Here is a 264,426-nt window from a genome sequence, read left to right as displayed (position 1 = left end):
GCTGGCGAGGGCTCCTGTCCCCTGTCCCAGCCCCAGCCAGGGATGGACATTCCAGGCATCTGTTCCCTGCTCCGTGGCAGCTGCCAGCTGTCCCCAGGGCCCCTCGGGGCTCCTGTGGAAGGTGATTCCATCATTCCTTTCTCCGAGCCCCTCCAGGGAGGGACTCCTTATTCCACTCCCAGTGGCTTTTCCTAACTGGTCCCAGCACGAACCTTTCCATCCTTCCAGGGCCAGGGGGTGTGGGGGGAGCCAGCCTGGCCAGGTCCTGGAGAGCTGTGGGACCACTCCTGCCTTCCATCACCTCTTTTTCATTTATTTCCCCCCACCCTTTTATTTTATTTTGGGTTGTTTTTTTTTTAATTTTACCTTTTTTCCGATGCTCTGCACAGGGAAGACAAAAGGATTCACGGTGTTGGGTGGGATTTGTGCATTTGGGAGGATTTAAACTGGTGCAGTTACAGACAAGGGGGTGAGGGCAGCTCCCCCCTCCTTCCCCCCATCCTGGCTCTGGGTTCAATCCCAAATTCTCCCACTGTAGCAGTTCCCAGCAGAGAAGCCTCTGGTCAGACTCTTGCTGTACCTCTCCCGAGTTTCCTTTGGAGACCGAGCGCGCCTTTTTTCGGTTGTACCTTTGTCTCTGTACAGATATTTTGTAATATATTAAATTTTTTTTTCTTTTCAGTTTATAAAAATGGAGAAGTGGAGATTGGAAAATTAAATATTTCCTGTTACTGTATCTTGGTTGCCTTTTGCTCCGTTGCTTTGGAATCACACGGTAACTTGTGTTTTCCTTGGAAAGCCTTTTATTCCCTCCTGGTGAGAGGGGTGGGATTTGGCATTGCCAGCCTCTGCAAGCCCCCAAATTCCACTCTCTAATTAAGCTCTGAGCCATCATTAGCCCTGGGTTTCCCCTGCTCAAAGGCTGGTGGGAGATGCCCGAGCTGGAGCAGGGGTTGGTTTGGTTAAGGTGAGAATAGGAAACCCAGAGCTGATGGGAAGGTGGGAGAGGGAAGGATTGAGGTTGAGATTTGGCCCCAAACCATCTCCCAGCTCCTGGCAGCCCTCTGGGTGCTGGAGAGGACCCCAGGGTGCCTGGAGGGGATGGACTGTGCTCCTGCCTGAGCCATGAGGGGAAGGGAGCTGTGCCTGTATCATGCCTTCCTCCACAGCAGCCCCTCCATGCCATTTCTCTGCGCTCTCCCGACCCCTCCGTGGCTCCTGGAGGACTCAGGACGGTTTGTCCCAGCCTTTGTGCATCGGGCAGGAATTTGGGATGATGGGAGCCGTCCCAGAATCGCCTCCTTGCTGCTCGCCTGAGGCTCGGACAGCCCCTCCCTGAGCTGAGGGGGAGCTGGAGGGGCTGTGGCTCCGTGTCCGTGCTTCCATCCCCGCCGAGCCCGGCCGCCGACTCCCGTTCCAGCCCCGGCTTTCTCCCTCTCCTTTCGCCCGGTTCCGATCCCTGCGCTGACACGTCTTAAAATAATATCCCTGTGCAGATGGCGGGGGGGTGGCGGCGGCGCCGGGCGCTTCCCGGTGCCTGGCAAGGCAGGAGCGAGCCCCGAGCCACCCAGAGGCTCCCCTGATTTATGGAGGGGGCAGCTGGGCCCCGTGCACTCGGCTGGATCCCTAATCCAGCCCTCCTGGTCCCTGCCCGCGGCTCCGCTGAGCTCCGGGGCCTCACCCGGTGCGGCAGAAGGGACGCGATGCCACCCTGAGCTTCATCCCATGCCATCCCATCCCAATCCCATCCCACTTTCCCTTCCCGCTGCCGCCAGACAAAGCCCCACGTGGCCCCGGCTCCTGCGGCATCCCGATCCAAAGGTGACCAGGCCGTTTTATCCCGTTTAATTTATTTTGGCATTGAACTTCCTCGGCAGCAGCTGCCGTGCCAAATGGCCGGGGGCTGCCCGCTGTAAATCTCTCCGGCGTTCGGCTCTTCCCGGTTGGATTATTCTCGTTGGAGCCGCGGCTGCTCCATCCCGACATTCCTGGCTGCTCCATCCCACCCTTCCCGGCTCCATGGGCTCGAAATGTGGGATCTGGCACCGCTCTCCTTCCTCCTCATCCCCGCAACGCTCTCGGGGCGCTGGGGGTGCGGTGGTGGCACCGTCCATCGCATTCCGGAGGATCCCGGAGCTCCAGGCACGGCCCTTGGAGCGGGGATGGAGATGGAATGTGAGGAGGAGGAGGACGGGGCCTTCCCACGGGGCAGATCCCCGCGGGCCACCCTCATCCCAGGGGATCCTGTGGGAATCTCCTTCCGGAGAAGGCCTCGCACCTCCCGGGCGGGTGTCCCGGCGCACACGGGTGACAAGGTGTGCGCGCACCTGCGGTGGCACACGCGTGTTCACACGTGTCCGGGGGGGGGGGGGTGACTGTCACCAGGTGTCGCTCTCGGCACGGCCACCACCTCCCACCGCGTCCCCGTCCTCCTCCTCCTCCTCCTCTCCGGCTATATTTGTCCTTCCAGCTGCTCCGGCTGTCGGCATTAAAGGTTTTTCATCCAATTTAGACGTTTCCTTCCAAAAACCCGTTCACACCTTTCGCTGGCATTTGGAAAGGGGAAAGAAGAAAAGGACTGAGAAGGATAAAACCACCAAAAAAAAAAAAAAAAACCCTTGGAGGTGTTGGAGGCCGTGGGAGGGGGATGGATGAGGTGTTGGGGTCCAATTTCGGGGGGAAGGATGGGAGTGTGAGCCCCCCCAGTATCACCCATCCCACGGCACCCTGCATTTCCCATCCCTTGGCATCAAGATGCCACATTTTGAGGGCACGGGTGGGATTTGGGTGGCAGCACAGGCATGGATGGGGTTTGGAGGGCACGGGTGGGGTGCGGATTCCTTGGGCATGGTGGGGGGGAGGTGGCACAGTCCCTGTGCCACGGGGCCACCTGGCCCTGTCCCCTCGCACTGGCAGCTTGATTAAAACGGCGGCGCGGGCGGTGGCACAGCTGGTGCCTCCTGCCAGCACCCGGAGCGGGAAGCGCCCGCCATTAGCGGCTCCAATTAGCGGCAACGCGGAGCCGCCGCGCCCCGGGGGGGTCCCCAGCCCCGGATGCCCCCCGGTGCCACCTCCCAGGGACGCTGCAGCCGGGCTGGTGTCACCCACCCCGTGTCCCAGTCCCCGCGCCGAGGCGGTGGCAGTGCCAACGCTCCTGTGCCGTTCTGCCCAGCCAGGGCTGAGCACGCCTCGATTTTGGGGACATTCCCCTCGCGCTGCCACCACATGCCACCTGCCACGCCCGGCCTGTGGGAGGGGGACAGGCGGGATGACTCCACCCCAGCGGGCACGGCGATGGGGACAGGGCCCTGGCGTGCCCGCGGTGGCAGCGGGGACAGGAGCTGGCACCGCACTCCGGGCGGGCACATCGCCCTCCCCGCTGCCACCGGCGCAGCTGAGCCAAGGCGCGGGGGGGCCGTGCCTGCACGCTTTCACCTGCCATTTAATTGGATGTATTTTTAATTAATGGCGCCTCTGGGACCAACATGAGACAACATGATCTCTGAATAGGGGCAGGGGAGGAATTGGGGCCGCGGGAGGATTGGGCCGCCGGGTGCCCTTACGAGCCAAACGCTGCCATCAATCACCCCCTACTTTTCGGCTCTGGACTTTTGGCTGGGGCTCAAGGCGGGCGCCGGGGCCACCCCCCGCTGCCGCCTGGCACTCGTGTGACGAGCGGCACGTCCTCAGCCGCGCTTGGCCACGACGTTTTTCCCTTTTGCCACCAAATCCTGCCCCAAATCTGCTCTTGGGACGATCCCTGGGTCACGGGGGGCATCTGGAGGGGCTCCCAACCCCTCTGTGCCCCCCCTGCCACGAGTGCTCTCGGTGCTCCCCGTGCCACCATCGTTGTTTTGTCCCTCCCTCCTGGCTCTGGGGAGGGGACCCAGCTGGGTCTGGCGTGTCCCTCCCACCTTCTGGCACAGCCCGGGGGGGAGCCCGGCCGGGCGGTGGTGCCGGGGCAGCTGCCCACCCCCGGAGGGCCGGCGGGGCTCGCCCGTGGCAGGTGTCGCGGCGCAATGTAGGGCAGCATTAATATTTAGCGACACTGGGGGGTGGCACAGCTGCCTCCTGCGCTGGAATGCAGACGGCAGCCAGCGGGGACGGCGGCCACCACTGCCACCACACCCCTCGGCCACCACTGCCACCACATCTCTCAGCCACCGCGGCCAGCGGACCCCCACGGTCACCAGGGCCACTAGAACCCCCTGGACGCTGCTGCTGCCACCACACCTCCTTGGCCACCACTGCTGCCACCATGGTCCCCACAGCCCTGTGCACCCCCAGCCTGCCGAGAGAAACGGGGGGCACACCACAGAGGGGCACAGCCCCGACAGATCCCAGGTCTTGGCACAGGGGAGGTGGAGAGGTGGTGGCCAAACTCCAGGCCCTTGGAGCCACCGGGCACAGGAGGGGGAGAGGAAGACGCTGGGGAGAGGAAGATGCTGAGGGTCCCAGCCTGGCTGTGCCGTGACCCTGGGCTGGCTCCCCAGTGCTGGGACAACCGGCCACAATGCCACCGTGGTGCCAGGGTGATGGTGGCACATGATGGCCTTGGTGGTGTCATCAGAGCCCGGCCTTGTGCCCTGTGACACCGGTGACAGCAGTGACACGGGTGACAGCGGCCATGGCTGGAGGAGTCAGACCCATCTTTTCTGGCATCCCTGAATGCTCTGCCGGGAGCAGGCGGGGCCTGTGCCACCGCCCCTTCTCCCTGTGACTGGTGGTGGCATGTGAGCCCTGGGAGTGGCCCTCGCCATGGCCAGCCCCTCGGTGTGGCCAGACCTTCACCATGGCCGGACCCTCACCATGTCCAGATCTTTGCCGCACCAGAACCCTCAGCATGGCTGGACCATCACCACAGCCAGACCCTCACCCTGCCCAGACCCTCTCTCTGCCCAGATCCTTGCCACAGCCAGACCCTTGCCCTGGCCAGACCCTTGCCACAGCCAGACCCTTGCCCTGGCCAGACCCTTGCCACAGCCAGACCCTTGCCCTGGCCAGACCCTTGCCACAGCCAGACCCTTGCCCTGGCCAGACCCTTGCCACAGCCAGACCCTTGCCCTGGCCAGACCCTTGCCACAGCTGGACCCTCACCATGGCCAAACCCTCCCCACGCCCAATCCTCCCCAGCCAACCCCTCCCCGTGGCCAGACCCAGGCCCTCACCATGGCCATCCCCTGCCCGTGCCCGGCCCCTCCCCGGCCGGAGCCTCGCGGCGGTGCCCGGGCGGTGCGGGCGCGGTGCGGGCGCGGTGCGGGCGGTTGATTAGCGTGATTCCGGCATTGTGATGCAGAGGCGGTCGGGGCACCAGCTGCTCCTGCCCGGGTGTTTATTGTTACCTAGAGACGCCCCTGGCTCCCGCCCAGCTCCCCCCAGCCCCGCACGATGCAAAATTTATAGCGCGGCGGGTCCCGCGTTAACTCTCTGCCTCCCGGGCGGGGGGCGGCGGGGGAGCTGCGGGAGCCCCCCGGGATGGGCACGGGCGGGGGGCAGCGGCTGGGCTGGGACAGGCAAAGCCACGTCGGGCGGTGCCACACCGGGCGATGCCAGGCTGCACCGTGCCATATCACGCCGTATCATGTCATGCCACCGCGCCGTGCCGTGCCGTGCCGTGCCGTGCCAGCGGAGCCCCAGGCCTGCAGCACAGCGTTCCCTGCGGAGTCCGTATCCATGGCACGGCTAATCCTCCGGCCGGGCACGGAGCCAGCCCGTCCGCCGTGCCCGCCGGCTGCCAGCCCGGCTGCTGGAGAGGACGCGGCCCCGGCTACCCCCTGTCCCGGCCGGGTGGTGCCAGCCTAGCCCCGCTCAGAGGGACGAGAAGGTCCCCACATGTCCCAGAATGTCACCGAGCGGGCAGAGGGGACGCGGCCGGGGCATGAGGATCAGGATGGGCTCTCCCCGCCGGCATCCGTGCCCACCTCCTTCCTGCTGCCCTGGCAGGCAAGGGCTCAGCGCGGCTCCGTGCCGCACGGAACGGCACAGCACGGAACGGCGCAGGAGGTGCCATCTGCCCCCGCGTGACCCTGCCCGCGGCCACTCCCTCCGTGTCCCCAGCCAGCCCTGGTGACACCGGTGACGCTGTCACCTGCCCCCAGCCAAGCACAGCGACACCGGGGGCCACCGGGAGCCGGGACCCCGCCGTGTCCCCCCGCCGTGTCCCCCCTGCCACAGCGCCCGCTCCCCCCCCTCCGCTCCCTCCACCTCTCAGCAAGTTTTTTATGTGATTACAGGCACTGCATGGTAATTAGTGCTAAACTCATTTGCACAACTACAGTTAATTGGCTACAACAATTAATTAATGTGTTGGAAATTTGGCACTGGAAAAAAAAAAAAAAGGAGAGAGAAAAGAAAAAAAAAGTTTGTCATCAGAGGGGGAGAAGGGGGAGATGGGGAGGATGCACCCACCTGCACCCACCTGCAGCCCTGCTTCTTCCCCTAAGTTTCCATCAGAGCTGCAGCTCCTGCTTTGTTTCCTGTTTTTTCCTTTCTTTTCCATTTTCCCCTTTTTTTGTTGTTCCTTTTTTATTTCCCCCCTTTTTTCCTGTTTTCTTTCGCCCCTTTTCCCGTTTTGTTGTTTTTTGGGGTTTTTTTTTTTTTTGTGCAACTTAAGCAAACTCATTTCCCTGATAAAATACAGCATGACTAATGACTGAAGCATGTAAAAATCATTGGGAAAATGTCCTTGGAAGACGAATGCATTTTCAGCAGAATAATTAACTTAATTAACAAATTCACATGCATATTCATCAGGCTATTAATGTCTTCTCAGCTCAGCTTGACGAACATTGCGGTAATAACCATCTCATTTGCATATTGCATTCTACTGCTATCCAAAAAAAAAAAAAAAAAAGACGGAAAAAAAAAAAAGGCAAAAAAGAGGTGGATGCACACGCGTGTGCTCCGCTCCCGGGGGAGGGGTGGTGGGTGGGGTGTTGTCCCGGGGAGGCTCCGGGCCTCGTGTGCCGGGGTCCGCGTGCCGGCGCGGAGCGGAGCGGCGGGAGGCGCGAGGCCACGGCGCCGTGCCGGTACCCGCCGCTCCCGGCCCCGGCATCTGCGGCAGGCGGCGCGGAGCGGGCGCGGAGGGGGAGAAGGACCCGTAGCAGCTGTCGGCCTAATTCGGCAAACGTGCTGCTCGTGGGCGGCTTAGAAAAACAGATTAGGCGCCTGCGACAGGCACTGATTCCTGACATACGCTCGGGGTCTGCGTCTTCATCGGTGGAGAGTGGAGGAGGGAGGGTGAGGAGGGTGGTGGGGAGGGTGGGGGTGGTGGGGGTGAAGGGGGTGGTTGGAGTGGTGGGGAGGATGGGGGTGAAGGGGGTGACAGAGATGATTGGGGTGATGAGGATGATGGGGATGAAGGGGATGACATGGGTGATGGAGATGATGGAGGTGAGGAGGAGGATGGAGGTGATGGGGGTGATGGGGATGATGGGGATGATGGGGATGATTGAGGTGTTGGGGGTGACAGGGATGACTGAGGTGATGAGGATGATGGGGATGAAGGGGATGATGGGGGTGATGGAGATGATGAGGATGATGGCGATGAAGGGGATAATGGGGGATGACGGAGATGATGGAGGTGAGGAGGAGAATGGGGATGATGGGGGTGATGGAGATGATGAGGATGATGGGGATGAAGGGGATGACACGGGTGATGGAGATGATGGAAGTGAGGAGGAGGATGGGGATGATGGGGGTGATGGGGTGAAGGCGATGGTGAGGATGACAGGAGTGATTGGGGTGGTGGGGGTGAGGAGGATGATGGGGATGATGGGGTGAGGAGGATGATTGAGGTGTTGGGGGTCACAGGGATGATTGAGGGGATGGGGGCGACAGGGATGATTGGGATAACAGGCATGATTGGGGTGGTGGGATCATGAGGATGATGGGCTTGATGAAGATGAAGGGAATGGTGGAAGTGAGGGGGGAATGGGGATGAAGAGCATAATGGGAATGTTGGGGGTGATGGGGTGAAGGGGATGATTGGGATGATGATGAGGATGGAGATGAAGGGGATGACAGAAGTGATGGGATGATGAGGATGAAGGGGATAATGGAGATAGGGGTTATGGGGAAATGGGAATGGTGGGGTGAAGGGAATGATGGAGATGAAAGGAATGATGAGGATGGATGATGGATGGATGGATGGATGGATGATGGATGGATGATGGATGGATGGATGGATGATGGATGGATGGATGGATGGATGGATGGATGGATGGATGGATGGATAGATGATGGATGGATGGATGGAGGGATGGATGGATGGATGGATGATGGATGGATGATGGATGGATGGATGGATGGATGGATGGATGGATGGATGATGGATGGATGATGGATGGATGGATGGATGGATGGATGGATGGATGGATGGATGGATGGATGATGGATGGATGGATGGATGGATGGATGGATGGATGATGGATGGATGGATGGATGGATGGATGGATGGATGATGGATGGATGGATGGATGGATGGATGGATAGATGATGGATGGATGGATGGATGGATAGATGATGGATGGATGGATGGATGGATGGATGGATGGATGGATGGATGGATGATGGATGGATGGATGGATGGATGGATGGATAGATGATGGATGGATGGATGGATGGATGGATGGATGATGGATGGATGATGGATGGATGGATGGATGGATGGATGGATGGATGGATGGATGGATGGATGGATGGATGATGAATGCACACATGGAATGGGCAGACGAATGGACAGGTGGCATACAGGAGGGATGGATGGACAGAAAGGTGTTCGGGTGGGAAGAGTGTAGCTGGACAGACTGGCATACAGGCCTGGACAGACAGACAGACATGATGGCTTTCCTCGGCCAGGGGCCATCAGTGAGGGGACTCTCTCCCCATGTTGCCCCCTAGAGAGGGGACAGACCCCTTGGTGACACCCAGGGCCTGGAAGGACATGGGGCTGTGACCCTGGGCTCAGGTGTGTCCCCTGGGACAGGGCCTGGACAGTGATGGGGGGGAGGTCCCTGGGACACCCATGTGTCCCCTCATCACTGAGGGGCCACCAAGGACCACCCAGACACCTGGAATGGGCACAGGCCTCAGCCAATCCCCATCCAGGGCTTGTGCTGGCAGCCAATCCCCATCCAGGGCTTGTGCTGGCAGCCAATCCCTAGCCAGGGCTGGTGCTGGCAGCCAATCCCCAGCCAGGGCTGGTGTTGCTGACCAATCACAGCCTTCCCCGGATTGGGTCACGCCCACCCTGAGTATATAAAGCAGCTATGCCTGGGGGTCTTTCGGGTGTCCCTTTGGGTCACCTGGGGTTCCTTGTTGTCCTTCCCCATGACAATGTCCACATCCCTTCCCCTCCCAGGGCAGTGGGTGGACAGGGACAGGGACAGGATGCAAGCCCCCTTGTCCTGGGGGCAGCACCCTCAGCTGTGCCTCGGGGTCCCCATAGCCAGGGGGACACAGCCCAGCACCACCATCCCTGTCCCCACAAACCTCTCTGGTGTCACCAGGCACAGCAGTGGCAGAGGGTGGGTCACCAGCACCCACCGGGGTGTGGGGGACATCAGGAACGGGGCCACCACCCCAAGTTTGCTCATGGCTGCGAGGTGCCACCAACCTCCCCCCCCAACCTGTCTGTCCCCGTGACCACACTGAGGGACATCCCCGTGGAGAAACGGGGAAACTGAGGCACGGGTCACCTGGGGTCACCACAAGGTGAGGGAACAAAGCCATCCCCCAGGATCCCACAGGCATTTGGGGGGAAAAAAAAACCAAAATGGGGGGGATCCATGGACAAGGGGGGCGTGGAGCCCTCGGGGGGGGCGGCGGGGCCAAGGTCGGGTGAAGGGCGGCGGGGAAGGGGCGGGGGAAGCTGCGGGAGCGCCGTGCCAGCTGTATCCGGAGAAAGGCAAATAATTCAGCGGCACCAACCGGAGAGGAAGCAGCCCGCGGAGCCACGTGCCAAAATACCAGCAGTAAAGTAGTTAAATGGATCCAGCGCGGGAGCGAGGAGCTGCGAGAGCGCTTGGGCCCCCATCCAAAGGAGTTAATGTCCCACAGTATGATCGATTAGTTGTCAGACGTGATTTCAAACCAATACAAGATGAATGGCATCATTTTCCTTCCCTGGGTTTCGGCGGAATTAAGAAGCCATTAGCTAACACAAATTTTTGGCAACTTTAATAAAAAAGAAGAAAAAGAAAAAAAAAAAAAGAAAAAAAAAAGCCCCAGTGTACGTTTTGTAGCGAGGTAACGGGCGGGGTGGGAATGTCACTCTGTGTCACAGAAGTGACCACGGTGGTGGCAGTGCCAACGCCGTGCCCACCACCGCAGATGCCAGCAGAGGCTTTGCTCCCAACCGGAGCCGCGCACCGGGCAGCCCCGCCGGGCTCGGGGAGCTGCCGACGGTGCCACGCGCGTGACGAGCCGGGGGTCTCGGTGGCGGTGGCGGCGGTGGCGGGGGGCTTTGTGTCGGGGTGGCAGCGCGGGGGACTCGTCAAGGACAAACGGAGCACAAGCTGCTCCTGCCCGTGTGCCCGCAGGCGCGGGGCCGCCGTGCCAGCCCAGCCGTGGCCATTACGGCTCCGTGCGCCAGCTGCGGCCGCCCGATCCCCCCGTCCCCGGGGACAGCAGGGGGGGCTTGGGCACCGTGCCACCGCCCGGGCACCGGGGCACAGCCACCGGAGGGGTGACGGGGTCAGGCAGGGTGATGGGCAGCGCGGGTTTGGTGGCCGAGGGCGGGGATGTCCCCGTGGAGCCCGGCCCCGAGGGGTCACTTGATCCCATAACTCCTCCAGAAATCGCCAGTTTTGTCACCTCTGTGGTGAAAGGACAACCCGGAGGGCAGAGCTGGGCCGCAGCCACCCCCCGGGCCCGGCTTTCGCTGCCGGATCGCCGGATTTTAGGCACCAAATGGGGTTGAATTAGGATTATTATCACAGCTGCTCTAAATGTAATTAGTTTTGCTCAGAAGTTGTTTGCTTTGCCGGGATTACGGCGCAATCCTGCCGCCCTGCCCGGCGCTAACTTGGGCAAGGCTTTAATCACCCTGATAACGCCGTGCCGGGTTAATGTGATGATTCCAAAGGTGTGCTTTTTCAATTACATTTAACAAAAAGATTCCTAGGCTGGGAAAATTTAATTAGGAGCGAGTGGGAGGGCTGGGACAGCCGGGACAGCCGGGACACTGCTCAGCACCGGGGGCAGGAGCTGGGCTCAGGCCCTGCTGCTGCCACCGTGCCCAGGTGTGCCCACCCTGTCTGTGCTGCCAGGCCCATCCTGGGGTGCAGGTGGATGAAAGGGGGGTCCAGTGTGATGTGAAGCCACCTATGTGCTGTCCCCAACCCCTGCCATGTCCCCTCCATCCCTCCAGCGCCAGGAATGGTATTTTGGGGGTGTTGGCGCTGCCATCTGGAGGGCATCGGGCTGCGCTCCAGGCAGGCGGGATCCAGCAGCACCAGGGAGCGTGGCCGGAGCCCGGGGGCCACGGGAAGGGGCCGGGGGCTCCCGGAGCCCGGCACAGACTCTGGTGAGTCAGAGCTGCCAAGAGAAATGGGCAGATTATGGGAGGAACACGGGCCAAGGCAGGGCTGGGATGCAGCCGCCGTAAATCAGCTTTTAAGTAGCAACAAAATGGACATTTCCCATATGAAATGAGGCACCGGCTGCCACCGAGAGGGGGGAGCGGGACCCCGGCCCCGGGGCACCGGGACAGGGTGGGACCCCCTGCCCGGGGATCCAGAGGGGCTGTGGGGATGGGCTGGAGCCCAGGATGGGAAGGTTTGGGGAGGGAAGGTTTGGGAAGGGAAGGGAAGGTTTGGGGAGGGAAGGGAAGGTTTGGGAAGGGAAGGTTTGGGAAGGGAAGGTTTGGGAAGGTTTGGGAAGGGAAGGTTTGGGAAGGTTTGGGAAGGTTTGGGAAGGTTTGGGAAGGTTTGGGAAGGTTTGGGAAGGGAAGGTTTGGGAAGGTTTGGGAAGGTTTGGGAAGGTTTGGGAAGGTTTGGGAAGGTTTGGGAAGGTTTGGGAAGGTTTGGGAAGGGAAGGTTTGGGAAGGTTTGGGAAGGGAAGGGAAGGGAAGGGAAGGGAAGGGAAGGGAAGGGAAGGGAAGGGAAGGGAAGGGAAGGGAAGGGAAGGGAAGGGAAGGGAAGGGAAGGGAAGGGAAGGGAAGGGAAGGGAAGGGAAGGGAAGGGAAGGGAAGGGAAGGGAAGGGAAGGGAAGGGAAGGGAAGGGAAGGGGGCTGGGCTGCTGTGGGGTGCTCAGGTGGGCACCACCTGCTCTCCAGTGTTCCCAGCCAGAGCTGGCCTGGTGTCTGCTGGATCCAACCTCCTGCTCTGCCCCTGCTTGGTTTTTGTCCATTTGCTCCCCTTCAAGCCCAGGAAGGGCTGAGGGGCAGGTTCCCACCTTCCCACAAACCTTGGCTGCAGACCCCGGGCTGCTCACACAACCCCAGCCCCCAGATGCCCCTAGCCCTGCCCTTCCCTTGGTACCACCATTGCTCTCTGCCCTCCCAGCTCTGCCCGTGCCCCACCGGAGGGCAGGGCCCTCTCCTCACCCCCTCGCTGTCTCCCACCACCCCCGTACCCAGTGTGGGGATGGGGAAAAATCTCAGTGGGGCAGGGGGTGAATGGGGGAGGGGGAAACACGACCCCCTCTGGGCTGCGACCGACGGGGACACGATGGGGGCAGACACAGGTGGGGACGCTGCCCAGCCGGGCCGAGGCCCTCCTGGCCTCCCAGCCCTCGGGGCCGGGCCGGGGCTCCGGGCGGAGCTGCCGGCGGTGCCGCATTCCGGAGAAGCCGCCTCCGCCGGCGGCCGGTGCCAGCAGGCGCTGGCAGGTTCGGAGCTTCGCAGCGATTCCAGGCACAGATGTCCTTGTTTTAACTCCTCTGCGATGGAGCCTGGCAGACCGGGCGGGGGAGGGGGCGGCTCTGCAGCCCCCGGGGCGGCGGGGACCGCTGCCAGCCCGGCCCGCCCCGGCCGCGGCTCCGGGGACCGCCGGGACCCCCCGCTTTCCCACGGGGGACGGCGTCCCGAGCTCCCCATCGCAAAAAAACGGGGACAGCCCCCCCCCTCCTGACCCCCACATCCCTCCCTGTCCCCCACATCCCTCCCGACCCCCGGGCAGCCCCTGGCCCCCGGAGCGGGGCCGCCTCCGCAGCGTGGCGAGCTCCGGGCGCCGGGAGCCTCCGGTTTTTTATGGTATCTGCAATTTTGGCAGAAATCTGTCTTTAATTTAGCTGTCCATATAAAAATCCGCACTGTATAATAATGAACAGATGCCATGAAATTTAAACTGAAGCAATGACTCCTCCTCCCCCCCCCCGGCTGGCACTCGCCGGTGGCAGCGGCGACCCGGAGCTGGCGCTCGCCCCGCGCCCCCGCCGCGCTCCGCCGGGCCGGGAGAGGGGCCGGGCCAGGGGCACCGGGGGCACCGCGGGCACCGGGGGTGCTGAGGGGGGGTGACACCCACCCCCATCTCATCCTGCTTTGAAATAGCGGGGCTGCGCCAGGGCGAGCCGCCACCGCCAGGTCCCCTCGGTGCTGGCCGAGCTCCGCTGAGCCCCGGGCGGCCGCGGGGGTCCCGGCGGCTCCCCGGACCCCCCAGTCCTCCCGAGATGGGTTTGATCCCATGGTCGCACGAAACACTCTCAGAGCCCGGCGGGGCGGCGGCTCCCGACCTCCTGCTGCCCTCCCCGGGAGCCGCCGGGCCGAAGGGCTGGGCACCGGGCCGGGCACCGGGGCTGTGAACCGGGCCGAGCACCGGAGGTTTATACCGCGGCTGTGTTTCGGAGCCGGGCACCAGCACCGGCCACCGGAACCTCGTACCGAGGCCGGGCACCGGAGCTTTGCAACGAAACCGTTCACGGGGACCGTGCACCAAAACCTTCCACCGGAGCTTTACACCGGGGCCGTTCTCCGGAGCTTTACACCGGGGCCGTGCAGCCAGTGCGGGGCCGCATTGCGGGGCCGGGCCTTGCCGGAGCGGCCGGGCGGGTTCCCGCATCTTCGGCGGGGCACCGGGGAAACAAAAATCCCGACAATTGAACAGAAACCGCAGCCCTGCCACCGGGGCCGGCACCCCCTGGCATAGCCGGCCCCGGGAGCAGATGTCGGCGGCCCCCCCGCAGCCCCCGACCCCGCGTCCCCCTCCTCCCCTCCGCAGGGGCAGCCGCCCTTCGCCGCCGCTGCTCCGGGCCGCGGCCCCGGTGCCGCCGGTTGCGGACGGCGGCGGAAGGGCCCTGCACGTCGCCAGCCTCGGCCTCACGGAGCCTCCGCCCGGCCCCATCGGTTGTCCCCGGGTCCTCCCGGGGCTTTTTTGCCCGAGAAACGAGTCCCGGGAGGATGTTGGGGCCAGAGCCGTCGGAAGAGGATCCCCTGCTTTGGGGAGAGCGGCGAGCGCCGGGGCCCGACCAGGGGCTCGGGGGCCGCTGCAGCGGCTGGCGGGGCCGTGTCGGATCCGCTCCCCGCCTCGGGCCCGACACCGGCGGCTCTGCGACCGGGCCCAGCACGTCGGGGCCGCTCTGGATCCGGCCCCAATTTACAGCCACGGCCCGACCTTAAACCGGCCCGGTCTACCCCAAAAGCCGCGGGGTTGCGGGGCGCGGGTACCGGACACCCATCCCGGGAAGAAACCGGTGCCTCCGTCCCCGCAGCCCCTGTGTGGCCCTGGCGCTCGGTGATTCCGGGGCGAACCGGCCCCCACGACCGGGAAACCAGTGCCCCACGCTGCCCGGTGCCTGCGGCCGTCGGGTGACGGTGAGCCCCGGTGGTGCGGTCGGTAAATAAACCGACGGTCGTTAAGAAGCCCGGGCGCCCGTTCAGCACCGCCGCAGCGGACAGCTCCGCTCCGGGCACCGGCACCGCGCTGCCAGGGCTCCACCGGGCACCGGGCAGCGGTACCGGCACTGGCACCGGGTACCGGGAACGGCACCGGACATCGGGCACCGGCACCGCATCGGGGGTCCCGGGGCTCCCATATGCACCGGCTCCCTGAACCGGAGTGGGAGCTTCCGGGGCTCCAACGGGCGCCAGCGCCAGGAACCGGCACAAGCATCGGCGCTGGCACCGGCACTGGCACCGGGCACCGAGCCGAAGCTCCATCGGGAAGCAGCACCGGCAACCGGCACCAGCCCCGGGCACGGCGCCGGGAGCCGACCGGCTTCCCGGGGCCGCCGCCGAGGAACCGGCCTTGGCTGCCGCCGCCGCGCAGCCTTCCCGAGGCCACCGGCGCCGCGGCCCGGTGCCAGCCCCGGGCACCAAGCCCCGAGCTCCCGCTCCCAGGGGACCGCAGCGGTATCACCGCCGGTGGACCGAGCCGGGCCGCCGCACCGGATCCCGGTGCCTTTATTGGTGAGGGGGGGACACCGCCTCCCCGGTCCCGGGGGGGACACCCGTGGGGCAGAGCCGCGTTATATCAGCGCCGCCGCCCCGCGGGCCGCGCATTCGGGCGGCGGGAGCGGCGCTGGCACCGCCGGGGGCCGGAAGGGGGGCTCGGCCCGGTGCCCCCGGTGCCCCCGGGGCGGAAGGAAAGCGGCGAAGGCGGCGGAGTCAACATTGAATATTTATTAATCGCCGTCGAAGGACGCTCGGTAATTACAGCCTCGCCGCGATCGCACCGGCGGCAGCTCGTCACGGCCGACGAGTCCTGGCGGGGCCGGGACCGGGCGGCGAGCGTCCAGCGGGGCCGGGGGGGGGCGGCCCCGGGAGGGAGGGGAGGGGGCCGGTGCATGCAGAACGGCCGGGCCCCCGGCCCCGCGCCCCGCTCTCCGCCGCCGCCGAGCAGTGTCCGGGCGGCGGGGACGGGGACCGGGAACCGGGACCGGGGAGCGGGATCGGCGCCCGGCGCGGGGGGGGTCTTGCATATCGTTGGCCATAAATATTTATTAATCGAAATGAAACGGAACGGAAACACGAAAGCACTTCTGGTGTCGCGCAGCGGGTCCCCTTTGCTACAACGGTTTGTGGGTTTTTGTTTCTTTTTCCCTTTTTTTTTTTTTTGTTTTTTTCCCCGTTTTAGTTTTTTTTCCCCATAACTTTTTTCTTTCCTTTTTTCCCCCCATTTTTTCTTTTTTTTTTTTTTTTTTTTTTTTTTCGTTTTCAAAACATTTCTCAGAAATCCTCCTCCTCTCCTCCTCCCTGGTCTCTAAAAATGCTGGTTTTCTCGAAGGTGGTGCGGGCAGGTTCCGACAAAAAAATTCCCAAAAAACCAAAGAAAACCCAACAAAAAAAAAGCATTATCGGCTTCCCGGCGTCTCCCGGCTGAAGGAATGCGGCAAACCGGGACGGAGACCCCCGGGCCGGGCGCCGCGGGGGGGGCGCAGCCCCGCCAGCCCCCCCGGAGCCCCGCTTGCATAGCTGCGGGCTGCGCTTCCCGGCTCCGCCAGCTCGGGAAAACCGGGGCGGCTCCGCTGGGGCAGGGGGGGAATTCTTTTTTTTTTTAATTATTATCATTATTTTTTTCCTTTTTTTTTTTTTCCTCCTTTTTTTTTTTTTTTTTTTTTTTGTTTTTCCGTTTCAAGTTTTTAAAACAGGTAAAAAACGTCCTGACACACACGCTGCGAGGAGCTCCCGGGGCGGGGAGCGGGGCCGGGGCCCCCCCAAAGCAAAGTGCATCTCGGAGCGTCCGCCGGGCCGGGCCTCTTGCATAGATAGAAATTGGGGTTCGTTCCTCCCTGCGCCTCTTTATTGCTTCGGAAAGTTTCGCTCCGCGCCGAGCGCGGGCTCCTCTCGCTCCCACGGGCCGGGGCAGCGGGTGTCCAATGCCGGGGGGGTCCGGGGGGGTCGGGGGTCAGGGCTGGGGAGGGGAGAAACGGCCCAAAATGGGGGTGGGAGGTGGGGGAAAAAATTTTTAAAAGAAATGTATAAAATTTAATTAAAACGAATTAAAAACGAAACGAAGCGGCTCGACCCAGAGGGTCGTGCTGGGTAGCGGGGGGGCTGCGGTGGGCTGGATGGGGGGGTCGTCCCGTGCGGGGCGTCTCCCCCTGGAAAATAATAATAATAATAATAATAATAATAATAATAATAATAATAATAATAATAATAGCTGTAATAGTTATTGTAATAATAGCAACGATAACAGCGATAATAATAAAATAACTAAATAAATTACGTTAAATAATAAAGAAATGGCAATAAATAATGAAAATTTTAAAAATAACGAAATCGACCAGAATAAAAAAATTAAGGAAAAGGGAAAATCCTCCCAAAAAAGCACTTTGTCCCCACGGGGCGCGGGGACCCGCCGCCGGGGCCGGGTCCCCATATTGCACCAAAGCCCACGGCGGAGCCCCGGGGGCCGGTCCGCGGAGCCGCCGCGGGTGGGGTGGGGGGGTGTGGGGGAGTCTCCCCCCCTCCCCGCCACCTCGGCGATGGGGAGGGGGTGTCGGGGAGGGGGTGGGGGGGTCAGTTGTGGAAGAAGGCGTTGAGCTCCTCGTACATGGGGCCCCGCTCGTGCGGGAGGTGCATGTCGTAAGGGAAGATGTTCTCGGAGTGGACCCCCCCGCGCATCCCCGCCGACCCGAAGACCAGGTTATGGGCGGCGGGGCGGGAGCCGGGCAGCGCCGAGTAGTGCATAGAGTAGTGGTAGCTTTTCTCGTGGTCGGGGGATGAAGAGTCCTGCTTGAGGGAGAAGTTGCCGTTGATGCAGAGCGGGGGGCTGAGCCCCCCGTCGTACTCCGAGCTGTTGTAGTCGGGGGAGGTGTTGCCGTAGAGGCTCTCGTAGGCGGAGGCGCAGTAGCCGTGTGTCCTCAGCCCGTGCGGCCCGGGGCCGGCGGCGGGCGGGCAGGGCGCCGCGGCCAGCCGCGAGCAAGGGTAAGGGTAGGGGTGCACGGCGAAGGAGGCGGCGTTGGGGCCGTGGAACCGACCCCCCTCCTGCCCCTGCTCCGTCAGGAAGTTGCGGGAGTTGAGCTGGAGGCAGCCGGCCACCAGGTTGGTGGTGGGCTGGGACAGCCCCTTGCACAGAGTCTGCACGTAGGAGACCAGGTCGGGCCGCTTGCCCGAGCGCAGGATCTCGGAGAGAGCCCAGATGTAGTTCTTGGCCAAGCGGAGGGTCTCGATTTTGGAGAGTTTTTGGGTTTTGGAGTAGCAGGGAACCACCTTGCGCAGGTTGTCCAGGGCCGCGTTCAGGTCGTGCATCCGGTTCCTCTCCCGGGCGTTCGCCTTCTGCCGCCGCAGCTTGGACCGCTCCAGCCGCGCCTTCGTCATCTTCCTCTTCTTGGGGCCGCGCTTCTTGGGCCGCTCGCCCTCCGCCTCCTCCAGGCCTTCCTCCTCCTCCTCCTCCTCCTCCTCGTCCCCTCCTAGCTCCCCTTCCTCCTTGCTCTCTCCCAGCGAGCCCTCGGGCGGCTCCTCGGGGAGGGCGCAGCCCTTCCCCGCCCGCTCCTCCTTCTCGCTCCGGGCATCCTCCTCGCACTCCTCGGCCCAACCGGGGAATTTCGGGACTTCGGGGACCAGGCTGGGCTCGCTGAAAAGTCGCGTCAACATGGTGGCTGCAGCGGGGGGCAAAGAGCCAGGCGTTACCGGCGGCCCCGCCGCCCGCCCCCCCCTTCCCCGCCCCGCTCCCACCCGCCGGGACCGGCGAAAACGAATTGGGCGCGGGGCCGCCCGCCGCCGCCCCCCGCCCCCGCTGCCCGACCCCGGGGCCAACGGGGCTCTCTCGGGATGCGGCGATTCCGCCCCAACCCGACCCCCGCCGGCCCCACCGCCGGGGTCCCCGCGGCCGCCGCCAGCGCCCCTCTCCCGCTCCTCCGCACACCCCCCGCGCCTCCCCCGCTCCCGGCCCGCCCGGTGCCCCCCCCGCGGTGCCCCGAGGGCCGGGCCCGGTGTCGCCGGTCCCTCTTTGACGCCTCCAACTTTTCCCTGCCGCGGGCGCGGAGCGGCCCCGGTCGCGGCTTCGCCACCGCCTTCCCGGGGCCGGGAGGGGTCAAGGCGGGACCGCCGCCCCCCCCCCGCATCCCCAGGTACCCCCCGTACCCCCTCCGGCCCGGTCAGCCGCGCCCGGCTTCCCCTCCCCGCCCCGGGGCTCCCCGCGGCCGCCGGAGCGCGGCCCGTAAAATGCGGCGGCACCAACCGGGGGGCGGCGGGGGGCGGCGGGGGCGGCCGGGGCCCCCCCGGGGGGGCGCGGTGGCCGCGGGCGGCGGCGCTGCCGGGGGCGCCCCCGGGGCCGGGCGGCGCGGCGGGGCCGGGGCGGGGGGCACCGCCCGGGGCGAGGGCCGGGGGCGCCGCGGGGGAGCGGGGGGGCGGCTCCGCCAGGTCGGGCCCCCCCGGGGCGGCGGCGCGGCGGCTCCGCGCTGATTTCGTTGATGCCGCTCGGCCGCCGCTGCCCGCTCCGTCCCACCGGGACCGCGGCGCCCCGGGCGCGCCCAGGCTTGGGGGGGGGGGGGGAACGGACACGGGGGGCGACGAAACCCCAAGAACCCCCCTTGGGGGGGACTTCGGCGGGGGGGGAAAACCCCATCAGCGGGGCCCGCGGGGAGCGGGAGAACCGAGGGCCGGGGGAGAACGAAAGATGGGGGGGAAAAAGGGCGAGACGTGGCGGAGAAACAAAATCAACATGGAAGTTGCCTTTTCTCCATTCAAGTTTCCTCCGCTGCCCTCCCAACCCTCCACTTCTTACATAACTCACCTTCGGGCGGACCGCAGGAATTCTTATTTCATTGTTCCCAGCATCTTCTGGGAGCGGGACGCGGCTCCTTGAGGTGCTCCAGCCTCCTGCAGTCCTCTATCCAAAAGGAGGCGAGAGTGGCATCTCTACCCAGCAAAGGGGGTACCAGCTCTGCTGCCAGTGCCATATGGTTGGCACGTCATGCGCGAGAGCTATCACATGAGAGCTAATGATTGACATGCGCTTGCATTCAGGGAGATTTGTCTCTCTGGGGAAGGAGGACTCGCCATCTGTCACTCTGTACTCTAAAAAAAAAAAAAAAAAAAAAAAGAAAAAAAAACGAAAAAAAAAAAAAAACCCTCTTCCAAATCTCCAGCTCTGCCTACACGCTGCAAAATGGGACCCGGGCGAGATGCAGGCGATGGCGGGGCCGGGAGGAACAATGGAGCCGGCGGGAAAAGCGGCCATCCCGGGCGGGCCGAGCGTGGCAGGGACACAGGCGGGCGCTGGGGTGAGGGGGGCGATGCCACGGGGACCCTCGCTGGGAGCTGGCATCTGCGGCTCGCCGCAAAACGCCGCCGCGGCCGCCCGGCTCCGTCCCCACCCTCAGCCGGCAGCCGAGAGGCGATGGCGAGGGCCTGGCACGGGCTGGGGCACGGCAGAGGTGCTGGCAGTGCCCGGTTTGGCCACGCCAGCGGTGGCAGGGGGCTGCAGGTGTGGCGTGGGCAGGGCCGAGTGTCCCCGTGCGGGTGGCACCTCCACGGCCACACAACCACGCCAAGGTCCCTCCACGCCGTGGCACAGCCCCACACGGCCCTTGGCACCCTCTGGGCACACACAGAGCAGCACACACCCCCTTGCACGCTCACACCCTCCCTGGTGCACACAGGGGCTGAGCCCCCACGGTGCCAATCCCACGGGGCTGGTGGCCGAGGCCCGGCCATGCCACGGTGCTGCCAACGAGGCCTTTGTCTGTCAGGAACCTCCTCAGTGCTCTGCCACCCTCCAAATCTGTCCCCACCACAGTGACTGGGCACCCAGAAATCGCTGCTGCCCTTTGGTGGGCACCAGCTGGGCCACGGAACCGCAGCGTCCCCAGAAGCCACTTCCCATCACCCGGTGTCCCGGTCCTGGCCCATGCCATGTCCTGGATGTCCTCTGTCCAAAAAAACCCGAGGGTCAGGGCCTGCCTGGCTTGAGGGGTGGGGACAGGGGCTGGGTGCCACACACCAGCACGTGCAGGGTGAGGGTGGCACGGCCGTGACGTGGACACGGTGACAGCGGTGGCAGTGCCCACACGCAGACAAAGGGCCGGCCCTGCCCGGCCACCGGGGCTTTGCCAGGGCCGTCAGCGGTGCCCATTCCCGCGGTGCAGGTGCCGGGGCTGGATGTGACAGAGGGGCTCCTCCGGTGGTGAGCGTCCCCCCGGCAGGAGCCCTCCCACTGTCACTCACGGCTGCGGCCGAGCAGATGGCACCTGGGCTGGGGCCGGCCCGCAGGGAGGCAGGGCCCACCCCAGCCCTGCCAGGGTCGGTGCCACGCTGGGCACCGACTCCCGGGCATCCTCCTGGCACAAGGCGTCCCTTTCCCGCGGCACCGTTCGGCTCCCTCTGCTGCCGCCATCCTCGCTCTGCCGGTGGTGACCTGCGGGGATGGCGGAGCACCAGGAGCCCGCCCTCACCTGGTGCCCGTGGCACAGCAGAGCCAGCTCTGGGTCTGTCCCCACCGCCCTGCCATCGGTCCCCAGCCCTTGGAGGGTGGGCACAGCCCAGGTGTAAGGGCAGTGAAGCCACCGGTGCCCCCGTTCCTGGCATCATAATTATGACCCGTGGGGGACAAATGAGGGCCCTGATTGTGCCTGGGGACGAGGAGATGCCACAGAGTGAGTGGTCGAGCTGGCCTGGGTGGGGACAAGGATGGGGACGGGGATGAGGCACACGCCCCTGGCCCAGGGTGCCCATTACAGCCTAATTAGCAGCCGGTGAGGGCGAGGGTGGGCTCATCAGCATGCGCAGTGCTTGGAGGGAGAAGAAAGTGGAGACATGAAACAGGGAGAGGAGATGAAAGGGGAGCAGGGAGATGAAAACCCAAAGCTGTGCCTCGGTGGGTACAGCGGGCAGTGCCAACGGCCCTGGGCTGGGCTGTGCCTGGGTACGGCCCACAGAGAGGGCAGGAGCGCTGGGCACAGAGAGGGCGTCCCAGGGCTGTCCCCCTGCTGTCCCCTCCCCCATGGCCGGTGGTGGCAGGGCCAGCCCCATCCCGGTCCTTGGGTGGCTTTGGGAAGAGCCTTCCTCCACAGAGGTGAGCAGGGATCTGGAGCGCAGCGCAGGGGCTGGATGAGCAGGATCCATCCCACGGGAACTGGGGCTGTCCTGTGGAGCAGGGGCAGCTGAGGCTGAGCTCAACACAGGGCCAGGCACGGTTTGGGGGGCAGGGTGGGAGCAGAGGATGGGCTGGGTGCTGCCCTTTTGGCTGTGGAGGCTGGGGGAGATGGCCCAGCGACCCCAGGGCTCTGCTCCCCACCCCACTGGTGGTCCCCCTGTGCAGGGACCGGCTGTCCCAGCACTGCCACCTCCGGTCCCCGGCCACTCCCTGGTGGCCTCGGTGACAGGCAGGCACACTGAGGAGTTTGGCTGAGGCACGAAGCTCTTTCCTCCCCCAAATTCCACCCTCCACGTCCCTTCCCTCCCTCCGGCAGGAAGCGCTGGGTGCAGGGGGGGACCCTGCCTGCGACAGCGATGGCTCAGGGGACACGTGCCACGGGGAGGGCCACGGGGAGGGCACGGAAGCAGGTCGGCACCGGCAGAGCCGGGTGCTGGGTGGTGCCGGGACACGGCTGGGAGCCAGCTGGGCCCGGGTGGCTCCGGGGGCCCCGCGTGGGGCGAGGCTCAGCCGCCTGCCACATCCCCGGCGTGCCGATGTCACGGCGGGCCAGGCCACGCTGTCCCCTCCCGGTGAGGCCATCCCGGCTGTCCCCTGCCACCGCTGCTGGCCCTCAGCGAGGCCCGGGCGATGGATCCGGCTCCGGCATCTCCCCGCGAGCGGTGGCGGGGGGGAGGCGGGGGCCGCTGCCAGATGGAGCCGGCTCCGCACTGCAATATTTCTGGGAGGTGAAGGCTGGGGAGAGATGGATGCGCTAACGTGCGGCGGAGCCACCGCCGGGAATGTCACTGAGGGGAGGAGAGCAGGAGCTGAGCCCATCCCTGTCCCCATCCCTGTCCCCGTCCTTGTCCCCGATGCCTCCGGGCCGGGTCCCTGGAGCAGCTCCACCCTCGTAGGAGCCAAACCTGGGCATCCTCCGGTCCGCGGGTGAGCAGGGCCCCGGCTGCGGGGGGATGGGGAGGGGTGGGTGGTGCCCTGCCCGCCGCCGTGTCCCTAAATGTCCCCGCAGTGGTGACTGTGCAGGGTCATGGGAGGAGGAAGCTGATGGAGGAGGGAAGCTGAGGGAACAGAGGGGGGCTCTGGCTGGACTGGCATCAGGGGGATTTGGGGAACTCCTTCATCATCTTCAGAGGAGGATGAGGAGGTGCTGTGCCGGCCCTGGGGCTGTGGCGTGGCTGCTTCACCGCTGCTCCCAGGGCATCCAAATTCCTGCTCATATCCCCCACCTGTGTCCCCAGTATGTCCCCCCAGCCTGTCCCCAACCTGTCCCCCCAGCCTGTCCCCCACAGTCACACACACCCCAGGGACCTGACAAGTGCTTTTTAAGCCACACGTTGTTAATTAGGAAAGTGACGCCCGGGAATTGCCCGGCAGGAAACTGCCGGAGCTGCGGCTCCACCGGGGGCTGGGGACAGATCATCACGGGCGGGGACACAGAGGATTTGTCCCCCCTGCCCCACACTCCTTTGTCACCTGGTGTGTTCGCTGGGGTCAGATGTCCTTTGGGGACAGTGTGGCTGGGGACAGGGGACCCCAACCCAGGCCTGGAGGGAGTTGCTGTTGTGCCACCAGCAGAGCTGGCTGCTGCTGAGGTAACAAGGCCACCCTGGTGATGTCACAAAAGCCTGTGACATCACAGCTGGCCGGTGACATCACAGGCTTCAGGTGTGGCCATGGGAGCCTCTCCATGGCCACTGTGGCCACACTGGCAGTGCCACCCGTGTGGACACAGCCGAGTGGGTGATGCTGGCAGTGTCCCCAGCCCCCCCTGGCAGGTGGCAGCTGCCTGGGCCCGTTTTGGGGGCTGCCAGGGCCCGGTGCTGGGGGGATGTGGCACACGGGGGTGGAGGGGGCTGCCCGTAGCCATGGCCCCCTCCATCACCCCCATCTCACTTGTCTGCCCTCCAAAATCAGGCACAGGCAGCCTGGAATTGCTCTGAGTGTGTCAGGCCTCAGCCAGAGGGGTGGGCACAGGTGAAGGGGCACCTGGGTGGCACCAGGGACAAAGGCCAAGGGCTGGACTCGGGGCTGTGGGGCTGGGGGTGCCAAGCCCCACCCTGGGGGGGGTTTCAGGTCACATCCCTTGGGCTGGGTCCAGCCCGGTGCTGCTGTCACAGAGCTCAGCTTCTCCCCCACAGCACAGGGCACCCCAACATGGGGCACCCCGGGGTGCTCCCCCCAATCCCTGGGGACAGCGGGGACCCCCATTCCCCCTCCCGGGTGCTTTCGGGGACCCCCACTCCGAGGAGCAGCCCCCCCACCCCAACCCCGAGGTGGGGGGGGGCCTGTCAGGGAGCGGATTTGGGGAGATGGGGAGGGTCTCCATGGCGACAGAGCGCGATGACGACAGTCGCCATGGCGAGGCTGCGTGGCCCGGCCCGTTGCCATGGCGATGCGCCTGGCACAGCCAGTCGCCATGGAGATGGCCGAGGGATGGAGCGGTCCCCATGGTTCAGGGTTGGGATGGGATGGGGGAAAGGGGGCGTCCCGCGGGCTGAGCCCCACGACCCTCCACGCCGGGGCCTCGCCGGTGCTGCCGCCCGCCCGGCGCCGCCTCGTGCCCGGTGCCGCCGCCGCCGCCCGGGATCGTTTTCACGAGGCTTTTCCACTCCAGTTCACACTCCCATCTGACAGGCCCAACTTCTCATTTTCAGAGTAATCACTCCACTGCACTAATTGCACATGCAAATATGCAAATTCGTATTAATTAATTACTATACTAATTAGTTCTGTGGTATTTGCGAGTAATAAATCATTCGGAGGGAGCGGGAAGCTGGAGACCTGGCCCATTTACACTTCGCATAAAAATTTAATAGGCGCTCCGGCTGATCCGGGACAGCCGTGCCATCGTGCTTAAAGGCACAGAGCTGGCCTGGCACGGCGTGGGGGGCACAAACCCCCCCGGCCCTGGCACGGCGAGGGCGTCAGGGCGTGCAGAGTGGGCAGGGAAAAGTGAAATTGGGGGTAAAGCACCGGGGAGGAGGGATGGGGGGATGGGAGGGGGTGATGGATGGGGTGGTGGTAGTGGTTTCCTTGTGGGGAAACTGAGGCAGGGAGGATAGGGTGGGGGTACCCACTGCTGTGTGTGGGGGGGGTTCTCTCTTTTTCTCTCGCCCCTTCTGGCAGCCAAGGATGGGAGTACCCGAGGGTGTCACCCTGCTTGGCAGATGGGCTGGCTCTCAGTGGCCACTGCTGCTGCACCGGCATGGTGACCATGCCTGAATGGTGGCACTGCCACCAGACAGGCACCGTGACCACGGTGACACTGTGACCACACTGGCACTGCCACCAGACAGGCACAGTGACCACACTGGCACAGTGACCACAGTGACACTGTGACCACACTGGCACTGCCACCAGACAGGCACAGTGACTACACTGGCACAGTGACCATGCTGGCACTGTGACCACACTGACACCGTGACCACACTGACACTGTGACCACACTGGCACAGTGACCACAGTGACACTGTGACCACACCAGCACCGCCACCAGACAGGCACAGTGACCACAGTGACACCATGACCACACTGGCACTGTGACCACACTGGCACTGTGACCACCCTGTCACCACGATCATGCCAGCACCACAACCACGACCCCGCTGGCACAGTGACCACATGCCAGCATGGTGACCACGCTGCCACACTGACCACCCTGGCACCGTGACCGCTCTGGCACTGCCACCACACCAGCACTGTGACCGTGCTGTCAGGGTGACCACATTGGCACTGGGACCAGGCTGGCACCGCCACCACCGCGCCAGCCCGGCGCAGCCGCTCCCCGCTGCCACCTTGGGGGATTTTGCGAGCCTTTAATTGTCGTAAGCACAGATTAATTAAGCAGCGATAAACACAAACCCATGCATTATTGATGAATAAGGGTGAGTTCAGGTTGGTGCGAGCGGTGTAATTAAATATAAACCTCAAGCTGCCCATTGTTAAGGGACAAATTACATTACTATTGTGACACGTGTCGGGGCGAGGGGCTCACGGCCTTGCACCTCCACCCACAGCCCCCAGAGAGAGGGTGGGGGGCAGCAGTGGGCACCCCACAATGCCAGGGCCGGGCACTTTTCCGTCCTGGATCCGTATGCAGCGAGGATGGTGCTCCAAAGGGACACGTCATGGATCTGTGGGGACAGCAGCAGAGATGGGATGTCCCCACTGGGGTGGGGGGACAGTGGGTGGCACAGCCCTGGATGCACACGCGTGAACACACCTGGCACACACGTGCAGATGTGCACAGCCCTGGCACACACACGAACACACACGTGCCCATCCCTGGCGCACACACATCATCATCCACAACCCCCTCCCCAGACTCCTCCTTCCCTGCTCCCTCCTCCCCTACCCAAACCCCCCCTCACCGTGCCCCGCAGCCCCGACCCCCCCCGCATGACCAGAGCCCCCCCGTGGGCACCGCACTGTCCCCGTGGTCCCTCTGGGATCCCCCTGTGCCAGGCACCGTGGCCGTGTCCCCTCCCCGCCAGCACCGGGTTTCCCCGTTAAATCCCCGGGGACACCCCCACACCCCCACGGGGACAAGTGACAATGACCCCGGGGGGGGCTGCGGGAGAGTGGCGAGCCCGGCTGTGCCCCCCTGGCCCCCCCTTGCCCGGCGCGGGGTGGGGGTGCCAGCTGGAAGCTATTTATTAACCAGTCATGGTTAAATTGGTTTATAAATTAACAGATGTTTTAACTTTATTCTTTCTTCTGGGAATGGAGGCAGTAAACTGGTCTGTGCTGGCGGCCGGGACCCCCTCGGGGGGGTCAGGGATGGGCTGGGGGGAGCGGGGCTGGGAACCCCCATGAGCCCACCCTGGCAGGGCTCCGTGGGGGCACCTGGATGAGTTTTAGGATCCTTTGGGGGTCCCGGCTCCGTAGGGATGGTGGTGGGTGGGGCTTCAGGCGGTAGAGGACACGTGCTACAGGTGGGTAAACTGAGGCACGTGGTGTCCCCCCCCCCCCACCCCCAGGCAGAGGAGACCCCCGGGCTGCCTCTCAGAGTCTCACCACTGCACCCCTTACCTGGAACCCCCCCAGATTTGTCCCCCCCACATTCCCCCTTTTTCCTCCCCGGCTTCCCCCGCTAAGTTCCCCCCTCAAGGTTTTGCCCGTTCAGCCCCTCCTGAGCCGGGCACACCCTGGCACCGGGCTCTGCGTGCATGAACCCCCCAAACCAGCACCCAAACCCCTGCCTGGGTGGGTGCCCACCTCGGGGGTGCTGCCCCAGGACCCCCCAGTGCCCCCGATGCCACCCCGTGGTGTGGGTGTGAGGCTTGGCACGGGCCGGTGGCTGCCAACCAGGGCAGCTCCAGCCGCGGCTCCGCTCCGGCCACCCCGTGCCAAAGCCCTTGAGTCGCTGCCCAGCCCGCGCGGCCTTGCCAGCCCCGGGTGGCCGTGCCAGCCTGGCCATGCCAGCGTCAGCAGTGACATCTGCCACCGCGTGCCGCCGACGGGCACACGGGGCCGGTGAGGGCACCAGGAGAGGGCACCGCCCGGGGGGTCGGGGGGATGCAGCCCCCTGCCCGCCCTCTTGGGGGTTCAGGGGTGTGACTCCTCCTCCTTGAGCTGGGGACGTGGCCACCCCTGTGCTGCCAGGTGTGGGGACACAATGTCCCATCCTGCCGGGAATCCGGGGACACGGCCCCTCCTCGTGCCCCCGCACTTTTTGGGGGTACGGGGATGCAGACCACCCCACTTCATGCTACAAACATGGGGTTGGAGACCCCCGGTGGCGCTGGGTTATAGGGGTGGGCCCCCCCAGTCCTGCCTCAGTTTCCCCATCTCACCCCCCAGTGCAGCCCAGTGTCCCTGAGCAGGACAGGGGGTGCCCCTTCCCCACCCCCCCATGGACCCCATTTAGGGACGGTCCCTAATGGTGGTCGCTGGGGGGGTTCCCGGCAGTGAAGGGGTTAAGCCCCCTGCGGGGCCCCCCCCCCCACCGCCCCCTCGGGCTCCCACGCGTGCTCTGCTCCCACGCGTGTTCCCACTCCCGGCACCCAGGGGAGCACCGGCCCCCACCCTCCGCCCTCGCTGCAGCTCCTGGGGGGCGGCTGCACCCACGGGGGGGTCTTGGGGTGCGGGGGGGGCTCGGGGGGCTCAGCCCAGGGCGAGCTGGGAGGGGACACCCGGGAGCGGGGGGAGGGACACCCCCGCAGGGCGGAGTGGGGGAAACGGAGGGGGATACCGGGGTGAAGGGCACTGAGGGGGGGTCCCGGTACCCCCGACCGGACCCCCGCCCATCCTGTAGCCACGCCCCCTCCGTGCACAGGCCCCGCCCCCCGGCACTCACCCTTGGACCGTGCGATCGTCCCCAGGATGCGCTGTCCCCGCAAGGCCCTGTCCCTACGATGTCCTGTCCCAGTAAGGTCCTGTCCCCGTGGCACCCTGTCCCTGATGTACCCCATCAACACTGTCCCCGGCTCCATCCCTGGGGCACTTTATCCTCGTGGGACACTGTCCCCGTGCTGCTCCATCCCCAGCACACCCTGTCCCCACGGTGCCCCATCCCTGGGGCGCTTCGTCCCCATGGGACCCTGCTGGGCACGATGCTCCACCCCCAGCACACCCTGTCCCCGTGCTGTTCCACCCCCAGCACACCCTGTCCCCGTGGCACCCTGTCCCCACCATGCCCCCCCACCACGACGCTCTGTCCCCATCGTGTCCCCTCCCCACGCCGGTCCATCCCCACACCCTCCGGTGCCACCGCGCCACGTCCGTGCCCAGGGCTCCGCGGTGGGCGCAGGCTCCTCGCCGGTGCCCGCTGGCGGGGGGCGAGCGCTTCTTCCCTCAACCTGCTGCTATTTTTACTCTCTCCGCGGGAGGATTCGCTGCTGCGCGGAGCTGCAGCCCCCGCGGCACCGCGGCACGGGCACGGGCACGGGCACGGCACGGGGTGCCCACGGTGTGCTTGTCCCGGCGACGAGGAGCGGGGCCATGTGTGCCACACGTGTGCCTGGAAGGTGCCCCCCGTGTTCAGGGCCCCCCCCGTGCCACGCTGCAGGTGCCACCCGCGGGTGACGGTGCGTGGGCGCGGGCGCGGGCGGCGCCTGCCGATCCCGGGGGGCTGCGGGTGCCGGCGCTGCCGCAGCGCAGGGAGGGGAGGGGGCCCGACCACCCCCTCACACGGCGTCTTCGTGGGTGGGAGAAGCGGGAACAGCAGCGGGATGGAGCCCGGGAACCTGTTGCCATAACGACTCGGGTCCCGGGATGGGGACGGTGCTCAGAGCCTAGCACGGGGACACCGGGCACATCCAGGGTGACAGAGGGACCCCTCACCTTGTCCCCAGATTTTGGTCTCTATGAAGACACCGGGCTCTGCTGGCGCCTGTCTCTGATTTGTCCCCATCCACGTGGTCACTGCGCTGTGCCACAGGCACAAGTTTGTCACCCAGAGCTGGGCTTTGTCACACAGAGCCAAGATTTGTCACGCAGATCCAAGATTTGTCTCCCAGAGCTGGACTTTGTCACCTAGAGTTGGCCTTCGCCACTCAGAGCCGAGATTTGCCACCCAGAGCCAGGATTTGTCACCCAGGGCCGGGCTGCGCCGTGTTTTGCCGGGCTTTGCCGCGTGGTGCCGGGCGGGCGGGAGGCTGGTCCATGGCTCGGTGCCACTCGGGTAAATATTTTGCTGGAGCGGTGGCTGCTGGCCCAGGGCCACCCGCAGCCGTTGGAGCACCGGGAGATCCGGGGGACGGAGCCAGTTCCCAGCTCCCCCTTCCTCGTTCCTGCTCAGAGGCGGCTTCCATCGACACCGCCCCGGGACATCCCAGGAGGGGACGAGCCACCGCTGCGGCTGTCCCCCCTGCATGGGGACCCCCTGGTTGTGGCCCTGTGGGGTCGGGAGAGGTGCTCTCGATGTCCCCTGATCCCTGCCTGGCAGCTCTGGTGCCGAGCGTTGCCCTGGGGGATGAACCCCCCCCCCCTCCCTTCCCCAGGGGAATATTTTGTGTCCCCTGGGATTTTCTGTGGGGAAAATCTCCAAAAAACTGGGCAAGAGCCAGGGCAGGTGGGCACAGCCCGGGGTGAAGACACAGCCCCCGCACCGCCGACAGCCTGGGGGCTGCAGCTGGGGGTGGGGGGACCCCCGGCACACAGGGGGTGGGATGTTCTGGGAGTCCCATGTCCCCACGGGTAGGGACTCTCTCCCCACTCTCTCCAGAGTGGTGGCCCCGTCCCGTGCGGCACAGAGCAGCCGGGGGGAGGGGGGAATTTTGCCGCTGCCCACAGGGGTAGGAGCGGCTGTCCCTCTGTCCCCTGTCCCCCCATCTCTGGGGAGACTCAGGCATAAGGGACAGGGACACACACGGAGCCACCCGTCCCTGTCCCAACGCAACCGACCACCGCAGGCGGGGTCCCGCACGGCAGGGAAGGGGTTAAGGACCCCCCACAGGTTGGCTGAACCCCCTGGGGGGCTCCCCAAGGGCTCATTACCGCGGCCTCAGCCCCCCTGCCCGGGGAGGGGGGGATGAATAATTCAGCTCCTGGTAGGAAGACGCGTCCTCCCTCCCTCTCCTTCCTCCTCCTCCTCCTCCTCCTCACCGGCTCTGCCTTCCCCACCTCCCGCCACTCTCATTCCTCGCCGTACCGAGCCCCGGGTGCCACCGAACTCTGCTCGGTACCGGTGCCAGAGACCCCCCCACCGGCTCCGGTGACTCCCGGCCAAGGCCATGGACCCCAAGGAGCGCAAGAAGATCCAGTTCTCCGTGCCGGCCCCCCCCAGCAACCTGGACCCCCGCGCCGTCGAGATGGTGAGCGGGGAGCGGGGAGAGGGGAGAGGGGAGCCCGGGGTCCCTCCTCTCCGCCTGGGCAAAGCGCTGCCGGTGACCTCGGGGCAAGGAGGGACCCCCGGACCGAGCGCGTGGGACGGGAGGGGGACACGGGAGAGCCCCGGGGAAGGACGGGGACAGCGGGGACGGGATGGGGACAGAGCGGGACAGGAGGGAGGGGATGGGACAAGGGGGATTGAACCGGACAGGAGAGACGGGAGGGGACCGGGGGAGCAGGACAAGGGGGATCGGAGGGGACAGAGGGGACAAGGCAGGGGATGGGACGAGGGGGATCGGAGGGGACAGGAGGATCAGGATGGGACTGCGAGAGCAGGACAAGGGGGACCGGAGGGGACAGAGGGGACAAGGCAGGGGATGGAAGGGACAGAGGGGACGGCGGGGGAATGCGTTGGGACAGATGGGATGGGACAAGGGGGAGGTAGGAGGGGACAGAGGGAGGGAGGGGATGGATCCGGGGGAGATCGGAAGGGACAGAGGGGACAAGAGGGAGAGGATGGGACCGGCAGAGCAGGACAAGGGGGATCGGAGTGGGCAGGGCATGGGACGGGAGGGACAGACCGGACGGGACTGCGTGGGGGACACAGAAAGGGACGGGGACAGGACGAGAGAGCTCCAAGGTCCCCGCGGAAGCTGCGGTCCCGCACAGGGAGAGTTGGGACAGGGACAGGGACAGGGACAGGGACAGGGATGGCACAAGACATCAGGAAAGGGATGAGACAGAGGGCACAGAATGAGGACAGGGATGGGATGAAGGGGACAGAACACTCTGCGTGTTGGTGCAGCCACCCCCGCCAGTTGTCCCTAATCCGAGGGGACATTCCCAGCACACGCCGAACCCAGAGTCCCCCCGGAGGAGCTGGCCTGGGGCTCTCGTGGGGCTGGGATGCGCTGGGGACACCCCGGGGACCCCGTGCCGGGTGGGTTCGTGGCCCTGCACCCACAGGCGCACACACGCTCACACAGTGCAGACACGTGTCCCTGGGGCGCAGGGCAGGGGACAGGGGACCCGGGGCGTCCCCAGCCGGTGACACCCCGCTGTGCCCCAGATCCGCCGGCGGAGGCCCACGCCGGCCATGCTCTTCCAGCTCTCCGAACACTCGTCCCCAGGTGAGCGGGGCCGGGCTGGGACGCGGGGCGGGGGATGGGAGGCGGTGGCAGGGATGGGACGTGGTGTCTGAGATGGGACATGGTGTCTGTCGTGGTGTCTGGGATGGGACACTGTGGCAGGGAGGGGACGTGGGGGAGGTGGGATGTAGTGACACCTGTGGAATGGGATGTCTGTCAAGGAGGAGACGGGGTGTCACATAAGGAAGGGGGTGGCAGGGAGGGGACGCGGGTCCCCGGCGGGCAGGGTAACCCCTGGAGGGGGGTCCGAGCGTGGGCACGGCCCTGCCCGGCCCCGCCAGGTGTCCGTGTCCCGCTCACTTTTCTCTCCCCGGCGCCGCTGACACAGAGGATGAGAACTTGCCCTACCAGGTGAGTGGGCGCCGGGACCCCCAACAGAACCCCGCTCCCTGTCCCGTGTCCCCCGGGGGGATTATCGGACCCAGCCCCGGCGCCCGGAGCTTATCGGCTCCTTCCCGGCACGGGCACACGGCGCCAGCGCCAGGACGGGGACACGGGATGGGGACATGGAGCCGAGCCAGGCTGGGGAGTTTGTGCAAAGCAGCGCGTGACCGTGGCGGGGTCACCCCCCCAGTGTCCCCAGTACCGTGTCCCCAGTGCCACATCCCCACGGAGTCCCAAACACAAGGTCTCCATAACGGGGTCGCCATCAGGGGCAGCCCAAAAACATGGCCCCAAGGCAATGTCCCCATCGTGGGGACCCCAATGCCACATCCTCATGGCAGTGTCCCCATAAGTGTGGGGACCCCAATGCCACATCCTCATGGCAGTGTCCCTATAATTGTGGAGACCCCAATTCCACGTCCTCATGGCAGTGTCCCCATAATGGGGGTCCCCAGCATAGGATCCCCATGGCAGGGTCCCCACGGAGGGGTGCTCAGGACGGTGTCCCCAGTATCCCATCCCCAGTGCAAGTCCCCAAGGCAGGGTCCCACCATGGTGTCCCCAGTGCCACATCCCCTCTGCAGGGTCCTCATTGTTGGGATGGGGGTGGGTGTCAGCCCCATTCTGAGACCCCCATCGCAGCCCCTCACCTCACCGGGGGGTTCCCGGCTCTCCCGGGGCCGAGGTGACCCCCGTGGGGGACACCAGGCCCCCCCATGCCGACGCCGCTCCCCCCGCAGCGCTCGTCGGGCGAGGGCTGCCTGCTCAAACCAAAGAGGACCAACCCGTGTGCCTACACCCCGCCCTCGCTCAAAGGTACCGCCCGCGGGGACACCGGGGACAGCGCGGGGGCTGGGGGGACACCCCCGTGCTCCTCCCGGTGCTCCCGGTGCCCGGTGACACCGGCGTGTCCCCAGCGGTGCAGCGCATCGTGCAGTCCCACCTGGAGAGCGGCATGGGCGGGGGTGACAGCTCCGACGGGGAGCCCGATGACGGCTGCGACCCCGACAGTGCCCTCGAGTCTGGTGAGGGGACACAGGGACATGGGGAGGGGGCTGCTGGAGCCCAGGGGATGTGGGGACATGGATGCCAGAGCCTTGGGGACACAGGGACATGGGGAGGGGGCTGCTGGAGCCCAGGGGATGTGGGGACATGGCAGAGCCCTGGGGACACAGGGACATGGGGAGGGGGATTCTGGAGCCCAGGGGATGTGGGGACACGGATGGCAGAGCCCTGGGGACACAGGGACATGGGGAGGGGGCTGCTGGAGCCCAGGGGATGTGGGGACACGGATGGCAGAGCCCTGGGGACATAGGGACATGGGGAGGGGGATTCTGGAGCCCAGGGGAGGTGGTGATGGGGCTGCTGGAATCTGCGGGATGGGGACATGGCACAGCCAGAGCCCAGGGGACAAAGAGACGTGAGGACACGGACACAGGGGTGCCAGAGCCCTGGGGATGTGGGGACACGGGGACCAGAAGCCCAGGGTAGGTGGGGACAGGACTGCTGGAGCCTGGGGGACACGGGGAGGTGGGGACGGGAGTCATCATCCCCTGCAGCCCTCGGGGACAAAGCCAGGGCTGGCACACGGGCTGGCTGGGCCACTGTCCTTGCTGCCCACGTGTCCCCGTCCCCCGCGGGGCCGGTGACGCCAGCCGGACCCCCGGCCGCTGTCTGACGCGGCCCCGGCGGTGCTCCGGTGCCGCCCCGGTGCCGCGCGTGCCTCGCGGTGCCCCGGCCTCATCGACCCCCGCCCGGGCAGCCCCGGGGAGCCAGGGCAGAGCCGAGCGCAGCTACTTCCCCGCCGGGCTGAAGGCGCACAAGCGGAAAGGTAACGGGATGGGGACGGGGAGGCGGAGAGATGGGGATGGGGGGGGACGGGGATAGCAGGAGGGTGGGGGGACAGTGGGATGGCAGAGGGATGGCAGGAGGACAGGCACAGTGGAGGTGATGGCGGAGTGACAGGAGGATGGGGACAGCGAGGGGATGGGGTGCTGGAGGGGTGGGAATGGTGGGGGACAAGGATAGGGGGGTGGCAGGAGGATTGGGACAGCGAGAGGACAGGGTGGTGGAGGGGTGGGAATGGTGGGGGACAAGGTGGCGGGAGGATTGGGAACAGCAGGACAGGGATAGCGGGAGGATGAGGATGGCGGGGACACGGGGACAGCGAGGGGACGTGGCTGCTCACTCGCCCGGGGACGCCGGGTGAGCACGGGGGCTCGGTGCCGCGTCCCCCCCGCCCCTCAGCGGGGTCACCTCCCGCTGTGTGTCCCCGGGGCCACCGTGCCGGTCCCCACAGGCGGGCAGAAGGTGTCCTTCGCCGGCGGCATCGACGAGCGCGAGGAGGACCTGAAGTCGCTGACGGTGTCCGAGATCCCCGAGGACCCCGAGGGAGCGGAGGGTGACGAGGATGAGCCGGGCCAGGAGCAGGACGGTGGCACCGGGGGTACGTGGGGCTGTCACCCCCGCCATCCCCGCTGTGCCCGGTGCCACCGTGCCCGCTGCTAACCCTCCGTTTCCCTCCCCAGAGCGGCGACACGTGGGCTTCGCCGAGGTGCCCTCGCGTCCCATCGGCACCGAGCGCCACTCGCCCACCTTCCCGCTGGGCACCAGTTAGCTGCCACCGGGCACCGGGCACCGGCCCCACCCGGCCCCCCCGGCCCCCGCAGCTTCGCCCGTGCCCCCCGGCTGCCCCCCGCCCGCTGCCTGCGCTTCGTCTGCCGTGCGCCCTGTGCCGCGCCGTGCTGGACCGTGCCGGGACACGCCGGGACCCCCGGCCCCCCCCGGCCGCCCCCTCCCCGCGGGCCTCGTGCCCCCCCCGGCTGCCGGTGATGGAGGAGCCGGGGATGGGACCCCCGGGTGCTGGCGGCCCCCCCCGGCTGCTGCCCCCCGGCCCCAAGCGAGCAGAGCCCCCCGCCCGCAATAAACGGCTGTACAGAGGGTGGAGAGTGCTTTGGGGGGCTGGGGGCTGTGGTGCCTTTTGGGGGGGGGTCTGGTCCTTGTTGGGGGGGTGGGGCGCCCCATGAACACCCCCCTGTCCCGTAGGGAATGGTCTGTCCCTCGCCCCCATGAACACCCCCCTGTCCCATAGGGAATGGTCTGTCCCTCGCCCCACTGACTACCCCCCCATGTGGGGAATGGTGTCTCCCAGCCCCATGGTCACCCCTCCACTGGAGAATGGTCTCTTCCAGACCAGCTGGCAACACCCCCAAGGAGGGGAATGGTGTCTCCCTTGCTCACCCTATAGACGCCCCCACCTCCATGCGGGGAATGGTCTCGCCCTCACCCCACTGATTCCCCCCTTTGGAATGGTCTCTCCCAGCCCCACTGACTCCCCCCTTCCGTGATGAATGGTCTCTCCCAGCCCCTCTGGCTCCCCCCTCCCGCGGTGAATGGTCTCTCCCGGCTCCCCCCGCGGCCGGCCATGGTCGCTGCCGGCGCAGCCTCGCTCTGGAGTTTCCCTTCCGGGGTCAGAGGTGGCGGCGGGTCCGGAAGCGGCGGCCGGCGGGACCCGGACCCGGACCCGGCACCGGGAGGTACCGGGGGGACACGGGGGGACACTTCGGGGGGGCTCCGGTCCATTCCTGGCCCTGTTGGTTTCGGGCTCCGGTGGCGCGGCCTCGGTGCCGCTCCCGGTAGCGGAGCCGCCGGTGGGAGCGGGACGGGACGGGGCTGTCCGAGATCCCCATCCTCCGGCGGGCACCGGGCCCCACGGCTTCGGGAGGCCTCGGGCAGCCGCGGGGCTCAGCTCGGGTCCCGTCCCCGGTCCCGTTATCCGCCCTACCACCACGGGGCAGCGAGACCCCGAGCGGCGAGAAGCGCTCCGGGCGTCTTTCAGCAGTGTCACCTCCGGGAACCTGCGGGGAACGGGAGTACCGGACCGGGGGGGGCTCCTTGGAGGGCAGAAGGGCTCGGTGTCCTCCCCAGGGTCCCGGTGTCCTCTGGGGGGGTCTCGGTGTCCTCCTGGGAGGAACAGGCTCCTGGGAGGTCCTGGTGTCCTCCCAGGGGGTCCCGGTGTCTTCTGGGGTGTCTCGGTGCTCTCCTGGGGTCCCGGTGTCCGCCAGTGGAGAACAGGCTCCCGGGGGTCTCAGTGTCCTCCCGAGGGTCCCATTGTCCTCCTGGGGGGGGTCTCGGTGTCCCCCCAGGGTCTCGGTGCCCTCCCAGGGGTCCCCGTGTCCCTACTTCGCCCTGGACCAACCCTTCCCCAGTGCTTTGCCTCGTTGGGTCCTTCCCAGTTTGGTTTTTTGGTTTTTGGCTGCAGTTTGGGTGTCTGGGTTAATTTTGATCTTTTTTTGGTGTTTTAGAGGGGCTCACACCCCTCAGTGCAGCAGGGGGGGTCTCCATCCCTCGGGTTCTCCAGGCTCAGGGGGTTTGGGGTCCCTCTGGGGGTGTTCCCCACCCTGGGCTGCACCTCCCAGGAGAGGGGACAGGAGAGGGGACAGCAGGAACTGTCACATGAGCCCGGGGGAAGTGTGGAGGGAGAAGTGGAGTCACGGGGTGGGAAAAGCTCCTGAGTGGGAGCTGGGTCATTAATGAGCCGTGGGGCTAACGAGGGGCTCAGGGAGGGGGTGACACGGGGGTTTGGGGTGACAGAGTTGGGACACGCCTTGGCACTGCCCCGGGGATGTTTTGGTGGCCAGTGTGCTGCTGGCACTGGGCTGGCAGGGTTTTGGGGTGATGGCACTGTGCTGTGGTGGCACTGGGCTGGCAGGGTTTTGGGGTGATGGCACTGTGCTGTGGTGGCACTGGGCTGGCAGGGTTTTGGGGTGATGGCACTGAGCTGTGGTGGCACTGGGCTGGCAGGGTTTTGGGGTGATGGCACTGTGCTGTGGTGGCACTGGGCTGGCAGGGTTTTGGGGTGATGGCACTGAGCTGTGGTGGCACTGGGCTGGCAGGGTTTTGGGGTGATGGCACGGGGCTGTGGTGGCACTGGGCTGGCAGGGTTTTGGGGTGATGGCACGGGGCTGTGGTGGCACTGTTATGATGATGGCATTGGGCTGATGGGGTTTTGGGGTGGTGGCACTGGGCTGGCAGAGTTTTGGGGTGCTGGCACTGGATTGGTGATGGTTTAGCACTGAGCTGATAGGGTTTTGTTGTGGTGGCACTGGGCTGCTGATGGCACTGAGCTCTGGTGTCACTGGGCTGATGGGGTTTTGGGGTGATGGAACTGGGCTGATGGTGGTTTAGGGTGGTGGCACTGGGCTGACAGTGTTTTGGGGTGCTGGCACTGGGAGATGATGGCTCAGGGCTGCTGGTGGCCCTGAGCTGATGGGGTTTTGGGGTGGTGGCACTGGGCTGATGGGGTTTTGGGGTGGTGGCCCTGGGCTGATGGGGTTTTGGGGTGCTGGCACTGGGATGATGAGGTTTTGCTGGGTGTTGGTGCTGAGCACTGGATCAGGATTTCACCACATCCATGTTTGCTCCTGCTGGGATCCGTGGGATGTGGTGTCACCCTCGTCCCTGCAGCTCTGTCACCTACTAATCCCCAAGCTGGGAGGTTTCCCTGGCAAAAATCCTTCCCCAAAATCTCCACATCCCCTTTTTTCAAGTCAGAGAAGCCCAAAAGGTTTCCTGGAGTGTCCCTTGGGCTGGAATCTGTCACCTGGGGTGTCCCCTGGTTGTGATCTGTCATCCAGAATGTCCCCTGAGCTGTGATTTGTCACCCAGAGTGTCCCCCTGGGATGTGATCTGTCTCTTGGGGTGTCCCTTGAGCTGTGATCTGTCACTTGGGGTGTCCCCCAGGCTGTGATATGTCTCATAGAATGTCCCCTGGGCTGTGATCTGTCACTCAGGGTGTCCCCCAGGGCTGTGATTTATCTCTTGGGGTGTCCCTTGAGCTGTGATCTGTCACTTTTGGTGTCCCATGGGCTGTGATCTGTCACTCAGGGCATCCCCCAGGCTGTGATCTGTCACTTGGGATGTCCCCCAGGGCTGTGATCTGTCTCACACAGTGTCCCCTGGGCTGTGATCTGTCACCCAGAGTGCCCCCCCAGCAGTGTTTGCCCCTCACTGGGATGGAATCCTGGGATCATTTAGGCTGGAAAAGCCCTCCAAGATCACCAACCCTCTCGTGGGTTAAGGTCTGTCGTGCACAGCCATGTCACCTCTCAGCCGTGTCCCCAAGTGCCACATCCACACAATTTTTGACAGCTCCACCAACCTCTGGAGAGCCCTGATTGTCCTTTCAGTGGATCAATCCCCCTGATGCCCACCCTGCCCCTCTCCTGGCACAGCTTGGGGCTTTTCTCTCTCATCCCATCCCTCACTCCTGGGGAGCAGAGCCCGACCCCCACCTGGCCCCTCCTTCCCGGGATGTGGAGGATGCTGGAATGCATAATGGAGCAGAGCTCAATAATTCATCTGTCACCCAGGAACAGCCACGTTTCTGCACACCCAGCCCCTGCTCTGAGCTCTCAGCTGCCACAGGGAGCAGCTCCAGTGAAGGGGGGGCTTGTCTGGTATTCAAACATTCCTGCTCTGCCCCATAATTCAGATTTTCCCTCGGGAATTGGATGGTTTGGGAGTGTCCAAAACAGCCCAAACCTCCTTGGCAAGGCTGGGAGTGATGATGAGCTGCACCAGGGTGCTCTGGTGTTGTGTCCCCACGTCCTGCCATGTCCCAACACCCCCTTGTGACCCCTCCTGGCATCCCTGGAGCCTCTCCGGGTGATTTTAAAGCGCTGTGAAAGTTGGGGCGGGGCTGCCTAAGTGCAAATTGCTGTAGGAGGGGAGGAGGAGGCGGCGGCAGCCCCGGCCAGGGGGGATTCATTATTTATCCCTCACAGATGTCCTTAACTTTTGTCACTTCCAGCCGGGCCCGGCGCGGGGAGTGGCTGATCCGAAGTGACAAGGATTCCAGCTCCTTCCCAAGCTCCTCTGAGAGGGACTAACAGGGATTTGACAGGAGTCCAGCTTTGTTCCCTTTCCAGCCCCAGCACTTCTCGGGGGTGGGATGCAAAAACCGCTGCCTCAGGGATCCAAACTGGCCCAAACTGGCCCAAACTGGGCTGTGCTCAGCTCCTGCAGGTGCTCCTGGCTGGCTGCACATCCCTTGGGACTTCCACTCCCCACTGATCTGGGCACAGCCTCGTGACCTTTTTCATTTTTCCGTGGATGCTGCAGCCTGCTGGGTGCACAAGGGGGATTTCAAAGCTCACAGGTTTCAAACCTCACTGGTTTCAAACCTCACAGGTTTTTCCCAGCAGGCACAGAACTGCCGAGGTAGGAGCTCCCTCCACAAGCAATCCAGGGGGATTTTTTTTGGGAGACAAAGCATCCTTGAGCAGGAGGATTGAGCAGGGAAGGAGTTTGTGGCCGTGGCTGACAGATCCCTGGCCCGACCTGTTTTGGGAGCCTCGTTCCGTGTTTGTCCCCAGCCTGTCACCCTCCCTTCCCACAGGGGCCTCCTTGTGCTGCGCTGACGGAGAGGAAAAATCCCAACACAATGGTTGGCACGGCTGCAGGAAAACAGCCCCGGCCTTCCAACACCTCACTCGTGCTGGGATCGTGTGCCCGGCACTGCCAGGCGGGGCAGGACACGGGACAGCTCCTTCCCTGCCCCTGGAGTGCAGAGCAGCTCCTTCCCTGCCCCTGGAGTGCAGAGCAGCTCCTTCCCTGACACTGGGACATGGAGCAGCTCCTTCCCTTCTTCCCTGCTGCCCTCCTGCCCCTGGGACATGGAACAGCTCCTTCCCTGCCCCTGGAACACGGGACAGCTCCTTCCCTGACACTGGGACATGGAGCAGCTCCTTCCCTGCCCCTGGAGTGCAGAGCAGCTCCTTCCCTGACTCTGGGACATGGAGCAGCTCCTTCCCTTCTTCCCTGCTGCCCTCCTGCCCCTGGGACATGGAGAATCTCCTTCCCTGCCCCTGGGACATGGAACAGCCCCTTCCCTGCTCCTGGAACACGGAGCAGCTCCTTCCCTGCTGCTCTCTTGCTCCTGGGACGTGGAGCAGCTCCTTCCCTGCCACTGGGACACAGGGCAGCTCCTTCCCTGCTCCTGGGAGAGGGAGCAGCTCCTTCCCTGACACTGAGACATGGAGCAGCTCCTTCCCTGCTCCTGGAACATGGAGCAGCTCCTTCCCTGCTCCTGGAGTGCAGAGCAGCTCCTTCCCTGACACTGGGACATGGAGCAGCTCCTTCCCTGCTCCTGGGACATGGAGCAGCTCCTTCCCTGCTCCTGGGACATGGAGCAGCTCCTTCCCTGCTCCTGGGACATGGAGCAGCTCCTTCCCTGCCCCTGGAACACGGAGCAGCTCCTTCCCTGACATTGGGACACGGAGCAGCTCCTTCCCTTCTTCCCTGCAGCCTCCCTGGCCCTGGATCGGGGCAGCTCCTTCCCTGTCTCTGGAATATGGAGCAGCTCCTTCCCTGCTGCTCTCCTTGCACTGGGACACAGAGCAGCTCCTTCCCTGTCTCTGGAATATGGAGCAGCTCCTTCCCTGCTGCTCTCCTTGCACTGGAACACGGAGCAGCTCCTTCCTTGCCCCTGGAACACAGAGCAGCCTCTTTTTCCCTGCCCCTGGGACACAGAGCAGCTCCTTTCCTGCTGCTCTGCCTGGCCCATCAGACATCAGGCCCAGGGTTCTTTCCTGGCTGTGCAAACTGGGATCTGTCCCAATGGGATGCCCAGCTGCTGAGGCTTTGCCTTCCCGGCAGAAGGAAGGGTGGGATGGCTCCATGATTTCAGGGAGTGCTCCCAAAATATCCTCAGACCCTTTTCCTGTGTCCACAGTGTCTCCATGGGGTTTGGGGCTCCTTTTTCTTCTTCCATGACATTTTCATGGGGCTTGCAGCTCCTTTCCTGTGTCTCCATGGGGTTTGCAGCTCCTTTCCTGTGTCCACAGTGTCTCCATGGGGTTTGAGGCCCCTTTTTTTCCTTCCACGACATTTTCATGGGGTTTGCAGCTCCTTTCTATGCTGCTTTGGTATCTCCATGGGCTTTGGAGCCCCTTTTCCTACTGCCATGGCATTAAAGCATGGAAATATATATTCTTTAATATAAACTAATATTAAAGCCCTTCCAGTGCCACCCCTGCCATGGCAGGGACCCCTTCCACTGTCCCAGGTTGCTCCAAGCCCCATCCAGCCTGGCCTTGGACACTTCCATGGATCAGGGACAGTCACAGCTCCTCTGGGCACCCTGTGCCATGGCCTGACCACCCTCCCGGGGATGATTTCTCCCTGGGATCCGGTTTGCTCCTGGGATTGTCAGGACAGGAGCAGGGGTGTGGCAAGCCCTGAGGGTCCCGTGCTGTGTCCCCTGCAGGTGACGCTGCCCTGGTGGCCGATGTCCCCGGAGGATGAGCAAGCCCACGGACCTGCAGCACGACCTGGAACGCAGCCTGCCCGCCATCGCCTCCATCAGCTCCTCCCTCTCCCAGAGCCAGGGCTTCTCCCCCTACTTCCTCTCCCCGGAGAAGAGAAAAGCCATCTCGGATGTGAGGAGAACCTTCTGCCTCTTCGTCACCTTCGACCTGCTCTTCATCTCCCTGCTGTGGATCATCGAGCTGAATGTGAGTCGGAGGAAGCAAACCCGGGAATCTTTGCCCTTTTTAAACTCAGTTCCCTGCGTTAATTGCTCTGTTCCAGCCCTCCTGGGACAGATCTTTGTTTGCTGTTCCCAAGGAGCTGCTGTTCTTTAATATAAACTAAAGTCCAGCTCGTTTCCTGCCCCGGGGCTTTGTCGGGGCTGTCCAGAGTTGTTAACACCTCCCTTTGTTGTGCTGTAACAAGATCCAGGGCCTCTGGAATCACCAAGTTGAGCCAAATTCCCCTCCTGCTCCCCTGGGTTTGCTGCTGCAGTGTTCTCAGAGCGTCAGAGGAGCAGGGGAGGATCCTCATGGGGCTTTGATCCCAAAATTCTGCTGCTAATCTCAGCTTTGGGAAGCTGGAGGTGCTGCTCCACCTCCCAAGGGACTGTTGAGGGGGTTGTGAGTGGTTTGCTTCTCTCCAAAGCGACTCACAAGCTGCTGTGTTTGCTCTGTGTTGCAATAACAGGGAAAATCCAGTTTATTTACCTCAGTCCCACCAAGTCCAAATCCCTCCCTGGGCTATATTTTGTTTTTATTTTCCCTGAACCGGCCCTGGCTGGTTTCAGGTACTCCATGTCCTCCCCTGGAACACCCAGAGCAGAGATGAACAGATAGACCCTGAGCTCTGGGGCTGCATTTATCCTGCTGCTCTTATCTCTGTCCTCCTTATCTCTGGGTGTCTGCACTTAACCGACTGTCCAGACCCTGCCCGGAGCCCCCTGCTCCCCACCCCCTTTAGGAAAAACCATCTCCCAGCCAGCATTCCAGCCATGCCGATGGTGTCCTGCCCGCCCACTTTGGACCCCAGCCCCCTGCCCTTGTCCCAGTCCTCTCCCTGAGAGCTGCTGCAATTCCAAATTCCAGCCCCCAGGAGATAATCCTGGCTCGGTCACCAGGGTGATGCTGAGCGTGGGTCGTGCAGGTAGCCATTAATGAGTGACTAAGTGCTGATATTTGGGCCCCTGAGCTGAGATGCTGCATATTTAAAGCCATTAGAGCAGCTTATTTGCCTGGTTATGAAGAGCAACGATTTGATATCATGACTAATGCCTTTTTTTCTTTTTTTTTTTTCCTTTTTTTTTATCCTACCGTTTCCTTCGCTGTGAGATAAGCCCAGCAAATTGCCCCTCGTTAAAAGCAAACTGTAATTGTGCAGGCTGGGTGCTCTCAGAGCCAGGGAGATGCCTCAGGTGGTTCATTTGCCTGTGTTCAAGCTGAAAACACCCCTCAAAGCTTTTCCTGTGTCTCATCCTTCCTGCAGCATCCCGTGGAATCAGGCTGTGGGCATGAGGCTTTTGGTGGCCACTCAGCAAAGCACAGCCCAGCTTCCCCCCCCTCTTTTTGCTCCTTTGTTTTATATTAAACCCCATCCCAGACTGGGAGGGATCCCTTCCCAATCCCAGTGGGTGCCTGTGCTGCCTTTGGAGTGCCAGGACACCCCTCTGCCTGGACTGACACCAACAACTCATTCCTTACAGCTCCAGAATCCACCAGAAACACCCCCTAAAAAGCATCACCCCAAGCTTTCCCTTCCTTCCTGCAGCATCCCAGGGAGACACAGAGGGGGGAAGAAGCTTTTGGTGGCCACTCAGCCAAGCTGGCCTGAGTCCCATGGCCACAGGTCAGCTTCACCCCCCTCTTTTTGCCCCTTTGTTTTATATTAAACCCCATCCCAAACTGGGAGGGATCCCTTCCCAAGAGTTACCTGTGCTGCCCTTGGAGTGCCAGAGCACCCCTCTGCCAGGGACTGGCACCACCAACTCGTTCCTCACAGCCCATCCACAAAAAACACCCCCAAAAACCATCACCCGAAGCTTTCCCTGTGTCTCCTCCTTCCTGCAGCATCCCATGGAGCCACAGAGGGGAAGAAGAGGATTTTGGTGGCCACTCAGCCAAGCTGGCCTGAGTCCCATGGCCACAGGTCAGCTGGAGGCAGAGCCCAGCTTCCCCCCCTCTTTTTGCCTCTCTCTGCCTGGGTTTGAAGCCAGAGCCCTGACCCAGAGGGATCCTTTCCCAGTGGCTGCCCTTGGAGTGCCAGGACACCCTGGCTGCCAAGGACTGGCCCCAGCTCCACCAGCTGCTGGCTCTGCCAGCTCCCAGCCAGCTGGGCTCCATCCAAAGCCATAGCCTAAAGGTGAAGCATTTGTTCCAGTTACCTGAGCCCTCCACTTCCTCACAGACAGCCATTCCAGCCTCTCAGGATTTATGGTGGCCAAAGGAGCAGGGCTGACAGACCCTGGATTATCTCAGGATGAGCTTTTTCCACGCTGCTGTCAATCCCAGAGAGTGTTTTTGCCTCTCTCAGATTCCCTTGCAGCCTGGGCTGTGCATCCCCCTCTGCTCTCTCTCCCCCTTTGCCAGCATGTTTGATCCTGCTGGTTCCCTTCTTCCATCAGATTTCCTGGAGCACTGCTGTGAGCTGTGGGAAGCCAGCTGGAGGGAGAAGGGACCCCTCAGTGCTTTGCATGAGGAGGATCTTTAAATCCCCCCAGCTCCTCAGTGACCCTGACAGCCCCCACAGGAAAGAAGTTCAGTGTGTTAGTGAAGGTTCCTGAGGAACAGTTTTCCTGTGGTTTTCCATTTTTTTTCCCATGTCTCCTGCCATTCCTCTGGAATCTGCCACCTTCATGAGGTGGGCAGCAGTGGCAGGTGTCCATCCAGGGTGTGAGGGACTGGTGGCACTGGCTGTGCTGAGCCAAGGATTTGGGTGTTGGAAATCCCCACCTAAAGGTGTTCAATGTCCCTCCTGCCCCACCCATGCTCCTGGAGGGAAACATGGTGTGAATCCAGGCAGGAAATGTGCCATGGGATCCTCCCTGGGACCGTTTTTATTCCAGCTGCATTCCCTGACCTGGCCAGAACCCCGGGCACTGCTCAGCTCCTTCTCCCATCAGTTTCTTATCAGTGCACTCAACAGCTTCCTCCTTTCCTGTCTCCCCCAGACCAAGGTGGGCATCAAGGAGAACCTGAAGGATGAAATCATCAACTACAAATTCAAGACTTCATTCTTTGATATCTTTGTGAGTATCTCAGCCTCCTGCAGGGCCCTGGAGCTCAGTGGGGCCGGGAGGGTCTGGGCTCTCCCTTTGCTCACCTTGGTGAATCCCTCCTGGTGCAGCTTTGACCCATCTGTTCCCTGGGTGCTGGCACCTGTCCCTGCAGCTGGCAGAGGGACAAGGGCAGTGACTGGTGTTGCTGGGTGTTTGTTGTTGCAGCTCTTGGCTCTGTTTCGATTTGTTGTGCTGCTCTTGGGCTACGCCATCGTTCGCCTGCGCCACTGGTGGGTCATCGCGGTAAGGAGCCACTCCAGCCTCTCCTCTGGGGGGTTTTCCCTCTCCTCTTGGCCCTCTCAGGGATCTGAGCTCTGTCCACTTCTTTTTCAGGTCACTACACTGGTATCCAGTGCCTTCCTGATTGTCAAGGTCATCCTCTCCGAGGTTGGTTGCCCTGGGCTTGCAGGAAGTCGCTTTGTGATTTCTCAGTGCTGTTTTATTCCCTGTTTGGGTCATTCCCTGGGGTTTCTGCTTCTTTCCACACAGCTTCTGACCAAAGGGGCTTTTGGGTATTTACTTCCCATCGTCTCATTTGTCATTGCTTGGCTGGAGACCTGGTTCCTGGATTTTAAAGTCCTAACTCAGGAAGCAGAAGAGGAACGATGTGAGTATTTTTGTTCCCCTCTGGTAAGAGTTGGACAAATCCAACCAGGCCTGCTCTGGCAGCACCTTGATCTGACATTTCTGGGAAAGGGATCTCCAGGCTGCCTGGGATGGGAAGTGCCTGACTCAGCTCTGTTATGGTCAACAAGTCCCTTCAGGGGTAGAAAATACCAGATTATAAAAAGCATCTTTTAATTGAGGGGAGAAAAAATGCGCCAGATTTCCCAATGGCTGGATCCTGCAGCCAGACGTGCTGGAGAGCTCAGCTCTGCATGGGAGAGTGTTTGGAAACAGGGAGGCAAATGCCAGGCAGAGTGTTGGACTCCCTGTCCCTGATATCTGTGTTTGGATCTGGCTGGAGCTCTTTCCAGGGGGGCTGCTGGAGTCACAGACACATTCTGTGGCACGGGGTGAATTACGGGGTGTGAAATTCTGTGGTCTCTGAGGTCACTCTGAGCAGAGATTGGGGCTGACCTCATGCTTCACACATCACCCTGCAGCTTCCAGGGTCCTTCTAGGGAGCTTTGTCCCTCTCCCAGGAGTCACTGGCTGGGAAGTGACACCAAACTAAGAGGGGCATTTGTCAGGCAGGGCTCAATCAGAAATGCTCTGACTGGAAAGCACCAGAGGATGTTTGGGTCTTGCAAGGAGGCTTTAAATTGAAAAATGATCAAGTGTTTAATGCCTCTATTGGATTAGGCTCAGGTTCCAAATTGCTTCCAGGGGAAGCTCTTATTTAATTAGATGCTTAATCGCCTTTGGATTATTTGACAGGCAGAAGAGCCCATTGATCTCCGGGGCAGATAAAACATCTCAGACAAAAGATGAGGCAACAGGAGCTGAGGCTGGCTGGTGTCAGTAGGAAAAGACATGGGAAAAACAAGAGGGTGTTTTGGCAGGGCTGGGGTCCCACAGCCTGCCAGGTGTTAAATCCTTGTGCTCCCATTCCCAGGGTTCCTGGCAGCCCAGGCTGCAGCCTCGAGGCCACTGCTGTACCCCCGAGCCCTCTCCGAGGGACAGTTCTACTCCCCACCCGAGTCCTTTGCAGGTAAGGTCACCTGTGCCACCACCTCACTTCCCATGCTCATCCCACCATGGAATTCCTCACCTCCCTCATCTCTGTCCAGAGCTCTGCCTCGTTATCCCAGCCTTGGCAGAGCCTGACACTGAAAAACAGGGTCCTCTCTCTGTGCCTGCACCTGGGCAGGGGTGGCACTGCCACACTCTCCACATTTCATTGGTGCTGCCCTCATCCCTGCCAGCCTGGCTGCAGCTCCCTGGGGAACTGAGCCTTGTGTGGGCTTGGGATTAAATGCTCTGAGCTGTGTGCTTGGAAAATGCTGCCCTGGGGTGAGGGCACGGGGGTGGGGATAAGGGCTGGTGGCACGTCACTGCCCTGTGCTGGCACTGGAGAGCTCCTGGTGTGGGAGGGGGACATCTCAGCTGGATTGTCCTGGTGTGCCTGACACCTGGGATGAGCCCAGCTCTCCAGAGCAGTTGTCCCAGTGTAGCTGACACCCAGGACAAGCTCAGCCCTCAGGAACACTGGTCCTGGTGTAGCTGACACCCAGGATGAGCCCAGCTCTCTGGAGCAGTTGTCCCAGTGTAGCTGACACAGGGATGAGCTCAGCCCTCAGGAACAGTTGTCCCAGTGCAGCTGACACCCAGGACAAGCCCAGCCCTCTGGAATAATTGTCCCAGTGTAGCTGACACCCCGGATGAGCCCAGCTCTCTGGAGCAGTTGTCCCAGTGTAGCTGACAGCCAGGATGAGCCCAGCTCTCTGGAGCAGTTGTCCCAGTGTAGCTGACACAGGGATGAGCCCAGCTCTCTGGAACTCTTGTCCCAGTGTAGCTGACACAGGGATGAGCTCAGCACTCTGGAATAGTTGTCCCAGTGTAGCTGACAGCCAGGATGAGCCCAGTTCTCCAGAGCAGTTTTTCCAGTGTAGCTGACACCCAGAACAAGCTCAGCCCTCAGGAACAGTTGTCCCAGTGTAGCTGACACCCAGGACAAGCCCAGCCCTCTGGAACTCTTGTCCCAGTGTAGCTGACACCCCGGATGAGCCCAGCTCTCTGGAGCAGTTGTCCCTGTGTAGCTGACACAGGGATGAGCTCAGCCCTCTGGAATAGTTGTCCCAGTGTAGCTGACAGCCAGGATGAGCCCAGTTCTCCAGAGCAGTTTTTCCAGTGTAGCTGACACCTGGGATGAGCTCAGCCCTCTGGAACACTGTTCCTGGTACAGCTGACACCCAGGATGAGCTCAGCCCTCTGGAGAGCCAAGCAGGTGTTCAGGGAGACAGGGAGTCATCCTCACTGAGAGCCCTTCCTGCTGGATGAGGGACAGGGATCAGACCCTGTCCCCCACGAGAAGGGAGGGAGGTGGTACCTGTGGGCTGTTCATTAACTGTCAGTTAATTGGTGCTTCCCTGTAGGCTCAGACAACGAGTCTGATGAGGAAGGTGTGGGGAGGAAGGCCTTGACAACTCAGGTAAACAGAGCATGGCCCTTCCCTCAGCTCCAGCTGATCTGGGGCTGTGGGAGTCTCCCCAGTCTTGTGGTCCCATCAGGTTCTGCTGCTCCCCCCATTCCAGACCCCTCAGCTATGGGGATGTGTGGCTGAGGCCTCTCTGTGCCACCACCCAGGAGGGGTCATCTGAGCCCCCCAGATTTATCTCCTTTCCCCAGGGCTGTGTGCTCTCCCTACAGCATCCCACAGGGCTGTGTTCTGGCTCTGCTCCTGCCTGTCCTTTTCCCTTCCCCCTTCCATCCCTGGTCCTTTGGTCACATTCTGGGATGGGCATCACCTCACCCATCCCCTTTGCTTGAGGGGTGGCTCCAAAACCTGGCTGGTCACAGGCTCTGTGCCCTTTTCCAAGAGATCCTGCTCCTGTTCAGCCCCAGTTCTGGCTCCTCCAGGAAGGAAGCTGCACATCCCAGAGCCCTTTGCCTGCTGGAAACCCTCCTGTAAGGCAGGAGCCATCGGGAGCAGCTGGTGTGTGGATCCAAGCCAGGGCGGGGAGCGTGACTTGGAGCTCCAAAATGAGGCCTCTGTGACCCAAATTAAGAGATTTCTGATCCCCTTTCCCTCTGCCAGCCCGGAGAGGGGGGAGCAGCCTCACACACACAACTCCTCAAGCTTCCTGCACGCCCAGCTAATGAAATCTAAAGCTGAAATCCTCCCTTCTTGCCCAGGAAAAGGAGTATGTCCGACAAGGCAAAGAGGCCATGGAGGTTGTGGACCAAATCCTTGCCCAGGAGGAGAACTGGAAGTTCGAGAAAAACAATGCAAGTGTGGTTTTTTTTCCTCCCCAGCTGGCAGAGGGCATGGATGGCTTAGCAAAAACCGGGACAAACGAGGCTTTGGAAACCTCCTTGCACCATGAAAAATTAACAAGCGTTACAATTACCTGATTGAATTAGGAATCTATTCCAGTTCAGTTAAATGTAAAATCCCCTCTTATTTAATTAGACGTTTAATTGCCTTGCAGTTTGACAGGAGAGGGCCCTTCCCTCCTCCCTCTGTCCGGAGAGTGGGCAGGGGTGGCCAGGTCACCTTTGGGATGCAGAGCTATGGGAAGGAGCAGGGGAATGTTGGTCCCACAGCTCCAGTCCTGCCCTTGCTCCATGGCCAGGTGCTTTTGAGCCTGCTGGGCGCCCAGACTGGAGTCTTGACCCATGTCAGGCACTACCTGCTCTTCCCACCCCCCAAAGCCACTGGTGTCCCCCTTCCCCAGCACCTGGAACCTGAGGTGTAAATTTGGGATGTGGCTCTGCCTACTCCAGACTTTTCTGGGGTGCACAGAGCTCCTTTTTCTCACTGAAGAGCGGAGAGAAAGAGGAGGGGTTTGCCCCCCAACCCCAACTTTGTTTGACAAGGTTCAAACACAACTGGGGGGGTGTGAATCCTGCAAACTGCTGTCTCATCTGGTGTTTCAAATTCCCCTGTCAAGTGATCCTTTGTCTGATGCCAAACTAGCTGGGCAGATTGTTTTCTTTTTCCAAAGGGGGATGGATTTAAATAGACTAATCAGAGTTTAACACAGGGCTAACGATGAAAGGTTTTTCATCTGCCCATCCCCAGCCCCTCTGGGGAGGCTCCTCTCAGCCATAGGTAACACCAGCAGCTCTGGCAGCAAACCCCTTTTGCACCCCAGTGCTGCTACAAAGAGAATGTGACCTTGACGTGGGGTTTGCAGCCTGGCACTGGGTGGATTCTTTTTCTGTCTCATCCCTGCTGCCTCTCTGGATATTGTTTTGTTGATGGAAATTTAGGCATGGCCAACTGAAACGTGCCCGGGACGGTTTCTGTGCTGAGGTCGCTGCCTGGTCTGGGGGGCAGGGGGTGACAGGAGCCTCAGAGTTTTAGCAGACTTCACCCTAAATAGAAACAATCCCTTTTTACTGATAAAAACACAACTTTCTCATCTCTTGCACAGGACTTTGGTGATGTTGTTTACACTTTTGAAATCCCTTTCCACGGCAAGACCTTTATTTTAAAGGTAAGAACATCCTTGGGCCAATTCCTTGGTCTCTTTGGCACGGGGGAAGAGCCACAGCTCAGCTTTCAGCACAGGTCAGGCTGCAGAACACGCTCCCTGTGCTTGAGACAGATGAACAGCACTGGGGAATCTCTCCAGGAAAACCCCTTGGCCAGCAGACAAACTCCCCAGTAAATATCCAAGGCCCCAGACTCCACTGCTAGAATCGGGAGCAGGTGACTGCAAGACTCGCTTCCAACCCCAGCATCTTGGACTAATCTGACCAAGGAGGCTAATTGGAACTAATTGCCAGCAAGGCCAGGGCTGAGTGTGTGTCTGCTGCTGCCTGGCACTGGGCAGAGCAGCTCAGAAGTGCCTTGCTCTGTGCCCTCTCCCAAGCTGGAGTGGCTTGGCTGGGAACCACGCTTTAATGAAGCGTCAGTGCTGCCGTGGCTTTTCTTTGTTCCAGTGCATATGTTGCCTCGCTGGCAGGAGCTGCCAGTGGAGCAGCTCTGTGTTCACCAGCAAAAGCTGGATGGTCCCACTTTGCTGCATGAACCGTTTGTCTCTGAAGATCCCTGCTCCCGTGGGGATTGGGGGGGAATGGAATGGATGCTGTGTGTGCTGGAGCTTGGAATGGCTTGGGAAAAAAAGAAACAGAACAGTCAAAAATGCAACTTCCCAAAGCAATGGTGCATGAGGAGCTGCTGAGGGTGGGAGAGGGGCAGACAGACAGGCAGAGCTCAGTGACTCTTGAGGTCTGTGTGTCCTCCCTGACCCCATGTGTGCTTCCCAGGCCCCTGGGAGCACTGGGGTGACAGCCATGGCTTTGCATGCAGGGGAGCCAGGCTGGCCTCACCCCTCCCCTCACCTGTGTACCCACTTATCCTTTGTGTTTTGCCCTGTTTTCCTTAAAAACAATCTCCCCCAAGGGGAGCAGAGGGGCTGGCTGACTGCTCTGGCCCTGTCCTCAGGCTTTCCTGCAGTGCTCCCCTGAAATGGTTTACCAGGAGGTGATTCTGCAGCCCGAGAAGATGATCCTGTGGAACAGAACAGTGGCAGCTTGCCAGGTGAGCGTGCTGGACAAAGATGGCTTAATCACAGGAGCTCCTTGGAGCGGAGAGCTGGAGCTTCCCCATCCAGCACAGGCTGCTGGCAGGGCTGGAGCCGAGCTGGATCCCAGGCACCGAGGCGTTAAATCTCATCCATGCGCTCCGCGGCAGCCGGCTGCACGCCTGGGCCCGGCCAAGAGCCCAAGAGGTGGGCAGGGACAGGGGCCAGGGCTGAGCCAGACCTGCCTCTGCCTGCTGGGGGAGGGTCTGAGCCTCGTGGAGGGGAGCTGGAGGTGACACCTGTGTCCCCCAAAATCTCACAAGACGAATCCATGCACGCACTGCTCATCACCCTCCGGCCCAAAAGATCTGATCCCGGTGCTGATTTGGGGGAGGAGCTGTATCCTCTTGGCACGTACAGGCTTGGAGGCACAATCTGAACAAATCTCCCTTCTTTTGATTTATTTCCCCTGCCCTTTTCCAGATCTTGCAGCGGGTTGAGGACAACACGATCGTCTCGTACGACGTGGCGGCCGGAGCTGCTGGTGGGGTGGTGTCCCCAAGGTCAGTTCATCCCATACTGCCCCTGAACACCCCCTAAACTGTGGGGGGACCCCTCTGGGAATGCTCTGAGCTGCTGGTGTCACCGTGGTAGGGCTGGTTGGCTGTGCAGGTAACGCTCCCAAGGGTGAACAGCCCCTGAAATTTCCTCCATACACTCCTAGCAGGGTTCTCAGAGCTCCAAACCTCGCTCAGTCGGGCTCCCAGATATCAGCTCTTGGCTGTGCCTCCCTGTGTTGACACAGCCCTGCCACAGCCTCTCCCAGCAGTCCAAAGAGAGGGATCTGCCCCCCTCCACATCCCTGGTGTGTTTTTAAGCCCTTTCTTTGCGCAGGGATTTCGTGAACGTGCGTCGGATCGAGAGGAGGAGAGACAGGTACGTGTCCTCAGGGATGTCGACCACGCACAGCCTGAAGCCTCCGCTCTCCAAGTACGTCAGGTGAGAGGCAGGTGCTGTTTTTTCAGCTGGGATCATGCACTTCTCCAGAGCTCCAAGGCAAAGAGCCACTTAACTGCAAGCCCTGCTGCCTTGCTGGCAGGATTTGCAGGAAGCTGAGCTATTTGTGGAGCTGAACCTCGCTTCCCTTGTTCGTCTCCCTTTGTTCGAGAAACTCTCTGTGCTGTCAGCGGTGCTGGGGCGTTTCCCAGCTCAGGGGAGTGGAGGTGCTGACCAGTAACAGTACAAACTCCATCCCAGTCCCACATCCTGTTTATGTAACAGTTAATTCCCAAACAGGATTTTTCTGAGGGGCAGTAAACAGCTGGCTGTGGCTCTGAGCCTCTCACATGCCTTTTGCTCCTTGTAAACTGAATTTGAGGCATTGAGGGATGAAACGAGGATGGAGCAGCTCCCAAAATCTCAGCAGGGCTTTGGCCTCTCCCCTTCCAAAGGGACAGGCTGGTGGTGGATCCCAGCAGGGTCAGGCTCATCAGACAAGGACTCCTTGTTCCTGCCAGAGCCCAGCTGTGCCGCTGCACACTCCGACTTCGGTTTTCTCAATAATCTGGTTAAAGTAATTGACATTTTATCTCAGAGCTGTTGGAGCTGCCTCAAGTCTATTTAGGAACTGGGGACTTCAGGGCCTGGAAAAATCCTTTAAGGAAGGCACACAGCAAAAATAGCTTGTTCTGAAGAGGGAAGGGAAATCTGTATTTGGGCTGTGTGTGCACAGCTCCTGTCTCAGAGACAGATCAGATGGTGCTGGGAAGGATCTGGGGGCTGGAGTGACAAGTGCTGAGCCTGTCCTGAGCACACAGAGCTTCCTGGGACCTCTTGTTTGCTCCCAAGGTTGTGCCTGGGAAAGCTTCCCGTGGGGAACAGCTGGCACGATGCAGAGGCAGAGCTGCTGCTCCACCAGCAGCCCTGGCACCGGCACTGCCAAGGCACCTGTGGGAAAGCTGCCCTGCCGTACTGGCTCGTGTACCTGGAGCCAAGGCACACACCTTCCCAGGCTCCCAGCATCTGCTCCTGCCCCACTGGGCTCTGCCCTTCACTGCCAGGCTCAGCTCCACGTGGTGCATCCACAGAGAATCCCGGCCAGAATTCCAGCCTGACCCTCTTGGCTTTCCTCCACAGGGGTGAGAATGGACCTGGAGGATTCATCGTCCTGAAGTGTCCCAGCAATGCCAAGGTCTGCACCTTCATCTGGATTCTCAACACAGATCTGAAGGTAAAAGCCAGTTCCTGGGTGAGGCAGCTGAGTCCCATCCCCAGCACAGCCCAAGGCCCTGCTCCAGGATCCCAGCAGCCACAGAAGTGGCCCCTTAGCAAGCGCTGCCCTGAAGGGACTCAGGTTTGGCAAAGTAGGGGTTAAATTACTCCAAAATCCCCCTCCTTTCCCAGTGGGAGTTTGGGAAGCTCATCCTTATTTCAGGTCTCTCTTAGGGGTTTCATCTCTGGGTGCAGGACTGGGGCAGAGGAGTTTTTAATCCTCCTTGCTGACCAAAACCACTTCGAGCCACGGCAACTTTTGTGCCAGCAACACTCCAGAGGGGCAATTCCCTGCTCCAGAACCCCCTGGCACGACCACAACCCCCCAAAATCCACCCCACCGCGGCGGGGGGAGCGAGCTGCCCCGGCTCCGGAGCTATTTGTGGAGCCGCGTGTCCTTGCCGGTGTCCCGGACAAAAGGCAGAGCACGGAGGGACCGGGACGGGGCGGATGCGGGAGCGGGGTTGGAGTTGGCCCCGCTCCTTCCTCCGCCGAAGGTTGACGTGGTAACGGCGCTGCCGCAGCAGCACAAAGGCTCCATTCATCCCTCGGCTGTGCTGCAGCGCTGCTGCCCCCTCCTCTCTCCTCCCCTCCCCTCCCACGGCCCCCTCCCCTCCCCCAGAGCCCAGCGGCTCCTGCCAAACGCTTCGGGAAAAGGTTTGGGAAGCTCCGAGAGCACGACGTGCCCACCCTGTTGTCTTTTCCTTCCGTGGGATCTGGCACCCATCACGGGCAGGTTTTGGGGCTGGGGGATAACAACCCCCCACCCCGTGGTGGGGCTCGGGAAGAAAAGAGGTTCCTTGTCCTTGTGCTTCCCGGCGCCGCCTCCGCCGTGGAAGGAATGCCGAGCTATTAATAACCCCCAACTGCTCCCACCGCCTTCCCCAGGGGCTCTGCCAGCCCAGCCCGGACCCCTCCGCAGCTCCTGGCTCTTCCCTTTGGCCCTGGGCGAGTATTTATAGCCCTTGGCTCATCCCTTCCTGCTCCTAGGGGGAGGGAGCATCCCGCACGTGTGTGTGTTTGGGTCGGGGAGCGGCTGAAATGGCCCCTGGAACAGCGGCCTGGCACTTTTCCTGCCCCTGTGTCCGAGGGAAAACCCCCTCCAGAGGGAAAACCCCCCTCCAGGAAAAGATCTGTGCTGGACCACCCCAGTCCCAGGGGAGGGAAGTGCCCTGTGCCTCCCTGACCCTCGGGATAGTCTTCCACTCATCCCTCCGTGCCCCTGGAGCAGTTCCCAGCCCTGCCTCAGCTCCCTCCTCCCCCCCAGAGCCAAGGATTATTATTTTTTTCATGGATCTCCCACCTCGGAGCCGAGGCTGAGGCGGTGGGGGGTGAGTCGTGCGGGGCTTTTTTTGAGACATCCAAGCACATTGCAGTTCCTCCCCCGGATGGGATCGGAGCTCCCCGGGAGCCGCAGCTCCGCCCAGCGGTGCTCCTGCAGCCCCGGGGCCCTCCGGGGTGGGACCGGGAGGGCTGGGATGGGCTTTAGTGGGGGATAGAGCCCCGTCCTAACCCTCATTCGCGGCTCCTGCATCCCCAGATCCCTCTGGGGTGGGACAGGGAGGGGTGGGATGGGGTGGGATCAGAGCCCAGTCCCACCCCTCATTCATGGCTTCTGCACCCCTGGAGCCAGATGGGATGGGATAGGGGCAGCACCCAGCCCAGCCCAGCTCATAGCCTTATGTCCCCATCCCTGGCACCCCCCAGGATGGGATAGGGGACACTCCCCAGCCCAGCCCTCACCTCTGTCCCTGGAGCCCTCCAGGGCAGGTTGGGTGCAGCCCCCAGCCCCAAATCCTGGAACACCCTGGAGTGGGATGGGACCAACCCCCAACCCTCATTCATAGCTCAGTGTCCCTGCAACCCTCTAGGGTGGGATGGGGACAGTCCCCAGCTCCAAATGGTCCCTCAGGACGCCGTGTCCCTGTCCTGTGTCCCCAGGGTCGCCTGCCCAGGTACCTGATCCACCAGAGCCTGGCTGCCACCATGTTCGAGTTCGCCTTCCACCTGCGCCAGCGCGTGGCCGAGCTCTGCCCCAAGCCCTGAGGACATTCCAGGGCCCTCTCTGCTCTCTGGGCCGAGCTCTGCCCCAAGCCCTGAGGACATTCCAGGGCCCTCTCTGCTCTCTGGGCCGAGCTCTGCCCCAAGCCCTGAGGACATTCCAGGGCCCTCTCTGCTCTCTGGGCCGAGCTCTGCCCCAAGCCCTGAGGACATTCCAGGGCTCTCTCTGCTCTCTGTCTGTGGGGACAGGACCCTGCACCCCCCCAGCCAAGGAGGGGTCCCCCCACTACCAGCCAGGGGGGCTCAGCCTCTCCTCCCACCACGGTTGCCCCCCGATGCTTGAGGGCTCTGGACCCGACTGTTCTGTGCCAAATCCCTGCCCTGGGGGCTGGGCAGGCCCCCCCTCCCCAAAACCGGGTTGGGGGCTCAGCTGGCACCCCCAGATTGCTGTCACTGCTCCCCAATTCCGTGAGGAAGAGGGGACAGAGGTGGTGCCCATGTCACAGCTGAACCCTGTGCCAGGCTCTGCACCAGCAGGGGGAAGGGCAGAGCACAGTTTGTGACCCTCCCCCAGCCCGGGGCCGTGCCCCCCACCCCGGTGACAGCACTGGGGACCCCCCAAACCTCCCCTTGGCTCTGGCTGAGCCCCCTCCTTCCCAAACGTGCAGCTCCGGGCGGAGCCAGCGCGGGATTTGCCTTAAGCAGAGACTTTGCTCCTTTTTGGGGGTGCTGGGGGGGGTGTTGGGGGTGGGGGTGCGGGGGGGGGGGTGCGGGGGCGACTGCAGCTCCTCCTCTACCTGTGAGCTCCGTGTGAGCTCCGTGTGCTGCTCTAAAAACAGCAGCAGCAGCAGCAGCAGCAGCAGTGTGGGGGCTGCGCTGGGGAGGGGGCACCCACAGCCCACCCTCCCCCCGGGCTCTCTGCACCCCCCCGGGGGTCTGGGGGGGTCCGGACCCCCCCCCCCCAAAATCTGTGGGGGATGAATTAAAGCCTTGCACTGTTTGCAGGTCTGTGTCACCTGTGTGGCTTTTTCAGACAGTGAATGGAGGGGTGGGGGCAGCTGTGAGGGTGGGGTCGCCCTGAAGACCCCCCCCCCCCCAGTGCTAAAGGGGGGGCTCCATGCTTGGGTCACTGGCCGTGGGTGGCACTGTCCCCCACCCTGTGGTGGCACCAGCAGCTCCATCGACCTGGAGCATTTCTGTCTGTCTGTCTGTCTGTCTGTCTGTCTGTCTGTCTGTCCCCAGTGCCCCTCCAGCCCTGGGTTCATCCCCTGGGGTGGGACCCCCACGCCTGGGGGCAGCTCTGGGGGCAGCTCTGGGGGCTGTCACCAGCCTCATCCTCTCTGTCACCAGCCTCATCCTCTCTGTCACCAGCCACCTCCACGTGAGCCCTGGGTCACTGCCACCTGACTGTTGGCCCTACAAACACCCATTTGGGGGTCCCTACAGCCCCAACCCCCTGTCCTGGGCTGAGGGGACCCCAGTGTCCCTCTGGGCTCGGCACTGCGGCCGCTGTGGGTGGCACTGGGCTGGACAGAGGTGGCAGGGAAAGGCCAGACGTGCCCTGGGCAGGTGCCAGGGCGGGTCCATCACGTTGCTGGCAGGGTCTGCCCCGCGTCCCCAAGGCGGGAAGGGGAGGGGACACACCCGTGGGTGCCACACACGTGTCCGAGGTGCCACCCCCCCCCCCCCCACCCCGACAGCGCTCGGTGCCAGCGGCGCGTCCCAAAATAGCCCCGGCGGGGCCATAAAAGCAGAACGGGCACGGGGAGGGGGGGAAAGAGGCACCATGGTGGGCCCTGGCATGGTGGGGGGCTCCAGGGGGCTGCTCTCGGCCCGCCTGGGCTGCCGTGTGCAGGAGGAGGACGTGGGCAGGAGGGAAACCTTCAGCGCCGAGTGGCTGGACCTGGAGCTCAGCTCCCGACCTGAGGAGGGGTGAGGGGCACGGCCAGGGGGGTGCCAGGGGGTGCCAGGGGTGCTGGGGGCACGGGGGGCACCGGGTGCTGGAGGATTTGAGGGGCTTTTTGTGGGGATTCTGAAATGTGGGGTTTCCGTGGGGTTGTGGAGGGCTCCAAGTGGCTCAAATTGTGGGGTCTCCAAAGGGGTTTGAGGGGTTCCAAGGGTCCCAAAATATGGGATTTCCATGGGTTTGTGGGGTGGTTCCAAAATTGGGGGTTTCCATGGGGGTTTGGGGCTGTAGGAGACTCCAGTGGGGTTTTGGGCAGCCCAGGGGTCCCAACTTGGGTGTTCCCGTGGGGTCTTGTGTCCCAAATTTGGAGGTTTCCAGGGGGTTTGGGGGTTTCCAAGGGTCCCTGTGGGGTCAGGAAAGCTCCAGTGAGGTGGTGGGGGGTACCCAAGAGGGATTGGGAAGGTCTCAGGGGTTCCTGTGAGGTAATGGGGGTCTCTATGGGGCAGGGGGAGGCCGAGGTTCCACAAGGGGCCAGGAGAACGTGGGGGGTCTCCAGCGGTTCCCGTGGGGCTGAGCTGGGACTTGGGGTGGTCTCCCATGGAGTGGGGCGGCACATGGGGGTCTCCGGGGGTCCTGGCGGGTCGGGGTGACCCCAAGGGGTCGGAGCAGGACGTGAGGGTCTCTCCGTGCCCAGGTGGTGCCGGCGGGAGGCGGACACGCAGCGCCGGGAGACGCTGGAGCAGCGCGGGGCCGTGCGGGTGCTGGAGCAGCGCTCGCCCTGGGGGCTGCTGCGGGTGGGGGTCCTGGGGCAGCCCCTGGCCCAGCACCTCCTGCCCTACGCCCGCACCCTCCCCGTGCCCCTCTTTGCCCCCTCAGACCTCCGCGGTGCCAAGGGGGGGATCCCCCGCACCCTCTCCCGCTCCCTCTCCCACGAAGCCCAGCGGGGCTGAGCGCGGCAGAGGGGCCGGGGGAGGTCGGGGTGGGGGGCAGGACGGTGATGTTGGGGGGCTGGGGGGATCCACACGCCTGGGTCTGCTCAGCCGCCCCGAAGAGGCAGCACAAGAAGGAGGGGGCAGGTGGGGGTGGGCTCCCATTCGCTTGGGACCCCACCCCGCTGCGGGCGTGGTGGAGGCCGGTGGGGATGAGGACCCCGCGGGTCGGGGGGCTCCCGCCCTTCGGGGGGCTCCCGGCAGCTCCGGCGTGACTCAGTTTCCCTGGCGAAAAGAAGGGAATGCGAGGATGAGGAACGCTGAAGCCCTGGGGGGGATGGAGGGGGGTGGGGGGGCTGTGGTGGGGTTGTACAAACCGTGGTCTTTGTACGGCAATAAAACGCCTACCTTGGCACGGCAGCGTCTTTTTGGGGGTTACAAGGGTGGGGGGCAAGATTTAGGGGGAGGGGGATTGTGTGTGGGATGGGGGAATGGGGGCACACGGGGAAACTGAGGCACAGCAGGGTGTCTTATGGGACTGGGGGGGTCTGGGTGGGGGGGTTGTGGTTATATAAACCCCCCCCCGCATCGCCCACCCGGTGCCAGGTTCTGCAATGTCCAGATTAGCTGTTCCCACTCCGGATCCCGCTGTCCCTGGGTTCCCGCCAGGCCCTGTCCCCTCCCTGTCCCCTCCCCCGGCTCCATCCCGCTCCTTCCTCCCAGGAGCCGCCTGTCCCTCCACCCTCACCCCCTGCAGCTCGGGCACCAGAAGGATTTGGGGTCTTACAACCCCCCCAGCCCCAAACGTGGGAACCACCCTGCTCCTTATCCCGGTGTGCTGGGAGCCCTGGGAGCACTGGGAGCTGGGAGCACTGGGAGCACTGGGAGCTGGCAGAGGTGCTGCTGGCTCCTGCCTGAGCTGGGCTGAGTCCAGCACGGGTGATGGAGAGCTCAGATGGGCCCATCCCAATCCCTTCCCATCCCCATCCCAAACCCTCCACATCATTCCAATGCCTTTCCATCCCTATCCCCATCTCAATCCCAATCCCCATCTTGTTCTAATCCCTTCCCATTCTCATCCCTGTCCTAATCCACCCAAATCCCTTCATACTTCCATCCCCATCCCATTCTAATCCTTTCCCATCCCAATTCCACACCATTCCTGTCCCTTCCCATCCTCATCTCATTTTTGCCCCTCTCTCAATTCCTTTCCATCTTCACCCCCTCTCAATCCCCCTTCATCCTCATCCCTCTCTCACCCTCTTCATCCTCATCCCTCTCCCAGTCCCTCTCCATCCTCATCCCGTGGGACACTCATGAGCTGGGGCAGCACAGGGGGGGTCACAGCCACATCTCGAGGTGGGGGGACAGAATCTCCCCGGCGCAGGGACAGAATTCCTGGATGCCCAGAGCCCGGCAAGAGCGGCGGAGCCGTTATCAGCTCCGGGATGGATCCGGCCGCGGCCCCGGGGCGCTGGCGCTAACCGGGTTAGGCGGGAAGGATGATGGATGGAGGGATGCGGGTTGGATGATGGATGGAGAGATGCGGGCTGGATGGATGGGGCCGTCGCGGCTCCCCGCGGCCCCCCCGGGCCGGGCAGGGATAAAAAGCGGCGGCGGGGCCGGAGCCGCAGCCCCTCGCCATGAGCAGCCCGGGTGCTCTCCGAGAGGGCTACGAGCACTTCGACCCCCGCGCGTACCTGCGCAACAATTACCTCCCGCCCCGCGCCGACTTCTCCTCCGAGGAGTTCGTGGTGCCCTGGAAGCTGCGATGCCTGGCCGAGACCTTCGCCAGCGGTGAGAGGAAGGCGACAGGGACCCTCAGTGGGGTGGGGAAACTGAGGCACGGAGCACGGGGGCAGCTCCACTGCTCCTCCCTGGTTTTCCCGGTCCCCCGGATTGTTGTGGGCATCCCCCCCTACATGTCCTGTCCCCTCCCAGGTGAGATCCGAGGGCGGACGTTGATCGATGTGGGCTCGGGCCCCACCATCTACCAACTGCTGAGTGCCTGCGACCACTTTGAGGAGATCGTGGCCACCGATTACCTGGCGGTGAACCGGGAGGAGCTCGGCCGGTGGGCGCGGGGCGAGCCCGGAGCCTTCGACTGGAGCCCGTTCATCCAGCACGTCTGCAAGATCGAGGGGCGCGGGTAGGGGGGCACGGGGGGGCGCGGGGGAGCCGGAGGGGGGTGCTGGGGTGGTCCCTGCTGGATTGTGTCCCCAAAATCCACGGGATCACAGATCCAGGTCCTCACAGATCCCTGTAGAACAGCGTCCCTGAATCCCGTGGGATCACAGCCAGGTTTTCCAACAGATGCTGGGGGGATCCCTACAGGACCCTGCCACCAAAATCCCACGGCATCACAGCCCCACATGCCCACAGACAGTGTTCCCAAATCCCATGGGTTCACAGCCCCCTGTCCCTGCAGGATCCCAGCCTCAGAAACCCATGGAATCCTGTCTCTGTGCCTGTGGATGAAGGGTTGATCCCCACAGGCTGTTCCCAAATCCCTGTGGCTCTTGGGTCAGTCCCTCCTGGATCCCATTTCCCCACATCCCCACATCCCTGCAGCTGCTGAGTTGATCCCCAGGAGATCCTGTCCCTTTGTCCCTGTGTGTGTTGGGTTTGCCCTGGTGCAGGATCCCGGGTCCCTGAGGGTTCTGGAATGGGCATCCCACCCCAGCATCCCTGCAGGATCCTGTCCCCACATCCCTGTGTGTGCTGGATTGATCCTGTCCCTACCTCCCTGGGTGTCCCAGGTCAATGCCCACCCAATCCCTGCTTCCCTGCACAATCCCACCCCAAATCCCTGCAGAATTCCATCCTCACCTCCCTTTGTCTGCTGGGTTCTTCCCATCCCACATCCCCGTGTGTGCCAAATCAATCCCATCCCTACATTCCCCTGAGTGTCAGGTTGATCCCCTCTCCTTATGCCCGTGGGTACTGGATTGGTCCCATCCCCACATCCCTGTGGGATTGATCCCATCCCCACATCCCTCTGGATACTGGATTGACCCCATCCCCACAGACACTAGATTGAACCCCCAACATCCCTGTCTGATCTAGATTGACCCCATCCCCACATCCCTGTGGACACTGGATTGATCCCATCCCCACGTCCCCGTGGGATTGACCTCATCCCCACATGCCCGTCTGGATTTATCCCACGCCCCCATCCCCGCGTTTTCCGGGTCAATCCCCTCCCCACACCCCCCAGCCCCCATCCCACTCCCCACCTCCCCTTTCCCCTGTTTCTCCCGCTCCTCAGGGAGCCGTGGCAGGACAAGGAGCGCCGTCTCCGCCAGCGTCTCCGCCGGATCCTGCCCATCGACGTTCACCGTCCGGAGCCGCTGGGAGCCCCGCTGCGCCCCCGCGCCGACGCGCTGCTCTCCGCCTTCTGCCTGGAGGCCGTGAGCCCCGACCGCGCCTCCTTCGAGCGGGCACTGGCCCATGTGGGGACCCTGCTGCGCCCGGGGGGCCACGCCGTGCTGCTGGGGGCCCTGGGCGAGTCCTTCTACCTGGCGGGTCCCGCTCGCCTGCCCGTGGTGCCGCTGCAGGAATCGGACGTGCGGGAGGCGCTGGCGGCCGCGGGGTTCGCGCTGCGGGAGCTGCGCAGTTACGCGATGCCCCCCGCGCTCCGCACCGGCGTGGATGATGTGGACGGGGTGTTCTTCGCCCACGCGCAAAAACCGCTGGAAACATGAGGGGAATTCCCGGGAAATGGCCGGGAAATGGCCGGGAAATGCCACCCTGCCCGGCAGCCCCGAGGGTGAGGAGGGATGGAGTCAGCTCCATCCCTCCGCACTGGAGGTGCTGGATGGTGACAATAAAGGCTGAGGTTGTGGCACAGGATGGTGACAATAAAGGGCAGAGGATGGTGACAATAAGGGCTGGGGTTGTGGCAGAGGATGGAGGTGCTAGGGTGTGGGGAGGGGGCACATGGAGATCTGGGGGTGTCAGGGACCCCTGGTTGGGGGGAAATGGGGCAGACAGAGGGGGAATGGGGTGAGAGCAGGGTGGGAAATGGGGTGCAGGTCAGGGGGAGGATGGGATGGGGGTTGGGGGTCTCCATAGGGGGATTTGGGGCATAAATGGGGCGCAGAGAGCAAGAACAGGGTGGGAAAGGGGGTGCAGGGCAGGGCAGGTATGGGGTGGGTGAGGGGTGCAAGGTGGGGTGTGCTGAGGGGACTGGGGAACACTGAGGGAGTTTGGGACACCTGGAGGGAATTTTGGGGCATGAGGGGTGGGACAGAGTGAAAGCAGGGTGGGAAATGGGGGGCAAGGGGTGGAAGCAAAAGGGAATGGGGTACACTGTGAGTGGGGGACAGACATGGGGGCTGGGGGGCACAGGGTGGCCTTGGGGCAGGGAGGGGACACGGAGAGGGGACAAGAAGCCACAGATTCACAGATTAAACTCAGCTTTATTCACATCCCACAACACACCCAGGGAGGGGGAAATGGGGGGGGCACAGCCCCTCTGGGCTGGGAGGGGGCACACCCAGCCCCAAGGCACCCACACAACACCCCCCACCCCTGCCAGAGCCCCCCCATGCACACAGGACCCCCCCCAAATCATCCATGTGTCCCCCAGCAGCCACTGTCACCTCATGGGGGGTCCCCAGCTCAGCACGGGGAGGGTTTGGGGGGGCTCAGCTGTCCTGGACCCCTCTGTGCCCAGCAGTGGGGGTGGGGTCCCACCCCCCCCCGGGGAGATGGGGGGCACGGGGGTCTGGGGGAGTAAAACAAACCTCAGAAGGCAACCGGGGGGGGCAGGAGGCTGTGGCCAGGGGGGGCTGGGAGGTTGCTTGGCACAGGGCAGGGCACAGCCCTGGGGGGGGCACGAGGGGCTCTGCCCACCCCCCCCAGCAGCTCTAGTCCACTTTGAAGAGGTCGGAGTTGGCCTTCAGGAGGTAGAGGCTGTCGTCCATCAGGAAACTGGGGGAACAAGGGGGGGGTTTAGGGGAACCTTGAACCCCAACACTGAGCACAGCAACCCCGGGGTCCCTCCAGCACCCCGATTTCAAGGTGGGGGTGGGGGTCTGTGCATGCCACAGGGACCAAGAACACCCCATGGGAAACTGGGGGGGGTGCTGAGCACCCCGATTTCAACAGAGGGGCTCACAGCAGCCACAGTGGGGTCCCCAACACCTCTGCTTCAAGGTGGGACTCCCAGCACTCCGTGGAAAACTGTGGGGGCCCTGAGCACCCCAGCTCCAAGAGGGGGACACTGAGAACCCTGAGCACTCCAATTAAGAGGGGAACACTGAGAACCCCACAGCCCTCAGCCCCCCAGTTCCAGGAGGGGGACACTGAGAACCCCACAGCCCTCAGCCCCCCAATTCCCACAGCCCTGAGCCCTCCAGTTCCAAGAGAGGGACACTGAGAACCCTACAGCCCTGAGCACCCCAATTCCCACAGCCCTCAGCCCCCCAATTCCAAGAGGGGGACACTGAGAACCCCAGAGCCCTGAGCACCCCAATTCCCACAGCCCTGAGCCCCCCAATTCCAAGAGGGTGAGGCTGAGAACCCCACAGACCACAGTGGGCCCTGAGTCCCCCATTTCCAAGAGGGATCCCCCAACAGAGTCCCAAACACCCCCCAGACCCCAGCACAGCCCCCCAAACCCCCGGGGGGAAGTTCTGCACCCCCAGACCTCCCTGGGGAACACGGGGAGTCCCTCATTCTTATTTCAATTTTATTTTAGATGGGATGGGGGGGTCACTGACCTGTAGAAGAGCACGTTGAGGGGGATGGACCCCAAACCCCAGCAGAGCCCCCCAAACCCCCGGGGGGAAGCTCTGCACCCCTGCACCTCCCTGGGGAACACATGGAGCCCCTCACCCCAATTTTAAATGGGGAGGGGGGGAGTCACAGACCTGTAGAAGAGCACGTTGAGGGGGATGGTCCCGATGTGCCAGAGCGCGTGGGCGTCCAGCACCCAGAGCAGGGGGGGGAAGTCGAGCAGCTCGAGCAGCGCCAGCGCCTGCAGCAGCAGCACCGCGGCCGCGCATTTCCACACGTGCGGGAGGCGCCGGCCCTGCCGCAGGCACCAGCGCAGCCACCACGCCACCGTCAGCATGCCTGGGAAAAGAGAGAACAGCGGCACGGAGGGCTGGGGGGCGGCCAAAGCACGGGGGGAACTGCTGGGGGAACAGGGAGGGGGGATCGGGGGCAGGGAAGTGCTCAAAGTGTGGTCAGCACTGCTGGAGAGACAGGAGAACACAGGGATGGGGGGGTGCTCAAACTCTGTCAGAATCCCTGGGGAAAACTGTGGGCATCAGGGACAGGGGGTGGCCAAACCCCAGTCAGAATTCCTAGGGAAACAGGGAGGATCAGGGACAGGGGGTGCCCAAAGCCTGTCAGAATTCCCGGGGAAACAGAGGAACACAGGCACAGGGGGTGCCCAAAGTGTGGTCAGTATTCCTGGGGAAACAGGAGAACACAGGGACAAAACCCCAGTCAGGATTCCTGGGAAAACAGGGGAGGGATCAGGGACAGGAGAGTGCCAACCCCTGGGCAAAACTCCATGAAAATGGGGAGCTCAGGAACGTGGGGATACCCAACCCCTGCTCAGCATTCCTGGGAAATTGGGGGCTCAGGGACAGGGTGGGGAGGGCACAGACTGACCCCTGACATGGCCCCAGTGCCCCCCAGTCCCTCCCAGTCCATCCCAGTGCCCCCCAGCCCACCAGCAGCAGCGTTGGCCACCAGGTTGTAGCCGTAGTCGAAGCGCACGAGGCTCAGGTAGGAGATGTGGCCAGCGAGGAAGAGCAGGAGGAAGGCCCTGAAGATGCTGATTAAGGCCGGGCGCTGCAGCCCCAGCGTCCTGTGGAGAAGGGGCATGGTCAGGGTCCTCCCAGTACGGCCCAGGGTCCTCCCAGTACAGCCCAGGGTCCTCCCAGTGTGGCTTAGGGTCCTCCCAGTACAGCCCAGGGTCCTCCCAGTACGGCCCAGGGTCCTCCCAGTGTGGCCCAGGGTCCTCCCAGTGTGGCCCAGGGTCCTCCCAGTACGGTCAGGGTCCTCCCAGTACAGGTCAGGGTCCTCCCAGTACAGGTCAGGGTCCTCCCAGTACGGCCCAGGGTCCTCCCAGTACGGCCCAGGGTCCTCCCGTGTGCTCCAGTGACGCCCAAGCTGGCCCAAGAGAGGCCAGCACCTTCCCCAGTACAGCCCAGTAGCCCCCAGTACAGCCCAGTGGCTGCCAGTATAGAAGTGGCAAGGTCCAGTGACCCTTCCCAGCATGACCCAGTGCCTCCCAGTACAGCCCAGTGCCTCCCAGTACACTCCCCAGTCTAGCTGTAGCCAGCCCCAGTGCCCCCTAGTCCATCCCCATTCCCCCCCAGTCAGTCCCCAGCGCCCCCCAGTCTGTCCCCAGCGCCCCCCAGTTTGTCCCAGTGCCCCCCAGTCTGTCCCCAGTGCCCCCCAGTTTGCCCCAGTGCCCCCCAGTTCAGCCCCAATGGTCCCAGTTCAGCCCCAGCGCCCCCCAGTTTGTCCCAGTGCCCCCCAGTTCAGCCCCAGTGCCCCCAGTTCAGCCCCAGTGCCCCCCAGTCTGTCCCAGTGCCCCCAGTCTGTCCCAGTGCCCCCCAGTCTGTCCCAGTGCCCACCTGACCCAGCACAGGTACACGGAGTGCAGGATGACGGCTGAAGCACAGAAATAATCCAGTTTCTGTGGGATTTGGGATGGCTGAGCCGTGCTGGCAGGGTGGGAAATTGGGGGGGGGGGGGGTCTGGAGCACCCCTGGGGACTTGGGGACACTCAGGGGGTGGCACTCTGGGGGCTGGGGACACTCTGGGGGTGGCACTGCCTCACCTCTGTCAGCGCCGTGTCCCTCGTGTGGAACACGGTGGACCAGAACCAGGCATTTAAGGAGACCTGGAAAAGGGGAAATTTGGGATTTTCCAGGAAAATCAGGGTCCCCCTCGGGTCAGGCCCCCCTCATTTGGGGGATGAGGAGGGGGGAGAGGGGGAAAATGGGGGGGAAGGGAAGGGGAGGGAGGAAAAGCGAAGGGAAAGGGAGAAAAGGGGAAGAGAGTGGAAATGGGAAGGGGAAGGAGGAAAAGGGAAGGGTGGGAGAGGGAGAAGGAAAAGAAAGGGGAAGGGAAAAGGAAAGGGGAAAAGGAAGAGAAAGGAGGGGGAAAGTGACAAAAAAGAAGGAAAAGAGGGGGAAAGGAGAGGGAAAAAGGAGGGAAAAGGATGGGAAAAGGGAGGGAGAGAGGAGGGAAATGATGGGAAAAGGGAGGAAAAAGGGGAGGGGAAAAAGGGAGGGGGAAAAGGGAGGGGGAAAAGGGAGGGGGAAAAGGGAGGGGGAAAAGGGAGGGGGAAAAGGGAGGGGGAAAGAGAAAAGGATGGGAAAGAAGAGAGAAATGATGGGAAAAGGGAGGGGGAAAAAAGGGAGGGGGAAAAGGGAGGGGAAAAAGAGAAAAGGAAGGGAAAGGGGTGGGAAAGGGGAGGGAAACAATGGGAAAAGGGAGGGAAACGATGGGAAAAGGGAGGGCAAAGGCTGGGCAGATGGCAGCAGGGCTCACCCAGGCGAAGGCGACGCAGGTGGGGTAGGTGGGGGCGGCGGGGGGCACGGCCGCCCGGTAGCGCAGCAGCATCACCAGGCTGGCCAGGCCGTTGAGGAAGGAGGCCAAGGCTGAGGCCGGCTCCTGGACAAACAGGAACCGGGAGAAGGGCCACTGGGAGGGGCCCGGGGGGTCAGCGGGCACGGGGGGATCCCGGTGTGCCCCCCAGCCCCGCCGGGAGCCGCGCTGACCTTGCCGTGGAACTGGGGCACGCGGTGCCCGCCCTGCTGGTACAGCCGCACCGTCTGCCACATGCACTCGTACTGGCACTCATCCCGGCACGTCCAGCCTGCGGGGCACACACCAGCACCTCCCAGTCTGCACCAGCGCCTCCCAGTATCCACCACGGGAGAGCCCCAGCCCAGCCCAGGGCAGGGGGAGCCGGTGGGCTTCACCCCCTGGCACCCCCAGCCTCACTGAGCAATCTGGAAGCACACCCAGCCATCCTCATGGTGACCAGTAGCTCCCAGTATGGTCCCTCCAGATAGTTCAGGGATGGCCCGACAGCGGTCCTGGCAAAGTCCAGTGTCCTCACAGTATGGCCCAGTGTCCCCAGTATGGCCCAGTGACATCCCCAGTATGGCCCAGTGACATCCCCAGTATGGCCCAGTGACTCCACTTCATAGCCCAGCACCTCCCAGTATAGACCAAAACCAGCCCAGTAGCCACCAGCACACCCCAGTGACAACCAGTACAGGCCAAGTGACCCTTAACACAGCCCCAGTGTCCCCCAGCATCACCCAGGGCTTCCCAGTTCAGCCCCAGTCCAGTCCCAGTCCTTCCCAGTCCCCCAACTCGGGGGCGTGGCTTCAAGTGAGGCGTGGCCCCGAGAGCAGCGCCCTGCCCATAGTGGGCGTGGCCTCGGGTCCGTCAGCCAATGGGCGCGGAGGGGCGGTACCTGTCAGGCCCATGTAGAGCGGCTGCCGGGCGCGGAAGTGCCGCAGCGCCGCCCCGGAGCAGTTCTGCCGCTCGCAGCGGCTCAGGCACTCCCGGTACAGCGGTTCCCGGTCCCCCTGCGAGCCCTGGGCCGGGCCCGGCGCCGCCGCCGCCATGAGAAGCAGCAGCAGCGCGGCCCGCGCCGCCATTGCCGCCCGGCCCGGCCGCTTCCGGCCCGCCCCGGAGATGGGGGCGGCGCGGGGCACTATGGGATATACCGCCCCCCCCCCGCCGGCCGCGGGAGGTGATGGGATATAGTCCCCCTGAGCGGGAGGATCATGGGATATATCCCCCCGTGTGCGCCTTGAAGAGGCTCATGGGATATATCCCCTCATGGGGCCCGGCACTCCTGGGGATTGAGGGGACCCTCCAGTGTCCTGCGGGGACCCTCCGGTGTCCTGCGAGGCTCGAGGACAGTTCAGGGTCCGGAGGCAGCGCGGCCTGAGGAGCTGGGTGGTCCCGGCTATGCAGGACCCCCGGCAGCGGCCTGGCTTGAGGTGACAGTGATGTGCTGGATTCTGTCCCCATGGCAGGCGGGACCCCAACACCGGGAGTCCCCTCTTTGGGGCAGCCTCGGTGGCACATGTGGAAGCACAGACTGGGGTGACCAAGGGTACAGGGGGGCAGAACCTGCCCTGTCACATCCTGGTCCCTATCCCAGCTGCTCCTGGCTCTGCCCGGCCGGGGGGTTCGGATGGGGACCCCTCTTGTGAGGGGGTCCCCACCTGTGGAGGACCCCCCCATCCCAATTCCCTCTGCATGCCCAGGGCAGCAGGTGAAGGTGGAACAGGTTCGGGACAGGTGCCAGCTCCTGGTCAGCCCGTGAGATGCTGCTGGACTGTCCCTGTCCCCCAGGACAGTCCCCAACCCCCTGCCCCATTCCGGGGTGCCAGCTCTGTCCCCCCATCCCTGGGACTGACCCCCCAAACCCACGAGTGGTATTTCTGTCCCCCTCCCCGACATGGGTGACAGTCACAGCCCCGGGAGAGGGGACATGGATGGAGGTCGTGTCCTTCCCCCCCCCCTCCCTGATTCAGGCGACCCCCGCCCCCCGGGAGCAGGACCCCGGGGCTGGGGACCCCCCCGGGGAACGGGGCACGCCGGGATGGGGGGGATGGACCGGGGTGGGGTACGGGGTTCGGGGTTCCTGCTGCTCCGGGGGGGTGGAAAGTGGGATCGGAGCCTGGGGGTCCCCTGGTAGTGGGGAGGGGGCACCCGCTGGTCCGGGAGGTGGGAAGGGGGAACGGGGGGTTCCCGGTGCTCCCGGGGGATGGACGGCGGTGATTCCCGGTGCTCCGGAGGACGGGAGGAGAGAAGGGGTGAGTCCGGGGCGGGACGTTCCCGGTGGTCCGGGAGGCTGGACAGGAGGGGGGGGGGGGGTCTGTCCTGGTCCGGGCCGGCGGGAGCGCGCGGGGGCGGCGGGAGCGAGCGGCGCGCCCTCGCCCGGGGCCGGGACCGGGATCGGGATCGCGAGGCGGAGCCCGGGAGCGGCGGGAGGCGGCGGCTCCGGCTCCGCAAACTTTCCCGGAGCGGCGGCGGGGCCATGGGCCGCGGCCCGCGCTGAGCACCATGATCGCGGCCGGGGGCTGCCTCGGCGCCGGGCGGCTGCTGCTGCTGCTGGCCGCCCTCTGCTCCCCCGCCGCCGCCGAAGGTGGGTCCCACCGGGGAGCTCCGCGGGGCACCGGGGACACCGGCAGTCGGGGGGACTCCGGGCCGCGGGAGCGTCCCACGCTCGGCGACTTCGCGTAAAGTTTTGCACGGGACCGAGCGGGACCGGGGGGCACCGAGCGGGCGAACCGGGAAAGGGAGGGGGGGACACGGGGGGCGTGACCGAGAGGGCACCGGGGGCACATCGTGGGTGGGACCGAGTGGAAAACCGGGAGGGGACGGTGGGGGGAACCGAGGGAGCAGCGGGAGGGGACCGTGGCGGCCTCGAGTTGCGAACGAGGGGGCACCGGGGCTGGGACCGGGCAGCTCCGGGAGTGGGTCGGGGGTGCACCGGGCCGCGGGGTCCGGTGTGCATGGGGGCTGCACGGTTGGAAGTGACGGGACCGCCTCCCCCGGTCCCCCCGCTGCCCCCTCGGTCCCCGCCGCGCGCAGCGCGACCCCGGTGTCCCCGTGCCGCGACTGCCGCCAGGACTGGGGGCCAAACTGGTGTGTACTGGGAGGCGCTGGGGCCCAGCGGGAGGCCCTGCCCGCTGCACCCCGGTCCCCCCGAGCAGGACGATTCCCGGGAGGAATTTAGGGGCTCCGGTAGAGCCCGGAGCGGGGACCCCCCCCCCCGCTGGAGCGGGTCCCAGGGCTCCGGTACCGCCGGGAGAAACGGGAACGGGGGCCCCCAGCTTGTGGGGGTTCTCTTCCTGTGGGCATCGGGAGGCTTCGGGGTGCGGGGCAGGCGCGGTGCCCCGCGGAGTTGCTGGGTGGGTGGGTGGGTGCGTCCCCGTCGCTCCCATCCACATTCTCGACGTGCCGCACCCAGCCCAGCCCCGGGGGGAGCGGGGAGCCCGGCCCGACAGCCCCCGGGCCTCGGCCACGCACCGCGGCGGGGCTGGCAGGAACGGGGCCAGCAGGGCACGGGGCTGGTGGCCCCAAAGTGGGCACCGGCAGCCCCAAAAGTTGGACCCTGATGCCTCCCTCCTCGTTTTGGGGGGCAGCTCCAGCAGCGGGAGTTTGGAAAGTGAATGCTCGGTGTGGGGTTGTGGGACAGCGACGTGGGGACACACCGGGTGGCCTCCACTCCTGGCAGCCCGCAGCTCACGCTGCTTGGAGGGTCTGTGTGGGGCGAGCTCCTGGTTGGGGACACCCCGGTGTGTCCCCGTCGCTGGGGCTCCGTAGCCCCGGCTCAGGACAGCCCCGTGGGCACGTGGCTCACGGGCTTTGCCGGACACCCGTGGGCAGCCCAGGTGCTTGGTGGTGGCACCGCCCGCTGGAGTGAGCCAGGCAGGATGGAGCAGTCCCTGCCCTGCCCGGTGCCCAGCCGGGGAACTGGGCGAGCATCCAAGGCCAAATCCAGGGGGAGCAGAGCCGGGATCCCACCAGGATCCGCGCACTTGTCCCACCTGCCCTTTGCCCCGGGGAAGCCCCAGCACCCCGTGCCCGTCCCGGCAGGTGTGGGCACAGACCTTGAGCTTTGGCCGCCCCACACAGCCGCACGTTCCCTTCCGGGGTCCCCCCGTTTCACCCCGGTCAGGTGGGAGAGAGCCGAACCCCACATTCGGGGGGGCTTCCTCCTTCCTGGCCGTATTTTCCCCGGCTCAGAGGCCTCGGAGCAGGCGGGGGAGGCGAGTGCCAGCCGGGTCTCCCGGACGCGGGGCCGCGCCCGCAGCTGCCCAGCACCGGGGGCTGTCACTCAGCCACCGAGCAGCCGGGGACCGGCGCACCGAGCCCCCGCCCGACCCCCGTGTGCCCCCCTGCCCGTGCCGGGACGGGGCTGGTGGCTCTGGGAGTGACACCGCGGTGGCGGCGGGGTCAGCGCGGGGCTCGGTGCGGGAGCGGGGCTCGGTCTGGTGTGGGGGGTCTCCCCGGTGGGGTGTTGGGGTGCCGGGGGCCGCGGGCGCGCCGGGGCTGGGCCGTGCCGTGCCCGCCAGCCCTGCGTCACCGCTGCTCCCCAAACACGCCCGACCTGAAAAGGCGGTTCCAGCCGGGAGCGGGCGGCCGGGGCCCTGTGCCACCCGCGCCCGTGACTCACTCGCCCGGGGCCTGGCACCCAGGGCGGGCTCCCGCGCCCCCCGCCCCGCCGGGATGCCGCGGGGATGCTCGCCCGGCCAGCAGACCCCACAATGGGGCCGGCCGGGCCCCGCAGCCGTCGCCGCTCAACAATCGGGTCTTGTCTCGGCGTGGGCAGCGCATTCCTGCCCGCGGCCCCCGCTCCGGCCCCGCGGCTCTGGGGGTCCCAACCCAGCCCCCAGCAGTCCCTGGCCCCCGCCGCGGGCACGGGGCGACACCGATCCCCGTTGTCCCTCGAGCGGGGCCCGGTGGCCGAGCGGGAGCAGCTTTGCCGCGTGCCGGGGTGGGAGCCGGGGGAGCCACGGTCCAGGAAACTCATCGGAAGCTGTTGGGAGCAGCCCCGGAGATAAACGGCGGCCGCCGCATCCGCGGCGTTTCCTGCGGGGGCCGGAGCTCCGTGTGTGTCCCACGGGGGGAGAGGAGGGGTCGGGGACCCGCTGAGCTCCCGCTGTCCCCACAGTCTGCACCGGCACCGACATGAAGCTGCTGCGTCCTTCCAGCCCCGAGAGCCACTACGAGACCCTGCGGCACCTCTACCAGGGCTGCCAGGTAGTCCAGGGCAACCTGGAGCTCACCTACCTGCCCGCCGACGCCGACACCTCCTTCCTCAAGGTGCGCAGCGGGAAAACGCCCCGAGCGGGGGAAGGACGAGGGTCTGGCCGACTCCTCACCCGTGTCCCCCCCATGGCAGGACATCAAGGAGGTGCAGGGGTACGTGCTGATCGCGGAGAACCGAGTGAGCGGGCTGGAGCTGCAGAGCCTGCGCATCATCCGCGGCACGCAGCTCTTCCAGGAGCGCTACGCCCTGGCCGTGCTGGGCAACGCCGGCCCCGCCGGGGCACCGGGGCTGCGCCAGCTCGGCATGAGGCACCTCACAGGTGGGGAACCCGTCTGGGGCCGGCACGGGGTGCTCGGATATGTGGGTTGCTGCTCCTGCAGTTGGGAGCTGCCAGCTCCGGTCTGGGGTGGGTCCCTGTCCCTGTGGTGGGTCCCCACCCAGGACTGGGTGCTCCCCAGGTCCCCACGGGGGCTGCAGGTCCCTGCTGATCCCCCTACCTGTCCCCTTACAGAGATCCTGAAGGGAGGGGTGCTCATTGAGAGGAACCCCGAGCTGTGTTTCCAGGAGACCATCCTCTGGAGCGACATCCTGCACCGGCACAACGAGTTCCGTGCCGACATCCAGGTGGAGACCACCCGCACCCGCAGCTGTGAGTGAGGGCTTTGTGCTACCGGGGGGGCTCTGGGGGTTCCAGCCCCTCCTGGCACCCCCTACTCACTCCTCCCCCTGTGCAGGTCCCGACTGCCGGGCGCTCTGTGCCGAGGGGCACTGCTGGGGTGAGGGCAAACAGGACTGCCAGACATGTGAGTGTGGGGCCCACAGAGGCTCTGACCCCCCCACCCCAGAAACCCCCAAAGCCCCTGGGAACCTCTTTCCTTCCCTCTGTATGCCCCTGCTCCACTGACCACCACTTGGCACCCAAATCTCTGTCCCAGAGACTCCCTGGACATTCTGCTTGCAGTCCCAAATTGTTGCCCTACCGAGCCCTACTTGTCACCTAAGTCCTGCTACCAGAGACCCTCTGGACCTTCCATTTGCCCCCCAAATCTCTGTCCCACTGACCCTTATTTACCACCTAAATCTTGCCCCCAGAAGCACCCTGACCTGTTTAGCCCCCAAATCCTTGTTCCACTGAGCCCTACATGGCACTGAGATCCTAGTCCCAGCCATCCCCTAAAATCCCTGCTCTGGGAGCCTCCCCTTACACCCCAAATCCCTGCCCTGAGGACCTCTGCTTACACCCCAAATCCCAGCCCACTTGCCCCCCTGAATTCCTTACCTACAGTTTTTATTTGCCATCTGAATTCCCACCACCCAGATTTTTACCCCGGAAACCCCCCTACCCTCCAACCTCTCATCCTGGCGTGTCCCCCATTGCCTGGAGGGGAGGAATCCATGTCCCCAACGTGTCCCTCTGTGCCCCCACAGTGACCAACAGCATCTGCCACGGCTGCCCACGCTGCAAGGGCACGAAACCCACGGACTGCTGCCACGAGCAGTGCGCCGCCGGCTGCACCGGCCCCAAGCACTCCGACTGCCTGGTGGGCACGGGACGGGGACACTGGGGGTCCTGGGGGGTGGGACAGGGGTCTCACACATCTGTGTCCCCCTCCCCAGGCGTGCCTGAACTTCAACAGGAGTGGGATCTGTGAGCTGCACTGCCCCCCACTCGTCGTCTACAATTCAGACACTTTCGAGTCGATGCCCAACCCGGACGGGCGCTACACCTTTGGTGCCAGCTGTGTCAGCCAGTGTCCCTGTGAGTGACACCCTGGGGGGGTGCGGGGGCAGCCAGCGTGGCCCTGACCCCTTCCCCTCCTGCCCCCCTGCAGACAACTACCTTGCCACAGAGGTGGGGTCCTGCACCCTCGTGTGCCCCCAGAACAGCCAGGAGGTCACGGTCAACAATGTCCAGAAGTGTGAGAAGTGCAGCAAACCCTGCCCAGAGGGTGAGAAACACCCCCTGGGGTTTGGGGGGGCTCTGGGTGTCCTGGGGATGTGGGTGAGCAGCCCCCAGGGGATGGGGAGGGGGGCTCTGGACACTGCAGGATTGTGGATGAGCAGTTTCTCAGTGTCCTGGGGGGCTCATGGGGTTCACAAGGTTGTGGGTGAGCAGCCCCCCAGTATCTGGACAGGTCTGGGGACCCCAGGGGTGCGGGTGAGCAGCCCCCCAGAGTGGCTCTGGGGACCCCAGGGATGTGGGGGAGCAGTCCCCTGGGGGCTGGTGGCACTCTGAGAACCCCAAGGGTTTTGGTGAGCAGCCTTCCCAAGCCTTGGGGGGCTCCGGGGACCCCAGGGATGGGGGTGATCCATCCTCAGTGCAGCTCTGGGGACTCCAAGGCTGGGGGGGGTGCTGCTATGCCCTGTGGGGGTATCTCCATGGCTGGTGGGGCAGTGTTTCGGGGGGCTCAGGGGTCCTGGAAGAGCACCCCTGCCATGCCCCCCCAGTGTGCTACGGGCTGGGAGTGGATTTCCTGAAGGGCGTCCGTGCTGTGAACGCCTCCAACATCCAGCACTTCTCCGGCTGCACCAAGATTTTTGGGAGCCTGGCCTTCCTGCCCGAGACCTTCGCTGGGTGAGTGCCTGATTCCCCTCCCTGAGCCCGCTGGGGACCCCCAACAGGACCCCCCCCAACCTCCCTCCCATCCCTGGCAGGGACCCCAGCACCAACACCCCACCCCTGGACCCCAAATTGCTGCGGATCTTCGAGAGCCTGGAGGAGCTGACGGGTGAGAGCTGGGGGAGCTGGGGGGGATCGAGGGCTCTGGGTTTGGGGGGACATGAGGGGGTGACACTCAGCTCCCCCCAGGCTTCCTCTACATCGCAGCCTGGCCACCTGACATGAAGGACCTGGGAGTCTTCCAAAACCTGCGGGTGATCCGGGGCCGGGTGCTGCACAAGTGAGCAGGGACGGGGATGTGGGGGGACACGGGGACATGGAGGGATGCAGGGGGACACATGAGGGGACACAAGGACGTGGGGTGATATGGGAACATGAGGATGCAGAGGGGATGTGGGGAAATGCATGGGGACACATGAGGGGACACGGGGATGTGTGGAGAGACGCAGGGAATTTCTGAGGGGACACCGGGACATGGAGTGACACAGGAACATGGGGATGCAGAGGGGATGTGGGGAGATGCTGGGGCACAGGGGGACACAGAGAGACATGGGGAAGTGCATGGGGTTGTGGGAACACACGGGGAGATATGGAGCCATGGGGGGACACAGGGGGACATGGGTGGGACCCAGGGGGACACAGGGACATGAAGGGGCTCATACAGGCTCCACGGGGACACAGTGACATGAAGGGGCTCACACAGGGGACATGGGAAGGACATGGAGGACGTGAGGGGACACGGGGCCAGGCGTGTCTCACCCGTGGGTGTCTCGGCAGCGGCGCCTACTCGCTGACACTGCGGGACCTGGCGGTGCAGGCGCTGGGGCTCCGGGCCCTGCAGGAGATCAGCAGTGGGATGGTGCTGGTGCACCACAACCCCCAGCTCTGCTTCCTCCAGAAGGTGCCCTGGCACAGCATCTTCCGTAACCCCCGCCAGCACCTCTTCCAGACCCACAACAAGCCCCCTGAGCAGTGCGGTAAGAGGGGTCCCGTGGGGCTGGGTTGGAGATGGTGACCCCCCCATTGCTGACAAAACCCCCTGGTGCCCCTCCTGCAGAGAGAGAGGGGCTGGTTTGCTTCCACCTCTGTGCCCAGGGGCACTGCTGGGGCCCCGGCCCCACCCAGTGCGTGGCCTGCGAGCGGTTCCTGCGTGGCCAGGAGTGCGTGGCCTCCTGCAACCTCCTGGATGGGTGAGTGGAGACCCTCGGGAGTGGCAAACAGAGCCCCCACCCACACTGCAGGGCGAGGCTGGGACCCCATCCCTGCCCCTTTGCCCTGCAGAGCCATCCGGGAACATGCCAATGGGACGCGGTGCCTGCCGTGCCACCCTGAGTGCCAGCCCCAGAATGGCACCGAGACCTGCTTCGGATCGGTGAGGACAGGGACACGCCCTGGGGGGGGTGGGGGTGCCCCCAGACACCTGGGTCCCTCAACCTACCCCTGCTCCTGCAGGATCCAGACCAGTGCGTGGCCTGTGCCCACTACAAGGATGCCCAGCAGTGCGTGCGGCGCTGCCCCAGCGGCGTCAAGGCCGACGCCTCCTTCGTGCCCGTCTGGAAATACCCGGATGAATTCGGCGTGTGCCAGCTCTGCCCCACCAACTGCACCCACTCGTGAGTTGGGGGTCCCTAGATGAGGAGGGGGTGCTGGCAGCTGCAGGGGGCTGCTGACAGCAGGGGGCAACCCCTGTGTCCCCAGGTGCACGATCCGGGATGAGGACGGATGTCCCGTGGACCAGAAGCCAAGGTAAGGGTGTGCCTGTGTTGTGCCACCACCACACTGGGTGCCAAGGGTCCCCCACACTGATGGCCTCTTGGCACGCAGCCAGGTGACATCCATCATTGCTGGCGTGGTGGGGGCTCTGCTGGTCATCGTCCTTCTCCTCATCACCGTCATCTGCGTCAAGCGCCGGCGGCAGCAGGAGCGCAAGCACACCATGCGGAGGCTGCTGCAGGAGACCGAGGTGGGGATCTCCCGGGGGGAAGGAGGGGACCCTCGGTGCTTGGGAGGGATCAGGAGCCTGGCCCCCCTCACCCCTCCATGCCCCACAGCTGGTGGAGCCACTGACGCCCAGCGGGGCCCTCCCCAACCAAGCCCAGATGAGGATCCTCAAGGAGACGGAGCTCAAGAAAGTGAAAGTTTTGGGGTCCGGTGCTTTTGGCACCGTCTATAAGGTGAGGAGTGGGGACAGCACAGTGGGACATGACCCTCCCTGCTCTGCATCCCCTCACCTACTTGTCCCCACACCTCAGGGCATCTGGATCCCTGATGGGGAGAGCGTGAAGATCCCTGTGGCCATCAAAGTCTTGCGGGAGAACACGTCGCCCAAAGCCAACAAGGAGATCCTGGACGTGAGTGTGGCCACGACACTGGGGGGAACAGAGCTGGCAGCGGCCCCTGCCCACCCTGACCCTCCTCCTGCCCACAGGAGGCCTATGTGATGGCAGGGGTGGGCAGCCCCTACGTGTCTCGACTGCTGGGCATCTGCCTGACCTCCACGGTGCAGCTGGTGACACAGCTGATGCCCTACGGCTGCCTGCTGGACTACGTGCGGGAGAACAAGGACCACATCGGCTCCCAGGACCTGCTCAACTGGTGTGTGCAGATCGCCAAGGTAGGACAGGGCACCTGGGCAGCTCCGGGGGGGTCCTTGGGGAGACCACGGACAGCTGGACATGTGCCACCTCCAGGGGATGAGTTACCTGGAGGAGGTGAGACTGGTGCACCGGGACTTGGCCGCTCGCAACGTCCTCGTCAAGAGCCCCAACCACGTCAAGATCACCGACTTTGGGCTGGCCCGGCTTCTCGACATCGATGAGACAGAGTACCACGCTGATGGTGGCAAGGTAGGGCATGGGGACTCAGGGACAGTGGTGCTCCCCTTGGTGACAGCCACCCCTGGTCCTGCTCACCTCTCCATCCGCCCTGTCCCAGGTCCCAATCAAGTGGATGGCGCTGGAGTCCATCCTCCGCCGGCGCTTCACGCACCAGAGCGATGTCTGGAGTTACGGTGCGTCAGGGTGTCCCTACCTCGGGGGACTTGGGGGGGGTCCCAATGCACTGTTCACCCCTACACCTGTCCCCTGTCCCCTCCAGGTGTCACTGTGTGGGAGCTGATGACATTTGGGGCAAAGCCCTACGACGGGATCCCTGCTCGGGAGATCCCGGACCTGCTGGAGAAGGGTGAGCGGCTGCCGCAGCCGCCCATCTGCACCATCGACGTCTACATGATCATGGTGAAATGTACGGGGAGGGGACACAGGGACAGGGAGGGGACAGGGTGTGCTGTCACCCTGCTCCCGGCCCTGATGGCACCTGGCTCTGCTGCAGGCTGGATGATTGACTCTGAGTGCCGGCCCAAGTTCCGGGAGCTGGTCACCGAGTTCTCCCGCATGGCCCGCGACCCCCAGCGCTTCGTGGTCATCCAGGTATGGAGGGCCCCAGGGTCCTGTCCCCTCACTGGTGCCCTGGGGCGAGCACTGACCAGTGTGACCCCCCCAGAACGACCTGGTGGGACTGCCTGGCTCCATGGACAGCACCTTCTACCGGGCACTGCTGGATGAGGAGGACATGGATGACCTGGTGGATGCTGAGGAGTACCTGGTGCCTCACCACGGCTTCTTCAGCACCGACACCTCCACCACCTACCGCAGCCGCATCTCCTCCATGCGGGTACGTGGGGAGGGCTGGGAGGGAGCTCCTAGTGCTGGATGGGCGTGGGGGTGACCCTGTGCCACATCTGGCATGGGCTCAAGTGCCCGACTTCGTGTCCTCTCCCACACCCAGAGCACGGCGGAGTCTCCAGCCAAGGTGGAAGAGGGCGAGGGCTTGGCTTCATTCTCCTTCCCTGCCCAAGGCCTGGCAGAGGGGCCAGAGGGCCCCGTCCCAGAGGTGCCAGATGGGGACAAGGCGGCCCTGCAGAGCCCCCCGGGGCGGGAGCCTGGGACCCTGCCCCGGTACAGCGAGGATCCCACCGGGCTGACGGCCAAGGACGGAGAGGACCCCGAGTGCTTCACCGTCCCAGCCCCCCACAACACCATGCCAGGTAAGGAGGGCACTGCCAGATCCTTGGGGAGGTGGTGGGGAGTGTCTACCTGTCCCATGACCCCTAGGGGGTCCCTAACATGTCACTCACCCTGCAGAGTACGTGAACCAGGCTGGGGAACGCCCGCCCCGCGCCCCCCCATCCCCGCCGGACAAGCCCAAGGGGCACCAGGGGAAGAACGGGCTCATCAAGGACCCCAAGAACTCCTTCCCAGGGCCCTTCGGCCACGCTGTGGAGAACCCCGAGTACCTGGCACCCCACAGCACCCCCACCCCTGGCCCCTTCAGCCAGGCCTTCGACAACCCCTACTACTGGAACCAGGACCCCGCCAAGGGCGGTGGCCCTGAAGGTGGCCCTGGCACGACGCCCACGGCTGAGAACCCCGAGTACCTCGGCCTGGCCGGCCCTGACACCACGGCCGTGTAGGAGAGACCCCCCAACTTCACCAAGGCAGCTCAGGGAGGGATGAGGCACAGCTGTGGGGCTGAGGGTCCACCCCTCTGCCCAGAAGTGGCACCGCTCACGGAGGGCTGGGAGAGCCCAGGACGCTGTGGGACAGCGCGGCAGCCGAGTGGGGACACAAGGGTCACCCTCGGTGGCACCGGGGACCCACGAGCTGGGTGGTGCCTGGAGCAGCTCGGAGCCAGCAGGGCCTGGAGAAGGACAGACCCTGTGGCATCCCCCCCATCCAGGGCTGTCCCAGTGCCTGGGACACGTGGACTTGCACTGAGGGCAGCTGGACTGAGAGCAGTCCCGGCTGCTCCGGGATTCTCTGGAAGCACCGGGATGTATATTTGAGAATTGTACATTGGTTGTTTTTTCTACTCTCGTGGTCTCTTTGGTTTCTCCTTCTCTGTCGGATCCAGCTCTGTCTCCCAAGGACCAACATGTCATATCTCTTCCCTTTTTCCTTATTTTTCCCTCTTTTCCTTCTCTTTTGCCCTTTTCCCTTCTTTTTTCCCCCTATCTTCCTTCCCTTTCCCCTTTTTCGTTCCCCCTTTTTTCTTCTTTTTCTTTCCCTTTTCCTTCCTCATTTCCTTTCCCCTTTTCCCTCCTTTCCATTCCTTTCTCTGTCCCTTTTCCCTTTCTCCATTCCATTTTCCCCTTTGTCTTCCCTTTTCTTCTTCTTTCTTCTTCCCCTTGCCCTTCCTCCCCCCTCTGCCACCCCCCACCACTTGCCTGAAGGACAAAATTCCTGATCCCAGGCAAACTCCAGGACTCCCCATTCCCAAGGCACACCAGAGGAGCCACATTCTCCATCCTTTATTCCACCCAGGCCGTTGGGTTTATACACAGTATAGAATAAATAGGGGACCCCCCCTCCCCGAGGCCAAGGGCAGGGACATTCCAGGCAGGAAGCAGGAGCTGGGAGCCTGGGAATGGGCAGGGGGGATGTGAACACACCTGTGGCTGTGGGGCCAGGCTGGGGTTCCCATGGCCAGCCCCTGCCCTGGATTAAACAGTGCCAGAGGGACTTTAATCATTAACAGATCCCAGGGAAGTTACAGCCAGTGGATTCCCCTTGGAATGAACCTGCTGGGAGCTGCTCCAACGCCCAGCCTGGCTCCCCATCCATGGGAGAACCCCCCCCCCAGATTCCCAGGGGGTGAGGGAGGGGAGAGGCCAGCACAGAGAAATGGGGGTGCCAACCCTGTGCCCCTCAGGAAGGTGCAGCTGATGAGGGGGGGAAGGCAAAGGCGGGTGGGAGACCCCCCTTAATCCACAGCTACACCCAGCAGGTCGGGCAGGGGACACAATGATCCCCAGTGCTACCTGTGCCACCGTGGGGGTCCCCAGGAGGCTCCTGAGCCCCCCCAGTGGTTCAGGATTTAAGGAAGGCAGCGTGGGGGGACCCTGCTGTCCCTGGGGGGCTACAGGATGACGCAGGGGGGGCGGCTGTTGGTGATTTTCTCCAGGGGCTCCCCATTGCGGGCTCTGCGGATGGCCTCGATCAGCTGGGGAGACACGGAGGTGACAGGGACAAATCCCGGCCACACTGAGGATCTGCCCCTCTGTCCCCTCCCACCCTACCCCAGCAGGACCTGCAGAGGGTCCTGGCAGGGTGGCAGGAAGGGGAACAGCTCCAGAGGGTGACAAAACAATGATCCCATCACAGGAGGGGCTCCCAGCAAACCAAACACCCCCAGCCCAGCCCGGGACCCCCCGTGGGTACTCACATCCTTCTCATAGGGAAAGCCCCCATTCTCCAGCTTGGAGAACACCAGCTGCCCATTGATCTCGATCTCAAAGGCACCTGAGGGCACACACAAGGCTCAGCTATCAGCTGTGTCCCCCCTAAAAACCCCCCATGGCATCCCCCCCACAGCTCTGCCCCCAAACTGACCCCGCTGAGGGGCAACAACCAGGCCACCCTGGACTTCCAGCCAGGTTTAACCCCCCCAAACCCCCAGCAGGGCACTGGGGGTGTCCCCCCAAGGCCCAGCTGCTGTGGGGTCTTACCGGTGCCCCCCAGGCGTGACTCGATCTCGATGTCGGGGTACTCGTCCCGCACGGCGCTCGCCAGCTCCTGGTAGGTGGCCTCGAAGCCACAGGGCTCGCTGGGGAGGGGGGGAACTGCCTGAGGAGGGGGCACGGGACCCCCCAAACCCTCCCCGAACTAAGGACCCCGCCCAGGCTGTCCCCTCATAACAGCTCTGCTGCCTCCTGTACCCCCAGTTCCCAACGCCCCCCTCAGGAGTCCTCCCAAAACGCCCAAGCCCCCGTACTCCATAACCCTATGGCCCCTCACCAGCTCCTCAGCCCCCAAATTCCCCTATAACCCCCAATTCCCCACCCTCAGAACCCCCCAACCTCCCTACACCCCCCTCCTCAGTCCCCCAACCCCTCTAGATCCCCCTCAGCCTCTCCCTTCTCCCCCCAAACCCCTCCGTGCCTGACCCCGCCGCATGCATCACCCCAGTTCCCCCAGTCTGTGCTCCCGGTGCGCCGGTACCGCTGTGGGCCGCCCCCATCCCGTTACCCCGGCTGGCTCCCACCCCCGGGGTCCCCTCACCAGTACTCCACCACGATGCGGACCCGCCGCTCGGCCCCGCTCTCGGCCCCGTTCGCGTCGCCGCTCCCGTTCCCGGTCCCGCCGCTCATGGCCCCCGGTGCCGCCGCGCCGCCGCTTCCGGGTGCGGTCACGTGATGTGCCCACTTCCGGCCGCTCTGCCCCGCCGCGCCGATCGTCTCGTCTGCTCCGAGACCTCCGGGAGGACTGCCGTGACCCCGGTGACCCCCGGGGGACACAAAATGACCCAAAGTGACTTCCAGGACACCTCTAGTGACCTCAAGTGACCCCCGGGGGACCCAAACTCACCGTGTGGCACCCGCAGTGACCCCCAAGACCCGCAGGAGACCCTCAACCCCCCCCCATGAGACGCACAGTGACCCCCGTGTCACCCGCACCCACCCCCGTGGGACCCAAAATCACCTCGGGGGACACACATGGGAGCTGAAATGACCCTCACAGGAGCTCTGCATTCCCATGGGAACCCCCACTGCTCCGTGGGACCCACACCTAAAACCCTCTGGGGGTTCTATGGGGTCTTGTAGCCCCCCCACAGACCAATAGGAACCCTCAGCATCCCCCACAGAGACTCCTGAACCCCTCCTTGGGGACACATCTGTGTCCCCATGGCACCTCTAGTCCCCAGTGGGGACTCCCAGTCCCTGTGTGGGGACACCCACAGAGACCCCACAGGGGACACCCCCAAGGGACTCCACAGGACACACACAGAGCCCCTAAAGGACCCCACTACATTCCCATATCCCAAATTCTGCCCCCAACCCTCCTGGAAGGGCCCCCGAGCTGCATGAGACCCCCCCCCCCAACCCCATGGTCCCACCTGGCAGGGGTCCCTGAGGGGACAATGGGGACACCCCCCACCCTCCATGGGACCCTCCCAGTCCCACTTTGGGGGTCCCAGGGGAGCCCCAACCCAAACCCCACACCCACGGGCTGGGGCTCAGTGGGATCTGCACCCCCAGGACACCCCAGGGCACCGAGGTGTCCCCGTGTCCCCCCGCGCCCGGCTGCTCCGGGGGTCACCCCAGTGCATTGTGGGAAACTCCCCATCACCACTCAGGGGGGGTTTGGGGGGGGTGCAGCCCCCCGGGGCTGGGCCGGGGTCGGGATGGACACCCCTCAGGGTGCCGGGGGGGCTGGGGGGCCCCTCTGGGTGTCGGTGGGGGGCCGGTACCGGGCGGCAGGCCCGGGGCGTCGTGATGTCAGGCGGGGGCGGGAGCTGGCGCAGGTAGATAAAGCCGGGCAGAACAGGAATCCCTGGTCCGGCGGGAGGGTGCCGGGACGCGGCGGGAGCTGCAGGTAGGAGCGGGGCCGGCCTGGGGGCTCCCGGGGCCGGGGAGATCGCTGCTCATCCCGGGGGTCTTGGTCCTATCCCGCCGGGAACGACCCCGGAGCTCTGGCTGCGCCCGCACCCCTCCCGTCCCTCCTTCCCGCCTTCTTCCCGGCTCTTCCTCCTCCTCTGCCATCCCGCCGTGCCTCCTCTGCTGCCCCTGGGGAGCTCTGTACCCCCAGTCTCGGGACCCCCACCCACAGCTGGCATCCTGCTCCTTAATCCTGGTGGTCCTGGCACGCTGTCCCTTGTCCTGGTGGCCTTGGAATCCCGTCCCCTCACCCTGGTGGCCCTCGGATCCTGTTCCCTCAGCCCTGGTGGCTCTGGGATCCTGTCCCCTCCCCCTGGTGACCCTGTGATTCCATTCCTCAGCCCTGGTGACCCTGGGATCCTGTCCCTCACCCTGGTGGCTCTGGGATCCTGTCCCTCAGCCCTGTTGCCCTGGGACCCTCAATCTGGTGGCCCTGGACCCCGTGCTCCATAACCCTGGTGGCCCCCAGGCCCATCCTGGTGGTCCTGGCCCCCTCCAGTGTCCCACCCCATAACCCCAATGTCCCCTGTGTCCCCTGTTTGTCCCCTGGTGGTCCTGGCCCCCTCCAGCCCCCACCCCCTAACCCCGATGTCCCCTGTCCCTTTGTCCAAAGCGCTGTGTCCCCTGTTTGTCCCACCCTGAGTGTCCCCACCCTGCCACTGCCAGCAGGACAGGGCTCACACCGGGGTGACCTGAGGCCACGGGGGTGGTGCCAGGGCGGTGTCCCTCTGCCAGGGCCCCGTCTGTCACATCCCCCCATGTCCCCTGCTGTGTCCCACCAGCAGCATCACCCTGCCTGCCCCCTGGCTGTCCCGGTGTCCCCAGATCACCCCGGGCACAGCCAGGGAGGGGACACCGGGCTGGCACAGGGATGGAGCAGGGGGCCCCGGTGGGATGCAGGGATGGCGACAGGGGCACGGCATGGGGATGACATCAGCCCTGCCAGCCACGGACTTGGACCCCGAGAGGTGGCGGGAGGTGGCGACAGGGACGGGCAGCGGGCGAATGATTAACGCGGCTCTGCCCGGTGTCCCGGCACCGCCGGCTCCCGCGCCCGCCGCCACCGAGTGCCACCGAGTGCCACCGAGTGCCACCGTGGATGCCACGTGTGTGTTACGTGTGCCACGTGCTGGGGGGGCCCCGGCACATCCCCGGCTCTGTCCGGAGCCGGTACCGGTGTCCGGGCGTGACCGGTGCCCGGGCACGGTGGCACGGGGCGTGGGTGGGGACACGGGGGGGCAGTGGCAGCCCGGGGGGCTGGCGGCGGTTCCCACGGCGGCTCCCTCGCCCCCGGCTCCCGGCGCGGCCGCCCGGGCCCGGATGCCAGGGCGGTGAGGTGGAGCTGGGAGCGGCTGCCGGGACCGGTTTGGCCGGACCCGAGGAGGTGTTTGGGCTGAGCCGCCGCCGCCGCGCTCGGCTTCCTCCTCTCCTCGGCGCCGGCAGGGCTCGGCCTGGCAAAGCTCAGCCTGGCAAAGCTCAGCCCAGCATCTCCCGGGGCTCCCAGACCCTCGGCGCTGGTGAGGGAATTCTGGGGGTCTCATAAGGGGCTGTGCTCACCATCAGTGTTGTGTTCCAGCCCCCAGCACCCCGACAGGACTGAGGGGACAGGGACACCCTTGGTGTCCCAGCATCCCACCCAGGGCTGGAGTCCTGCTTCTCTGGGCAGGAAAACACCCCTGGGTGGGTGCCAGGGGTGGGAGCCCACCTGGAGCCTGGCGTGGTGTACTCTGGGGGCTGCCCACACCTGGCCATGGCCCCTCGAGGGAACAAGGACCCACACACGGTGCCAGACCCCCTCTGTCTCCCCCCACAGATAATGCCATGGAGGGGGGGGCTCAGCAGAGCAGCCTCTGGGAGCCCCCCGAGCAGGATGGGGGTCCTGCTGAGCAGGATGGGGGCGAGGGGCCGCCCGAGGTCCGGCGCTCCCAGCCCCTCTTCATCCACGGCAGCAGGTGGGTGTGAGGCCCGGGGGGTGTCGGGGAGGTTAAAAGGGGTCAGGGGTGCTCACGGGGGGTATAGAGCTCACCCTCCCCCCGTGCCTGCAGCCGGCAGCCGCCACAGGAGGAGCCGCGGGCGTCGTCGCTGCCCAGCATCCCCAACCCCTTCCCCGAGCTCTGCAGCCCCTCCAATTCCCCCATCCTGAGCAGCCCGGCCCTGGGACAGGGACCCCCCCGCGAGGGCACCTCCCACGTGAGTCAGGGGCTGGGGCTGGGCAGGGGGGCTGGGGTCTGGGACCCCTGTATGGGCTGGGGAGGGGGCTGGGGGCTGGGACCCCTTTATGGGCTGGGGCTGGGGAGGGGGCTGGGGGCTGGGACCCCTTTATGGGCTGGGCAGGGGGACTGGGATATGGGATCCCTGTATGGGCTGGGGAGGGGGCTGGGACCCCTGTATGGGCTGGGGCTGGGGTTCTTGGGGCACCCCCCAGGTGAGTCAAGGGGCTGGGGAGAGGGGAGGGTCTCAGTGCTGGGGCAGGAACCTCCTCCCATGTGAGGGTCTGGGAAGGGGTCTCAGCCTTTGGGGAGGGACCCCCCTACAGGGGTCCTGAGCCAGGGGGCCAAGGGATGGGGAAGGAACAGCCTCCCAAATGAATCAAGGATCTGGGAAGGGGGGATTCCATCCCTGGGACAGGAACCACCTCCTGCATGAATCAAGGGGCTGGGAAGGGGGGATTCCATCCCTGGGACAGGAACCACCTCCCAGATAGATCAAGGGGCTGGGAAGGGAGGATTCCATCCCTGGGAGAGGAACCACCTCCTGCAGGATTCAAGACTTTGGGAAGAAGGGAACCCATCCTTGAGAGAGGAACCACCTCCCAAATGAGTCAGGGGGCTGGGAAAGAGGGATCCCATCCCTGGGATAGGAATCACCTCCTGCAAGAGTCAAGGGGCTGGGAAGGGAGAATCCCATCCCTAAGACAGGAACCACCTCCCACACGAGCTGGTGAGCAGGAGGTGGGTGGGATGAGCTCACCTGTGGTCCTGCAGGGTCCCCTGGTGCCGGGGGGGCCCTGACAGCCCCGGTGCCCCCTCCCAGGTGGTGAAGGTGTTCGGTGAGGACGGCGCCTGCCGCTCTCTGGAGGCCTCGGCGGCCACCACGGCGCGGCAGCTCTGCGAGAGCCTGGTGCGCAGGACACGGGCACTGCAGGACCACAGCTGGGCCCTGGTGGAGCTGCACCAGCACCTGGCACTGGGTGAGCAGCCCTGGGTGTGGGGGTGTTCTCAGGGGTCAGGAGGAGGGGAGAGATGAGAATCTTGACTCCATGTTTCAGCAGGCTTGATTTATTATTTTGTGATATATATTCTATTAAAAGAAAATGATATATTGAAAGTATACTAAGAGAATAGAAGAAAGGATTTCATCAGAAGGCTTGAAAGGAATTGGAAGGAATGATAATAAAATCTTGTGGCTGACCAGAGAGTCTGAGACAGCTGGACTGGGATTGGCCATTAATTAAAAACAACCACATGAGGCCAATCAAAGATGCACCTGTTGCATCCCACAGATAATTCTTGTTTACATTTCATTTTTGAGGCCTTTCAGCTTCTCAGGAGAAAAAATCCTAACGAAAGGATTTTTCATAAAATGTGTCTGTGACACCTGGGGGCACAGTGGGGCACTTAGAAATTACTTAGAAATGCCGTGGGATAGGACAGACATTGTTGGGGGGGAAATGGAATTAGGAAAAAAGTTTCAGAAGGTGGCCTTGCAAATAAGACCAGATACTTTGGAGAAATAGAACTATGAAAGATGCATTGTAGTAGGAACCACGAGGAATAATTTTAGATGGTTGGCTTTAAGGCATTTACAGCATGGTGTGGCAAAACTGATAGGCCAAAAAACACTTAGAGTGTATTGTAATTAGGAATTAATTGGCTTCTGATTGTGATGGTGTGAATTATAACATCTGTGTTATCTCACCCTTCACACGAGACTGAAAATGGAATAAAAGTTTTTAAAACACCTCCCAGTTACCCCTCTCTGGGTTGGAAAAGGGCTCAATCCCTGTGACCCCCCACCACCCTGCTGACCCCCTGGGACCCCCCACCACCCTGCTGACCCCCTGGGACCCCCCACCACCCTGCTGACCCCCTGTGCCCCCCAGAGCGCTGCCTGGAGGACCACGAGTCCGTGGTGGAGGTGCAGAGCTCCTGGGCCCCGGGTGCCGACAGCCGCTTCGTGTTCCGCAAGAACTTCGCCAAGTACGAGCTCTTCAAGAGCAACGCGGTAGGTGGGCACCCTCTGGACCCCCCCTTGGGCACCCCGGGCACCCCAGGGGGTCTCTGCTGAGCCTCTGTCCCCCAGCAGCTGCTGTTCCCCGAGGTGATGGTGTCCAGCTGCCTGGAGGCCAACAAGAGCATGGCACACTCCGAGCTCATCCAGGTACGGGGCACCGTGCCCAGCCGTGCCCTGGGCACCCTGCCGTGCCCCAGGGACCCCGCCGTGCCCCTCAGCCCTCGTGTCCTCCCCAGAATTTCCTCAACTCTGGGAGCTGCCCTGAGGTCCAGGGTTTCCTGCACCTGCGGGAGGCCGGGCGCAAGGTCTGGAAGCGTTTCCACTTCTCCCTGCGCCGCTCGGGGCTCTACTACTCCACCAAGGGCACCTCCAAGGTGAGGCCGGGGGGTCCTGGGGGAGGGGGCATGGCCGGGGGGGGCAGCAGGGCCAGCCCTGACACCCCCCCACCCCCCAGGACCCCCGGCACCTCCAGTACTTCGCTGACCTCACCGAGTCCAACATCTACTACGTGACGCAGGGCAAGAAGCTCTACGGGACGCCCACTGAGTTCGGCTTCTGCATCAAGGTGGGGATGTCCCTGCCTGGGGCTGGCTCATTCCCTGCGCCTCCCCCTGTCCCCTGAGAGCCAGCCGGGGCTGCCCCGTGACGGCTCCGGCCTCTCCCGCAGCCCCACAAGGTGCGGAGCGGAGTGAAGGGTCTGAAGCTGCTCTGCAGCGAAGATGAGCAGAGCCGCAGCTGCTGGATGGCCGCGTTCCGGCTCTTCAAGGTGAGCCCCGGGCGGTGCTGCCGGCCCCCTGCCGGCTGGGATGGTGGCAGAGGGATTTTGGAGGGATAATGGGGGCATTCTGATGGAATACTGGGGTGGTGATGTGGCAGAAGGCTCACACGGTGTGCATCCGTATGCAAAGCTGGAGATAAGAAATGCTGATTTAGAAATGTCATAGACTAGGACCGAGATTGTTGGGAGATAAACAGAACGAGGAAAAAAGTTTCAAAAGGTGGCCTTGCAAATAAGACCAAATACTTTGGAGAAATAGAACTAGGAAAGATGCATTCCAGTAGGAGCCAAGAGGAATAATTTTAGATGGTTGGCTTTAAGGCATTTACAGCATGGTGTGGCAAAAGCTGATAGGCAAAAAACACTTAGAGTGTATTGTAATTAGGAAATAGTTGGCTTCTGATTGGATAGTGTGAATTATAACATCTGTGTTTTCTCACCCTTCACACGAGACTGAAAATGGAATAAAAGTTTTTAAAACACCTCTCAGTTACCCCAGCTCTGGGTCAGAAAAGGGCTCAATCTGACAGTGCTGGAGGGATGATGGGGAATGCTTGGGGGATGCTGGAGAGCAACAAGGATGGGAATGTGGAGGCTTCTAGAGGGGTGCTGGAGGGGTGACCCCATCCTAGTGAAAATGTTACAGGATGGGTGTCCCTGTGCCCACGTGGAGTGGATGCAGAGGCTCCCACCCCTGCCCTGGGGGGCTCTGGATGTCCCTGGGTGTCCCTGGGTGCTCCCCCACCCCGCAGCAGGGCCCCCCCAGCTGACAGAGCTGCTCCCCCAGTACGGGATGCAGCTCTACCGTAACTACCAGCAAGCACAGGCACGACTGAGCCAACCCCCCTGGATCGGCCCCACGCCCCTGGTGAGTGTCCCCTGTCCCCAGCATCCCCTGGTGAGTGTCCCCTGCCCCTTGAAGCCCCTGGTGAGTGTCCCCTGTCCCCAGAAGCCCCTGGTGAGTGTCCCCCACACCCCTGGTGAGTGTCCCCTGGTGAGTGTCCCCTGGTGAGTGTCCCCTGTCCCCAGCATCCCCTGGTGAGTGTCCCCCGCCCCTTGAAGCCCCTGGTGAGTGTCCCCTGTCCCCAGAAGCCCCTGGTGAGTGTCCCCCACACCCCTGGTGAATGTCCCCTGCCCCCCACAGTCCTGGTGAGTGTCCCCTGTCCCCCACAGCCCCTGGTGAGTGTCCCCTGCTCCCTGCAGCCCCTGGTGAGTGTCTCCTGTCCCCCACACCCCTGGTGAATGTCCTCTGCCCCCACACCCCTGGTGAGTGTCCCCTGTCCCCAGAAGCCCCTGGTGAGTGTCTCCTGTCCTCCACACCCCTGGTGAGTGTCCCCTGTCCCCAGAAGGCCCTGGTGAGTGTGCCCTGCAGGCCCTGGTGAGTGTCCCCTGCCCCCTGCAGCCCCTGGGGACCCTCTGGTGACGCCCCTGTCCCCCACAGCGAAGCGTCTCAGACAATGCACTGGTGGCCATGGACTTCTCAGGGTGCACGGGCCGGGTGATTGAGAACCCCAGTGAGGTGCTGAGTGCGGCCCTGGAGGAAGCCCAGGCCTGGAGGGTGAGTGGGGAGGCTGAGGAGTCAGGGGGAGCCCCCCTGAGCCCACGCCAATGTCCCCCCTCCTTTCTTTGTGTGCCCAGAAGAAGACGACGCACCGGTACAGCCTGCCCGCAGCCTGCCACAGCTCCCCGCTCAGCGCCGGTGAGACGTGGGCTCAGTGCCCACTGGGGGTCCCTGTCCCGGGCAGGGGGTCCCCCCGGGTGTGACACCCCTCTCCCCACAGCCATCCACCGCACCCAGCCCTGGTTCCACGGGCGAATCTCCCGGGAGGACACCCAGCAGCTCATCGGCCGGCAGGGCTTGGTGGACGGGTACGGGACCCTGGGCTGGGGGTTTGGGGTCCCTGGGGCTCCTGGGGGGGACATGGAACTCCAGGGAGGTTCAGGAGAATGGGGCTTACAGGGTCTTGCAGCTCCTGGGGGGATAAAGGATATATGTGGGGGTGGGGGTGAGTGATCCCAGGTTGTTGCAGGGTTTGGGGGATGCTCAGGCTCCTGGGGGTGCAGAGACTCCCAGGGGTGCCAGGGGGTACTGGGCTACTCCCAGGACTTCACAGGGGGTTTGTGGGACCCCATGGGTTATTGTTAATCAAAGGCGACTCCAATGAAGGGGAGAGAATGATGCACCTGACTCCACGGATATCAGAAGGCGAATTAATTACTTTATTGTACTATGCTATATGCATTTCATCTAAACTGAATCTGCCAAGCACTCACTCTGCACACAACTGCTCACACTGCACTGAATCTCGTGACTGTCAGCCACACTCCTGACACACACACACACACCTGGCCCTGACAGGGCAAGGAAACAAAACATTCTCACTGTGGGTAAACAATCTCCATATTGCATCCTACTTTGGCACAAACACAGGCACAGTAAGTGATAAAAATTGTGTTTTCTCTTTCTCTGAGATTCAGAGAATGTGAATCTCAGAAATCCTTGGGAAGAATTGTGCCTTGCTTTTCTCTGTCAAGAGAAATGTGGCAACAATGGCTGACACTGGGAGGGCAGAGGGGACACTGGGAGGGCAGAGGAGACCTGGGGCCAGCTTTGACACCTCTGGGGCTCACAGGGTCTTCCTGGTGCGGGAGAGCCAGCGGAACCCCAAGGGCTTCGTGCTGTCCCTGTGCCACCTGCAGCGCATCAAACACTACCTCATCCTGCCGGTGAGTGCCAGCCTGGGGCTGGGGGGGCCTGGGGGGGCTGGGCAGAGGGGTCCTGACCTGCAGCCCCCCCGGCAGAGCGAGGAGGAGGGGCGGCTCTACTTCACCATGGACGACGGGCAGACGCGCTTCGCCGACCTCATCCAGCTGGTGGAGTTCCACCAGATCAACCGCGGCATCCTGCCCTGCAAGCTGCGGCACTACTGCACCTGCGTGGCCCTCTGAGCCTCTGGGGGGGCTTGGCACAGCCTGGCACCACCAGCATGGCGGGGTTTGGCTCGGTCTGGCCCTGCCAGCGTGGTTTGGCACAGTCTGGCACTGCTGGCTCAGTCTCACTGCTGATGTAGCATGGCTTGATACAGCCCAGCACAGAACAGCCTGGCACCACTGGGATTGTTTGGCACAGACTGGCCCTGCTGATATGGCACGGCTTGGCACAGCCCAGCACCACCAGCACAGTTTGGCACAGCTGGGCACCACTGACATGGCACAGCTCAGCACAGCCTGGCACTGCTGGCACAGCTTGGCACCAGTGGGATGGTTTGACAAAGTCCAGCACCACCAGCATGGCACAGTTTGGCACAGTCTGGCACAGTTGGTTGGTTTGGCACAGCCTGGCACCGCCAGCATGGCACAGCTCAGCACAGCCCAGCACCACCAGGATGATTTGGCACAGGCTGACACTGCCAGCGTGGCACAGCCCACTGCCAGGACCCCCACACTCAAGCACTTTCTCCCCTCTGCCCTGCAGCACCAGCCCCGAGTGTCCCTGCAGGGGCCTGGCACTCCTTGCCCCCACACCAGGGGGGTTTTGGGGTCCCCAGGAGCGGGGTCCCGGGGTGTGGGGGTGCGGGGGGCACCCATCACCGTGTCCCCCACGTCTCCACGAGGCCAGTTGAACTGGGACGTGTTTTATACCAGTGAAAATAAAGGTTATTTTTGCAGAGCTCCCGCCTCGTTCCTTGCCATCCCCGGAGCCGGTGGCACACGGCTGGCAACGTCCCCATCTCCCACAGCGTCCCCACGCCTGGCAGTGTCCCCACGTCCCGCTGTGTCCCCAGGGTGCCCCGGGTCCCACACAAAGGCCTCTCTGTGCTCCCCGGGCACCACGTGCGGCTCAGCCACGCGGCCGCCGCAAATCCCCGGGAGGGGGGGATTATCCAGGGGGGATTAAGGGCCCGGATTTGGGGGGGCTGGGGCCGGGGCAGCTGCTATAAATGCGGGGGGCTGGGACGCGGGTGGAGGAGGCCGTGCCATGGCTCCCAAGACGGTGCTGATCACCGGCTGCTCCTCGGGCATCGGGCTGGCGCTGGCCGTGCGGCTGGCGAGGGACAAACAGCGCCGCTTCCGAGGTGAGCGGGGCGGAGGGACCCCCCCAGCCCCCGGGGAGAGCCCGCGGGGGCTGAGCCGCCTGTGCCCGCAGTCATCGCCACCATGAGGAACACGGGCAGGAGCGGAGCGCTGGCGGCGGCGGCGGGGCCGGCGCTGGGCCGGACGCTGGAGATCAAACAGCTGGACGTGTGTGATGAGAGCTCCATCCGCGCCTGCCTCGACAGCATCCCCGGGCGCCACGTCGATATCCTGGGTGAGCCCCGGGATTCCCGTCCCAGCCGGCACCCTCCATGGTGGGGACCCCTTGTTCCGTGCCGGGGACCATTTGTGCTCCCTCCGTGCCAGGGACACCTCATGGCCCTGACCCCGTGCAGCGGGGACTGTCCGTGCCAGGGACCCCCCGCACCAGGGACCCTCTGTGCTGGGACATTCCCTCTACCAGGGACCCTCCAAACTTGGGACATCCCGTTCTGGGGACACTCCAAGCACTGTGCTAGGGGTCCCTCATGCACAAGGGACCCCCTGACCCCACACACAAGTGACTCTCTACACCAGAGTCACCCTGCACCAGGGACCCTCCACACCCAGGACATCCCATGCTGGGGACACTCCGAGAAGCAAGGACCCCCCCATGCCCAGGGTGTGGGATCCCCTGCCCAGGGCACACCCCACTGATGCCCCCTGCCCCACAGTCAGCAATGCCGGGGTGGGCATGGCGGGACCCCTGGAGTGCCAGAGCCTGGCAGCCATGCAGAGCCTCATGGACACCAACTTCTTCGGCCTCGTCCGCCTGGTCAAGGAGGTGCTGCCCGACATGAAGCGGCGCCGCGGGGGCCACATCGTCGTCATCAGCAGCATCATGGGCCTGCAGGGTAGGGGAAAATGGGGTGTCCTGGGGGGACCAGCCCCACCCAGCCCTGACTGGAGCTCCCCAACCATGCAGGCATCGTCTTCAATGACATCTACTCGGCCTCCAAGTTCGCCGTGGAGGGTTTCTGCGAGAGCCTGGTGGTGCAGGCGCTGCGCTTCAACGTGGCGTGAGTGTGGGGGCAGGTGGCCCTGCCGGCCCTGGGGGCAGGGGTCCGGGGGTGCCCAGTGCCCAGTGCCCCATCCCTGGGCAGGATCAGCCTGGTGGAGCCGGGGCCGGTGATGACGGAATTCGAGACGAAGTTGTACGAGGAAGCCGAACGCGCCGACTACTCACGGACAGACCCCGAGACAGCCGAAATCTTCACCAAGCTCTACCTGAGGAACTCCAGGGATGTCTTCACCAGCCTGGGCCAAACCCCCGAGGACATCGCAGAGGTGACAGGCGCGCAGGGGGTCCCAGTGGGTTGGGGCTGGGCTGGACACAGGTGTTAATTAGCCCTGACAAGGAACAGCAATGCCCAGCCAGAAGTGGGGCAGCTGACGCCCGGACAGCTCCATCCTGATGGGGCTGAGCCTGGCTGGGAATGGGAATAGGAATGGTGGTGGGATGGGAATGTGGATGGGAATAATATGGGAAGGAACTGAGGATGGCGGTGGGAGGAAATGGAATGGGAATGAGAAGGGGTGGAGATAGGGGTAGGAAGGGATGGGGTGGGATAGGATAAAGATAGGGATAGAATGGGAAGGAGTTGGGGATGGGATAGGAATGGTGATGGGGTGAGGTGGGATGGATTAGAGATAGGATGGCAAGGGCTTGGGGATAGGAAGTGAACGAGAAAGAGATGGGATGGGAATGGGGATAGGAGGAGAATGGGAAGGGAGGGGATGGAAATGTGAATGCGGATAGAGGTGCAGATGGAGATAGGATGCAGACAGGGTTCAGAGGGGACAGAGGTGGGATGGCAGTGGTGGTGGGCTGGGCTGGGGCTGTGGGGACAGGAAGGGGACAATCCCATGCCCACGTGCAGCACACCCTGCGGGTGATCGAGGCGGCCCGGCCGCCGTTCCGGCACCAGACCAACGTGGCGTACACGCCCATGGCTGCCCTCAAACACGCCGACCCCAGCGGCGCCCTCATCACCGACGCCTTCTACCAGCTGGTGTTCAAGTACGACGCCGTGCTGCGCTTCGGCCTCCGCGCCATCCGCCTGCTCCGCTGGAAGGCACAGAAGGTCAAGGCGGGCGCGCGGCTCCTGGGCTTCAAATAAACCCTTGTGGCTCCTGGGCACTGCCCAGCCCATCCCGGGGGTAAAGGGGCAGGACTCATGCAGGGTTTCGCTTCCCGTTCCCGGCTTGAAATAGCTGCCACATTAAAATGGGGAGGGTATTTATATCCAGCGCCGGGTGAGCAATGCAGAGCAGCTTCCTCCGGGAGTGCAGCGGCCGTGACGGGGCTGGGAAGGGCTGGCAGCTGCCCCCTGCCTGCCTCCTGCTCCCCCGGGGGCACCTGTGCCTCTGACCCCCGGGCATGTGACACCCAGGGGACCTCACCCTGTCACCCCCTGGTGCTGCATCCTCCTTCCTCCAGCACTGCTGTGGGGTCGGGAATGTCCCATGGTGGGGGGCTCTGTGTCACCCCTGTCTGGGGCACTGGGGTGACACAGGGGGTGCAGGAGCTGTTGGGAGGATGGAGAGCAGAGTGACAGGGGTGTGTAGTGTGTTCAGAGGGGCACAGGGGAGGCATTTGGGGTGCAGGGTGGGTGCAAGGGTGCCCAGCAGCTCACGCTGCCCCAGGGGCTCCCCCCTTCCAGCTCTCTGTGGGTGACAGCAGGGTGGGTTCACCCTGGGTACTGGTGTGTGGGTGCTTGGCGTGACAGCACCGAGAGGTGAGAGCAGGGGGAAACCACAGGAGGCCCGGCATGAATCAGTCCCGCTGCTCAGAAACCTTCCTGGCTCCCCCTGCACTCCCTGGAGCAGCCCTCGGAGCCCTGGAGGGACCCCCAGCCTCAGGTGAGGCTGGATGGAAGCGGCTGCAGCTCCGTGTGCCTCCCACGTGGCCTCTCCGGGACCGTGGGGACAGGATGGAGGTGGGGAAGGAAATATTTTTGCATTATCCCCCCTTTTCGCACGAGTTAGTGGCAAAGCAGCGGTGGGACCGTGGCCCCGGAGTGATGGCAGCACCTGTGGGACGTGCAGGGGTGACATCAAAGTGGTGACAGTGTCGCTGCCTCCCCCCTCTGCGGTTTCTGCAGATTTGACTAACTTTCTCCGCTTGGGGGGCAGGGTGGGGGGGAGGTAGGCGTGACCCTGCCCGGCCCCGGGGAGCAACAAGGGGGAGCCCCGGCACAAAGCCACAGCTGTGGGAAACGGGGCTGAGGGAGGACAAGACCCCCCCTCATACCCCCCCCCTAGCCCCACGGTGTCCCCCAGTGCCCAGGGGAGCAGCAATGGGGCTGGAACTGGGGGAACTGGGGGAGCAGGATGAGCCCCAGCCCCGCTCCCAGCCTTGCTTAGGGCAGTCCAGTGAGCAGAGGGGGGGGAACAGGGAGCTGCTGTGGGTGAGGGAATCCTCAAGAGGTGAGGAGCACCTGGGTGATGTTTGAGATTGAGGAGCGTCACCTCCCACCTGGAGCATCCTCCGTGGCCATGGAGCACCACTTCGAGCCCAGGGCTGTCGCCTCCATGCCACCATCGCCGCAGCCCCGCGGGTTGGAAGTAGATTCTTCTAAAAACAATCGTCTGCTGGGACTTTCCTGTCGCCAGCGTGTGACGATTGCCAGCAGCTCCTCGTGTCCTCGATCCCCCGAGGATTTCGCTGCCAGGTGCCGACTCGCTGCCATGCAAATGTGGCGCCAGATTTAACCCGGCTGGAGGGGCTGGAGGGGCCGGTTCGGCGGCTCCCCGGGGGCTTCACTTCCCTCCCGGCGCAGCGAGGGGGGCATCAGGCGTGACACAAAGCTGCTGTCCCCGTGGTGGTGCCCCGGTGACAGTCACGGCCCTGTCCCCAGCACAGCACCGTGTCCCGGTGGGAGGCGCGGGCTGGGTGCCAGAGCTGGGGGCACTTCCAATGTCCCTTCCCGCTGTCGCCCAGCACAGAGCTGGCTCTGCTCACCCCCTGCCCCCCGGATTTGGGAACCCGACCCACGCGGAGGGTGGGAAAACGCCGCCGGGTCCCCGCCGGGGTGGCGCGGGCTGCGTGACTCAGAGCAGGGCTGGGGAATTGGGACACCGAGGAGGTGGTGGCAGTGACTCAGTGCTCCCCGTCCCCTCCCGGCACCGTCGGGTTTTGGGTGCTGGACGGCTCCCCGCGGGAGCAGGAGCCGGCCGGGATGCTCCAAGGATGCAGACCAGCAGCCGGAAGTTTTATGGGATTTTGTTGTGCGTTAGGAAGCGTGTTTCAACACGACGACAGGAGAAACGAGTTCCTCTGTGCTCTATCACGATTACAGCTATCAGCAGATAAGGATCTCTCTGTCACAACACCAACTGAAGTCTTCTGTAAGCCTTTAAAGGGGTTTGGCTCCAGGCAGGAGAAGGTTGAGGGGTTTTGGATCAAATAAATTCTTATTAAGGGACAAAGCAGGATGGGGAAACGCCGTGGGACTCGCTGTCCGCAGCCCCGAGCCCCCTCTGTCTCACCCAACCCTCGGAGTGTCCCGGCAGCAGCAGGGGAAGAAACCCCTCAGTGTTTGTGTCGCACCCGGGCTGGAAGGAAGTGAAGGGAAAAGAAAAAAAGGATCCTCTGGCTTTCTTTCTTCTCGGCTTTTTTTCGTTTCTGTTTCTCAAGCGTGTCCAGCTCTTTGTGGCAGGAGGTGTCAGGGGGGAATGAAAGAAGCGCGAACAACGTCAGCCGGGTAACGCAGGTGCTAAAAGGGCCGGGGGGTTGGTGTGAGCCCCCACCCTCCTCCGCCGGGATGTTTCCATCTGCCTGACACAGCCCCGGCAGCCCGGGAACCACGAACCCACCCCACAGCCCGAGCGAGGGGCTGAGCTGCCCCCACCCCACAGCTCTCAGGTTCAACCGTTCCTCTGTTAACCAAAACCGTGTCCAACACCATCTTCCAGCAGTCAGAGGAGCAGATGATGTTATTTTACACCTCTGACTGTGTCAGTTACTCTACTGAGTAACAGGTTCTGCTGAGCACAGCCTCCACCACTGCTCAGCACCCCGTGGGGACACAGATTCCATCACACCTGTGGAATTTACAGGAACCCTCAGCACTCATTCTTACTCCTCAGCCAGCTCTGATCACTCCCAGATCTGTTTTCATGGCTGGCAGAGTGGATATTTATTTACTGACATTTTAAAAACTTTAAAAAAACCTTTAAGCACCAGAGTCTCATTTCTTGGTGCTAAAAGCTCCTTCTCTGAGCCTCCCCTGCCCACTCTTGGGGCAGTAAATGGAAAACCAAGTGAGATGGACGCACCAAGGCTCTGGAGAATGCTCCAAACCTGTTCCAGACCAAAATAACCAAGTCAGGAGCAGAATAAATCAGGGTCAGAACCAGTTCCAGTGGTTTTCCCATCTGTTTTCCCACACAAGGTGGTTTCCAGAGCCCCTGAAGATCAGAGACCTGCCCTGGGCCAGCACAGCCCCTCAGCATCCAGACATGGCCTAGTGGGATTCCCATCTCCCAAGCCAGGGCAGCACTGTGGATTCTTAAATGAATCCATTACCCAATCCATTTATAGAAAATAAGATTTTTGGATGGCTCCAGGAGGTCTCTCTCTGTGTGGATTCCTTTAAGAACCTGCCTTTGCCTGCCCTCGAGTCAGGACATCATCATTATTTAAATATTTTATTCATTTATTGACAATTCTTTGGTCTTGAAAACTAAGCCATTGAAAAGCAAGCTTGTCACAAAATTAGAAATTGATAAAGACAACCACAATGTCCTAAAAAATGTCAGACATAGAAATGTCAGGGCAGCAATAGAACCTTCTCTTTGTTCTCTGGGAATTCTCTCACTCCCTTTCCCCCTCTTTTCTGGACCCTAAAGTTTGGCCCTTGGGGCTGATCCTTGGTGGAACTGCAGCCTCCCTCACAGGAGGAGCAATGGTCACATTGTGACACAGCTGTTCACCTGGGGAGAGCCAACACGCACCTTTCTCATGATGGAGCTCTGGGAAACATCCTGAACCTGCTTTACAGCTCCACACATAAGAGCAGAAGAGTTCTCCTCAACCCCAGGGATAGCAGATCCTGGATTTGCACTTCCACAGCACTCTGGATACTCAGACACACTGCAGGCTGATTTATCCCACTCCAAATCCACCTTTAGTGGAAAACATGAATGTAAATTTCTTATTTTGTACCTTAAAATTCAGGGAGGAAATAACTGAGCCAAAAGAATTCAGAGGGAGGGATGAATTTTAGTATTTCTTGACCCTCAGCTCTTTAGCCTCCCCTCAGGGAAGTGATTGGATCACCAGGGATAGCACAAAAGCAACACAGCTCTCAAACCACACAAGGGATGCAGAAAGTCCATCAGAACACTCCTAACTACAGGATACAAAAATATTTTGCAAAGACTAAACCTTCACTCAGCAAAGCCGTTACCAAACCCCTCCCCAGCACAGGGACACCAACACAGCTGTGGGGCCACGGGGAGATTCTGGAACTGTTGTAAAAACCAACTTCAAAGGGATGGCACCTGCTCAGGGTGTGGAGCAGCACCTCCAAAGGCTGTCCTGGTGTGGGTGTGGCTCTCACACCCCTGCCTGGGGTCTCACCTGTCCACAGCCAGCCAGGGCCAACCCATAATGGCACAGCCACATGTCCTGCTGTGGGACAGAGGCACAGCACACAGCACAGCTTCATCCTCGTTCTTGGCAGCCAACAGAAAGGAGGAGTTTCCAGCAATGAAAATTGGGATTTCCTCCAGGCCACATGGATGAGCCAGTTTGGGATACCTCACTGGGTATCCCAAAAATATGTACTGTTAAAAAATCCCAACCCCAAATAGGTTTGATTTCTTATTTTCTTCTTACTGAGTAACTTTAAAGAAAGTCAACAGTGGGGTAAGAAAAATGAAAGTGTGCCACACTCTTGTTAGGGCTTAGGGGAAAAGCTTAAAAGAGAATTAATAATCCCTCCCTTTTCCTGCCCTCATTTTCCTTGTTTTGGTGATGAGCCACTGGGATTATAACTAGGAAAAGCTCCTCCAACACACCTCTGACTATTCACCTGAATGAGCAGGGGAATTGGCATGAAAACCTTTTGTGCTGACTTAAAGCAAACTCTATAAAAACAAACACATGTTAAAAATTGAAAACATCATAAATGGCTCTGAAGTTTCACAAAAAATAAAGTTCATATCAAAACCAGTCTCTGCTCCTGGTGTTTCCCACAGTCCCACTCACCACAGCAGCCAGGCAGAGATGCTACAGAACACTGAATTATCGGGAAAGACAAATTTAAAAAGGCGTCACCTTGTGACACACTTAAAACTGGCCTAGAAAAATACTCAAGAAAATTCCATTATACTAATTAAAACCCCAACCAACCAAGCCTCCCCTCTGACAGAAAACACATCCTTTGACCTTGGAAGAAGAACCGGTCCTTTCACTTGAGCACCACTCTGTGCTCTCCCCGAGCTATGTGCGAGGAGAACTCGTAGCGGTCGTGGCTGCGGTAGCCGCAGACGTTGCACTCGAAGGGGTCGCGGAAGCCGTGGCAGCCCATGTGGATGGTGAACATCACGTAATCCAGGAAGAGCACGCGGCAGTGGTCGCACCGGTAGGCCCCGATGGCCTCCCCTTCCTTGTTGATGACCTTGAAGGCGTCGCGAGGGCAGATGGCGGGAGGCTTGATGATCTCGTAGGGCCTCGGGAAATCCTTCAGGGCCTGGAGGCCGTTGCGGGTGGGAGCCGCCATCACCTGGCTCTGGTGGAAGGTGGGGTTGGGCCTCTCCTCGTGGTTGCTGTCAGTGTCTGTGGAGTCGTGGCCGCTGTTGTTGGGGGAAAGGCCCCTGTCGGATGACAGGCTCTTGTCCCTGAGGTGGCTCTTCTCGGGCTCGGGCGCGGTGCCGTTGGGGACGTTGGGGACGTCGGCGCGGGGCAGCGGCAGCGGGTACAGGCTGCTGATGACGGGCACCATCTCGGCCGTGGGTGCTGGGGGGGTCTGCACGAGCGGGCGCAGGGCCTCGGCCCCCAGGTAGGTGATGGCGTTGTTGATGGCCTGGTCCATCATGCGCCCGTGCATCAGCTCGCTCTCCTTCTCGTACAGGAAACTGGAGTTATAATTGACATCGAAGCTGGGGCGTTTCTCACCTGCCAGAGATCAGAGGTGATAATTACCTGAGTGGGTAAATGTCAGGATTCAAGACATCCCTCTGGCTGTCCTGGATTGCCCAAACCCCTGCCAGGGGGCTCAGAGACCCTGACACAGAGCCCAAGACAACTGCGATTTTGATTATGACCATGGAAAAAAATTACCAACCTTATATGAGGATCTGCACGCCACGAAAGTCTAAGTAGATAATAGGTTGTTTGTCACGGGGTGAAAAAATAGATTTTTTGGGGTTTTTAGAACAGGGGTTTGGGGGGCAAGATGGAGGAATCTGGGTGTGTCCAGCATTTCTCCTTCTTCTTCTTGGCCTCCATTTTCTGCTGTGATGGTGGCACTTTTAGATTGGTTTAGAGTAGAAGCTCACTGTCTAATATAGGTGATGGGTATTGGGAAGTTATTGTAAATAATGTACATGTAGTTTTTAGTACAAAAAGGTAACTCCACCCTGAGGGTGGTCAGTGTGCCTCTGTCTGACCTGCTGAACGGACCTCAGCGTGTCAGAGAAATAATTTTATGGATAAGAAACAATAAACAACCTTGAGAACGAGCACTGAAGAGTTCTGACTCCTTCTTCAACTGCCAGGCTGGGAAAAGAAACTTTCTAACACATCTCAGGGTCACTCTGACCAGCAGAAGTCCCAAGAGGTAAAGAGCTGTTTAAACCCTGTGATGACTTTTCTAAAGGGCAGAAATCTCTGGGAATGGGGCATGATATGTTCTCTGCTGAAAGAGGCTGTTCTTAGACATGAGCACCTTTTGGCTGGGGTATTTGTTTTTTTCATATTTTTTTAAATCTCAGGCTTAGAAGCAAACCAGTCTAACAGAGGAGGTGGTGAGGGTACCTTCTGAGAGATTCATCTTTGACAAGTCCTTGGACAATGAAGTTGGTTTTCCCCACTAACCTTTGACAACTACAGCTTCCTCTGCACCACACCTGGCTTCTTGGACCTCTACACAGGCATTCAGGTAATCTAATGCTGGCAGATATAAATATAGATATAAACCCCCCACAGTTAGGGTCACTAGATACAGGGTTAGTGGGAAAAAAAGTTTCCTTCTGGGTGTGCTGGGGCTTGGAAAGCTCTGGACTGGACAGAAGTGGAGGAGAGTGCACCTGAAATGCTGCTCACACCTCTCTGGGCAGCACAGTACAACTCCTGTTCTCTGTGCCAGCTGCAAGGAGGAAATAAATTGCACCCCAAAAACACTAAAAACATTTTGGAGGTGAATGTCTAGAAATAAGTAACTGAATTCTGTGGTTACTAAAAGCATAAAATTGTTCATAGCTTAAAAAAAATACAAGAAAAAAGACCAGATGAAAGGTTTCACATGCAAGTGACTCGCAAACATTAAATCCACGAATCTCTTAGTTACGGTAACTGAGTGGTGCAGATGTTTATCAGTCACCTGTCAACACCCTGACTCAATGTGTATGAAACTCTGGGGTTTCACTGCAGAGGCACAAAACCAGGAGCTCACGTTTACTTTTCTAAAACACTCCAAAAGGTTAAAGAACCACAAGAGTGTAACTGCTTCCAGCCCGCAGCACCACTCGCCGTCCAGCTTCACATGGAAGGAAATAAAATGCTGCAGTATTTTTGGGTGACTCATAAAACCAGCTCCAGGCAAGTGAAAGATGTGAATAAATTGGGATTGAAATAGAAAAAAAATAACAACAAAAGCAAAAATAGGCAAGACTCCCGAAAAATTTTGGTATTAAGAGTTGCTGTTGTGAAGTGAGATAAAGAAACATGATGTATGATCATAGGATTGTGGAATATCCTAACTAGGACCATTGAGTCCAACTCCTGAATGATCACTGAGGGTCTCACAGAGCTCTGTGATTCCTCTGTCCTGGTGGATTTTAAAGTCCCCCAGGAAAAGGCTCTGAGAGGGGCCTGGTGCGGAGGTGAAGAGTCAAATGCAGGATCTGGTGGTCGCTGCCCTTGTGTGGGACTTGTACTGGTGCACATGAGGCAGCTAGTGGGGATGGAAATGTGAAAAATAAAGTGGGTGAGACTCCTGGTGCTTGTCTGAATCTCTGCAGAGCCCTCCAATTATAATAAAGGGGTTTTTCTTCCAATCAATAGACTTCATTCAGAGAAACGAGCCAAACAAAGATGCCTTGTTAGTGTATATCCCTGTCCCTGCTTCCTGACTAAACGAGACATCAGCACTCATTCCCAGATTTCCCAAAGGATCCCTGCACTGGCCTGGCAGATCTGAGCTCTGACAGGGACAGGTCAGAAAGGCACAGGAGTCAGACCAAGGTCGGACAGCCTGCTCCTGGAAACATCCTTCCCAGGGATACAGAGGACTGAGCGGGGAATGTTTGCATGTAATTTAAAAAGAAAAAAAAAATCACACAAGTCTTAGAAAAACAGCAAGTTTCACAAATGGGTAATTTTGTGCCTTTAGGTGATCTCTGATGGGTTCTCCAGCTTCTCCACACAATCACCTGTGTGTGCAGTGCCAGTTCATGCCATCCAGCACTAGCACAAATCCCAGAGGATCTGGGCCACACAGGAACTCTTTGGCTCACAGAGGAAACCCCAAACCCACTCCTTCATGTTAGGCTTATGCTGAGGGGGTGCATCCTGCTGCACAAGTGTTTAATAAAATACATAAAGGTCAAGTTGGTGGTGATTGCACAATGAGAGAGGTGAAAAACTGCTAAAATAGAGGAAGCTAAAGGATTGCAAACCCATTTGCATTAGTATTGCTTTCTGAACCACAGCAAGACATGTAAGGGCCAAGTCCCACAGGTCCAGTTTCAATCCTGAGCACCAAAGAGACTCAGATGGAGTGTACTGGTCTGGCTGTGCAGTGAGGTGACCTTTAGAAAGCCACACTCATGTAAAATAAATAAATAAATGAGACCAGTTTTCAGAGATGAAAGCCTAGTTATACCCACCAAACCCACTAAGAGCTCCATTACCTTCAAAAATTGAGCTGGTTCCCTATGTGGATGCATTCATCTGCACACCTTTACCTGGGATGGACCCAGCTGCTCACCTTCACCTGGATGGATCCAGCTGTGCAGCTTTCCCTGGATGGATCCAGCTGCTCACCTTTAGCTGGATGCATCCATCTGCACAGCTTTACCTGGATGGATCCAGCTGTGCAGCTTTACCTGGATGGATCCAGCTGCTCACCTTTACCTGGATGGATCCAGCTGTGCAGCTTTACCTGGATGGATCCAGCTGCTCACTTTTACCTGGATGGATCCAGCTGTGCAGCTTTACCTGGATGGATCCAGCTGCTCACCTTTATCTGGATAGATCCAGCTGTTCACCTTTAGCTGGATGGATGCAGCTGTGCAGCTTCACCAGGATGGATCCAGCTGCTCACCTTTACCTGGATGGATCCAGCTGCTCACCTTTATCTGGATAGATCCAGCTGCTCACCTTTACCTGGATGGATCCATCTGCTCACCTTTAGCTGGATGGATCCATCTGCTCACCTTTACCTGGATAGATCCATCTGCTCACCTTTAGCTGGATGGATGCAGCTGTGCAGCTTTCCCTGGATGGATCCAGCTGCTCACCTTTACCTGGATGGATCCATCTGCTCACCTTTACCTGGATAGATTCATCTGCTCACCTTTAGCTGGATGGATGCAGCTGTGCAGCTTCACCAGGATGGATCCAGCTGCTCACCTTTACCTTGCTCTGGAGCTGGTGCACTCTGTGCTGGGGGTTTGGCTGCAGCAGCCCTGCCTGCCCTCCCAGCCCACACCTCTCTCACATGAGCCCCACTCAGAGGGTGAACTTTATATTGGGCCATAAAAAAAAAAAACCAACAAACCACTTTTTACCTTATGTGACCCTACAAAGAGCACAAATAAGGCTTCATCAGCACCAATATTATATAACTGCTGACTAAGGGTTTTCCTTAGGACACAGGGCTGAATTTTATTTTCTTTAAAGGCAGGTTGATGAAATAAGACTGGCCAAGAGGGTCAGGTGTTCACTGAAACCCAGAACCTGCCCAACTAGTATTTAGGATCCCCAACATGCAAAACTCTGATCATGTTCAATTAAATGCAAAGAAAATACTATGGAAACATCAGCTTGCTTAAATTACCACAAGAAAGGATTTGATATTTTTTAACCATAGACAAATTTAGTAGAATGACTAAGAGAAATCCAATACTGTTCTGCCTTTAGGCCTTATTCCACACATGAATACTGCAGGAATCTTCAACTCCTGCTGAGAAAACATTAACATTCCTATTCTTTGCCTGTTCTAGATCCTAGCAGAGAACATTTTAAATACATAGGTACAGAAATGGCACGTGGAAGCTCATAAAACATTTTTATAAATCACCTACATAAAGACACAAAGCACAACAGCAGCTTCCATCCAGTTTAAGCAGCCAACAGAATAACTTCATTTTATTTTAATCAACCCCCTACAACAAATTGCCAAAACCCCATCACAAAAATCAGTGCTGCTTTATTTTTTTGTATTAGATACTAAGCTTAAGCAGGATATTTAAAAGAAGCAGAGGCATTGTACTGTTTGTTACCAACCCACACGTATTTAACTGTTGCAGATGAAAAGGGGTTTTGTTCTTACCAATAAATTTCTGAGGCATTGAGCTTTTTCTCTTTGCCACGTTGCTCGCTAGCCTGTCCAGCACAAGGGCTCTTTCAGTCCCCATCTCTGCCTTGATGTGCCTTGCCTCCACGCTGGCTAGGTTGGAAAATGTGAAAAAGAAGGAAAAAAAAGAGAGAGAGAGAAAAAAAAAAAACACGTAGGTGAAAAGGAAAAAAAGAAAGATAAAAAAAAAGGAAGAGCTGACTGGTTTAATCTCCAATCGGCCACATAACTGGAGGAAACAGTTTGGAGATCAAATGCAAAGCTGGTTTTGCTTTTTCTGTCATTCCTGCTCTCTGGGCACCCGTTGTGGTCAGTGGCAGCACAGCCCTGAGCTCACTCGGGGGGGAGCACAAACCAGAACTGTCGTCAGCGAGAGGAAGTAAATGAACTGGCTGGAAGGTTGGTTAAATTGCAGATGGAGACAGAAGCTCTGCTGGCCTTTCTTTTTTATTCTGAGTAAGGCTGGGTGACACCTGCACACTCAGTGTTTCGAGCTGCAGGAGGAGACATTCTGTGTTCTTGTTCAACTTTTCAGATATCAGTCATAGATGTCTTAACGAATCACTAAGAAACTTGTATGATATATATCAGTGTTCCAGTAAAATAAAAGCAATAAAGCCTTTCAAAATTCAAAATTTCTAACTTTTTTTTTCCCCGCCAGGTGTTACTGTCACTTAATATTTTTTTTTCCTAAATGCTACAGCTAAAACTAACTGTGAATGTTTCCTCTGTGTTTTAAAGCTTGTTACAACCTTTCAATTTTCTAATTTTTTGGTAAGTACCTGCACCCTTTGATGACTCCCTTGCGATTGGGCCAATTAAGGCTCTTCCCATTTTCCAGAGCTCTCCTCAGCTGTGCTAAGCAGTGCCCAGCACTGCACAGAAGCTGTGCTTGCTCTCAGCTCCAGGAGGCTGCAGAGGCCTTGAGCTGGAGAGCTGCCACCTCATATCGCTACTACCACACTAATACTGATCGTAACTGCTGTGGCTTCCCCCCCAAACCCTGCTCAAACCTCAACAACACCCATCTGGACTGGTGCTTTTATGTTAAAAATTATAATGAAGAATAAACTCATTGCTAAAAGTACCAGTGGCAGGGATCACTGTGCTGAGAACTGGACACATCTGAATGGATTGTCCAAGTCTGTAGGAGATGGGATCTACAAGGTGAGGACATGATTCTTCTGTGTTTTAAAGCTTGTTACAACCTCCCAAATTTCTAATTTTTGGAAAAGTACCTGTGACCTGTGATGACTCCCTTGGGATTAGGCCAATTAAGGCTCTTCCCATTTTCCAGAGCACCCAGTGAGGGGTGATTTACTTTCCCAAGGTGGTATAAAAGGTTGGATCTCACTGTGAAAGAATCCTGCTTGCTGTGTTACTGTACATACACCAACAAATCTAAATATAGAATCATGGAATGATTTTAGTTGGAAAGGACCTTGAAGATCATCCAGTTCCCGCCCCTGGCATGGTCATGGGCATCTTCCATTATCCCAGGTTGCTCCAAGCCTTGTCCAACCTGGTGCTGGACATTTCCAGGGACAGTCACAGCCTCTTTGGGCAACCTGTGCCAGGACCTCACCACCCTCCCAGGAAGAATTTCTTCCTAACATCCCACCCAACCCTGCCCTCTGGCAGTCTAAAACCATTGTCCCTTCTCCTGTCACTCCCTGCCTGTTTAAAAAATCCTTCTGCCTCCTTTTTATAACCCCCTTAAGGCACTGGTAGGCCAAAATGAGGTCTCCCTGAATACATGAAGCATAACCTAAGTAAGAGACGAGCAGTGCCAGAGGAAAGCAATAGGAACACTTTGATATTTCAGTCCTGCTAAACACAGATTTATTGAGTATCAGACTTCAATTTCTGTTTGCCCAGTAGAGCAAGTGCTGAAAGTGCAGCTTCATCCTTCCCAGCCCTGTGCAGCCTTTCCCTGAGCGTTTCAGTCTGTCCTCTGTACCTGTTTGTCAGTGCTGCTCCTGATAACAGGAGTTTCAGTCAGCACAAACCATGACTCACCAAACCTCAGCCAGAACTATTTGTTCATGTTTGTTCAGCAGTTTGAAAACATGAAGTGTTTCAGAGGTGCTTGGTGCCACAAACACTGGCTACAAATATGAGTCAGGGAGGATGGGATAACAGGGCCTGGCTCTGCTTGGTCACAGCCCTGGAACCTTGGGATGTACGTGACAGCCAGCCCTGTGCAGGCCATGGAGTGCCTCAAAGGTAATAACACACTGCTCTTCTAGTCTCAGTTTTATTCCAAATTACTCCAGTGTGTTTGGAGGTTCCCATAAATATATTCATCCCTGCTCCCAGCATGAAATACCCAGATGTAAGAGCTGCACAAAGTGAGACAAAACACCAGGTTAACTCTGAGGGGAAGGGAGGGAGGTAGAATGTAATCACCTGCTTGGGTTTGGGCCAAAAGCTCTAGTTTGGTCTTGAAAATTACAGGGTTTTTAATTTCAGGACTACAGTTTAATTCTCATGCTCCACAGCCTGGAATATGCATCTTTATATTAAGTTTAGATGACTGTAGTCCAAGGTTTGAACTGCCCCCAAACCCAAAGCCTCATAATCTTGGCTGGATCATTGCACAAGTCATTAACAGCAGTAATCTGAATTTTAAAAACCCCAACAAATGGTGTACTCACAAATGTATTTTTTTCTTTGCAAAGAAAAAAGAAAGAAAACACAATTCACTCATATCATAAAGGCAGTTCCCTGATCCCTTCCAGTTCTTTGTTTTTATAATTTTGTTGTTCTAGTTCCTCTTTTCCTCCAGGAAAAGTCTTTACTTCCAGGAGCTGCACTCTGAGGACCCATGTGCTGCTCTAGTAAAGCTTTAATTCCACATTTTCAGGGTGTTTTTCCTTATCCTGACAGGACTCAGCTCAGAGCTGCTGCCAGCCCTCCCAGCCCCAGGAGCACTCTGGAAGCTGCACGTAGCACATCAGGGGTGACTTGTCAACATTATTTATGTGCCACCAAGGGAACTTTAATTGTTAAATTAATGTCAGGAGGGCAGATGAGGGCTTCCTGCAGGAATAACAGAGCCTTTCCTCAGAGGAGATCTGCAGAGACAGTAACTATTGACCTACATAACATGCTCTGGGACTTCTGTAGAATCCATCTTGCAGCTTCATGGTTCTCTGCCCTTTTACTTTAATGCTGAGGGTCTTTGCCTTCACATTAAGATTTTTGACTCCTTGCTACTGGCTATTTTTTCCTAAAGAAAAAATAATCTTTATTTATGGGCCACAAAAGGTCTTTGATGACATTTCCACAACCTGGCCTTAGGGAAACAATGTCTGCTCCCAGTAAGATGAAGGTGGTTATACAGGTTCTCATCAACAGCAGTGCTCTCTGTACCCAGAAACTAACTGAAAATTATCTCATCCAATTTTTTCTTCTGGATCACATATTAAACAATCCAAGAATAATATTTGGCATTTAGGAAAAAGTTTTTTAATCACTCCAAATTCTCTAAAGTCTTCTCAAATATAGAGAGGTAATCACACTCTGTGTCCCTCTTCAATTATCTTCCCTCTGGATGATTCCACTGCACATGGTGATTTAAATAACTAATTATCTCACTGTAACATAGATCTTAAAATAAAATTCAGGCTGGACTAACAGAAATGGTCAAGTGCTTTGCTCAAAATCACACTGAGAAAAAAACAAATAGAGAAAATGAGAAAATCCAGACTTCCAAAGCACTGAACAGCAGCCTGGGATCTTGGGTTATCCTGCAAGCTCAGGGCTCTGATGGCTCAACTGCAGGGCCAGAAAGCAAAAAAAAAAAAAAAAAAAAAAAAAAAAAAGGATGCTGAAAGAAGCTCTGCAGCTCAGAAAAATCCCCTGTCCCTCTTGGTCAGATCTGATCAGTGGATCTGGAATTACATGCCAAGGTGAGCTCCTAAGCATGGAATTTTCTCTGGTGTAAAGATGGGGTTGATCTCACCACTTTTACAGCTCTCTCCTGCCCAGCCAGCACCAGGGCTGAGGATGGGCTTCCCTGACCCCCCTGAGAGGTCTCCATGCTGCTCCCAGTGCTGCTGCCTGGCTCAGTGTACATTTCAGGTGTAATCCTGCCTGGATAAAGCACTTCCAGAGGACTGTTTTCCTGCCACTGTGAATTATCCATGAGGAAGGACTCTTTAGGTTGTCCTGTGAGTGCTGGGTGAGGAGCCAACTCTCCAAAAGGTGCTGTCCCCTGGCCATCATGGGTTCCCTAAGTGGTTTGGGTTGGGAGGAACCTTAAAGATCACCTTGCACCACCCTCCTGCCATGGACAGGGACACTTTCCTCTAGCCCAAGTTGTTCCAAGCCTTGTCCAACCTGGCCTTGAATGCTTCCAGGGATGGGACATCCATCTCTGGGCCACCATGTCACCCTGTAGCTGGAGAGAGAGCTGCTGCTGTCCCAGCCCCAAGCACACACCAACACTCACCCTGCACTGAGCTGTTCCCATAGTGTGGTTTCTGCCACACCAACCAATGTGAGTAGAATTTTTAGAATGTGCAGATAATGTTAGCAAAGCCCTCAAGTACAGAGCTGAAATTAGAGGCATTGTTTCCTGTAGCATCTCTGTGTGGTCACTCTAGAAGGGAGAGTGGAACGGAGTTGGGTGATTGTGCAACGAGAGCAATGTGAGAGAGATGGTTATCAGGGACAATGCTCCAACTATATTGTTACATGAAACTTCTCTTTTAGAAACATTTCCACATTTAGAACGTGCAAGCATGGCACTGAAAGGTAAATAGAATGGCTACTACTGTCCTGATGCTTTTAAATATTTTAATCAGTTAGGAATGGTGGCATGTAGAGCACTTTTGTGTCTAAAGATGGCTCCATGTGAGAATTGTAGAATTGTGGAATGGTTTGGGTTGAAAGGGACCTTAAAGGTCATCCAGTTCCACCCTCCTGCCATGGACAGGGACACCTTCCACCAGACCTGGTTGAGAAGCTTGAGGGGAATTCAGAAAAACACCAAAATTCAAAGTGATGCAGAGAAGTAGGGAAAGGATCATTAATGGAAAGAGAATGTTTACTAAACATAATTGCAAAGTGTTACACTTGAGGGGAAAAAAAAAAAGGAAACATAGTGAATGACCTCCTGAGAGTCTTTCTAGCTTTCCCTCTCCCAGGTTCTGCCCCCCAACATCCTGTTGGTATCAGGGAATTAGATGGAAATGCCCCAGGAGTTTTCATTTTTCATAAAATTTCCTAACAATACTGCAGTATGTGTAAGGGTGGGAAGGTCTCCAAGGCAGGGGAGCAGCCACCTCTTGGCACTCTGGGAATTTCCATTCCCTGTGACCAGTTAAGGCTCCCTGCAGTGTGGCAGCAAGACCTGCACCACAGGCTTGGGATGAGGGGGGGAATGTTGCTATTCTGAAATGCATCTAAACCATGAGAGTAGTTTCAAAGCAGAAACCTGCAGCAGCTCTCATGTTTTCCATTTTCACAGGTGGACACCTTGGGTGATGGCCATGATGAGTGTACTGTAACACAAACCACAGTTACAAAGGGTTCTCACCAAACCCAAAACTTGCTGATTAGCTGATTACCAGTAACTTTTACAAATACTCTAAGAAATATGTCCCTTGCTGACAAGAAGAGAGCCCCCTCAAAAGTATAAAACTCTTAAAAACCTCTGTGAAACACTTTGGTAAATCATGGTTCTCTGGGAGGCTTCCTGCATGTGTCACAAAGCCTGAAACACCAACCCACACTCTGCACAGTGCAGGGATTCCTGTACCCAAGGTTTTCATCACATACCAGTGGCTCTTCACACTGATTTTCAGGCCTGGTTTGTGATGATTCCTGCAGAATCTTGTCCTTACTGTTGTGGTTAGAGTTATTAGGAGGAAATTCCTCCCTGTGAGGGTGGTGAGGCCCTGGCATAGATTGCCCAGAGAAGCTGTGGCTGGCCCATCCCTGGAAGTGTTCAAGGCCAGGTTGGACAAGGCTTGGAGCACCCTGGGTTAGTGGATGGTGTCACTGTCTATGGCAGGGCTGGGGGGCACTGGATGATCTTCAAGGTCCTTTCCAGCCCTCTGTGATTCCATGTTTCCATTATTTGGTGTTTTTTTCAAGGCTGCATAGCAAAAGATGGGAGCCTGAATTCTGAAACGGTGGCCTCAGCTCTTCTTAGATCAGTCATAGAGTTCTTTGGGAGGTCACAGCCACTCCTTGACTCTGAATGGGAAGAGGAATTTTTTCCTGACTTATTGGTGTGTTGTGAGATCCAAATCACACAGTTCATTTTAGGATTTGAACAGTTCAGGTGTAGCAGGGAGAAAGATTATGGTGATTACTTTTCACCAAAGTATTTTGGAACTGCAGCACTGAGACTGCAAAATGGAAAAAAAGAAAAAAACATGTTTTGATACATTTCATCTTTTCCAAAGGCAGCTCTATATTCAAAGCAGCCCTTTACCTCTCACTCCCTCCTAAGCTGATCTGTCAGTGATTTTTGGGACACCACTCCCTTTTCATGCCCTGGATCCAAGCCACTAAAACTGCTGCAAATTCTAACAGAAAAGGAACCATCAAACACGCGGTTGTCAACAACTCATCCTGTAAAATGAGCCACATAACAACATTAATGTATGAATAATTTAACTCACTGAGCATCACCTCCAGAAATGCTGGATACAAAGTATTTCAGATGTTTTACACAAAGTAACACTTAAAGAGAAAAGTGATTAAAGTAAAAGCACTCTACCACCCGGAGGGCTACGATGAACCAGCCCCTTTAGAACCTCACAGCCCCTCAGGTTACTGAAAAGGAGTGTAGGAAAAGCTGTTCTCAGGCTGTGGGTTAACAGCTCACCAGATGATCTTTTATAAGCCCTGTAATGTACTGAAACCCCAAAACCACTGCAATGTGATAAACTCACCAGCCTCACACATGCCAGCGTTCTGCAGGTAAGTCCGGCACCGCTCCTTGTGCTCCTCTAACGAGCTCCTCTGCTTGTAGCTCCTTCCACAAAACTCACATTTATATGGCTTCTCCACTAGAAAAAGAAACAATAAAAGAATTAAAATAACCACAAGAGACCACTAAAACACTGTCTTGCTTGAAGCGTGGTGGTTATAGCATTGTGCTGGTGGGGGACAGCGCTGCACTGCTGGTCTTGATTAAATCAGAATCTCTTTTATCCTTGGCAGATAAGCTCATTTTAGACTTTGATTCTTTGTGAGGTTGAACTTTTTTCTGTACAGTGCAGTGCAGAGATAACACCTATAATTTAGAATCAATGTTTTCTTTCTGAGCCCGTGTAGAACACAGGATAAAGACAAACTCAAGGGCAAGCACAGCATGGCTCCTGCAGAACTGGGGTAGCTAAGATTGAGTTATACCTGACTTGAAATCCAAGTCCCCTCAGCTCTGTGCCTCCATTTTCCCATCTGTAAAATGGACAGAACACCCTACCAGGCTTAAGAAGAAACATCTGTTGAGCATTTTAAGAGATTCAGATGAAAGGCACTACACCACAGTGAGGTGGCAATAGTAATCTGCCTGCAATTATGCTCCTGGGATTTTCCTCACAGCTCAGAAAGGGATGGGAGGAAGTCCCAGCAAAGCACATCTCACATTCTCCTCAAGTTCAGAGCTTGCTGGCACAGCCAGCTGCACTCATATGAAAATGAGCTGACAAGGTGGTGATGGGTCAAAGGTTGGACTTGATGATCTTGGAGGTCTTTTCCAACCAAAATGATTCTGTGAAAATACCACGGAGTTATTTGTGCAAGCAGGTTTGTGGGCTGTGACACAGTTCCCATGGCCCCTCTCTCTGCACCAAGAGCCAGTCCCGAGCTGCTTCCAGGAGCACCAGTGAGTGGTCACTGCTCTGTGTTGAGCCTTTCACAGGCTGAGCAAACCTTGCTGACTGTCTTTTCCACACCGAGTGTCCCAGTGACACACATCCAAACCACATGGAGTGCCTGTGAAGTCACTTACCAGAATGTGTCCTTAAGTGACCCGTAAGCGCATCCCTCCTTTGGCAGGCATAACTGCACAGGTGACACTTAAAAGGTTTTTCCCCTGTGTGTAGTTTAATGTGGCGGAGGAGGTTTCCCTTCTGAGTAAAGGAAGCTCCGCACTGATTACACTGGAATGGCCGTTCACCTTAAAATGACATACAGAAAAGGACATTTAATGGTTACGTGGGTATCATGCTGTCCTCTGGCGTTTTGGAAGAGGAAAGAATGAGATATTGGATTGATTTCTTTCTATAGAAACACACAGAGTGTGGCTTCAGTGGGAGGGAGGTGCAGCTCTGGTGTCAGAGCTGCTCGTAGCATATGTAGGACTATGGAAAGCACTGCACAGTTCTTCCATGGAAAGAAGTGCTCTGGAGGAGGCTGATTCCAACAAGACAGCAATTTTTAGAAGGAAAAAAAGTCTTATCTTACTGCAGGCTGAAACTTAAGATGCTCATTGGTTTGTTGCCAAAGTATGGCACAGAGAGAAATTTATATACAGACTGAAAATGGCAGCACAAAACCAAATTAACTTTTGCTTTGTGCCAGAAATACTGCATTACATAGTGCCTTTCATCCAAAATTCTTAAAATGCCTCACCAACTTGCTTTTAATAATATTCAATCCTGATAAGAAGAAAGGTGGGTAAAATGAGGCACAGAACAGCGAGTAACTTGATAAAGATCACACGTGGCGTCAAGGACGGAACAAGGAAACCCTGATTTTGGTATCCTTTTTAAAAATAACCAGTCTAGATTAAAAATTATCTTATTTTCAGTACCCCAGCTCTTACAAGAACAACAGAGGGATATTTACCAGTGTGGCTACGCTTATGAACCATCAAGACATTGAGGCTAATGCAGGCTAATCCACAGATATCACAATTCATCTTTCCACTAGCTGGCCTGACGTTGTCATATGAACCCGAGTGTCTCTCCAGTTTAATGCTCTCATATTCGTTATATTCTCTGGGATATGTGTAAGGCAGTTCAGATTCTTCCAGGTTTTCCATTGGCTCGGAATTTAAAGCACTCTCCTCTCTTTCACTGTATTCACCTTTCACTTTAATCACATCATCTGTGGGTAAAAAAAAAGAACAAGAGTGAAAAAAGACTAATCTTATCCACAGTGAAGTACCTTAGGAAAAAATGCACTAAAAATGATAAAAAATAACTGTATCAGTCTTCCTAAAAGTTTTATTGAAATACGCAGATGAAGAAATGAAGAAATGAACTTCACTGGTCATGGACACTTAGTAATACTCACAGTGAGATAACCCTTGAAAGCAATTAACTTGCCTGGTAATCATCTTTGATTGAGAATTTCCTTCTACAGATTATGAATGTATAATACAATACAAACATCTCCTGAAATTACTAGCCAGGATTCAAAAGAAAACACTTTTTCACACCACTCACAAGTATTATTTCTATAGAAATCAGCATTTCAGGCTGCTTCTGTGAATTGGAAATACAGAAAGACATAAATTAAATAAGTAATTTTATCTTATAACTTATACCTTCTTGTGGAACCTCCAGTGCTTAGAACAAGCCTAGGAAATATGTCTGATCAGAGCAGGACTCTCAGCTTTCCCATGGGATAGATTCTCACTAGTTGAGCCTAACCAATAATCCTAATTTTCACTTGCAAATCACAGTTTTTATCCATAGCTCTCAGACGTGTGAGGAGCAGCTGATAATCTTGATTTACTGGATGAGTAAAAGTAGCAGAGGCAGGGTAAAGGTTTCCTGATAAATAAATGTAGCCCAGAAATGCCAAAAGATCTTCCTGATTTTGTGAGGATGTGGCAAAGGACCTCTTGAAGATCAGCATCCATGGCCTTCAAACAGGTTCCTGGACCTGTAGCCAGTCCAGAGGAACCCAAAGGCATGGCCTAAATGAATGCAGCTCCATGACAAAGGTGGATGTAACAGGCAGCTAATGATTTACTAAAGAGTAAAAATGCAAGCAAATTGGTCACACTTTATAACCAGCTGATGATTCCCAGCTTAGGGTGCTGAATTTCCTTTCCACAATTAACTCAACACTACCAGCACTTCCATTAAAATCATTACTAACTGCCAGGACAGCTTTTTTCTGCTTAAAGCTGGCTGAGAAATTTGGGGCTGTTCAGCATGGAGAAGAGAAGGTTGTGTGGAGACCTCACAGCACCTTCCAGCATTGAAGGGATCACAAGGGAGCCAGAGAGGGACAATTCATCATGAGCTGGAGTGACAGGACAAGAGGGAATGGCTTTAAGGTGAAAGAGAGAAAATGGAGGTTGGCTATGTGGAATTCCTGCCTGCGAAGGTGGGGAGGCCCTGGCACAGGATGCCCAGAGAAGCTGTGGCTGCCCCATCCCTGGGAGTGTCCAAGGCCAGGTTGGATGGGGCTTGAACCAACCTGGGAGAGTGGAAGGTGTCCCTGCCCAGGGCAGGGGATGGGACTGGATGAGCTTTAAGGTCCTTCCAACCCAAGCCATTCCATGGTTCTCTGACAAGAGACAGACTAAGGTTGAAACTCGAGTTGTGCCTCAAGCTACCAAGAGGAGCACCATGAGATGCAGCACATGGCTTCCTGTTTGAGCCTTGTTCTCTGGCCACCTGCTTCTCCCTCCAGCCCAGGATTAGACAGTTCAATCTGGCACTGAATCACTTGTCCCTTCTCCAAAGTACAGAACATGAACTGCTGAATATGTATTAGCTCTGGTTCTGAGTAATAAACCACATCAAATGCCGAGAACAAACAATGGGTGGCAGTGAAAATGAGGTGGCAACATAAAAGCAGCGTTAAAAAACTAAGATCTGGCAACCTAGAATTTCATGAAATCAACATTTTCAGCTACACTTTAGGGAGAAAATCACTCCTCTGTCCTAATTGATTGTGTTAAGCCCTGCCAATCTGTCTGACTTTGGGCTGAGCTGGGGGAAATAGGTGGTTGATGGTTTCTTTCTCCTACACAAGACCCCACTTGTGTGGGAGAAAGAAACTCTGAGATCCCTCTTGTGCTCTCCTTGGATGGGGATATTGATGGAAGAAAGGGGTTTTCTCCCATTCTGTGTGGTTTTATCCCCTATCCTGGAAAATATTTGAATTTTGCTGTTGGGATTTGCTGCCCCAGTCCTGGATGAGCTCAGGGGGGTTTAGGTGCTTTCTCAGAGGGTCACAACGAGTTCCAGATTCACCCAAAAAATGGGCTGTTTTTTCTTCGTGGATCCTTCAGTACCAGCTCTGCTTCACATCCCACGGATTCCTGCTTCCACAGAAACAGGGCTTCCTCTGCAGGTGCCTTCCGCTGCCAACTCCATGTCCAAGGGTGTGAGGGTGATCTTGTTATCAAGACTCCTTCAAAATTAGTTTATACAACCATTTCCATTTTCCAAGGAAAAATGATTGCCAGTTGCTGAAAGGAGATTTCAACACCTATCCCTTTCCCAGGAGGGAAAAAAAAAAAAAAAAGAAAGAAACTTTTTTGGTTGGTTAGTTGTTTTTTTCCCTCTCAAAAGGAGGCTGTTCCAAAATAATTTGCTACATCCTGCCCAGCATGGTAAAAGGAAGTACCCAGTGCAGCTGCACCTTGTTGGTGCTTTCAGCAACAATTTCAATTCCCACTTTCTACTTAACGTCTCACCTTTTGTCTGCATCACACGCAGTTTTCAGCAGTGGAGGCCAAGCTGTGACCTCCAACAGAGGCTTCTGTGCTGTTTGCTTCTCTTTCTCACCACAGTGCTTGGCTCACTGCTCCAGAGCTGTGCCAGGGTCTGTGTGGCACAGTGTGGGCACTGGTTTGAGCCCCCCATGGCACATCCTTGGGGACTGGTGTAAACTGGGCGAATCATCTTGTGATTCCACCGTGGAAAATAATCACCCCTGAAGTTTCCACACTGCACATAAGGCTTGTGTTTCCTTGTAGTAACAGAGGAGGATGCACCTGAGTTTTGATCAAGGCTTTTCCATCACTGCCTCTGCAAAAACCAGGGGCTGTTTCAGCTGTCCACGGCATCCAAAGTTCAAGTGTTTTCCTGTAGGTATTTGAAGGATTTCCACGGGAAAATTCACCTTCTGATGACTGGGACCAGGAGAAGGTACAAGGGAAGAGACTTTTTAACCCAAATATAAATTAGAAGGGTTGGGATTTTTTCACCTGTGATGGTTTAGAGGCTGCTTCACCTCCTGACAGCCAGACAGGAGACAGCTTAAGTGCAAAGCAGTCTGAGGAAAAGATGGCTTGGTATAGGCTGTACTAAAATTAACCAAGTGATTGCAGAGTCTGGAGCCACCAGATTACTTTTTCAGCCCACTTTTCTCTGTACTGGCATGCACAGGGAATACCATGTGATCAGGAGATTGGCAGATGTGTGGAAGGTTTGTATCTGTCACTTAAAAATAATATCAACATATTTTATTAGATCAGGGAGTTTCCAGGCTGGTCTGCCTTAATCAAGAGGAAGGAAGCTGTGACTTCATGTAGAATAAGGAAATTTAACTGAGGAAAAACACAATTATCCCTAAAAACACTAGAAAGTTCCCACAGTGGAAAAAAAAAGTGCAATCATTTCTTCTATTAGGCAAGTAAAGAGGTTGTAGGAGAAAAAAAAGCATTCATAGAGTCCAAGCCAGGGAGCTATTTTTCTTGAGGCAGTTCATGGAGTTAATATACACTGAAGAAAAAAAAAGCTGCAGCTTTTACAGAACAAAGTGCTGGTGTGATGCGTTAAGGCTGATGCACATGGTTTCATTTCCTGGGGAGATGATTACAAGATGAAAGACATACTCCAGAGTAATATTTTTGTTTCACCTGAAACACTGTAAAAACAATGGGTTCTGGAAAAAATCCAAAATAAAGCTGCGGTGGCAACTTCAGACTGAGTCACCACCCAAACAGTGCTTGTGTGTGCTCTATAAAATGATAGAATCACAAAGGGTTTGTTTTGGAAGGACATTAAAGCTCATCCAGTCCCACCTCCTGCCCTGGGCAGGGACACCTTCCACTCTCCCAGGTTGGTCCAAGCCCCATCCAACCTGGCCTTGGACACTCCCAGGGATGGGGCAGCCACAGCTTCTCTGTGCCAGGGCCTCCCCACCCTCACAGGGAGGGGTTTCTCCCATATATTCAACACAAATTTTCCCTTTTTCACCTTAAAGCCATTCCCTCTTGTCCTGTCACTCTTGTTCCTGAAGCAGAGCCCCTCTCTGCTTTCTTTTAGGTCCCTTCAAATAATGGATGGCTGCTCTGACATCTCCATACAATCCTTCTTCTCCAGGCTGAAAATGCATAAATAAAAAATTCAAGAGAGCCAAATAACTAGGGCAAGTTAGAGGGTTTCTGAATCTTAGCTGTTTTCTCTAGGAGGAAGTTTCAGTAGGAAAACCCCCCAAATTCTCCATTTAATCTGAGACTCTGGCATCAAATACAGAGGAGAAAACCTAAGTTTTGTCCTGTTGTTAAGCAAAGTTTACCAGGAGCAATGGGAAAAGCACAAGGAATAAACCCAGAAGCCATTAAAGACAACGGCAGGAAAGGGTGATGTAGCTCAAGTGTTTTACAAGGAGTGGGGTCATAATCGTGAAATCCTCAGCACATGCAAAAAGTCAACTGGGTAACAAAGAAACTTAATCATCTTAATGTGGCATTTTAATGATGCTGCTGATTTGCTGTGCCAATTCAGAGATAATGAGCCCCTAATGCTACAGATGTTCAGCCAGACTAAAGGAAAAAAAAAAAAAAGGAAAAAGGAAAGCTTTTCTTGTATGCCATTTCCTAACTATCCAATTAAACAAATTGTGAAAGCATATAAATAGTTTACCAGGTTTTGACAGCTGTTAATGGGATTCAGATGCTGAGGAACAAGAAGGGAGTCGATACAGGGCATATTGGAGGGTTCTTGTGACTACCTGGGTTTGACAGGTGTTAACTGATGATTCATCACTCTTATCCCCACAAAACCCCACAGACACATGCCAGAGCTTCTCCCCTCCCAGAATGAGAGATTCCTGTACCTAATCCAGCCTGAGACAGAGAGTGGTGAAGCTGAAAAAGTCAGTGGAGTTTCCAGATTCAAGGCAGAATCCTGCATGTTTGTGAGAAACACCTCAGCAATGGAATCAACACACTGGGGGCAAAGATAAGTCATGAATAAAAAATTTCCATTATCCTTAGTGAATAAAAAAAATAGTACATCCCATAAAAATTATAAACCAGGGGAAAATAATTAAAATAAACAATTTTATGCCTAAGTTTTTTTTCTCAAACAAGAATAAAACAATTACATGTATATACTGAGAATTTGGAGATTGTAACTAATGGGGAATTATAAAATGTGAAGAGACACAATAACAACATTTTAATTTTTTTTTTTAATGAAGCAACACTATCAGAGTTAAGATAACTTTTCTCCATGTTTTTCTTCTACCCCACTGCAGATATCCATCTAGGGAAGGGAAGGGATTTCAAGCCTTTTTGGCCCACCCTGGTTTGTTTTCCTTCTGACTCCAGTCTGGGCTCCCTTTTTCCCAACAGCTTTTATGAGATCATTGTTTGCCAACAAAGAAAGAGCAATCACCTCAGAGCAGAACTAACTTCCAGTCAGACAGCAGAGACAACCACCCCAACCAGGACATGGTGACAAGAAATGCCCTTGCAGGGTGCAGACACTGGGCCTGTCCCATTCCTCGGGTCCCTTTTTGTGTCACTACAGGCCAAAGCAGAGACTTCTGCACTGAAAGTCCCAAATATTGCGTTTATTACTTGGACATATTTGTTTTGGATTTATTTTATCTTTGTGCCTTTTAGTATTTTCTTAGTCCTGTTGTTCAATACAAAAAACCTAGTACTTGTTTTGTTTAGATGCTTTATAATGCAGACATGAGGGGTAATTCCTAAATGACCCAGTGCAGAATGCACCTGCTGGAAATTTCACTTCTAAATATAGGAGAGAAACTTTCATCATTCCCCTTTGTGGAGTGCAGGCTCAATGGTAACGAGTCTCCTTGCTTTTATTGTGACTTGAAACAAAAATAGAAACAAATCAAATTGAAATGCAGCACTGAGAATTGGAAAGAAAATAAAAAAAATCAGCCAGGCATCATTTTCCAAGTGCTCAGATGTGTATTTTCTACTTCATTAATATCAGTGCCTCTCTATCATTAAAGCATAGTGTAATTTATCTAGTTGTACAATTAATTGCAAAATAACAGCCACCAAACAACACACATCGTTTCCAAGCTCATGTGAGTCAGGAAACTTGAATTATGTAACTGGTTCTTCAAGCATCTTACTTAAAACAAAGATTTTTCTTACAAAGATTAATATTCCTGTGGAAATCTATGATTTCACACAGTATTTCCCCTCTATTATCATCTTCTGCCTAATCATACTCTGATGTTTTTCTAGGATTTTCATTCAAAAGGTTTCCAAATTATGTTGAAGTTATACTAACAGAAATAGGGGTAAAGGAAAAATATTCCCCAAAACTGAGTGTTCCAAAGCTGGATTAAAACAGCACAAACTGCACAGCAACACTGTGCAGTGCTGAGTTTAGAGAAGGAAATGGAATTTAACTTAATTGAACTGCATTTAAATGCTCTTAACTGAAACTACAAAACAGAATTTGGGGAAGCAGAATGATCTTCCCTGGCACAATCGGACTAGGGGTTGGAAAACTATAGCTAGTGTATGCTGAATCTACCATAGGATTGGGTTTTGGTTGTTTAATTATAAAAAGAGGCAATAATTTGTCATTTTTACTCAACTTTTTACAGCCCCAGTGCTGGAGGGGAGCACAGAGGGAATGCCATCCCACATCCTCAGGTCTGCAGGGCCCAGGTTTTCCAACACCTGTCCCAGATGAAATTTATTTTAATTTTGACACCTGTTAACATTATCCTTTCAAATTTGAATATCTTTAAAGTCTCTCTCTTACAAAAAAACCACAGAAAAATATGAAACTGTGCAAACTCTTCCCTTCCTTTGCTGTTAAGATACCATCACCCAGAGAAAACATTTCTAAAATGACAATTCCTGAAGTCCAGCAAGACAGATACAATCACAACCGTTAAATCAGACTTCAATGAGACAGTTAATCAGGGAACATCTGGACCCAACAGTCAGACTGAGAAAGGCCACATGTTAAATTCAGATTATCACTGGCATTACTTATATCAAGGGACCAATCACTAATGTGACCACTCAGGCACAGTCGGCTCTGGTCAACTGTGCTTCAAATGAACTTCAAACCTGAGAAATTCAATGTATCATTTCATTTAATCTTTGTAAATTCATCTCCCAGGAGCCTTCCTGACAATGCAATATATTCTTGTAAGAAAAATTAAATATGGAGAGAAAATAAGATAAAATAATAGGAAGAACAGGGAAATCTGTGATAAATACCTGAGGAATTTTAACACATATAGGCTGAAGGCAGGAGCTTGGTTCAGATGGTCTTGAACACCTTGAACCGATTTGATTGAACTATAAAAAATTCCAGTAGCAAATATTCTTGACTTGAATTTTAGATTACACCTGTGTTGTCTCCTATTTGAGGTTCTTTAATCAAATATTTGTAGTTTACTTTTAGCACAGCCTTGTAGAGAAACGAGTGCACCCGCTTTGTGTTCCCTTAGTAACACTGGTCTTACAGCTCTTACAGCTGTAAGATCTTACAGCTCTTTCCCATCCTAAACTTTCCCGGGAGTCTGCACAACAAATCCAGCCCTCCCTGGAAGAGCAGGATTGCTCAAAGCGCCGGTCGGGAGCACCTGCAGCTCCCGGAGCCGCTCCTGGAGGTGGAGCTCCTGCACCAGGAGAGCAGGAGAGGAGCGCGGCGGGCACGCACGGCAGGTGAGCGCAGCCACACGCTGCTCCTCGGGAGTACAGCCAGCCGAGCTCCGAATTTGTAAAGTTCCTAAAGCTCCTGCAGAGCAGCAGGAACTAGAGACGGAACAAGAGCTGGGGAGAATGCAGCGCTGAGGACGCGGCAACGCCGGCCCGGGGAGCCCCAGGTGAAACAGGCACCGAGCACCCGCTGCAAACTCTGCACAGTTCAGTTAAATGTCAGTCAGCAGCGAGACAGAAGAGCCATCAATACCAACGCTCAGGGAACCATTTGTATCTATTTCAGCAAAGTTTTGACTTTTGTGGATCTGTTTCCCCTTCTCGAAACATTTCTAGCAGCACAAACAGTGTCCCTTCAGCTCCCATTTTGTGCCAAATGAACAGCCTGGTTTGGGGGCAAAATGTGACTCATCCCCATTAACTGATTTCCTTTTCACTAATCTGTATTTCCAAAAATAGATTATTTCCTACAATAACATGTGATTTGAGTTCCCAGACCCATTTTCTGCATCTTCACTTATTTTCTGCTGGGGGGAGTGGGGAGGGATCGCAACTCATCAGTCTTGAACTAGATTTTATTTCAGTGCCAAATAAGTAAATATTTCTCTCACCTGTAATTTCAGGGAACTATTTTGTATGGATCCAAGGTACACATTTTAGAACAAGTGAAAAAAAAAAAGGAGTTTAAAAAGTTATGGAATGAAGGCCATCATCTATTGAATAACTGTGCATCCATCCTCTTTCCAGCCCTTGTTCTGTCTCAAAGCTTCCACTGGGAGTCAGGACATCTCAAAAGTAAATTCTATTTTCTAATCACTATAATGGGTTAATTAGAATGAGAAATAGCTGCACTTTCTGATTATCTCCAGGCACTCAGAGTATCCGAGTGTCTGTGTCAGTGCTGAGGGCTCAGGATAGTCCAGCTGATGTCAATCATTTACAGGCTGGGTGACACCACCGCCCCGTTGATGTCACCGAGCGTGCCTGGCAGCATTCCTGCCGCTGACGGCACAGTCTGAAGAGTTCAAACAAAGTCAAGAGGATCGTTTGTTGATAAGGAAAACGCGGCTTTCAGTCCCAATAGAGCCCCCGGAGAAGCCTGACCCGTTCAGCACAGGCTCCTTGTTGGCTTTAACACTACAGAAATCCCCTTGCAGTGAACTTCTGCTGATGTTGTGAGATAACCCCAAGTCCCATGAGCGCCGGGGCTCGAGCTGGGCTTGGGAGATGAAATATTCTGATAAAAAACGGCACTTCCTTTCCAGGCAGATAAGTGCATGTTCTTGCAGCACCGCTGGAACCTCGCTGAGCGCCCCAGTGAGGCTCTGTCACCTCTCCTGCCTCACTCCAGCCTTTCAACCGCCCCCCTCACACACCTCAGTGCAGCAGCAATTAACATCCATAAACCACAAATGTGGCTTTTATCTCTTTTTAGCTCACAACCATGAAAGCTCGCTGACATTCATAACACCCCAAAAGTTGTCTGCCTCAACAGCTGAAAGAATTAAGACATAATTAAACATTCATGCTTGACTGCAACTCCCAAAGGAAGGAGCGTGGCTTTTTAAATTTAATTTTTAAATTAAAGATGTGCCAGCTTTGGCCACCAAAGGTAACAGTGTTGGGGGCACATAAAGAAACAGGGAAATCAAGAGCTTCCCCCCCCTCTCATTGCTTGTCTCTTTTCAGACTAGACACAGGAAGCACCATGGGAACGGTGTATTTTTATGGTTGCAGGCAAGCATACACCATGTGCACCACAGCGTGCAGCTTCCAGTCCCTTGAGGCAAGAAAAGGGGGTTTTGTTTCTTTTTTTTCCTTCTTCCCCATCAAGCTTTTAATTACCATTTTACTATAGCCTGCTGCCTAATTGTTTGCCCGATACTTAGCACTGATCATCATGGAAGCCTGTTTAACAGGGGGGTGGAGTAGGACAAGTTGAGTTGTTTCCATGGAATGGCATCTCACCTGTGTCAGGACACACATAAAAAACACCATAAGCTGGTGTGTTTGCACAGGCTCAGAGAAGTACAAATACAAAACTGTTTGCTGGAAAAGTGGATTTTTTTCATACCAAATGAGCTCCAGTGATGGTGTTTCAGACCTATACATTAATTTAGTGCTTTTATTAACTGTCTGTAAGATTTTAAAACGATCCCAGCACCACTTTTAGCAATAAAGTCTCCACCAAACCAAATCAAACAACATCTAGATTTAAACAGGTCCAGCTCAAAGCCTCAGAATAATTCCCCACAACATACTCACAGTGTCACCCATGAATAATGCAAGAATCACAAAAACATGCAGCCCAAGAAACTGGGAGATTCCTACTCACTACGGATGGCTGACAAGACGTGGAAAAACCAGCCATAACTGTGCTGGAGAAAAACATGTTACAGACATACTAAGGCAGTGGAAAGCAGGTTATCGAAGGCCTGATCTCTCTCCATGAGTCAGTGGCCTCGTGTTCCCATGATGGCCTTCAGCAGATGGAACAAACCCCGGGGGCACGGATCGTGTGGGGGTTCAGGAGAGAAAAAGGAGAGGTTTCTGTGTTGCAGGCTGTCATCAGCCATGAATTGGGAAGGTGGAATTGCTCACTCACAAACATGATTAACATTTATGAGAATCACATAAACATTTTTTATTATTTCTGTTTGAATTTGATATAAAATGAGGGGATTAGTTATCATATCAATGTGCCAAATAAAGAAATGGAGCTTTTTTGGTTTTTATTAACCAGTAGGTTTTTCAGGTGTAGGCAGGACATAATTCTTTTCCCAAAAACCATCACCAATACTGATGATATTTCTATTCTGTGATCTTGGAGAGTATTATATATTCATTTTACCAGGGTTAGTGATCCCCAAAAGATAATCCTCCCACCAGGACAGCACTGTCAAAATGTGGTTTCATTTATAGAAGTCAGACAGTAGTTAGTGACCCACGAGGACTGCTCAGGGACTAACAGAACTGCTGCTATTTTATAGAGGGCATGACATGAAAGCTGAGATTAGTTGTGAATTGCAGTCTCCAACAGCAACTGAACTGGTGTTGTTGGGAGGAAATTTAAGTGCACCTACTGATGGTTGCAGGGCCTGGAGTACTAGCACAGCATGCTTAAATATTTAAGATTTATTGTGCTTCCGGTATCAGAATGACTGCAGAGAACAGTGTGTGAAGCACTGAAGCAAGCATTATGTATATTTTATTTTGTGCCATTTCACATGGAGATGCTGGAGGTACCTTTTTTGTGCATTTGAAGCAGCTTTCTCCTCGTAGTCGTGGTTTTATTCCTACAGTGAGCAGCAAGGAATGAGGCACTGTGGTACTGAAGGTTCATACTCACTTTATAATGAATGAGCTCTAATGGTAAGGGAGGCTGCTGGAGGGGAATGATGTTTTATTGATATTTATAGCATTGTCTTTGAGATGTAAATTTTCAGTGTTTGCATTCCAGAACAAATGGCAAAGAGACTTTAAGAGATCAGCAGCAATATAAAAAATGAATGGTAAGAGCTGTACTGACACAGTCTCTCACGTGTCCAAGTTGTTCCTGACTGAAATGTATGGAAAAGAGGGTGAGAAATGGTACTGGAGGCACAGGGCAGCCAGAGAACAAGAAAAGGACTTGCTTCATGCCTGGACACTGCATATGAGCAGTATGGACACGGCTACTGGAAAGGGAAGGTGGGATGAAGCTACAGCAACTCCTCTCAGGTGGTCAGTACTGAGGGGTTTGGGAAAGAAATCCTATCCTGGCTTCCTGCACCCACAGCTCATGAGCAGGAGGAGTGAAGGGCTGGAACACTGGGAAAGCAAAGGGAGAAGTGAGCCAGTGAGAGTGGAATTGGTGCAAGGGGTGGACAAACAGCTGGAGCATGGCTGTGAATATTTTATGTCCTGTGGGATCTGAGAGATCAGCTGCCTTGGTTGTAGAAAATGCACAAGTCTTCCATATTCTGTCTATTCTATCAAACTTCTGAATTTAGGGTAAGCAGAGCAGAACTCACCTGCCCAAGGCAGGCTCTATATTGCAGCTGTCTCTAATGAGCTAATCTCAACTGTAGAGTCCTGCTAAGCAGCAGCTGCTCTGGGGACACGAGGCTTTTCATCCTAATCCAGACACCTAAATTTGGTCAGAAAACCTGTGTGATGTCTGCCCATAAATTGCCCAGAAATGCCAGACACCATCAGTTCCAGATACTGGCACTCTAGATCCTTGAATGAGATTCCTCTCACCACTCCCTTGAGTGTTTTATGTTTGCTTGCAATTTGTTAACCAATAAAAACATTTGGTCTTTAATAATGCAAAAGCATAACCTCTGCAAAATAATCACATTAATGTTAGAGGGAACAACCAAAGCTACTTACACAGCCAAAACAAATAATTCTTTAGTGATTTACTTGATTCATGTGATACAAACTCTACCTCAAACTCCTACCCAAAGCCACAGCTGTAATTTCCCTTGGTGCTGCTGCACTGCCATGGACTTGTGTCACAGAAAGGCCCTGTGACACTGGTGACACCATGTGTGTTGCGCCCAGGACACGTGCCCCACATCCTCCACCAGGCACACTCCTCACTGGTTGTGGCTGAGGCCCCTGGCACGGATGAACACCCTCAGATCATGGGCAGGAGCTGTTGTTCATGCTGAGATTTCAGTTTAGGAGCTTCTACAGCACAGAAGAAACTCAACACATGTGTCACGGACACATGTAAACCCCTGAGCTCTGTACAATTGCCAAGTTTCAGGAGCTGCTGCTGTTATATTCTATCTATAAATGAAGAGGGCCTGATGGTTTTTAAAGACAGTACACATTAGTTTACTATTTTAATTATTCCCTATGTTTTCTCTCAGACCTGTAAGAAGGGTATTTTCTTCAACAACAAACGTGGAAAACTGACCAACCTCCCTTTTACCCCCAGTTTAAAATTCAGCATTACTGCTACAGTTTTAAATTTTACAGGTCTAAGTGGTCCTGTGAATTTGAGATAACTTGCTCTTTCTTTCAAAAAAAAAGGAATAAATTATCAAGTTATTTTTTAGGTATGAAAGTACTTAGCATAAATCAAAATTGCAGTCCTAACACAGGATTTGCCTATGCAAACTGCTCTTAGGAATTTGTTACCACACACATTAGAGGCTCACCAGATGCACTTGCTCTTTTATCTTCTCATCCATATTTCACAGATCCTGTAAAACTGACCTTGCTAAAATGCACGTGAGGTTCCCTGATGGAAAAGTGTTGCTCCTCTTTAGAATGTGTTGAAATGCTCCAAAGGAATTGTATTGCTATTCCTTTTAAAGGCATGCTCTCATAGCATAATCAGATGAATAAAAAGACAAAATACAATTATTATTTATCAGAATTCCAACTCTGCTTTACCTCCTGCTTCTTCATTAGACTGATTGTGTTCCTTCATATCTTCCACATTATCCATGCTTTCCATTTCCTGGGATTTGTTCAGATTACAGTCTGTCAAATCCTCTTGTTCCTCTGGAAAAAAAAAAAAAGGCAAAAAATAATTAACTATTTATTCCCCAAGAATATTTCCAGGTGATTTCTCTCAAAGAAAGTACCCGCACACTCCCAGCACTGCTGACAGTTCCCACAATGTTATTTCTACAGATGCACTGGTTGCACTTTGGGGAATGATTTCACTTCCCAAAATCCTACACAAACTCTCACACACACCTGAAACATATTTTCAGCTTTTGCTCGGATCTAAATATTCTGCAGGTTATTCTAAATGGCAGCAGGAATAAAATCCAGCATATCTAACTCTATCCTAGGTGCTCTGACAACTGCTGTGAGCAGGGATGCAGTTCCTTGGAGAAAGGCAAAGGAATCACAGCTCTACTTTGTTCTTTTGGGGAAAAATTTTAATCATTCTGGCCTTAGGCCAGAAAACTGCTCAAGCAGATGTAACCAAGGCCTCTTTGAACCCACTTACACTTCTCTGCTTATTCCACGTGTATATTTTTAAATATCAACATTATCATGCAGACCAGCATCCCAGAGATCCCAGCCTCTTTACTTGGAAATAAAGACACATTTTTAACTGTAGTGAAATTTATTCGGGTAAAGTGTTTCAAATAAAGCCTCTTTCATTAACCCCACAATGCAAACTAGCTCCATATTATGTGTATTTCTGTAAATTTCAAATCAATATTTCATTAAAAAACAGACTATTTCTTTTTCAAACATTATGGGAATTTTAAAAATTTACAGTAACACTGTGAAATTGATGGTAAATTCTTTAACTTACTGACAGCTGGATGGTAACACCTCTGATCCTTCTCAAGCTAAATATTACATTGGAGCTGAAAAGAGGTTCGACTTTTTGATTAACAAGAAAGTGAAACACTTGTCAAACTCACTCAGGAGGTATGTTTTCATATTTTTAGAAATGCAGTCAAGCAAGAGAATTGTATTATTCTTGCTTCCCTAATCAAAACTTCCAGCTTTCTCCTGAAAATATTTCATTTTCTCTTATACAGTCCTTCTTTTCCCACTTCACTATTATTTTCCAGTATTATATTGAACTTCCATGGTTTTATTTCATCTCTATAATTTACTCTTTTTTGCCTTTAATGTCCCTCTTTGTACTTCTGACTGTTATTCAGTGTCCTGGGACCCTAAAGCAGCTGCAATTCATGTATTTTTGGCCATTTAAATATAAAATTGTCAAGAGAGGGTGGAAGAACACAACTGAACATCACAGTACCTGCAGCTATAGGCTGTTCCTGAGGGTTACTGAGGTCCATCCCGGGCTGTGAATCTGCAAAAAACAGAAAAGCAGCCTGAGCTGTCTAATATTTAAAACAGTTCACAACACACTTGTCACAATCTTATAAATTCCTGTTTTCTTGGCTGAAAGTAAAATTGAAAAAGAAAACGTTTCAAAGAAATAAAAACCAAATTACTATCATGCTTCATTTCTTTATATCCTGAGCACTGGCCTGTGCCCAGAAAAGGGATTAAGTATGGTTTTCTAACTTCAAAAATTATAGAACAGAGTACCTTAAGCTTTCAATTTACTCATCGAGTACCCTGTGAACACAGTGCAGCTGTAGTAACTCTGTAGGAAGCTAATTTCTCTAAAGCACAAAGATATTTTTACATTCCTTTTCCAACACAAAGGGAAACCCCCATTATCTTCACAAGATCTACTTGGTTTTCATGGGAATGCAAGTTTAATTCCCACTGAGAAATTCCAAGAGGGATCAAATGCTAGGAATTTTAAACATTTTTCAGGCGAATACCCGTGCAGCCCAGTTTCCCAGTGTGCTGGGGGCTCAGCAGAGCTCTGAAGCCAGCACAAGCTGCAGGTATTCCCATTGCCCAGTGCTCAGAGTTCAGCTGCTGAGTTGAATTGGAGGCACAGACCTGAGCTGTCCCGTTATGCCTTTACTCCAGACCTCCCTGCCTTGAGATTTCATTCTTAGGAGGTTGAATTCTTAACACAGACATAGTTACCTGCTTCCTTCCTGCTTTCTTTCCTGTAGCTTTTTCCCCCTCTTTACTTTTTACATGCCATAACATCTTTTATCAGCTTTGAACCTAAAAAATAATAGTTTCTGGACCAGGAAAATTTCTTCCTGGCAGTTACATAACAGAAACACCCAGGCAGCGGGCATGAGGTGTTAACCACGGGTGACATTTACCCCATAATTATCTGTCTTTACCTCCTCTGCATATGGAACTTTTTTGTGGTCTCTGCAACGTTAAAATATAAAGCTCTGGTAACTCTCCAGCGAGGCAGCATGGTACCAGAAGAGGTACTCCAAAAAAACTGTATGAATAGAGGGGGGGATAATGTGTGCAACAATATAGAGGCCTTGCATCATAAAGATAGACACAGAATTAAATGACAAAAAGTTCAGATATTTACTGAATCGATATTTTGAAGTAAATAAGAAAGATCAAGGAACTGTATAGTTTTAGCCTTTAATTTCTCATTTTCATTCTGTTATGCCAGGAAAATTGAGGTACAAAGAAGCAAATGGATTAATTTATACAGCAAATAATGATGAGAAAACATCAGTAAATGCTGGGTAAGTGAACAAAATTTCCTATAATATTGATTTTAACTTTACATTGCAATAAGTTGCCCAGAGAAGCTGTGGCTGCCCCATCCTTGGAAGTGCTCAGTGCCAGGCTGGATGGGGCTTGGAGCAGCCTGGGATAGTGGAAGGTGGGGACTGGATGAGCTTTAGTGCTCTTCCATCCCAAAACTGTGATTCCATTAATATAGACACTTAAATTACACAAACCCTTGCAATTCTGCACATAATTAAATGAAATCTCCCTTATTCTGCAACATTTGATTTTGGTTTTAATTGCATTCAGAATCCTTGCACAGTTGCTCCTTTTGGGTGATGGGGGTCAAAGCCCCAGGCTGAAGCCCCAAGGTGCCGTTGAAACCTTGGCTGCAATTCTGTGTTCTCCTGAGCCCCAAGGAGGTCAGGGAAGAAAAAACTAGAACCTCTACATGACTGCTTGAATTCCAATAATTCTGCATATATATTCCTGGATAACTCTATATTTTTAAAAACCATTGGGTTCCTCAGGTTTCCCTGGCAGCTTCAGGACAACTTGCTGGAGAAAACATTGCCTGAACACGAGAGCCAAGCAGGACCTGCTCAGCCTCCTCATCTCCTGCTTGCTGAGTTGGAGTCTGTGAATTTATTCATATTTTGTTGAACACAGCAGTTTCATGCCCATGATGGCTGCTGGACAGGATAACCCTTTGGAAGAGATAAGAACAATGACACACCATAGAATGTTTCTCTTCTTGCTTGAGAAACATCCTGGTCTTTGTCTCACTTTCAAGCCTCCAACCTCCCCTCACCAGCACCTGGTTTCTTTACAGCATCAGTCTCCAGCAGCTTCTTAGAGCCTTAGTGGTCTCTTCATATTTAACCTCAGGTCTCTTTCCTGACTATCCCAAGCCATATCCTTCATGGTGACAGGAGAACATGTGGGTAGATTCCACCCCTGATTCTATACCAATAAGGTTATTTTTCTACCAAATGTTCAGAAAAACACAAGGCAGGAAATCACTTACAGAACACGTTTGTCTTCCCAAGCTTCAAAGAGCTCCAGTGGCTGGGGTGCATGGGAAGAGGACCCTGGTCTCTGTGTGCTGCAGCTGAGGCACAATGTGCATTTACAAAGCAGAAGTAAAATTCATGTGCTTTCGAAACCAATCCTTGGCCATCCTGTGTTCTACACCGATAGGCAAAGGGAGCCAAAATATTCAAATAGCTTGCTAAAAAAGTGCTGTGGTATTTTAGTATGCAACACTATTCATACTTTATCCTGGTATTTGACTGGAACAGCCAACCAGAAATTTAACCCCCCTAAAATGGATACTTTTCAAATCACTGATGACCCTATTTCCTTTCTGTCCTTAATGCAGAAGAGGGGGTATATTTTGAATTATTATAGTTTCACCTGTTTGTCCCCCAGATGAAACCAGAATTCTGCCTTTTTCCTGCTGGCTGCATTTTTCAGCTCAACAGCACAGGGAAGGAGACACCTTTGAAAGTCCCATCTGCTCTTAGTCCTTCCATCACAGTATATGGAGCAGAAACAGACAATTTCCTTGTCTGAAGTCAGTGCCTTCACTATGTACACCACTCAACCTCTTGCACTCCAACAAGTTTTTCACCTTCAGCCTACACTGGGCCATTAAGGAGAGAAATTCTAGCTGATGTCTCCACTTGAATGTACTTCTTCATCATCCACAGCCTCCATGGCTTTCTGAAGAAGGCCAAGTAAACTGGGCCAAGTAAACTCTTTGTGGGGTCTCATACTGCTCTTAAGCACCATGCAGTGTGTGAAATATCACAGGCAATTTAAGAGCACACATCATTTTGGGAAGAAATCCTGATCAGCACTGATACTATACACTGATCAGCAGTATATAATTAAGGATATTTTTCTCATGTTGGTGCATATGACCTTCTAAACCCAGCAGAATAATTCAATGATTCAATATAGGATATCCTGAGTCATAGAATATCCTGAGTTGGAAGAGACCCACTAGGATCATCAAGATCCAACCTGTTGATCCAAGCCCAGAACCCGGAGCTGACAGCTCCAGCTTTTCAGTAGTCACAAAACCAAACCACTCATGGAGAAATACGATCAAGTTAATGAGAAATTTTGGTTCAAACACCCACCCTTGCCAGGGCCTGTCTGCTCCTCTGTGACCCTACCAAACCTCCACTCACTGGCTGTGGAAAATCCGAGTCAGCCATGTTATCCCTCTGTCCTCAGGGCATGGAGATTTGTCCAAGACCCACGGAAACACCCCTGAAAGTCACTGTATCCAAGGATAACACATTACAACACTGTTGCACTAACTTCATCCCCAGCCCAACACCCTCAGGCACATTAATGGATCCTCACCATCCTCAAGTACAGACCCAAAAGCTGAAGAATCATTTCCATGTTCACTTTGAGCATACAAGAAATAAGAACACCAAAGAGAGGACTTCTTAGATAACCTCAGTTATAGTGAAACTCTGTTATTTTCTAATTGCAGACTATTCCAAGATACCTCACAAACTTTCCCTCCCCAAAAGACAGCAATCCCAACTCGTTCAAGAAAATGAAGCTGCATTTTTAAGTGCTAAAGTGTCCCCAAACCCATTCTTTCAAATCATTAATTACTTCTCTCCAACAGCAGCACTCTTGATTCAGTCAGATTCAATGAGTGATTATTTACAGGAAAATAGTTTCAAAGCCTTCAGCAAAGGAAGATGCATTTTTTAATAGGCATCTGCAGCTAACTTAAAATAACCAAAAGCCTCAAGTCATTGAGACAGGACAGAATCTAAACTGGAACCCTTAAAGCACTGAAGTAAGAATCTCCACCTTTGAAACAAGAAACCAAGTGATGCTTTGCAAAGCTTCTCTGCCAGGATTGTTAAAAACACCAGAAACACTGCTTTTCTAAGACAGGTAATTACTCCAGAACCCAATATTAACTCCCAGATCTGTTTTTGCTGGCTCTGAATATTAAGGGCATGTTTTACAGGTGAAAAGAAAGAAGACATCCTTGAATTCGTTAAACCCCAGAATAAGAACAGCAGATAAAGTGTGCTCTAAACCCTGGCTTTATCACGCACTTTGTGATATCTCCAAAATCAAACAGAGACGGGGCAAAAAGCTCCGTTCGTTTCCCGTTTAATTGCTACACGCGACTCGATTTCTTTTCCAATTTGCCTGCGAATTGTTTGCAGGAAGAGCTGAAGAAGCAGCTGAAAGCCCCCAGGCGATGGAGCCGCAGCGGGCCACGGCGGGACAGAGGGTCCTGGGGAAGAGCGGGATCGTTTCTCACCTTCCATGCTCCGTTCGCGGGTCCCAGCTCCACCTGCCCGCCCGAGCTCGGGGCTGCCAGCGGAGCGCACCGGCCTCGCCTCCCGCCCGTCACCGTGACATCCGGCTCGGCGCTCGGCGGGCGGAGAGCGGCGCCGGGTGGCGGGGAGAGGAGCAGACCCGGTCCCGGTGCCGGTGCCGGTATCCCCTGCCTGGGAGCCGCTGCCGGTGCCGCTGGCAGGGAACTCCCGCCCCTCGGGAGGGGCAGGGGGCTGAGGGCACAGCGCCTGTTTTGGGAGATCGGGGGAGCCCCCAGCCACTTTCATCCCCAGAATGGGCACACCTCGGACTGTGTGTTAAAGTTAAATGGCTGAGATAATAATAAAGAGGACTTAGGTTGAGATGGTTTTCTTAAGAAAACAATGTTGCTATCTAGCAGAAAATCAAAGTACAAAGTTCTTCAATAAAAGAAAACAAATATGAAATTCAAAGTCCTCTAGTACAGACTCCAAAAAAGGGGCTCATTCCACACTGGGCCTGAACAGGGCTTTGAGAGACCTAACCAGGTGCAGAGTATCTCTGCTGGGGCAGGGGGTAGCAGCAGGTGACATTTAGAGGTCACTCCAGGCCCAAAACCAGTTAATGAAGTGAGAAGTGAAATCGGGATCTGAGCTCATCACTTGGATCTAAACCCAAAGGCAGCAAGCACAAATTATCATAGATCAGGAGCAGGATAACAACATGGAAACATGATTCTCCTACTCACTTCCTGTGTGGTGCCAACGGCTGCTTCTTACACTGGTGCTTTTCCATTGCTTGGAAAAAGATTCTAGAAATAAAATGTTTAAAAAAAAAAAAAAGTGGGATAATCAAGCAATTCTTGGCTATTCCTAATCTCTGTAACCCCTTTCCAGAATAATTTATTAATTAGGCAGGTTTCCTGGTTCTACAAATTTTAAGGAAGACCTGGGATTGCTGTGCAGCAGTCAGAAACCTCTGGTTTCCATCCCAGGATTATCCACGGCCATTTTCTCTTGCTGCCAGATTTGTTCTCTGATTTAAATCCCTACTTTCCCTCATGATTTCCCTCAGAGAAACAATTGCATCTTCACTCTGTTTTTATTTTAGGTGCACAAATCAAACCAGCCTGGTTTTCCCAGCTATAAAAACACCCTTGTGCTAATTGTGACCCTCCTTAGTGTGATCCCACCTTTGGATCACTCACCTGAAAGATCAGAGACAGAAATTGTGGTCTGTAGGCTCTCCAGAGCCCTGCAACAGGTCCTTTACCTGACTCTGCACTCCTGGAAATCTCTCTACATATTTCCTAGGATAAAATATTTAGCTTTTTAATGTCTACTCACTCCATGATCAAGTTTACAACTGCAGACTTTTGTCCTCCTCTATAATTTCCTACTGATACCTTATTAACCAAAAAAATCCCCACCAAAACAAAACAAAAAACCAAAACCCAACCCCAGCAATCCAGGTCTAAAACACAAATATAAATACCTGAATTCACATTTTGTCCTATTAAATCCTCCCTGCAATGCTTCCTGTTCTTAAAAATAACCCATTCCCCTTCTCTCCCCCCAAAGATTACAAATCTATAATGAAAATTTACCAGTCTGGGAGTTAGAAATATTATAGCATTGAAAATAAATGGGTCACTTGGCTAAAGACACTGACTATGAGTTTATAAAGAGCCAAAACTGCAGCCAAAGCTTTATAGTAGAGATACTATTTCATAATAATTAGCAACCTGTGGACTGATGGGCTGTGCAGGACCTGAAAGGAGCTATAAACATCCTTAGGAGCTGAGGCTGCTCGGGCTAAAGTATTACTCGTTTATAGCAGACACGTTACAAACTGAATCACTTTGCCTGCACAGTGTCAGCATGAAATGTTCACTTTGAGTAAAACTGAAAATATTCAGCACATGGGAACGTGGGATTGTCTGAGGTGGTCCCGGTTCTGACCTGCTCAGCAGCTCAAGGACATTAAAAATGAAAACCCTGACACAGATTTTATACTTGAACTGACCACTTGAGTTAATGTGTTGGTCTAAGGAAGAAGAAAGCTTGAGTAGAGCTATTTTCCATCAATAACTTGATACCTCCTTTTTCACACTTTTATTTTTGTATTTTTACCAATTTTTTTCTTTTCTTTATTAAAGGAAACTCATAACTTAAGTGCTGTTTTTACATAGAAGCATTAAAACTTTCACAGCTCTCTGTAAAAATAACTCTTATTCCTATGTTGGTTGTTCCATATTTGTTATGCAAATACTGTGACATCATTTTTGGACACTAGCATGGTCTGGAGTGATAAATAGGACCTAGGTAGGTAAAATAAATACTATTTTGCTAATTTCCAGAGGCTTGGCCACCGTTCTGGTCTTGAGTATCTCGGAGTGTGCAGGGCAATCAAACGCGAGGACCCTCCGTGCCCTGTCAGCAGATTCTGGAGTGCTTTTGTATCACCCGCTCTAGAAACAAAATAGTTACATGTTTAAACGTTTCAAAGACATAGCAAGTTTTCCAAAACATGTAACTGACTTGAAAGTCACTTGCAATGATACTGTGGCATTTGGCTTCATTTTCGAGACAACACTATTCGCCCGGCACTTACTTTTGGTCACAGCAAGTGGCAGAATCACGGAATCTTGGAGGACTTTGGGTTGGAAGGGATTTTAAAAACCACCCAACTCCACCCCTGCCATGGCAGGGATACCTCCCACTATCCCAGGTTGCTCCAAGCCCTGTCCAACCTGGCTTTGGATGCTTCCAGGGACAATTTCCCAGGTAAATCCATTCCAGGGCATCACCACCCTCACAGAGCAGATTTTCTTCCCAAAATCCAATTTGAATCTCCCCATTTTAGTTGAAGCTGTTACCCTTGTCCTATCGCTTCAGACCCTTGTCCAAAATACATTTCCAGCTCTCTTGGAGCCCTTTTAGGTGCTGAAAGGGATGGGGTTTTGCTTTTAAGTGGAAAAATATGTGTCCTGTAATGACTTTCTACAGAAACCTGCAGCTGGAGAACACCCAGTACTCACAGCCCCTCAGGAGGAAAAGCCACAGGATGTGCCCAGCTCTTACTTTCAGTCTTTCTCACAGCAAGTGACAGAAACACAGAATCACAGAATGGTTTGGGTTGAAAGGGACCTTAAAGCCCATCCAGTTCCCCCCTCTCCCCCTCCATGAGCAGGGACACCTTCCACAGCCCAGGACAGGTTGAGCATTGACAGACCAAGCCATGATGGAGCCTCTTCACCCCTTGTCCCCCTGTACTTCCCTCTCCTTGTCCCACAGACTGAAAAAAACACTTTAGAGTCAAAAACACAGCTCACTGCGCACTGTGGAGGAGCGATGTGGGGCTGAAGGGTGACAACGGACGCGGGAGGGGGTGGCCTGGCCCGTCCTTCGCTGCCAAGCGCCTCAGGGACCCGAAAGCGAGACAACAACAACAACAAAAAACACCTCCCCACAACTAAATACTCTTTAAAAATCTCAGTGAAGTGCTGGCGAGGATGTTTTTAAAACTGTATAAAAAGCACGGGGCGTGGGCGAAGGAGCGGAGAAGGAGCGAGGGACCCCAGCGGGGACACCCCACCCTTCCCGCCCTCAGCCCTGAGGGGAGGAAAAAGGGCGGGAAGCGCCGGGCGCGCGCGGGGATGGAGGCGGGGGGGAGGGGGGGCCGTTAGCGCCCCCTCGCGCCCGCCGCGGCCGTTGTGAGGGGCGGCGGGAGGATGGCGGGGGGCGGCGGGCGGCCCCGCTGCCCCCCGGGCGCTCTCCTCGGCGTGGCGGCCGTGGTGGTGGCGGCAGGATGGGGTGAGAGGGACTAGGGGTGGGAAAGTAGCTGTGGGGATGTGTTGGTGCGAGGCTGGTCCGCTCAGGGGGTGAGAGAGGGGGTCGGAGGGTGTCAGTGGGTCCTACTTGCTGAGCTGGGGGGGGGGGGTCCCCATAGAATATTCCCTCAGAGTGGGAGATGACGCTCCCGAAGAGGGGACAGAAGGAGCTCCAGCGACACCCCATTGGTGGGTATATCTCTAATGTGGGGGACAATTGTCCCCAAAAAACCTTCCCTCTGAGGGACAAATGTCCCCAGAATCCTTCCCTCAGAGTGGGAGATGAAGCCCCTCAAGAGGGGACAGGTGGGCTCCATTAACACTCCATTGGTGGGTATATCTCCACTCTGAGGGACAAATGTCCCCCATAGAATCTTTCCTCAGAGTAGGAGATGAAGCCCCTCAAGAGGGGACAGAACAAGTTCCAGCAACACCCCATTGGTGGGCGCCTCTCCACTGTGGGGGACAAATGTCCCCCAAAAACCTTCCCTCTGAGGGACAAATGTCCCCAAAAAACCTTCCCTCTGAAGGACAAATGTCCCCAGAAAAGCTTTCCTCAGAGTGGGAGATGAAGCCCCTCAAGAGGGGACATGGAACTAAAGCCCCTTAAGAGGGGTTGTCATAGGTTCCAGTGACAACCCACTGTCCCCCAGGCTCAACCCTGGGACACAACAGTCAGGCAGGACCACCCCAGTGTGCCCATGGCCTGAAAAAATCCCTATTTCCAATAATTTCCACCTCTCCTGGGGATTCTTGTTACAAAAACCTCCATGCCTGCCATCAGCCTGCTGTTTTCCAGAAGGGAAAGGGCTGAGAGATCCCTGCCCTGTGTCTGCTCAGGGTCATACTACAGAACCTTCACTTTATAGTCAGATTTTATAATTATTTTAGTGGCTTTGTGTAAAGAGGAAGGTTCATCTGGTCTGGAACCCAGGCAGGTTTGCAACATGGACACTAAAACAATTAAAAAGTGACAGGTCAAACACAAGGGCTGTTGCTTGTTGCTAAGAAAAAAGCATAGGGAAAAAGGAAAAGACAAAATAAACAAAATGAGACAAAAGCCAGGGTGAAATAAAGGATTAACAATCACACATTTACATTCATCTCTAATATTCCAATTACTTTTCCCTGCAGTGAGAGCAGAACAGAAGGAAGAGCAATCTATTGATTTAATTGGAAAGAATGAAGTTTATGGTGACATCAGGCATGAAGGTAAACATGTCATTTTTTCCTATCTAAATTTAATTTTTACTGGAATTTGTAGTTTTAAGCCCAGGAATCAATATGTAGCACCAGTACAAATGGAACATTTTATGTGCAGAAAGAGGGATGGGGATGGAAATATATTTTGTCCCATAGTTCTGCTGGAAGCACTGATGAAAATTTAAAATCAAAATGAGGGTTTCACTGAAAAATCTGGTGCTTTTTTTAGCCCTGTACCACAGTTTGTGTGTGGGACACAAGTGTCTCCCTGTAACAGTCAGCACCAGCCACACTGTGGACAGTTCCAGGATATTAATTTAGAACAAATGGAGATTAATCTTTAATATTACACTTTACAATTCCAGAACTGAAAAACACTCTTTAAACACAATTTTAAATTAGGGGGGTTTTTTGGTGATTTCATTCAATGTCAGCATTTTACATCATTTACCTGATTCTGTGTTGCAGTGAATGTGTATGTTAAGGTGTTCACAAACAGCCCATTCCTGGTCTGTATGGATTTGGCTCTTTCTCAAGAAAGAATAATAGATCCCAACTATTTGTGGACGGGTCCAGATGGAAGAGTTTTACAAGGTTAGTTCAGACTAAAAATATCACATATATTTCTTCTTTCTATTCACACCCCCAGTGGTTTCTTAGCCCTTTGCCAGATATTTCCACAAGTTCTGACATTAAACTCCATTTCCCTTCTCCCTCTAAAAGTTACAGATACTTTTGCTAAAAAGGGAATTTAGTAGTAAATCCTAAAAGTCATAAATTTTAGATAATTTCAAGTAACGTGAACCAGCATCATTATGCACAGGAGCAAGATTTCTTCTTCAAATATTCTAAATGCATCCAAAAGTGGACATTCCTGGTAATCCAATATTTCTATTTTAGGGCAAAGCTATGTGAATCTGACAGAGACAGGGAAGCTGATGGTGATGGGTTTCATGGTGCCAATGTCTGGTGCCTACACTTGTACTCTCTCCCACAAAGTCATCGAAACCACAACACAGGAAGAAACAGAAATGGTTGAGGCCTATAAATTCATGGTTTATGGTAAGATTGCAAAGTTAGGAGTAAGCACATTGGTGGGTTTGTGAGCTCTGGGTTTATTGCAAGGCTTGATTAAAAAAAACACCAAAATAATTAAAAATTTATCCTGGAATAGAAAATAATTTTTTTACTTATAGACACACATGAACCTTTTCATGCTTTTGGACAAAGTTTAATATTACTGTTCCTAAGGATATATGGCAATAAAATAATCTCTACCCTTAGGTACAGAATTAACTGCAAGAATTCCAGAGTTATCTGAGATCTGCACTTCAGCCCCTTCCACCTCTTGTAACCACTCCTCACCAACATCACTTCCCACCCACAGCATAACAACCCAAAAAATGCTTGAGAAGCACTGACTTTTAAAATAATAATAAAATTACTCCTACACCATAATTGCATAGAATTGGCACCAATCTGTTTCAGACACACAGCTTTGCAGACAAGCTGGTTCTGTGCCACTTTACTATTTATCTCCTTTTTTTTGTTTGCTTTTGTTATTGGGAACAGAATCTCCAGTAAGTACATAAATTCCTGTATACTTCAAACTAAAATATCTCTTACTATTGAGTCAGCTCTGTCAAGGACAAACGTGTTGTGACACAATTAATGACAGTGCTTTATTTATTTATTTATATTTGAATAAAAGCCCACACTTCAGATACAAAAACTGATAATCTAAGATTCAATCTGTGATTACACCCCAGACTCACACCCAAGCTATTTCCTCCCAGCCTACAGGGAAGCTGACCATGCCTATCAGGTGTCTGTTCGCTTCAGCACAATGGGTTGCAGGCTGAGAAACAACGACTTGTTCATCCAGATATTAAAAAAAATCCTCAACAGCAGCATCTCCCACCTGACCTGCCACATCACAGGCTCATCCTACAAGTGCCACTCTATCCGGACACCAAAGGACGGCCTCCAGTATGAGCTCTTTGTTAATTTCCTAGGTAACCGATTTCAGTGCTTGTTTGGGAGGGATCGTTTATTGTTATGAGAAACTTGTGAGTGCTACAAACAATGTCTGAAAAACAGCAGAGTCAAGAGCACCTCTGAAAGTTGTTCCGGGTTTTTGGGGTTTTTTTGGAGTCCCTGTATTTTTTGTTGTTGCCCACAGATGGAGCTAAAACGCAGTTTTTATGTTAAATTTAGCGTTCAGCTTTTTACAATCCTTGAGAGAGCTTAGAGAGGATTGCCAGAAAGAGGCAGCCCATAATACACTCTAATGTCACTGTCATATTTAGGTTTTCAGTGTTTGAGTTTTAGTAAGTCTGGGACCACTCTGGTTTTAGAATCATAGAATGATTTGGGTAGGGAGGGTCCTTAAAGCTCATTCAGTCCCCCCCTGCCATGGGCAAGGACACCTTCCACTAGACCAACTGGAAAGTCCCATCCAGCCCAGCCTTGAATTTTTTGCTTGATTCTAGGAAACTGCACAGAGCTAAAGCAAGAGCCTCACAGCTCCCTCATGGCAATACTGAGGTGGTTTCACTTCTCAAACAAGTTAAATCAGCTGATGCTGCCTTGAGTTAGAGATGGTTTATCACTGAGAGAAGGGAATTATTCTTTAATTCTCTGACCACATTCACTCCTGTATCTGTTCTCACCACGCACCAAGAGGGACCATCCAACAGGTTATGGAACAGTTCTGTGGATATTTTTCCCTAAGTAAAGCTAAGAAACTTTCATGACCCAAAGATTTTTAATTTTACATAAAACTTCAGCCCTTTTAGGACCATGAGGTTGCTATGTGAGACACTCCTTCCACTCTCTCAGTTAAATGTATTTTCCCCCAATTTTATATTGGTCAGTCTCCGACTCTTATTAAACAAAGGAAGGAACTGGACAGAAACCACAAGGACCTAATCTATCTTTTTTCCCCTTTTTCATGCATCTTTTTTCCTCCATCCATAGTCAATCCATTTGCACCAGGATGGGAAGAAGTTTGCCAGGAGTTTCCTTATGATTGTGAAGATGTGACAAACAGGAGAGTCCGACAGGTTCTGTGTCAGTCACCTCGTGTCTTCTCTGCCCCTTTAACACCCACCTCTGCCTTAGCTCCTGCAGTTGTGACTGGTAGTAATCCATCTTTACCCAGATTTTGTGGGATTAATATTGTAAGTGATGATTCGTGGATTTAAAATAATTCCATTCAGGAAGAAAAATGGGTTTAGAGGTCAAATTGATACAAATAGCTTTAAAAAACCAGTTAAAACATCAGGCTTATTACCTGCTTTGTATTTGCTTCTAATAATAAAGAAGGATAAACATTATTATTTATATTGAGCTTCCAGTCCTCTAAATGAAATTTTTGATTTATGATTTGGTCAATGGAATGCAATTTAAAGTAAGTCTACTGTAGTCAATTTCTAAAATCTTTTCTCTCTACCTTCTAAATATTAAATCCTGGGATCAGCTCACATCCTAGGTCTGAATCCAGGCCCCTTGAAGCTAAGGAATACTCCCAATAAGGGTGACGAGTCAGTGTGTGGAAATCAGGACTAGAAAATATTTCCTGTTATTTTTAAATCAATAAAAATCAACCAACTATGGTTTTTTTTTCTCCCAATACTTCTGAATTTTAGGCAGCAGAGCAAATTGGGAAGTTTTTCCATCAGCTGAGGCATGTTTTGAAGCATGAGTTTCAGGCTGCTCCTACAATACAGTACGTGGACAACAGCTTCTCCATGACTCCCATCGACAGCTGTCGGCCAGGTTTTGGGAGAAACCACCACACCCACCAGAACTGTGCCAGCTGCTGTGGTAAATATAAAATACATCCATTTAAATATAGCTCATAGATTTAAATATAGCTGATTAGAGCTGGGCACAGAGCTCTGGGGAGGATTAAGGAAATATTGGGGTCAAAAGCAGGGATATTTCTGTTCATCCTTTGGGAGGATATTCACATTATAGCTTTAAAGTAATGATAGGAAATGAGCCAGTGGAGCATGTCAGTGCATTCACAGGTGTAGTTGCATTTCCAAGCAACGTAGAAGTAGTGCAGTGGGTTTTTTTCCTTCCAGGTGTCACTGGTGAGTGACAATCCCCAGGACCCAGAGCCTATAAGAAACAATTCCCCTCATGGAAGTCCTGCTAGAAAATTCTCTGCTGATTTTTCAAGTTCTTTTGCAGCACCTGCTGCAGGATGTAGAGTTGGGGGGGATTTAGCCAGAGGCTCAGGGAGCTCTGGAAGGGTAGGAGCTCCCACAGGACACTGGGAAGGCTCACAGGGCTGTCTGATGGCCCCCCTGAGATGGGGGGAAAGTGGCTGGAACCCCGATTCTGTTCTCTTCACAGTGGTTTGTGATCCTGGAACTTACAGTCCCAACAATGAGGTGACGTGTCAGACCTGTGCCGTGCCTGAAGCCAGAATGTATGGAGCAAAATCCTGCCATTAAACTGGCAGAGAATGGAAAGCCAAAGAGCAGCTGTGAAAGAATTCTTGGTGTTGTGGTGTTCTTTTCATTTTAGCTGCCAATCCTGGAATCCTCTGTTCTCTTTGGAACAAAACATCCTCATTCATACACCCCTAGGTTTTCCGGTGTTCAGGGACCCCTTAGACTGGAAAAAGCACTGCTTAAAACACAGTGTTCATGCAAGGAAAACTAATTAAATGGGAAAAAAAGGAAGTTTGTCACGTGGCTTAGTGCAGAGTCTGTTACTTGGTGGTGACACCAGACACGCCACAGCTTTGTGCTGCTCAGAGAACACAAAGGAGCTGCAAACAATTCCAGGCAGGATGGCAGGTGGCTGTGGTGGAGTTATGTGCCAGACTGGCATATGCCAAAATCTCTGTGAGGAATTTCTAGCAGATATTAACAGAAGTATTTGATCTTTGAGATTTAAAAGCATTACATTCTCCCCTGCTTTTTTTTTTTTTTTTTTTTTTTCCTACATTTCTTTCACTGTTTCTGAAATGTTCCAGCCTGAACATGAGGAGAAAGGAAAATCAGGTCTCTAAAACAAAAGGGTGAGTAACAGATTACACCCAGATTACACAGCCCAGCCTTCAGGAGGATTAAGGACCCAGATTATGGTTCTCTCCTTGTCCCCAGAATAAAGATGGAATATTCCAGAGGGAAGCAGAGAGTCTGCAGAGCCTCTTTCACCTCCTCCTGCAGCACCAAAGCCTCATGCAGGGCCTGGCTGGCCCCAGGTGCTGCAGGAACAGCCGATCCTCTTACACCAGCTGCGAATTCCTGACGAGTTCACCGGATGATACAAATTGCCAAAGCACTGAGCTAATGGGAACGTTTTCTTCCCAGAGAAACCTCACCCCAGGCTGCTTTGGAAGGTTAGCTGCTGGATCTGCAATGATCCATCACCCTGCTCACAGAGTGAGTAAAGATTATTTGAGAACAATCAAGAACTTCATGTGTAAATCCAGCTGCTCCCCAGTCCCAGCTGAGCCTCCCGTGGCACAGCTCCTGGAACATGGGCTTTCAGAGCTTCTTTCTAAGCTGCTCCCTGTGGGAGTTCCTACCTTCCAGACTCACTTTATTGAGGGACGTCAGAGAGCTCAGTTTCTTGAAAGCAGTGCCCAGCTTCCCTCCTTTCTTTCACAAAGAAAAACTAAGTCAAGCAAAAGAAGCATCTCCCACTCAACCACCTCAACTTCTTACAACATCTCGAAATTCCTTGGTGGGTATTCATCCAAAAATCGACCCAATTCAACCCAGTTTAACTTATCCATAGTGACAGGAACACAGCAGGAGACAGCACGGGCACAGACCCCGCTCCGAGCTTTTCAGAGTCATTACTTATTAAATACTAAGGAATAAAGTGTGCTGTAATGAGCATTTCCACTGCCCTTGGGCTGATTATCCTGGCTGCCAACTGGACACTGTGCACAGCTCAGGCTGAGACAGATGAAGCAGCCGGGCTCAGCGGTGCTGCCTGCTTCTCTTGGCCTATTTCAGCAGGAGGAAATGCCACATGCATCAATTATGAGGGAAAAAAGCTGTAAGTACCTACTAAGTGCCATGGAGAGTCATAAAGGAACTGTACTCCCTCCTGAAAGCTCTTACAGCACCTTCACTTCTTCAGTGGGCCTCAAACTGAGTGGGAAAATTTAAGTTGGATACACAGAGGAGATCTTTCCCTCTGGGGGTGGTGAGGCCCTGGCACAGGTTGCCCAGAGGAGCAGTGGCTGCCCCTGGATCCCTGGAAGTGTCCAAGGCCAGGTTGGGCAGAGCTTGGAGCAACCTGGAACAGTGGAAGGTGTCCCTGCCCTGACAGGGGGTGCAGGTGATGAGTTTTAATATCCCTTCCAACCCAAACCATCTTGGAATTCTATGATTCTAAAAGCAGAAAAATAGTTCAAATATTTAAGTATCGCATTGCAAAGGAGTTTGTGTCAGCAATTCTGTGGAGACTCGTAAAACCCTGACAGGAAGTGGCTTCTCTCTGACCTTTTCTGTGTGAAAGTCCTCTGCATCCAGCTGGAGCTGGGTGCCTGGGGCAGCAGCTGAGCCTTTCGTGGCTGACACCATCCCTCACACCTCTCTCTTCCCTGTCACACCTCAGGATGTACAAATCCCTGTGATCAGCTCTCACCTCAACTGTTCCCATCCTTCTCTACCTCCCACAGCTGCAACAGCTCTGCAGGATCTTTCCTCACTGCTTTAAAACCTCCCAAATCCTCCTCTTCTGCTTGGCTCTGGCTTTACAGGAGGAATGATGGAAAGCTGGACTGTGCCTGATGCTGTTGGTGAGATGGGGCAACTCCATCACCCCTGCAAGTCTCAGCCCTTTGAACCCCCACTTTAACCTGCCCTGGTCCCACAGCTCCAACCTCACTCTGTGCCAAGGACCACCACAACACCTTGAGAACGCTGAGGAGTTGTCACAAAAAATAAATTTAGAATTTCAAACTTCCCGTCCTCTTCTCCACACAGACCTCCTGGATCTCAGCACGTACTGACAGCACATGAGAGCTTTGAAACATCCACAAATGGCAAAAATAACAGGAATAATCTGCCAGCTGGAAGCTGCAACCCATTGTTTTCCCATCAGAGCTGCCTGGAACAACCCACTTGAGAAACACTTAAGGAACACGTGTTCAAACATTCACTGCAGAGCTGCAAGCAGTGATGGGACTCATCCATCGGGTGACAGTGACACTTTGGCTCCGCTGGGAAAGTTGTCTTGTAAGTCCCTGCAGCACCTTCATTAACCCAAAATCAAGATATTCCACTAAATTTAAGCCAAGAGGAGTTGAAGGAGCCACAGAGCTGCCCAGGACACAACTCATGGCCCCTGCTCACAGGTGATAAGGAGAGGAGCTGTGGGAAGAAGACAGAGCAGGTGCCATGGGATTGGCACATCCCAGGTACTCACCACACCTGGCATGGGTGTGGTGCAGCCCTGGCTAATCCAGGAATTCCTCCAAGGACACAACCAGGAGCCATTTTGGTGGAAAAATGCTTGAAAACAAAGTTTGACGAAGAGTTGAGGATGTTCCAAGGGTGCCCAGGTGACACTGAAAGTGCCACAGACACAGATCCCTGGTGCTTCCACAGGAGGATGAAGCTGAGCCCCAGATCATAGATGCTGATGGTCCTGGGTCTTCTAAGACAGGAAAAATACCTGGAAATACAACATTTCCCTCTGAGAGTGAAAACTTTGAGGGTCACACAATTTCAATAATTGGTACAACTTCATCCTAAAAGAACAGCTGTTGGAAAATGATCCCTGGACTCAGCCATGCCTGCCTTGGACGAGTGATGAGAGGGAAAATCACCAAGGAGTCTGGAGGGGAGTGCGTGGCTGGCTGAACTGTTGAGCTCTCAACCACAGGCACAGGAAGTGCTATTGTGATTTTTAGCTCTGCTTCATTTTCCTACCCACTGAAATTAAATTTTCTCCTGCCCAAGCCCAGTGACCACACGATGTGCCCAGCAGCCTTCCTAGAACCACTGGCATCATTGGATTAATGAGTCCTGTGCAGGCAGTGAACAAGGATGATTCATTATTGGCAGCAATGCAGCTGTACAAGGATTTTTTTGGGGGTGAAAGAAATAAATAAGGTCCCTGAGTGAAAGGCGGTGATGAAGTGTAGCCTGGCTTTAATCCCAGTGAAATTGCTGCCATCACTCCTAATTATTGATAAATATTTTTCTAATTGTGGAAATTAAACAATTAGACATCCTTCCTTCCCTCTTGGAAATCTAATCAGTTCAAAGTTCAGGATGCAGTCTGGAAACATGCTCCACTTGTAGGCAGGGGAGAACAAGGCTTCTCCCAAAATTTTCTCCCAAACCCCCCCCCTGCTTTTAGCTTTGCTGCTGGGAGCATGGCCCCACTGGCAGGGTGTCCCCTGCATATCCTGGGGGTTTCCTAGGAACACTCCTCCATCCCTGTGATCCCAAGGCATTCCAGGGCCAGGCAGGCAAAGAGTCATCCCTGCCAAGAGGATTCAGGTCACAGATCTTGCCCCAGTGACACGTTTTCCTCCATCCTGGAGAGGAGAGCAGGCCGGTTAATGACCGGGCGGGCAGAGCTCCTTGGAAGTTAATAACGGAGATTTACCGGCGTGCTGGAACGCACAGAAGGAGGTCACGCTGTTAATTCTCCTGCTGCTGATCCCTGTGGATAAATCTACATCAGGAAACGAATTACCCAGAGAGGGGTATGTCCTAGGTTGACTATATGATGCTTTTATCCCCAATCGTCTCATTACCGTTTATGCTGAATAGTAAGTTTTGCACCTTTAAGACTTGCTCCAAGGATTGAGGGGGGGAGAGGAGGCGCGCAGTTTTAAAAGGGATGATTCTAATTCCTTGCTGAAGGAGAAGTGCTGCCTTTAACACTGAGCCCCTCGTACCCACCGTGCCGAATGCCAGCTCCCACTCTGAGCAGGGTCTGGCCCCAGAGCACCTCGCAACTGGAAAGAGTGGGGTGAGAAAAATCCTTCCTTGAGATTGAAGCCATCTGGCAAGCTGTGTCCCTCTGCTCCCAAGACTCCAGGATGGCCACAGCACCCCAGGAAAAATCCCCAGAAAGTCATTTTTCTGTTCTTCCCCATTCCCTGTCATACCCGATTAAATATCTGACAGTACTGACAGCCTAAATCCAGCACAATTCCATCCCACACCAAGTGACCTTCCCAACTCTTACTGCAGATTTTTGTTAGACTTCTTGTGTATTTTATCCCCCTGCACACCCACACAGGCCAGTGGCTGTTCCACATCCAGACAAACCCCTGGAATCCATTTCCTTTCCCCCGTGCTCATCAGTGTGGGCTGTAATGAGCCTGATGGTTTCTATCCAAGCAATTCCAGAGACAGGATCCAGAGCACGGCTGACCCCGGGGGACTCAGCATCATCCAGCCCAGTGAGAGGGGACACCTGCAGGACTCCAGGGAGCCACGGCCCCACGGACAGGGTGGCAGCTGGGGGCAGTGTCCTTCGTGTCCCCCAGCCCTCCCCAGCTGCTCCGGGAGCCGCGGGAGGAGGATCCCCAGGGAGTGACCGGAGCGGGGACGGCAGCCATCTGCTCCAGAGCCCGGGGTCTGCGTCTGGAGACAGCCGAGTGACAAACAAGGTTAATGTCCCACGAGCGGGAGCTGTCACTCTGCGTTAGGGCCCGGCTTTCACCTTCCATGGCACAAGACTCCAGCACGGAACACGCGGGGAGAGGCGCCGGCAAACCGGGACGGGGCTGTGACCGGAGAGGCCTCTTGCGGGGACCGGTGGGACCGTGGTGTTGGAAGGGCTTGTCCCTCCCGGCCGCCAGGATCCGGCCCGAGTACCACGCGATGCCGGGGGCTGCTCGGGTGGCGACGGGAGGGCAGGCAGCAGAGCAGAGCCCTGGGAAACCATTCCACGGTGTCCTGGGGGTTGTGGGGACCGGCACGGTGCCAGCGACCTGAGCCGAGCCGCGGGTGTTCATTATTGAAGGCTGGGGCAGGGTTACCGGAGGGACGGGTGTCCTGTTTCTGCAAGCGCCTGCCCACAAAGCCATCGGTTGTCGCGGGCACCTCCGTCCTTCCTTTGCAGCCACAACGTCACCAGGGCCCGGTGACCCACAGACACACACACCAGCACACGCCAGCCACCGGCTCCAAAGTAAAAGCCAACTTTATTGTCGTATAAAGTAAGAACTAAAATGTCCCTTAACCCAAACACAGATGGGTCGGGTGGTCCCGGCACAAGCGGTGGCCTGGGGGGAGCAGCCTGGGGGGGTTCGGCCGGGGCCCCCCCGCCCCTTTTCTCTTCAGCCGGTTGTAGAGAGGGAAGGAGCAGCCGTGGGGCCGCGGGGACGCCCGGATGGGAGCTGGGGCTGAGGTGTTTGTGCGTTGCAGAGCTCCTGCTCTCTGCTGGAATCAGGCACTTGTGGAAGGGTGGGCCCTGCTCCTGGCCGGCTCAGTCCCACGGCTCCCACCAGCCCCGGGGCACGAGGGCACAGCTGGAGCTGCCCACACCAGGGGCTGAGGCTGGGCCTGGCAACAAGGCAGCTCTGGCCCGGTGCAGAGGAGGTTCCAGCGGCTTTGGTTGGTGCTCTTGGTGAGTTAAGGCAATTTAGCATTGGTTGGTTTAAAAAAAGGCCAAAAGCAGCAAAACCAGATGTCCCACAGGCCAGACAGGCAGGTGGAAGAGTCTGGGGCTGCTCTGGTTTTGCTCTGAGTTGCCACTTGGACCCTGCATGCCCAAAAGCGGGCACTGACCCCTGTCTGTGCCAGCCCTGTGCGCAGCATCACCTCCACCACTGCCACCAGGAACCTGCAGCCCAATACTGGAAATGTCAAGAAGGGACTTTGGGATATTTTAGGGGAGATTCAGACTCCTGACAGCAGTGCAGGGGTGGGGAGAGGACAGAGGAGCCATGGCAGATCCCTCCATCCTGCTTCCCATCACAGTGACTGGTCAGCAGCTTGTGAGGTGGGAACTCCCCTCTGGCAGTGACATGAGCAGATGGCCAAGGGCGCTGCCAACACCCTCCCACGTGGTCCCCGAGAGCACCGAGGGGAACCCCTCACCCCCAACATCCCAGCAGGGCTGGACCCACTGCCAGGGCCCCCAGCTGCCCCTCCATCAGCACCCAAATCCCTTGGCAGCCCCAAAGGGAGCTCATTCCCCGTCTGGTTCTCGTTCCCCACACTCCGAGAGGAAAGGCTCTGGGCTTGCCTATGTCCGAGTGGGGACACCCATACCTCCTGCCCCACCTGGCCTGAGCGCCGGGAAAGGGGCAGGGAGATGAAACGCAAGATGGGGCGGCAACAACCGGGGTGTCCCCACCCCCTGCCCCACCCCTTGGTCCCGCTGGCTGCGGTCGCAGCCCGTGACCTTCCAGGGCCAGTGACCTGGCAGGGCACTGGCCTTGCACCCGTACTGCCCCTCCCCAGTGCCCTCCCAGCAGGGATCCAGGCCCAGGCTGCCCTGGGCTGCCGTACCATCCCTTGGGCAGCCAAGGGGGAGCCGGGGAGAGATGAAAACACCGATTCCATAATGCCCCAAGGGATGTCTGCAAAGGAAATATAAAAAGTTTTAGATGAAGTCCAAATGTCCAAGTCAGTCAGAGCAAGGGCCACATGCCAGGGGGATGCTCCAGGTTGCTCCAGTCCTCCATAACTTGGGAGGATGCTGCAGATCCTCCGTGCTCATATCCATCCCTGACTTCAGCCACCAGAGCCAGGGACTCATCAACCGTGGCTGCTGCTGTCAAGAGGAGAACAGAACAAATCCAGGAGTATCTCTGTGCGATTCCAGTGGCTGATGACAGCCCCTGGAGTGGCCGGTCCCCAGCTCCACACGTCCCCATGTCCTGCATGATGCTGTGCTCACACCACAGTGCTGATGGTGGACGACTCCTCTGATCGCCTCTGTTTGCTGGGCAGTGACTTGAGATACTCCAGGTGCCGCCGGGCGTCCTCCTGGTTCTGCCTCACGTAATAAACCAGGTAGGAAATCACCATGGCGAACCAGCCGAACATGGTGACCAGCATGGCGATGTCCGTGGTCTTCTTGTACACGTTGCAGAAGTCTGTGTCAGCAATGACCTGCAGGAAAGCTTTGCCCACGTGCTCCTCCTGTGTGGAGGAGTCGCACACGATGCCCCCCGAGGAGTCGGCCGCCAGCTCCACGGCACGGATCAGCTCCTGCAGCCGACAGTCACACAGCCACGGGTTGTTGGACAGGTTCACCTTGGCTTTCAGGTTGCTAAAGGTGTCTTTGCTGACCGATACCAGCCTGTTGGAAGACAAGTCCAGGGAGTGCAGGTGCTCTGCCAGGCCCTGGAAAGCCCCAGATTCAATTCTGGTGATGGCATTGTGGGACAGATCCAGCTCCAGCAGGAGTGGCAGGTCCTGGAAGGCATCGCGAGGCAGGAAGGGGATTTGGTTGAAGTCCAGGTAGAGCTTGTTGGTGTCGTTGGGGATGTCCCTGGGGACCTCAGTCAGCTGAGCGTTGCTGCAGCGAAAGGTCTTCAGCCCCTCCTCTTCTGAGGGGTAACAACCCTTGGGGAAGGCAGCGGCTGTGTGGAGGCAGGAGCCCAGGAGGAGGAGGAAGAGGAGGAAGAGGCTCTGCAGGAGCATTCCCATGGTGATGGGGCGCAGGAGAACCCCCTGTGCAGCAGTCATGGTGCTGCACTGCCTTCCTCACACCCACAGTGCTTCAGCTGGACTTGGCACATCTGGGACAGGGACAACAAGGGGACAGTGTCAGGCTGAGACAGGGGCAGAACTGTCACTGAGCTGGCTGTGAGCACCACATCTGACCCTAGCCATGAAGTAGGGACAATGATGGGAACCAGGACAGCTGTCATGGCTCACACTTTCCCCCATGCCCAGCCATCACCTCGCTCTAGGCTCCTGCGTGGCAGGATCAGGCCCCAGGGGCTGGGCACGTCTCCTGCACCGGCAGCTGGGTTGTAACAACCGGAGGCGCTCGGGCTGAGCCAGAGGCGGGGTGAGCTCCCGCCCTGCCAAGGTCACGGCGCCGCGATCGCTGCTCGCAGGAGGCCGATGCATCCTGCGGCGGCCGGAGGACGCACCAGCGCGGGCCCCGGCTCCGGGCGAGCGGCCGCTGCAGGCGGCCCCCGGGGAATGGCACGGAAAACATGTGCAGGCAGCGGCTCAGCAGGTTCCTGCCTCCGGCTCCACTCTCCGGGAGCGCCCGGGGCACACGCGGACGCGCGGCGGGTTTTCTCCTTCCGAGGGGACCGGCACAGGTGGGTGCTGGGTGCTGCTGTGCTCTGCCCGCTGCCAGCCCGCTGTGGGGTCGGGCTGCTCACACCACCCCGTAACCATGGGCCCCATCCAGCCCTTGATTCCGGAGGGGAAAAGCGTCAGCAGGAAAGAAACAAAAACAGAAAAAGGAAATTCACTGGAGCTGAGCGTGCAACGAGTTCCCAGGGTGGTGGCAGCAGATAAGGGCCGTGTCTGAGCACTCCGAGCGCTGCTCGGTTCTCCCAGCCCTGGCTCCCACCACGGCCAGGGGTCCCAGCCTGTCCCTGTGCCGGCCATGGCAGAGCAGCTCTGGGGGCAGGATCCAGGTGCTCTCCCACCATCCCAAAATCGAAGCCACTGGTGCTAACAGGCACCTGTGTCAGCGGTCGGGCAGAGCTCAGTGCTGCTGCGGGAGCCCCGAGCTATGCCACCAGCAAAGCTGCTTCTGGTCCCTCTGCTCCCCGGAGCAGCCCAACACCGGCAAACCCGCTTCGGGGTGCTGACCGGGGCTCCTCGGTGTGGTGCAGAGGCGGCCACCCGAGGGTGGTCCCCAGGCACAGGCAGGAGAGCACCCGACTGCTGGGCACTGTCACACAGCCCTGGCACACCGACACACCCCAAGGTCACACCTGTGCAGAGCTCAGCCTGCACTGCCGGAGCCCCGGAATCCAGGAGGGTCCTGAGAGGGAACCAGAGCTCAGGGCACACCAAGGGCACCGGGACCCCGGAGCCCACACTGCGCCAGCCCCCCAGGTCTTCCAGAGGTAACCTGGGGCAAACACAGCCCCTTGGTACCCTCTTCCCGCCGCCCGGGAAACCACCGGCATGAGCCGGGACCCGCTGTCCCGGGAGGGGGCTGCTTCGTCCACGGAATCGGGACACCCCTGCGGGTGGGACGCGGACCAGAAACGGCAGCGACGACAGCCAGCCAGCCCTTGCCCCTCCGCGGGTTTCCCAGCCCACAGCAGGGCGTGGGGATCCCCAGACCGACACCGGGGATCGCCGCCAGCGCCAGGAGATGCTGTTGAGGAGCCAGGGGCAATCCGGACGCCAGGATTCTCCGTGAGCCCGGGGATGCCCGGGGATCCCCCCAGCCCCGCTTGGCACCGGGGGCGTCGCAGGCGAGGGAAGCCCCAGTGCTTCCCCGAGGGAAGTTCCGCTCTGTGCGGCGCTGCCGGCCCTGCCCTCCCCGCCTCCCGCCCCACCGGAGGTCCCGTTGCGGACTCACCTGCCTGTGTACTCCCGGCGGCGGAGCGGCCCCGCGCCCCGGGCCGGAGCGGCCGCGCCCCGCGCAGCGCGGCGGCCCCGGAGCCGGCGGCGGCGGCGGAGCCGGTGGGCGGGATCCTCCGCCCGGGCCTCCCCGGGGCTCCCCGCCCCCGACCCGCCCCGCCGGGGGGGCCGTGCAGCGCCGAGCACCCTCGGCCCCGCGCCCGAAGCCTCGCCAGCTCCTCGCCTCACGGGAGAAGCGCTGCCCCGGGTCCTCAGACAGGGAAGCGCGGGAAGGCACCGGAGAGACCCAGTGAGGAGCTGTCGAGACCCCCGAGCCGGGGGCAGCTGCGGCCGGGGCGTCCCGGGACACTCCATGGCCTCCGCCCCCCTGCGTCCCTGCCGAACTCCGGTGGGAACCCCCCGGGCACCCGGACCCTCGGTCCCCAACGGTGCTGCCCCCGCAACCCCCCAGGAATCCCCTCATCCCCTCCCCAGCTCTTTGGGGGGAGCAGGACCCCCCTACTCCCACTCCGGCGGGGTCACCGTGCCCCCCTCCCCCGCCCCTCACCGGCATCGCTTACTCGGGGAAACCCGACCCGCGGCGGTGGCACCGGGCGGGGCGAGATCCAGGGAACCGGAGTGGGTCCCCAGCCCCCAGCTTTCAGGCCGGGGGCCGCCGGGTTGGGCCGCGGCTAGGGGTCCCGCCGCCCCGGGGCACCGGCGAGTCTGGCTCAGGACCATGGAGAGCGGCCGCCGTTACCGGGCCCCGGGGCCGCGGGGAGGGACGCGGTTCCCGCTGCCCCGGTCCCGGATCTCCACGGCGGGGGAGCCCGGCCCCGGGCATTGACGTTCTCCCGCTGCTGCGGGGGGATAAAACGTTTAGGAGGCGCCTGGCCTGGATCTCACTTCAATTAGGAAAAGGGAACCTGACGGCAGCCATGGACAGAGACACGGCCATGGACAGATCCTCCCCAGAGACCCCCGCACTCCCCCGAACCCCGCGCTCCCCCGGGGCCAGGCCATTGCTGGGTCTGGAAGTGTTCAAAAAACCTGCGGATGTGTACCTGGAGACATGGTTTAGTGGTGAAGGTGACAGTGCTTTGTTGTTGGTTGGAGTCGATGATCTTAGAGGTCTTTTTGATGTTTCCATGCCCGTAGCTAAGCCCGACACACACCCTATGCCAGGCTCACCGGGCGGGGTTGTCCCGGGACACCGGCAGGCAGCAGCAGGCAGCCACAATTGGTGCTCTTGAGCGCTTCTCTGGCATCTCCCCGTTCGGCCCATCACCATTCCCAGCGCCGCTGGGAGCTCTGCAGGCAGCGGGAACAGGGATGGGTGTGTTGGGATGTGGAGGCTCCGGTGACGCAGCCCCACGCCGCGGGACGGGGCCGAGGGGCCAGGGTGACAGGCAGGTGCGTGGGGGGACCAAGCTGGGACCCGGAGAGGCCATGGGTGATCCCGACAGCGGGAGCAGCCCAAGAGCTGCACCCCACGGGGGTCCCACGTGGAGAACACGGCACCCACCAGCACAAAACCTGCAGTGCAGCACGACCCACGCGGACCCTTCCCACCGCAGGATGGCTAAAAATAGCTGGCACCGACTTCTCGCTGCCACCACGGAGCTAAATATAACCGGCATCGACCGGGCAGCGGGACCGGCAGCAGGCAGAGCGGGAGCTGAGCACGGCCCGGCACCGGCAGGGGCTGGGAGCGAACGAGGCCCAGGAATCCACACGGGAACAGCCCCCTGAGCTCGGGGGGAACGCGGGTGCAGCTGCCGGTGAGCGGATGGGGCCGGATTCCCCCAGGGAACTCCCCGCCCCCGGTGCCGGTGTTCCCTGGGAGGGTGAACGCGGTGTGGGGAGCCCAGGGAGCGGGTCGGGTCCCCCCCGCGCTCCACCGGCAGCGGCGGCTGCTGCATCACGGAGAGAGATGAATATTTATGGGCGTTTAAAAATAGCTGCTGCATTGTGCTTCCCCCTCACGTGCGGAGCCAGCGGGGTGCGGGGAAGCTGCTAAATTAGATGTCACCGCGCAGAGAGCTGCTCAGTCAGGCAGGAGCAGGATAAAAATAGAGCCTGCTGTGCGTGCGTGGATCTCCTGCAAAGCAGGACCGGATCCCGTGGGATCCCCCGCCTCCGCACCGGCATCCCCGCACCGCGCCCTGCCAAGAGGGCACCGCAGAGGAGCCGGGCGGGGAAAACGCGGTTCTACCGGGTGGCAATCAGCGGCCTTTCATCTGCTTTACCCCACATGCGCGTCTCTCCGTGCCCAAAGCCCTCTGGAGGATGACACTGCTGAGCTCTGGCTCCGGCAAGTGACCCCGTGCCCTGCTAGCAGCACGGTGCCAGCATGTGACACCCTGGCAGCCCTGGCAGCCCGCGGGGTCTCCGTGCTCTCGCCGTGCCCTGTCAGGATGTGCGGCTGGAGCCGAGGCAGGATGGATGCAGACAGGGTCAGGGCACACAGCTCAGCGTGGAGGCACAGATGCACTCAGGGAACCTCGACCTGTGACTCCACCTGGGCCAACACCAAAACCCAGCGTGGGCTGTGCCGAGCAAAGTGTCTGCGCCAGCTCTGGGGGCTCAGAGTGGCACCGGCAGAGCCGCGGGCAGACGGGAGCACCTCGCTCAGGCCCCGCACACTGCCAGGGGCTCGGGGCAGGGGGTTTGCAGCCCAAAGCGACGCCGGGGCTGCCCCTCCGCTGCTGGAAGAGCCGGCAGCAGGCACTCACAGAGCCCTGCACAGATGGCTGCGGCACCCGTGGGCCGTGCCAGCCCCACGCGATGAGCTTTGATGGTTGTGCAAACAAAAGCGGAGCCAGATGGTCTCCCCCGCGCTCCAGCGCTGGAATCCTGCGCTCGCTCCCAGCCCCGACCTTGGCTGGGTGTCCTGCAGCGCTGCCGGCCTGCCCGGGCTGTCTGCACAATGCTGCCGCTGGGATTTTCATGCTATCACGGAATCAGAGTAGATTGGGCGGGAAGCGACTTTAAAAACCACCCAGTCGCATCCCATGCCATGGGCACGGACACATTCCAGTACCCCAGATCGCTCCAAGCCCTGCCCAACCTGCCAGGATGGAGCAGCCACAGCTCCTGCTGGAAGCTGCCCCAGTGTTCCCCCACCCTCGGATTTCCCCTGGGAAAAGCGGCAGAGGGGGCAGCCCACCCTCCCCGAGCAGGTTGGAGGCGCCCAGCCGGGTCTGGGGTCCCCTGTGAGCGGAGCGGGGCTCGGTGCATCCCCCGATGCCCTTCCCGGAGCCGCTCCCGCCGGTTCCCATGGCGGCCCCGCCTCTCCCGCTGCTGCCGGACTACAGCTCCCGGCGTGCCGCGGCGGGGCGGGCCGAGGGGCCGCCGGGAGCGCACCGGGAGAGCACCGGGAGCGCGGCAGAGCGAGCGCCGGCCCCGCCGAGCCGAGCCGGGCCGGACCGGGCGGGAGCGGTGAGTGCGGGCCGGGGGCGCGGGGCGGGACCGGGGGGCTCTGCCCTCCCCGGGGGCGGCGGCGGCCGAGCCCCGCGGCGGGGCCGGGGGAAGGTGCCTCGCATGGGCCCGGCCCGAAAGGAAAACACCCTAAAAGAGAGAAGCGGGTGCTGTGGTGGAGCTGGGAAGCGGCGGGGTGGGAGCGGGGAGGTCCCAGTTAGGTACTGCGGGTCCCCGTGGTCGGGTCGCGCTGTGCAGAGCCCGGCCGGGAGCGGGTCCTGCCCCGGCCTCTCGGGGCACCGTCCCGTTCCGGGAAAACGGGGAGGAAAGTGGGGTCTGGGACCCCACGTGAGCCCCGAGAAGCCCAACCTCGGCCTTCCCTTGGTGTCCAAGATCTCCCGTTAAATCCACCAGGAGAGGCCGAGGGGGCAGGATCCCCGCCCTCAGCCGGGGCCGCTCACGCGTGTCCTCGTCCCCGTGTTCCCCGTGTCCCCTCCTGGGCTCTGGCAGCCCCGGGTTCCCCGAGGAGGACCCGGGCAGCGCTGGGGCTCTGACATGTCCAACACGGCCCCGGGCTGGAGGGACACGGAACGCTGTGTTCCCAGTCTCACCTCTCACCTAGCACAGCCCAGTTCAGCAGCGTCCCCCGTGTCCTCCGTGCTCTGGTTCATCCGTTGCCAGCGGCACAGAAGGGTTTAAAGGATTTGTTTGGGAGGTGGCAGCTGTTGCTGCTAGAGATTGGGATTTGTGATCCGTGGGATCATCGTCACCTGCAGTCTGGGAACACTCAAGATCAAGATAAGCACCCGAGCCCTCCTTCCCTCACCAGGCCATTGAAGATCCTGCAGCAGGGTGCCAGGATCAGAGCATGATCCTGAAATCCCTGGGGAGGGGTGACAGCACTGCCAAATCACAGGATCATTGATTTAGGGTGGAAAAGGCCTTTCAGATCATCAAGTCCAAGTGTTAAGCAAGGGAACAGGAACAGATGGTGGTCACACTCCTCTGGGGACAAAGGTGAGGAAGGAGCTGCCCCGGGACAGGGAGCAGGACAGGCAGGATGAGGCAGAGGGAGGGCTCAGCTCCACTGCCTCGTTGTGCCCTTTGCCACTGGCCACAGCTCTGACTTTTCCCCTCCTTGGATGGCCACTGCCCAATGTCAGCACAGCCCTGACCTTCACCCTCAGCCTGCTGCAACATTCAGGCTTTTCTGTTCCAAAAAAAAAGTAGGAAAGCAGAGCCTGGCAGCAGCTGCTCTGGGAAGGGGGGCTGGAGTCCTTCCCATGGTGGGCTGTGTCTTGTTGTCCTGCAGGTGAACAAATCCTGGTGTGGAATTAGAAAGCAAACATGGGATTTAGGATGGGGGTAGGGACAGAGCTCTGGGAGCTCATGTGCTCTCAGCCAGGCTTGTGCAATCCAAAATTTTGGAGAGCTGGGCCAAGGGCTGCAGAGCCCAGGGCAGAGCTGGTGAAATATTTAAGGTGGGGAAGGACAGAGTTGGAGATGTGGAATCACCTTCACTGCAGTAGTGACTGCTTGGTGTGTCTGTATGTCCTGCAAGAATGAATTAACCTCTTGTATGTTCCAGCATTCCACCCCTCTAATCCTTAATTTCACAAGGAAGGGAAACTGAGGCATGGGAAGGAGAACTGCTTCACATACAGCTTCCAAGTTGGGCCCTTTCCCACCCAGTTGTGGGTCTGCAATTGCCCTCGTTTGCAGAGGAGACCAAATCCAAGCTGCTCCTTAGTTTTTGGAAGTTACACTCATGGTTGGAAATTCCACAGCACCAGCCATGTGCACCTCTGGCTGCAGGAAGCTGCCACAGCCTTTGGATAACGGTATCAGGAAAGACTCCTGCAGAGAAGGTTTTTAACTGTTGATGAAACTAGATTTTAAGGTCTGCAGTGAGAGCACAGATCCCTTTCTGTGGGCAGTCCCTTCTCAATCCCTCCTCCTGCACCCCTCTGTTGCTCCAAGACACAGCCATGTGGTTCTTCCTGCTGCACAGCTGGAATCCCACAGCTCTCTGTGGAGCATCCAGCTGTTCCTCACGCCTGTCTCCAGCATCCTCCAGACTAAACAAACCCGTTTCCTTCCAGCTGTCCTTTCAGGTCATGTTGTTCCTACACCTCTGCTCATTTTCTCCAGCTCCTCCCAGGACTGGACAGTGTTCACCCAACATCCAGGAGATCTATTTCCCATGTCTGGCACTCAGCACTCCTGTTTACACATTCCATGGGGTGTTTTTCTTTTTGTTGTTGTAACAATCTGACTCTCTTTGACTCATTTATGCTTCACCCCTACCCCCAGTTTTCCTTCTGAGAGCCCTTGGGAATTGCAGCAGGTTTAGGATAGAGCTGCTTCCTCTGCCAGGGGTCAAGTGCTGAACTCTGCCTCTTAGTCTTGTTTCCCAGTCAAACTTTGGGCTTTTCTCTGGAATATCCATAAGTTGGTGACCTGGGAGGTGGGCAGCAAGGGAGTGAGCACCCTACAGACCTGCAGCCTTTTTCCTGGAAACAAAATCCTTCTCCAGGTATGAGCCCCCTGACAGAGTGAGGTGAGGATCTGCAGCAGCAGCTGCCTGTGTGCATGGAAGAGGTTTGGGAGTTACTTGGAGCATTCCAAGAGCTGTGGAGTGGAGGCTGGCTGTGATTCCCATCCCTGGGCAGGAATGGGGATGGTGCCAGCTCCTGAGACAAGGCAGGCCCAGCACTCCATGAGGGAGCTGGGAACAGCTGGCAGTGAGGAGAGTGTGATGTTGGATCTGGCTCCGGCTCGCCTCTGGAGAGCTGGAGGGAACAGCAACACAGCTTCCAGCTGTGGGAAGCAACAGCAAAGCCACAAGGCCAGACCTCAGGAAACAGCCTTCACTGTGGGGAGCTGCAGCCAAGGAGGATGAACTGGATCATCTCATCAAACTCCTCTTCCGTGGGACACAAAGATGATTTTACATTTCCCTGATGTTGAAGACATTCAGTTTTACAGTGGGTTTAGTTTGTGCTGTTTTCTGTAATCCCTGGATACCAGTGAGCCAGAGCTGTCCTGCTGTCACTGGCACTGTGTCAGTCCAGAAAGCCACTTGATACCTTCACTGTCTCAGAGACACCACTCCAAGGACTTGCTCTGAGAGGGTGATACTCTCTTCCTTCCTCTCCCTCCTGGCATTGCCCAGAAACCTATCTTTGTCCTCCTCCTACATGGCAGTTGTTCTTTCCAGGTAGGGGAAGGGCTAACTCCTCCCCAGCTCTTCCTCCTGAAACATCCTCCCAAGGCACTTTGTGCTGTTATCTCTCCCTTTTTACGTTCCTCAAGAAGAATCTCATTCCTTCCCTGCGGCACAATTTTTTTTGTTCCTTTTTTTTTCCCTTCTGTAAGTCTTAAATCTGAAGGCAAAACACACGAGCCAGAGTAGGAGACCAGCAAACTCCCAAGCCGTGCAGAACTGTGTTAATTTAGTTAAATTAATTAGGAGATCTGTTGATACAGAGCCTTTTCTCTGCAAATGCTCTGTTCCCTTCCCAAGTTTAAGGCATGCTGACTCCATAAACACACAGGAAGCTTCCTGTGCTGTGTGTTTCCATGATTAACACTGTGATGAGGATTTAAAAGTGCTTAAAAGTATTGGTTTGAGTTTTGTCAGGCAATCGTGGGATTGAACCTCAACACCTCAGCTCCAGGAAAACATCTCAAATCACAAGAAGCTTCTGTCACAGACAATCTTCCCACACATAATTCCCAAATCTCAACCACTCCCGGAGTCAGCGACGTCAGCTCTAAGAATGGCAATAACGAGGGGCAGAGGAGGGAACTGACTGGGGATTTTTATAGCCAACAGCAGATTTTGGGTTTGCTTGACAAGCAGCCTGTGCTCAGCCCCACTGAGCAGTTTGGATCCAGGCTCTGACCTCAGTGTTTCTGTTCCAGGGGCTCCTGCCAGCCAGGAGAGGCAGGATGAACGTGGGAACGGCGCACAGCGAGGTGAACCCCAACACCCGGGTGATGAACAGCCGCGGCATCTGGCTGTCCTACGTGCTGGGCATCGGGCTGCTGCACGTCGTGCTCCTCAGCATTCCCTTCTTCAGCGTGCCCGTGGTCTGGACCCTCACCAACATCATCCACAACCTGGTAAGGGAGCAGCACGGGGAACCTTGGCACAGCTGTTCCTCTGAGCAATCTGCTGAGATTCCTGTTGGAACAATTCCTTTGTGTTTCCAAAGATGCCGGGTGAGTTGCTCAAGCCCTCGGCCTGTACTGGTGCCTCTGGGTCATGGATTTAAATCCAGCCCAGCTACAGGTGAGGCAGCAACACCTGGTGGGGCTGCTCAAAGGGGATGTGGATTCATTTCTTGTAGGGCAAGTCCTTCATTGTGTCCCCTTCCCAAAGGAATCTGTGACAGACTCCATCACTGGGGTTGGTAAAACCTGAATTGGCCTTGTGAGAGTTAAGAAAAGACAAGATTAACCCCCAGATTTTGTTCTGCCTAAAGTAAAAGATTAGTCCAGGAACTGATTCTTCTCTGAAGATCAAGTCCCCACATAGGTCCCTTGGGCACAGGGGACAAAAAACTTCAGGGATGGAGCAGCTGATTGTGTATCTTTTATTTTAAATAATATCACAGCCTGGGAATATTCCAGATATAAAAATTACAGGGATTGAGGACCTTCATGATAAGTTATTACTAGTGGGGGATAAAAACCTCCACAAACGCCCAAACTGGAGCTTCTCAGGAGATAAAAACCTCCACAAACCCTCAAGCTGGAGCTGCTCAGGAGATAAAAACAACCACAAAGCCCCAAACTGGAACTGCTCAGCACTCAGCTCACGAGCTGCTGGCTTCTCACCCATCTTCCCTGGCAGCTTTAGCTTCTGGGGACAGAAAGGAATTTAAAGGCCAGGAGTGGCTGTACTTGGGAGCTGTAGTGTAGCCAGAATGTTTGTCTGTGACTTGTCTTCCCCTGGTAATCAGGGGGTGACAGACCTTCTCCCAGACATTTTCGGGGAGCCTTCAGGCAGCAGGCAGGCGCTAATCTCCTGATCGCAGAGATCCCAGGGCTGTAATCTCGCCACCGCCTCCTTGGCTCACACCCAGGAGCCGAGCGAGAGGTCTGACGTGGAGCAGCCGAGCTGGCCCGGCCTTTCCCAACTCTCTTTTCCCCGCTTTCCTGGCCGCTCCGGGTTTTCCAGCAGCGCCACATCCCTCTAGTGGAACAGCGCGGGGGTGCAAGCGCCCAGATCGGCTGCCCTGGATCTGGGGTTTTTGGGGTGCAGGGCCCCGTGTGCCTCACACTGTGTGTCCTGCAGAGCATGTACATCTTCCTGCACACCGTGAAGGGAACCCCCTTCGAGACCCCGGACCAGGGCAAGGCCCGGCTGCTCACGCACTGGGAGCAGATGGATTATGGAGTCCAGTTCACCGCGTCCCGCAAGTTCCTCACCATCATGCCCATCGTCCTGTGAGTATTCTGGGCTGGCTGAGCCATCTCGTGTCCCAGCACCCCTCAGTGTTCTGTCCTGGGAGACAAACACGTGGAATGCCACAGCTCTGTTCCTACCCTCCCTTTGCAGGTATTTTCTAACCAGCTTTTACACCAAGTACGACCGGGTACACTTCATCATCAACACCATCTCCCTCATGAGCGTCCTGATCCCCAAACTGCCTCAGCTCCACGGAGTGAGGATCTTTGGCATCAACAAGTACTGAGCGGCGTGGCCGGAGCGGATGGCGGAGGAGCGGGGCCGAGGGGGGATTCCTCTCTCCAGCCCCATTTCCTCCCCCACACAGACTGGGATGTGGTTTGGCTGTTTAAAGGCAGATCCCAACAGACACATTCCGCATGCTGGATCCTCGTGCCCAATAAATCCACACCAGCTCCAGAGTAGAGTTTAGTGCAGAGCAGGACGTGCGACAGCGGATTTCTCTTCTCCCAGGGTCATCAATAGATGCAAAACCACTGAGACTTTGAGGTACAACAAGGATGAATTCTGGGAAGAGTCTCATCTATTCCAGACATGGAATGACGAGGATAGGCATGAGGGGAAAAGCTTTTAGTGCTGGTACTATTGCTGTGGTAAATGCACTTTAAATACATTTCCCTTCCTGAAGCTGGGTGCTTTGAGCAGAACGTGAGGGAAATCCAAAGGGATACAGCCAGACTTTCCCAGGACTGGATTGTTTTGGGGTCTGATTTCCAGTTTTAGGTGGGAAGTGGGAGGGGGAAGTGAACGACAGATTTTTATTTTGCAATCGTTGACACCACTGAGAAGGGAAGTTCTTTTCCTAAAGACAGCACAGGAAGAAGTGACCTGCAATTTGACAAAGCTTTTGATTTCCTACATTACCATCCGTGTGGTCCAGGGAAAAGGTGGATAGATCCAAAATCATGCTTGTTACTTTCAGTTTATACCCAAATCTGCCCAGGTAACCCCTCTCCCCACCCCAAACTGCTGTTTTTATGTGCACAGGGGCTCAGTCGGCATTTGGATCAAGGGCTGAGGGCAGGTGAATTAATGACTGACACCAAATGCCATGGAGCTCCTTGGAAAACGGACAGGGACAGATGTGGGAGAGGCAGACAGTGGGCAGACACAGGAGGAGGGCTGATTGCTCTAATCAAGCAGGCAGCCATCCTTGACTTGGAATTTTTCTCCTCACTTCAGCTCCTTGGTTGCTTAAGTGCATGTGACTGGGATTTGCCAGTTCTCTGTGGACTCTAGGGTTGGATTTCTGGCTTACCTGGAAATCTGTCCCTCAGCTCCATGCCCAAGGGCTGTGTGAGCATCAGCACTAGCAGCAGATGAATTGACCAGCAAAGGAGTTGTTTTGTCACTGATAGTAGATCCTGTCACAGAGGAACAAAATCAAGCCTTTTTCCTCTAAAATTACCACCTAAATAAAGCAGGCTTAGGTTTCCTGGCTGAGACAGCTTTTACTGTTTTACTGAAAATCAGAATGACCTGATTTCCCTTTGGGTTGTGTCCCAGATGGAATGGGTTTTCCCTCACTCTTCCCCTATAACCCCATGAAAACCTATATTTTTGTTGTCTTAGTGCTTATATTGTCTCACCTTTTTTGACAATGGTATAAATCTTTTAAATCTGCTTTTCTTGTCCTTGCAGTAGCAAATCCAGCTTTAGAGGCCGTGGTGGAGAATGTTGAGGTTTTGGATGGTCTGAGCATAGGACATGGAAGGGGGAATTTTTAGATCTGTTACTACTCCATGCATAATTTTAGCCAAGTTGCTTCACTTCTCCCTCAGACTTCCTTTGGGATTGCTACAGGGAAGGGAAAATATGGAGTGTACCTCAAAGGGCTGCTGGAATGCAGGGAGAATCATTCCCTAATGTGTTTGGAAAGTGGAAATCCAAGTGAAAAGGAAGTTTTCAAGCAGGTAGAAGGAGAAGAGAATCTGGCTGGAGACCCCAGGGTATTGACAGATGTGCAATTTCCTTGATGGGCAGTTTAAACCTTCAAACCTAGGATAGAAGAGCTGCTGCTTTAGCTGAGGTACTCTCTACCCTAATCGGCTCTTTAAGCTACTAGACAATGATAATTGTGATAAAAATAGAGATATTTCATCAATCAGCTGGGAAATGACACAGACATGAGCAGTATTCCTGCAGGAGGGGCAGGTCCTGGCAGGGTGCCTGAGGCTGAACTTGAAATGTTGATTGTGGTGCTGAACAGACCTGAGTGTCTGCCCAGACACCACTTCCATCTCCAGGGGAAATGAAAGAAAACTAATTATTGTTATAGAAAATATGGGAAAAACCATCATTTTGCAACAGAAACAGCCTCTAGATGCTTTCAAACATGACTCCTCACAGACAGACATATGCTGGGTATTTCTAAGCATATGCACATCACAGATTTGTAAATTCAGAGTAATTATCAATTGAAAGAATCAGCTTTTTTTTTTTTTTTATGAGATACAGCAATAACACAGCTGTGGGTTTGAACACTTGTGTGGTCACTGACACTATCTGACCCTGTTTCCTTAAATTAAATATCAGGTGGGACTCAGAATGGGATTATAAACTTCTCAAACAAGCAGGTTCTAAAGCATAAAGCCCCAAACTTGTAATTAAGACTCTGCCTAGCAACAAAAGCAAATATTTTTTGATTTCCCTCCTTCACACAAATGATCAAAACAGCCAATGGCAGACTTACGACATGACACTTTTCACAACACAGGTGTGGCATTTTTCCATGGAATAACTGACATTAATTTAGACTCAGTTAATCCAGTCAAGAGAAACATAAATGGAAACATGAGTAATATGGAGAGAAGCAAGTTGAAGAAAGATTTCATGTTCTGTTGTGGTGAGTTGAGTATCTATATATGATTAATAAGTCTTTGAACAATTACACATCAGGTAACATCTTCCTTAAGATCCCGACTTAAGGATAGGTGTCAGGATCAATCAAAAATAAAAAGCAGGAAGTCAATTGTAATTAAGCCACCATTTTTGGGTGTACCTGAGTCTGAAGTGAAAGGACAGCATGAGCTGCTGAAGGGTGGTCAGACATGTCCTGGCAGGGGACAGATCAGGGGTGAAACCACATTGTGGGAGGAGAAACGAAACATGAACAGATGTGGTGCTGCAGGGAGGAGATAACTGATTGTTACTGATGTTAAATGGGATTCTGATCACATCACACTTGACAGATTTTCTCTCACACTGGTCCTGTATCATGATCAGGACAAGTTCCTACCTGGAGAGATCAAATCTCCAGTGATGGAAAAACAACTCCTGGTAAGTCATTTTAAGCTTTTCTGTTTTGGTCTGTAATGAAAGAGAAAAAATTTTCAAAGGCTGGAAGCCTTCTCAGGAACGGGCAGCAGCCTGTCCCATCTTGTACTTGGCAAAGCCCCCTCAGCCACTGTCAGCACCACGCACGTTTCCATGGGGCACAGCAGCCCCTGCTCCAGGACACTCAGAAAACCAGCAAGTCCTCCCAGCCTGATGCTCCTGAATCAGGGATCCTGACCTAGGAGTCCTTTCACAGAGCTACCAGGCTGGCAAACAGTCCAAACCTTTGCAGGAAAAAGCCTATAAAATGAAAATAAATGGAGGGCTACTTATTCTCAAGTACTTTTATGTTTGAATCACTGTTCAATTTTGGGTTGTTTTTAGAAGCTCGGTACTGGCCCTCAAGGAGGGGACAGCAGTGGGTTAACACATTAATATTCCTTCTTGTGACTTACGTTGCTTTATCATTGCCTAGAATATCTTTTAAGCATGTGAGTGTTGGTGTGTCCATACCCTCCTTGGCTCAGTTAAATCAGCTGAATTAGTTGGGAGGGTTTTTAAAGGAATGTTCTGTACAAAGTTTTAGGGTTTTTTTCCCATAGCCTTCTTTTTGCTGTGGATACAGGAGTCTCATGTAGAGAACTTTCTAAAATAAAGTGTGAATATTTTTATTACTCCTTTGTACAGTATTCTAAGAGAGACTAATAAAAGTGAAGTATTCAGGTAAAAACTTGCACTTGAGTTCTGGAATCTTCACATGGATGGCTTTTGCTGTCAAACAAGCATGACAGTGTACCCAGGAGACATGGAATGGCTCAGGTTGGAAGGCACCTTAATGCTCCAGGGCCATTCCCACCCCCTGCCATGGGCAGGGACAGCCTCCACTAGCCCAGGTTGCTCCAAGCCACATCCAACCTGGCCTTGGACACTCCCAGGGATGGGGCAGCCACAGCTGCTCTGGGTAACCTGTTCTGGGGCCACACCACCCTCACAGAAAGGAATTTCTTGCCAATATCCCCTCCTAAGTCCATTTCCCCATCTATAAAAGATGAGCAACATTATCTGGCTCAATAAAGTTGAAGGAAGGATGGAATGGTTTTGTCTGAAGGGACCTTAAAGCCATCCAGTCTCACCTGCTGTCAGGGGCAGGGACACATTCCTGTCCAGTCTGATGCTGTACACCTCCAGGCATGGGCTTACATCTCCTACATCTGTAGAATTTCAAGTTATCCACAGCCCCTACCACAGAATCTGCTCAAGGAAGACTTACACAAGCAACGGCCATTTTGAGGAAGCAGAACACTGGGGAGGAGGATGGTAAATTGCTCCATCTGAGAATAACTCTGGGGAATAATAACTCAGGTGTGAACAGCCAGGGAAGCACCAGCATGGATCGTATCTAACACTGCTCCTGCCCACGTGTTGCTTCTGGGAGCCTACTGTCAGCAAGAAAAATCAATTTACTCTTTGTTCTGTGTTACTCACGGCTCCCGTACTGAGGAAACACTTCCACACCTTTGGCAGAGAGCCAGAGATTTTCTCCCCAGTCCTGCTGCTCTACAGAGGCCACATCACCTCAGCAGCCCCACGGTCTGCTCTGCATGCCCACCCCCCCAGAAACAGGTAAGTGCATTATCCCAGAGCTTTGGGCAGGGGAGAAGGCTGGTGGGAGCTCTCGGTTAAGTGCTCTTGTTTAGTTTTTCTTCTCTTCTTGGAGACCTTCAAGGGAATGAGCTCAGAAGCGCTACTAACATTGAGCACTGAAAGCTATTTGTCCTTGGAATTGTTTAAACTCAAAGAGAGCAGGGTTAGTGGGGTATTGGGAAGAAATTCCTGTGTGGTGGTCAGGCACTGGCACACTGGCACACATCCCTGGAAGTGTCCAAGGCCAGGGCTTGGAGCAACCTGAGATAGTGGAAGGTGTCCCTGACCATGTTAGGGAGAGGAATGGGATGAGCTTTAAGGTCCCTTTCCATCCAAACCGTTCTGGATTGTTTAATTTCTCCTCTCCAGCTCTTTCCCGTAAAACATCAAAAAAGTGAAACTGAAACCTTTTCATAAAAACAAGCTGTGTCAGAAAGGAAACTGAGATTTCCTTTCGGCCCTCAAACACCAGCTCTCCCCTGCAGACCACCAGGGCCTGCCCAATGAGGCTGGGCTGATTTTTCTCTATTTTGGGGGACATTTGCCCCTAATATCAGTATCCTCAGAGTGTGCCTGCTGTGCTCTCTCTGCACAATCACTGAGGCTCAACAGCAAAGGAAGACAAGGCCAAACAACCCCACAGCTCCTGCTGCTTCCTCTTAAAAGACTCCCTGTAACAACCCTGTGAAACTTGTGTCCTAGGTAACACCCGTCATTATTCTGAAAACTTTTTAATAATTAAAGAAACACTTTGTTACAACATCCTGCTTAAGCTGCACCAGGGGAAGTTTTGCTTAGATGTCACAAAAAAATTCTTCACTGAAAGACTGATAGGCCACTGGAATCATCTGCCCAGAGAGGCAGTTGAGTAATCATCCCTGGACGTGTTTAAAGAAAGACTGGAAGTGGCAGTCAGCACCATGATTTAGTTGATGAGAAAATGTTAGGTCACAGGTTGGACTAGATGATCTCAAAGGTCTTTTCCAACCTAGTTTATTCTGTGATTCTGTCTTATTATTTCAAGTAATTTGGCTTGTGTTCCCTCTTTCCCAAGGCACAAACCCACTTGGCCTTCCTTCAAAATTTCAGCCACAGCAGAATGTTTAAAAAACTCACCAAATCAATCGTAAATCAAATGGATCAATACAAAGAATTGGATCCTGTGGAGAGCATCATACACAATGAGCACTTCAGGCCTCTCTGTCTACTGACAAAAAAAAGCAAACCAAAACGCATATTCCACCGAGCTCCCTACTACCAGAGGACAGGCTTCACACTGGATGATGTGCTGCTGCCTGGAGAAGATGGTAAAAGCAAAGGTAAACCTCAAATTTATCAATATGAATTTATCAAATATCATAGATAATATCATTTTTGAACTGTTTGTGGCTGAACTGTACCACGTCCAGCTTTCTTGTGTATTATGTACTTACAGTGCTAAGTCTGTGTATTGTTGCTTAAGATGATGCATGGAATTATTTCAGAGACCCTCCATCAAGAATCCAGCCAATTTACTCTCACAAAAGTCAGCGCTGACCAAGTTGATGGAGGTCTCAGCATTTCTTTTGACCCTGCAAGTGTAGAGCTGAAAGGAGGTGCATCCTTGTCCAAAGAGTTTTCCATTACGCCACAGAAGAAGAGCATATCACTGCAATCACTGGAGGCACTGAGAAGAGAAAGGTAAGGAATGACAAAGGGAGTACTCACAGTCCACTCATCTCCCTCCAGCCCATGCCAGGTTAAGAATGGGTTTTCAACAGCCAAAACCCAAAATCCAGGCTATGGAAAACCAACACATCCCACCAGTGGTGTCAGCTGCTCCTGGTGCTCCAAACCCTTTCCATTCTTTTCCTCTTTTAGGAAAATCAACATGGATCATTCCTTCATCCAACAGCTCCGGAGAACAGACATCAAGCTGTACGTGGTCACTGAAATCCTTGAAGCCTCAGAGGAGGCTGTCTACAAGAAATCCACCAAGGCAGACGGGGGGTTCATGGCCAAATTTTATGCCACAGTCTGTGCAAAGGTTTGGCTTCTCCTTCCTTGCTTCCCCAACACCTGAACCCAGGTGTTCTGACAGGCTGTTTTCTTTCACCAGAGCACCAGAGAGACTAACCAAGACCTAGTCATACCCAAGGGCTGCACGCTGGCCTTCAGGACCATCCCGCTACACATTGAAGATGGAGCATGGAGTAAGTAACTTCCAGAAATGACCAGTTCCTCCCTTCTAGGAAAGGTGCACAAGAGGAAGAACATTTTATGAAGAATCACTTGGCCCCAGATACACCCTAAACTTGTTTGCAAGGAGAGGGAGGCAGCGTGAGGGACAGAAATCACCTGAGGGAGGCCAGACAGCCCATGCAAGGTCAAAGAGCTACACAAGAAAGATGTTCTTTGGACAGGGGTCAGTAAAAAATGGAAAGAAGGAAGTGTCAGATCTACTTCTGAGGAGCTGCAAAGTTCCTGGTGATTAATGGCAGAGAGAGCAGAGTTTGGGTCTGAAAATGTCTACTTGGAAGAAAAGAGCCAGGGAGAAAACAGGGTGGGTGAACACCACTGGGAAGGCTGGTATAAAAAGCCATAAATATCCTTTTTATCCTGCTGCAGATCTGGATTATTTCCAAGGGGAAGGTCTAAAACTTCAAGGTCTTGTAGCTGTGAGAGGGCAATCTTGTGTAGCTGATGGTAAGTAATGTCTTTTACTGCGTCCCCATGCAAAACTTTTGGCTGCTTTGAGTAAGACGGAATCACCCAGCATAAAACACCAGGAGAGATGCATTTGCCTCTCCCCTGAGACATCACAACTGCCTCAATTCCCTATCACTTCAAAAACACTCAGAGAACAGTTTCAAACTCTCAGAGAAGGGTTTAGAGCTGCCAGTGAACTCCATGTTGAGAAGTGACAGATTTGGACTCCTTCTGGTTTGCAGGTCCCCTGTCAGACACAAAAGATTTAGAATTCAAAACGGAAGAAGTTGAAATCCAGTTTGAATTAGAATTCGAACTGGAAGAAGTTGAAATCCACTGTCAAATCTTCTCTGAGTTGTCTCCTGACCTGCTGCTCATCATCCTAAACACCATCAAAGCTGTGATGAGAGACAAGAACCTCCTTCAAGAGCTCAGCCAGAAAGTAAGTCAAGCTTTTCTTACTGCCACAATTTATAAATACAGACACATCCACAACCACACCTCCTGCCTCACAAGTCACCAGCCCTGTGCCACAACCATCCATCCAAAATTCCCTCTCTCAGCACATCTCCATGCTCTGGACAAGCAGCAGCCTCTGCCCTCAAAACCTGACATTTCTTGTCCTTGTTCCCCACAGATGGAAGAAGTTGCTGAGCAAAATGATGGTTATGAGCTGAATACTGAGAGCCCAGACTTAAAAGACCTGTTCAACATCTTACAGCATTCCCCAAGAGATCGTCTCCTTCAGCTGGCAGAAGGAATCACCTACGTCCTGGATGCTTTGCATGGTGAGGCTCTGGGGCTTCAAGAGGGAAATCAAGGCAGGGATGACTCCTGCCATTCCCTCCTGCCTTCCTCTCATACTCCTCCTCAAGTGGAATCTACATCCCAGTCCCATGGAGGGGAGAGGAGAGAAACCCCCTCTGCACCCATCCAGGGCTCCCTGCTCCCTCAAAGTCTGGTCACAGCTTCCTCCCAAGGGCCAGCCCAGATCTCTGCTCTGCTGACCAGCAACAGGACCCAAGCAAATGGCTGGAGCTGTGTCTGGGACAGCTGGGTTGGATATCAGGGAAAGGTTCTTATCCCCGAGGGTGCTCAAGCACTGAACAGACTCCCCAGGGCATGGTCACAGCTCCAAGCCTGACACAGCTCCAGGAGTGTTTGGACAATGCACACTGTGGGATTGCTGGGGTGTCTGTGCAGGAACAGGAGTTGGACATCAATTATCCTTCTACATCCCTTCCAACTCCATATTCCATAATTCTGTGAGTAACAGCCAGATCACTCTCACAGTGAGCCTGCACAATTAATTTCTTTTAAAACATCCAGAGAACCTTGGATCAAACAAGCATTTCCTACAAGAAATGATCACCCTTCCCATCCTCTTCTCTCTTTCCCATCCTGCTCACCAGTCCCAGCCTATCAGCAACCTCCATCACCTTGGTGAGAGGTATTGGATCCAAACCCAGTTTATTTCTGCAGAGTTAACGGAGGATCAGCTGGAGCTGCTGCTGGAATCCTTGGAAAGAAAGATTGTGTCCCAACAGCTGAACCTGGTGAGAACACAAATCACACTTGGCTCCTTTCAAGGGGGCTCAGACTATTGTAATTCTAGCAACATCTCCATAGTGTCACTACTTGACTACTGATTAAAATAATGATTTTGCCTTTTTATTGTCATTTAAAGGTTGAAGACCTACTGACACATGACCTGGAGTATCGGATGCAGCATTTCCATGTGGATCCTGGACTGCTCTCCTTCCCACACAAGGAGGAACAGATGTTAACCATTGCCCTGGTGGAGCTGAGTGGAGTGCAGCTCCAGGAGGATGGATCAGCTGTCCCTAGGGATCAACCCTTCGAGGCTGTAGCAGCCCTGTTTGCAGCCCTGTATGTCCTCAAACTCCTGAGTGGTTCCAAGTAGGATATACCTGCCCCTCCACAAGATGTTGGCGAATCTCTGCTGACAAGACAATTTTTCTCTCCCAATATCACTCTAGTTAATGCTCAAGGCTGCTTTGGCTGGCAAAAGCAAATTTAAGGCAGAAAAATTCATTATGGATGCTTAAGGCAGGATATCAAAGTGGATTTGTCTGTCTGTCTCCCCAAGAATACTGAGGGAAAACAGGAAAATCCACAAGCCCAAAGAATCACAGGCCTGGCACCAGTGATTCATGTAATCCTGCTTCCCTCAAAATTATGCTGCTGCTTCTGCAATCACTGAAAGGGAAGGGCAAAGGAAATGGAAAGGGGATGGGAATGGAAAGGGGAAGGGGAGATGCAAGGGAGAAGGGAAAGAACATACAAGGGCAAAAATGAAATGCAAAGGAAAAGGAAGGAAATGAAAAGAAAACAAAAGCCAAAGGAAAACATCAGCACTGATTCACCCTGGTCTCTCTCTGGTTCAGCGGGGGCTCCATTCACTACTGGCTGTAGGAAGGTGGGGAAATCCCAAAGGTTTCACTCTCACCTCTCTGATCCCATCTCCCCAAGATGCTCAAGAGACTTGGGCAGCACTTCAGAGAGATGCCACAAATATTCCCATTATCACTTTATAAATAAAGAGCAGCTTCTTGCTAAGCAATTTGGTGGTCTCAAAGGCTATTTCTTAATTTTGTGTCTTTTCCATCCCATGGCACACCTGAAAACCTCAGGACTGAGGCTGTACCAGAAATAAGGGCCCTTGATGTGGACACAGGAGTCTCATGTAGAGAACTTTCTAAAAGAAAGCGTGAATATTTTCATTACTCCTTTGTACAGTATTCTAAGAGAGACTAATAGAAGTGAAGTATTCAGGCAAAAACTTGCATTTGAGTCCTGGAATCTTCACATGGATGGCTTTTGCTGTCAAACAAGCATGACAATGTACCCAGGTGACATGGAATGGCTCAGGTTGGAAGGCACCTTAATGCTCCAGGGCTATTCCCACCCCCTGCCATGGGCAGGGACAGCCTCCACTAGCCCAGGTTGCTCCAAGCCACATCCAACCTGGCCTTGGACACTCCCAGGGATGGGGCAGCCACAGCTGCTCTGGGTAACCTGTTCTGGGGCCACACCACCCTCACAGAAAGGAATTTCTTGCCAATATCCCCTCTTGAGTCCATTTCTCCATCTGTCAAAGAACAGCAGTGTTACCTGGCTCTATAAAGCTGAATGCACAATGATGGAATGGTTTTGTGTGAAAGGACCTTAAAGCCATCCAGTCCCACCTGCTGTCAGGGGCAGGGACACATTCCTGTCCAGTCTGGTCTGGGACACTTCCAGCAGTGAACTTACATCTCTTACATGTGGAGAAGTTCCAGTAACCCACAGCCCCTGTAACAGACTCTGCTCAATGAGTAAAAAGGAAGCGTTGCGTAAGCAACGGCCCATTTGTGGAAGCGGAACACGGGTAGTGAGGATGTAAAATTGCTGAAGTGACCTCACAGCTGGGAACAGCTCCTGATAAACCACTGGGTACAGCCAGGGGTCTTCCAGCACGGATCAGGTCTAACACTGCTCCTGCCCAGGTGCTGCTTCAGGGAGCCCTGTTAGCAAGGTAAGAGAAATCAATTTATTCTTTGCTCTGGAGTTGTGGTGGTGCGAGCTTCCTGTGCGACTCACAGCTCCTGTACTTCACAAATACTTACACACCTCTGAGCAGAAGGGAAGCCAGAGATTTTCTCCCCAGTCCTGCTGCTCTACAGAGGCCACATCACCTCAGCAGCCCCACGGTCTGCTCTGCATGCCCATCCCCCCAGAAACAGGTAAGTGCATTATCCCAGAGCTTTGGGCAGGGGAGCAGGTTGGTGGGAGCTCTCTGTTAAGTGCTCTTGTTTAGTTTTTCTTCTCTTCTTGGAGACCTTCAAGGGAATGAGACCTGCAAGGGCTACTAACCTTGAGCATACAAGGCTATTTGTCTTTGAAATGGTTTAAATTCAAAGAGAGCAGGGTTAGATGGGATATTGGAAAGAAATCCCTCTGAGGATGCTGAGGCCCCAGAACAGGGTGACCAGATAAGCTATGGCTGCCCCATCCATGGCAGTGTCAATAACCAGGTTGGACAGGGCTTGGAGCAGCCTGGGAGACTGGAAGGTGTACCTGACCATGGCAGGGAAGGGAATGGGAGGAGCTTTAAGGTCCCTTCCCATCAATACCAGTCTGGATTGCCCAATTTCCCCTCCCCACCTCCTTCCCATAAAACACCAGAAAGTTGAAACTGAAACTTTTTCATAAAAACAAGCTGTGTCAGAAAAGAAACAGGGATTTCCTTCTGGCTCTCAAACACCAGCTCTCCCCTGCAGACCACCAGGGCCTGCCCAATGAGGCTGGGCTGGGCAGATGTCTCTCTATTTTGGGGGACATTTGTCTCCAAAATCAGCACCCTGAGGGTCTGCCAGCTGTGCTCTCTCTGCACAATCACTGGGGTTCAACAGCAAAGGGGGACAAGGCCAAACAACCCACAGCTCCTGCTGCTTCCTCTTAAAAGACTCCCTGAAACAACCCTGTGAAACTTGTGTCCTTGGACAGTGAGGGGGGTTTTGATTCATTATTTTGAAATCTTCTTAATTATTAAGTCACACTTTGTTACAATGTCCTCCTATTATTTCAAGTAATTCAGCTTAGCCTGTGTTCCCTCTTTCCCAAGGCACAAATCCCCTCAGCTTTGCTTCAAAACCTCAGCCACAGCAGAATGTTTAAAAAACTCACCAAATTCATTGTAAATCAAATGGATCCAAGCAAAGAACTGGTCCCTGTCGAGAGCATTGCAGACAATGAGCACTTCAGGCCTCTCTATCTACTGAAGAAAAAAAGCAAACCAAAAACCGTATTTCACCGAGCTCCCTACTACCAGCAGACAGGCTTCACACTGGATGATGTGCTGCTGCCTGGAGAAGATGGTAAAAGCAAAGGTAAACCTCAAATTTATCAATATGAATTTATCAAATATCATAGATAATATCATTTTTGAACTGTTTGTGGCTGAACTCTAGTAAGTTCCAGCTTTCTTGTGTATTATGTACTTACAGTGCTAAGTCTGTGTATTGTTGCTTAAGATGATGCATGGAATTATTTCAGAGACCCTCCATCAAGAATCCAGCCAATTTACTCTCACAAAAGTCAGCGCTGATCAAGCTGATGGAGGTCTCAGCATTTCTTTTGACCCTGCAAATGTAGAGCTGAAAGGAGGTGCCTCCTTGTCCAAAGAGTTTTCCATTACGCCACAGAAGAAGAGCATATCACTGCAATCACTGGAGGCACTGAGAAGAGAAAGGTAAGGAATGACAAAGGGAGTACTCACAGTCCACTCATCTTCCTCCAGCCCATGCCAGGTTAAGAAAGGGTTTTCAACAGCCAAAAACCAAGATTAAGACTTTAGGGCATGAACCTCCCCTAACTAGGCCAGGTTAGGAAATGGAGTGACAAGTTCCCCCATAAAGGCTTATCCCCCCCAGATGCCTCAGCTGCTCCTGGTGCTCCAAACCCTTCCCAACCTTTTCCTCTCTTAGAGAAATCAACATGGATCATTCCTTCATCCGACAGCTCCGGAGAACAGACATCAAGCTGTACGTGGTCACTGAAATCCTCGAGGCCTCAGAGGAGGCTGTCTACAAGGAATCCACCAAGGCAGACAGGGGGTTCAAGGCCAAATTTTATGCCACTCTATGTGCAAAGGTTTGGCTTCTCCCTCCTTGTTTCCCCAACACCCGCACCCAGGTGTTTTAACAGGCTGTTTTCTTTATCCAGAGCAACACGGAGGACAAAAAAAGCATAGTCATACCCAAGGGCTGCACGCTGGCCTTCAGGACCATCCCACTACACATTAGGGATGGAGCATGGGGTAAGCAACTTCAAAAAATTACAAAGTTCTCCATTGCAGAAGAGGAAGAACATTTTATGAAGTACCACTTGTCCCCAGAGCTACTTTCAGCTTGTCTGCAGATAGGAGGAGGTAGTGTGAGAGACAGAAATCAGCTGGGGGAGGTCACATAACCCATGCAAGTTCAAAGATGCTCTTTGGGGAGGGATCAGTAAAGAAAGGAAAGAAGGAAGCCTCAGATCCACATTTCAGGAGCTGCAGAGCTCCTGGTGATAAATGGCACAGAGAGCAGAGTCTTGATGTTTCTTTTCCTTTCCTACTCAGAAGAGCTAGGGAGGAAGCTAAGTGGGTGACCACCACTGGAAAGGCTGGTATAGAAAACTGTTGTTTTATCCTCTTCTAGATCTGGATTATTTCCCAGCAGAAGCTGTGAGAAAGCAAGCTTATGTAGCTGATGGTAAGTAATGTATTTTACTGCTTCCACATGCACAACTTTTGGCTGCTTTGGGTAAGATGGAATCTCCCAGCATAAAACACCAGGAGAGGTGCATTTGCCTCTCCCTGAGACATCACAACTGCCCCAATTCCATATCGCTTCAAATGAATGCTTCAAACTCCAGGATTAATGCTGCCACTGAACTCCTAGAACTCAAGTGACAGATTTGGACTCATTCTGGTTTGCAGGTCCCTCAGCAGGAAAATTAGGACAAGTGATGACAGAAGTTCAATATTCCTGCCGAATTTTCTCTGAGTTGTCTCCTGACCTGCTGCTCATCATGTTAAACACCATCAAAGCTGTGATGAGAGACAAGAACCTCCTTCAAGAGCTCAGCCAGAAAGTAAGTCAAGCTTTTCTTACTGCCACAATTTATAAATACAGACACATCCACAACCACACCTCCTGCCTCACAAGTCACCAGCCCTGTGCCACAACCATCCATCCAAAATTCCCTCTCTCAGCACATCTCCCTGCTCTGGACAAGCAGCAGCCTCTGCCCTCAAATCCCGACATTTCTTTTCCATGTTCCCCACAGATGGAAGAGGTTCCTGAGCAAAATGATGGTTATGAGCTGAATACTGAGAGCCCAGACTTAAAAGACCTGTTCAACATCTTACAGCATTCCCCAAGAGATCGTCTCCTTCAGCTGGCAGAAGGAATCACCTACGTCCTGGATGCTTTGCATGGTGAGGCTTTGGGGCTTCAAGAGGGAAATCAAGGCAGGAATGACTCCCACTCCTGCCATTCCCTCCTGCCTTCCTCTCATACTCCTCCTCAAGTGGAATCTACATCCCAGTCCCATGGAAGGGAGAGGAGAGAAACCCCCTCTGCACCCATCCAGGGCTCCCTGCTCCCTCAAAGTCTGGTCACAGCTTCCTCCCAAGGGCCAGCCCAGATCTCTGCTCTGCTGACCAGCAACAGGACCCAAGCAAATGGCTGGAGCTGTGTCTGGGACAGCTGGGTTGGATATCAGGGAAAGGTTCTTATCCCCGAGGGTGCTCACGCACTGAACAGACTCCCCAGGGCATGGTCACAGCTCCAAGCCTGACACAGCTCCAGGAGTGTTTGGACAACGCTCACAGGCACACTGTGGGATTGTTGGGGTGTCTGTGCAGGAACAGGAGTTGGACATCAATTTTCCCTGTAGGTCTCTTCCAACTCCATATTCCATACTGGATACTGTGTGAGTAACAGCCAGATCACTCTCACAGTGAGCCTGCACAAATAATTTCTTTTAAAACATCCAGAGAACCTTGGACCAAACAAGCATTTCCTACAAGAAATGATCACCCTTCCCATCCTCTTCACTCTTTCCCATCCTGCTCACCAGTCCCAGCCCATCAGCAACCTCCATCACCTTGGTGAGAGGTATTGGATCCAAACCCAGTTTATTTCTGCAGAGTTAACAGAGGATCAGCTGGAGCTGCTGCTGGAATCCTTGGAAAGGAAGATTGTGTCCCAACAGCTGAACCTGGTGAGAACACAAATCACACTTGGCTCCTTTCAAGGGGAGGCAGGGGATATGTTAATTCTAGCAACATTTCCATAATGATGTCACAAGTTGACAACTTTTTGAAATTCTGATTTTGCTTTTTTTGTTGTTGCTGTGAAGGTTGCAAATCTCCTGGAACATGACCTGGATAAGGGGAAGGAGACTTTCCTTGTGGATGCTAGGCTTCTCTCCTTCCAACACAAGGAGGAAGAGATGTTAACCATTGCCCTGGTGGAGCTGAGTGGAGTGCAGCTCCAGGAAGATGGATCAGCTGTCCCAAGGGATAAACCCTTTGAGGCCATGGCAGCCTTGTTTGTAGCCCTGTACGCCCTTAACTTCCTGAATGGGATGTACCTGGCCCTGCCCAGGGAACTCCTCTGCAAAGTTGTGTGAAATCTCTGCTGACAAGACAATTTTCTCTCCCAATATCATCCTTGTTAATAATCAAGGATGATTTGGCTGGCAAAAGCAAATTGTAGGCAGGAAAATTCATTATGGGTACTAAAGGTTGAATATCAAAGTGGGCTTGTTTTATTGACACCGCCCTGGTCCCACCAGCACTGCCATCATCCCTGAGATGTTCAATGGACACATGGAGCACTTTAGAGCAAGCATAGTCTCATTATCACTCTATAAATAAAGAGGATGTTTTGATACACAATTGGGTGTTCTCAAAGTCAATCTCTTAATTTTGTGTAGTTTTGGTTCCACAGCACATCTGACCACCTCAGTTGGCCCTGGGGGGAAGTCGGGGGGTCCCTGAGACTGTGGGGCCCTGGGAGGGTCTCTGGAGGCCATGGGTGCCTGCAGCAAGGGGCAGCACTGCTCACCTGTGTGGGGACTGACGGCTCTGGGAGGACCTCCAGCACCAGGGGCCAGACTCTGCCTTGCAACAGCTACGAATGGAGCCCGGCTCCAACCTGGAACCGCCATGAGACCCTTTGTCCCCAGTCCCAGACCAGACCCCTCACAGCACTCCCAGCTTCAACCTGGCCCCTCATGGGACCCCTGCTCCCAGCCCCACTCCCCTCACTGACAGGATTCCCGATCTCAGCCCAGCCCCTCACAGGATCCCCAAGCCCAAACGGGATCCTTTGGGATCCCCAGGCCCAGCCCGACCCCACATGGACCACAAGGACCCCTCAGAAAATACCCGATCCCAGCGCGGCCCCTCAAGGGACCTTTCAAGGGATCCCCGACCTGGTCCTAGCCCGGCCCCTCACGGGACCCTTCACAGAATCTCCGGTCCCAGCCCAGCCCCTCATGGCACCCTTCACGGAATCCCCGATCTAGTCCCAGCCCAGCTCCTCACAGAATCTCCAGTCCCAGCGCGGCCCCTCACGGGACCCTTCACGGGATTCCCCCCTCACAGTCAAGCCCTTAACGGGACACTTCAAGGGATTCCCCCCTCATGGCACCCTTCACGGCATCCCCGATCTGGTCCCAGCGCGGCCCCTCACAGGACCCCTCACAGAAGCCCCGATCCCAGCCCGACCCCTCACGGGACCCTTCCCGGGATTCCCCCCTCACAGACAATCCCCTCACGGGACCTCAAGGAAAACTCGCCCGCGCCCCCAAAAGGCGGGAACAGCTCAGCACCCTGCGGAATAGCCCGAAAGCTGTACGGAGATGCCCGAAGGATAGAGACGAAAGAAGCCGATCGATGCCGGAACCTCCCGACAGGGCTCGGCCAAAACGCCCGAAAATGCAGGCGAAAATCTACGAGCGAAGACGGAAAAACCCGAGAGCGTCACGGAACTACACGAGCGGGAGCGACGGAACTATCCGAGCGGTGCCTGAGCTATCCAAAAGTGCGACGGAACTATCCGAGCGACGGCGGAAACGGCCGAGCGAAAGGCGGAAGGAGACGATCGTGTGTCGCTCGTCGCTCGGCTGGTCGCGCCTGGCGGCCCGTTGTGCAGTGTCACGCCATGAAGCAGGACGGCGCGTCCCGCCGCCGCGGCGACAAGGCCAAGGCACCCCCGGAGGGACCCCCGCCCGCCCCCCCCGACGTCGAGATGCACGAGGAGACGGCGCCGGTGGCCCCCGAGGCGGCCGGAGAGCGGCAGCCGCAGCGAGAGCTGGACGCGATCACGCTGGAGGGTGAGGGGGGGGGGGTGTTGTTATGGGGTGTCTGTGGGAATGGGGGGGGGGGACTGGGGGGGCTTGGGGGTTGAAGGGGCCTGGCAGAGATCGGGGGAACCCCTGAGAGGGGGGTGTTGGAGGAGGGGAATTGGGGGGAGGTACAGGAAGCCCTGAGGGGGTTGGGGAAGGGGACAGGGTGGGGGTACCTGAAGGGGGGTGAGAAAGGGGCTGGGAAGGTGTTGGAGGAGGGGAATGGTGGGATCAGTGGTGGGGGCTCTGAGGGAAAGAGAAATGAGAGGTGAGTGTAAGGTAGGGGACGCTTTGGGGAAGGGGAGAGGGGAGGTGTGTTTGGGGGGGTGTCACTATGAGGAAAGGGATTTAGGAAGGGAAATGGAAATGGGAGCTGTGTTTTCTGTGCAGGAGACACTGTGGGAGAAGGGTGTGTGGGGCAGTGTGTGAGGGAAAGGGAGGGGGAGGTTGGTTTTGGGGTCACTGAAGAATGGGGGATGGAGTTGTGTTTTGGGGACATCACTAGAAGGGAATTGGGGCGGCTCTGTGAGGGTGGGGGTGTGTTTGGGGACAGACTGTGAGGGACAGAGGGGCTGCTGTGGTGGGACCCCATGGGGATGCAGAGGGAGAGAACTCTGCAAGGACCTCACCAGCTCCCTGCTCCAGACAGGGCCAGCCCTGAGGGCAGGTGGGGTCACTGGGGACACCAAGGGCAGGGGCACCTCAGAACAGCGGGGCAGGGCAAGAGGGCAGCCCTGGCTGTGCTCCGGGGTGCTGCTGGCAGAGGATTTGGGCTGAGGGGTGTCCATGTGTGCCCCCGCAGACATCAAGGAGCACGTGAAGCAGCTGGAGAAGGCGGTGTCGGGGAAGGAGCCGCGCTACGTCCTGAGGGCCCTGAGGGCTCTGCCCTCCACCTCCCGCCGCCTCAACCCCAACGTGCTGCACAAGGCCATCCACGGCTTCTTCACCTCCAACTGCACTGTCAGGGACTTCCTGCTGGGATTCCTGGAGGAGGTAGGGACACCTGCTGCCCTCACCTCTGCCCTGCTCTGGTGACATCCCCCTACCCCCTGTGGTAGCAGCTCTCTGGCCACAGAGAGCAACCGAGGACTTCCCCAGGCATTTTCCTGTGAGAAAATCAGAGAAAAGAATGAGAAACAATTCTTATCTCCACTTGCTGCACCTGATGTTGTGCACGTGTAGAATGTGTTATGGAGATTGTTTACCACAGGGGATTTCTTGGTTAGACAGTGGTGATGGTGGTTAAAGAGACTGACCAATTAAGTCAAAGCTGTATCAGTCTGTCTGTAAAGGTGATGAGCTTCTTAATAAGTGTAGTATAATAGAGGAGAATAAAACAATTGATCAGCTTTCTGCAAGAGTCATAGAGTCAATGCTAATTATTACCCAGCTGGGAGCCTGCAACAACACTGCCCCAGCTCAGGGGTCCCAGCACAGGAAGGATGTGGAGGTGTAGGAGTGAATCCAGAGGATAATCAAAGGGATGGAGCAGCTCAGCTGTGAGGAAAGACAGGGAGAATTGGAATTGTTCAGCCTGAAGAGAAGGTTTAGGGGTGACCTAATTGTGGCCTCCCAGTATCTGGAGAAGCAACAGGAAAGATGGAGAGGGACTATTTACAAGGGCTTGGAGTGACAGGACAAGGGGGAATGGCTTGCCACTGACAGAGGGCAGGATTAGATGGAATATTGGCCTGAAATTCTTCCCTGTGAGGGCAATGAAGCACCAGAATGGATTTCCCAGGAAAGTTGTGGCTGCCCCGTCCCTGGAAGTGTCCGTGGCTGGGTTGGACAAGGCTTGGAGCAGCCTGGTTTAGTGGAAGATGTTCTTACCCATGGCAGGGTAGGGATGAACTTGAAGGCCCCTCCAACCCAAAAAAGCCTGGGATTCCATGATTCTTTCCCTCTCCAAGGAGCCTCTGGAGTAGGGCAGTGGGGTTGGGGGGACACTGGGGACGAGCAGCCCCTGTGCTCAGACATGTGAGCAGGGACAGGTCCTTGCAGTCCTGGGCTGGCTCCTGTCACACCTGGAGCAGAGCTGTCTCCACACAGGAACAGAGATCCCGAATTTCTCTCTCCCCTCAGTCCATGGACACAGAAGCTGAGCTGCAGTTCCGCCCACGGACAGGGAAAGCAGCCTCAGCCCCTCTCCTGCCAGAGGTGGAGGCCTACCTGCAGCTGCTGCTCGTCATCTACCTGATGAACAGCAAGAGGTACCCCGAGGTGAGACCGCTGAGCCTCCCCCACCGTGCTCCTGCTCCCCAGCCATCCCCTGGCTGTCCCCATGCTGTCCCTCATTCCAGCAGTGTTTGCTTGTTCCCCACAGCCCGGGTGGTCTCTGGGATCAACCCCCCTGCTCTGACCTCCCTTCCTGTCCCTCAGGCTCAGAAGGTGTCCGATGACCTGATGCAGAAGATCAGCTCCCAGAACCGCCGGGCCCTGGACCTGGTGGTGGCCAAGTGCTACTATTACCACTCCCGCATCTACGAATTCCTCAACAAACTCGACGTGGTCCGGAGGTGGGATGGGTCCCATGGGGGGCCGTCCCTGAGCTTGATCCCCCTCTTTTCCTCCCTCTTCCCTGACTCCCTGTCCCACCCCGCAGCTTCCTGCACGCCCGGCTCCGCACGGCCACGCTGCGCCACGACGCCGACGGCCAGGCCACGCTCCTGAACCTGCTCCTGAGGAATTACCTCCACTACAACCTCTATGACCAGGCTGAGAAACTCGTCTCCAAATCTGTGTTCCCCGAGCAGGCCAACAACAACGAGTGGGCTCGGTACCTGTACTACACAGGTGAGCGAGGCTCGGTGCCTGCCCTTCCTCCTGGCACCTCTGGTTCCTCAGAGAACCCCTTTGATCAGCTGGAGGTGGGGCTTCCAGGCAGGATTTGGAGCCCCATCCATGTAGGTCAGGTTGGATTCACTGGGTGGCTTTCCCCACCCGCCCCGTGTGGGCGCAGGGCGGATCAAGGCCATCCAGCTGGAGTACTCGGAGGCGCGGCGCACCATGACCAACGCCCTGCGCAAGGCCCCGCAGCACACGGCCGTGGGCTTCAAGCAGACGGTGAGGGAGGAGGGGGCAGGACCCCCTGGGTTGGGGCTGAGACCCCTCGGGGTTGGGATCTCACAGGGTTTGGATGTGGGACCTTCTGGGATGACAGGCACCATGGAATTTATTGGTTTGGGAACTCCAAGGTTTGGGACCTTCTGGGATGTCAGGCTCCATGGAATTTGGTTTGGGAACTCCCAGGTTTGGGACCTTCTGGGATGTCAGGCACCATGGAATTTGGTTTGGGACCTCCCAGGTTTGAGAACTCCCAGGTTTGGGACTCCTCAGGGTTGGGATCTCACAGGGCTTGGATGTGGGACCTCCTTGGATGTCAGGCCCCATGGAGTCAGGTCCCCTGGGATTTGGGACTTCCCGAGGTCAGGTGCAGGACTCCCCAGGGTTGGGCTCCACAGGGACGGTTCTGGGATCTCCCAGGCTTGGCACCTTTCAGGATGAGGTCTGGGACCCCCCCAGGGTTGTGCTCTGAAGGGACAGGTGTGGGATCTTCCAGGGTCAGGCCCCATGGGATCAAGTTTGGGACCTCCCAGGGTGTTGGGCCCTGCAGGGATGACAGGTGCATGATCTCCTAGGTTTGGAACTTCCCAGGGACAAGTCTGTGACCTTCCAGACCCCACAGGGACAGGAACGGGTTTGGGATCTCCTGGAGTCTTGTGCCCCACGGGGATGGGTGCAAGACCTCTTGGAGTGCACAGGGACAGGGATGGTTTCAGGCCCCAGGGGGACTCATTCAGAGTCTTGCTCTGCCCCAGGTGCACAAGCTGCTCATCGTGGTGGAGCTGCTCCTCGGGGAGATCCCGGACAGGCTCCAGTTCCGGCAGCCCTCACTCAAACGCTCACTCATGCCCTACTTCCTGCTGACCCAGGGTAAGTCTGCCCACCCCTGCCTGTCCTTCCTGCAGGGTCAGGGAATCATGGAATATCCTGAGTGGGAAGGGACCCAGTGGGAATTCTTTTCTCTCCCCTTGATGGGAGTTGGATGCAGATGCCACTTGGGAAGGATGAGAAGGAGGAAGTCAGCCAGCCCTGACTCACTTTCCCCAGCCTTTCTCCTTCCCCCATTCCATCCTTCTTCCCTCCAGCCGTCAGGACAGGGAACCTGGCCAAGTTCAACCAAGTCCTTGACCAGTTTGGGGACAAGTTCCAGGCCGATGGCACCTACACCCTGATCATTCGGCTGAGGCACAACGTCATCAAGACAGGTAGGAGGGTATTTGGGGACCCCCACCAGGCTGGCCAGGCCTGGGGGGCTGCATCCCCTTCCCTTCTCCCTGCAGGTGTCCGCATGATCAGCCTCTCCTACTCCCGCATCTCCCTGGCTGACATCGCCCAGAAGCTGCAGCTGGACAGCCCCGAGGACGCCGAGTTCATCGTTGCCAAGGTACCAGCACAGGGAGTCCCATCCCTGTGGGATCCCAGGCTGCCCACAGCCCCCACCCTGCCCCGTTCCCCCACACCCCTCCCTGCAGCACCACTGGGTTTGGGTTGAGGCTCCTCCAGGGAGAACTGGGGACGCTCAGGGTGCCACGTCCCCGCTCTGTGTGAGCCCTTGGGGACACCCCGTGCCCTGCCCCGTGCCTGGGCTCGCAGGCCATCCGGGACGGCGTGATCGAGGCCAGCATCAACCACGAGAAGGGCTACGTGCAGTCCAAGGAGATGATCGACATCTACTCCACGCGGGAGCCCCAGCTGGCCTTCCACCAGCGCATCTCCTTCTGCCTCGACATCCACAACATGTCCGTGAAGGTGAGCGCAGCCTGTCCCCAGGTCCCTGATGGGGACAGCAGGACGTGGCTCAGGGCTGCCTCAGCTCTGAGCTCCTCCTCATCTTTTTCTCCAGGCCATGAGGTTCCCACCCAAATCTTACAACAAGGACTTGGAATCTGCAGAGGTGAGATCTCTGCAACCACCGTGGCCACAGGAAGGATGTGGCTCCTGTCCCCACCTGCCGCCAACCTCGGGCTTTGCTTTCCAGGAGCGCCGGGAGCGTGAGCAGCAGGACCTGGAGTTTGCCAAGGAGATGGCAGAGGACGATGACGACGGTTTCCCGTGACCCTGGGCCCTGGCTGTACTTTTTTATTTGTCCCTTGGACAGATGGTGGCTGAGCAGGGCCCTCCGTCCCCCCCAGACCCCCTTTTATAAATCCCTGCATGTCTGTACTGTGGGAGGGGACACAGGGGGTTCCCTGGGCCCACACCCCCTGACCACCTGCACTTGTGGTGGGACCCCTCCCTAATAAACATCCTTAAAAGGATCCCTGTGGTGACATCGGAGCCGATGCCGGGGGCTGCGAGGGGAGCGGGGCTGGAGGGAGCAGGAGTGGGGTCTCCACTGGTGCCCTCCCAGCTCCCACAAGAGCAATGGGGTCAAACTTTGTTAAACTTCAATTATGACTTTTAAAATAAAAGATGGAAAAACACCAGCCCGGGTGGCTCCTGCTGTGGGTTTGTTGGGATGGGGAAGGGGCATGGGGCTGGTTTGGGGTCTCTGCTCTCTCTCCCTGGAGATAGGCACCAGAGATGGGACTGGAACTGGTCAGGCCATCCTGGGGGACTGGAGCTTTGTCTCAGTGGTGCTATGAGTGGCCCCAGCAGCTCCAGGATGGTATTCCAGGAAGATTCCATTGGGAAACACACAGAGTCCCCTTTGTGCCCCACCAGCCTTGGGGGTGATGGGGACAGGGGACATGCAGCCACTCCAGGTGGATCCCATCAGCATCTGGGATGAATTCTCTGAGAAAATCTGGGAATCTCCCAGCCCCGCCCATGCCGGGATGGCAGCCAGGGCTGCAGGTCAAGAGCGGGGCTGTCCCAGCCCATTCCCGCTCTGGGGGGGGACCAAAGAAGGCAAGAGCCCAGCCAGGGGGGCTGGGGCTGGCACTGGGGACACAGGGACATCCCGGGAGCACTGGTCAGATGGCAGGAAAGGGCTGAGGGTGCCCGGGTTGGCCCCCGGGAAGAGGAAGGGTGACCACGAGGCCGAAACAGAACAGGGTGGGAGCCTGGAACAGTCTCTGGACCGAGCAGCTCCAGCCCCATGGTGGGGGGGGAGGGGTTTGCTGGGCCACCTCCTTCCCCCACCCCCCAACACCCCCAGTTTCAGATTTGAAACCACTTCCTTCCTTGGAAAGCTGACAGGGCCTTTGGGCACTGATTCAACCCCCCCACGCCCCCAGCACAATTCCTGAAAGCACCATCCTGCTGAGAGGGCAGATCCGCTCTGGGGTGGTCCTGTGGGTGCTCAGACTGAGGGGACCATGCTAAGCCCCTCAATGGCCACCAGGGTGGGGACAGGCCCAGCTGGGGGGGCTGTTTCTCCCAAAAATCCCATGAACATTCTCTGCTGCCAAGGTCCTTTCACATATCCAGAGGGCAGGACGTTTAGGGCTGCCGGGTTTGAAGGGAGGTCAGCAGTAATTTTTAGAGCTCACACCTGGCTGTGCCAGGAAGGCTGTGCTTGGTACTCATGGATTGACTGCACATGATGTGGGTTTATTTCCCAGCTGTAGGCTGTCCCCATCCCTGTCCCCATCCCTGTCCCTATCCCGGTCCTTACAGCCTCCAGGAGGGCAGCGATGGGACCCAGCCAGGGGTCAGGGGTGCAGAATGAGCCTCCCCAGCCCAATCCTGCCCTGGGCTCACCCTGGCCGGGGCTGTGGGGGGAGCGGGTGCCTCCCGTGCCCCGGCCAGCCCGTGCCGGGCAGGACCCGGCCAGCTGGCACCCGGCCAACAGATCCTGGAAGGACTTGCGGGAACAGCACTAGCCAAAATTCCCTCGTCAACGCAACGGGGCCGGGAGCAGCCAGCCTTTGCCAAGGGCTGCCCTGGAAGCCTCTTCCCCGTAGGGGCAGAGGGGGGGTTTGGCCCCTCGCGGGTGGGGTCAGCCCGATGAGGCCGTTTCTTGGTGCTGCACATGGTGACACTGGGCACAACCTGGCCCCACAGCGCCCATCAGGGCAGGATCTGGCCCCGGGGTGCTGCCCACGTGGGCTGGGGATGGGGACAACCCCAGAGTGACAGCAGCAGTGAGAAGCCACCATCCCCTTGGCCGGTCGCCTGCGAGTGACCCTGTGAGTGACCCCGCACATGACCCTGCTGTGCTGGGCACTGGCTCACCTGGCCAGCGTCGTGGGAGCCCGGCGAGCAGGTTAATGAGTCACCAAGGCACCACCTGCCCTGTCCCGGTACCCGCACCGCTGCCTGGGCTCCACCGGGAGGCTGCAGCCACACCGAGGGACACCGCTGCCCACCGGCCCCGGGAAAGCCCCACGCCGAGGCCGCGGCCAAGCACCCGGTTCGAGATTTGCATGCTGTGATTAAGGCAGTGAAGCAATCGCGCTGTTGCCTCATCGGTGAGAATCCCCGAGGCCCGTGCGCTATAAATGCCACCCGATCAATGAGCACAGCCGGGCAGGAGCGAGAGGAGCCGGCCGGGCTGGGCAGGGCCGCGCTGCACAGAGGAGGAGACACCGAGCCGGGCACCCACCATGTGCTTCCTCACCCGTGAGTAGCCAGCACCCATGCAGCACCCCCATCTCCCACTGCTCCCATTGCACCCACTTCCCCTACTGCTCCCACTGCACCCAAACCACCCCTAAAATCCACTTTGCCCATAGGACCCACTGTCCTCAAACCACCCCTAAAACCAACTTTGCCCATAGGATCTACTGTCCCCACTGCACCCAGAGCACCCCAAAACCCTCCCTACCTGTAGCACCTGCTGCACTCACACATCCAGAGCTCCCTGCTGCTGCTCTTGGCACTGGGAGCCCTGGTCCCTCTTCCCTTTTGGGGTCTCTGCCCCTTCCCCAGGCCACGCTGCTACTGCCACCGTCCCCAGGGTGGTCCTGGTTGCTGAGCCCATCCCAGCTGAGGGGTCGGGGCTCCCTGGGGTGGGCACTGAGCTGCTGTCCCTGCAGGAGGGCTGGCACTGCTGCTGGCTGTGCTGCTGTGGTCACCGTGGTGGGCGCTGCATGGAGCACCACTGACCGAGCTCTCAGGGGACCAGGACTTCCAGCTCTTCCTTCAGAGGAACCTCGAGTTCACCCGCAAGATCCGTGGGGACGTGGCTGCGCTGCAGCGCCTGCTGGTGAGTCCCACACGCTGCGGAGGGGGGATGGCAGCCACTGTGAGGTCACAGATAAGGTGACCCCCTCCCTGCCCTTATCGGCACCGCAGGGCCAGGAGCCAGCAGTGTCCCCTGCACTGCCCAAGGCTCAGCCCCGGGGTGTTGGGGCACCCACCAGGGACATGTGGTGTCCCTCCTGGGACAGAACAGCCACACCACTGTCCCCATTGCACCGGGTCCACTCCATCCCCTCCCTCCTCCTGGCTGGGCTGCACAGGGTCCCATAGCTCAGGGATGGGATGTTGGGGGGTGCTGGGGGTGTCGGGGTCCTCTGGTATCCTCACCCTGTCCCCTTTGTCCACAGTGTGACACCCTCCAGCTGTGCAAGGAGGACGAGCTGCTGCTGCTGCGGCAGGACCTGGACATCGCCCAGGCGCCGCTGGAGCAGTGTCACAGGCGCACCTTCCAGGCAGTGAGTGCGGGCAGCCCACCCCTGCCGTGAGCTGCTCAGCTCTGTCACGGCTCGAGCCACCCCAGAGCCTCTGTGTCTTGGTGGCCAGGGCACATCCAGCCCCACTGACCACGCCATGCCCACCACAGGAGACCTGCTTCAGCCAGATCCGTGCCGGCCTCCGCGTCTACCACGGCTCTCTGGCCACCATCCAGGCCCTGCTGCCCGGGCACGTTGGGCTGGTGGAGACCCTGCAGCTGGACATGGCCAACCTGTCCTCCAACATCCAGCAGCAGGTGAGGGGGCAAAGGGGAGACTTTGTGGGGACAGGTGGGTAAAGCAGGTGCTGCATCCCAAAGGAGGGGTGGGCATGGTGGGGGCTGCATCCACAGGGATGGGTGGGCAGGGTGGGGGTTGTGTCCCAAGAGATGGGTGGGCATGGCAGGGGTTGTATTGACAGGGATGGGTGGGCACGATGGGGGTTGTGTTCACAGGGATTGGGTGGGCATGGCAGGGGTTGTATTCACAGGGATGGGTGGGCATGATGGGCGCTCCATGCCCAGGAGGGGCACACTGGAGCAGGGGGACATCCCAGGCCTGAAGCTGATGCCTCTGCCTCTGCCTGGCTGCAGATGGAGGACCTGGGCCTGGCCACGGTGACGTACCCCACAGAGAACCAGGACCCTGTCCCCACCTTCTCCTCCCATTTCCACCACCAAGTCGGCGGCTTCTTCATCCTGGCCAACTTCCAGAGGTTCCTGGAGACGGCGTACCGGGCACTGCGGCACCTCACCAGCCTCTGACCCCTGCTTGTGGATGTCCCACCTGAGGGACATCCCGGGAGCACCCCATTTCCTGCTTATTTAATATTTATGGCTATTTAATATTTATCTGTCTGGGGATGCTCCCCCCGCCAGGGGATCCCGCAGTGGATCCGTGCACAGGTCCCTGTGCAGCATCACTCTTGTTTAATATTTAAACACAAGCGTATCTCTGCTACGAGGTTCTGGAGCTGGGCTGAGCCCCCACAGCTGCTGCTGGCACTGCCTGTGCCTCAGTTTCCCCACAGCTTGCACTGCTGGGGCTGCTGCATCATCCCACGGGAAAACATCCCAGGATGAGGATGCTCCAGAACAGCATCTCCCTGTCTGGGCTGCAGCCTGCAGGGACACATCTGATGGGTGTTATTTCTAGTAATTAATATTTATTAGCCATTAGGGAGGGAGGGGAGGGAAGATGGAAGAACCATAGGGATGCAGCAGCCTTACCAGGATGAAACTTTTCTGGGGAGCCCCAGCACTTTGGGGAGCTGCATCCCTGCTCTGTCCCCCTTCCCTGCTAAACTCAGAGTACTTATTGCAGTTTAACTTATTTGTGCCCATCCCTGGCCGGAAGGAGCCACTTGGACACATTCCCATCCTCCTGAGCCTGACGCAGCCCCAGTCCCATGGTTGTGTGGGAGCTCTGGGCGTGGGGGGTTTTGTACTGTATTTATTGCTGCAGCTGGGTGAGCCCCAAGAAACACACGCTTTTTTCTATGTGATAAAAATGGAAATAAACTCTATTTTTGCACTCTCTCTCTCTGTTCCTCTGTCTCCTGCTTGCGTGGGAGGGAGGCAGAGTGGCCAGGGTGTGGGGACACAGGGACAGAGACAGGGGGGATGAGGGAAAGGGACTTTGGGGCAGGGCAGCTGCTGGTGTCAGCTCAGAAAGATGAAATGCAGCCCCCTCAGTGCCCCCACCCCACGGCCTGAGCCCGCTGAGGGTCAGGAGGTGCTGTGGGATGGCCACTTCCTCCCACACCCGGCAGGGCTGCTTGGGCAAGAGCCGATTCCTAGAAAGCTCCGGAAGCCGCCCGCGCCTGCCGAGGGCACCAGCACCCAGCCCAGAGCTGGTTTGTGGGCTCATCCCGGGCTGGTGGCACTGGGGGTCCCCAGCCACCCTTCTGCTGCTGCTGTGACACAGGGAATCTGCCCAGGGGTGTGCCAGGAGCCCTCCCAGAGCCCACCCAAAGCCCAGGGATGTGCCACGGTGGGAGGAGGCTTTCAGCAGGGAGGAAGGCAGAGTGGATGGACAAAGGGGGCACCCCCAATGTGGCTGAGCAACGTCAGGAGAGCCCTGGGCACCTCCCTTGCCATAGAAAGCCCCTGTGGGCACCCCCGCCTCTCCCCAACGGGTGTTTGCCCACCCTGGGCTGTCCCAGTTTCACCAGCCCCATTTCCTGCCACTGGGCCCACGCTCACATCCCATGACCAGCAGCATCCCTCACCACACTCAGCCCAGCCACACAGGGACACAGCCCAGTGCTGGGGGGTGCCAGGGCTCCCAGTTCCTGCCTCCCACCCTCCAGCCCTGGCCAGGGGCTGGCACAGGATCACGAACTGCCAGGGGAAGCCCTCACCCGCGGGGGGAGCAGTTCCCTCCTTCCTCCCCGGCCTCACAGGCCCTTACAGAAACCCCCCTTCTTCTGCTCCAGCCCCTTCCTGTAAGGGGAAGCGCCGGTGCCAACGCCAGGCATGGGGCTGCCTCGGCAAATATTGACAGAGCGGGGAAGGCCACGCCAGGTCCTGCTCTTTGCTCCGGGCTAACGGTAAAGAGCCGCCCCTGGGCGAGCAGAGGTGCCCGGGCAGGTCGGTGCCAGCTCAGGGTGGGACTCACACCAGTGTCAGGCTCATCCCAGCCCATCCCGGTGCTCCGTTATCAGCCCCACCCAGCCCCGCAGCTGGTCCCGGCTGCCCCGGACAAGGACCAGGGGCAGTGGGAAGGGGAGGATGCTCCGTGTGTGAGAGCCAAGGTCCAGCAACACCCACAGCTACCCCAAGGGCATCGGAGTCTCTCCTTCCAGCAAAGCCTGGGGGCTGCCAGGAGCTGAGCTCATCCTGGGATCAGATGGGGTCAGCCCAGCCCTGAGTCACTGTCCTGCTACCTCTTCCCTGGCCAGCACTGACCCAGCCTCTGCAGCACCACTCCAGGATCCCCCCGGGCTCCATCTCCCTTCAGAGCCTCCCAAAACAGGGCTGGGAACCCCACTGGAGCAGGCTCGGGGTCACAGTGCCCTGAGGGAAGGGCTGGCTCCTGCTGGCCCCACTTTCCCCTTTCTTGTGAGTCAACACCAGTGGAAGCAGCAGAGGTGCAGCTGCCCCGGCACTGCCACTGCCTCGGGGACAAAAGTTCATGACAGCTCTTGGAGGATTCACTGCTGGAGCAGCTGGCAGGGTGTGGGGACAGTCCCAGGGGAGCCCGTCCCAGCACGAGGCTGGTGTGCTGCTGGTGAGGCCACAGTTACCCATCCACTGCCCGAGCTCACCATGGACTGAACTCACAGGGAGGAATCACAATGAGAACTCACACTCATGGGGAGGAATTCCAACAAAAACTCACACTCATGGGGAGGAATTCCTACAAAAACTCACTCTCATGGGGAGGAATCCCAACAAAAACTCACATTCATGGGGAGGAATTCCTACAAAAACTCACGCTCACGTGGCAGAATTCCCAACAAGATCCCATTTGTGGCTGACAGCACAGCAGGGAAGCATCCCTGCCCCACCCAGCGAGAGCACCACAGGCAGCCCCCCAGCCACTCTCAGGTCCAGGACAGGGTGAGGGAGATTTCCCCTCCTGCCCAGGACAAGGCTTGGTCATCACCCCCAGGATCGAGGAGTTTTGAGGAGTCCCAGAAGCCCAAATGAGATAAGGCAAAAGCTGATTGTACAAAAGGATTGATTTATAAAATAAAAAAAATTCGTGGATGTCTCAGTCTCAAAAGTGCCATGAGGCAGAGCAAGGAGATGGCTCTGTGTGCTGAGGGAGCAGCCCTCCAGCAGCTGCAGGGACAGGGGCCATCCCAGGCATGCAGAGCACCAGGGAGATCCCTGGGCTCCTCAGGGATCCCCCCTGAGCAGGGATCCCCCCTGGCTGGAGCAGCCCTGCTCACAGGGCAGCGATGGCCTTGGCGGCGACACGGCGGCCCAGGGGCAGGCTGAGGTCAGTGATGGCCAGGACAATTTTGGGACTGGACATGGTGGACACCTTCACCAGCTCTGAAACCTGCCCAGGGACAGAGAAGCACAGGTGAGTGTGTGTCCCACATCCTGTGGGATGCTGGGGCACTCCCCAAGCAGGGACAGGGGTGTCACAGCTGCTGGACCCACCATGGTGAAGGGCATGAACTGGAGGATGCTCCCACGGCTGCCCTGCTCCAGGCACTCCACACACTCCTCCATGAACCACTGGACAAACTGGGTGTGGGTGCCAGCTGTCTTGGCCCCCAGGATGGAAGAGATGAGCAGAAAGAGGTTTGCTGTGGGGACAGGGAGAGAGCAACAGTCAGGTCACTTCTGGGAGGCCTGAACTTCCCACTGGTGTCCCAGTGGTTGGATGGGACCCCACGGACCCATCCCCACCTTACCCAGCACCCGGTTCAGAGGGTCCCTCATGCTGACGGTGTGGAGCTGGGAGGCAGAGAGTGAGCTGCTCATGGAACGATCTGTGGGCAGGAGCAGAGTCAGGAACAGCCTCAGGGCCCCCTTGGCTGAGCCAATGTGCCCACGCTGGCCAGCTCTGGCCACTCGAGGTCACCCAGCTCTGGAAGGGGCTTTGCCATGAGGCAACTGTGGAGCAGAAGAGGTTTAGGCCCCCTCTACCCAATACTCTGTGCCAGTGGGGCACCCCAAAACCACAGCACAGTTGGTCTCTGCCCCAGCCCTGTCCCCTCTGCCAGCCTACACAGAGCCCAGGCAGGCTTCCCACGCTGGTTTTGGGGTGTGACATGTGGTGTCATGAGGGTCATGATCAGGAGCAGAGGAGAACAGCAGAAACACACACATTACACATCCTGTGTGCAAGCCAGATGTTCAACAGCTGCACAGCAGCCCTCCCATCTCACTGTCAGGGTGCAATCCAGCTATCAGAGCTGAAGCAAGTCCAAATCTAGCAAATCCTGGGACAGACCAGGAGGATTGAGCTGACCCCAGATGTGAAGCACTGTTGGGCACTCCAGTGGGAAGAACTGGGTCAGGTCTGCTCCAATGGGATGGGAATCCCCTTGGGAAGGTTCTTGTGCACACCCCACAGCCCCTGCCCAAATCTGCAGGATCCACCTTGTGCTGCTCTGAGGATGCTCACCAGAAAAAGAAAGCCCTCCCACACTTTTCTCATGGAATCACATGAGTTACTCGGTGGCTGCAGGAAGCAGCATTTCCACATCACTGCAGCAAATAGCCCAAAAAAGTCCTGAGTGTCACTGGGAAGAGGTGGGACTGCCTCAGGAGGTAAAAGAAGATAAGTGAAATAAAGGGAAAAGCCCATATTTCAACAGTAATGAAACCAAACTGAAACCGAAGGTCAATGGATGTGTCGAAAACTAATATCTAGAGTAATTTGGGATAAAGGGAGAAACAATGACCTGAGACTGTCCTGACTCACTACCCAGGAGTGTGGACAATGCATGTGGGAACTGTGACAGCACCCACTGGACAGGACATGGACCCCCCCAGCAAATCCTGTGACACTGCAGGGACAGGGATGTGAGCGGGGGCCTCATCCGCTCTGCCTCAGCCTTGTTAACAGCAGTGGAATGTCAGGATTTGGCCCCAGACACCAGGAATGTCACCTCCAGCTGTGGTCTCATGAGAGGTGGCTCACCCCTGAGCCCCTAGGGTGTGGGGCACTGGCATGAAAGGAAAGAGTAATGTCACCCTTTTAAGTTGTTCTGATCAGAAAAATAAAGAAATTGACTTTTCCCAAACACAAAAACTCTAAGATCAGTCAAAATGCACTTGAGAACTCTAAATCCTCACCCGGCCAGTCTGGGAAGGGAAGGGGTTTTGTGCAAATACACATTTCACTCCCAAAAGGGACAGGGAGGCAGGGGAGCCACCCCCCCTCCCTTCCTGCACTTACTGGGGCTGGAGAGGATGTTGGAATCCTCCTCGTTGGAGCTCAGCAGCCTCATGAGCTTGGAGGGCTGTGTGTCATCCAGTGGGAACAGGCTGATGTAATCCTGGGGGAAGAGGGGGGTCAGCCCCAGCAGCCCCTCACCCTGCACAGGGCTGGTGACCCACCCTGGGCTCTGCACAGCCCCACAGCCCAGGATCTGATCTCTGGTAACCCAGAGCACCCCAGTCTGGGCCGGACACATGCTGAGCAGCTCATTACAGCCCTTGCCCAGAAAAGAGAAGGGAGAATCCTGAATTTTAAGATTGGAAGGCCTCAGAGAACCCAGAAAAGGTGGACAGGAGTCTGGCTTTACCCACCCACTCCTGCCACCCTCACCTTGCCCAGCCATTGCTGCTTTTGGGCACAGAGAGCCCCCAGCCAGCCCCTGCTCCACCCAGACACACCTCGATGTCCTCCCGGTGCCTCTTCTTCTGCCGGGCCGAGGCCTGGACCTTGCTGTGGGAGGAGTAGGAGCTCAGGGCACACCAAACTGAGAGCCTGGGGACAGAGCAGGGACACAGCCAGGTGCTGCCAGCCCACCTGACAATGGGGTGTGGGACATAGCAGCTTCCTCCTCCTCCTCCTCAGGGGACGGCAGGGAATGGGGACCAGAGTGGGAACTGCTGGCACTGCCAAAGCCAGAGTGGGATTTGGGTAGCTGGGATCCTCATGCCAGCACAGATCATCCCCCCCATCTCCCCAAACAGGCCTTGAGGAGACAGTCTCCATTGCTCTGGGGTCTTACTTGGCCAGAGCCTTCCCAGGGGGGTCCATGAGGGTGTGCCACTTGGAGGAGTCTGTCAGCAGGTTGGGCAGGATGTGGCCCAGCAGTGTCAGTGTCAGCTGGTGCATGTCCAGACAGAAGATGGCATAGAGCAGCTCCACAGCCCTCAGCGTGTGCTCCTTCCGTGTCTCCTTCAGCAGCTCCTGCAGGGTGGAGGGGAGAGGTGGCCCTGCCCCACTCCCCTCCCCTCCAGTGCCAGAACTGTCCCAGCACCCAGCCCAGTGACACCCAGGACACTGGGAACACAAACTAGACCCACCATTCCTGGTCTCAGCACCCCACCCAGCACTAGGGGTCCCTCCTCATACCTTGACCAGGTTGTTGCAGAACCAGTACACGCCCCCCATGTGCAGCAGGGTGTCGAAGATGTGGATGGAGCGGCTGTCGACCCAGCCCTTCTCCAGCACCTTGGTGAACACACTGGTCAGCACCTCCTTGATGGGCTTCTTGGGGGGCAGAAGATTCCAGTAGGGAATGGTGTCCATGCCAGTGGAGGGGAATTTGATCTGCGTGGCCGTTTGCTGCAGGACGTCTGCGCACATGTGCTCCAGGATGGAGCTCATGATCACCACGCTGGGGTGCAGAGATGGAGTCAGGGCACAGGGAAGGGACAGCAGGGCACAGAGACAGAGAATGGCATGGCACTGGGAAGGGACAGCAGGGCTGGAGATAGCACAGCACCAGGAAGGGACAGCGGGGCACAGAGATAGAGAATGGCACAGCACTGGGAAGGGACAGCAGGGCAGAGAATGGCACAGGAAGGGACAGCAGGGCACAGAGATAGAGAATGGCACAGCACTGGGAAGGGACAGCAGGGCAGAGAATGGCACAGGAAGGGACAGCAGGGCACAGAGATAGAGAATGGCACAGCACTGGGACGGGACAGTGGGGCAGGAGATAGCACAGCACTGGGAAGGGACAGCAGGGCAGAGAATGGCACAGCACTGGGAAGGGACAGCAGGGCAGAGAATGGCATGGCACTGGGAAGGGACAGCAGGGCAGAGAATGTCACGGCACCAGGAAGCAGAAACAGGGAAGATGGCGTGGCACTGGCAAGAAGAAGAGCAGGAGACAATGGCACTGGAAAGTGGAAACGGGGCAGGAGGCAGCATGGAACTGGGAAGCAGAAGCAGGGCAGGAGATGGCACAGAATCAGGAAGTGGAAAAGGGGAAGCAGGGCAGGAGATGTGGCCCTGGGACACAGCTGCAGGGCAGGAGCAGGCCCGTGTCCCCGAGCTCACCGCTCGTTGTAGAACTGCAGCGTGTTCTCCCCGTACAGGGGGGTGGCGAGCTGCCGGATCATCTGCAGCGACTTCTCCCGCTCATCCAGGCCCAGCATGCGGACATGGGCCACCAGCCAGGCCACTGCACACACTGCCATGCTGCACACCTTCCCCTTGATGTTTTCTGTGATTTTCTAGGAGGGGAGATAAGCACAGCCAGGTGGATGTGCAGCCATCACCTCCTAGGGCTGTGGGTCCTGACTGCAAGGTCCCAGCCCTTCTGTCCTCCACATGTGACACTGTCCCTGTCAGTCCCACTGCCACCCACAGGGCAGTTTGGAGCAGGAACAAGGGGCTGGAGCCATATCAGTTTCCCACTTCCAAGTGGCAAGGTCCAAGGCAGCTGTCAGAGTGATCAGGGCAGGAGAACAGGGGACCCCAGAGCTTCTGGACCCTTGTCCCCTCCTCAGCTCCACTCTCCCTCTCACCAGCCCCACCTGGATCGACTCAAAGGTGAGGACTCCATTCTCCCAGGCATTGAGGATCTCCAGTATGGCAGCTGAGATGCTCAGACACACCTCGTGCCACTTCATCTGCCTGTCAGGGAGAGATGGGGATTCAGACCCAGCTGTGGGGCCAGGGGAGCTGGGATGGGGGCTCCCCACAGACCTGGCAGGGTGGGCACATGGGTGGGCTCTTACACCAGCTTCATCTCAGAGGAGTTGTTGAGGAGGGCAACCAGGGACTCCACCTTGGTGGAATCTGGGCGGAAGCAGGGGTGGTCGGGGTTGAGGATCTTCCCCTCCTCGGGCATGCAGGTCAGCATCCAGGTCTCAAAGAAGGGCACCTCGCCTGGAGGGTTGGAATCCGACAGAATCACCTGGAAAGGAACCAACACGGGGTCTGCATCCCACAGGGACCCTGCTGGAGACCCCCACCCTGAGGTCTGTCCCCACCCGGGGGTCTGTCCCCCACCCTGGGGTGCTCATGGCCGTGGGAACAGCGCCGCCCTGTGGCCTGGAGGGAGGGACAGGCACCGCTCAGGTCCCAGCAGGGCCCTGGTCAGTCCCTCGGAGGCACTGGTTCCCCCTCTGTGGGTTGTGGTTTCCCCCAATACCAGGGTGTTCCCCAGCAGAACACAGCCCAGCTCAGAGCAGAGATGTCAGGCCAGATGTGAGTGTGGCCACGGGGTCACAGTGTCCAGCTCAAACAAGTCCCTTGTTCCCCCACCCCACCAAGCCATGCATACGGTCCCTGGGGCTGGGGTCACACAGCCCAGCTGGGAGGGTCCTGTGGGGGCCATGAGCTGGGAACCCCACACGTCACTTCCTCCCCTCAGCCTGTGGCACCCAGGGGACACTATTTTTGTCCAAAAAAGTTTCGCACATCTGTTCAGCAGCAGCTGGGCAGGAAAGCTGCTGGGCTGGGGAGGGGGAGATGAGATCTCATTGGACAGCCCTGGGCACATCCATCCCTGCCTGGTCTCCCCTCCCTGCTCCCAGAGCTGGCTGGGCAGGACCCTTCTCTCCCCCTCTCTGCATTCCCAGTGTTTCGGTATCGTTTTGCCTCCCAGCACACACAGATGTCGAAAGCTGGAAAATTTTCATGCAACCCAAGGGCAGTTTCCTGAGCAGGGCTGGGAGTTCCTCCTTGGACAAGAAGGGCTGACACTGCCTGGCCATGCCAACCAGTACCAAACTGGAGGGGCAAACTGGGAGCAGTCTGGTGAGCTGCAAGGCCACTGGAAGCAGCATTCCCACTGATACCACCAATGGAGCATAGCCCAAGTACTCGGGGAGGTGACAGCCAGTCCTGCTCCATCACCTGGCACCCAGAGAGCCCCAAGGACAGATTTCCAGGTGACAGGCGCTGAGTCCTGTGCCCTGGGCTATGAAGTGGCTGCAGGGACAGGAGGGACAGTGGGAACAGTGGCAGGCTGGCCACTAGAGGAGGCTGATAGGCTGCAGCAGTGCAGGGGATGAGCTGGCAGGTTTGAGAGCCCCTCTTAGGATCCAGCCTCATTCTTCCCCTCCCTCATAGGATCCAGTCCCACCCTCTCATCCCCTCGGAGGATCCTTACCTCTGAGCCATAGGTCTGGGCCACATGGCACAGCATGAGGAAGGAGATGTCAAAGAGCAGAGCCCGGACTGGGCCACTCTTGGCTGAGGGAGGAGAAATAAAGACCTTGGCGCTCTCTGGCCTCAGCAGGAGGAGGGAAGCAGAAACCCACAAACACGGGGGCCAGGGCCCTGCTTCCCCCACACAGAGTTTCTAACTCCCCCAGTGTGAACAAAAGGATGTTCCAAGTGCCTCCCACCACCTCCTCTGCCTCTGCTTGAGCTGCTCTTGAGTGCTCCCCCAGAGCAGCTCTGGTCTCCCCCTGGGCAGCCCCAGCCCAAGCAGGGGCCCCCCTCACCATGGAAGGTCAGAGCACTCTGCAAGTTTCATCACACAGAGTCAGAGTCCTTATCTGGGCTGTGCTGACACATCACCCCTTCCAGGGAGGGAGCCAAGGGGCCCCCAGGCTCAGCTGGGGAGAGGAAACCCACGGGAACACCCCAGATTTGGGATGGACACACACAGGAAGGCACTGTGTCCCCAGGAGCCCAGATCCCTGCTGGCACAGGGCCCCCTCCCTGCCAGCACCCCCAGCTGGGCCTGGCACAGCTCAGCTGGCTCTGGTGCTACAGCCAGTCCCAGTTTAATCCAGCCAGGCCCCAGAACACCCCAGCACGAGCAGCAGGGGGGGCACAGCTCCAATCACCCCACGCACGGACGAACACACACTCACAGATTTCCCCAGTGATTTGCTTGGTGAATTCATTCAGCCTGGAGGGGCAGAGAGTGGCAGCAAAGCATGATCAGTCCAACCAGACAATTCCCAGCTCTGACACAAGCAGGGGCTGCCTGGCCTGCAGACCACCCTAAACCCCATCCCAGCACAGAGGGGCAGGAGATGCAAGGCCCAGCTCTGCAGACACCCTCCAGCACCACAGGGACAAGTCACCTCCTCCCTGTGGTCACCCCACACCAGTGGGCTCTCCCCAGAGCCAGCTCTGAGGGCATTTCAGAGCACAGATCCCCAAACAGACACCCCCAAGCCACCTTGGGGGACCCCATCACACAGCCCCCCGTGTGTGCTGGTGCAGGTGCACTAACCAGGACATGTGTGTCTGCAGAAGGCAGGGACACACTGCCCTGGATCCAGGACTCGGCCACAGCCTTCAGTTTTCTGAACACCCCCAGACCAACCTGGCTCCAATTCTCTGTTCATGCAGAGGCAAAGATGGGGTGCAGCAACCCTGAGATCCCAGCCCTCCCCAGGGCCACAGGCACATCCAGCCCTGTCTAGAGGACAGTTTAGGGGGCTGCCTGTTCCCCCAGCCCCCTGGTCACCACAGTGCCACTCAGGTGGACACTCACTTGACAAACTTCCGAGCAAAGGATTTCAGCTTCCCAGTGGCTGCTGCTGCTGCCAGCAGCAAGTCCAGGCTCTTCCCAGACAGCATGTGACCCAGGACCCCCAGCAGACCCTCAGGGGACTTGGAGTGATCTGCATCCATGGTCTACAAGCAAAAAATAAGAGGAAATGGAAGTCATGGGAATGTGTGCTACAGAGTAGCAGCAAACTCCGAAGTTGATCAGCTGCAAGAGCTGTCCCTGAGACCTTGAAGAGCAGGGACCTGCTGGATTTGAGAGAGGTGGGATGGAGACCTCTGAGCCCCTGCCACCAGCAGGAAAACATCCCCTGTCACTCAGTAGCAGCAAAACAACCAGAGTGACACAGGGACATGGGGAGTCCCCAGGGAACAGGGGGGATGCACACAGAGAGCAGCTGAGCAGGACGGGCAGAGCTGGCTGGGCTCAGGCTGCTGGCACTGATGACATGCCACCTGACAGCTCCTGCAGCTTCCTGGGAAGGAGGAGGGGAGCTCCTCATCTCCACAATGGAGCAGCAAGGCTCGAGTGATTCCTCCACTACTCCACCCCAGGGCAGGGAGAGATCTGGTGCCTCCCAACCACCCTGGCTGCCTGCTTAGACTGACGCTGCTAGTAAAGGGCTCCAGGCCTGAGCCCAGCCAGCCCAGCAGGGCTGCAGAAGGACACTGACCTTCAGGATGTTGGTGACAGTGGGCTCAGCCCTCAGGATGAGCCCAGGGTTTGGCTGGATGTTGGCATTCTCGGCCGATTTCAGGGATGGAGAGTTTTCCTTGTCTGCAGCCCTGGGGGATCCCAAAGAAGGGCCAGTGTGTAGGAATCCATCACCCTGCCTCCCTCCCTCCACCCAGTGGCACCCTCAAGGGACAGCCACTGCCTCAGGCCACCACCAGCTGCCTGTCTGAGGGGACAGACTCTGCCTGTACCCAACCTGTCCCAAAAGCAGCATCCCATCCCCCCAGGCCACCATGTCCCAGTCACAGTCCCCCAGTGTCAGCACAGCTGCTCCCTCATGCTCCCCCCAAAACCAGGTGCCCCAGCCCCACTTGTGGGGGCTCCCCAGACTTTGGGGTGGCTGTACCGTTTGTCGATGAGGTTGTTCATGTTGGCCTCGGAGAGCAGCCCCTGCTTGCTGCACTCCTGCAGGAGCAGGCTCATGCAGTTGCAGCTGGAAGAGAGAGGAGAGCTGTAGCCCCAAGGACAGCATTCCTGTCACCCCAGACAGTGCCACAGGGCAGGGGGATCATGAGCTGCCCTCCTGGCCCTGTCCCACCCCTCCGAGGGTGCTGCAGGGTCCAGAGCAGCTCACACACGTGACTCAGCTGCCACACACTCACTGCCTCACTCATGTGGCAGCAGCAGCTCCTCAGGAAGAAGAAATGGGATCAGAAACTAACCCAGCCCTGCCAGGAGCTGCCCCAGCACCCCACACTGAGGACAGGGTGGCTGTGGCAGCTGTGGCCATGGTGAGCACTCACTTGCAGCGCTGGTCAGCTTTGTCGAGCAGAGGGGTCAGCTTCAGCAGGAACTCAAAGGCACAGTTCACATCCTCAGTGAAATCCTGACAAACACAAAGCCAGGCACTCAGCTCACCATGCTACTGGCACAGGCCCACCTCCCCCTGTCCCCACCTGCTCCATCAGGGAAGGTTTTTGGGAGCATTTCCCCGTGCAGGCCAGGCACAGCACCATCAGTCTCACCTTGTCCCCTTGGGGATACTTCTTGAGTTTAACCAGCACTTGGGGCATCTGAAAGACACAGGGCACAGAGTGACATGAGGGCAGACCCCATTCCAAGCTGGGACCCCCCCCAGCAGCACCAGCCCACACCAACACAGCTGCACACAGCTGCTCTCCCAGCCCCAGGAAAGCAGCATTTCTGGAGCAGTGTGTGCACCCAGGGGGACTCTGTGCCCCTGTTCCCCTCTGCCGTGTCCTTCCACCATCACCTGGAGCCACATTTCCCCCATAACATCTCAGGAAAACTCACTCTGCCTCACAAAATGAGGCTGGGCTGAAAAGAGGTCCCTGACAGCAAAGTTGATGCTCAGTGGGTGACAGGAGGGCTCAAGTGGGGTAGACCCCAAGGGGCACATTGGGGGAGTGGGGGCCACCTGAGGAGAGCATTGTGAGGAGTGGGGGGCATACTGTGAGGGGTGGGACACCCCAAGGGGCACATTTTGGGGTGTGGGGGGAATCCAAGGAGAATTCTGAGTGGGTGAGGGGCATGCTGTGGGGTTGGAAGGCATCCCAAGGGACACGAGGTGGGTGAGTGGCACGCTGTGGGGTGGGGGACACCTCAAGGGGCACACTGCAAGAAAGAACTGATTGCTCTGGCAGAGCTCAGGGCTCAGCAGGAGCCAGACCTGCAGAGAAAGGACAGCAGTGGGCAGGGACTCAGTGCTGGGGCTGGGCCCTACCTTCAGGAAGGTGAAGGCTGTCCACTTGAGCTCCTCTGTGCCCTCAGGACACTCGATGAGGCCCACAAAACAGGCCTTCCAGATCTCCAGCACGAAGAGAGGGGAGGGGATGCGCTGTGGGGCACACACACAAATCCTCCCAGTGCTGGGCTGGCAGCAAAGCACATCCCCCAACACAGCCAAACCCCTGCTGAGGTGTTGATGGGCTCCTGCTGCTCCCCTGGAGCAGGACCAGCACAGGGAAGGCACATGGCCTGGCCCCACAGCCCCAGGCTGCCTGAGCTAAACACACTGTCACTTCTGTACCTGCATCCTCTTCACCATCATCAGCTGCTCCACCAGTGGCTGGGTCTCTCCTGTGAGGTTCATGGTGCCCTCCAGCAGCACTACAGCGTGCACGGTGGGGAAGCCTGTCTTGTTCAGCTGCTCTGAGTGGACTGAGAGCATGGTGGGGATGCTGGGTGGAAGAGGACAGCCCAGGGTCACTGGAGCCCTGCAGGGACAGATTCCTGCTCCTCCTGTCCCACTCCCATTCCCTGGCCAAAGCCCTGACCTTTGCTGCCCCGGGGCAGGACACTGGAACACCTGGGAGCTCCAAGGCTCAGCTAAGCCTTTGGGCCCTGGGAGCAATTCCAGGGGGATCCAAAGCAGGGACAGCAGCCCTGGTGTGGCCAGAGCAGCTGAGGGATAGTAAAAGGTCTCAGGGTCACCAGTGGAGCAACCTCTGGGTAAGACTCCTCTGCAACAAATCACTGCTAGCTCTGTCCTCTCTCCTCTAGGCAGCCCCTGCTGGAGCAGGGATCTGAGCTGGGAAGGGATGGGGAAGCAGGGAGCCAGTGTACAGGCAGGCAGGAGCCTCTCAGTCCTCAGAGCAAGGAGTTTGGGGGACTCAGAGTGAGGCTCAGACCCATTTTGCCCCCTGAGCCCGTGGGGCAGCAGCACACAGCCACCTCTTGATGAGGGACACGCAGTCATCAGCCTGGCTCCGCAGCGGGGAGCTGCCAAGGTTGTTCAGGTTCTCTCCCAGCTTGACCAGGGACTGCTCCACGGTGGTCCAGGAGGCTGAGGAGGGAAGGCAGGGATTCAGTGAAGGGAAATGGGGAAACTGGGCAGGCCAGCTCCAAGGTCTATGGCAGCCCAGACAGGCTGAAGAGGCTGGGAGTCCCCACAGGTGATGCAAGCCCAACCCAGGGGTCTGTGTGCTCCCAGCAGGTCCCACCCCAAGCCCAGCCTGGCACAGCCTCCTGGCCAGACACAGACGAAGGCGTGGGGCTGTGCCAGGCTGTCGGAGCACAGCGCCCGCCACGCACCCAGGAACAGCTCCCGCAGCCTTCACATTAATTCTGCTCCTTTTCCAAAGGCAGCACGCAGGGGAGGGGGCAGAGAGTGGCATAGAGCCAGGGAGGAGACGGCTACAGCAACAGGGCTGGAAGATGGATAGGCTTGGAGCCGCAGGGACAATGCGGCAGGAGCCGGGCAGGGGGAAGGGAGAGGTGCCAATGACATCTCTCCAGGGCCAGTGCAGGGACAGGGACATACACGTCTCCTCCAGCTTGGCAATGTGGATCAGGGCACGGTTCTTGGTGCTGCTGAGCATTTTCTCCAGCCTCTCCAGGCACATCTTCAGCTGGTTCTCCGCAGCCGCCTGCTCCAGCGGCTCCTTCACCTTCTCGGCGTAGAAGGTGGCGCAGCGCAGGAGCCAGGTGAGGGCACTGAGCAGTGCCCGGCACAGGCTGATGCACTCCTCGGCCTTGCCATGGCAGCTGGGACAGGAGACAAGTGGGAATATGCTCACTGTGTGTGTGGAAACTGAGGCACGGACACTGGGTAGGCTGGGAAACCCAAAAGCAAGTCCTGCGCTCCGAGCCCACTCCTCCACTGCAGATCCCAACCTGCTCACCCCACTGGCATTCCCGCTGTGCCAGGGGGAAGGAGACACCCCCAGCCCCCACCATGCAGCCTCCTCGCTGGCCTCTCCACTATAGGGAAACTTTCCAAGCTTTTAATCAAATTATCTTGCTAAGGGAGGCTCAGCATTGATCAGCGCTCTGCAAGAGGTGAACGCTTTCCCCTCCTGATGCACAAATCATTGGGGCCAGAAGTTTTGATCAAATTAAGCAGAGGATCAGAGCAGGAGCGGATTAAGAGTCAGCTCTGCAGTTGGCCAGCGACAGCTCCTTGTCAACATCTGCCACTGATGCATATTCATTGCTGCTGCTTCATTTCATCTCATTGAAGAGCCTTCCTCATCCTCCTTCTCCTCCCACTGTCCCTGCCACACGCTCCTGCCTCCCAGAAGAGGCTGTCAGGGGTTAACAGGAAGATTTCTGAGCTTTCTAAAAAAGTTTTTTGTGGCCTGAATTGTCTGGACTCCCCTGGGTCCTGCAACACCAGCGGAAGAGCATAAAGGAAAAAAACAAGGCAGTGCCTAGGGCAGGACCAGACTGGGACATGCAGCTGGGGCCTGGGAAGGTGCAGAGGGAAAGGAAATAGAGACCCTCAGACCATGAGTCCTACACCCACCCGATCTAGCTGAACCAAGGGGAAGGAAAACCACAGTGAGGTTTATCCCAGAATAGGGGGCTTTTTCTGGCAGCTTCCCACAAAGCTGGTGGGGCTCAGATTCCCTCTGCTGTCCCTGTGCTGGCACTCACGAGGCAGCACCTTGGTAAGGAACACAGAGTTGGAGGGGGAACCTCCCTTCCTCTGCCAGGGTGAGTATTCTGGGATCAGACAGGACCCCCAGGCTCCGCTGGTTCCTGGTTTCTGCCCATGGCACAGCCAGGGCAGAGATGGCAGTGCTGGAACACCACACGGTACCTGAGGCGGTCACAGAACATGTCCATGATCTCCAAGAGCGACTGGACACACAAGTCCCGGGAGAAGTCATCGAACTAGAGCAGGGCAACACAGAGAGGCTTCAGATGGGGACTGCTCCGGCAGCTCGACACAAGCTTAAGCCCTTCCTCCAGGGCCGGGCCAGGCTCTGCGGCCACAGGACACTCCCCCTGGCAGCTGCCCAGAAGCCACTTGAATGAGAAGTAGGTCAGGGCTGTCTGTCGGCCAGGTCGTGCCCTCCCGGGGTGCCGAGAGGCGGTGGGGCCGCGGCAGCAGGGCCGGGGCTGGGCTTTCTCCGCAGCCTCAGGCCGGGGCTGCGCTGCCCTGGCGCGGCGGTGGTGGCCGGACGCCAGCCCCCTGCCCACCCCCGGCTCGGTGGGGCTGGCAGCGCCAACAGCCCGGCCGGCCGCGGGGCTGGGGGCGGGGGGCAGCAGAAGCGCGGCCCCCCCGCCTCCTCCCGGAGCAGATGGGGAGCCCCGCCGGGCCGGAGCTTGCCCGCAGCTCCGCGCTGGGCCCACGCTGCGCTGAAGGAGGAAGGCTCGGCTGTCAAGGTCAGCGCTGTGCCCGCCCCTCCGAACGGGCAGCGACGAGGCATCGGCTAACAGCAACGAGCCCGAGCCCTTGAGCAGAGCTGGGCTGGGCTCTGCTCTACCCTCCCCCGGCAGCCCCCCCGGATTGGCGCTGGGACCCCTGGAGGGGTCCCCACCTCGCCGGAGCTTCATGGCACAGCTCCAACCTCAGCCTGCAGGCCCCCAAAATTTTCAATGCTGACTGCCAGCAAAGTTCTCCTCCCATCCCCATAACAACAACGAGATGGGGGAAGAGAAATCATTCTCCCTGAAACCATTGCTCCTTTGGTCACCCTGAGTAGGGGGCCAGAGGTGACCCTGACAAGGAGGAGAGCAGGGGATCTGTCATAGCCTGTAAGGGGCTTCCCAACACCAAACAGAGGCAGCCATTGAGGGTGCTCAGTGTCCCCCTGGAAGCAGCACAGGGACACAGAGCACAGCTGAGCGTGGTGTGTGGCTGCAGCCGCACGGCCCAGGCCCTGGCAGCTCCTCCACGGCCGGCTCTGTTCCCCACAGCGCTGCCAGCACCGCCGGCCGCAGCGGGATGTGGTTTCCAGCAGTTGGGATGAGGTTACACACAGGCTGGAGCCTGCCAGGCCCCCCAGGGCAGAGGGACAAGGCACTGACACCCCCAAAACCCCCTGGGACCCATGGCAGCCCATCCCCAGGGGGACACAGAAAGGCTTGGGCGTTAATCTGCACTGGCTGCCCGCTGCTGACTCAGCCTAGGACGTCGCTTTCCACTTGACCTATATTTGGTGGGAGTTTGTGGGGAGGGAAAGGGATTTGTGGGGCTGTGGGTAAAGAGTGAAACCTCTGAGAGCACCTGTCAGAGCCCTACCTTGCTGATGGCCATCAGCACCGTGGAATAAGACACCATCTACAAGAGAGAAAGCCAAAACAAGCGTGGTGTCACAGGGGCTCGTTGCTGAGGAACGGCAAGGTCAGGGCACGGCCCCGCTGCCTGTCACCGCAGACGGGGCCGGGGCCGGGGCGCTGACCCAGCACAAATCCAAACAGACATTTTTAGGTGATGGCTGATGTGTTTCACACAAACTTTAGGCGATATTAAATGCCAGGATACGGAAGCGTGGAGCTCACAGCGAGTGCGGAGCCTCTCGGGGGGCAGAATTCCCACCCTGGGCGATGGCAGAGGCTATTTATGGAAACATCCCTGGCCAGGGCACGCGCTGAGCCCTCCACTGCCTGCCCCGGCCCCAGAGAGGCTCACATGGGGGATTTGGGGTGCCTGCCCACCACCAACACCCCAGCTGCTTTGCCCAACCTCAGTGAGGCTGCCAGGTGACCCCCAGCAGCACCAGCAGGTCCTTACCTGGGAGCTGATGGCATATTTCAGGTAGGACAAGATGAGTGGGTTTGGGGATGGCCCGATCATGGCCTGCTCCAGGAGAGCCTCTGCAAGGAAAGAGGGTCCCAGGTCAGCACATAGGGACACACAGACACACTCTGTTCTCCCCTCATCCCACAGAGAAGCTGGCAAAGTCCAACTGTACCAACCACAGAGATTCCAAATAAGTTTTCTCCTAAATTCACTGAATCCCACAACTTTCTAATCCCTGACGAGCACAGGCCGGTGAGTAATTCAGGCAGAGCTTGCAGCCTCCTGCTCCAGCCCCGAAACTGCTGCTGCTCTCCACATTCTCCTCCCTCCCACTTCTTGCCAGGAGGCTCCTGCAGCCTCCACTGAGTGTCTTTTACCCAGGCACCTGGGGCTGAGCTTGGGGCTACTAGTCCCCTGCACTGGGCGCAGCCCTGCCCGTCTGGCCCTCGGTGGCCCGAGGGGCTCTGCCCGTCCCATCTGCTCAGCCAAGCCTTTAATTGCCCATTTGAACCATGGCAGAGTGCAGGAAGCACCTCCCTGAGCAGGCCCCGGGCTGCAGAGCAGGCTGCAAGTAGGTCAGAGCACCCAGATGTAAAAGGGGGAGCAGCAGCCGGTGGGAAGTTGTCACCCCAAAGCTGAGGAGGAGGAGCCACCACCTGATCCTGAGGGAGCAGGAGACTCCCTGGGTCTCCCTCCAATGCTGAATCCTGGGCCAAGAGAGTCTGGGATGAGGACAGAAGGCTGGTGGCAGCCATCCCCTCCCCAGCCCATCCCAGAGTGTCACCACGAGCCAGCCACATGCTGCTCCCCACTGCAGACGTGTCAGCAGCGATCTGCCAGGCCCTGCCGTGATCCTGGCAGCTCGTGCCAGCTTTCCCTCCTTTGTACTTCCAAGCTGAAAGGCATGAGCTTGGGAAAGGACAGCTCTGGAGGCTGTGGTGAGGAAGGGAGCTGCTGTTCCAGCCATCAGGAGCTCGGGAATGGGCTCACCCTGTGTGCAAACAATGCTCAGAGTCAGGGCCAGCATCCTGCTTGTGTGGCTCCTAAAAGGAAAAGGGCACATGGCTCCTTCTCCTCCTGGCACAGGAGCTGCCCTAAAGAAGCCACTGAGCTTTGGCTAAATGTGGGCCAGGAGAAACCCATTCCTGCAGAAATAATAGGGAATTATCCTCTCTGCGTCTGTTTTTGGGGATACACAGATGAGCCCAAGCCAAGCACCCCGCAGGCCTCGCTGCCAGAGGAGCAGGAGCCGGTGCCACCAGGGTGGCAACAGACACCTGGGAGCCCCAGGGACCAGCTGGGCAGCAGCAGGACCAGCCCTCGAGCCAAGCACCCCCACCCCCAGCAAATCCATCCAGAGCAAATCCATCTCCCCACGGCCACAGCTCCATTTGGCCCCTCCAGCCACACCTCGGAGATGACAAACCCAGCAGGGACAGCTCAGCAGTGGGGACAGGGTGTGACAAAAAACAGGCACTGACAGAAAATCCAATGGGAGGGTGGGGAGAAGGGAAAAACATGCACAGGGGAGAGATCCCCACACTCAGAGGAGTGAGAGCTGCTGCCTGTGTGGGGCTGGTTCCTTTAAACCCCCTGGAGCAGCAGCTCTGTTTATTTATCCCGGGACCTGCTGCACAGGGAAAATCCCAGCACCAAGTTTCTATAATTAGCAGGAGAGCCTGGCAAATCTTTAAACCAGTCCTAGCCTTTGGCAGGATTTCTGTGAAATGCCCTTGAATTGGGCTGGGAAGCAGCCTTGGGAGCAACACCTGGCTCCTGTGCAGTGCTAGAATCAGGAAATCAGGGAATCATTAAGGCTGGAAAGACCTCCAAGAGCATCTCACCATAACCCAAATCCCCTGGAGCCACATCCACATGGTAACTCCACCACAGCCTGTTCCAACGCCTAACCACCCTTTCAGTGAAGAAATTTCTCCTCATTTCCAACTTAATTCTCTTCTGGCTCAACTCAAAACTGTTTCTCTTGTCCCAAAAAGCTACACTGTGCTGACCCCTGAACCCTCCCATGGGGAAAAAGGAGGGAATGACTCCAAAACAGGGGGAACAGTTGAGAATGGGCTGACATGGCTGGGAATGGGAATTCTGGCGTGAAAAACAGTGTGGGAAGGGGGGGGGGAGGGGGGGGGTCGGTCCAAAATGCAGTAAGGACCCCCATAATACCCCAAAGGGAGGAACACTGGGGGCAACACCCAAATACACCCGTGAGGACCCCCAAAACAGCGCAGTGTGCCCAGTAAGGAGGGGGAACCCCCTGCCTGCCCCCCCCGACCTGCCAAGTTGAGGATGTCCCAGGTGGCTCCGCGGGGGAAGAACCGCTTCATGTTTATGGCCCATTGATAGTCGCTCCAGCGCTCCTTCCAGGCCTGCAGGATGGCCTGCTTCAGGTTCACCACCTTCATGGTCACCCTGCCGACGGACAGCTCAAGGCGAGGGGGACGGAGCGCTGAGCCCAGAACGGGCCGGCGAGCGCGGGGAAGCGGCCCGGAGGCTTCGGAGGGCCGCAGCTGGGGGTCTGCCCGCTCCCCGGGCCTGGAGGAGCTCAGAGCCGCCCCGGAGCCCCCCGGTGCCCCCGAGGTTCGGTGCCCGCGGGTCCCGCCGGGTCCCGCCGCCCCTCACCGCGGCCCGGCGCCGCCCTCAGCGCCTGGGCACCGCCATTGCGACACCTGCCAACAAGCCGCACGCTGATTGGGCGGCGGGGCAGGGCGGGCGCGGGGGGTGATGGGAGTTGTAGTTCGGAGGGGCTAGGCCGGGCGGGGGCGGGAGTGAGTGTGCAAAGGGTGGGTGGGAACGGGGGCGAGTGTGCAAACAGCGGGGTGAGAGTGCAAACACCGTGTGGGTGAGCAAACGGGGGAGAGAGGGCTGACGCGGGGTGTGTGTTGAAACGTGGGGCTGAGTGTGGAAATAGGACTTGTAGGACTTGGCCGTGCAAACACCGGGGGTGAGTGTGCAAATAGGGTGTGTGTGCAAACACGGGGTGAAAATGCGGGGTTGTAAACACGGGGATGTGCAAACAGGGGCGGGTGTGCAAATAGCAGGGGTGTGGGAAGGTGGGGGGGTACAAACACGGGGGAGGTGCAAATATGGTGTATATGTGAAAAGGAGGAGTCGTGCAAAACCAGTGTGAGTGTAAGAACGGGGATGTACGAACAGGGGGTGAGTGTAAAAACAAGGCATGTGCAAACGGTGCAGAGGGGTGAGTGTGCAAAATTTCTGGGGTGGCAGCATGGGTCTCCCAGAACGCCAGTGTGTGTGTATGCAGGTGTGCAAATGTGTGCATGCCCACAGGCAGGTGAGTTCACACGTGTGGGTGCCCAGGACTCTGTGTATGTGTGTGCGTGTGTGTTCTTGCACACGTGTGCAGACACCAGCACCCCCGGGCAGGTGTGCACACACAGGTACCAGCACAGGGCTGGGCACACGCGGGTGTGCACGGCCGTGTGCTGCAGACACGTGTGTGCACACACGTGGCACAGCCATGGGCCCAGGCTGCCCCCCACCCCCTCCCTGCAGTACCAGCAGCTAAAAATATCCCCAGGGATGGTGCCAGCCGTTGCCATGGCAACGGGAGGATGGGGAGCAAGGCCGGGGGGCAGCCCCCCAGAACTGCCAGCGCCCCCCCCAGTACTCCCAGCTCACCAACCTCCCCAGAAAGCCCCCAGTAGCCCCCCAACACATCCAGCACCCCCAGAACCCCCTGCAACCCCAACACCTCCAGGCCTCAGCACCCCCAGAACCTCCCAGCTCCCCCCCAAACCCTCAGCACCCCCAACACTGTCAGTACCCCCAGAACCCCCCAGGGGAGAACCCCAGGGGAACTCCCAAGGCTCAGGAGCAGGGTGAAGACCCCCAGAGGGGTGAGGTGGGAGCTCAGTCACCCACTGCCCCCATTTTCCGGGGGGGGGGGGGGGGCTTCGAGGCCCCTTAATTCCCCGGTTAATCATTCATGGGGCCGGGGCGCAGCAAATCCCCCCGTGCCGGGGCCGGGATTAGGCGGGCAAGCAGCGGCTGCCCAGCCGGCGAGGGGCCCCGGCAGCGGGGGGGACACCCCCGGCAGCGGGGGGGTCCCGCCGGGGGCAGCCCTATCCATGAGGAGGGATTTCCTGTGCAGGGGGGGGGGCCACTTCCCACAGCTGGCCGGGGAACAGACACCACGGGGGTCTCCAGGCTCTGAGGAGCCCCGCTGGACTCCCCCCCCCTTGGCACAGCACCCCCAAAGTCAGGGGTAGGCAGGGCGTGGGGGTGCTGGCGGGGTGGCAGGGTGTGCTCGGGGGGTCGCGGCTCCCCGGGGCGCCGCGGGGGCGGCCTGGTGGGGGGAAGGCGTCGAGGCTTCGGTGCCTTGGCAGGGCGCCCCGGCACAGCTGCCTCCGGCCCGGGGCCGGGGGGGCCGGAAGGGGCCGGGGCCGTTCCCAGCGCCGGGGGCAGGCGAGGGGCGAGCGGGGGCCAGCGTGGGGGGCTTCCCCTTCCCACGGGGGGCACTGGGGTGGCTGGGAGCTCTGATGGCACATCCTGCTGGGGGGCACATGGCTGGTGACTGGTGTTTGGTGGGGTGTGAAGGATCTGATCCGGGCTGGGGGGACTCCCCTGTGGGGCTGTCCATGCCCCCCAGCTGGTGGTGGGTGCTGCCCCATGGGGGTGCCCAGTGATGGGGATGGAGGTGCTGGGTGTCATCCCCTTCCTGGGGGTCCTGGGGGGCACCATGGCTGACTTGGGGCTATATTTAGTGTGTCTGCTGCAGAGCAGCAGGATGAATTTTATTGAGCATGTTTCAGCTGAGTGCCTGTGCCCCAAGAGCAGCACAGCCCCTCTAAATCCCAAATCCCCCCAAATCAGCGTCTGCCATGGGGTACAGGGTCCCCACCCTGCTGGGGCAGTGCAGAGAGACTTGGGGTGGCCCTAGGGGCATCTCATGGGGGACAGGGAGCTGGTGATGAGTGTGAGAGACGCCTGTCCATGTGCTCCAGAGGGGCCATGGGCAAACTCCAGCCCTGCCTCAGTTTCCCCACTGGGATGGGGGCTGCCAGGCAGCCTCAGGCAGGGGGATCTGGGGACATGAGGTGGCGTTGAGACGACCGAGCCCCACGGGCTGGGGGCAGGCAAGCTCGGCCACAGCCTTATCGCGGGCAGACGGCTGCGGGGGGCCGTGGCCGTGCCGTGTTTGCTGAGGATAAAGTGTACGGAACAGGCGGGGAGGGGCGGGGGGGCCGTCACGCTGCCGCTGCCCCGCCACGCTGGGACCGCCAGGCAGTGGAGGAGGGCCCCAGGGTGACCCAGGGACCGGGGGAACCGTGGGGGCTGTGGGGACACAGGGCTGTCGGGACCAGCGGTAGCAGGAGCTCCTGGAGTCCGTCGGGGACAGCCACCAGCAGTCCCAGGTGTCACTCTCCTCCATCCCCTGGGGACCCCCATCACCTGGGGACCACCATCCCCTGGAGATCCATGTAGCACTGTCCCCCTGTTGTCCCCATTCTGAGCAGCACCGTGCCCTGAGAGCCGCTGGGGACCCCCCTTCCCTGGGTGTTGCCTGCGCTCCCCGAGTATGGGAAACCATCCCCTGGGCACACCCCTGCCAAGGAAACCTTCATCCCTTGGGGACCCTCCTCTCCTAGAAGACTTCATCCCTTGGGGACCCTCCTCTCCTAGAAGTCTTCATGCCCAGGAGACCCCCGTCCCCCTCATCCCCTGGGTGTCAGCAGCCCAGGGAGGGGGGTACCCACGGGGCTGGGGGGTGGGGGGCGGCCAGACTGAACCCCCCCGGGGGTCCCAGGGCCGAGCTGCGGGGCTCCGGGCGGGGGTGGGGGGGCGGCAGAGCCGCTTTAAGCCCGGGCATGACGGGACGTGTAGTCCGGGGAGGAAAAGGGGGGGCTGGGAGCAGGGGCTGCTGGGAAGGGGGTGGGGTGGCACGGGCGGGTCGGGGGGCTCCGGGGGGCGACCCTCAGCGCCCTCCCCACTGATATCCCCGGGCTCCCAGTGCACGCCACCATCCCCGGCCCCACAGCGGCTCCGGCTCCGGCCCCACAGCGGGGTACGACCCCCGTCCTCCCCCATCCCACACATCCCCCGGGGGGCGCAGGGGCAGGGTCCCCCGACGTGAGGGTTTCCTGCGGGATCGGATCCTGCCCAGGGCGTTGTGGATCTGAATGGGACCCCCGTGTCTGGTGTGTGCCCCTCCCCAGGCCGAGCTGGGCACCCGGGGGTGTGGAGCTGCCCCCTGCCTCGTGGGCACTGTCACCAACCCCCGTGGGGACCGTCCCAGATCTCCATGAGCATCATCTCCACCCCACCGCCACCCAGCGAGGGCACCGTGCCAGCCCTTCCTGGGTGCTGTCCCCAAATCCTGTGGGCAGCCCCACCAGTCCCCACTGTCACTAGCACCGTGGGCACCGTCCCCAGCCCCTTGCGGGTGCCGTGCCCTGCCCTCGTGGACACCAGGTTGTCACTTTCACAGCATCCCCGTGGGTGCTGTTCTCAGTCCCTGTGGGCACCATCCCCACCCTGCCACGGGCATCCCCCTGGGCCTCCCTGGGCACCATCTCCGGTCCCCCTTCGGTACAGCCCGCCACGCTGTGGTCGCCATCCCCCGTCCCCGTTGTCACTGTCACGAGATCCCCGTGAGCACCGTCCCAAACTCCTGTGGCCACCAGCTTCACCCCACCACGGGCACCACCCCGGTGACCCTGTGGGCACGGTCCCCAGCTCCCTGTGGGTGCCATCCCCAACCCCCGCGGGCACTTCCCCTCGCCCCTCCTGCACACAGCCCCCCACCCTGCGCTCACCACCCCCCGTCCTCGTTGTCGCTGTCACCACATCCCCGTGGGCACCGCCAGGGCTCCCATCGCGCACCCAGCCACTGCCACCGTCCCCATCCCGCCATTCCCGCGTGCCGCGCTTCCCATCCCGGGGTCACCCTCCCACGCTACGCCCGGACCCCGCCGCTCCCCCGTGGGTCCCCACGCGGGGCCGGGCGCGGCGGGTGCAGGGAGCGGCTGCGGCCGGCGGAGGGGGCTGCGGCCGCGGCGGAGCGGAGCGGGCGGGCGGCGGGGCCGGGGGAGGGAGGAGCCAGCGCCGTTCGTCCGCCGCCGCCGCCGCTGCGCCCCGCTCCGCTCCGCGCCCCGCACCGCCGCTCCGAGCCCCGCTCCGCACCCCGCACCGCCTCTCCGCGCCCGCCGCCGTCGACCTCAGGTACGGCCCGAGCGGCCCCGCCGGCCCGAGCGGCCCCGCCACCCCCCGGTTGTTTACCGCCGCCCCCCCCCGGGCCCCCCCGGCTGAGCACGGGCGCAGTTCGGTGCGTGGAATGGGGGTGCGGGGGGCGATCGCCTCGGGAGGCTCGGGACCCGCGGAGGGCTCGGGGGCCGCGAACCGCGAGGAAAAAACACGGGGAAAGATTTTTTTTTTTCCTTGGAAAATCCGGGCGTTTGGCGTGGGGCGGGGGGGCCGCGTTCCCCCGTGGGGGGCGGGGGGGGGCACCGCGCCCCCCACCCCCACCGCACCCGCCGCTGCTGCATGCGGGGCACGGCGCTGCCCCCCGCCCGCCACGCCACGCCACGGGGGCAGCCCCCCCCCAGCCGTGGCCCCCCGGCCCCGCGGCCCCCCCGTGGCCGTGGCGTGGCGGCGTGGCGGGGTCCGGGCCGCGGCGTGGCTCTGCGGTGATGGGCGCGGGGCCGCGCCGTGGGCAGGTCGCGGGGCCGGGCCGTGGGCAGGCCGTGGCCCTGTCGCGGCGGGGGGGGAGGACCGTGGACGGCCGGGCCGTGACGGCGCCGTGGGGTGTCCGTGAGGGTTTTAGGGGCCCCTGTGTCCGCTCCCCCGCACCCACCCCGCAGGGCGGCAGGAATGCTGCGATTTTTTTATTTTTAAAATTTAAAAATATTTTTTAAATTTTTTTTTTTGCGCCGAGAGCGGAGCGCGGGGGGGGCGGGGGGGGGGCGGTTCGGCCGCTCCCGGTTAGGGCGGGGGCAGCGGGGGGGCGTCCCCGGTGCGGCGGGGCGGGGGGGGGCCTCGAGCCCCGCACCACAGGCTTCGCCCTGATCGGGGCGCGGGGCGTGGCGGGGGCTCCCCTCGGCACGTCGCCCCGCGGTCCCGCGGGATGTCCCCCACCCCAGCCCCGGGGGGGCGGATCCTGCCCCCGGTCCGGTGTCGCCGCCGGGGTTAGGGATGCGGTCCCAGCCGGACTCTGGCGTGTCCCCACCTTGCGATGCGGGGAAACTGAGGCAGGGGAGGACGGGCGCCACGGCCAAGGTCACCCCGGGACCGCGACCTTCAGCCGTGACACCCCCCGCTCGGGGCTGCCACCGGCACCGACACCGGAGCCGCACCGGGAGGCCGGGCTGCGCCTCACCCCGCCTGACCCCCGATGGCACCGGGGACCCCCGCGGCTCCACTGGAGCGCTAGGGGGGCTGGGGCCGCCATGGGGCGCCGGCAAACCCCGGTGGAACCGGTTTGGGGGGGCTCCCCTGCCCGGGGGTCTTGGCGCAGGGTGGGGACGCGGCGCGTCCCCCCCTCCCCAAGGCAGTGCCGTGCGGCTGCGTGTGCCCCCCGCAATGGTGCGGGCCCCGCGGGCCGGCGGAGCGGGATCCTCGCGTGGGGGTTCTCCCCTGCACCCCTCACCCTCCCGCGGCCGTGACCTTCGCGGGGCCGCGGCGGGGTCGCCCCGCGGACGGGTTCCCGGAGCGGAGAGCGCGGGCCGTCCACGCCCGGTGTCCCGCACCCTGCGGAGCAGGCACGGGGGGGCTGCGGGCGCACCCCCGGACCCCTCCTGAAGGGCGGCGGCTGCAGGAAGTGGGACCCCCCCCATCCCCCGGCTCCGCTCCTCGCCCCGTGAGCGCATTCCCGGGTCAGCGGAGACCGAAGCAGCGGCGGGGCCGCCCCGAGGGTCCCATCCCGCGGACCCCCGGCCCCGCCGGACCCCGCGCAGCCGCCGGTGCGTGGGGGCGGGGCCGGACGCCTGGGTCCCCCTCCTGACTGGGGGGGAAGAGGAGGAGGAGAATGGGGGACGCGGTGGAGGCGAAGGCGGGCACGGGCTGCATTCTCCGGGCCCCGCTCAGGCTGGATGCGGGCGGGGGGCGCAGCGGGGTCGCGCCCCCTGGGGCGGTGCCGTTCGGGATGTCCCCCGCGCTGCAGACTCTCGGACAAGGTCGGGTGACTGCAGGAACACTCCGAGCACTGTCCCTTGCGTCCCCTTCTCAGGGGGGACGGGCTCCCACGGGCGGTCTCGCTGCTGTGTCCCGGTGCCTGTCCCTGTGTCCCCTCGTGGGTGCCCGCGCTGGGCACCTCGTGGCGGCCACCTCCCCCCTTCAAGCAGGGCCCCGCGGGGAGGGGACCCAGGAGCTCCCCCCCATCCCCGTGCACGTGAACCAGAGCCCCCGATTTAGAAACGTCCCATGCCGTGCCAAGGGCTGAGAATAGCTCCCGGCGTCCCGGCACACCTCCTGGGGCCAGGGGCACCCCGCGGGGCTCGGGGCCCGCAGCCGCCCCAAAGAGCTGAGCCTGGGCACACTCAGCACACACCACCTGCTTGGGGGTCCCTGTTGGGTGACCTTTGCAGCCTGGACAAGCAGTGACATCGGGATGAGCCACATCCTGTGTGCTGGCACAGGGGACACGCTGCTGGGGATATGGGACTGTGGCTCTTTCTCTGCCAGGCAGCTCTGGTGGGAAGGGAAGCTGAGGTGGGATGGGGAAAAGGAGACACAGCTCAATGCTCACACACGGCAGGAAGGAGAGGCCGGTGGGGCCTTGGTTGGATGCAGTGTTCCTGGGGAATCCTGGGGGCCTTGGTTGGATGCACAGTTCCTGGGAATCCTGGGGGCTTTGTGGGGGCTGCGGGGCCAGGCCTGGGTCATGGTGCAGGTCCCCTCTGTGGTGATGCAGGACCCGTTGGACACAGGACCTGTCAGAGGCTCAAGGCCACAACGTTGGGTGCCCAGTCAGTGTTGGGACAGGTCACCAGCTCTGCAGCCACCAGCTGTCCTAGTAGTGATGGCTTCAATGAGCCGTGAGCCACAGAGAGGACACAAACCTGGGCTCAGCCATCCTGTGCCGCAGCACGGCCCAGACCCCACATGTCTGGGGAGGGGGCACCATGCAGCACCCCCAGGGCACTGGGTGGGCTGCCCTGATGTCAGGCCCGTGGCATCCCCCTTGCTCGGGTTGCCCAGCTGCTGTGCATGCCTGGGATTCCTGCAGCCTCCTGACACAGCACAGCACAGCACAGCACAGCTTGCTGTCCCCACTGCCACACATGCCCGTGACACCGCGTGGCACTGGGCATGATGGTGTGCCAGGCACTGGCACAGGTGTGTGACGAGCGCCCAGCACCAGACACGCGTGTGGCACTTGGCACAGCCTCACACACGGGCATCGGCGCGTGCCGGGTGCCGCCAGCCGTGGCACGGCAGGTGCCCTGTGCCTGGCCACACTCCCACGGCATGGTCGTGCCAGACGGTGCAGCCAGGGTTTGTCGAGGCAGTGACAGATCTGTACCACCCCGGTGCCCACCGTGACGCCGCAGTGCCCGCGGTGACGCTGCCCCAGTGCCCGCATGGCCGGGGATCCCTGGCCGGCCGGCGGCCGCGGGTCTGCCCTGCCCCCAGCCCGTGCTAATCACGCTAATTGGCACCGTGGCTAAAGCGCTTAGGGCCTCACCTCCCTGACCCAGCTGGCAGCTGGGCTGGGGGGGTGCTGGGACCCCCGGAGCCCATCTGTGCTGGGGGGCAGGGACACGGCAGTGGCCCCGTGGGGCGGCCCCGGTATCCGCCACCCACGGAGGCGGTCACTGTCTTTGTGGAGGGGCGTCCCGTTGTCTGGGGTCCCCGTTCCGGGGGTCCCCCGGGGTGGGGTCCGTGGGGAGAGGGGTGCTGGGTGCCCCCGCTGGGGCGAGGTGGCTCCCGCCGTCAGCCCAGCCCCGGACTTTGCCCCCGGGTTGTTTTCAGCCGCCTGCAACCACCCGACTCAGCAGAAACGTTCCCCTGGGCGTGGGGCTGGGCTGGGGGGGCGCCGGGGGGGCTCCCGCTGGCTGCCACCCCGCTCCCACCCAGCACCCACCCAGCACCTGGTGCTGCAGGTGGGACGCGCAGGTTTGGGTGCCGGCGGCGCAGGGTGGGCTGAGACCTGACTGCGCTCATCACACGTGTCCCGCTGGAGGAGGAGGAGGAAGAGGAGGAGGAGGACGAGAAGAGCCGCCTCCCGTGTCTGTCTGTCTGGGCCGCCCCAGCGCGCCCGGGATTCCTCGAGTGACGGTTCCTGGAGCGGCACCGCAGGCTCCGCCGGGTGATCCCAGGGTGCCGGTGATGCCGAGGGTGTCAGGGGCTTGCTGGGGTCTCGCTGGGGTGGCGAACCCCGACCTAAAACGCCGCCGCCCCCCGCCTTTAGCCCTAAACCTCTCTCGTTTGACCCACCAGGCCACCTCAACGGGGAAACTGAGGCGGGGTGGCCAAGCCCACCCACCGCACGCTGGCTTTGGGGACAGCCCTTATTCCACCCCACAGCGGTTCCAGCGCCAAGTCGCTGCACCCCGAGCCCCACACATGCACCGAGCGTGTCGGGGCTCCGCCGGGTCCCGGGGGAGAGGGGCGGGGGGCGGCGGGGGGGCCGTTGCCCGGCGGGGGCCGCGCAGCTCTGGATCCCTGCCAGTGCCTATACTTGGAAGTTCTCGGCGCGCCGTTCCCATATGGAACAAACATTTGCTGCAGCCCCCGGCTCTATAGGTACCGCCGGCCCCAAACCCGGCCTGAGGCTGCGGCGAGGGGCGCCTAGGCCACATGAGCCCCCCGAGGAGGGGAGTGTACCCCGGGCTGGTGGGGTGCGGTGCGGTGCCTCAGTTTCCCTGAAGAGGCTGCTGCAGGCGACGCCCCCTCCTCATTCTGGGGGACCCCTCATGTGAAACCCCCGTGCGGCACGGGGTGCTCTGTGCACCCATGGGTGCAGCATCCCTCGCCCCCATCCTTCGCTGGTTGGGGTGTCCTCATCTGGGAGGGGGGGGACAGCAAGGGGGGCCGGCGTGGGGGTGTCGGGGGGGCCCCCAGCCCCGTCCGCCGCGTTTTAAATCCGCCGGAGGAATTTCTGTGGCGGCCAAGACAAACGTGACCTACTTTCTGCTGTCCCCGCGCGGAGCGGAGGAGCCCGGGGCTGGGCACCGCGCCCGCCGCCGCCCCCCCGCGCCCCCCCCGGCGCGGGCTGAGGGCCCCCCGCGCCCCTCACACCCCTCCGCGCCGGGAGGGTCACCGGGGGGTCACGGGGGGGGGGGTTTGAGCAGGTCCCCCCCATCGTGGTGCTGGATGGGTGCTGGGTACCCGTGGGATGTGGAACGGGGTGGGCACCAAGAGCCGGGGGTGCTGCTGTCGTCGTGTCCTCGTCATGTGGGGGGGTCGGAGGGTGCCCCCCGGTGCTGCCCGTGCTCTGACCCCCCCACATCGTGTCTTTGCCACAGCAGAGCTCGCAGAGGAGGGATCGCCCGGAGCTCCGGCGCCCCCATCCCGTAAGTCTCCACCTACCCCATAAATCGCCCCCCACCCCATAGGTCGCCCCCCTCAGCAGGAGTCACCCCCAGCCCCAGATTTGGGGGTGTTCAGCTGTGCAATGAGCACGTCAGGGCTCAGCATCCGAGGGGCTTACCCTAGGTGGGGAGGGGCTGCCCTCTGCACCCCCTCCCCAACACACTCCCCCCTCCTCTTGGGGTCTCCCCCAGCCCTGCCCCAAAGGTGGGGGGAGCTCCCATCTGTGTGTGTTTGTGCTTTGCTGCACACTCACAGCCCTGGGCATGTTCTCACACAGCCTGGGTGTGCTTTTGCACACCCACCCACGCCTGTGCACACTCACAGAGCCTTGCACAACCCTGCACACACTCTTTCACACACCTTCCATACTGCCACAGCCTCACACACCTGTACATGTTCTTGCACACCCATGCACACACTCACACGTGCCCTGAACACCTGTGCATGCTCTCCCACGGCATGGCACACCCAGCTCACACGCTTGTGCACATTCTTGTACGTCTCTGCACACTCTTCCCCAACCCTGCACACTCTTCCCCTCCCTTAATGCTCTCACAGCCTTGCACACCTGTGCATTTCTCACACCTGTGCATTTCCACCCCCCCGCCCCCTCCGTGCACACTCTTACCCCGCTCTGCCCTCTGGCCCAGCCCCGCTGCTGTCACACCCTGCACGTCGCTCCCTCCTTGTGTTCTCACACGTCCCTCATGCCCTTGCCCAGACCTGGGCGCCTTTACACACTCCACACGTCCTTGCACACTCACACCCACCCCCCCCCAGCAACCACAGCTCCTCGGGGTCCCCTCTGTGTCCCCTAGGGCTGGTCCCTCCCCCCTCCCGGAGGTCCGGGCTGACGCCGCCGTCCCGCAGGGTCCGGCCCGGGATGCTGCGCGGTGCTGAGCACTGAGGGGCACCATGGGGTGCGCGGCGTAGCCCCCCGCCGTGGCCCCCCCGCCGTGGCCGCCCCGCCGTGGCCACCCCGCCGTGGCCCCCGCGTGGCGCCGGAGCCCCCCCGGTCGGTGCTGAGCGCTCCTTGATGGAATTGCGGTGAATGGAACAGAAGCCCAGCACCCTGGACCCGCTGTCGGAGCCAGAGGACACCCGGTGAGCCCCCACACCAGCACGGGGACACGCGGGGGACACGTGTGGCACTGTGCTTGGGGTGTCCCTGCATGTCCCTGCACTTGGCTGTGCCCTCTGTGCCCGGATGTCGTGTGTGTCCCCAAGTGTCCCCATCCCTGCTGCACCCCTGTGCCCACTCTGTCCTTGTGTCCTCGTGCCCGGTGTGTCCCCCTGCACGGTCATCTCTGTGTCCGTGTGTCCCTGGGTGGTTGTGTATGAGTCCGTGCCCCGTGTGTCCTTCTATCCTGGGTGTCCCTTGTGTCCCCGTCACCTCCATGTGTCCCCACGCACGTTCCGTAGGTGTCCTCATGTCCTGTGCACCCCAGCTAACCCCCAGCCCCCCTCCCCCGTACCCCACATGTCACCAACCGTCCCTACGCACCCTTCCGTTCTGAGTATCATCCCCACATGTCCCGGATGTCCCCCCTGCACCCCACATGTCACCAGGTGTGTCCATGCCCAGGTGTCCCTACTCGTGCCCCCCACACCCCCTATGGTGTCCCCCCCACTCGTGCCTCTCCCCGTGGAGGCCCCTCGGCCCCCCCCGGGGCTATTTCGGGGTCACCTTGGGCTGAAGCCCCCCTTGGGGGGGGTGTGCGGGGTCCCCGGGTCGCCCCCCCCGCAGGTGCCAATCCCCCCGGCCTCAGCCCCCCCCCCCTCCACCCCGCGGGGACGGGCGCGCGCGGACCCCCGCCGCCCGCCATTGGCTGAGCCCCCGATGACGTCACTTCCCCGCTCAGCCAAAAGGACATTTTGTCTTTGACTGTGAATGAGCCCCTCCCCCACCCGCCCCTCCCCCCCACCCTTCACCCGCCCCTCCCCCACCCCCCACCCTTTCCCTTCCCCTCCCCCACCCACCACCCTTTCCCTTCCCCTCCTTTCCCCCCCGCCCGGTCCCACCCCCCCCGGGGCGGTGCCGTGTCCCGGAGGGGGGGTCCCGGGAGGGCTGCTCCGGGTGGGGGGGTCCCCAGGGCCCTCTCCAACCCCCCCAAGCCGCACCCCAGGGCCGGACCCCACCCGTGACATGGCCGCGTTGGGACCCCCGGGCGGGGGCTGCCCAATTCCCAGCAGAGAGAGGGGTCCGAGGGGGATTTAGGGGGGCTGTTAGAATTTTGGGGGGGGCAGCGGGAATGCGCTGGGCACCGTCCCAGCCTGTCCCCCCCCCCCCCCGCTCCCGCAGGTGGCTGGATGGGAAGCGCAAAAGAAAGAGCAGCCAATGTTTGGTGAAGAGCAGCATGTCAGGTACGGGGAGCGACCCGCGGCTCCCGCTGAACCCCCCCCCGGGCACCCCCTGGCCCTGCTGGGCACTCCCTCCTCACCCAGGCACCTCATGGGCCACCCTGGGGGCCCCGAATCCTTGCCAGGGTCCCCATGTGTCACCTGGGTCCCCCGAAGTCTGTGCACACCCCTCGTCCCCCATGGGCACCCCAAGATTCCTGTGTCTGCACACCCCAGTGTCCCACGGACACCCCAGGTCTCGGCTGGGTTCCCCGGAGTCCCACGGACACCCCTTGTCCCCTGTGGGCTCCCATGTCGTTGCCAGGGTCGCAGGGACACCCCTTGTCCCGGGCACCCCAGAGTCCCCCGGCACCCCACATCCCTGCAGGGTCCCCCGGGGTCTCTGCCCCCTCGGTGCCCCGTGGGTCGGGGCGGTGCTATCGGGGCGGCAGCGCCCTGGGGTGGGCGATAAGGGGGGCCCCGCGGGCGCTGCCCCCCGCCCTGCCCCATTCCCCGGCGGGGAGCGGCCGGCGCCGGCGGGACCTGCCGGGGGAGGGCCGGGGGGAACCCGGGCGTGCGGCTCCCGCCCATCCCCTGCACCCGCCCCGCTCCCTGAGGGAGGGAACACCCGGGGACCCCCACATCCAGTGCCTGAGGAGCGGCACAGTGGGCTCGAGGGGTCCCCACGCCTGGGTTTGTGGGATCCCGGGTGGGTGCAGCGCTCCCGGGGTGCTGGGGACACCCTCCGAAATGTGGGTGCTCTCTACAGGGGGCACCCAGGCATTCAGCCCCCTCCCCATCTCTCCCACCCATCGGGGATTCCAGCGTCCTGCCCCCCAAAACACGAGGTTGGCCTCCTGGGGGGGTGCTGGGGACCACCCCGTACCTCACGGATGATCCGTGCCTCAGTTTCCCTGAGCAGTTGGTGGTGGGGGGGCTCTGGCGGGGGGGTGGTCCCCGGGCTGCCAGGCAGGGGGACCCCAGACAGCAGCGGGGACAGTGTGTCTTTGTGTGCCAGGGGGACGGGGACCCCCCCCCCCCCCCGCTGCCGGTGCCCGGCCGGATAATGGGATAATGGGGGCTTTATTGGTGCGGGGGGCTCGGGCACCCCCCTCACACCCCCAGCCTTAACCCTTCCCCTGCCGGACCAGGGGCGGTGGCGGGGCCAACAGCACGGTGCAGACAGAGGGGAAACTGAGGCACAGAGAGGGGAGGATGTACTGGGCATCCCTGGCGTGGGGGGTGATGCTGCATGTGCCAAGGGTCTCTGATGTGGGGTGTGCAGAGGGTCCCTGATTCAGGGCTCCTGGGGGGGTCCTGATGTGGGGTGTGTGGGAGGGTCACTGATACAGGGTGCTCCAGGTGTCCCTGACTTGAGGTTCCCCTGTCATGGAGCACTCCGGGGGTCCCTGACTTGGGGTGCCCTGTGGGTGCCTGACATTGGAATTTCTGTCATGGGGATCTCTGTCATGGAGCACCCCAGGAGTCCCTGCTGTGGGGACCCACCCTGGGGTGCCCTGGGGGTCCCTGACTCGGGGGTCCCCACAGGGTACATCCCTAGTTACCTGGACAAAGATGAACAGTGCGTGGTGTGCGGGGACAAGGCCACCGGCTACCACTACCGCTGCATCACCTGCGAGGGCTGCAAGGTGAGCTGGGGCAGGGGGGCTTGGGTGGCTCAGGGGGGCCTCAGCAGGGCTCACTGTGTCCCCCCCTGTGCCCTCCCCAGGGATTTTTCCGTCGGACCATCCAGAAGAACTTGCACCCCACCTACTCCTGCAAATACGATGGGTGCTGCGTCATTGACAAGATCACCCGCAACCAGTGCCAGCTGTGCCGCTTCAAGAAGTGCATCTCCGTGGGCATGGCCATGGACCGTGAGTTGGGGGGCACTGGGGGGCTCGGCTGCTGGGGCAGGTTGGGGTCCCAGCACTGTGGGGCACAGGGGGGTACCCAGATCAGCTGCAGGAGCAGCCTGGAATTTCAGATGCAGCAGTGGGGTGGGATGTATAAATGGGGGGTCCTAGCTGATTGTGGGGGTCCCAGATGATAGTGGGGGGCTTTGGGGAGGTGGGTTGGAGTTGTGGTGCTATGGGGTGAGTTGGGATGCCTGGAGCAGCCACAGGAGGAGGGTGGGGGGTCCCTGTGGGGTGGGGTCCCAGCACCATGGGCACAGTGAGGTACCCAGATCAGCTGCAGGAGCAGCCTGGGATCTCAGATGCAGCAGTGGGGTGGGATGTATAAATGGGGGGTCCTAGCTGATTGTGGGGGGCTTTGGGGAGGAGGTTTGGAGTCGTGGTGCTGTGGGGTGAGTTGGGGTGCCCGGAGCAGCCACAGGAGGAGGCTGGGGGGTCACTGTGGGTGCAGCAGTGGGATGCATGGATAAGGGGATCCCCGCTGATGCTGGGGGGTCACTGTGGGGTGCTGCAGCTGTGGGATGCATGGATGGGGGATCCCTGCTGATGCTGGGGGTCCCGGCAGTGGTGCTGGATGACTCCAAGCGGGTAGCCAAGAGGAAGCTGATCGAGGAGAACCGGGAGCGGCGGCGGAAGGAGGAGATGATCAAATCGCTGCAGCACCGCCCCAACCCCAGCGCCGAGGAGTGGGAGCTGATCCATGTTGTGACAGAAGCCCACCGCAGCACCAATGCCCAGGGCAGCCACTGGAAGCAGAAGCGGAAATTCCTGGTGAGGGGATGCACTGGGGGGACTCTGTCACCACCTCGGTCCCAGCTGGGATCTGCTGGGCACTGGCACACTCAGCACACACGGGGTGGCAGTGCCAGGGTTTGGGATGTCACCGTGTCCTTGGGCAGTCGAGGGGGGTTGGGACATTGCTCAGTGTCCTTGAGCTGGTCACCCCTAAAGGGTTCAGGGGTGAGCAGTGACCGAAGGGGACAGCTGTGCCCGCGGGTGGCCCTGGCCTGGCCCTGCCGCTGGCCCTGTCACTGTCCCTGTCATGCAGCTCCCTCTCCTGGCTGCTGCACCGGTCCTGCCACGACTGTTCCCAGTGACATGGGGGCCCCAGAGGGGGGGGCAGGGTCACATCAAAGCCTCCTGGGGGTTCCAGGGAGGGGGTAACAGGGTCACACTGCACCCCCAACACCACTGCCCACCATGGGGGTCCCAAAGGGGCGACAGGTCACACTGCACCCCCTAACACCACTGTCCACTGTGGGGGTCATGGAGGGGGAACAGTCACTCTGCATCCCCTAACACCACTGTGGGGGCCACAGGTTGGACATGGTCACACCACACCCCCAGTGCCACCATGGGTGTCTCAGGGCAGGACATGGTCACACCACACCCCCAGTGCCACCATGGGTGTCCCAGGGCAGGACATGGTCACACCACACCCCCAGTGCCACCATGGGTGTCCCAGGGCAGGACGTGGTCACACCACACTTCCAACACCACTGCCCACCATGGGGGTCCCAGAGGGTAACACAGTCACACTGCACCCCCAAACCCAATGTCCACCATGGGGGACACAGTCACACCACACCCCTCAATGCCCCCAATGCTGTGGGAGTCCCAGGGGTGACATGATCACACCATACTCCCCAATGCCACCACGGTGATCCCACATGGTGACATGACATCCCCCCAACACCACCATGTCCCCTACAGCCTGAGGACATCGGCCAGTCCCCTATGGCCTCCATGCCCGACGGGGACAAAGTCGACCTGGAGGCGTTCAGCGAGTTTACAAAAATCATCACCCCGGCCATCACCCGCGTGGTTGACTTTGCCAAAAAACTGCCCATGTTTTCAGAGGTAACGGCATGCTGGGGACTTTGGGAGGTTTGGGGTGCTCAGCTCAAGGTCTGAATCACACCAAACCCCCCCAAAACTGCCCCCAGCTGCCTTGTGAGGACCAGATCATCCTGCTGAAGGGGTGCTGCATGGAGATCATGTCGCTGCGGGCGGCCGTGCGCTACGACCCCGAGAGCGAGACGCTGACGCTGAGCGGGGAGATGGCGGTGAAACGGGAGCAGCTCAAGAACGGCGGCCTCGGCGTCGTCTCTGATGCCATCTTCGACCTGGGCAAGTCCCTCTCTGCCTTCAACCTGGATGACACCGAGGTGGCCCTGCTCCAGGCTGTGCTGCTCATGTCCTCAGGTAATGGGGGTGATGGACCCCGGTGCCCAGGGAGTCGGAGGGTTTGTTGGGTGGGCACCCCAATGCTCAGAATTGTCGCTGTCCTGGGGAGGGGTTGGGTGGGCACCCTGATGCCAGAGATCCCCTGCAAGTTCAGGGGGAATTGGGTGGGCACCCCCATGCCCAGAGGGTGTCCATGGGGATTGTTGTGTTGGCACCTCTTTGCCCACAACCACCAGCATGCAGAGGTGCATTGGGTGGGTACCCCAATGCCCAGAGTCCTCACTGTCGTGGGGGTGTGGTGGGTGGGCACCCCAATGCCAGAGCCCCAGCATTTGGGGGTGCATTAGGTGGGCACCCACCCTGATGCCCAAAGTTCTCACTGTCCTGGGGGTGGTTTGACAGGCACCCTGATGCCAAAGCCCCCAACACCTTCAGGGTGGGAAATCATGCCCCCCTGAATTTTGGGGTGGATTTGGGGTGGCAATCCCAATTCCCAGAGCTTCAGGCAGCTGTGCCAGGCTGGGAGGAGCCCCAGGAGCATGAGGTGGGCACCCAGGAGCACAGGCTGAGCCTCTTGGTCCTCTGGGCACCCCTGCCAGGCTGACGTGGGTCTGTGGGGTGGGCACCCTAACAGCCAGGGGGTGTGTGGGACACTCAGCCTTGTGGGAGGGAGGATCCCTGCAGTGCTGGACTGAGAGAGGGACTTCTCCATGGACAGAGAATGCCAGGACAGCAGGGAGAGGTTTAAACTAAAAAGGAGAGATTGTGATGGGATATTGGAAAAAATTCCTCTCTGTGAGGGTGGTGAGGACTGACAAAGGGAAGTGTCCGAGGCCAGGCTGGATGGGGCTTGGAGCACCCTGGGACAGGGTGGAAGGTGGACAGTGGAAGGTGTCCCTGCCATGGCAGGGGTGGGACTGGATGAGCTTTAACATCCCCACCCAACCACTGATTCCACCATCCCTTGACGATTCCCTGGTTCCTGCAGACCGGACGGGGCTGATCTGCGTGGAGAAGATCGAGAAGTGCCAGGAGACCTATCTGCTGGCCTTTGAGCACTACATCAACTACCGCAAACACAACATTCCCCACTTCTGGCCCAAGCTGCTGATGAAGGTGACGGATCTGCGGATGATCGGCGCCTGCCACGCCAGCCGCTTCCTGCACATGAAGGTGGAGTGTCCCACCGAGCTCTTCCCCCCCCTCTTCCTCGAGGTCTTCGAGGACCAGGAGGTGTAGGGACGACACCCCCCCCACCCTGTGCCCCCCCAACCCCGCTCTGGCCCCCCCCCAAATCTTTCTCGTCCCCCTGTAAGGAAAAGGGGATGCTGCGCCCAGGGTGGGGGTCCTGCTGTGCCCCCCAACAGCCACCCCCACCCCTCCCCCCGCCCCAGGACTTGACGAATTTTGTTTGTTTGCACAGGGAAGGGCCCCGACGGTCGAGCGTTCCCTTTATTGTCCTTCTCTTCGTAGATTATTATTTTTTAAGCATTTATTTCCCTCCCTGAGAGGCTAAAATATTAAACTAACTGCACTTTGGAAGGAGGAGGAGGAGGAGGAGGAAGAGCAGGGAGGAGAGGAGGGGGCTCTGGGCTGCACAGGGAGAGGCTGCCCCGGCTGGGGGGCCGTGGCCATATGCACTTTTGGCCGGGCAGCAATTTGGGGGGCTGGGGTGGGGGCCAGGACCCTCCCCCATAGCAGGGCAGGGGCTGGGACCCCCATCCCCCATAGTGGGGTGAGGGCCAGGACCCCCCCCATAGTAAGATGGGGGCCAGGACCCCCTTCCCCCACAGCAGGGCAGGAGCACAGGGCGGGCACAGCAGTGGTGAGGGGGACCCCAGCCCATCGGGGTGCAGGGCTGGTGGACCCCCCCCCCCCCCACCAGCTCACTGGGTCTGCCCCGGCTGGGGTGACCCCCCTGTGTCCCCCGCATCCCCAAATTTGGGGCCAGAACTGGGGTTTTGGGGGTTCTCTTGTCTTTTTTGGGCTGAGAGGAGACGATTTTTGTGCCAAGCGCCGCGGATGGTGGGCGCTGCAGGACACTGGGGGGGGGGGGCACTCCCCCCTCCCAAACCCCCCCAATTTTCCGTTGTCCTTTTTTTTGTTGTTTTTCCCCTTGTCCTCGTGGGTTTTGTCGTGTCAGTCAGGAGTTGCAAAGGCCCCGGAGGCGCCAGCTGGGGGGGCTTTGGGTGCCCCCCCGGGACCCCCAACTGCACTACTGCCCCAGCCCCCCGGCAGCAGCACTTTGGGGGGGCTGCACCCCCCAACTGCCCCCCCAATGCTCCCGGGGGGGCCGGGCTGAGGCGGGGGCCAGCAGGGGGAATCCCACAGGGGGCTTGAGTGGGGGGGGGGGGGGGGTGGGGGCACAGCTGCGAGGGGGCACCCGGGAATGGTTTTATCACCTTTTTAAACCCCCCCCCCAAATTTAGGTTTGTGAATTTTTTCTTACCTCAGGCGGAGGCCGAGGGGGGGTGCGGGCCGGGGGGGGGCCGGCAAGGCAGGCCGGGCCCACCTAAGCTAATATATATATATATATATATATATATAAATATATATAAAATATATAATTTTTGTAATTAAAAAAAAAATCTTTTTACGGGTCGTTTAAAAGCAGAAAATCCCAACACCAGACACGTTCCCCCCCCCCATAGGCACAGGGGGCCGGGCTGGGCTCCCCCCACACCCCAGACTCCCCCCCAACCATGGGGTCATGTCAGGGGGCCCTGCCAGACCCCTTGCAGCTGGGTTGGGGGGCACAGCGGGGCTGTGGCACCCCGGGGTGCCCTGGGTGGGGGCGCCTGCCCCCAGCCCCAAGTACCAGCGCCGGATTGGACCTTGGTGCAAAATGTCTTAAACCCCCACCCAGGGGCCTGGCTCGGGGGTGCCCGGCTGGGGGGTCCCCGGTTTGGGGGTCTCCAGCTTGGGGGTCCCCAGTTTGGGGGTCCCGGCAGCACCAGCTGCGGGCAGTGCAATAGGAGCCGAACACTAATGCCCGCACTGGGGGGGCACAGGGTTCGGGGGTTCGCCCCCCACCCCTGGCAGCACCGGTCCCACCTCGTGCCTTCGGGCCACGGGCGGGGCCGCGGCACCCGGGTGATGCCCCCCACGCCCGGTGGTGGCCGTGAAGGTGCCGTGGCAGTGCCATGTTGCTGCCACGGCCACGCATCTTGGTGCCGTGGCCACGCGTGCTGGTGTTGTGCCAGCGCCGTGGCTGTGCCATGTCGGTGCCAGTGCGAGGCACGTTGGCGCAATGCCGGTGCCACGGCCACGCGTGTCGGTGCCGTGGCCGTGCCATGTCAGTGCCATGGCAACTGCTGTTGGTGCAATGAGGGCGCGGTGCCGGTGCCGTGGCCGTTCCGGTGCCGTGCCATGTCGTTGCGGTTCCGGTGCCGTGGCCGTTCCGGTGCCGTGCCATGTCGTTGCGGTTCCGGTGCCGTGGCCGTTCCGGTGCCGTGCCATGTCGTTGCGGTGCCGGTGCCGTGTCCCCGCGCTGCCCGCGTGTTCCCGCGCACACTCCGTGTGACACCGCGCGCTCCCGTCGCGACACGGTAGCGCCGTCCCGGGACGTGTCTTAATCAGCCCCCGTGACCCCCCCCCCGAGCGGCCACACGGGGCCCTAGGGCAGCTTGTCCCGGGGTGGGGGGCTCTGCCCGGCCCCTCCCACCCGCTGCCCCCCGCACGCCCCCCACCCTGTACTCCCCCCACGCCCCCCCCGGGCCGTCCCCGCGTCTCCGTCTCGCGTCGCCATCGCACGTCCAGCATCCAGCGTCGGTCCCGGGGGGCCACACCGGTGCCCCCCACCCCTGCGCCACCTCCCTCGGGCCACCCCCCGCCCCACGTCCCCCCCGTCCCCGCGCCCCCCGTCCCCCCCCAAGCACATACCTCATGGCTCCCGGAGCTGCCCCTGCCCGCGGGTGTCGAGCCCGGCCAGCACCTGGCCCAGCACAGCCCCGGCACGGCCCGGCTCGGCTCGGCGCGCCCCACGCGGGGTCCCCCACTATGCAGGGTGCCGGGGGGGGGCCGCGGCCGGCGTCGCTGAATGTAGGGGCGCGGGCCGGGGGGGCCGTGGAGCCCCCGTGACAATCACAGTCTGTGACGTGCGATTTTAAACCCTTTTGTGTTTTGGTCAGGATTTTAAAGAAAGATATTTTTATGGTAATTGTTGCTGGTCTATTTTACTATATATTTATGTAATAAATATATGATGAAAAAAAAACCAACCAACCAAACCCCCCCCCCCCCACTCCTCGACCCACCCCGCCCCCCTCGACCCACCCCCCCCCAGCACGGCTGGATCCGGCCTCTGCGTCCCACCCCCAGCCGCCAGAACGGGGGTGTCGGGGCGAGGGGACCCCCCGGCGCTGCCAGCGGTGCCGTGGGGGCGGTGCCCGATTTGGGGTGGGGGTGGGGGGGTCCCAGCATCCTGGCGCCCACCTCGGGGTGAATCCCTGCAAGTCCGACGGGCGCCACGGGGTTGGTGCTGCCCCGGGGGAGGGGGAAGTCTTTGTGTGTCCCCCCCCCCCGCTCTGGTGTATGTACAGGGGTGCGCGGGGAGGGGGTCCGGGGGGGCACTACTGGGCGTCGATGCGGAAGGAGAGCAGCTTCTCGGAGTGGAGGTTGTTGAGGGTGCGCAGGTCCGGCAGCTTCAGCAGCAGCTTGGTGAAGCGCGAGGTCTCGGCCGGGCGCGTCTTCAGCACGAGGGCGCGCAGGGCCCGCAGCAGCGTCTCCTGCAGCTGCTCCACTGATGCCGTGTCCTCCATGCCCGAGCGGTCTGACGAGGCAGGGGAGGGGACACCTCAGTTCCACCCCCAAAACCCCCTAATCCCACCCCAGCATCACCCCGATCCCAGCACTGAACCCCCTGATATTCCCCCCATATCATGTCAACACCACCCAAATCCCATCCCTGAATGCCCTGAACACCCCACTAACCCACTGATCCCTGCCCCAAACCCCTCGATTCTTTTCCAAACTCCTCTGATCCCAGCCCAAACTCCTCAATGTCCCCAAATCCTCCCGTGCCCACCTGCCGAGACCAGGACAACGGCGGTGAAGAGCCCCAGCTCCTCGTCACTGAGCTCGAGGGCGCTGAGCTTCTCGCTGAAGTCGAACATGGCCCCCAGCAGGTCTCCCATGCCCATGGCCCACAGCTCCTCCAGCCCGTACCGCGTGCGGCTCATGAACGTCACCGTCTGCTCCTTCACGTCGAACAGCGATGCAAAACGAACCATCAGCACCTGTGGGCAGGGGGCAGGATTGGGACAGGGCACCAGGCAGAGCAACGGGCACAGTGCTTCATGCCAGGGACATTGGTCTCCATGCCACAGCTCCCAGATGTGGGGCACTGCCATGCCACAGGGCACCAGACAGTGCCAGGGGCATTGTGCCATGCCGTGGTCTCTGTGATCCATATTGTGACTACCAAATGTGGGGTACCATGCCATGGGCACTGTGTGATGCCAGGGGCACTGTGCTTCATGCCACAGCTCCCAGATGTGGGGCACTGCCATGCCACAGGGCACCAGACAGTGCCAGGTGCATTGTGCCATGCCATGGGCTCTGTGATCCATATTGTGACTACCAAATGTGGGGTACCATGCCATGGGCACTGTGTTGCATGCCACAGCTCCGAAATGTGGGGCACTGCCATGCCACGGGGTTCCAGACAGTGCCAGGGGCATTGTGCCATGTCATGGGCTCTGTGATCCATATTGTGACTACCAAATGTGGGGTACCATGCCATGGGCACTGTGTGATGCCAGGGGCACTGTGTTTCATGCCACAGCTCCCCAATGTGGGGCACTGCAATGCCACAGGGCACCAGGCAATGCCAGGGGCATTGTGCCATGCCATGGGCTCCCTGATCCATATTGTAACTACAAAACTTGGGGTACCATGCCAGGGGCACTATGTTTCATGCCACAGCTCCCAGATGTGGGGCACTGGTGTGTCACAGGGCACCAGACAATGCCAGGGGCATTGTGCCATGCCATAGGCTCCGTGATCCACATTGTGACCACCAAATGTGGGGCACCATGCCATAGGCACTGTGTTGCATGCCACAGCTCCCAAATGAGCAGCATTACAATGGGCCATGGGGCTTCCTGTTAGCCCATGATCCCCAATCGTGGGGTCCCATCCCATGCCTGGGGCATCATGCTCCATGCCACAGCTCCCAAAAGTCTGGCACTGCAGTGCCATGGGGCACTATATAATGCCAGGAGCACTGTGCTGCATGCCACAACTCCTGATTGTGAAGCACTGCAGTGCTGCAGGGCTCCATGCCAGTCCTCAGGGCACTGTGCCATGACAGGGACACCGTGCTCTGTGCCACAGATCCCAAATGTGGGGCACTGCAGTGCTGTGAGGCACCCGGCAATGCCAAGGGCGCCGTGGCTCTCAAATGTGGGGCACTGCAATGCCACAGGGTTCCTGCTGTGTTCTGGTCCACAGTTCCCATGCTTTGGGGCTCTGTGCCAGTCCATGGGGCACCAGGCAATGCCATGGGGCACCCTGTCAGTCTGTGGGGCACTATCAAGTCCTCACCATTCCAGGACGTACCTCAAAAGTGCCAGCCTTGAGCAGGGTGACCTGGTCATGCTGGGAGAGCGCCTGGAAGCCGGGAATGTGCTTGGCGAACTCCACGACCTCGCGAACGGCGGGGGTGAAGCTGAGGGAGAAATCCTCCCAGATCTCCTGCACGGAGCGCCCGCTGCGGCCGGGCACGTGGCTGTTCATGGGGCACGCCTGCGGGTGACCAGCGGTCAGCGGGCACCGGGGGCTCCCCCGGGCTCTGCGGGGCTCCCCCCACGACGGGGTGGGGGGACACGGACAAGGGAATTAATGTGATTAGCGGCCAAAAATAGCCGGGGGGAGCGGGAGCCCCCGGGCGCTCACCGGCAGGACGTCCTTGGGGCCGCGGGGCCAGGGGCACCCCCGCGGGGCCGGGGGCTCGGGGTAGGCGGCGGGGCACAGCCGGGGCTCGGGGGGGCCGGGGGCCCAGGCGGGGGGCGCGTCCCAGCGCAGGAGGCCGCTGTCGCAGGCGGGAGGGGGTCCCAGCTTGTCGTGCGCGTAGATGAAGATCTCCTTGTGGGCCTTGGCCACCTGCGCGATGACATCCTCGGTGGCCCCGCCGGGGCTGGGCGAGCGGGGCGGCGTCAGCTGCTGGGGGAACTGGGAGAAGCAGGCGGGGGGGGCGAGCGGCGGGGGGCCGGGGGGCGGTGCGTGCCCCCCGCCCGCGGCGGGACCCTCGCCGGTCCCCGGCATCGGCGGTGGGGCACTGGCCATGCCGCCCATGGCGCTCTGCATCTCCGCCAGCATCCGCTGCTTCTCCCGCTTGGGGATGCGCCCGAAGCGCACGGCTGAGGGGGGACACCGGGGTTAGGGGGACATCAGCGGCTGGCGGTGACTCCCCCCTTCCCCCCCAGACCTGTACCATGAGGGGCTGATGGGAGCAGGGCGGCATCCCTGCCCCGGGCTTGGAGGGGACACGCAGCCCATGCCGGGGGCGGGGACACACACAGCCTTGAAAACTGGAACACCCGATCTTGGAGGGGACACAGAGCCCTGAACATACGGGGATCCATCCCGCGAGGGGATGTAAAGATCTGAGTTGGGGGGGAAGCATCCAAGGAAGGGACATACAGCCTTAGTGTTGGGGGACCCTGTGTGGGAGGGTGTACACAGCCCTGGCCATGGGGGGGACATGCAGCTCTGGGCACGGGGCACCCAGTCTTGGAGGGGACACGCAGTCCCACATATGGAGGGGTCCCAGGAAGGGGGGACACATCCCGTGGGACAAGCACAGCACTCAGCACAGGCGGGGGGGCGGCTCCAGAGGGGAGGTACAGCCCTGGAGACATCCCGGGAAGGGACCAGCCCGCTGGGCACGGGGAATCCCACCCCCAGAGGGAATCCCCGGCTCGGGACGTCACGAGGGTCCCTCCGAGCTCACCATCACGGGACATGCCGACCAGCAGGCACTTCTTAAAGCGGCATTGCTGGCAGCGGTTGCGGTTGATGCGGACGATAGAGCAGTTCTCGTTCTTGAGGCACTTCTTGTACTGGATGTTCTGCTGGATGCTGCGGCGGAAGAAGCCCTGCGGGGCGAGCGAGGGGAATCACTGGCGGTCCCCGCAGCGGGACAGGGGCTCCGTGCCCCATCCCCGGCCCCATCCCAGTACCTTGCAGCCCTCGCAGGCGTGGACGCCGTAGTGGAAGCCGGAGGCGACGTCCCCGCAGACCTTGCAGAGCAGCACCATCCCGTTGAGCTCTGGGGGAGGACGGGAGTCAGAGGGGTCCAGGGGTGGGGAGACCCCCCCGCCACCCCCCCCGGGAGCTCCACTCACTCGTGACGGTGCTGCCGGCTTTGCTTGGCGAGCTGCGGCGCCGCTCGTCCGCGGGGACCGGCTGCACCCCGGGGAAATTCACCGAGGAGCTGTACGAGGAAGAGGAGGTGGAGGAGGAGGAAGAGGATGACGAGGAGGAGGAAGGGGAGCCGTCTTCATGGGGGGCCAGCGTGGCTCCGCCATAGGCGCGGGAATCCTGGAGGGAGCCGGTGGGCGACGGTGGGAAGTAGGTGGGGAAGGGCTGCGAGCCCGACTGGGAGCTCCCGTTGGAGCTGTCGCTGCAGAGGGACACGGGGCTGGTGCGGGTGGGAGAGGCGCCGCTGGAGCCCACGTAGCTGATCACCCCACCTGCAGAGAGAAGGAGCCACTCATGCACCGAGCTGTGCCGGGCTCAGCCTCCCCCGACTCATGGAAGTGGGAGGGATGCCCAGGAAAGCACCCCGAATCCATCGGCAATCAGGATCCGTGGGCATCCCGCGGAGCCACACGTGCACTGAGCTGTGCCAGGCTCAGCCTCTGCCAGCTGAGGAGGGGGAAACCCCTCGGGGGCCGACTGCAGCCCCAGGTGGGGTGGGATCCATAGGGAAGCCTCCCAGATCCACGGGCATCCCGGTGGGCAACTTTTGCACTGAGCTACACCAGGCTCAGCCTCCCCCACCGCGGGGGTGGGGGGAAGCCCCCCAGAGTGGAATCGCAGCCCCACGCGGGGTGGGATCTCCAGGGAAGCGCCCCGGATGCATCCCGGATCCGTGGATATCCCGCTGCGCCGCACGTGTGCCGCCCACCCTGAGTCAGGCACCGCACCCACCGGCCGCCACGGGCCACAGCCCCACGTGGGACGGGGACAGCCGGGTTTATCCGGGTACGTGCCGGCTGGGGACACGGGCAGGGCACCCCGGAATTGCCTGCAGGAGGAATGTGGGCTGGGAACCCTCTGCAGAGGTGAAATCAGGAGGTCACAGAGTTAACTGCTGCCGTTCCTGGCGCGGTGCCTGCAGCTCCCGCCCCACAGCTCCCTGGACGGTCCCACGGCGCAGCCCCCCGTGACAGAACCCCCCACGGCACTGGGGTGCCCCCAGTGCAGCCCCCGCATGGCACCGGGATGCTCCCAGCGCAGACCCCCAAACTGGGGGGGGGGGGGGGGGGGGGGATAAGTCCCCACTACAGGATTGAGGAGCCGTGTGAGGACCCCCGAAAGTGGGGAGTAGTAGGGGGGAGACACATGGGTGGCCCCTGGCTGCAGTCACAGTCGTTGTCACCCCACTCACGGGGCAGGGACAGCAGCACCGGGACACGACTCCGGGCTAGGACACGTGGATGGTGATGTCGGGGACACACGGGATCACCAGGGCCATGTGTCTCCCGCCGCACACGGTGCCGCTGGCACAGATGCCACGCGCCAGAGCCAGCTTGTCACCATCCCCCCTCACTGAGCCACCTCCAAAGGGGGTCACCGAATTGGGGACAGTGGGTCCCACCTCCAGGGCAGCTGATCTTGAGGACCCCCCGCTGCTAAGACACCAAAATAATTGGGCGATCCCCGCACCCCAAAGCCTCAGGACACTCATACTAGGTTTTGGGGTGCGGGGATTCCCCAGAAGGGCTTGCCTCAGAGAGAGGGAAATTCTCTTGACCCCAAAACAGAGGGAACCCCCCCAAACAGCTTCCCCGCAGCCCCCCCCCCAAGCTCAGGCGGCCTCACGCCGCCGCCCCACGTGCTCCAGCCGCACGTGGCCCCCTAAACCCCGCCCCTTCACGCTTTGCCACGCCCGCCTATCTCTCATTGGTCAAACTCTATCCCGCCCCTTCTCGTTGCCCCGGAGACAGGGCTCCCCCCCAATGAACGGCGGCGTCCCCAGTTCCGTGTGTGACGTCATCGCTGATGTCATGTACCGACCAATGGGAGGGGGCGGGGCGGGGCTGAGGGGAAAACAAACTCCGCACGTGGCAGCGGCGGGGAGGGGGACACGTGCGGGGGGGGACACGGGGGAGGGGGGGGCACCGCCTCCGGTTCCCCCCCTCCGTCCCTCCCGGTGCGCAGGGAGCCCCGACACGCGCGGCACCGCCTCGGTCGTCCACGGGCTGCCCGGTCCCGTGGCCTCGGTGCCGCCGATAGGGACACCCCGGTCCCGCCGCGGTCCCCTCCGGTCACCCTGATCGGTCCCGCCGCCCGGTACACACCGATCCCTGTGCGCTGCCCTGCGGTCCCGGTTCCTGGGACACCCCGGTGCCGCTGCCCCGGACCCATTTCATTCTCCTCTGGTTCCGCTGCCCAGGACACAACAATCCCTGCTCTCACCCTTCTACCCCCGCGTCCAGCACTCTCCGGCGTTCGGGAATCCTCGGTCCCGGTCTCCGGGACACCCGGGTCCTGCCGCGCTCCCCCGCGATCCCGCTGTCCGGGACCCCCCGGAACACAAATCCCCGTTCTCAGCCTTCCTACCCCCGCATCCCGCACGCTCCGGCGTTCGGGACACCCCAGTCCGGTCTCCATCCCTCCTGCTCCGATCGCCGGAGCACTCCGGTGCCGGTGTTCACGTCACCCCAGTGTGCAAGACGCCCGGTACCGGCGCGCAGCCCTCCCTACCCTCCTCCCGGGGACACCCCGGCCCCGCTGTCCGAGCCTTACCCCGCTCTGCAGGACCCCCCGGTCCCGGTAGGACGGAGCCCCGTTCCGGGACACGGTCCCAGTGCGCATCCTGCACGGTCGGGCGTGCGGGACCCCTCGGTCCCGGTGTCCGGACCCCTCCAACTCGCGTCTCAGCGCGCAGCCCCTCTCCGCGGTCCCGGGGCGCTGCCCCCCGATCCGCTCCGGTGCTGGGGACCGCTGCCGGTGCCGGTGCCCGCACGGTGGTCCCGGGGGTGGGGGGCTCCGGCAGGGCACTGACCTGTGCTGCCGGCCTCGGGGGCCGCCATCCTGTCCTGGCCCCGTGAGCCTCCCGGAGCGGAGCCGCGCCGAGCCGTGCCGCGCCGCCGCCCGGTGCGGGCTGTTGTGCGCCCGCCGCCCGCCCCGCCGCCCCCCGCACCGGCCGCGGCTGCGCACTGGGCCGCACGCGGCGCCGCCGCCTCCCCCATGTGATTCCCGGGGACAGCCTCGTGCCCCAGTGACACACTTTCCGCCGGCGGCCCCGGCCCCGCGCCGCCGCTGGGGAGCCCGGGCTCGGCGGGGACCCCCGCACCGGGGCCGCCTGACGGACCGCGGGGACCGGTACCTGCACCGGTACCCGCACTGGGGAACACGGAGTGCCCCGTCAGGCTGCACAGCACGGTCCCCGCGCTGGGGACTCCCGGGCGCAGCAGTGTCCCCTGCACTGCGGACACTTGGGTGCAGCACTTGACACATCTGTCACCTGGCACGACACTATCCCCCGCACTGGGGACCCCCAGTCACTGCACTGGCAGCTCTGTCACCTTGCACAGCGCTGTCACCTGCACTGGCAACACCTGACCGCGGCACCGGCTGTCCCCTGCAGCGGGGATATCCGGGCACAGCACTGTCACTCTGCGTGGCACATTCCCCTGGGGATACCAGGGCACCGATGCCACCCCGCACAACACTGGGGACACCCAGACACTTCTGTCATCCCTCAAAGCACTGTCCGTTGTCCTAGGGAGACCCAGGTACCCCAGTAACCCCGCGTGGCGCTGTCCCCTGCACTGGGGACACTCAGCTATCCCTGTCACCCTACATGGCACCGTGTCCCGTGCCCACCTGTTTGGCTCCGGCACCACAGTCCCCCCGCTCCAGGGGGGCCTGTGCATGGTACAGCCCCCGGCACGGCTGCCCCCCTGCCTACTGTCTCCTCCCGATGGTCCCCTGCTGTCCCCAAGCTGCCCACGGCGGGTGCCCGCTGTGGCACGTGCCTGGCATCCACGTCCCAGCCTGGCCCCGCTCCTGGCTGCCGCGGGGGCTGCGGCAACACCGTGCCAGGGCAGAGTTGGTGGCAGATCTGGGTCGCGGCGCCGGCCGGGGCCAGCCCAGCCCAGTGGCACCGGGGGCTCCGTGGGTGCTCCTGCTCCCGCCGTGGGGAAGTTTTGGGGGTGCCAGCACCCTCCCGGGTGCCATGTGCCGGGCGCTGCCCTGGCCCCCAGCCAGGAGAGAAAGAGCAGAGCACGGATGTGCCACCGTCGGGAAATCCTCGGAGCTAATCCCTCAGGAGGGGAGGCCTCCGGTGCCCCGGCTCTGCGAAGTACACGGGAGGGACACCAGAGCTCTGCACCCCAAAGACCCCCTGGAACCCCTCAACTGGCGGTGTCCGGGGCTTGCTGGGAGGGGTCCGGGATTTTGGGGCTCCCCAAGGCACTGGGGCAGTGGGAACACCCTGACACCCCACAGGACGTGCCCTTGCCCTGAGTCACGGGGCGGGTGCGCGGTGCCGTGGCACCTCCGGCCGGGAGAACCGCGGCAGCTCCCGGAAGGATGTGTGGGGCCAGGCTGGCACGGGAACGGGGGGACCCGGGGGGGTCCCCAGTCCTAGGGGGAAGGGACCCTCCTGCCCGCAAGGCCGTGCCCGGACCGTGCAGGTGCTCCCGGCCCCCGCAGCTCCTCGTTCCCCTCCCGGCACGTTCCCGGTGATTATCCGTGACTCAGCCTCACGTCTGGATTGGGAAAACATCCCCGCACACGGCGCTGCGGCACACGGCGCCTGTGATGCTCGTCTGAAACCCTGATCCCCCAGGAATCCCCGGGACGGGAGTGGGGCTGCGAGGGACGGGACAAATATCTTGGGGTCTCTCTGTGGGGTCCCGCCGTGAGGCTGGGAACCCGGCACGGAGGGTCCTGGTGAAGGTGCTGTGAGCAAGGACCCCAGGCTGGGCACAGCTGGGATATTTCCGGGATATCCCGACTCTGGGACCACCCATGGGGAGCAGAGTGAGGGAGAGGGGCCACCGAAGCCACCGGGACAGGGGGGCACTGCCGCTGACGTGAGCCGGGAACGCCTCCAGAGGCCGGCTCTATGCCACGGGGGGCTCCCCACGGCTCCCTGTGCACCCCGTCATGGCAGTGCCTGTGCCAACCAGTCCATGGCACGGAGGGGGCACCTGAACGCCCCTCAACGTTGTCACATGCCACCGGATTCACCCCTAAATCCTGCACTTCCAGGGATCTGTGCACCCCTGCACCCCCAAATCCTGCACGCCTGCATCCTGCACCCCCAAACTCTGCATCCCTGTACTTCCCTGGGCGTCCTGTCCCCCTGTATCCTGCACCTCCCGGGGTCTCTACCCCTCAATCCGGGTCTGCCCCATCCCATCGTGCCAGGACCCCGCGAGGTACCCCCCACCCGCTGTGGGGTGCCCGGACGGTCAGGGGGGGACACACCCGTCACCCCGTCCGTGCCATCGGCTGTGCCCCTGCCCTTCCCGTGTCGTATCCCCCCAGGTGCACCCCCCTGCACCCCCCACATCAACAGCCCTACGGGGGACGCAGTTCGCATTTCCTTCCCCTGCCATTGCTCCCGGGGGCAGGAGGCAGCGGAAGGGCAGTGGGGCCGGTGCCCGGTGCCCGGTGCCCGGTGCCGCTGCCGTGGCCGTGCCGCGTGACGCTCGCCCCGCTTCCCGGCCGGCGCCTGCGTGCCGAGGGTTTATTTTTACTCGGGGCTGGAGCCTTGTTTACCTTGTTGAACCTTTTCCAGGAAAAGGGGGGGGGAATGTCTCCGCCGGGAGCGGGGGTTCGTTCTTGCATATCACTACCTCGGCCCCCAGGCTGGACACCGGGGGCTGACAAGGGACAGGACCCCCAATCCTGCACCCCCAGCCCCACTTGAGCACCCCCAGACCCACCGTGGGGCTGCAGCTGCCCTGTGGGTTTGGGGACACCGGGTCCAGCTGTGTCCCCGTGTCACCCTACACATATCGAGCCTCGAGTTTCCCCATCCATAACTGAGCTTTGGGGGGCAACCAAAGGTGCTGGGTGCCACCCAATTTGGGGGTCCTGCACCCCTGACCCCCCTTTCATGTGTCCCCACTGGGCGGTAAGGGTGGGGTTGGACCCCCAGTGCTGCTTTGGGGGCCAGGAGAGCGCTTGGAGGGTTGGGGTTTGGGGTGGTTTTGGGGTGTTTTCCTGCAGGGAGCAGCCCTGGCTCGGCCCCTGGCTCTTGGCTGGGGCAGCAGCTCCCGCTGCCAGAATCGTCCTCCCTCCCCGGGAACGGGAAAAATCGGGTAAACAAGGCGTTCCTGGCCCCGGGCGGGGCACCCCACGGCAGGTGGGGGCACCCCAGGACAGGCGGGGACACCCCATGGTGTCCTGGCACTGCGGAATGGGGCAGACCGGTGTTGGGGTGCAGAGAGACCCGAGGAAGTGCAGGGTCTGGGGGTGCAGGGTTTGGGGATATAGGGACCCCCCAGGAGGGTGCAGGAGTGCAGGATTGGGGGGAACAGGAGTGTACAGATTCATGGACGTGCGGGATTTAGGGATTAATGCACCCCGAGAGGTTGCAGAGACCCCAAAGGAATGCAAAATCAGGGGGTGTAGGGACCCCACGAGGATTGAGGGGTGCGGGGCCACAGGAAAGGTGCATTGGGAGAGAGTTTGGGAGTCTCAGGACCCCAGGAGAGTTCGGGGCCCCAGAAATTGGGGTGATATTGTGACATGGGGGTGCAAAAGGGGTGCAGGACCCCTGGGGGAGGGGGGACCCCAGTGTGTTCATCATGTGGGGGGGTCTGGGGAGCACCCCCACGGGGAGTAGCCATGGCAGGTGGGGATCCCTCTCACCGGCTCCCACCCGCCAAGATCTCAGGCGCTGATGTTTGTGTTCCCTCTGCAGCCTTGGGACCCCACGGGAGGGGGGGGCGAAGGGGGGTAGGGGGCGGGACAGCACCGGGAACTGCTTCAGCCTCCAGATCCCCCACATCAGACCCACCACCTGCGAACCCTCCTCCCCTTTCCCGTTCCGCCGTCACCCCATGTTTGACCTTCCCAAAAGTCAAATCTGTGAGGAAGTGGGGAGGGGGCCACCCCATTAGCCCCCCCCAACCCACAGGTCACAGAGAGGCCACGGCGTCGTGGCCAGCGGCCGGGTTGGCATCTGTGCCAGCCCATGTGAGCGAGCTCCCTTCTCCTCCTCCTCCTCCTCCTCCTCCTCCTCTTCCTCCTCCTCCTCCTCCTCTCGCGGGGAGCCCTCTCCATGCGCGTCACGTGGCGCTGGCATGTGCGCCCTGCTCCATTTTTAGCCCCAGCAGCCTCCCTGCTGCAGAGCCATGTGCGGGCGGGTGCCGGCCGGCACGTGGGCCTGCCGCAGCGGGGATGGGCACCGGCACCGGCACCGGCACCGGCCCGGGCAGGACGGGCACGGCGGGGACACGGCACCCGTGTGTGCGGATAGGGACTTTGTGTGTGTGAGTGTGTGTGTGTGTGTGTGTGTGTGTGTGTGTGTGTGTGTGTGCGCGAACATGGCTCTGTGTGTGTGCACTGTCATGGGTGTGAACATGACCGCGTGTGTGTGTGAACATGGCTCTGTGTGTGTTTGAGCACTGTCATGTGTGTGAACATGGTCACACGTGTGTGTGTGTGAACATGACCAGGTGTGTGTGTGAACATGGCTCTGTATATGTTTGAGCACTGTCATGTGTGTGAACATGGCTCTGTATGTGTGAACATGGCTCTCTGTGTGTTTGAGCACTGTCATGTAAGTGAACACGGCTGTGTGTGTGTCAGCATGGTCACACGTGTGTGTGAACATCCCTCTGTGTATCAACCCAGTCTTGTGTGTATGAGCACAGCCACACGTGTGTACAGCCACAGCCACGTGTGTGTGTGAACACAGCTGTGTGTGTGTGAGCACAGCCACATGTGTGTGTGTGAGCACAGCCACACGTGTGTGTGTGAGCACAGCCACACGTGTGTACAGCCACAGCCACCTGTGTGTGTGTGAGCACAGCTGTGTGTGTGTGAGCACAGCCACACGTGTGTGTGTGAGCACAGCCACACGTGTGTACAGCCACAGCCACCTGTATGTGTGTGAGCACAGCCACACGTGTGTGTGTGAGCACAGCCACACGTGTGTACAGCCACAGCCACATGTGTGTGTGTGAGCACAGCTGTGTGTGTGAGCACAGCCACACGTGTGTACAGCCACATGTGTGTGTGTGAGCACAGCCACACGTGTGTACAGCCACAGCCACATGTGTGTGTGTGAGCACAGCTGTGTGTGTGTGAGCACAGCCACACGTGTGTACAGCCACAGCCACATGTGTGTGTGTGAGCACAGCCACACGTGTGTACAGCCACAGCCACATGTGTGTGTGTGAGCACAGCCACACGTGTGTACAGCCAGGTTATGAATACAAGAACAGTCATGCGTGTGTGTAACACAGAACCATGGCTCTGTGTGTGTATGAGAATGGCCACACACGTGTGAAAACACAGCTGTGTGCGAGCGCAGCCACGCAGCGGGACAAACACTGCCACCCCTGTGGGTGACCACAGCCACATGTGTGGATGTGCACAATCACACGGGGGGGACAACCACAGCCCCCCCCTCCCCGTGTCTGAACAACACCCATACGTGTGCACACCCTGGTGGGGACAGCTGCTGGCAGGGCTCGATGTGACCTATGGCACAGCAGGAACCTCGGAGGGGCTTCCCCAGTGCCACACCGCGGGGGTGGCACCGCCACTGTGACCCGGCCACCAGGAGCAGGAGCACCCTGCCACTCGCAGGGGGCTGGGTGAAGGGGGATCTCCCCCCGCATGTGTTTGTGTGTCCCTGAACGCAGCTCTGCAGAGAGAGGCACATCCCCCACGTGTCCCCTGTGCGTCCCCAGCACGTGCCACGCGTGTCCCCTGTGTGTCCCCGGTGACACGGCCCCGTGTGCTGCGGGGGGGTGGAGTTTCAGCCGGGAGAGGGGGAAATGATCCTCCGTTTGTGTTTGTGTGTGCGTGTGTACGTGTACATACATGTCCGTGCCTGTCCGTACGCGTCCATACGTGTGCCGTGAGGCTGCAGTTAGGGCTGTGCGTGTGCATACATGAGTGTGCATGAGTGTGCATGAGTGTGCTCCGGGACTGCAGTCGGGGGTGCGTGTGCACGGGCTGCAGTCTCTGCGGGCTGCGCCTGTGCTGCAGCGGGGGCTGCGGTCGTTCCCTGCAGGGGGACACGCGTGTGCATGTGCGTGTCCGTGTACGCACCAGCATGCTGGGGCTGCAGCCTCTGCAGAGGGGGTGCTGCGGACTTGTGTGTGTGTGTGTGCGCGCGTTCTTGCACACGTCCAGCAGGAACTGCAGAGCTCTAGGTGTGCACGGGGGGGTTCAGTCCCTATGGGGGGTTCAGCCCCCGTGGGGGGATGTGCGCCTATGGGGAGGTGCGGACCCCAAGAATCATAGCACAGCCACCCCATCCTCGGCCCTCCCCGCGTGGGGGGCTCGTAGCGGTGGGTCCCTTTGTGTCGTCCCCCCGCCCCGCCGTGTCCCCTCCCGCCACGGGACCGGCCCGTGACCCGAGCCCCCCCCATGGGGCGGGGAGCTGGTACCGCCACTCTCGGGGGCCCCCGAGCGGCCGCCCCCGGTACTGCGGCGCGGGACCCCCGCCTCACGCGTGTCCGCGTGTCGCGACCACCACCCCCCCTGGCCCTGGGGAAGCGGCGCGGGTGGGCACCGCCCCGGGGTCCCCAGGCGGGGACCGGCCCCGCTCCTCACCCCCGGGGATCCCACCGCCTCCACCGCCGCCGGCGCATGCGCGCCGAGCCCCGTTCGCCGGTACCCGGGGTCCCGTGCCCGGTACCGACCCCCGCCCCGCCGCCCCCCCGCGCGGCTCATCCCCGCGCGGGTCATCCCCGGGGCAGGGGCCGCTCCGCGCCGATGCCCCCGGCGCCCCCCGCGCCGCCGCCCCGCGGTGCCGGCGGGCGGTAACGGGGCCCGGCCATGCGGTCCACGGCGTTCCGGGGGGGCGGGCGGCGGCGGCCCGAGGGGGCGGGCGGGGAGGAGGAGGAGGAGGAGGGGGAGGAGGGGGAGGAAGGCCCCGCTCCGCCGGCCCGGCGGCCCCGGGCCCCGCCGCCGCTGGGGGCACACACGGGCCGCGGCTGCGGGGTGGCGGAGCGGGAGCGGAGCGGGGCCGCGGCGGGGCCGGCGGCCGGCGGGGGCAGGGCCGCGGCGGGGGATGCGGGCGGGCTGCCCGGGGAGGCGGCGGCGGCGGGGCCGGGAGCGGGGCCGGGGCCGGGAGCGGGGCCCGCGGAGCCGGGGAAGCGGCGGCCCGCGGCCCGCGCAGCGATGGGCGCCGGCGGAGGGTCGCCCGGGCAGGCCGCCTGCCTGCGGCAGATCCTGCTGCTCCAGCTGGACCTGATCGAGCAGCAGCAGCAGCAGCTGCAGGCCAAGGAGCGGCAGATCGAGGAGCTCCGGGCCGAGCGCGACACGGTACGGCGGGGGAACGGGGGCGGGGGGGGCACCGGGGAGGTGGGCGGGAATGCGGCGTGGAAGGGGTTAACTCTCGCCAAGGTTAACTCCTCCTTGGGTTTTACACCCCCCCCCCCCCGATTTAACCCACTGCCCTGTGGGGTGACCACCCCCTTAGTGTTAACTCCCCCTCAGGTTCAACCTCCCTCAGGTTTAACCCCCCCCCCACCATGGGGTGACCCCCACCCTAGGGTTAACCCCCCCCTAGGTTTAACACCCCCTCCCCCATGGGGCGATCCCCACTAGATTTAACACCCCCTCCCCTTAGCTTTAACACCCCTTCCGTTGAGTAATGCCCCCTCCCCCTAGGGTTAATGGCTCCCCAACACCACCCGGGGTCCCTGGGATTGTGGTGGAATTCTGCCCACCAACAAGAAAGTTCTCGCTCCCCCTGACACCCAAGGGGTTAATGCTGCCCCCCTTTTTGGGGGTTAATAACCCCCTTCTGGGGGGTTAATACCCCACTCTTTGGGGGTTAATACCCCACTTTTTGGGGGTTGATTCCACTTCTCTTTTTTTAAATTCAATCCCCTTAATGCTTAATTTGCCCCCCCCTTGTTGGGGTAATACCCCCTTTTTGGGGGTTGATTCCACTTCTTTTTTGGGGGTTAATTCGGTGCCCTCTTTGGGGGTTAATGTGCCCCCTTCTTTGGGGGTTAATTCCCCCACCTCGTTGGGGGCTAATTCTGTGCCCCATGGGAGTTAGTGCCCCCCACCTTTGGGGGTTAGTTCTTTGGGGTGAATGCTCCCTCCTCTTTGGGGGCTTAATTCCATCCCCTTGAGGGTTAATGACCACCCCTCTTTGGGGGTTAATTCTGCACCCCATGGCAGTTATTGCCCCCCTATTTGAGGGTTAACTCGGCTCCCTTCGAAGGGTTAATGCCCTCCTTGTTTGGGGGGGTTAATGTCCCCCCATAGGGGTTAACGTCCAACTGCCCTAGGGCTTAGTGCCCCCCTTGGGGGTTCATGTGCCCCTCATGGCAGTTAACCTGCTCCCCCGTGGCACCCCAGGGGTTAATCCCCCCCCCTTGGCTGTTAATGCCCGACATGGGCCTTACAGTTCTCCCCTCCTGGGGGGAGGCCCCTTCGGGGTTCACGGGCCTCCCTTTGGGGGTTCACGACTCCCTCTGGCACCCCAGGGGTAAAGCCCTCCCCCCACCTTGGGTGTTACTGTTCTTCCCCCCTCTGGCACCCCAGGGGTTAATGCCCCCACCTTGGGTGTTACTGTTCTCCCTCCATGGCACCCCAGGGGTTAATCCCCCCCTCTTTGAGAAGTCCCTCACTGGGGGCATCTGCTACCCGCGGTGGGTTAATGCCCCCCTCCCCAAAGGGTTAAACCCTCGCCAGGGTCAGTTCTTCCCCCCCCACCCCCACCCCTGGGGTCTCTGCCAACCGCAGGGCTGGGTTCCCCCCCTCGGGGGTCGCGGGTGCCCCCCGGGGTCGCAGCCCCCCCCAGACAAAGCGGCGGGGGCACAAAGGGCGGGGGCGGGGCGGGGGTTAACGGGCCGCCGCCCGTTACCGTGGTGACCCGTGCGGGGGGGGGATCTTAAAGGGGCCGCGTCACAGGGCGGGACACGGCCACAAGGGATGTCGCCGCTCTGCTGGGGCCAGCTCGCTGCACCCCCACCCCGGGGATTTGGGGGACATCACAGCTGTGAGAGGCTGCCAGGCTTGGGGGGAACACTGTGGGGTCCTCACAGCTGAGCTGTGCTCCTTCCCCCCCCCACCACATGTGTCCTGTGTCACCCCAGAAATGCCATGCGTGCCCCCACCATAGATAACCTATTTGTATGGCCCCCCCGCACATTGTCCCACCTGCGTTGTCCCCCCGTGGGTGTTGTGTCACCCCACGGATGCTGCATGTTCCCCCCCCCCCTCCCCAGCCATGTGTCACCCTCCTGCCCGCCCCACAGCCCTGTGGGCATGTGCCATCAGCAGCGGTGGCCATGCCCAGCTGCAGTGGTGGTGTCAGCAGTGGTGGCCCCGTTTGTGGCAGGAAGGACGGGGACACCCCACGTGGTGTCACCGCAGGCAATGCCGCGTCCCCCAACATGGAGGAGCCACTGCGGCAAGTCCGTGGTGGGACTTCAGGGGCACAGTCTCCCAGGGTGACACTGCTGGGGACACGGGACTGCCACACCTGCGGGCACTGGGCTCTGCTCCCTAAAACTGGGTCCCCCCACAGCCACACCTTTGGGGGGTGCTGGGACCCCCCCACTCTGCTGTCCAAAAACAGTGTGGGCCCTGGCTGGGGACAGGTGACCATGAGCAGGAGTTACCAGGTGCTCTTTGAGCCCACAGCTAATTCCAACCCCCCTTCTCCATCCTGCATCCTCGGGGAGGACACACAGAGGGTGGGACCCCCAAATTCTCTGGTTTCTGCTGCCCCATCTCTGGAAGTATTCAGGACCGGGTTGGACCAGGTTTGGAACAGCTGGGATAGTGGAAGATGTCCCTGCAGCAGGAGAAGCAGACAGAGAGTGGCCATTTTGTGCTGTTGGACATCCAGTGGCAGCTGCCCTGGCGTGCTCAGGGGGTGACCCTGAGGTGAGCCCTCCCTCCCCTGCCTTGCAGCTCCTGGCGCGGATCGAGCGCATGGAAAGGCGGGTGCAGCTGGTGAAGAAGGACAGCGAGCGGGAGAAGCACCGCATCTTCCAGGGCTTTGAGGTGGATGAGAAGCCAGAGGCAGAGGCCTGTGAGAAGCTGCCTCTGGAGTGTCCCCAGGAGCTGCTGGAGCCTCCCCCGACCCTGCAGCCCAAGCACTTCCCCTACGGCAGGAACGGGAAGGGGCATAAAAGGTACAGAGTGCATGGGGGGGCTGCCTGGGGAGGAGGGGGGACGCTCCCTGTGACTTCACCCTCTGTTTGTGGTGCTGGCACTGCCCAGCGGCCTCTGAGGTGTTTGGAGAGGCCACCCAGCACCAGGAACACATCAAGGAGAACCCAAAGAAGGCCTGTGTGGGGGAGTGCAGGGTCACAAAATGCTGGGGAAGCCCCTCTGTAAACTGCTTAAATCTGGCCCTGGTGCAGCAGCCCTGGTTTGGGGGTGTCAGGAGCCCCCCACAGCATCCCTGGTGCAGGATGAGGATCTCTGTGCCTGGCTCAGCTCTTCTTCCTCCTGCAGGAAGCCAACATTTGGGAGCACAGAGAGGAAGACGCCTGTGAAAAAACTAGTGTCAGAATTCTCCAAAGTGAAGAGTAAAACTCCAAAACACTCCCCGGGGAAGGAGGAATCGGGCGGCTCCTTGGCTGAAACTGTTTGTAAACGAGAACTGCGGAGCCAAGAGACTCCGGAAAAAACCCGCTCACTCCTGGAGACCCCACTGAGAGCATCAGCCCCACCCAAGGGTCCTGGCACCCACCCCAAGGAGAAAGGCTTTGTCAGTGAGGCCGACGACCTGCCCTACCTGTCCACCACAGAAATGTACCTGTGCCGCTGGCACCAGCCGCCCCCGTCGCCGCTGCCACTGCGGGAGCCTTCCCCCAAAAAGGAGGAGACTGTAGCAAGTAAGGATGGAGAGAATGATGGAGAAGCTGCTGGGCTCAGCCAGCCTGGGAACAGGGCTCAGCACCCTCATTCTGAATCTGGGAAAGGGATCTCACATTCCCAAAGGGAGTGCCTGTGGCAGTGAAAAGGTCCCATGGTGCTGGCTCTTTCCAGTGCTGGCTCTGGGCTATCCCAAATCTCATTTTGGGGTCACCCCACTCTGGCTGGTGTCTCTTGGAGCAAGCAGTGAAGCAGCTTCCCATGGATGGGTGGGAAACGTGTCTCTGGCTCATGCCTTGGTGTCACAGCACCAGGGTCACCTGCTGTCCTCAAATCCGGTGCTTGTCCTGCCTTGAGCCCAGCGAGGTTGGTGCCAGTGATGGGACTGGGCTGTGCCAGGTGGCTCAGCGCTGTGGCTCAGACAGAGCCTGGCACATCCCTGGGAATGGTTTGCTTGTGTGCTTGGCCAAGGGGGTGGAGGTCAGCTCTGCTGCCCTGTGGCTGGCTGGAGATGCAGGGTTGTCAGATGGTTGTCTGCCAGATGTCCACTGTTGGCTCAGGATGGGGGTTTGGGGCATGCCAAGCCATGCTCCAGGGGGAAGGATGGGCAGGAAGGGAGCGGGGAGGTGGTGGGATGGAGCAGGGGTTGTGGGGATTCTGGTGTGGGGTACCACCCTTCTCCTTGTCCTGCAGTTCCATCTTGGAGGGACCATGTCGTGGAGCCCCTGAGAGACCCCAACCCCTCAGACCTCCTGGAGGTATGTGAGCCATCAGTGCTGGCAGTGCCACAGGGGCTTTCCAGGCTGTCTCACACTCCCAGTGCTGGTGGCATCTCATCTCCTCATCCAGCATAAGCCCCATCTGGGGTTGGGAGGCTGAGGTGGGGGATCTGGCCCTGGGATGATGTGCTGATCCCTGTCTGGTGTTGTTGCAGAACCTGGACGACAGCGTCTTTTCCAAACGGCACGCAAAGCTGGAGCTGGATGAGAAACGAAGGAAAAGGTTGGAGCAATGGGGGTCTGGAGTTCCAGACTCGCAGGGGGGGGTCCTGGGGTGTCACCCAGAGCAGGGGACAGAGCAGGGTGCAGCTGGGATGGGCCCCAGGAATGCTGCAGGAGGAGGGATGCTCTCACATCACTGGCAGCCAGTGCAGCCCCATGATCACCCTGGGGGAGTCTGGCACTGCCCCGTGGCTCCTCACTTTCCCAGCCATGCTGTTTTCCAGGTGGGACATCCAGCGGATCAGGGAACAGAGAATCCTACAGCGGCTGCAGCTCCGAATGTACAAAAGGAAAGGGATTCAGGAGTCGGAACCTGAAGTTACCTCATTTTTCCCTGAGCCAGATGATGGTGAGGCTTGGGAAGGGGGTGTTGGAAGTAGGGGTGTAGATGGAGGGGGGTCTCACACACTCTGGTGTCTCTCCACAGTGGAAAGTTTGCTCATCACCCCTTACCTGCCCGTTGTCGCCTTTGGCCGGCCCTTGCCCAAACTGACCCCACAGTGAGTACTGTGGGCGGGAGGGGATGGGGCTGGCGAGTGCCAGTGTCACTCCTAGCAAGGCACCCTGCCCATTTTGTGTCTGGATGGTGCTGTTTTGGGTCGGGAGGGTGCTGCAGTGACACCAGCTGTGCCCACAGGAACTTCGAGCTGCCCTGGCTGGACGAGCGCAGCCGCTGCCGGCTGGAGGTGCAGAAGAAGCAGACACCACACCGGACCTGTCGGAAATAAGGGAGATGCTGGGAGCTCCAAACACCTCCAGTAGCTCCAATCACCTCCAGGAGTTCCGTCCTCAGGGGCTCTGAACACCTCTAAGGCGCCAGAAGCTCTGCCATCAGTGGGTCACCGCCAGCTGCTGCCTGCTCTGTGCTGACGGATGGTTTCGTTCTGCAATCCCAGTTTTGTTCGTTTGGGTTTTGGAACGTTTCCCGGACTCATCCCCCGCACTGGCACCGCCTTCCCAGTGCCACCAGCCTGCAGCTCCACTCCTGGGGGCAGTGGGTGGATCCCAGCTCCGTTCTGGAGTCCCCCTGTGCCACCCCTGCACTGCACAGCCCGTGGCCTTGGGTTCTGGGGCTCTCCCGTGTCCGGTGGGAACACGGGGATGACCAGCACCAGATCCTGTGTCTGGGGGTGCCACAGCCCCCGGGACTCACCCGCTGCTGCCTTCATGTTGTGTTTAGTTAGAGAGCAGGATAAACAGCGGATTGTGTTGGAGCCAGCTGGGAACTGGGAAGCGCCTGGGATTCTCTTTTGGGGAGGTTTTCCCCCTCTTTGGTGGTTTTCCTCTCTGGAGCGGGGTTGGTGGGGGCAGAAGGGAGAGTTAAAAAGCAAAAATTTTTTTTTTTTTTTTTTTTTGTGAAATAGAAACCCTGTGCGCACAATTTGGGGGGTTTTAATGTTTTTTTTAAATGTAATTTAAATGTTTTGAGGCGGGCAAGGGGTTTGCTGTGAGGGGGGTGATTGTTGCCTGTCCGAGCCCCTGGGTGCTGCTGGACCCTCTTGGTGCTGGATGGGTGGGGAGGGGGTTCCATGGATGGGGGCTCCATGTGTCCCTTTTCCTCTTCTTTCTCTCTTTTTTCTTCCTATCTCCATTTTCCTCCTATCTTCCCCCTTTTCCCACATTTTTTCCTCCTTTTCCCCCCCCTGCACTGAGCCTGTGCCCCCCCAGTCTTATCCCCCCCGCCCCCTCTCTGTAATTAACCCCGAGCTTATTGAACGCCAGAAAACTCGTTTACAAAAAAAAAAATAGCAAAAAAAAACTTTAAGAAAAACAAACTTAGGAAAAAAAAAAACAAAACACCTTAAAAAACCCGGAAATTGTTCAAAAAAAAATCGATAAAGTTCTAAAACCGCCGAGTTCTAAACAAACGTTACGGGGAGGGGGTGGGGTCGCTCGCGGACACGCCCGCTCGCTGGTTTTATTTTATTATTTTTTATTGCTTTTCGTTGTTGGTTATAATTTTTTTTTTTTTTAATAAACAAGGAAAAGGCCGCTGGGTGCTGATGATTTACCCGCCCTCGGGTGTGGCGTCATTTCCGCAGGGCCGGTGACGTCACCGGCGCGCGGGGCGCGCGCCCCCTGGCGGGCGCGGTACCGGGCGGGGCGGGGGGAGGACGCCGCGCGCGCGCCGTTCCCGTGGTGCCCCGCGGCCAAGATGGCGGACCGGCGGCGGCAGCGCGCCTCGCAGGACAGCGAGGACAGCGAGGGCTCGGCGGCCTCCGACAGCGCCGGATCCGCTCCCGGCTCCCCCCGCTCCGCCCGCTCCCGCTCGGGATCCGGATCCCGCTCCCGGTCCGGCTCGCCCCGGTTGTCGCACCGCCCGCCGCGCGGCGCGGCGGGGGCCCTCGGCGCTGCGCCGCGGGGCCGTGGGGCCGAGAGCGCCGGTGGGGCGGGGGGGAAGAGCGCGGCCGAGTCGGAGTGTGTGAGTGAGGGGCGGGCGGGAGGGGCCGGGGGGAAGGCGGGGGGCTTGGGGACACTGAGAACCCTGGCGAGGGAGGGGCCTGAGGGATGTTCTGGTGTCTGGGGGAACCAGGGGGGAGATTGGGGATCCTGGGGAAAGGAGGGAGGGGGCTGAGGGATGTTCTGGTGTCTGGAGGTCCCGAGGAGAGGGCGGGGAGGGTGGGACACTGAGGATCCAGGGCAGGGAGGGGGCTGAGAGAGGGGTTCTGGTCTCCAAGGAGGTCCTTGGGGAGGAGTGGGAGAGCTGGGGGCTCTTTTGTCGGGGGGACTGATACTAGGACCTGCAGGGTGTGGGGACACTGGGGACAAAGAGGGGTGAAGAGCTGGGGGAGCACCGCTCGGGGGAATTGGGGGAATCGGGCTGAACCCCCCATGATGTGTGGGACAGCTGGGCTGGGGCAGCCTCGGGTGGGGTGGGCACTGCAGCCCCCCAGGACCAGGCTTTGCTCTGGCTCCCTCTGCCCTGTGGCTGGATCTCCCCCGTCTGAGATCCTGTTTCTGGGGTGCTGTCCCTGCTCCTGGGGTCCCTGCAAAAAGGCCAGGTGGGGGGTGGATGCTGCTGTCCCAACCCCCCCACCATGCAGTTCTGCTTTTGCAGTTCACATCCAGGTGCAATTCCCTCCTGGTTTGGCTTCTGCTTGTGGTTATTTCCAGCTCTTTCCTGTTTTAGATTCCAGGGCTGGTTATTTCCAGCTCCCCCTGACTCCCTGGGTGTTTTTCTCTGGTGGTTTTGGGTTTATTTTGTCACCTTGGTCGGGTTGTTTGTGCTCTGGGATTGTTGTTTCTGTACAGTTGGGTTGATCTTTGTCTTTATGCTGGAATCATGGAATGGTTTGGTTTGAAAGGAGCCTTAAAGCTCATCCAGTTCCACCTTCTACCATGGGCAGGGACCAATTTCTACTTTCCCAGTTTAATCCAAGCCCTGTCCAGCCTGGCCTTGGACACTTCCAAGGATGGGGCAGCCACAGCTTCTCTGGGCAGCAGTTTTACTGAGCACTTTTCCTCCTCTGAGCTGTTTGTTCTGTTCTGAGCTGTTTTGTTCTTCCAGCCCCTTCCCTGAGCTGAGCCTCTGTTTGTTATTCCCTGTTCTTGCCCTTTTCTTGGCTCTTGGTTGCCAAGGGAGGGATTCTTGCTCCCCTGTTCCTGTCACTCTGTTCCCTGGAGACCCCCAGCACCAACAGGCTGTGCTTTGCTCTCCATATTCCCCCACTGTAGCTGCTCTAGAAGGTTCTTGGAGCCTTAGAAAGGCTCTGGGAGCCTGGAATTTGTTTCTTCTTGGTCACTGGAGCTGAACTTCCAAGGGTGGATGCAATAGTGTCAGGGTCAGACCTTGCTGTTATCATGTGTGGGATCATGGGATGCTGGGTATTAGGAGAAATGGACATTAGGACAAAAGGACAGCTGTTAGGAAAAGGTATTCTTAGGGTAGTAGATACTAAAAAAATATTTTCTGAGGGAGTTTTTTTTTATGGAAGGGGTGGTCAGGCACTGGCCCAGGCTGCCCAATTCCCTGAAGTGTACAAAAAGTGTGGATGTGGCTTCTGGGGACATGGTTTAGTGGTGACATGGGGCTGGTGTTTGTTGAAGGTTGGACTTGATCTTAAAGATCTTTTCCAATCTAAACAGTTCCATTATTCTGTGGTTTTATGAATCCATGATTCCATGTTGCTAGGACCTGGTTGCTGCTCTCCCCTCCTCTAACACCCCTCACTTTTCTCTCTCTGCAGGAAAGTGAGGATGGCATCGAAGGAGATGGTGAGTGATGGCTCTTGGACAGGCTTGTTTGTGTGCAAAAAAAGGAAAAACCAGCCAAAACAGCTTTTCAAACAATCCTGTGGTTGTTACTATGCTCAATATTGTAACAGCAGGCAAATGTGGGGTACAGGGACAGTGTCCCAAATTCTTCCCTGCTCCCCATAGCTGGCTGTAGCATTGATCCAGGGTGCTGCTGGGATCCAAATTCCCTTTGGGAAGGGTTTGGTCCCATGGCAGAGGAGCCATGTGCAGCCCTGCCCTGACCCCACCTCCTCTCCCTCCCCACAGCCGTGCTCTCTGACTACGAAAGCGCCGAGGACTCGGAGGTAAGGGTGATCCCTGTCCTGCTGAGCCCCTGATTCCCATGGAATTTCAGCACAAACCCAGTTTGTGTCCTTGGATCTCTTCCCCTGACCCCTCTGTGTCCTGAGGAAATGGCCTCCCCCAGCCCCTGGCACTGGGACCAGTGTCACCGTGCTGCTGGGGAGGGTGCAGGGCCAGTATGTGCAAGGGGAAATCCTCCTGGCTCCTCACACTGGGAACTGGATTTGCCATGGCCAAGAAGGGCGTGGGAGGAATGTGGGATCTTGTTGGGTTTTAATTAGTTGGAATTCAAAAGCAAAGTGGTGGTTGGGAGCATCCCAGGGGCTTCCCTCTGTTCTGAGGGAGCAGCTGGAGGGGGGATGCACTTTGGGAATTAGGGGGTGCTGAAGGAATCCCATCCCATCCATGCCTGGGGGCTGCAGGTTCCCCTGGATTTTTAGTTCTGAACTCTAAAGTTTGAGATTTACAAGGAGTTTAGAGAAGTTCTGGTGTCTAAAAATTATAGCGAAGGCTTTTTAAGGAAAATCCATTTGTGTTTTGGGAATCTTGAGGGAAACAGTGGCTAGAGACCATCCAAACCACCAGGCAGAGGAAATCCAAGCTGTTTATTTGGGAATTAATCTCAGTTTGGGAATTAATCTATGCTATTAACAAGGAAGGAGCTCTGCAGGCTGCAGAGGTGTTGGGACAGCTCCCAGAGCTCTTCCAGCCTGGAATCCCACGTGGAGGCTCCCAGTGGCAGCGGGGTTGTTGCATCACTGTCTTGCCAGGATGACTCTGTTCCTGTGCCTAAAAATAATGCCCAGCCTGGGCTTCCCCAGCGTAAACACCGGGAGCAGCCGATGTGCAAGGGCTGTGTTGAAAGAGGAAAATGGAGCAGGGTTTGGTTAATCACCCCGAGCTATTTTTAGTTCGGCTCCAGCCTCCGGAGGCTCCTGGGGGTGAAACCAGGTCATGCTCCTGAGCAGAGTGAGTCAGCTGAGGAACTCCAGGGAATTTGGAAACGTGGCCCTGGCTGGATCCGGGCCCTCAGTGTGGAAGGAAGGGCCTGAGATCACCAGTCTTCCCAGTCTGCAGGAGCCTTTTTGGGGTGGTGGGATGTCACATCTTTGTGGGGCAGCTGATCCCAGCTCCATTCCAGAAAACCTGTTGGATCCTCCCTCTCTTGGGAGAGCTTGGGTTTAACCTTTGCTTTTCCTGTAAGTACAGGAAAAGTACAGGGGACGGGAAGAATTTTAGGAGCTAATCATCTGCTCTGGAAGAGTCATGTGTAACAGCTGGAACAGGGATCTAACTCCACAACTGAAGGAATTTCTGGGCAATCTGTTGCTGGATTTGGGGAGATTCCTGGCAGATCTGTTGGTAATGGAGCACATTTGAGTCACTGGGTGTCTCCCAGGCAGAGGAAGAGGATTACAGCGAGGAAGAAAACTCCAAGGTGGAGCTGAAGCAGGACAGCAACGATTCCTGCGAGTCGGCGGCCAGAGGGGAGAAGGGGAATGAGAAGGTGGATCCCAAGGGAGCGGTGACGGGCGAGCGGCAGAGCGGGGATGGGCAGGTGGGTGTCCCACGGCTCCGGGCTGGGGGCTGGCAGCAGGACTGCTGCAGTGGTGAGAGCTCCCTGCTTCTGACAGGAGAGCACGGAGCCTGTGGAGAAGAAAGTTGGGAAGAAGGTTCCCAAGCACCTGGATGACGATGAGGATCGGAAGAACCCGGCGTACATCCCACGCAAGGGGCTCTTCTTTGAGCACGACCTCCGAGGGCAGACGCAGGAGGAGGAGGTCAGGTATGTGAGTGTTCCTCTGGGGCTCTGGGAGGGACAGGCCAGCTTCCAGGCCAGCCTCTGGCAGCAGGGCTCCTTGCTTCAGTGGGATGCACTGGGAAGTCTGTGCTTCCATTACTTGCTCTGTGTCCTGCCAGGACAATTCAGCTCTTTGTTTTGAAGGAGAGATGCACAAAACCCACCAAAAAAGCCTCATGCCAGGCAGCAGTGACTCTTCCAGCTGCTTTTGCCAAATAGCAGTGGGTCACCAGCAGCTGCTGGGCAGGAGGAGTGGGAAGAAGGAGGGATGCTGCCTCCTGTGCATTCCCTGCCCCAGGAATGCTCAGGCTCTGTATGGAACTGCTCGAAACTGCCACATCTTGACCTTACAGCCCCTTGCTCCTCCCTGTGCCCCTTTTCCAGGCCAAAGGGTCGTCAGCGGAAGCTGTGGAAGGACGAGGGGCGCTGGGAACACGACAAGTTCCGTGAGGATGAGCAGGCCCCCAAGACCAGGCAGGAGCTGATTGCTCTGTATGGATACGACATCCGCTCAGCCCACAACCCCGACGACATCAAACCACGCAGGATGCGTAAGCCACGGTGAGCCCCAGAGTCACACCAGGGCCTGGATTGTCCTGGGGAGAGGGGCCAGCTCTGGAGCTCCAAAGAGGGAATGCTCTGTCACGTGGGACCATGTTCCTGGGGTTTCTAGATGTGCATGCTGGAAAGGTGTTCCCTGACACAAGTGATTGTTCCCACCCAGTCTTTTCTTTCCAATGAATTGTTCTATTTTTCTCCCTCAGGTTTGGCAGTCCCCCTCAGCGAGACCCCAACTGGTCCAACGAGAGGCCCCCCAAGCCCCCGAGGCACCAGGGTGCCAAGAGCCCCTCGGCTCCTCCACGGTCCTTCAACAGCCGCAGCTCTGCCAGCACTGGGAGGATGCCCCCTGCCAGGAACTACCCCAGGATGGGGGGCTACAAGGAGACCCGTCCAGGCTACCGGGCTTCAGAGGCCACTGTCCTGCACCGGAATGGGGAACAAGCCAAGCAGGAGGGTGGCTACCGTGGGAAGCACGCGGAGCAGAGCCCATCAAGGGACACGTCCCCTGAGTTGGAGGTGGGACATGTCCATGGCAGCCCTGGGAAGGAGGAGGGGGCTCTGGAAAACCAAGCCACAGGTGCTGATGCTGTGCAGCCACCACCGGACAGACCAGTTGAGAAGAAATCTTATTCCCGGGCAAGAAGGACCAGAGTCAAGGCTGGAGAGGCAGGGAAGCTGGCAGAGGAAGTGCCTGCTTCTGAGGGGCTGGCTCCTGTGATTCCAAAACCCACGCCAGCCGAGACCTCCCCCCCACCAGCCAAGAGCAACTGGGAGTCACCGGTGGAATCCAGTGTGGATGGACTTGGGCAGGAGATGACCCAGATGAACCTGACAGAGCAGAACTGGAGCCCGGGGCAGTCCCAGTTCATCCCACCCCGGGAGCTGAGGGGTAAGTGGGAGCAGCCTCCTGGTTTTCCAGCAGCCTGGTGCCTCCTGATCTGTGCAGTTGGTCAGAGCTGAGCTGTCTCTGTCCGAGCCTTCTCCCAGGGTGGGTGCAGAGTGGATGTTCCTGCTGAGAAAGTGCTGCAGTATGGATACCACAGCAGAGAAAAAGGGAAATTGAACATTTTTGTGTAGGTGAATGGAATTAGGCCTGGGAAGGATAGAAGGGATCCTTTCCCTGTGATGTGAATCACAGGAAGACTGACTCCTGCTGCAGGAGAGCATGAGATAAGGATCAATAATTGGGCTCTGTGGTGTCCTGCTCAGAGCAAAAGGAATTTCTTACTGTTAATCAGCTCATTCCCTGGCACTGGGATTTGGCTGCCAATAGCCAAGGCCTGGCTGGAATTGGCAAATCCCTTGGTGCCTGGGAGGAGGGAGGGGCATGGGACAGAGTAATTCTGGTGCCAGCTGAGGACAGTTCCAGTTGCACATCCACAGAGAGGTCATCCAGGTATAATTATCCCTTTGCAGAATTAGAGTCTGTTCTGGGAAGTGTTAGAATGCTTCCCGAGGGGAGTAAAACTGGAGCAAGGAGAAGGAAGCCACTTGCTGCTTTCATAAGTGTCTGTGAGGTTGAGGTCATGGGACCAGAAGTCATTTGGTACTGGTGGGACTGTGAAGTCTGTGAGAGCAGACCCCTGGACAGGCTGGAAGCATCACAGTGGGATGAGAGTTCAAAAGTGATGAGATTGTCTGCTTTAGTTTTTTTTTTTAATGCACAAAAATAGAGAATCTTCCCAAATTTCTCACAGGCCAGCTCTTGGCTGCAGGTACATGATCATGTTCTGTTGTGAGAAGGATGATGACTCTGCTGTCCCTTTTTTGTCCCTAGCAGAGAGGGAGGAGTTATTCTGGGAAGCATTTAGCTCCCATCCATCCATTCTGTATCCCTGTGTAAGTGATCCATGAGCACTTCCAGTGTTTGTTTTACCCATTTTCACTCCCTTGGAATCACCTGTGATCACCTTGGCATTGTAATTTTAAGCCAAGGTTTAAAATTCACTTTGCTGTGAATTCACATGGATTCAGTTTGCTGTTGAAATCCAGAGGATCCTGTGATAAAAGTGTTTACACCCTGCAGAGGGTTTAAACTGCAGCTTCAGATCCCACGTGGATCCTTGATCCACCTGGAAGAGATCTGTGTCTCAGCAGACACAGAGCTCAGAGCAAGACCCGAGTTTCAAGCTGGGGATTTAGTTTTGAAACAGGATTTAGGCATTGCTAAATGCCTAAAATGAATGAATGTGCAGCGACAAAGCAGCCTCTAATTTATCCCAAAATATTTAAAATCACTGGGGCCGTGAAGTCCAAAGGTTCCGTGTCATGGGAGCGGGAGCTGAGCTGCAGCCACGCCCCCGGGCGAGGCAGCTCCAGCCTGGGAAGCAGCACAAACCACAGTAATAACCAGTCTGCTCCTTCCTCAGGTATTCCCAACCATGTGCACGTGGGAACTGGGCCACCACCGCAGTTCAGCCGGATGGAGGAGATGGTAACGCGTGATCCCGGAGCGTGACTCCGGCTCTGCGGCACACGGCCTCTAATTGTCTTGGGGTTGTGCTAATTACAGGCTGTTGATGCCTCAGCCTTTCCCTTGTGAGGGGGTTTGGGGGTGACCCAGGGGAGGGTTGGGGGTGTGGGGTGGGTGCCCCACAGCCCCCCCTGATCCCTGGACTCTCGCAGGCAGTGCCAGGGGGGCGTGTGAAGCGCTACTCATCGCAGAGGCAGAGACCCCCCGTGCCAGAGCCCGCGCCCCCCATGCACATCAGCATCGTGGAAGGGCACTACTATGACCCACGTGAGTGTTTCCTTCCTGCTCCTTTGGCTCCATGTGATCCCTGCTCCATGTGAGCAGCTGGAGCAGGGATCACCCCCACTCCTCTTGGGGCTGGGACTGTGTCTTCTCTTTTGTTTGTTGTAGTGGCACTGTGTCCTCTCATACGGTGTCTAAAAGGCAGCTGGGAGCCTGCCTGGTTGTGTTTAAAGCCATGGAATTATCCTCAGTGTTATCCCCTCTCTATGCCAGGGCTCTTAGGACACCCCAGTTCTTCCCAAGAACTGGGATTTAAATTGAACTTTAAATCAGGTCTTTGACGTTTGAGCATGGGGAGAGCAGGACTGGGGATGGATTAGGAATTCCCTCCAGCATTTAAAGTGTTAGAGAAGAAATTCCCTGAGTATTTTCCTGCTTTCTAAAAGGAGTAGGAGGCTTTTCTTTAGGGATCATGTCCCATCTGTGAGCCCTGGAGCCTCTGTGTGCCGTGTGAGCCCTCGGGGCGGGCTGGTCTGTGTGTGCCCAGCTGCAGGGAAATGAAATTCCATGGAGCTTTTCCTCACAGCCTGTCATGTGTTGTTGCAGTACAATTCCAGGGACCAATCTACGCCCACGGTGAGAACCCAGCCCCGCTGCCGCCCCAAGGGATGATTGTGCAGCCGGAGATGCACCTCCCTCATCCAGGTGAGGAGCCAGTGGGACACCCCTGAACCTGGGGAACAGAGAACTCTGCTCTCCCACAGCCTCTATCACAGAAGGGAGTCCATTTTCCTTAATTTCTACAACCTGAAAGAGACCTGCTCCCTCCTGAAGTGAGGTTGAACCAGTATCAGTTTTAAGGAAAGAAAAAATAGGTGTTTCTGGAGCTTCCAGCCAGTGCAGGACAAGGGGAGCTGAACCTTTGGCAGCTCCCAGCTGGATGTTTGCAGGTCCCTGTGGGGCCTCAGCAGGCTGGGCCGCTCCCTTCCGTGGGCTCTGGGCTGGTTCCTCACTCCCTGGCCCTGTAGCTCAGGAAAAAGCAGAACTGGGAGCTGTCTAACACGTTCTCTGCTTACCCACACAAATTGTTTCCTGCAGTGGAGCTGCCGTGGGGCCATGTCTGGTTCCGCTGAATCCGGAACTGGGGAGGGGGCTGTGCTCTGCTGCTCTGTGTCCCTCCCCAGCCTGGGGCTGCAGAGAACCCTTGGAGCAGAACGTGCTCCTTCCTGCTGCTGCCCAGGGACACTCTTTTTTGGGTGACATCGATGTGCTTCCCATCACCTCCAGGTTTACACCCCCACCAGACGCCCCCTGCCATGGCAAACCCCGGCCTGTACCCCCCACCAGTGTCCATGCCCCCGGGACAGCCCCCGCCGCAGCAGCTGCTCACTCCGACTTACTTCTCCGCCCCTGGAGTGATGAATTTTGGGAATCCTGGCTACCCTTACCCCCCTGGAGCTCTGCCCCCTCCGCCCCCTCCTCATCTCTATTCCAACACGCAGGTAAGCCGGGTGCGCCGCGGCTCCTTCCCAGGCAGGAGCAGGTGGGATGTTGTGGAGTGTGGGGTGTGTTCTGTGAGGTGTTCCTGGGAGAGGATGTGCAACAGCTCTGTGGGAAAAGGCTGCTGGCATCTCAGAAAGGATTGTTCTCATGGCTGCTGTGCAGCTCCCTGAGTGTGGCAGGCAGTGGGTGAAATTCTGTCCTCGGGGGTGTTGAATTTAGGTGTTCCCTTATGGAACAGGAATACAGCCCCTCCAGGGCCCTGCTGAGCCAAGGATACCTTGGGAATGGCTTTGGAAGTCAGTTCTGTTTGAGGTGGAGGCTGGGAGCTGGCTGGTGTGAGCAGCACGGGGATGGATTTTCATGCTCCATGGCCCAGCTCGGTATCTAAGGTCACTGCTGGGCAGCGAGGAGGCAGATTGGATTGGGTCCCTGAGGAGACAGATCAGTTCACATCCCTGAGAAGGCAGATCAGACCAGATCCTGTAGGGACATGGGTCACATTCCTGTGAAGAGGCAGATCAGATCCCTCAGGAGGCAGATTGGATTGGATCTCTCTGAGGATAGGACCCTGTGAGGAGGCAGATAGACCTAATCCCAGAGGAGACAGATCAGACCAGATTCTTGAAAAGGCAGATGAGACCAGAGCAGACCAGATCCTGGTGCCGTGGCTGGAGCAGGGCTGACAGGCTGTGACTGGAGCAGGGCTGACACGCCGTGGAAGGCTGGAGAGCTGCATGTTCCCTGAGCTCCCAGCCATCCCTGCCCTTCCCACTGCTCCAGCTCATCCCAGCAGGACCTCACCCTGCTTTGAGGGCAGTTTTCCCCAAGGCTGCAGGGCTGGATGAGCAGGGGTGCTGTGTCCAGGCAAAAAAGCTGCTGTTGGGAAGTTCAGGCATTCCATGGACTGCAGGGTGAGGGAATCCCATCTGCACAGGCTGTGTCCTGTCCCTGCTGGAGTTGGGGGACATTGATGAGGGGTGGGGACACACAAGGGGCTTTGGGAGCTGATCTCTGGGGGGCGCAGCTCCTCTTGACTCTGGCTGGGGGCAACTGTCCAGCCCCAGTGGGTGCCAGGAGGGGCTCACAGGGCCCCCCAGCCCGGAGCTCTGATCCTGCTGCTCCTGCAGGCGCAGTCCCAGGTGTATGGGGGGGTCACCTACTACAACACTGTCCAGCAGCAGGTGCAGCCCAAGCCCTCCCCGCCCCGCCGGACGTCCCAGCCTGTGACCATCAAGCCACCCCCTCCAGAGGTACCATCCCCTCACCTTTGGTCCTTGTGTGTGTGTGTGATGTCACTGGTGTGTGTGTGAGGCTGCAGTTCCCTCTCCCATCCCAAAAAAATAACATTGTTCTTTTGTAAGGGGAAATCTTAAACTGTCTCATCTCTGACCTGTCCCAAACCTCAGCTTCTCGTTGCAGGTGGTAAGCAGGGCTCCAGTTAATTTGAGTTACTTAAATCTTTAAAACTAAAACCACGTAAAAAGTAAGTCTGAAGTCGACTCTTTTTTATTTTATTTGTTCAGGGTAGAAAACAGGACGATTTTGAGAGGGAAAAATCCAGCCCTGGCTGGAAGAGCTAGGAGGCAGGGAGTTCTCTGGAAGGATAAACATTGAGAACTCAGCAGATAATTCAGGCAGTAGAGTTAAAGGTTTTTCAGGATGCGAGTGCTTCCCTGTGCTGGGAATGATCTCCTTGCTCCAGTGCTGTGAGCTGTGCATGTGTGAGCGTGCTGGAATGCCATGTGTGTTTTTGGTTTCCCTTTCCATACCTTCTTCATGTATGGGAGCCAAGCAAGCCCAGACCTGGGCAGGCATGTGCCAGTGGGTTCCTGTACATGGGGAGGGCTGAGAAGCAAATTGTGTGATGGAGGGGCCCTGGAAAGGCCTCGTGATGGAAAAATCTGGAACCATGAGGAGAGGCTGGCACAGGGGGCTGGTTGTGCCCAGAGAGGCAGGTGTGGGGGGTTGCCAACTGGGGTGGGGTCTTGCTGGCAAGACCCAGCCATAGCACTGTTCCCCCCACGCAGGGGTTTGGGGGGCCCTAAACCTCTGCTGCTCTTCCTTCTTCCCCCCCTCCCAGGACAGCAAAGGTGAAAAATCAAAGGAGAGGAGCAACACGTAGGGACACAGCCACAGGAATCCCAGCACCAGACTCGGCCCCTCGGCAAGGAGGAAAGCTGCTCCTTGGAATGGCTCCTTCCCTGCGTGGAGGTGAGGCAGCAGGATGAGCCACCTGCACTGTGCTCAGGACCAGGCACTTCCCCCGTGGCCTGAGCAGTGCCTTCCCAAAATCCATCTTGCTGCTGCCCACCCCCCTTCTCCCCCGTGCTGGGGCCGCCAAAGAACCAACCCCTGAGTCGGTCCTTGGCCACAAGTTCTCCCAACTTCTCCCCATTACTAAACGTTCCCTGCTCCTTCCTGGGATGTCAAACTCCGCTGGCTTGATCGTGGTCTCGTTTTTATTTAAGGAATGAAGCAGCTCCTTCAGTAAAGCTGATTTGTTTCTTTTGGGTATTTCGTTTTTATTTGTTTGGGTAAGCAGCAGTGACATCCCCCTCCACCCCAGTTCATTCTTCTTTTCAATTCTCTTTTCAATTAGCAAGTTGGTTTCTGCCACTTCTGGAGCAGGGGAGGGGCAGTGGAGCCGTGGGAAGCTGTCAGGAATGCACTGCCTGGGCAGGAACCACTTAACTTAGGAGCTCCTCCTGATTCTTTTCCCAACAAAACTGTTGATAACTGATGTGTGTGAGCTCTCAGGTGGGAATCCACAGGCTGACCCCCATCCCTGCCACCCCCAGCAGTGCAAGGGGATGTTTCCACCCTCCCTCTGCCAAATCCACAGAGACAGAGGTGTGGGGGGGAGGTTTGTGGGCACCCAGCATCCCGACGCTGCCCGAGCAGCCCAGCCAGCACCCAAACCAGCTCAGCAGGGCCAGGTTTGCTCCCAGCACTTGGGTGTTGCTGCTGGGGCTGTGGAGGGTGTTGGAACCCGCCCCAACGCACCGGGCTGGGCTCCGGCCTCACAAGGAAGCACCTCAGCCCTGCTCCAGCTCCTGCCTCACTTCCCCCCAGCAGCCTTGTGTCCCCTTTGGGATTCCTGACCCCATGGGGTGACTGTCACCGCAGCTGTGCCACGCTGGTCCTGGCTGGCTCTCGTGTGCCGCGGTGCTGCCGCTCCGCATCCCACCGGCCCCGCTCCGGCTCCGGCCCCGCTCCGGCTCCGGCTTGGCCACGTCCTCGCAGCCGTTTGCAAATTGCATTAGGAAACTTGGCAGGGCCGGCTGCTGATTCCTGCCCATTCCTGCCGGTTCCTGCTGCTCTCCTGAGCACGTGCCGGGACGCCGTGGGGACGTGCCAGCTGCCGGGCAGGCACTGGCTGAGGGGGACGTCACCGAGCGAGAGGTGGCTCAGCCACCCCGTCCCCATCTGTGGCCAGGATGAGGGACTAGCGCCCACCTGCTCATTCTGTGTGGATCCATGCCTGGCTCTCCAGCAGAAATTCCTTCTTTGTATGATGTTTGTGACTCCGTGATCTTTTGTGTCTTGTTTCAGCCACCGAAGCAGAATCCCCTCACGTTTTAGATGTCACCGTGTGTCATTGGCACTTTGGTTACACGAGTGAAATCCTGGACCTTACACCTCCATGCTGGGGTTTTGGTGTTATTTGGATTCCTATCCTGTGGGATGCACATCCCTAACAGCATTGTAGGAAGCAGACAGCTCTTGTGTGTCCTTCCTGGGGCTGAGACCCACAGGGACAGTGTCCACCTGAGCTTCCCTGGCAGGACCAGTGCCTCCTCTGTTGTCTCCCAGGAATTGCTCCCTCCCCAGGGGCTGTTCTCCCTTCCCAGGAGCCACTCTGCTCTTCCTAGGTACAGCTCTGCCTTTCTCAGGAGCTCACAGTGGGACTGAAATTGCAGCTCTGCTGTGCCTGGCACCAGCCGCCCTCACTCCCACATCCCTGAAAGCAGCTGCCACCCGTCCCCAGCCCAGCTCTGCCCCAGTAGCAGGGCTGGAGGGAGCTCCCTCCTCTCCCCCAGCCTCACTGGCTCACGGGGAAGGACCAACTGTTGTGTTGGTGGTGTGGGAGCTGCCGCCCGCGCGTTTGTGCCGTGCTGCCTCCGCCTCGGCAGCCACAGCCTCCTGCCAGCCCCCTGCCCACGCCAAGCAGAGGTGGGGGGGCACACACCCCACTCCTGTTACACCCTGATCCTGTGGATGGAGCATCATGGTGAGCTCTGCTCTCCTGCAGCCAGGTTTGGCAGGGGAAGGATGCTGGGGGGCCCTGCCAGTGCCATGGTAGAGGGGCAGGGGGGACCCCAGCTCCCCCCTTTGCATCCCACTCCCTTTTCCCCCCCTTCCCTTCAGGTCTCCCCAATTTCTGCCCTCACTTCTGGCAGTAGGTTCCCACAGCAGCAGCAGCAGCAGGAGGCGTCACCTTCCTGCCTACGTTGCTGTACTGTCCCATCCCTCCCCAGTGCCACTGCCTCAGTTTCCCTCCCTGGCAGCAAGATCAGGTCTGAGCATAGTCCAGGATTTGGCTCAGCCCTCCACGGGAACCTCATGGAGGAGCTGCCCCAGTCTCGTGGTGCTTCTCCCCTTCCCCAAATGCCAGAGTTCCTTCTCCCAGCGCTGCAGCTGGGAAGTGGGTTAAGGCGCTGGCTTGGGGAAGGATTTTTCCCGGGGTGTAATTTTTCCCTCCTACACACGGTCTGTTTTGAGCAGTGCCTGGAGGCTTCGCACCCCCGGCTCGCTGCCGGGGCGGGGGAATGCGCTGGCTGCCAACCGAGGGAAGCGCCCGCTCCAGATCCCAGCTCGTTAGGAGAAATAACAGCAAATTAATTAAGCCAATAGTTCGCTCTGCGCCAGCAGTGCCCCCCTCCCTGCCGACACGGGGAGAGGGGATGGGACAGGCTGGATCTGGAGCACCTTTCCCAGGGGGAGCGTTGCTCTCAGCATGTCACAGTGCTCCAGGTCCCTCCTGCTTGTGTGGCCCAGGGCATCCCCATTGCCACCAACGAGCGGGGTCTCGGGGTCTCTCTGTGCCTCAGTTTCCCCTCCTGCTGTCAGGAGAAGCCCTCTCTGCATGGCTGAACCTGACCAGCAGCACCACTTGCACCCACATCCGAGAACCCTTGTCCGGATGCTGT

At 58.5% G+C, this 264,426-nt stretch overlaps 23 protein-coding genes across 32 annotated transcripts; 16 read left to right on the top strand and 7 right to left on the bottom strand.

Annotated features, from left to right (window-relative positions):
• Positions 1-17,401: 17,401 nt before the first annotated feature.
• On the bottom strand, positions 17,402-18,478 carry NEUROD2 (neuronal differentiation 2). The gene has a single exon (XM_059869458.1). It carries the CDS (start codon positions 18,476-18,478, stop codon positions 17,402-17,404), a length of 1,077 nt encoding a protein of 358 aa, XP_059725441.1.
• An 11,744-nt stretch (positions 18,479-30,222) lies between these two features.
• Positions 30,223-35,224, top strand: PPP1R1B (protein phosphatase 1 regulatory inhibitor subunit 1B). 2 transcript variants are annotated; one of them, XM_059869556.1, is made up of 8 exons: positions 30,223-30,736; positions 31,765-31,882; positions 32,229-32,251; positions 33,025-33,100; positions 33,202-33,309; positions 34,047-34,115; positions 34,584-34,730; positions 34,813-35,224. In XM_059869556.1, the coding sequence occupies exons 2-8, from the start codon at positions 31,849-31,851 to the stop codon at positions 34,899-34,901; spliced, it is 546 nt and encodes a 181-aa protein (XP_059725539.1). In that variant the 5' UTR covers positions 30,223-30,736; positions 31,765-31,848; the 3' UTR covers positions 34,902-35,224. The 2 variants fall into 2 exon arrangements, with proteins under 2 accessions (XP_059725539.1, XP_059725538.1); XM_059869555.1 differs by having other exon boundaries at positions 30,235-30,736; positions 31,822-31,882.
• A 466-nt stretch (positions 35,225-35,690) lies between these two features.
• Positions 35,691-55,819, top strand: STARD3 (StAR related lipid transfer domain containing 3). Its single transcript, XM_059869554.1, has 15 exons — positions 35,691-35,820; positions 41,553-41,799; positions 44,760-44,837; positions 45,033-45,110; positions 45,201-45,254; positions 45,357-45,474; positions 46,426-46,521; positions 47,906-47,961; positions 48,666-48,758; positions 49,910-49,972; positions 50,926-51,021; positions 51,488-51,567; positions 51,899-52,003; positions 53,141-53,234; positions 55,217-55,819. The coding sequence occupies exons 2-15, from the start codon at positions 41,587-41,589 to the stop codon at positions 55,319-55,321; spliced, it is 1,329 nt and encodes a 442-aa protein (XP_059725537.1). The 5' UTR covers positions 35,691-35,820; positions 41,553-41,586; the 3' UTR covers positions 55,322-55,819.
• A 1,211-nt stretch (positions 55,820-57,030) lies between these two features.
• TCAP (titin-cap) lies at positions 57,031-58,526 on the top strand. The gene is made up of 2 exons (XM_059869521.1): positions 57,031-57,208; positions 57,877-58,526. The coding sequence occupies exons 1-2, from the start codon at positions 57,063-57,065 to the stop codon at positions 58,130-58,132; spliced, it is 402 nt and encodes a 133-aa protein (XP_059725504.1). The 5' UTR covers positions 57,031-57,062; the 3' UTR covers positions 58,133-58,526.
• A 487-nt stretch (positions 58,527-59,013) lies between these two features.
• Positions 59,014-61,898, top strand: PNMT (phenylethanolamine N-methyltransferase). Its single transcript, XM_059869335.1, has 3 exons — positions 59,014-59,908; positions 60,053-60,260; positions 61,380-61,898. The coding sequence occupies exons 1-3, from the start codon at positions 59,755-59,757 to the stop codon at positions 61,813-61,815; spliced, it is 798 nt and encodes a 265-aa protein (XP_059725318.1). The 5' UTR covers positions 59,014-59,754; the 3' UTR covers positions 61,816-61,898.
• A 614-nt stretch (positions 61,899-62,512) lies between these two features.
• On the bottom strand, positions 62,513-67,795 carry PGAP3 (post-GPI attachment to proteins phospholipase 3). Its single transcript, XM_059869422.1, has 8 exons — positions 67,572-67,795; positions 66,865-66,962; positions 66,635-66,787; positions 65,919-65,981; positions 65,713-65,774; positions 64,801-64,937; positions 63,988-64,192; positions 62,513-63,046 (listed from the first exon to the last, which is right to left on the bottom strand). Exons 1-8 carry the CDS (start codon positions 67,756-67,758, stop codon positions 62,983-62,985), a joined length of 969 nt encoding a protein of 322 aa, XP_059725405.1. The 5' UTR covers positions 67,759-67,795; the 3' UTR covers positions 62,513-62,982.
• Positions 67,796-69,100: 1,305 nt separating this feature from the next.
• On the top strand, positions 69,101-79,383 carry ERBB2 (erb-b2 receptor tyrosine kinase 2). The gene is made up of 27 exons (XM_059869570.1): positions 69,101-69,260; positions 71,796-71,947; positions 72,027-72,213; positions 72,406-72,543; positions 72,629-72,697; positions 73,323-73,435; positions 73,512-73,653; positions 73,727-73,843; positions 74,343-74,469; positions 74,550-74,623; positions 74,704-74,794; positions 75,292-75,491; positions 75,572-75,704; positions 75,796-75,886; positions 75,967-76,127; positions 76,213-76,260; positions 76,339-76,477; positions 76,566-76,688; positions 76,767-76,865; positions 76,943-77,128; positions 77,205-77,360; positions 77,449-77,524; positions 77,611-77,757; positions 77,845-77,942; positions 78,016-78,186; positions 78,301-78,559; positions 78,657-79,383. The coding sequence occupies exons 1-27, from the start codon at positions 69,179-69,181 to the stop codon at positions 78,983-78,985; spliced, it is 3,708 nt and encodes a 1,235-aa protein (XP_059725553.1). The 5' UTR covers positions 69,101-69,178; the 3' UTR covers positions 78,986-79,383.
• A 424-nt stretch (positions 79,384-79,807) lies between these two features.
• Positions 79,808-81,733, bottom strand: MIEN1 (migration and invasion enhancer 1). Its single transcript, XM_059869573.1, has 4 exons — positions 81,573-81,733; positions 81,020-81,117; positions 80,737-80,813; positions 79,808-80,514 (listed from the first exon to the last, which is right to left on the bottom strand). The coding sequence occupies exons 1-4, from the start codon at positions 81,659-81,661 to the stop codon at positions 80,431-80,433; spliced, it is 348 nt and encodes a 115-aa protein (XP_059725556.1). The 5' UTR covers positions 81,662-81,733; the 3' UTR covers positions 79,808-80,430.
• Positions 81,734-82,808: 1,075 nt separating this feature from the next.
• Positions 82,809-91,629, top strand: GRB7 (growth factor receptor bound protein 7). Of its 2 annotated transcripts, none has more exons than XM_059869572.1 (15): positions 82,809-82,886; positions 84,762-84,900; positions 84,994-85,138; positions 85,982-86,138; positions 87,051-87,172; positions 87,251-87,328; positions 87,418-87,555; positions 87,636-87,746; positions 87,849-87,947; positions 88,747-88,827; positions 89,401-89,517; positions 89,598-89,658; positions 89,741-89,828; positions 90,593-90,686; positions 90,762-91,629. In XM_059869572.1, the coding sequence occupies exons 2-15, from the start codon at positions 84,770-84,772 to the stop codon at positions 90,906-90,908; spliced, it is 1,569 nt and encodes a 522-aa protein (XP_059725555.1). In that variant the 5' UTR covers positions 82,809-82,886; positions 84,762-84,769; the 3' UTR covers positions 90,909-91,629. The 2 variants fall into 2 exon arrangements, with proteins under 2 accessions (XP_059725555.1, XP_059725554.1); XM_059869571.1 differs by lacking the exon at positions 82,809-82,886 and adding an exon at positions 84,290-84,465.
• Positions 91,630-91,938: 309 nt separating this feature from the next.
• Positions 91,939-94,342, top strand: LOC132339362 (retinol dehydrogenase 8-like). Its single transcript, XM_059869574.1, has 6 exons — positions 91,939-92,035; positions 92,107-92,268; positions 92,708-92,887; positions 92,959-93,052; positions 93,137-93,320; positions 93,914-94,342. The coding sequence occupies exons 1-6, from the start codon at positions 91,939-91,941 to the stop codon at positions 94,151-94,153; spliced, it is 957 nt and encodes a 318-aa protein (XP_059725557.1). The 3' UTR covers positions 94,154-94,342.
• A 3,329-nt stretch (positions 94,343-97,671) lies between these two features.
• Positions 97,672-133,097, bottom strand: IKZF3 (IKAROS family zinc finger 3). Of its 3 annotated transcripts, none has more exons than XM_059869236.1 (8): positions 132,973-133,097; positions 128,347-128,400; positions 127,005-127,115; positions 113,597-113,857; positions 112,758-112,925; positions 111,694-111,810; positions 104,759-104,875; positions 97,672-100,158 (listed from the first exon to the last, which is right to left on the bottom strand). In XM_059869236.1, the coding sequence occupies exons 1-8, from the start codon at positions 132,977-132,979 to the stop codon at positions 99,452-99,454; spliced, it is 1,542 nt and encodes a 513-aa protein (XP_059725219.1). In that variant the 5' UTR covers positions 132,980-133,097; the 3' UTR covers positions 97,672-99,451. The 3 variants fall into 3 exon arrangements, with proteins under 3 accessions (XP_059725219.1, XP_059725218.1, XP_059725220.1); XM_059869235.1 differs by lacking the exon at positions 132,973-133,097 and adding an exon at positions 130,690-130,842; XM_059869237.1 differs by lacking the exons at positions 112,758-112,925; positions 132,973-133,097 and adding an exon at positions 130,690-130,842.
• A 3,584-nt stretch (positions 133,098-136,681) lies between these two features.
• On the top strand, positions 136,682-142,700 carry ZPBP2 (zona pellucida binding protein 2). Its single transcript, XM_059869528.1, has 8 exons — positions 136,682-136,783; positions 137,935-138,012; positions 138,472-138,597; positions 138,904-139,065; positions 139,800-140,018; positions 140,983-141,068; positions 141,654-141,831; positions 142,369-142,700. The coding sequence occupies exons 1-8, from the start codon at positions 136,702-136,704 to the stop codon at positions 142,467-142,469; spliced, it is 1,032 nt and encodes a 343-aa protein (XP_059725511.1). The 5' UTR covers positions 136,682-136,701; the 3' UTR covers positions 142,470-142,700.
• Positions 142,701-148,134: 5,434 nt separating this feature from the next.
• Positions 148,135-152,547, bottom strand: LRRC3C (leucine rich repeat containing 3C). 2 transcript variants are annotated; one of them, XM_059869425.1, is made up of 2 exons: positions 152,467-152,547; positions 148,135-150,703 (listed from the first exon to the last, which is right to left on the bottom strand). In XM_059869425.1, exon 2 carries the CDS (start codon positions 150,648-150,650, stop codon positions 149,853-149,855), a length of 798 nt encoding a protein of 265 aa, XP_059725408.1. In that variant the 5' UTR covers positions 150,651-150,703; positions 152,467-152,547; the 3' UTR covers positions 148,135-149,852. The 2 variants fall into 2 exon arrangements, with proteins under 2 accessions (XP_059725408.1, XP_059725407.1); XM_059869424.1 differs by having other exon boundaries at positions 148,135-151,334; positions 152,467-152,538.
• Positions 152,548-155,782: 3,235 nt separating this feature from the next.
• On the top strand, positions 155,783-165,352 carry ORMDL3 (ORMDL sphingolipid biosynthesis regulator 3). The gene is made up of 4 exons (XM_059869152.1): positions 155,783-155,888; positions 159,795-159,995; positions 161,173-161,324; positions 161,437-165,352. The coding sequence occupies exons 2-4, from the start codon at positions 159,822-159,824 to the stop codon at positions 161,570-161,572; spliced, it is 462 nt and encodes a 153-aa protein (XP_059725135.1). The 5' UTR covers positions 155,783-155,888; positions 159,795-159,821; the 3' UTR covers positions 161,573-165,352.
• Positions 165,353-165,898: 546 nt separating this feature from the next.
• Positions 165,899-171,538, top strand: LOC132339102 (gasdermin-A3-like). Its single transcript, XM_059869144.1, has 10 exons — positions 165,899-166,245; positions 167,321-167,585; positions 167,751-167,946; positions 168,127-168,292; positions 168,365-168,458; positions 168,874-168,951; positions 169,197-169,396; positions 169,592-169,742; positions 170,437-170,510; positions 170,642-171,538. The coding sequence occupies exons 2-10, from the start codon at positions 167,366-167,368 to the stop codon at positions 170,876-170,878; spliced, it is 1,416 nt and encodes a 471-aa protein (XP_059725127.1). The 5' UTR covers positions 165,899-166,245; positions 167,321-167,365; the 3' UTR covers positions 170,879-171,538.
• An 802-nt stretch (positions 171,539-172,340) lies between these two features.
• On the top strand, positions 172,341-177,406 carry LOC132339103 (gasdermin-A3-like). 2 transcript variants are annotated; one of them, XM_059869146.1, is made up of 11 exons: positions 172,341-172,492; positions 172,598-172,700; positions 173,582-173,846; positions 174,013-174,208; positions 174,444-174,609; positions 174,682-174,775; positions 175,158-175,211; positions 175,439-175,593; positions 175,789-175,939; positions 176,654-176,727; positions 176,866-177,406. In XM_059869146.1, the coding sequence occupies exons 3-11, from the start codon at positions 173,627-173,629 to the stop codon at positions 177,136-177,138; spliced, it is 1,383 nt and encodes a 460-aa protein (XP_059725129.1). In that variant the 5' UTR covers positions 172,341-172,492; positions 172,598-172,700; positions 173,582-173,626; the 3' UTR covers positions 177,139-177,406. The 2 variants fall into 2 exon arrangements, with proteins under 2 accessions (XP_059725129.1, XP_059725128.1); XM_059869145.1 differs by lacking the exon at positions 172,598-172,700.
• A 1,255-nt stretch (positions 177,407-178,661) lies between these two features.
• PSMD3 (proteasome 26S subunit, non-ATPase 3) lies at positions 178,662-184,349 on the top strand. The gene is made up of 12 exons (XM_059869143.1): positions 178,662-178,848; positions 179,663-179,853; positions 180,943-181,080; positions 181,240-181,376; positions 181,463-181,653; positions 181,820-181,923; positions 182,679-182,793; positions 183,009-183,128; positions 183,204-183,307; positions 183,517-183,672; positions 183,767-183,817; positions 183,902-184,349. Exons 1-12 carry the CDS (start codon positions 178,677-178,679, stop codon positions 183,977-183,979), a joined length of 1,557 nt encoding a protein of 518 aa, XP_059725126.1. The 5' UTR covers positions 178,662-178,676; the 3' UTR covers positions 183,980-184,349.
• Positions 184,350-186,178: 1,829 nt separating this feature from the next.
• CSF3 (colony stimulating factor 3) lies at positions 186,179-188,650 on the top strand. The gene is made up of 5 exons (XM_059869151.1): positions 186,179-186,429; positions 186,846-187,015; positions 187,359-187,466; positions 187,595-187,741; positions 188,078-188,650. Exons 1-5 carry the CDS (start codon positions 186,414-186,416, stop codon positions 188,246-188,248), a joined length of 612 nt encoding a protein of 203 aa, XP_059725134.1. The 5' UTR covers positions 186,179-186,413; the 3' UTR covers positions 188,249-188,650.
• Positions 188,651-191,151: 2,501 nt separating this feature from the next.
• Positions 191,152-208,664, bottom strand: MED24 (mediator complex subunit 24). The gene is made up of 25 exons (XM_059869141.1): positions 208,290-208,664; positions 205,991-206,073; positions 205,499-205,537; positions 204,071-204,144; positions 202,790-203,013; positions 202,201-202,312; positions 201,557-201,707; positions 201,251-201,364; positions 200,532-200,579; positions 200,310-200,392; positions 199,913-199,999; positions 199,505-199,616; positions 198,817-198,959; positions 198,185-198,222; positions 197,473-197,555; positions 196,094-196,272; positions 195,890-195,989; positions 195,411-195,586; positions 194,478-194,742; positions 194,131-194,312; positions 193,790-193,883; positions 193,350-193,449; positions 191,857-191,934; positions 191,600-191,748; positions 191,152-191,495 (listed from the first exon to the last, which is right to left on the bottom strand). Exons 1-25 carry the CDS (start codon positions 208,417-208,419, stop codon positions 191,379-191,381), a joined length of 2,961 nt encoding a protein of 986 aa, XP_059725124.1. The 5' UTR covers positions 208,420-208,664; the 3' UTR covers positions 191,152-191,378.
• Positions 208,665-213,086: 4,422 nt separating this feature from the next.
• THRA (thyroid hormone receptor alpha) lies at positions 213,087-226,259 on the top strand. 2 transcript variants are annotated; one of them, XM_059869147.1, is made up of 10 exons: positions 213,087-213,199; positions 218,446-218,490; positions 219,380-219,613; positions 220,812-220,873; positions 222,398-222,498; positions 222,579-222,726; positions 223,331-223,536; positions 224,479-224,625; positions 224,712-224,970; positions 225,941-226,259. In XM_059869147.1, exons 3-10 carry the CDS (start codon positions 219,561-219,563, stop codon positions 226,189-226,191), a joined length of 1,227 nt encoding a protein of 408 aa, XP_059725130.1. In that variant the 5' UTR covers positions 213,087-213,199; positions 218,446-218,490; positions 219,380-219,560; the 3' UTR covers positions 226,192-226,259. The 2 variants fall into 2 exon arrangements, with proteins under 2 accessions (XP_059725130.1, XP_059725131.1); XM_059869148.1 differs by having other exon boundaries at positions 213,100-213,199; positions 218,443-218,490.
• Positions 226,260-229,235: 2,976 nt separating this feature from the next.
• On the bottom strand, positions 229,236-236,307 carry NR1D1 (nuclear receptor subfamily 1 group D member 1). Its single transcript, XM_059869142.1, has 8 exons — positions 236,189-236,307; positions 233,301-233,648; positions 233,136-233,224; positions 232,907-233,051; positions 231,850-232,313; positions 231,514-231,699; positions 229,979-230,189; positions 229,236-229,723 (listed from the first exon to the last, which is right to left on the bottom strand). Exons 1-8 carry the CDS (start codon positions 236,214-236,216, stop codon positions 229,524-229,526), a joined length of 1,671 nt encoding a protein of 556 aa, XP_059725125.1. The 5' UTR covers positions 236,217-236,307; the 3' UTR covers positions 229,236-229,523.
• Positions 236,308-243,470: 7,163 nt separating this feature from the next.
• On the top strand, positions 243,471-250,169 carry MSL1 (MSL complex subunit 1). The gene is made up of 8 exons (XM_059869149.1): positions 243,471-243,651; positions 246,265-246,488; positions 246,814-247,196; positions 247,870-247,934; positions 248,111-248,178; positions 248,402-248,526; positions 248,605-248,677; positions 248,815-250,169. The coding sequence occupies exons 1-8, from the start codon at positions 243,508-243,510 to the stop codon at positions 248,903-248,905; spliced, it is 1,173 nt and encodes a 390-aa protein (XP_059725132.1). The 5' UTR covers positions 243,471-243,507; the 3' UTR covers positions 248,906-250,169.
• Positions 250,170-250,313: 144 nt separating this feature from the next.
• CASC3 (CASC3 exon junction complex subunit) lies at positions 250,314-261,790 on the top strand. 3 transcript variants are annotated; one of them, XM_059869248.1, is made up of 14 exons: positions 250,314-250,599; positions 252,365-252,392; positions 252,681-252,718; positions 254,116-254,274; positions 254,351-254,502; positions 254,902-255,078; positions 255,282-255,967; positions 257,448-257,512; positions 257,704-257,818; positions 258,380-258,478; positions 259,061-259,275; positions 260,404-260,526; positions 260,696-260,759; positions 261,357-261,790. In XM_059869248.1, the coding sequence occupies exons 1-13, from the start codon at positions 250,333-250,335 to the stop codon at positions 260,738-260,740; spliced, it is 2,169 nt and encodes a 722-aa protein (XP_059725231.1). In that variant the 5' UTR covers positions 250,314-250,332; the 3' UTR covers positions 260,741-260,759; positions 261,357-261,790. The 3 variants fall into 3 exon arrangements, with proteins under 3 accessions (XP_059725231.1, XP_059725233.1, XP_059725232.1); XM_059869250.1 differs by having other exon boundaries at positions 260,683-260,759; XM_059869249.1 differs by lacking the exon at positions 260,696-260,759.
• Positions 261,791-264,426: the final 2,636 nt, after the last annotated feature.

Source organism: Haemorhous mexicanus, chromosome 28 (assembly GCF_027477595.1).
Source record: "Haemorhous mexicanus isolate bHaeMex1 chromosome 28, bHaeMex1.pri, whole genome shotgun sequence".
In the NCBI taxonomy this organism is placed as follows: Eukaryota; Metazoa; Chordata; class Aves; order Passeriformes; family Fringillidae; genus Haemorhous; species Haemorhous mexicanus.
The sequence above is the reverse complement of the archived record's forward strand: the minus strand, read 5'-3'. Positions and strand labels throughout refer to the sequence as shown.

What these genes read in the sequence shown, in the direction of transcription:
- MIEN1 (XM_059869573.1), bottom strand. Translation starts at nt 81,661, where the DNA reads ATGAGCGGCGGGACCGGGAACGGGAGCGGCGACGCGAACGGGGCCGAG. An exon ending in GTCACGCCTGGGGGGCACCG is followed by an intron (nt 80,814 to 81,019) that starts GTAAGACCCCAC and finishes GTGTGCCCTCAG; the next exon opens with GTGCCTTTGAGATCGAGATC. An exon ending in GCTTTCCCTATGAGAAGGAT is followed by an intron (nt 80,515 to 80,736) that starts GTGAGTACCCAC and finishes GTGTCTCCCCAG; the next exon opens with CTGATCGAGGCCATCCGCAG.
- CSF3 (XM_059869151.1), top strand. An exon ending in CTGCGCTGCAGCGCCTGCTG is followed by an intron (nt 187,016 to 187,358) that starts GTGAGTCCCACA and finishes CTTTGTCCACAG; the next exon opens with TGTGACACCCTCCAGCTGTG. An exon ending in CCTCCAACATCCAGCAGCAG is followed by an intron (nt 187,742 to 188,077) that starts GTGAGGGGGCAA and finishes GCCTGGCTGCAG; the next exon opens with ATGGAGGACCTGGGCCTGGC.
- LOC132339102 (XM_059869144.1), top strand. Translation starts at nt 167,366, where the DNA reads ATGTTTAAAAAACTCACCAAATCAATCGTAAATCAAATGGATCAATAC. An exon ending in GAGGCACTGAGAAGAGAAAG is followed by an intron (nt 167,947 to 168,126) that starts GTAAGGAATGAC and finishes TTCCTCTTTTAG; the next exon opens with GAAAATCAACATGGATCATT. An exon ending in TGTCCCAACAGCTGAACCTG is followed by an intron (nt 170,511 to 170,641) that starts GTGAGAACACAA and finishes TGTCATTTAAAG; the next exon opens with GTTGAAGACCTACTGACACA.
- THRA (XM_059869147.1), top strand. Translation starts at nt 219,561, where the DNA reads ATGGAACAGAAGCCCAGCACCCTGGACCCGCTGTCGGAGCCAGAGGAC. An exon ending in GGTGAAGAGCAGCATGTCAG is followed by an intron (nt 220,874 to 222,397) that starts GTACGGGGAGCG and finishes GGGTCCCCACAG; the next exon opens with GGTACATCCCTAGTTACCTG. An exon ending in TCACCTGCGAGGGCTGCAAG is followed by an intron (nt 222,499 to 222,578) that starts GTGAGCTGGGGC and finishes TGCCCTCCCCAG; the next exon opens with GGATTTTTCCGTCGGACCAT.
- IKZF3 (XM_059869235.1), bottom strand. Translation starts at nt 130,741, where the DNA reads ATGCACCCCAGCCACTGGAGCTCTTTGAAGCTTGGGAAGACAAACGTG. An exon ending in GTCTAATGAAGAAGCAGGAG is followed by an intron (nt 113,858 to 127,004) that starts GTAAAGCAGAGT and finishes TTTTACCCACAG; the next exon opens with ATGATGTGATTAAAGTGAAA. An exon ending in AATGCCTCAGAAATTTATTG is followed by an intron (nt 100,159 to 104,758) that starts GTAAGAACAAAA and finishes GATCTCTGGCAG; the next exon opens with GTGAGAAACGCCCCAGCTTC.
- PSMD3 (XM_059869143.1), top strand. Translation starts at nt 178,677, where the DNA reads ATGAAGCAGGACGGCGCGTCCCGCCGCCGCGGCGACAAGGCCAAGGCA. An exon ending in AAACTCGACGTGGTCCGGAG is followed by an intron (nt 181,377 to 181,462) that starts GTGGGATGGGTC and finishes CCCACCCCGCAG; the next exon opens with CTTCCTGCACGCCCGGCTCC. An exon ending in AGGACTTGGAATCTGCAGAG is followed by an intron (nt 183,818 to 183,901) that starts GTGAGATCTCTG and finishes TTTGCTTTCCAG; the next exon opens with GAGCGCCGGGAGCGTGAGCA.
- STARD3 (XM_059869554.1), top strand. Translation starts at nt 41,587, where the DNA reads ATGAGCAAGCCCACGGACCTGCAGCACGACCTGGAACGCAGCCTGCCC. An exon ending in CTTCATTCTTTGATATCTTT is followed by an intron (nt 44,838 to 45,032) that starts GTGAGTATCTCA and finishes TTGTTGTTGCAG; the next exon opens with CTCTTGGCTCTGTTTCGATT. An exon ending in GGAAGCAGAAGAGGAACGAT is followed by an intron (nt 45,475 to 46,425) that starts GTGAGTATTTTT and finishes TCCCATTCCCAG; the next exon opens with GGTTCCTGGCAGCCCAGGCT.
- PPP1R1B (XM_059869555.1), top strand. Translation starts at nt 30,656, where the DNA reads ATGGACCCCAAGGAGCGCAAGAAGATCCAGTTCTCCGTGCCGGCCCCC. An exon ending in CTCCGAACACTCGTCCCCAG is followed by an intron (nt 31,883 to 32,228) that starts GTGAGCGGGGCC and finishes CCGCTGACACAG; the next exon opens with AGGATGAGAACTTGCCCTAC. An exon ending in ATGAGAACTTGCCCTACCAG is followed by an intron (nt 32,252 to 33,024) that starts GTGAGTGGGCGC and finishes CTCCCCCCGCAG; the next exon opens with CGCTCGTCGGGCGAGGGCTG.
- NEUROD2 (XM_059869458.1), bottom strand. Translation starts at nt 18,478, where the DNA reads ATGTTGACGCGACTTTTCAGCGAGCCCAGCCTGGTCCCCGAAGTCCCG.
- TCAP (XM_059869521.1), top strand. Translation starts at nt 57,063, where the DNA reads ATGGTGGGCCCTGGCATGGTGGGGGGCTCCAGGGGGCTGCTCTCGGCC. An exon ending in AGCTCCCGACCTGAGGAGGG is followed by an intron (nt 57,209 to 57,876) that starts GTGAGGGGCACG and finishes CTCCGTGCCCAG; the next exon opens with GTGGTGCCGGCGGGAGGCGG.
- PGAP3 (XM_059869422.1), bottom strand. Translation starts at nt 67,758, where the DNA reads ATGGCGGCGCGGGCCGCGCTGCTGCTGCTTCTCATGGCGGCGGCGGCG. An exon ending in TGCCCCAGTTCCACGGCAAG is followed by an intron (nt 66,788 to 66,864) that starts GTCAGCGCGGCT and finishes GGCCCCTCCCAG; the next exon opens with TGGCCCTTCTCCCGGTTCCT. An exon ending in GGGACACGGCGCTGACAGAG is followed by an intron (nt 65,775 to 65,918) that starts GTGAGGCAGTGC and finishes CAAATCCCACAG; the next exon opens with AAACTGGATTATTTCTGTGC.
- MSL1 (XM_059869149.1), top strand. Translation starts at nt 243,508, where the DNA reads ATGGGCGCCGGCGGAGGGTCGCCCGGGCAGGCCGCCTGCCTGCGGCAG. An exon ending in AAAGGAGGAGACTGTAGCAA is followed by an intron (nt 247,197 to 247,869) that starts GTAAGGATGGAG and finishes CTTGTCCTGCAG; the next exon opens with TTCCATCTTGGAGGGACCAT. An exon ending in TTGCCCAAACTGACCCCACA is followed by an intron (nt 248,678 to 248,814) that starts GTGAGTACTGTG and finishes CTGTGCCCACAG; the next exon opens with GAACTTCGAGCTGCCCTGGC.
- LOC132339103 (XM_059869145.1), top strand. Translation starts at nt 173,627, where the DNA reads ATGTTTAAAAAACTCACCAAATTCATTGTAAATCAAATGGATCCAAGC. An exon ending in AGAAGATGGTAAAAGCAAAG is followed by an intron (nt 173,847 to 174,012) that starts GTAAACCTCAAA and finishes GAATTATTTCAG; the next exon opens with AGACCCTCCATCAAGAATCC. An exon ending in TTCAAGAGCTCAGCCAGAAA is followed by an intron (nt 175,594 to 175,788) that starts GTAAGTCAAGCT and finishes TGTTCCCCACAG; the next exon opens with ATGGAAGAGGTTCCTGAGCA.
- MED24 (XM_059869141.1), bottom strand. Translation starts at nt 208,419, where the DNA reads ATGAAGGTGGTGAACCTGAAGCAGGCCATCCTGCAGGCCTGGAAGGAG. An exon ending in AAAGCTGACCAGCGCTGCAA is followed by an intron (nt 200,000 to 200,309) that starts GTGAGTGCTCAC and finishes TCTCTCTTCCAG; the next exon opens with CTGCAACTGCATGAGCCTGC. An exon ending in GGCACCGGGAGGACATCGAG is followed by an intron (nt 193,450 to 193,789) that starts GTGTGTCTGGGT and finishes CTCTTCCCCCAG; the next exon opens with GATTACATCAGCCTGTTCCC.
- ZPBP2 (XM_059869528.1), top strand. Translation starts at nt 136,702, where the DNA reads ATGGCGGGGGGCGGCGGGCGGCCCCGCTGCCCCCCGGGCGCTCTCCTC. An exon ending in AGATGGAAGAGTTTTACAAG is followed by an intron (nt 138,598 to 138,903) that starts GTTAGTTCAGAC and finishes TTTCTATTTTAG; the next exon opens with GGCAAAGCTATGTGAATCTG. An exon ending in GCTCTTTGTTAATTTCCTAG is followed by an intron (nt 140,019 to 140,982) that starts GTAACCGATTTC and finishes CTCCATCCATAG; the next exon opens with TCAATCCATTTGCACCAGGA.
- NR1D1 (XM_059869142.1), bottom strand. Translation starts at nt 236,216, where the DNA reads ATGGCGGCCCCCGAGGCCGGCAGCACAG. An exon ending in CCCCGAGGCCGGCAGCACAG is followed by an intron (nt 233,649 to 236,188) that starts GTCAGTGCCCTG and finishes TTCTCTCTGCAG; the next exon opens with GTGGGGTGATCAGCTACGTG. An exon ending in AGCCGGCAGCACCGTCACGA is followed by an intron (nt 233,225 to 233,300) that starts GTGAGTGGAGCT and finishes GTCCTCCCCCAG; the next exon opens with AGCTCAACGGGATGGTGCTG.
- ERBB2 (XM_059869570.1), top strand. Translation starts at nt 69,179, where the DNA reads ATGATCGCGGCCGGGGGCTGCCTCGGCGCCGGGCGGCTGCTGCTGCTG. An exon ending in CAGCAAACCCTGCCCAGAGG is followed by an intron (nt 73,844 to 74,342) that starts GTGAGAAACACC and finishes ATGCCCCCCCAG; the next exon opens with TGTGCTACGGGCTGGGAGTG. An exon ending in CTGCCCGAGACCTTCGCTGG is followed by an intron (nt 74,470 to 74,549) that starts GTGAGTGCCTGA and finishes CATCCCTGGCAG; the next exon opens with GGACCCCAGCACCAACACCC.
- LRRC3C (XM_059869425.1), bottom strand. Translation starts at nt 150,650, where the DNA reads ATGACTGCTGCACAGGGGGTTCTCCTGCGCCCCATCACCATGGGAATG.
- CASC3 (XM_059869248.1), top strand. Translation starts at nt 250,333, where the DNA reads ATGGCGGACCGGCGGCGGCAGCGCGCCTCGCAGGACAGCGAGGACAGC. An exon ending in GCGCGGCCGAGTCGGAGTGT is followed by an intron (nt 250,600 to 252,364) that starts GTGAGTGAGGGG and finishes CTCTCTCTGCAG; the next exon opens with GAAAGTGAGGATGGCATCGA. An exon ending in CCCACCCCGGGAGCTGAGGG is followed by an intron (nt 255,968 to 257,447) that starts GTAAGTGGGAGC and finishes CTCCTTCCTCAG; the next exon opens with GTATTCCCAACCATGTGCAC.
- LOC132339362 (XM_059869574.1), top strand. Translation starts at nt 91,939, where the DNA reads ATGGCTCCCAAGACGGTGCTGATCACCGGCTGCTCCTCGGGCATCGGG. An exon ending in GCGCTGCGCTTCAACGTGGC is followed by an intron (nt 93,053 to 93,136) that starts GTGAGTGTGGGG and finishes ATCCCTGGGCAG; the next exon opens with GATCAGCCTGGTGGAGCCGG. An exon ending in CCCCCGAGGACATCGCAGAG is followed by an intron (nt 93,321 to 93,913) that starts GTGACAGGCGCG and finishes GCCCACGTGCAG; the next exon opens with CACACCCTGCGGGTGATCGA.
- ORMDL3 (XM_059869152.1), top strand. Translation starts at nt 159,822, where the DNA reads ATGAACGTGGGAACGGCGCACAGCGAGGTGAACCCCAACACCCGGGTG. An exon ending in CCAACATCATCCACAACCTG is followed by an intron (nt 159,996 to 161,172) that starts GTAAGGGAGCAG and finishes TGTGTCCTGCAG; the next exon opens with AGCATGTACATCTTCCTGCA. An exon ending in ACCATCATGCCCATCGTCCT is followed by an intron (nt 161,325 to 161,436) that starts GTGAGTATTCTG and finishes CTCCCTTTGCAG; the next exon opens with GTATTTTCTAACCAGCTTTT.
- PNMT (XM_059869335.1), top strand. Translation starts at nt 59,755, where the DNA reads ATGAGCAGCCCGGGTGCTCTCCGAGAGGGCTACGAGCACTTCGACCCC. An exon ending in GGCCGAGACCTTCGCCAGCG is followed by an intron (nt 59,909 to 60,052) that starts GTGAGAGGAAGG and finishes GTCCCCTCCCAG; the next exon opens with GTGAGATCCGAGGGCGGACG. An exon ending in TGCAAGATCGAGGGGCGCGG is followed by an intron (nt 60,261 to 61,379) that starts GTAGGGGGGCAC and finishes CCCGCTCCTCAG; the next exon opens with GGAGCCGTGGCAGGACAAGG.
- GRB7 (XM_059869572.1), top strand. Translation starts at nt 84,770, where the DNA reads ATGGAGGGGGGGGCTCAGCAGAGCAGCCTCTGGGAGCCCCCCGAGCAG. An exon ending in CTCTTCATCCACGGCAGCAG is followed by an intron (nt 84,901 to 84,993) that starts GTGGGTGTGAGG and finishes CCGTGCCTGCAG; the next exon opens with CCGGCAGCCGCCACAGGAGG. An exon ending in AGTTCGGCTTCTGCATCAAG is followed by an intron (nt 87,747 to 87,848) that starts GTGGGGATGTCC and finishes CCTCTCCCGCAG; the next exon opens with CCCCACAAGGTGCGGAGCGG.